Raw genomic sequence first — 259,573 nt, forward strand, 5'->3', positions numbered from 1 at the left:
TGTGTTATATTTAGAATTTTCATCAGCAGTATTCTACAAATCCTTTCTTACTGTTTAAATATGTTAAATAATGAATCATTATTACAATTAAACAAGGAAAACAAAAATGAAATTATAAAAAAAAATTATATAAAATTATGCTTTATGAATTTTTTAGTTATAAATTTGATAATATGCATATCTGAGTGTAATGTGTATATTTCATATTTTATGCAAAAATAATACTATCCTTGTTGCCTTTTCATAATAAAATATATAATTCATGACGGTTTAATATCGTGTATTAGAATATTAACCTTTACCAGTAATGAAAAAATGAAATAAATCAAAATTAATTATAATATATAAAAGAAATAGTTCCACTAACACTCTGTACAAAACTGGAAGTTATATGATATTCATTTATCACTATAATGTTTTAAACATTATGTATTTTATACATATAGAGTTTATATACATAAAATACATAATTCAGGTGATCATAAAATGACTGAAAATAATATATTTTCATTAATGATACATGGAATCTGTTTTAAAATCAATTTGTGCATTATCCATTAAATATTTTTTACATAGTTTACAGTTGCACAGTTTATCGACTATAATTAACACAGTTCGACAACACTGCAATCGCGATTGCAATTTATTTCAGCATATATATATATAGATATATATATATATATATATACATATTTTTTTTCTTCTCCATTGCACTTGGGAACAATAACTGCATCCACACACTTTTTATCACAACTAAGAAAGGAATGTTTATACAAGAAAGTCAGGATCACTATACTCATTTTCACTTTCGTCTTCTGAACTTCTTAATTTGGACTTCTTCCTTTTGTGGTGGTGTTTTTTGTGGCGCTCAGTCTTACGGGTTTTATGAGAACGATGGTGATGGTGGTGATGGTGTTTTTCAGGAGGCTTTGGAGGCAAGATTGTCAATTTAGGTACTCTCTGCGGTGTTTGTAGCTCCTAAAAAAGTTAAACCATTATCATTAACATAGATGTTTAATACAGTGAGTGGTATTAATTTAATGTTTCAAAATTTTACAAAATTGAATCGATTTTAAATAACTAAACCATTTAATTATTTGTAAATCTTGTGATGCCGTATCCTTACAGGAATTATTTTTTAGCTCACTATTTAATAATCTCTCATGATTCCAAGAGGAAGAATTAATAAATCTAATATAGAGACTCACTGCTGATAGAGACTCACTAAAGTTGGAACTCACTGCTGATTAGATGTACTTGTGTATAAAAAATTGACCTAAAAATAAATTAGAAAATAAATCTACACAAAAAATATATATCCTAAACACATAAAAGAGAATTAGAAACTAAGTTAACAATACGTAGGCAAAGCTATAGAAGCTGATATTATTCAGCGTTTTGCCACCAATAAGATAGTGAATGAGATCAGAGTGACCGTCAGTTATTTCCTAGAGCCTGGTGTACATGAAGCAAATTCTTACTGTGATTCAAAGATCACAAGATTAAGAAAATTACAAGACATATATGAAACAGGGGAACTGGGTCAGTAATCTCAATATACAATTAAAATGTAAATATCAAATGCAAAACTAACTGAACTCATCCGAGTTCATATGAAAGCGACAAAAATAATGCTTTATTAATTTTATATTGATGTGAAAATGATTATTTTAATAATACTTTTCTATTTATTTATATGCTAGAAATGTGGTAAGAAGTTAAAATTATTTGAAAAGTACAATAACATTAATCTTACCACAGAGGAGGTCGATGTAGCATCAGCAGCAGGATATACAGAATCTGCTACTCTGCTTCTGGCATCATCTGTAATGCCAGTATCACCTGTCGAACCGGGAGTCTGCGATGTCTGATTACCGTTTGCACTAGACTGATTTGCTCTGTGACCCTCTTTGTCTTTGGCCAATGACTTTGAAGGTAAGTCATCGTCGTCATCAGGCTCATCAGGATCCAAATTCATCATAAGATGTTTGAACTGTAACGATCATTACAAATAATATTAATTATAATAGCCACAAAAAATAAAATATATATGTATATAAAGAACCTAGCAATGCTAAATTAACATTTACATTATGATACAGTAATTAAAATTTACTGGGAAATATTCAATTATTTAAAAGGGAAATTATTGAGGCCTTAAAAAACTGATAAAAAAACATTAGTGTATTATAATTTAATGATAAAACAATTTTCATTTGATTCAAATGCCCAAATTTTTGTTTTGAGTAACATCATATGTATTTACATTCTAATCTGATCCACCAGTTCTGGATAAGATAGTTAATCGACCAATCCCCTAATGGTTTCACTGACTTTTTACTAGAGCTTCTCTTTACTCTTCCTTCCATATTCTTGATCCCTAATTCACTGAATAGGTACCAACAAAAGAAAATAAAAATACTGGGTTGAAAAGCAAGGCTAGTAGGGAGGCAGTAGCCAATGAAGTATATTTATTTCCAAGACTGTACGAAACATTTATATTACCCATAAGCGGCAAGCTATATAAAGGTACTTGTAAGATGGTTTTAAGTATTTCTTCCATTGCAGGTTATAAATCTGCAAGCGTTATGTACTGTATTGGATATTAACACACTATAAGCTGTAAGAAAAAATCTGATTTTGGCAATATATTTTCCAAAACCAAAAAACATATAATTTCTTTTAATTAAAAAAATAAAAATTAAAACTTAATGAAGTGCTAAAAAATAAGCAGTTCCTAAAATTTTATACTGATTACATGATTAATATTTGTTATAGACTAATAACAGCACACAGCTGTAAACTATTCAACTATAATATTTTTCAATGAGAATTTATTCTTGAATCTTTGAAGTTTTTGCATTAAAATTCATGTGCTAAACAATGAATCGTAGAATTTTCCAGGGATTATGATTCTATGGAAAAAATGTCTAATTCTTTATGTGCAAATACATTTGAATAAGTGAAAAATAATTTCATATAATTTGTAATATGTTATTACAAATGACGTTAATGATAATAATCAGATCTAACTGAAACACAAGGTCAGTGACAAAGTAGTAATTATAGAAAATGTTTCATTCCCACAGTTTTTATTTTATTAATTTCTTTTTTTTTAAGGAATCACCTCAGTACATTGTAATTTTGTGAACAAAACATGAAAAAAAAGGCTTTTCTATCATTTGTTGTAATAATATAATCAACAAGACTGTTTTCTTCTTGCATATGTGCTTCTATTGTCTTATGTTTTTCTGACTAGAAGTAACAAATGTATGATCTCAATTTCATTTGTTATAGACTAATAACTGCACACAGCTGTAAACTATTAAACTACAATATTTTTTAATGAGAATTTATTCTTGAATCTTTGAAGTTTTTGCATTAAAATTCAAATAATCAATTTGCTACATGAGAAATAATGAACCGAAATACATATTTATCTAGTTAAAATTAAATGAAAAAATTACATCTATTTATCCGACAATAACAGAAGAAAGGTCGTGACAGAAGAAAAATTTACATATTTGGAATTTAATAGCGTTTCATGAAAAATTGTAACAAGTGTAATAGTATATTAACAACAATAACAACTACAAAAAACATTACCTCAAGATACTCGGATACCAATGCTTTACGAGCATTTTCATCAAGAACATTTGGTGGTGAACCCTGTTGTATTTTTTGCAATGTTGCTTTTGGGTTGAATCTTGAATTACTCTTACGATTGACAGCTTTTTCATATATTTTTGCAGACTCCGATGGAGAATACTGTGTAATTTTGCTGAAAAAATGTAAAAATATATACATAGAATCTGATAATGATGAATACATATATTTCTTAATAATTAATGTCCCATTAATAATTACATATGCAAATGAATATATATATATATATATGTTTAAAAATTCAAAATAGAATAAAAAATCTCTTCAGTCCACCAGAATTTCATTATTAACTGCATCGTATACAGTTTTCCATCTGTGTCTATATTTTTTTAATAAATTTGTGTATCATAAACTAAAATAAAAAATAACTTTTACACCAAAGGAAATTTTCATCGATGAAACAACTATGTTCTGCAAGAAATAGATGAAAAATGTTACTATTTTATTTTGGGTTTCAATTTTTTAATAAACAAACAATCTTCTGGGTTTCTGTAATTAATGTTGACAGGATAAACATTATCATTTAGGGGGGGGAATATTCCATTATTTCAGTTAATTTTAATTTGAAATTAGAATTATATAGAATGCTAGCGCTAAAAAACTTAAATAATCAGAACTCTGTATATTAATTTGTACCGAATGTTCAGAAGAAGAATAAAAACTATCATTATTTATATAATAAAACAGTAAATTAAGTAGTAATCTCTTTATTACAAATACATGTAGGATATATGCATTTTTTTGGAGCTGTAATATTCTTCACATTTAATACCTTTTTTATACAAAATTTACTAAATTGCTGCATTTAAAACAACAATCATTCATCTTTGGCGAATGACAAGCTGACCAGATATGTCTTGGAGATGGGTGCGAATATTGTGCTTGTCTCCGAGCTGTACTGTCCACGAATCTGCCCGGGTTAGATCATCTCTGAGGATGGTGGGGCAGCACTGTGGATGTGCACACCGCTTCTGGTAAGCGATGTTCATTGGGGCACTGGCTTTATTAGGGTGAGGGTTGGTGGGGTGTATGTATATTTCTGCTACCTCTTGCTCAAAATTTGCCTTGACAGATACAAGGATATACTGGTGGTGATCTTTTGGGACCCTGCTGGACAATGGTCCGCCCTTTTGGCAGGGGACTTTAATCAACTGTCAACTGTGACTTTTTTCAACTGTCACAATTGTGACTTTAGTCAACTGTGTGAGGTTCGACCAGGATGGCCACTAGAGGTAGCAACCCACCGAGTTGGTCTAGTGGCGAATGTGTCTTCCCAAATCAGCTGATTTGGAAGTCGAGAGTTCCAGCGTTCAAGTCCTAATAAAGTCAGTTATTTTTACACGGATTCAAATACTAGATTGTGGATACCGGTGTTCTTTGGTGGTTGGGTTTCAATTAACTACACATTTCAGGAATGGTCAAACTGAGACTGTACAAGACTACACTTCATTTACACTCATACATATCATTCTCATTCATCCTCTGAAGTATTAGTAATCAAGTATCTGAAAGGTAATTACCAGAGGCTAAACAGGAAAAAGAAAGGATGCTAGAGGTAGCGAGTTATCAGACCGCTCCCCTCTGTACAAACTTGGTCTGCCTGAATACTGAATACTGGTGACACCCACACTTTCAGGGGGGAACTTCTGGCTCAGTGCTGGATGTGTCCTTCGTCACCTTGGAACTGTTTGGCAGTATGCAGGGATGGGAGATGTGGGAGGGCTACACTGCTAGCGATTATCAGGCCATCGTCATGATGTTTGCTGGCAGTGAGCTTGGAACGACTGGGTGGATTGCCTACAGGAGACATGCAATGGACAATTCCCCAAAAGATACTGCAGGAAATGCCACCCACCAGCATATTGGAGGACTACGGAGATTAGTACAGAATGAAGAGAATGCCTTAGATTAAAAATACTGACGACGAGGACGTGGAAATAGGAGTACCACCAGGATTGGTCCTCAGGCCGACCCTACAGAATATTGTATACAACAGGGTATTTCACCTTGCGCTACCCCAGGGGAGTATAGCCCTGGTGATCAAGGCATAAAAGAGAAGCTGCAAAAAGGATCTCTGGTGCCTATTATACTATAAGCACCTGGATGAACAGGGTCAGGCTATGTGTGGTGCCAGAAAAAACCGAGGCCAAGAAGAGGAGTACCATGATGATCATATTTGAAGGTCAGAGGATAATGACATGGCAGGCAGTTAAATATCTGGGCATCTGGATAGACGCCTGGCTTCGCTTTGGAGTTCATGTTCATGAGGCATGTGAAAATGCTGGTAGGATAATGAAGTTGGTGGCTGGCCTCCTACTGAATAACAATGGCCCCAAGCAGCAAAGAACGAAACTTCTGGTCAGTGTCGTGTATTCTACACTGCTATATGGTGCAGAGTCATAAGATACAAAACATACAGAGATAAGCTAGAGACACTTCACAGGAGGAGCTGCCTCGGAGTAATGATGGCAAAACTGTCTCAAACACTCATGGGCGAAATACTCAACAAATGACTTGAATGCTGGGATGACAGTACAAAAGGAATGTGGACGCATAGGTTGGTAAAGGATGTCAGGCGCTGGCACAAGAGGTCACATTACTCGTTGGATTACTACCTCATGCAGTTTCTGGTAGGCTATGGGGGGTTCAGGACCTACCTCTTCAGGTTTGGCCTGGACAGCACAGATAACTGTTCAGTCTGTGAAGTGGAGGAGACTCTATCACATATTTTTTCCTCTGCCGGAGATATGAAATAGCAAGAGAAGAGCTACTACAGATGCTTGACAGACACAACATGTTCCTGCCTGAAGCTCTGCAAAGCATAATGTTAGGAAATGAGGAACATTGGAAGGCAATTGCAGTCTACACGAAGACAATCATGGATGACCTCAAATTGTGGGGGAGGAGTCACATATTCTCATGAGGTGGAGGAGGGTGCAGGGGGTGAACAGGAGGCCTCTGGTTGAGCGACTAGGGGATCCCCTGAGCCTGTGGGGGTCACCTAGTAGCAATAAGGCCGGGGTACTCCATTCCCTGTGCCTGGAAGTGCATTACCCCCCTTCCTGATGAAAAGCTATAAGAGCGATACCAGGAATGGGAGGGCAACCAGAGGTGGAGGTTTAGTCAGTAAGATGCAGGCACACATAAGCACTTAATAACATCTTGCGGAACCAGTTAGCAAGCCCGACACTTCGTCCGTAAATGGGATTCCTCCACTCTGACAAAAAAAAATTACTATACTTATGGCCCAGAAGACATGCTAAAAAATTTAAATACATACTCGTAGGTGTAGCATAGTACCCAAGATGTTCTAATAACAGTATAACTATTTGCATATAAAATTAACACTAAATAATTTTTTTCTGGATACCCATTCTTATTGAATTACTTTTCCTAAAACTCAATTTACTGCAGTATTGTTACTATAGAAGCAAGACAAAGCACGCAGAGCCTCTATGGTGTACAAAGAATAATATTTGCAGTTTTAGAGAAATCTGAGAACAGTTTAAATCATAGTTCTTCAGAACAGTATAAAGAAATATTCATTTTATGGATTAAAAAAATAATATAATATGTTACTAACACAATGAAACCTAGTTACTCAGACTGTAAATAGCCCTGGAAATTTTTGAGGCATCCAAAACAATTTTATTGCTGCGTAAATAATTTTTTTCAAGGAAATAAACTACATCTTAACCAACTGAAAAAGTATAAAATTCAAATACTTTTAAGTTATATACTGTATAAAGGTGAAGTTATTGAATACTAAAAAAGTATTTGAATCTGAAAATAGTGCAATCAGCAAATAATAGAGAGTACTGAAAAAAGTTACAGTAAAAAACAGTACAATAATCTGAATTACTTCCAGAGCAGCTTAATTGACTGACTGCAGCATCACTGAAATTGTTTCATTATTTTAAAATTCATCTCTTCTCTGGCGTGCATTTAATTTACATCAGCCATAATAATAGCTAATAATGTAAAAGTGTTTTAAATTTGAGTAGGTTACACAACAGTTACCAGTTGCTTGCAAGAAAACTAAAGAAAAAATGTCTGACATTTCAACTGTAAACAATATCTAGAAAAGAAGTAAAGCATTTTCAAAGTTTCTTTTGCTACAGTCCCATATTCATCAATCCAGTTTAATTTCCAACCTAAGTAGGCTCCAATTGGGAAAATCATGATGTAAAATGGATTTTGATGGATCTCTAACATGATATTTTATTAGCTTTACAATAGTGAATAGTTAACTGTTGAATTGTTAAGTTTATTCTGTGTGTATATTTATACATATACTGATATATTACATACCTGTCATTGAAACCGTATAAAGTTTTTAAATGCTGCTTGAGTACAAGAAGGAGAAGGCATCCTTGGGAAGCTGTTAAGCACTCTTGAAGGCAATGTGTATCTTCAGGAACTCTACTCAGTAGTACGGCTTCATCTTCATCTTCTTCTTCATCGACTGGTGGCAAAGGATTACCTGTTTCGGGATCTACTCGCTGATCTTGAGGTGGTCCAGTTGGTATTAAAGCCTAACAAACATATGATATTATAAAAATAATGCGAAGCAAAAATTTTGGAACATAAATGTACAACTCATGAAACACTACTAAATTAAAACTATACAATTTTCTAAATTGATAAAATGAAAATAAAAAAAAATAAAGTTTTATTTGACAAAGCTTACCTCTCTAAAAGATTGTAATAAATTAGTGCCAGTAACGGATATCATTATATCGATATGGTGAATTATGAATAATGGTTCATCTTGCACCTGATATGGAAAATATGCCATGTTATCAGCCAAATACAACATCTGTGATAAGCTGGTTTTCTGGAAAAAAAATCATTCACTGGAATTACTTTTTTGATTGGTTACAACCAGCTTCTAATCGACTACAGTACAAAAGAATAAGTGAAATACTACTTAGAAACGCTCAAGAAACATGCTCATTTAAGAAATATTTAAATTATATTGATGCAAATGGTATATACTTTGTTGGCTGAACTAATAAATTGTTGGCTGTAATAAATTGTTGCTATCAGTTCTGTTAAAAAAGAGAACATCCATAAACAGATGTCCTTAATCAGCTAAGTTTTAATGTGCGGTGAAGAAAATTTGTTAACTCTTCCCCTACCTATTCTGATAAAAAAGCTGTTACGAACAACTTTTTATCAGTTACCATTTTGCCTATATTACTTAGTTATCTATTTCTTTGTTCATTGACAGTATTTCTGCCTTTATTACAGATTCTTACATAATTTTGCTTAATAGTATATCTTCTTTAAACAGTAAAATTTAAACATAGAAATGTGTTTATAAAAAAAAATTACCTACTTATTTATTTTTCAGATTTTAATTGGTATTAATAAAGGAACAATGAAGTTAAACTACTGCCATCAAATCTAAATTTTTCATTCATGAAAAATTTAAATTGAATCACAGAATTTAATACATGAAAAAAAACAATCAAATGATTAACCAATCTATGAACTTATCGACGTAAGAATCCTGAGTCTTGCACCTTGCCTTTGAAATCGCAAGAATGACTAGTAAATGAAATAAAATATTAAATAATTTGTTTTGTCAAGTCTTGTTTGTCATTTTAACAGAAGTGTCTACTCAGTCAAATCCAACTTGGAATGTTTTTAAAATGTATTATTTAATTTAAGATAGTTAATACAACCGCTAGAAGTTTACATTTAAACAATACCAGAGGTATACATGATATCTTCACTCTTTACATAATGAAGGAGAATAAATAAGTATATAAATAATATAATCCTTTAAATAACATTTTTAATAATTTTAATTTCAAAAATACTTCATAAAATTATCTGGCTGACACGTCTCACTGCAGCATATGTTATTTATTATACCTGAAGTATTTTACTCCTTTCTTACAGATGCTTTGTGTATGTGATTTTTTTATTTATTTATAAAATGTATCAAAGACTAATCAATTTAAATTAAACTTAAAAAAAATCAGTTAGTTATGTAAAACCAAGTACAGGAATTAATTAGTCAAAGAAATAAATAGACTTAAAATTAATGGATCAAAAATATGGAAAAAGTAAATTAATACAATTTCTTTAGAAAAAATATTTGTAAATTTAAAAAATAATTTTTATCACTTTTTGAGTATTTTTTTAAAATTTTATTAAAAACAAAAAAAGTGTTGTTTTTGGAATTATTTTCAATGGTACATTAGTTAAGTGAGGGCTTAACTAACAAAAGATAGTAAAAAAAAACAATAGGTGAATGGAATACAGCTAGAGCTGATTAGACTATGAACCCCCATTTTCTAAATTTTTATTGTCTATATGTGTAATTGATTTTAAAACAACAAATTACACAACGTTAATACCGAAGTGTCTTCACACTTCTAAAAAAAAAGTTCTAAAGTGTCTTCACACTACTTTAATACTGAACTGAACTGAACTGTCAAAAAATTGACTCTAACCTCTTATAAAAAATAGAATTTAATTAATATGAATTTGTAATTAATATTTAACAAAGAAACACTCACCACTTGTTCATCAAACTGTTTTAGTATTGATAATACTAAAGCACGTCTCTGCTGTTTTGTTCTGAGTATTGAGTACAGAAATCCATTCAGTGCTCCAGGCAGTTCACCCTCTTTTACACGAAAACCTCGCACAACTTCTGCACCGAACTGTAAAATCCTCTGCAGTTTGTATGACAGTCTTATTCCAGTCTGAGCTTTCATATGAATGAATCCAGGATATTTCTTTTCAATCTCCTGTAATTGCTTATCGGCACTGTTACTCACCATTTTTTCAACATCAGTGCTCATACATATTAGATAAGGTACAATCTACAAAGTGAAAAGTTATACCTTACATTTTTATACATATGCAATAAAAAAGAATGAAAAGATTTTGTTAGTTTGTGTATGCTTTATAGTTTTTGGCAATGTCTAGTCTTTTTTATCAGTTATTTTCAATATTAACTAAACTTCTTTCAAAATGCTCTACCATTAAAATAAATTGCAGCTATTCTACAACTGTAAAAAATTAAGTTTTTAGTTTAAACATATATTTTTCTATATTTAACCTCTTATCAGTGTGTTTTTTTTACAGAAATGAATGTTATCTGGTTCTATATATATATATATATTTTCTTTGTTTAATGTATGTATTTTGACTAATAATGACCTAATATGTAATTTAAAAACAATTCTTCTCCATGCAAAACATATTTTAATACACATATACACAGTGTCCCATATAAAACGCAAACCATCAATTACTCATCCATGAAATTTCAAAAGTCAACCTTACTCCCTTACTCGTTACTGAAATGGACTCGTCCAACATCTGAACATCGTGGAGACGCAGTAGAATACTACCGATAGTAACAAAAATGAAATCATAACATTCAGTGTGTTGCTAGAGACAAGATGGTGTTTTCGCTAGATGAACATGTTTTCATTGTTGAGTCGTATTTCAGTACGAAATCAGTGGTTGCAGTGCAAGATTTGTTTCGCCATAAGTACCCAGATTAACCAGCTCCTAACAAAACATCAGTATTAAGGTTAGTTGCAAAATTTAGAGAGACCGGTTCTGTTAATAACAAGGAACACAAAAGATCTGCGTCAGTGTTGAATACAGATACAGTCACTGAAATCAAAGACCGATTACTCGCCTCGCCAAATAAATCGATCAGACGTTTGTACGCTGAAATTAATTTGTCTAAATCAACTTGTTCATCGGGCGACCAAACAATTACAATTACGACCTTATCGCATTCAAACGGTTCATAGACTTCTTGAGCCCGACAAAGAAAAACGGCTACAATATTGTTAACGGTTCCGTCGATTTCTGCGTGAGGGAATTAATGTTATGGATTCATTATTTTTCACAGATGAAGCACGGTTTCATTTGGATGGCTACGTAAACAGCCAAAACAGTAGAATTTGGAGTGCTGAAAATCCCCACGTTTATCACAAAAAACAATTAGACCCGCACAAGTCGAGCGTGTGGTGTGCGATATCGCGGAAGAAAATAATCGGTCCTATTTTTTTCGAGTACACCATTAATGCAGAACGATATCAGGATATTTTATTTCAGTTCATTGCACTCTTGGAAGAGGAAAACAGACACTGCTGGCTACAACATGATGGTGCGACATCGCACTACGCAGGTTCAACTTCTGATTTCGTTGAGGAATTCTTTGGTAATTGTGTTATCGGTCGAGGCTTGTGGCCACCAACATCTCCAGATTTGACAGCGGCGGATTTTTTTCTATGGGGTTACCTCAAAGAAAAAGCCTACAGCAACAAACCATGAACACTTGAACAATTGAAAGTCAATATTGAACAAGCTGTATTAAATATCCAGCCACAAACTTTGAAAAAAGTTGCAAGAAACGCTGTAAAAAGAATTGAAGCTTGTATTCAAGAAGATGGCAGCCACTTCCAACATTTACTCTAAATGTAAGGTAATGGATGGTAATAATAAAAATTACATTTACATTTACACATGCCTTTTTATTATTTCAATACCTACCAATATAAGATTGGGTTGCGTTTTATATGGGACACCCTGTATAAACATATGCAATATTTGCAGAATTTCTGTCACACATGTATACAAAATATTTCCATAATTATACATTTATATACTGCTATATTTATAGAATTACACGACATAAGAAATATAGTGCTCACAGTCTGACTACACAGAACATCATAAATAAACAACTCACCATTACAGCGTGTCAGCTGATTATGATCAAATACACCAGAAAATTCCTAACTTTACACTGTATTAAAACTAACAACTATTATTTCAATACCTACCAATATAAGATTGGGTTGCGTTTTATATGGGACACCCTGTATAAACATATGCAATATTTGCAGAATTTCTGTCACACATGTATACAAAATATTTCCATAATTATACATTTATATACTGCTATATTTATAGAATTACACGACATAAGAAATATAGTGCTCACAGTCTGACTACACAGAACATCATAAATAAACAACTCACCATTACAGCGTGTCAGCTGATTATGATCAAATACACCAGAAAATTCCTAACTTTACACTGTATTAAAACTAACAACTATTATTTCAATACCTACCAATATAAGATTGGGTTGCGTTTTATATGGGACACCCTGTATAAACATATGCAATATTTGCAGAATTTCTGTCACACATGTATACAAAATATTTCCATAATTATACATTTATATACTGCTATATTTATAGAATTACACGACATAAGAAATATAGTGCTCACAGTCTGACTACACAGAACATCATAAATAAACAACTCACCATTACAGCGTGTCAGCTGATTATGATCAAATACACCAGAAAATTCCTAACTTTACACTGTATTAAAACTAACAACTATTATTTCAATACCTACCAATATAAGATTGGGTTGCGTTTTATATGGGACACCCTGTATAAACATATGCAATATTTGCAGAATTTCTGTCACACATGTATACAAAATATTTCCATAATTATACATTTATATACTGCTATATTTATAGAATTACACGACATAAGAAATATAGTGCTCACAGTCTGACTACACAGAACATCATAAATAAACAACTCACCATTACAGCGTGTCAGCTGATTATGATCAAATACACCAGAAAATTCCTAACTTTACACTGTATTAAAACTAACAACTATTATTTCAATACCTACCAATATAAGATTGGGTTGCGTTTTATATGGGACACCCTGTATAAACATATGCAATATTTGCAGAATTTCTGTCACACATGTATACAAAATATTTCCATAATTATACATTTATATACTGCTATATTTATAGAATTACACGACATAAGAAATATAGTGCTCACAGTCTGACTACACAGAACATCTTAAATAAACAACTCACCATTACAGCGTGTCAGCTGATTATGATCAAATACACCAGAAAATTCCTAACTTTACACTGTATTAAAACTAACAACTAGCGTTATCTATCACTGCATACTACAAAAAAAAAAAAAACTACACAAAAGAGCGGAATATTATGGCAGAGATGAATTAATACCAGACAAAAAGTTGACAGAATATTCCAACAAAAGCCCTAATCTAGCACATCAACTACATTGGAATATTTTGTCAAAGACCGATAAGGGGTTAAGCAAAAAATGTGTCTGGGTGTAATTTTTCAAGGTTATAAAAATGTCAGCTGATGTTACAATCATGCAAAAACGTTTTTCTGTGAAAAAATCACTCGATGAATAATTCATCAGAAAGTAAAAAAGTTACAAACTAAAGCATCAGCCTTTTACTGTAACTTATAGCAATTTTAAAATTTATAGTTCTAGGTGTTTGCTTACAATTTCACCGGACAGTTAGTAATATAAATATGGCAGCAATAAATAAAAAAGACTTCTTTTATAATATGTTTTTAAATTAAAAAAAAAAAAAAAAAAAATTTTGTGTAAAATCAAAAAGGAGGTTTCTTTGTATACTGCATGTACTAATTGGAACAGAGATAGCTTATTTGTTTTAGGTATGCAAAAATAACTGCAATAAACTCTATTCAGTTCTTCAACATACAGAACAAATCTTGAAAGCAAAGTTTTTATTGGTTTTTTAAATCAATAGGGCTGATAAATCTGAATTTGATTTATTCAGTTTTAGATTCTAATCATTTCAGATTTATTTAAGTTACATGTGATAAAAGAAACAGTGAAAGACCTAAATATGGGTTAGCTGAATGCTTTCAACTAGTGTTCTGGAATCATATTGCAAATTAAATCATTCATGACTATAGTAGTCAGAAGGCTACTATGATATGCTATTGGTTTGTATGCAATGAAACAGGGAGAAGAAACGATGCTGTATTCTCATAGAACATACAGTAGATATTAAGAAATTAATTATTTCTATTTTTATAAATATTACTAATTATAAAATATATTGCTCTTCATTCATTCTTCTAGTTTACTTTTTAGAGAGTAGATTAAGATGATTTTAACTTATAGCTGTGACTGAAAATGAGCCATAAGTCATTCCTGAAACCAGCATAGCCATTTAAAAGGATAACTAGCATTCCATGACAAACATACAAGAAGAATGAGAAATGGTTTCCCAGTGCCTGTTTCATGAGCTGCTCTATATCCATCATATCCACGTGAAACAATTCACTATGAGCAATGTTTCAACTTGGCAGAAGAATTAATAAACAAATTCAGAAAAAATCACATAATTTTAGCTCCTGCAAGCAAATCAACCCTCTATTTTTTTCAATGATGTTTTAGTTTTGAAGTCTTGATTTATATACAGGGATTTATGTAAAGTAATTTAAAAATACGATAAGTAACTTACTACAATTAAATATCAAGATAACATTAAAATGACATACCTGAACAGGATGAACCAATCCCTGACCCAATATCAACTGAATAACTTGTAAAGCTGCCTGTCTCACACTAACTTGAGGATGAAGAAACGACTCTAGTATCTCTTTTAAATATAACTGTATAACAGTACTCGCCATCCCAGATGAAACATCACCCATTTCCTTTAAATTTTCTTGTTTTGATAATTTTGCCCCTATAAATGAATCCGTTTATTTTTTGTAAAAATTATAATTAAATAAGTACAAACATAACAGTTTTGGAAGATGTAAAATCTAAAGAGATAACATATCATTAAATTATAGACTGTAAAAGATACTTACAACTTCTATATTGTGCTTAATACATTCAATGAACTGGATTTTGACAGTTATCCAAGTAAATTCTAACCATCTGTATTCTCCATCATTTAATATCAAATGACTGGAAGATGAACCAACTTGCAATATTTTTATAATTAATAATTTTTGTGTTTAAAAAAGTTTATATTCCAGCATCAAAAAATCCTATGAATTACTTGCAAAGTAGATTATTGGATTGCAGAAATTTAAAAGTTATGAAATGTTATTTCTTGAGGTTTTTTATTTAACATTTTTGAGCAGGTGTGAACTGTATATAAAGGAATTCTAAGTATACATTTTTAAAAATTTATGTTTTCTCTTACTATAATGCATTGGTGAACCCAATGTCTAATTTTTTTTTACTGTTTTTTTCTTTTTCAACTATATAATTCATTAACTGGCAGACTGTGCTATTTATATAGGGTTTGACTGAGAGGATACAATATAGTTATGTTACCCACTACCTTGTAACTTTGAAAACTCCTTTCTGCCATGCCTAACATGATTGCTGCCTTTCAAGAGTGTAAGAGAACACAAGATAACATCCAGTTACTAAATTAAAATGGCTTATATCACAAGAATGTAATCTGAATACAATTAAATCCTCTATGAGGAGGCTTAAATACATTTAAAAAAATATTTATTTATAAATCAAGTAATATGTTTTTCTTCAACTTATTGTAATAATGCTATTAATGATTGTGCTTATGCAATAATTGATTTTTTGTAACTGAATAGGTCATACTTATATGAAGCTATTTTTACTTCAAGGGATATATTTGAATTAATTATTTCTGTTCTTAAATTATTCTATTTTTATATAAACATGCAAAACCGTCAATAGTCATTAATCTTGTATATAAGGTAAGCCTATTAAATACTTAAAGATAGGACCACAAATATGTGAACAGAAGGGATGTAGAAATATCCTACAGTGAAACGGTACAATTACATTACTTTTGACTGCACCACTGCAGTAATGATATTTGTTTCCAATGATCCAGCATTTTTGCATTATTTTTGTTTCCATTACAGGCAGTAAGTTTGTTTTTATTTTCCTATATACTTTTTACCTTTGGTTTTTTAAAAAATTCTATTCAAAATTTGTTCAACCAGATACGGTTTTTATCTCTTTAGTCAACTTTGAACTTTATTACAAAATACATTTAATAAAAATTTACTTAATTATAGATTTATTCTTGTACATGCATATTTTTTCCACTGTAAATATCTATAAAATTGCACAATCTGTGTCAATTGCAACAGATATGAGCAAATACTTTCTATGTTAAAATAAATTTTTATAACGACTATTAAGGGTTATCTAAAACTAGAAAAAGCATAAACAATCTTTCAGCATGGGATATATATATATTAATAACCACACAGCAGTGAACATGTTAAAAATAATTCTTTTTCATGGTGCTAAACTGTTATACGTTTTACATTTATGTACTTATTTACTAACAGATTTATAACGCTAACTTACATTCCAGATCTTGTTTTATCATACGTCTCTCTTCCTCTTGTAAATAAATCTCAATGTTTTTTAATACCTGAAATAGTATACAAGATATTTATAAAATCACAAAATAATAGAAAAAATAATCAATAAATTGAAGTATCTTTGAGCAAAAAATTTATTGCATTCATGAATGTATTACTATAATTATTCTTTTTCAATATCTTTAACTGTAATCTGTTAAGATCATTTAAGAAATATAGGCGAAACTGTATTTAAGAAATACGTACAATTTATATTTGTACAAGTCTGACTGCACATACTGATGCTACTTGAAAATGATGAATTCATTACATATAAAAAATAATTCTTGGCTTTCTAAAGAAAAAAAACCACACAGAACTGTTAACAAAATGATAGAATTATAAAATAAATACTCCACTACAGTCATGATTCTACAAATAAGAGAACGAAAACAAGAGAAGATAACTGGTACACAGGTTATAAAAACAATGGATGCAGTAAAAACAGTAGCTAAGTCCCATTTTATCACGTTACAAAAGTTTTTGTATATTTTTCCAAAATAAAATATTTCCAAAAGATAGCATCAAACATTTATCATCATAAGAGCAAAACAAATTATCACAGACGTGCTTCTTTAGTGAAAAACTGACAACTTATGTACTGTTTTTTGAGCTAAAATCTATAACATATAAATGTACCACAGAAATGAATAGTTCTGGTTCAGTCCTATTCAATGAGTAAATACATGCTACTGACATTCTCAGTTGATGACTAACGATCAATGCAATTTAAAAAAATCATTATTAATTTTTTGTACATATTTTATTTGTACATGGATCTTTTTAAGCAAATCTTTCACTTTAGTTTTATTTATTTTACTGTTATTACAATAAAAACAAAATATTTGGAACATAATTAGAAATTAATTCTCAGTACTTTTACTTCTAAATTTAAAATCGGTCCTGTTTATACATTATACGTAAAGATACAAGGGATATCTGGAAAGTAAGTAGAGTTTCCTTCTATCACCACCGCAGGTCTGTGATTGCAGCTTTGAGCATGCGTTTCACATTCTCTCATTTCTTGGTTTTTGATGGATGCCATACAAGTACAGAGATGTTTGAGAATCCTGCCAATTGTAAAATTATCCAATTTTTAAACACAAGAAATGTTAAATGAATGAATCAAGGAGTGGGCGGCCTTCCATCATGAATAAAAATTTGTTTATGAGAGCGGATGAAAAAATGAAAGAAAATCAAGTTCGTGATTTATTCATTATGTATTGAGCTCCCTGAAATATCATCATGAAATCATAACACAAAACCTAAGCTATCACAGATTCTGTTCTCAATGGGTGCTGAAAATGTTAACTGAGGTTCACAAAATCAAGTGATCAGACTGTGCTGTCTTTCTTATCTGATATGGTGTTGAGCAACTACCACTTGTTTCTCTATTTCAAGAAATCCATTGTTGGTCAGCGCTATAAAGATGCTGAAGTGAAAAATTCTGTATATACTGGTTATCTTCACTGGCAGTGCTATTCTTTGGGGAAGGAAGGAAGGAAGGAAAAAACTGATTACAAAATATGAAAAGTACCTTCAATAATGGTGGAAACTATATAGAAAAGTAGTTAAATGTATGCTCTTTTGTGTAATAAAAAGTTACTTGGTTGAAAGTTATAATATAAACATGGTACTAACTTTCCAGATCCACCTCGTACATATTTTAAGTAGTCTATTTCTATCTACTCATGAACTCTCAACTAGTTATGATTATTAACTAATTCTTTTTGATTTGTTTAATTCACAGTTTTGATTTAGCAAATTACATCTGATGATAATACATGAATAATACCACAAATATAATGTGAAAATAAATGAAAGCTAATGAATTTAGATCAAAATTAATGATCTTAGCTTTCCTACGTCAAGTAAATATTATTTTAGGAATAAAATAAATAAATAAATAAATAGGAAATTGTTAAAAAAATATAATTACAGCTAGCTGTTATAATTTTTCTTCACACCATTTAATAAAAGTTTTCATGGATGTGATAAGTTTAGTTTACGCTAAATAAAACCATGTTCCAGTATCCAATTAAAAGTTTGTTTAAACAATAATTTTTTATACACAACTCAAACGATATCACCTGAATGCAAAATGTAGAAGAAAAGAAGATAAAAAATAAATATAACCTATGACTACTACATTAAATTTCATTACAATACTGATAGCAAACAAATAAATCAGACCAAAATTAAATAGGACATAATGGTCTGTCTGGTTAAAAAAAGCAAGGTCCATCTGATTTCAATGATACATCTATTTAATAATTCAATAAATCTTTTAATGAGATGATACAAATGACAGAACATTATAATCTCACTAAATACACGATACAAAAAAGTCTGTTAAAGTTTTTACCTGTACTTTCATACTAAGAGGGGCATCTTCTTCTTTGAGAAGCTGATGATATAATGTTTTCAGAACAGGTCCCAACATCAAATCATAATGGCGAATACAAACATTTCCAATAGCTTTTAATGTGTAATACTTTGAATCTTCATCTTGTGAGAGAAAGAATGAAAATGTTTCAAACACATCTTGAGTAATTTTTTCCTGAAAATACAACACAGGATAATTTATCTATACAAGATTACAGTAAAAGAGCTATACTAAATGGTTACCGAAATAAAGTAACTAAGAGAAAGCTCAAGAACTGTTAACACAGATAAAAATCTGTAACTAAATGCAGATTAAAAAAATTATCTCAAATAAACCATTCTAGAGTTTTCTGTTAGTCATATATGATCGGGTAAAAATAAATATTCTAACATGTAAAGAATCAAATGAAATAATTGTATCAAAAGAAAAATACTATACAACAACAATAAATAACTGAAAAAGTTATTTTTCTGATTAATATACAAAAATAATTGATCATGTACATTTTTAAACAGAGATCATGTTAAAATGTACGTAATAAATCAAATTTCAAAGTAAAAGAGGAAATTCCTATGCTACAAGTGTCATGAAGTAAAAAAAGATCAAAGTTCAAAATCATTTAATCACAGTAATGTGATTTTATTTCATTCATCAAATGAAAATTTTATTTCATAAGAGAGGTGGTCCATGTGCAAGCGCTGGGCTTTAGTCTACTGAGACAATTGTGGTGTAAACTTAATCACATAAGAACTAGACATGGTAGACGTAATTATTTTTTGAGTAAATGGGGTTTTTGAACACTCACAACCACCTACAGCAGATTGTGAGGGTGGTGAGCTGTTCCAAACTATTGAACAACTAATTACTGCCCATAACAGGCATATAAGAGAGATTAACAAGATGCATATCATGCTATTCCACCTGGAGTTGAATGGCTGAAAAAACTGGATATTAATTTGTAGCTTTACTGCTATTATAATTGTTTGAAAATTTAGTTTTAATATCTTAGACACAGCACATCTATGTACCATATGATAAATACATAAATTTCATGCAAGGAATATAATTTATTTTCAATTAGTTTTGAAAAATACATTTCAGATGGTGGACTTCATTAATGATATGCACTAGTAAAAAATTTCTGAAGTTTTGCAACAGTACTACTGCAATTTCTCTGTTACATTAGCCTTCAGTTTAACAATAGTTCTTGTTTGATATTTGTAGACATCAGCTTTATAAGAGTGCCAGAAAATTAAAAGTAAGATAGAAGTGAACATTTAGACTATCAAATGTCACCGTATAATGAAATTAAAAGCTTTGGAAACATTTCTTGCAAAACTTCCAATGATCACCAATTGGCCTAATTCTGTTGAAACTAAACATTTTGTTTTTCAAATTTTACTAGTTTTAGTTCTAAAATATTCTATAAGTTCATATAATAATTGCAAGTTTAAATAATTGTTTGACCTTCCTTCTCAAGAGTATGGGCCGTTAACACCAAAATCTGCCTACAGCACAGTAAACAGTGACATACTATTGTATAGAGGTCTTTCAAGATGCTACTGAGGATTACTTTCTATCCAGAAACGATAATTCTGCTTGTTAACATAACCAAGACGAATAGGGTGAGCTTCAACATTTATGCACAGAAGAGCTAGCAGGAATGTTTGGAGGGGGATATCCTCACAATATTCCATGCAGTTTTTCCAATTTTATTCTTTAAGCACAAAAACATAATTTTGTTAGAGTGGAACTTAAGATCAATGTGTAAAATTCTTCTGAAAAATTGATTACGCAACTCGAGACAAAGGCATTTTAATAGCTAAAAATTTTGGAAATTGCAAAATGGATGTCTCACAATTTATATATTTTCTGGAATATGAAATATCCCAGTTGCGTATGGTTTTTGGTCTGGATCAGCGGCATTTCAATTGTACATGAAGTAAACATGAAAAATCTTTGCATTTTGATCTCAGATATGTAGTTTTTAATAAATGCTTTAATAACAAATTCATGAAGCATATCTGTCAAAGTTGTGATGGCAACAAAACAGTAGGGCAAATCTTGAAGACCCTACAGTCTACCTGTTACACTAGAACTGAACCAGTGGCTGAGGGAATTGTGGGACATTTTATAATACCCATATTTAACGACATAAGAAATTTAAATATTTTTAGAAAATGGACAGAAACATTAGCTGGTTAGCAATCTAAATGCCCAAGAATTTGACAATAATATGTAAAAACAAACATAATCCCAGTGTTGATCCCTGAATGGATAAAAGGTAATGCCTGGTGTTTGTTCACTGATATGAGTAAAATAATATGTTGATGATAATCATCATGAATAGTACTGCCAGAAAGGTACTTATAAAACTACTTTTAATGCATGACATTTAAAAAAAAAATAATAACACCGATAGACAAAAAATTTTTTTTTGACGTCTCTTCAAGTGTGATACCATTTCTTGAATTTTGCATACAATACAGTTCTGTAAATACAATTTTTCTATCACCCTTAGTTTTAAATAAATTACGATTAAAAAAAATTAAGAGAAATATAGTTAAAATTTGTAAAATTTATAATTTTGCATGGCCATACCTGTGCTAGAATGATTTCACTGATGCTTTTATTTTATAAATAGCCTCAGGCACACCCCGAATTAATGTCCAACAGTAATCGGCTAGCATGTTAGTATTCCATTTTCCTTTATAGCGGCTTTCCATCACCGAAATGTCTTGGTGGAAACGTTCACAGTGTTTGTCACTTACATCTCAGAGGTTGTCCGGGAAAAAATCCTGATGTGAGTGGAGGAAATGTATTTTCAAAGACATATTACATCCTGTAGCTCTGTATGAAGTAAGAAGTTAACAATATTGTGGTAATAGTCGGATTTTTGTTTGCTGAAAAAACTTTTGCAATCGTCTTTAAATGAAGCCCAAGCTGCACTTTCTACATTACTTAACATAGAGTTAAATACATCATTTTTGACCAACTCTTTTATTTGAGGACCAACAAATATTCCTTCTTTAATTTTTCCTTCACTTCCATTCAGAAATTTCTGCCTGATGTACAAAAATCCGGGACAATCCTTCTTCATTGCTTTTACAAAATTTTTCATTAGTCCTAACTTGATAAGGAGAGGGGGTAAAAATATATTTTGGGTTCAAGTAAGAGCTCATGAATAATATTTTTCTCATTTACAGTTAAGTTGTCTTGTTTCTTCCACTCTTAGGTAACATAATGTTTATCATTAGCTTGGCTGTCCCATTTGCAAAGAAAACACATGTACTTAGTATAGCCTAACTGGATGCCTAACAAAATCGCTATACCTTTCAAATCACCACATATGTTCCAGCTATGATTCTATAATTTATTTTTTCAAGAACATCTATCATCACATCATTTATCTCTTTCAAATTAATACCATATGCGATTGGTATCGAAGGATACTTGTTAACATTGTGTAGTAGAACCACTTTTAAACTATATTTGGATGAATCTATGAAATGGTGCCAGTCCTCAGGTTTATGAACTTGTCCTAAATGCAACATAAGCTCATCAATAAACCAAACTATTTTCATCAATAAAGTACTGTGAAAGTTCTTTTTGTCGGCTTCAAAAGCCCAAAATTTTTGTATTTTTTGAAGTAAATTCCAACCTTGCAGTCTTGATCCTAACAGTTCAGCTTGACTTTTTGATAAATTTAAATCCCTCACGGAGTCATTTAATTCACCTTGTGATATAAGATGTGGCTTATTGAAGGATAATTCAAAATCAAAATCATTGTTGTCTTCTTCAGTACTGCATGATTCTTTGTCGCTGCTTTCGAAACATACATTCACAGGTGGCTCAGGAACTAGAATAATAGTTTTATTTTAACTGCAGATTGCAATGAAGGATATTTAACAGTATGTTTAGATTTTTTAGAAATTCCAGGCATTGTTAAATAAAAGTAACAATTGGTTACATGATCCTTTTGTTAACGCCAAACCACAGGTACACCAAATGGCAAGGCCTTCCATATACCTTTCAGCTATCCTATTAAATATACAGAAAAATTAGTGCATACTATATCAGGAGCCCCCATCTTATCCTGATCACCAATTTTACAATGAAAGTACAAATAATATGCATTTTTAATTGAAAGTGTAATGTATTTTCTATTTGATTTTATGGTAAACTCACCATATACATAGCAAAAGGCATCCACATCATTTACACTATTTCAAGGCATTATGACACAGCACTGTTAACAAACTTAACAGCAATAACAGCAAAATCAATTCATTTCCAAATTCAGTGCTTAATACAAACAACACCACAGCTGTGTTTTCAGCTACATGTTTTGACCTGCACAGACATGATTAATCTTGTCCATGAAGGCTCTCTCTTCAGTATTAGATATGATGTAATATGTGACTAAGATATTATTTAATTCTTTGTCTAGTATTGTTTATTTATAGCTTAAAAATTACATTAACATAGTTAAACAATAAAAAATGACCTAACAAAATACAATATAGAAGCTAACTATACGTTTGAAAAATTAAAACAATCTTGTCATTAAAATTTACAAATTTTTCAAAAATAGTGGGTGATAGAAAGATTCTGTTTTCATATTCGTTTTCAGCATCTAAAAACAGATTAAAATCATGTGTTGCATGCTAGGAAACAAAAATTATGTTCAGTGTAATAAACTTTAAACAAGTGGTAATATAAAAAAAAAATCAGTGAATTTTAAAATTAAAAACAATGGTGATTACTTGTTAGTTTGGAAGCTTTCAGTATATTGGTATGGTATTTTGAATGAGCAAAGTCATAAGCAACTAACCAGAAATTAAGATTAAGGTTAGGCACCAATCTAATTTATACACACGGGATTTAGCACTTTAATGACAAGCAGATCTGATGCAGACACTTGTGATTTTAATTGATATAAGCCTGGTAGGGTCAGACACAAGGTATGATGCTATGTAGTGTTTTTTATTTTACAGTTCAGTCTACAGATATCAAATATGAAAAAAACATAAAATAAAAAGGACACTTTCCCAATTCATACATTATAGAATATGATAAGTTTCGTTAAATCCCATTAAAATAAACCAGAGGGGATTTCGTTAAATCCCCCCTCTGGTTTATAATCATAAGATGAACTTTCGTTTATTACTACATTCTATGAAATGTATCTAATTTGATTCTCATTTGTATAAGTCATTTTTATGGCTTTTTATTCTGTAAATTCTTAATTAAATTAATAACAGAATAATTAACATATTTAACTTACAGGTAACTGGTCACCAAGCACTTCTTTATCTTGGAAATCAAAAAACCTCATCAATAAACCAACAATATATACAGACCTTCTAAATATTGGGCGCAATATTGCTTCCTTGTCATTTTCCCGATATAATTTATATTTCATCACATTTGCTGTAAACATAAATGGTGTATTAATATAAAGTGAAAAAATCAAGTTCAATTAATTGAATTAAGATAGCATTAAAGAAATTACTTGGTTAAGTGATAATATGTCTAAAACAAATATCAAGTACATCTGAGAATTAATAAAAACTTGTGAAGGTACCAGAACTAACTCTTACAAAACTATTTCCACTAAGTACTATACATAATATACAATTTTTAGGTTGAAAACTAATAAAAATCATCTTTGTGGCAATGCAATAAAGAATATATAGTCACAGCATATGGTTTTCTCTAATAAAAATTGTTATCTACAAATACATTGATTTATTTGTAGGATTTTTAGGTTAAACAAATTGACTAAAGATACATAGACCAAAGCTAAATATATTAGGAAGCTAGTAATACTACTCTTACATTAGTAAGAATAACGGGTGTGGCTAATTCTTCCTTAGTAAATGTTTGTGTAACATTGTGAAAAATACTGTAATGCTTGCTTCCTAGCAGTGGTGGAAGAAAGCACAACTTGGTTCTCACTGAAACTCAAACATGCCAATTACCAGTAACACGAATTGCGTAATTACATTTGATATAAACATAAAAACAAAGGAATATTTTATCTATTTACAATTATCGGTATGGTGAAGCATACACTCTTAAAAAAAAGTGTACGGACTCGACAAGGGTAAAGGGAAAAGTTCCAAGCTTAGATAAGAAAACAACATTTTTCTGGGTATATTTTGATTTATTTTTCAACAGTCACCACTAAGGTCTTGGTCCACTCGGTCCAGTGTTCCACAGAGTGCTTATGCCAGTTTGGTATGTCGATTTATCAAGATCCTTAAAATAACCATCTAAGGCGGCAATAATATCCTTATTGGTCGAAAATCACTTTTCTCCAAGCCATTTTTTTTTTAGGTTAGGAAACAAGTGATAGTCACTGGGAGCCAGATTAGGTGAATATGAAGGGTGTTGGAGCAATTCAAACTGTAATTCTTGATTTTTGTCATTGCAATGACTGAAGTGTGAGCTGGAGCATTGTCTGAATAGAAAAGAACTTTTTTCTCCATATGCGGTTGTTTTTACTTAACTTCATCGCTGAGATGCTGCAATAAGGTTACATAATATTCGTCATTTATTGTTTCACCATCTTTAAGATAATCAATGAAAATTATTCCACATGGATCCCAAAAAAACAGTTGCCATAAATTTTGTCATGCAAAAAATTGTTTTTTCTTTTATTGAGCAGGTTGACCTTTTTCAACCCATTGTTTTGACTGCTATTTTGTCTCAGAAGTGTAGTGATGAACACAAATCTCATCAACCTTCACAAAATGATGTAAAAATTCTTCTGGACTGAGCCAAAAGAAATCAAGACAAATTGCTTAAAATGTTTTCTCGGCACTGTTTTTGGTTGTGTGTGAGCAAATATGGCAACCATCTGGCGCACAGCTTTTCATGCAAAATATTGCGCTCGCATACTGTTGACAAGATGCTGCTAATGTTTACTGTCACTTGTTGATCAACCAAAACGATTTTATGCACTTTTTTAATAATTTCTGGCGTAGTAATTTCAGAAGGGTGTCCACTGCATGGTTCAACACTAGTCTGAGTTCGACCCGTTTCAAACTCTGCAACCCACTGTTTAACTATTGAATTGTATATAACTATCGTAAAATTTGGAAAGTAATTAGTGAATAGCTCAAGGAACAAAAGTTATATAGTGCTGATGTGTGCTTTTACCCTGGGGTTGGAAATTATTACATTCAAAATAACCACAGAAATTGATGGAGGAATAAATTCTAAGCAAATGTTCTATAAAATATTTTTGTAGAGTCAATACTTTTTGAGTTATTCGTGATTGAAAATGTTGATTTTTCACGAATAACTCAAAAATGTTACGCTTTATTAAGAAAATTATTATTAACAAAAATAAAGCTTATAAAATAACGAAGAGATTGGTTTTTTTATTTCTGTAGATACAATACATACCGTGTTATGCCTCGTTGAAAGTAACGTTTTGTTCACAGAAAACTGAAGTCGAACCTTTCAACATTAATTAACGGAAAATTTTTTGAGGAAAACTTATATGACATTTTTCAAAGTACTTGAAAAGACCTTTAAAATTAGCTTTGGTAAAAGTCATTAGTATGAAAACTAATGGAGTTATGATGAAAATAAAATGATTGTCACGCTTTTTCAAAGAAAAAATCAGCAATGAAACAAATGACTTTTCCACAAGAGTTAGAATTGGATATAATCCTTTTACAATTACTTTATTTAAGTACTAACAATATGTTCTAGAAGTTTGACTGGTTTGGAACGCCTAGATTTGAAAAAAGTCTATTCAAATTGAAAAATGTTTTGGATTTCTTAAAATATATTTTTTTTCACAATAATTCAAAACTAAAGAAAATATGTAAAAACAGAGTTATACTAGAGTATAAACATTTTGGTTTTTTTATTTCTGTAGAATAAAAACGGATTGAGATATCATTGTTAGAAGTTTGTATTTGAGTGCGAGGATCACCTTCCCCAAGCCCTTTAAACTCAAAAATTTCAAAAACGGAGGGCACAAGGAATCTGAACTTTACAAGCCTTGTAGCCCTTGAAATTCCCTGTAAAATGTTTTTTTTTTTTGAGTGATTGGAGAGCTTAAAAATTAAGCAAGTTCTCGTTGAAAAACCAACTGCATTTTTTCAGTGAAATTTTCAAAGGATGTAAATTTTTATATTCTTGACAGTTTCGGAGCATTTATGAATACAAGTGCATACATATAACTGTATCTATATATGTATAAATATACCCTCATATCTGTCTGTGTGTGTGTGTATGTATGTGTATATATAAATATAGATGAAAGTATAGGTAGGAGAAGAAAAGTAACTGAGCACACTGTAGGTGAACACCTGCTAATGGATGACAGAACTTTGCGTGCATAGATGTATATAAGTAAACTGTACATGTATATAAGTGAATGTAAATATCTTTTATGTAGTGCAGTCAGTACATTTCCAAAAACGAAAAAATAAATACGTGGTACCCTTTGTTAATATTACCTTACAATAATTATTGAATTAAAGTTATTATTTTTTTGATTAATAAAAATGTAAGTACATCAAATTCATGTTTCATCATTACACTCATCATTTAATACACGAGCAGAAATTTAATTTTAAATTAAAAATATTAATTATTTTAAACAAATTCATTAATTTTAATGCTGAACAGATTTTAAAAGAACTTTTTATTTGGTTGACTTTAAAAATGTCTTATGTGGTACTTCATTATTAAATATACAGTATAAAATAAAGTTTATTACAAATTCTGCAATGCATTTTTTAAGGTTATATGCACATATTTTTTTTGGGTAACTCTTATATATGTTTCATATTTTCAGAATTCACCAATACACACTATTTTTGAATCGTTGGATATTTAACAGAATGCATTAATTATTAATAACAATGCTGCTTGTTTATATTGAGATAATTTTTATAAAAAATAATAAATACTCTGTTTTGAAATTATATACATTGTCATGTATACTGAAAATATTTTAAATAGTTAAAAGTTTATAATTCATTATAAATGCACCATTAAAACATTTTAAGCTGTTAAAAACTAATTTTTTTAAAAATTTCATCATAACGGGTGGTTTCTAAGAGTTGAAATGTAGTAAAAAATCATAAATTATATTTCACAACATAAAAGAATGTTTATTGTATATATTTAAACATGATTTCAACCTATGAAAAGTTTAAATCTATAGTTTTTGAATTTTTTTAACAAAAGGTAGTTTTCACCCCCCAAAAAACAAAAAGCAAACATCAGGAACATAAAACTTTTGAAGCAGAGGGTTAGATAAACTTCATTACAAATTTTCATGAAAGTCGATGTTGTTCAAAAGAATTCTGAGGTAATACTCTATTTTTACTGTCAAACACTGGACTATTAAGCCTTTCAGAAAAAAAAAAATTTAATCAATGTGTGAATTTCCAGTTTTTCCATTTTCCAAAGCACACCTTAATTCTCTACTTTGACAGACTGTACGTACTATATTAATAATGCAGCAACTTGAAACGCTTAAAGTAAACTATTGAAGAATGGAATCATGCCAACGATGTTGAGAAATTAAGCATGCTGTCATCTCTGTGTGAGCCAGAAGTTTTCATCCCACCCTTGTATTATCATTTTTTTTAAATGTTTAAATTCTTTTTTATTTTACAATATATTTAATACATCATGTAGACTAAAATATCATTCAACATAAAAAAAATTAAAATTCTACATTATTAATATAAAAAAGTTATTTAATTTTAAAAAGGTATTTGTAATGTACAGTATGTCCCTCCCTGCATTTAAAGTGTTGCTACTGTTTTGAAAGTTGCATCTCATTTAGTTCGATATTAAGAAATAATTTCAACAAACACATCACGCAATAAACTGAAAAGCAAAGATAATTTATTAATTAACATACAAAGTCAAAATGAAAAAAGTGACAATTTTTATTGAAATTATTTAAAGTTATTCATTAAAATGGCTAGTGTCAGAGTGATGTAGATATTTAGTGTTTGCCTTCCAGTGTGCCAAGTATTTTGAGATTAGGCTGGACCTGTTATAATTTAACTTTAATGACTGTCAATGACGTCTAATGGCTGATAAATAAAGCTTTACAAGATTTCTGGAGAATTTCCAAACAACTTAATCAAACTGATTATATGGGACACTTTTTTTCAGAACAATAAATAAATATATAATTATGCTTTAATAGAAACTATTATTCAATATTAATAATTAAATTTTTATTTTTTATTTTCCTGATTGAGCTCAAAATCTAAACAAATTTTTTGAATTTCATTTGTCCAGGTATCAAACAACACTAATTCTGATTTCTTAAAATGGTTTTTGTTAGTAACAGGATTTGTAATAAATATGGTAAAACAAATCAGAAAAGTGTGTGTGCATATATATATATATATATATATATATATATAAATATACCTAATAATATATATCATCTTTCCACATGATCAAGTTTGTGACTGGGACACAATTCATACATATCTATTGTTTCATTATTATATATCATAAAATATGAAAAAAATTCCTGAACACAATTAAAATATTATTTTAAAAATAAAGTTTTATAACCACATGTTAATCTCTGGGTGATGAAAACTAGTTAGAATTTAAAATAGCAGAAATTTACTTGTCATTCAGTCTGTCATTCACTATGTTCGGTAGTACTGAAATGAAATGATACCCAGTTTAAGTGAAACACAAAAACAAACTGTTCACTTACACTCATAAATAAAAAAAAAATCTGTAATTCAATTTAGAAATTACTTATCTCTATTTTAAAATACTTTTATTCCAATATACTGTTCTTTAAGTTATGTTTCATAAGTATGAAAGGTAATTTGTTTACCATGACTGTGTTTAATCTTACGATATAAAAGTAAAAATTATAAATTGTATCAGTTCAAATATCATTCAAGATAAAATATTCATAATAGTAAATATAAGAATTTATTGCATATAAAACAGATTAAAATGTAAAGATAAAATTATCCTATACTTTTGCTACTTTCAATATTAAGAAATTAAAAAAAAGAAGACAATTATAAAATTCAATTGAACATCCTTATATCAAGTATATAACAACATACGTTTGAATAAAAGGCGTGAGTAATGATACAGTAAATAAAAATATACAATGTTCAAACAATGAGTGGCAACCTAGTTGCTACTCATAGCCAACTGTAACTGGAGTGAGAACATTTAAATACCTGTGGTGCTGAAAACTTTAAAAGTTCTTTCTCATTAATCTGGACAAACCCTATCAATTTTGTATTACTGGCTCTCTAATGCAGTAAAGACTTAATCACATGGTGCAAAGAAAGAACGTGCCAATAATGTTACAATCATGGGGTACCTGAAAGGAGCCTCCACGTAGATTGCAATTATACATGCAAACAAACAGCAATCGGGTGTACCCTGGGCAATGTCAAGTGATAACTCTTGACTGCAGATCCTTTCACCACCGAGCATAGAGACAATGCAACCCAGTCCAATAAAAAGGCACTTTTCAGTGCCATTTTTGATGACCATCTCAGTTAATATTGAGGGAATTACAAAAGACAAGGAAGAGCTTCTTGCTCTTCTATGTAAAAATACTAATTGTGACATATTATGCGTACAAGAAACGCACAGGGACCTGACGAGAAATAGACCACAAATTCATGGAATGACACAGGCAGTTGAAGTGCCAAGTTCGAAGTACGGCAGTGCTATTTTTACCAGAGAAGACTTGACTCTAAAGTCAACCTCTTTTACCAACGATAACAATATTGAAATATTCACAATTGAACTAACAAACTGCACTGTAACATCCATTTACAAGCCACCAAGAAAGCCTTTCAGTTTTCTCCCACCTAAGAATTTTTTTTCATGGAGAATTCAGCTGATATTAGGGGATTTTAACAGCCATAGTTTATCATAGGGATATATGGAAACAGACCTGAACGGACAATTAGTTGAGGAGTGGGCAGAGGAGAATCAGTTGAGTCTCGTCCACGATCCGAAACTCCCAAATTCTTTTTATAGTAAAATATGGCGAAGAGGGTATAACCCTGATCTGTGTTTTGCTAGCGCATGTGTTGGGGGAGCTGTGCCAAGGAGGTATATGACCATATCCCGAGATCGCAGCACAGACCTGTTGGAATAAGCGTCTACTCAGACATTAAAACTACTGAAATTCCATTCAAAAGGAGATTTAACTTTAAAAAAAGCAGACTGGGAGCAATTTTCCTCTGAATTGGATATGACTGTTACTGATCTTGAGCCGACACCTCAAAATTATGAAACCTTTGTTAACATCCTAGGGGAAATTTCCCATAAGCATATTCCAAGAGGATGTAGAAAGAACTACATACCTGGTTTATCAGACAGCCAGCATGTACTGACCAGATACAAGCAGCTTTTTGACCAGGACTCTTTCAGCGAGGAAACAATCGCATGTGGAGAAACCTTGATCCAGTTGATGGGTAAAGAGAGATAAAGAAAGTGGATAGAGACCCTGGAAAGGATGGATATGACACATAGTAGTAAAGTGGCTTGGAATTTGATAAAGAAGCTCAATGGGGATAGGAAAGTTTTAACTCAATCTAGCCAGATAACCTCCAACCAAATACCACATCAACTTCTTCTGAATGGGAAGATTCAACATGCAAATTTTAAGCGGCAAAAGAGTACCATAATACCAGCAACTAGTAGCATGTTCAACACTCCTTTCAGAATGCAAGAACTGGAGAAATGTGTGAGTGGATTGAAGATTGGGAAGGCTGCAGGAGAGGATGATATTTGTACAGAGCAAATAAAACATTTCGGAGACATAACCAGGAGCTGGGTCCTTAAACTGTTTAACAACTGTGCTATTAAATACACTATTCCGAAACTATGGAGGAAATCCAAGGTGGTCGCACTTCTCAAGCCGGGCAAAGTTCCTGAAGAACCCAGCAGTTACAGACCTATATCACTTCTCAGTCACATGTACAAGCTTTATGAGAGAATGATTTTGGAACGCATTCAACCAGTTATTGAACAAATACTTATTCCTCAACAAGCTGGGTTTAGACCGGGCAAAACTGTACAGGTCAAGTTTTAAAGCTGACAGAGCAAATTGAACAGGGCTTTCAGGAGAAACTCATCACAGGCATTGCATATGTCGACTTATTGGCGGCTTACGATACAGTAAACCACAGACTGCTTCTACAAAAAAATACTTATCAACAGGGATTCAACAACTAGCTAAAATAGTAGAATCGTTACTACAGAACAGGCGTTTTTATGTTAGCTCTGAAGGAAAGAAAAGTCACTGAATAAACCAGAGGAATGGACTGTCCCAGGGCGGTGTGCTATCACCCTTACTTTTTAACCTGTATACCAATGATCAACCTATCTTCCCCGAGGCTGAGCATTTCCTGTATGCGGACGACCTTGCCTTGGCTGTTCAAGACCGAACTTTTCCAGAAGTTGAGAAGAGACTTACCGCAGCCCTAAATGGTTTAACTGAGTATTATAAAACAAACTCCTTAAAACCAAATCCAGCAAAAACAATTGTATGCGCCTACCATCTGAAAACCAGGAAAGCAAAAAGACGATTGAATGTTACATGGAACGATCAGCAGCTCGAACACTCAGAAGCGCCAAAGTACCTTGGAGTTATATTAGACAGATCACTTACGTATAGGGCTCACTGTCAAAGTACAATGTTGAAAGTAAATAAGGAACAATCTCCTGAGGAAACTCCAAAGTGGTAAATGGGGTGCTAAACCAACCGTCCTGTCGACGACAGCTAGAGCTTTGTGCTATTCAACAGGTGAATATGCATGTCCTGTGTGGAACAGATCAACACACACCAAAAAGGTTGATATAGCGCTGAACGAGACCTGTCGTTTAATAACGGGATGTATGAAACCCACTCCTATTGAAAAGTTGCACCAAGCGGCGGGCATGGAGGAACCTGGAATACGTAGAGCTGAAGCCGAGTACATTGAACGGTTCAGACAATCTTTCGATACACGACATACAATGTACCAGATGGAGCGACCACCCCCTTTGAGACTGAAATCGAGAAAGGGATTTTTGAACTCTACATCTATTGAACCCCGTCCATGGTTCCATGGGAAATGTGGATGACTTTAAACCGGCTTCGAACTGGGGTTGCACCAACCACGTTAACCGTGCTAGATGGCATCAAATAGAGCCTAACGACCTGAACTGCGAGTGCGGTGAGATTCAGGACTCTGAACATCTCCTAAAGTGCACCCTCTGCCCAACCAAATGCTTCTGGTGTTTCGGTGGCACAATACTGGTCGCAAAGGTTTTAATGTCTCCTCACTCGGACACAAAAAAGTAAAGTTACAATTATAGCATTCTGTGCTTAAACAAACTCATGGGCATAACAAGCTAAGTTCCCAAATCCCAGACCATCATAAACTTTCTGAATCACTAGAATGAGTGGAAATACACAACATATAATTAATACTTTTATAAAAAAATGTTGCTGTGCTTTGAAAGTAAGTAATAATCTGCTGTAAAATGGGACAGTGACTTAATATGCTTACTAGATCCCAAGCTGAGACAATTGTGAAGAGGAATTTTTGTTTTTAGTTTAAATATTCTCATAGATTGACACCCGCCCCACTGTTCCTCTAAGTAATATCTTTTTTTAACTGTTATAATTTTTATACACGAGGCACTATCATATTATCTATATCCATACATAAACTCAATATAATATATAAAATTGACTGCTTACGTGATAGCTTCCCAGTTTCTAAATAAGTTCGATAATTCAGAAGAAAACCTGAAAAACAAAAATCAATAATTATTTGTGTACTAACTATAACCACTTAATTAAATGAAATTAATACACTTCAGTGTTAACTTATGTATTAACAGTGTTAAAATATGTATGAAAATACGATGGAGGTTAAAGGACATTTGAATGGAAAGCTAATAAATAGAAGGAATACGATATTTATTGATGTAACAAAAAGCAGATGATAATAATGTTAGGAAAAAAGGTGAGGAGCTTAGAAAATTTAATATTTTAAGAAAGAACTGATTACAATTATTTAGTTGCTGCACAGGAAGAGTGAAAACTGTGCACAAAAAATAATCAAAAGATATTTTAATAAAGTCTTGACGTTAAATTGGCATGAGAGGGAAAAGTTTATTCTTTACTCATTGGTGTGATGATCAAAGTTTACAAATATGTTAAAAGAGGAATTGTAATCAAAGAGAAATGAAAGCTTTTGACTATTTGTTAATGACATTATATTACATAAAAGAAAGAAGGACCAGCTTATGAGTGGGATAAGCCAAAAAGAAGATTGGGGAAAAACAATGTAAAAATCAAACACAAACTTCTGGGGATGGGCGAGATTATTCAAATACTTTCGGTATTAAAATATCAGGACTGAAGTTACAAGCTACATCTAGCAGGAGGATTTCAGTGAGTTAATAGGATTTTAAATACTTTTAAAAGTTCTGCTGTTCTTTTATTGGGATAAATTAACAAAACCCATGTGGTAGGTTAACATTTTTTATGGAATGTGATTTTTTTATATCTTAAAATGTTATTTAAATTATCACAATGTAAGAAATTATTATTTAATGTATAGCTAGACACTTTGACCATATAAATATATTTACTGGAATAGATATTTCAAAGTTCAATAAATTTCTGTCTTAAATGGGTGGCTTTATTGATTTTAATTAATAATTTTCAATAATATTCATAGTAATGAATAACTCATAAAAATTTCAATATTCTCTCTTAAACTTAATTTTCCCAACAAAATTTCAAAAACTATGACAGTAGAATTAATTATGCAGTGAAAATATTATATTCAAAACTGAGGGTAAATAAAAGTGTTTTACCATTTAGAAATGGTAAAAAATGACTAAAGAGTAGGTAAGTAGTTGAAGATATAGTTAAGAGGAGATACGGTTTAGGTATGATTTTCGATGACAAAATGTACAAGGACACTGAATACTGAAGATGGAGGTTGATGATCTGTACTCCAATCCAGAATTAACTGGATGAGAAACACAAAAGAACATATTAAAAAATTAAGTAATAACTGTACAAGAAATAATATAAGTCATTCTGAAATAAATTTCAAGAAAAAGTTTAAAATTGCAAGTAAGATCCCACACCAGTAATTAGGCATTTCTTAATTAAAATTACACAATTTCTCAATATATAAATTTAAGTTAAGAATATACAGTTTTTTTTAAGACTACATAGTTATAGTCCATAACAAACTTTTTTTTTAAGTAAACTAAACTAGTAAACTGGATGAAGTAACAGATATAAATCATTTAACATTTTACATTATTGAAATAAAGAGTTGATCTAAATACATTTAAATAATTCAAATATAACAACTGCATTACTAGTCCATCTGACTCCATTCAAGAAGTTAATTAATCATGCAGTACTTAATAAATTATATACAATTTCTAGTTTTCTCTACTAAATTTTTTAATCTTGAAACATTTTATTTCATTAAAGAAACATTACCAAACATCAAGAAAATAAATAATATCCTTATATGTACATATGAAAAAAAATTAAGATAGATTACCGTGATATTTTTTAAGACAGTCTCTTATAAGCTTGAAGTTTCTAGTGACATTATTGACAACAGATCCTAAACATGAAACACAACTGAGTATAACAGGTATATCCTGTAATACTATTAATTTTACAGAATCCTCTTCTAAACGAGCTAAGAATGTATCACTTGGATGCTCTATCAAAGGGACCACCAGCTCTAATATTCTTGCGACATAACTTATTATTTGATAATCTCCTTGTGTCTAAAAAAAAAAAAAAAAAAAAAAAATTAATTTGAGAAAAAAAAAACAGAATAAACTTCACTGTTAACAAATACCAATATTAGAACAAAATTACAGTAACCTGAATCCAAGATTAAGACAGGGAATTTCAGAATCATTCTGATTAGCACAATCTTTATTGAATCTGTAAAAATAATTTCCTAAAATCATCTATCTTTAATACCAATTTTCAACCTTTTATTGTCCTAACTACCAAAAATTTGAACCTATTCTTATGGAGTTTATTTCAAGCATTTACAATATTAAACTTCTTGCCTGCACTCTATCTCAACCCACACACACAAAAGAAAAAAAAATACAATAAATCATTAACAACTCTTACAAAAAAATGGTATAACAGATAACCTGTAAGGTAAAATAGGTAAGTTAAAACCTGCAGGTAACAGATAAACCTAAGATTCAAACATGCTAATCAACAGAAAATTATGGGTTACTTAAATGCATATAAAACAAGGAAGAAAATCTACAGAAAAAGTTAATTACATATTGGTAATTTGTTAAATTTATTTTATTATTAATTATACCAATGTTCCCTAAAACATAAATATTACATAACATTTCTCTGCATGAATCCAGTCATTGTTAGAGAGTCACACATCCCAAATGTTTGCAGTTGTAATTTTCATCTAAAATAATATAAAAATGTTAAGGGAATGCACACTAAAGTTATATAATATAAGTGAATGAAAATAAGTGTATTATAACCTGGCACTTCAGACTCAAATAAGGCTGAAGAGTTATTGCGTGATCAACCAACAGTTGAGGACGTATTTTGGCAAACAAAAATAAAGTGACCATGCACGCAACAAGACGCTGAGATGAACCGCTGCCCCTACCGTCTAACCTAATAACATTTTCTATCAAGCAGTCAACTATCTGTTTGCAAGCTGTCAGAAGAGCTTTAGGTGGTTCTGAAAGTACCAATCTAGAATCTTCTTTATCTTCTTTCGGCTTGAATAACTGGAACAGAGAAAAATATCATTATATGTAGAACATAAAAAGTAACATAAACAGATCAGCATAAAAGAAATTTCAGTAAAAGTAATTAATAATAAACAGTTCAAAAGGAACGGTAAAAAAACATGTTGCAAGTGCCAATTTTTTTTTTTTAATTTACTTTTTGCAAAATCTTCCATGATAGAATTGAATTATCATTTACCTAATGTAAAACTGACTCCCATAAAACTTCAAATGATACTTAACAAGATTTACAATAAACAGAATTGTATAATATACAATTCATAAGTCTGGATGCACATATAAAAAATTGAATTATTAATGAATTTATCAATAACATCCCTGATTTATCAATGAACAGTTGATGATGTGGGATCCGATGAAAAGTCTCTAGAAATCTGGCAAGAAAAACCTTCCTGAAAAGTAACCTCAAAAACAATATATCAGATGCATCTTGCATAGTTGCCACGCAGTAGGCTTGTAGCATACCATATAATTTTATGTATGATGGGACAATATCAGATGCAAGCACAAATTTTCTGAACTATAAAGCAATTTTTTTTCACAGAAAGTGAATAAATAAATATAACACCAGATTATCTGAACGAGAAAACACAAAAAAAACATTTCTGTACAGGAAGGTTTTAATTATACATAGTAGGTAGCTGTCAAATGTTATATAACCTTTAAAATTGACAGAAGACATGTTAACAATAAACATCTTACAATAACAAAATTAAGTACTGTGTGACAGGGTTACCTTCTCTGAAAAGGACTAGTCAATAAAGTTATATAAAATAATGAAGAAAACAAATCATAAAACTATTACACAAAAATATAAAAATTTTTCAAAGAATAATAAAAACAATTCAAAGAATTGTACTCATACTAACACTTAGCAAAAGTTGCTCAAACCACTCTAATCCAGGCATATCTCTTGAAGCGGCAACAACATCAGTTATATTCATCACCTTTCTAATCAGAACTTCAGTATCAACAGATGGTTTCTCTCTTACTGGTGTAAACCACATATTTTGGAATACTTCCATAACCAGCTTACGGATACCGTCTTCATCATTAACTCTTCTGATCATTTTCACACATATTTCAGGAATTTTTGGAAAGTCTGGGCATTCTATACAGATATCCTTTAAAATTTTTATCACTCTTTTTCTTACACTCACACCAGTGTCCTGAAACAGAAATGAAAATGTATTGTTACACAATATACTTCATAAAAATAAAAATAAAATTACTGTGAACTGAAGTTAATGCAAAGGAATTTCAGGACTAAATCTTATACTTTCACTGGGGATGCAATACACAATTTCTGTAATAGCGAGGATATACATGCCACAGATATTTTTTTTATAATTAAAAAAGAATACAATGACTTTAAACATTAATAATAATAATCAAGAAAAAGTAAATGTTCTTTTATCATAAAAAGCAATGCTTTAAACCCTTAAAAGTCTTATAAATTTTCATGAAAAAGTGAAACAAAGGGTGAAGTATAGAATATTAGAAGTTTAAAAGATCTGGAAAAGAACAATTTTAAGAGAAAACATTAATGAAATTATTAGTTTAAACAAATATTATCAAACAGTAATAGTTTTTAATAAAAATCAGATTTTTTGAAACTAAAACTTAAGGATATACAAATACTAATTAATAACAACTAATAAAAATGAAAGCATCAAAATACTTTTTAATTCAGTAAATTGAGAAGATTTACCAGTATTCTAGCCGACAGCATATCATAATACTTGCTAATCAGTTCTGGGCGACTTAGAACAAACTTTCCTACTAAATCAACAGCAGCTTCTCTGACTGATGTTGAATGATCTAAAAATGAATGACTGACTCCGAGCTGCATATCTTTTAATCCAAGAACACCAGGATCAACCTCTACAATCATTGTCAAACATTTCATTGCTTTTGTCCTAATAAGTACTGATGATTCTGTCAACACTTTCAATATCTGAAACAAACAGAACTTATTTTACATGCTAAATTAAATAAGTTTACTAGCATCAAAATTTTTACTACAATTGTGAAGATAAAAATGGCTACTTCTCAAGTTGAAAATACATCACTCTTTATAAAATAGTCTAAACATTTGAACAAAAAGAAAAGGATACTTACATGCTTTAGATAGGTGTTAAAGCTTTGTGAAAATGGCCTTTTTGAAGCTAAGTAACGTGCAACAAGTTCAGCACTATCATAATCTATGTATGTTTGCAGTGTTTGTGTTTTTACTCCATCATTCGATACAGTATCTTGAAAAGGACGAATTTTGCTAAGAAGAAATTTCTTTCTGGCTTCATTTATCCTAAACTGTTCTAAAGGATCGTCACTGTTATTTACATTTTTCTTTTTATCGTCTTCTTCCTCTTCTTCAGATAATGATGATGATGATTCTTCTTCACTAGATTCTAAAAGCAGAAAGAAAACAATAATAGTTGTTAAAATATGTCAAGATCTTTAACCCCCATGAAAAAATGTTATAAAAGACGTTTATGGTATAAACAGCCACATAACTGATGTTTTGAATAAGCATGACACAAACAAACATTTTTTTATTTTTATTTATTCAACAAAAGCAATAATACAGACTTCTTTATTTTTAATAGTAAAATTGTCAGCTTAATATATCTTTTTCTCTATTAAGCAATTATCATTATATTTTCATTAGTCTGACTAAAAATGGGTAATGATACATTTTTAAAACTTTGAACTTTAAAGGCTAAAGTGTAACTCATATTTCATTTCAAATATTTGTATTTAAAATTTTTTTTTGTAGTATAGGTTCCTTCAACTCACTATAAATACTTTCAAAAAAGAAAGGAAAAAGACTAAAAATAATGAATGCAGCAATTATTTCAACAACAGTCACATATCCTTAAACTCTAGATCTAGTACTATCTAGGCTATACTAACAGTTGACTGTAGCAATGGAGAGGATAAAACCGTTTACTAACTGATATATATATATATATATATATATAAAAAAATATTACCTATTATATAGGTGTTTCATTTTAATTGGCCCCAGGTGATTTTCTTGCAAACTACACATAATATAAAAAAATTACCTAAACAAAAGTTACTCAGATTGAAAGAGGACACCTCATGGTGACCTTGGATTTGACTTTCGACTTGGACTTATTTTACGGTTAACAAAATCTTTTTAAATGGAATGAGTTATTTTTGACCCCACTAATGAAAAGAGCAGAAAATTTTACACTGAAATATATGGTTACACATGTCACCTTGGACCTTTTTTTTGAAGGTCATATGGTTAACTATCAGGCAGTGTTATACAATAATGTAGTCATTTTTATGCTCTTTCCCATAGTTTGTGAGATAAATGCCCTGGAATATAAATATTTTAGGAATATTGTATGACCTTCAAAAACATGTACCTCGTATAACACTATCTCTGTTGGTTAATTGTATGATCTTCAAAAGAGGTCCAAGGTTATATGTGTGACCACATATTTCAATGTAAAATTTTCTGCTCTTTTCATTGGTGGGATAAAAAATAAATGATTCCACTTGAAAAAATTTGTGTTAACCTTGAAATAGCAGTCACGTTGAAGGTCATCATGAGGTGTCCTCCCCTCCAACCTGAGTAACTATTGTTTAGGTAATTTTTTGTATTGCGTGCAATTTACGAGAAAATCGCCTGGGGTGATTAAAATGAAACACATGTATAAATGTAATCATATAATAATTTCCTGATATAGAACTTATAATCAGTTGTACAAAACAAGTTAGCAATCGTCAATCAAGGAGCCTAAAGGATGAAAATCACCTGATGCAATATTCTTGAACTGTAATCTTTAACAGGTTATCTCAGCATTTAATACAATCAAATGAAGTTGTTGCTATAAAAAGACAAAATTAAATAAAAAAAGAACAGTAGAATTTTTATATGAATAAAAATGTACTAAGTCTACATGAATTTACAACCATTTTTCAAATTATATTTTAAGTTTTTAGTTTTTGCAACCTCAACTACTGCAACTAATTTTTTGTGTACCGATATACCCATAATGATTAGTATTTAATGATAGAAACTACATATTGCTGTATGACAGAAATAATCTAGGCATTTCATTAAAGAAATGGGAAGCAAAAATCTGGCCCATCAGCTTTCTTCTAAGAAACTAATTAGTGAATGAAACCAACACTAAATAAAAAAAACATCTGAAATATAAAATATTAATGTGTTCAGCAGCAAGGATGATATGAGGTGTTCGCCATCTAGCCATCTTACAGGCCAACAGTGCCACCTGTGTGCCTGGTGTATTAGCACATTTCCAGCAGTTCTATTCCACAGGTGCTTCAGTTGTGCTTGTAGAGCAATTTCCAGCCGCGGTGTAATACGTTTGTTGTGGTAATAGCATAACTAAGTAATTGCCAGATAAATAAACAATGGATAATTTACACTTCCTTTATTTATATTTTAAATTACATTAAATTAGTTAGACATTATATTAAATTAAGACATTTATAAAATATTAAAGGTTCTAGCTAGCAGAAGTATATATTTTAATTTACTTAGTTAACATCATAAAGAAAGTGAAGTCGTAAGTCATTAAATGCTTAATAATACTTAAGCTCAGCTGGTTCATTATTAAAAAATAAGAAAATGACAGGATATGTTGACATTTATCAATAGTATGAAGAAAACACATGAATCTGAACATACTGTCCATAAAAAAAAGTTCTTTTTTTATAATAACATGAGAACATCAATAAGGTACATAATATAATATAAGGTACATAAATGTTATACTAATATAAATATCATTAATAATATTCAGTAATACAAGATAAACAAGTATATTGTTATAATACAATTGTATACATGTATTTTACTTTTTTTTATCAATATAATACATAATAGTGATCATAAGAATGCATAATTATAGTAACACAATAAGAATAAAAGAACAATCATAATGCTCAGAATATTAATAACTTTGTAATAATATACTCAAATAATATATATATATATTCTTGCACACTTGTACCTATAATCTATAGTGTCTAGGATTTGTTTAAATGAGTTGTTCATGATGCAGGAGAAGATGTGTCCTACGGTCCGAATAACCATGGTCGCATTGGATTTCAAGTGTAAACAATGATGACTTATCATCATATCTAACTTGTGCCTATTATCTTACAGCGATTAGGATTTCTTTAAATATGTTGTTCGTGATGCAGTAGAAGATGTGTCCAATGGTTCGAATAACCATGGTGCCATTGGATAGAAAGTGTAAATAATGATGACTTATCGCATCTAACATATATACAATGTGTGTTGTGTGTGTGTGTATTTGTAAATGTAGTATATAACTATTTGTAAATGTAGTATATAACTAAGTATAAGTACTCATAAATGTAATGTAAATGTAGTATAATAATTAGTCTGTAGAGCAGGATGTTAGAAGAGCATATGAGCAAGATATAAATATACAGAATATTACATTAATAATATGTAACATTTATGAGCATAATATAAATCACAATTTAAAGCACATTAATAAAATATAATAAATAAATTACAATAATAAGTATAATATTAATTAACAAAATTATTTTAACAATAATCTAAATTAGTAACATGTGAAGTATTTTTTAAAAATTTAAAATAAATAATATTCAATTAATTATCAGACACTGGCACAAACACAACTTATGCACAGTTCTTCAGAGCTGACAATCAGCAGTCTTTAAATCAATGACTTGAACTAATTGGTCAGGACCTGGATAAACCTTAGTGATAATTCTGAATTTCCTTTGCATTGATGAGCAGTTCTCCTTACAGATTAATACTAAGTCTCCAATAGACAGATTACACAAAGGAAAATGCCATTAATTTCTCAGCTGGAGATAATGAAGATAGTCCTTAGACCATCGTTTCCAAATGGATTGGATGAATTTCTGGTGTAAATGCCAACAACCTACGCGGTTAATTTGAATTTCTTTATAATCTAGTTCAGGTAAAGACATAAGTGGACAACCAATAAGAAAATATCCAGGCGATAGTGGTTCTGGGTCCCTATGATCTGTAGAAACAGTAAAACTGGAACGAGAATTAAGACAGGCTTCAACCTGTGTTAAAACTGTATACAATTCTTCAAAGTTTATTAAGCATTTGAGGTATCTCTTTGAATTTCAGTAATTCTATTACTAATAATACCTTCCAAGCAGACAGATGTCCATGAATCCAGGACAACGCTATTGTTGAATCTGAATACAAATGTACATTCAGAGCATTTATTACCTTCACTAATAAACGTGAGAGTAATAAACAACCAAATAATTCAAGCCTTGGTAGTGTTATTTGCTTTAAAGGAGCAAGTTTTGATTTGGAACAAAGTAAGTTACATGAAAGTGTTTGATTAGAAAATAAAGTTTAAATGTAGATACAACAGCCATAATCCTTTATGGAAGCGTCTGAAAATTAACTCAATCCAAATACACATGGATTGAGTTAATCTCAGCGCCATTGTTGAATTTAATTGGATGACTTATCTTAATTAATTGAATTAAGTAAAACTGACTGTGTAACTTATACCACTGAGATAATACTGTTGTAGATAATTTATCATCCCAATTAATTTTAAGTTGCCATAAAGATTGCATAAAACATTTATAAGAGAAAACAATAGGACCAATAAGACCTAATGAGTCAAATACTCCTGCAATAATAGAGAGAACAATTCTTTTAGTATCAATAGTTGAGTAATTTGAAATGATGTGTCTGTAGAATTGTTCCACAAAATGCCTAAGTACGTAACTCATGTTCCGGGGCTAAAAGAATAGAACAATTATGCTCAGGAGTAGCAATATTATGATTGTTAGAGAACCATTGATGAAATGGAAAATCATAACGCTGGAGTAAATTAGAAACATCAGTTTTTAATTGGATAGCTTCATCTAGATGGTCAGAGCCCGAAATAAAATCATCAACATAAAAATCATTTCTAATAGCATTACATGCTAATGGGAGATTTCTTTGGTTTTCATTTGATATTTGGATTAGACAGGTAGCGACTAACTATAGAGCAGAAGTGGTTCCATATGTTATAGTCTGAATTGCAAAATGTTGTAGTTGTTGATCTGGAGATTCACCCACAAAATGTGTTGTAAATTAGTGTCATAAGGTCTAACTAGTATTTGAGGATACATTTTTGCTATGTCATATATAATGACATAGTTATGGAGTCACCTCCTCTATGAATCATGAGACCTTGCCGTTGGTGAGGGGGCTTGAGTGCTCAGGGATACAGAGTAGCTGGACTGAAGGTGCAACCATATCGGAGAGGTATCTGTTGAGAGCCAGACTAAGGAATGATTCCTGAAAGAGGGCAGCAGCTCTTTCAGTAGTTGTTAGGGGCGTGAGTCACAATGACTTAAACGGCCGTATCAACATCACTCAGTCCTCTGAGTACTGCGCAGCTGAAAGCAATGGAAAACTACAGCTGCTTTTTTTCCAAGAAAATGTGGCTCTCTGCATTTTCACATAGCAATAATGGAGGCGCCTTCCTTGGTAAAATATTCCGGAGGTAAAATAGTCCCCCGTTCGGATCTCCGGGTGGGGACTACTAAGGAAGGGGTCACCAGAAAATTAAAAAATAACATTCTACGAGTCGGAGCGTGGAATGTTAGAAGCTTAAAAAAGGTTGGTAGGCTAGAAAATTTAAAAAGGGAAATGGATAGGGTGAATGTGGATATAGTAGGAATTAGTGAGGTTCGGTGGGAAGAGGACGGCGACTTTTGGTCAGGTGATTTTAGAGTAATTAACTCAGCGTCAAATAATGGGCAGGCAGGAGTAGGTTTCGTGATGAACAAGAAGATAGGGAGGAGAGTGGAGTATTTCAAAACGCATAGCGATAGAATCTTTGTAATAAGGATAAAATCAAAACCTAAACCGACAACAATTGTTAACGTTTATATGCCTACAAGCGCCCATGATGATGATGAGGTAGAGTGTCTATACGAAGAGATTGATGAAGCAATTAAACACGTAAAAGGAGATGAAAATTTAATAATAGTTGGAGATTGGAATGCAAGCATTGGAAAAGGCAAGGAAGGAAATATAGTGGGTGAATACGGGCTGGGCAGAAGGAATGAAAGAGGGGACCGACTTATAGAGTTTTGCACGAAGTATAATTTAGTAATTGCCAACACCCAATTTAAAAATCATAATAGAAGAATATACACTTGGAAAAAGCCAGGCGATACTGCAAGGTATCAGATAGATTATATCATGGTTAAGCAAAGATTTAGAAATCAACTCGTTGACTGCAAAACTTACCCTGGAGCAGACATTGATAGCGACCATAATTTGGTGATAATGAAATGTAGATTGGGGTTTAAAAACCTGAAGAAAAGTTGTCAGATGAATCGGTGGAATTTAGAGAAGCTTGAGGAAGAGGAGGTAAAGAAGATTTTTGAGGAGGACATCGCAAGAGGTCTGAGTAAAAAAGATAAGGTAGAAAATGTAGAAGAAGAATGGGAGAATGTTAAAAAGGAAATTCTTAAATCAGCAGAAGCAAACTTAGGCGGAATAAAGAGAACTGGTAGAAAACCTTGGGTTTCAGACGATATATTGCAGCTGATGGATGAACGTAGAAAATATAAGAATGCTAATGATGAAGAAAGTAAAAGGAACTATCGGCAATTAAGAAATGCTATAAATAGGAAGTGCAAACTGGCGAAAGAAGAGTGGATTAAAGAAAAGTGTTCAGAAGTGGAAAGAGAAATGAACATTGGTAAAATAGACGGAGCATACAGGAAAGTTAAGGAAAATTTTGGGGTACATAAATTAAAATCTAATAATGTGTTAAACAAAGATGGTACACCAATATATAATACGAAAGGTAAAGTCGATAGATGGGTGGAATATATTGAAGAGTTATACGGAGGAAATGAATTAGAAAATGGTTTTATAGAGGAAGAAGAGGAAGTTGAGGAGGATGAAATGGGAGAAACAATACTGAGATCTGAATTTAAGAGAGCATTAAAAGATTTAAATGGCAGAAAGGCTCCTGGAATAGACGGAATACCTGTAGAATTACTGCGCAGTGCAGGTGAGGAAGCGATTGATAGATTATACAAACTGGTGTGTAATATTTATGAAAAAGGGGAATTTCCGTCAGACTTCAAAAAAAGTGTTATAGTTATGATACCAAAGAAAGCAGGGGCAGATAAATGTGAAGAATATAGAACAATTAGTTTAACTAGTCATGCATCAAAAATCTTAACTAGAATTTTATACAGAAGAATTGAGAGGAGAGTGGAAGAAGTGTTAGGAGAAGACCAATTTGGTTTCAGGAAAAGTATAGGGACAAGGGAAGCAATTTTAGGCCTCAGATTAATAGTAGAAGGAAGATTAAAGAAAAACAAACCAACATACTTGGCGTTTATAGACCTAGAAAAGGCTTTCGATAACGTAGATTGGAATAAAATGTTCAGCATTTTAAAAAAATTAGGGTTCAAATACAGAGATAGAAGAACAATTGCTAACATGTACAAGAACCAAACAGCAACAATAACAATTGAAGAACATAAGAAAGAAGCCCTAATAAGAAAGGGAGTCCGACAAGGATGTTCCCTATCTCCGTTACTTTTTAATGTTTACATGGAACTAGCAGTTAATGATGTTAAAGAACAATTATTCGGAGTAACATTACAAGGTGAAATGATAAAGATGCTACGATTTGCTGATGATATAGTAATTCTAGCCGAGAGTAAAAAGGATTTAGAAGAAACAATGAACGGCATAGATGAAGTCCTACGCAAGAACTATCGCATGAAAATAAACAAGAACAAAACAAAAGTAATGAAATGTAGTAGAAATAACAAAGATGGACCGCTGAATGTGAAAATAGGAGGAGAAAAGATTATGGAGGTAGAAGAATTTTGTTATTTGGGAAGTAAAATTACTAAAGATGGACGAAGCAGGAGCGATATAAAATGCCGAATAGCACAAGCTAAACGAGCCTTCAGTAAGAAATATAATTTGTTTACATCAAAAATTAATTTAAATCTCAGGAAAAGATTTTTGAAAGTGTATGTTTGGAGTGTCGCTTTTTAATGGAAGTGAAACTTGGACAATCCGAGTATCTGAGAAGAAAAGATTAGAAGCTTTTGAAATGTGGTGCTATAGGAGAATGTTAAAAATCAGATGGGTGGATAAAGTGACAAATGAAGAGGTATTGCGGCAAATAGATGAAGAAAGAAGCGTTTGGAAAAATATAGTTAAAAGAAGAGACAGACTTATAGGCCACATACTAAGGCATCCTGGAATAGTCGCTTTAATATTGGAAGGACAGGTAGAAGGGAAAAATTGTGTAGGCAGGCCACTTTTGGAGTATGTAAAACAAATTGTTGGGGATCTAGGATGTAGAGGGTATACTGAAATGAAACGACTAGCACTAGATAGGGAATCTTGGAGAGCTGCATCAAACCAGTCAAATGACTGAAGACAAAAAAAAAAAAAAAATGGAGTCTAAATGAAAGTATTATTGAGAATAAATCCAGTTGGACAACAGGCCCAACTAATAGTATATCATTAAGAGATAAACCAAGAGGTTATAGCTAAGCCATTGAAGTGTACTTGCATTTTAGTAGTTAGACTTGTGGGCTTAAATATTGGGTGGTAAGGTAAGTAATATATATCTGAATCATTAGTTAATAAATTGTCAGAATTAAGTAATGACATATGACCTAATCTTAAGTAGTCTTGCATAAAGGTGGAATATTCCCCTATAAGATTAGAATTGTTGCATAATCTTTGTTCCAGAAATAAGAACTTATTTTTAATGTTAATGAATCACCTACAGAGTTTATCAGATTTACGTGGTATTTAGACGATAAATCTGCCTTGATTGTTCCTAGTGGTATGAAGTTGGAAGGGTGTTTCACATGTAGAAGTTTCATTAACTGAAACATCAGAATCAAGTATAGTTGAATGATCTAAGTTACTGTTACTTGTAAAAAGGGACGTACCAGCATTCTTATGTTTAAATTTAGCAGGACAACAACCGCTAAGAATATATCCTAGCTTAGTCTCTTGAATAATAGGATATCTTGAATAAGTTTACAAGGGAAAATAAGATTTAAATACAATCGGGCTCCGATTAAAATATCAATATTGTTTGATATATTAAATTTGGGATCTGCAAAGAATAGATTTTGAGGTAGATTAAGATAAGTTTCAAATGTATGTAATGGAAGGTTATTAGTTATGTCTGGTAAAACATCACAATGCACTTTGAATGAAAAGTTTTTGTATAATGAATGCAATGTAAGTACTACACTATAATCAGATTTGACTAACGCATTATTTATGTCTGAAATAGCCAAATCTTTTTTATAGAGTTGAAGTCCTAATTTGCGAGCAAACTTGTATGAGAAAAAGTTTAATTGACTGCTTGAGTCTAACAAGACTACACAAATGAGAATGACCAAAAACAACATCTACATTACATACAGCAGTAGACAAAATTACAATTTTGTTTAATTGTAAGCAATAGTCATTATTACTAAATTTATCATTATTTAATTTAAAATTAGTTTTATCAGTATGAACGAGTGTGTTGAGTCTTTGTTGATATAAATCACATAAGTTACTTGAGTAACATTGATAAATGTTCCTTTATAATGATGATATACTTGCAGTAACATAAACAAACTGTGATGTAAATAAATGCAGTATTATACTAAAGAAACAGAATGTAGATGGCAGTGACAAGAGCTGGTCGGCTGCGACCAATGTGCCAACTGGCCGCTTAGTTTGAAAGTAAAGTAAAATAAGAAAGAAAACATGTTGGATTTCTGATAAGTTTTCCCACTACATGGCAGCACTGAATGCGTTAAACATTACATAAATGTACAATTCAATAAAACAATCATTTATAAAGTATCAAACTGCACATACACACACACAAAATATTATTATCTTTTATGAGCACATATGATTGATCACTTTAGTCAGTCCATTATCCAAGCCACTTGGACTGTTTAGGCCTTATGGTTCTCCCAGTACGTATTCATATGTTCCGATCTTTATGCCCCTTCTAGTGTTGAAAATGTTATGTTGTGAGTTTTTTCTTGTGAATGTGAAGCAAGTGTTTTTGTTCTTGATTTTCTTGTTTAATTTTATCTTATCCATGGTATTTACTGGTGTACGGCCAATTTCCTTCAGATCCTCTGTTATTTCTCTGATTCATCTGCATTCTGTCTTGGTGTTTTTCGAGTCAAGAGTATACTGCACCACCTGTTTCAGAAGCCCTGAATCTTGCATCCTTATGATATATCCAAAAAATCCTAGTCTCCTCTTATGCACAGTATCAGTGATGGGTTTTCTAACTCTTTGTGCACGACTTTGTTGGGCACAATCCATCGCTAACCATCTTTCTGGAGCCTGAATGTCTTTGACTGTTCATTCAGGTGGAAGAATGTTTCTGTTGCATAAATGGCTTCTGGTTTTATAACTGTGATGTAGTGTCTTATTTTTGCGTGTATTAATAGGCATTTTTTATTGTAAATGCACCATGATAATTTTTGAGCTTTAGCTAGTTTGTTTCTTCTTATTTGGATTGAGGTTTTTTCACTTACTATTTCTCTGAGGTATTTACATTGGGTTACTATTCTGATTTTATTACAGTTTATGTTTACTTCTTTTAATCGTGTTGGTTTCTGGGGAAAAATTTCTGTCTTTTTGAATGATATTTTCAGGCAGATTTTATTTGCAATGTTTTGAAGTTCTATCTGTGATTTAGCTTCGTAGATGTCATTTGCTAGCAGTGCAAAGTCATCAGTGAAACCAAGAAAGTTTGTTTTGATTTTTCGGCCAATTTTTACTTTTGAGGGGCATTTTTTGAGCTATTCCCTCATTACCATTTCTAGAGCACAGCTGAATAATAGCGGTGAGAACCCATTGCCTTGGTGCAGCCCTGTTTTGATCTCAAATGGTTCCGACAGCTCGCCTTTAAATTCTCTCTTTGACTTAGTGTTTGTGAGGGTCAGTTTTATTTTGTTTATTAATTTGGCATGTAGTCCATGGTGGCTTAGAATTTTTAGTAGGGATTCTCCGTGAATGCATTCATAAGCTTTCTTGAAATCTACACATGTTATCACCATGTCTGTGTTTCTTTTCCTGTTGTAATCCATTATTAGCGTGAGACTCATGATCTGGTCTGGGGAGCTCCTCCAGGGTCTGAAACCTCTCTAGTATTCTAGTTCTTTCTCGAGTTGTGGATTGATCCTTGTGAGGATGATTCTTGAAAGAATTTTGTATGTTGGTCTAGGAGTGAGATTCCCCTGTAATTGTTAGGGTCTGTTTTGTCCCCTTTTTTGTGAAGTGGATGGATGAGAGCTGTCATCCAGTGTTCTGGTAGTTCTTTGAACCAGATGTTAACAAGCTGTTGAACAACTTTTGCTGATCTTCCTGCATGTTTCCAGATCTATACAAAAGTCTGATCTTCTCCTGCTGCTTTGCAATTCTTCATGTCACCCAGTACTTGGTAGACTTCTTTTATTGTGGGAGGGTTGATGTTTTCTGGTAGTGTGTTACAGGTGTATTGTTGTTGAAGATTAGGAATTCTGTCAGTTCGTCGCAATTTAGGAATTTATAGAAATATTTAGCTAGGATTTCCAAGTTGTCTTTATTGTTATGGGCCAGTTTACCGTTTTCATTCTTCATTAGTAGGGTTGGGGTTCATATTTTCGGAGCTAATTTCTCAAAGTTTTGTAGTAGTCTCTCAACTGTGTTTTACTGAATTCTTCTTCTATTGACTTTAGTGTCTCTTTATGGTCTTATCTTTTTATTCTTAGGGGAATAGAGGATTGTTATTTGAATTCTTGCATAGAATTTATTATTTTGAGACTGACTAAAAAGCCTGTTCCAAACTTTAGGACAATTTTCATCACTCTCTTCCCAGGTATACTTTTGTAGAGCCTGTATCCTTGCAATTCCATGGTGTTCTGGTCGATATTTCTTATTTCCTACAGACCCATGATGAGAATTTTGTGTTGGTTCATTAGGCCAGTGATTATTTTTGTTTACCAGCCTGCATGAGTGATTTTACATTGTGTGTGGAAATGTAGGTGATATGCTTTGGTTTATTTTATACTTTGTATTTCTCTTGTTCGTGTTTGTAGGGTTGGAGTATTCCAATGCTTCCAATCGCATGTTATCTTTTAGGTGGCAGCCTGCTGTATCTGAATATTGCCTTCTCTGAACTCTGGAGTTGCTTGGTACAGCTGATAAGAGTATTCCTTAAAAGACCTTTCAGAGTTGACTGTCAAGGGGTCACCTGTGGTGGGACTAGGTCCCAAGTTATAAATAAACTTCAATATTTTTAAACTCCATTAATGTAACTGTGATAAAAAAAACTTCTTTTATTATTAAAAATATTCTCTTAAGTTTTACAACACCTGGAAGATTTCTGAAAGTAGTGTTCTGGAAATTGAAGGAAAAAATTCCAATCGCTAAAGCTACTACATTAAATATATCGGTTCCTTTAGATCACTTTAGGTTAATGATAGGTGTAATTCACTGTATATTGTTGGCATACATTATTGGTTAATGACTATAGCGATTGATACCGTTTAAGAAAAACATATATTTCTGTAAAATTTCAAATGGATATTAATATGCTGAATATTTGTACTATCTTAGGCTAATTGTTTTTATATGAGAATACAGAATAGTCTAGGCTATGAAAAATAAAATTTCTTTTTTCTTTCTTAATAATGTAGCCTGGTTCAAATTCCATATGGTAATCAAGTTAATTTCTGATAAGTTATAACAGAATACATACAAAATATTGTTTTATTGTACTCTATTAAAATTTGTAATGTTTATATTCGAGGTAGGTATGTTATAACTTATGATAAATGAGAAAAAAGAAGCAAAATTGCTTCAATTGAAAATGAAACACATCCAACAGGAACCTACCGTGCTAACTGATAAAACAGAGTATAAAAATAAAGTTGGATAGATTTGTAATACAAATTTAGAAAATGTGAATAAACGCTTTCTAAAAAAATAAAAATTAATACAATGTTTTTTTTATTCTCTGCTTTGTGTTTATTCAAAAAAATAAACATGCTGGCAGCTTGGTATTTGATATCCTCAAATTACCATAGCATTTCAAGTTTAACTAAAGTGCAGGGGCTAATCTCAATGCTGTGACATTAAAACTAATATCGTTAAAGGATAGATGAATTACATACCTCTTTTTCTTTTATGTTTCTTTGATTTTGAATTTGTTTTACTAGGTTTAGATGCACTTGGTGGATTATTCACTGTATTATCCTGATACCATTGGGCCAGATAGAAATGCCGAGCATGTGTTAATGCTGGTTCAACTTGACCCTGTACTGCAAGATAATCTAAAAGAACCCTTTGAAGAAACTGTATTCTCTCTTCATCACAGGATACACCTTTGACATCACCCTAAAAACATAAAAAAATACCAATGGTAGTTACAAAAAGAATATAGCTAGAAAAAATGTGCTTAATTGCAATCACACAATTTTATAAGACATAATGAGTAAATTTTATCGTCAGACCAGATATTCAAACATCAGTATTCATTTAATATTTAACCTAATAATCTTAACAGATATGAATTCTATGGTCTTCACGAATAATTAATTAAGTAGTATAAATTAAATCAGCCATACTATAACAAACTGAGTAAATAAAAATGTAATTTATGTGTTTACTCACTAATGCATACCTTTATGTTACCATCATCATCTTTCAGTTCTTCAGCTTTTATTTCTTGTATTATTTGATCAATAGCTTCAATTTTCAAATTTGAAACAACTGCATCTTTCCTGAGACGAGCAGCAACAACACCCAAATAATCTAATGAAGCAACTCTCAAAGACATTTCTAATCCTTTGTTCACAAAATTCGCCACCTAATTTGAAACAATGTGAAACTTAAATCAAGAAAATAAAAGAAAAATAAACTCATTGCGAGTAAAAATCACAATAAACATATATGAAACGACAAATTTGTTTGACACCACTTACATAATGATATGATTTTATAACTGGACTTCACACAGAATTTAATAACTGCTACCACTAAAATCATTTAAATAACATCAACTGAACATTAACTGTTTATAACAGTCCAATTACAAATGTTTAATATTAGGGCATGTATAAAAGAAGCTAAATTAAATTTACTAAGTTAATGATAACATGGTGTTGATTCAATTCAACACAAAGTCATTATCATTAACATAGTAAATTTAACTCAAACTAAATGAAAATCTAAAAAACGTTATTTTTTTTAAATTATAAAAATTAAAATAGTATATTTTTCATTTCAAGGGATTTTACTGTATTTTTTCTAATTTATGTGTCCTTGCCTGCCTTAATTCTTTTTTGTTGTTGTAATTCTTTTAACTTGTGGAAAACATGGAACAAAGAATTTGTATTAAATTTTGCTTTAAGACTGGAAAAAAGTGCAGCACTGCATTTGAGATGATTCTTCTATGAATAAAACAAGTGTTTACAAATGATAGAAACATTTTCAAGAGAGCCGTGAAGATGTTGAATGTCCTGGACATCCCAGCACATCAACAACTGATGACAACACCAAAAAAATGATGAAAATGATTATGGACAATTGCCAAATCACTATCAGAGAGGTTGCTAATGATGTTGGCATATAATTTGACTCATACCAAGCAATTTTTTTTGGATGTTTTGGACATGGAATGAGTGATAGCAAAATTTATTGATTTTTGAACAAAAGCAGTACTGAATGACCTTTGCTCAGGAGTTGTTGAATAAAGTGAATGACAATCCAGCAGTGCTTAAATGGGTCATAACTGATGATGAAACATGGATGTATGGGTATGATGTCAAAACTAATGCCCAATTACTCAATGGAAGCTTCCTGAAGAGCCAAGACAATTTTGTCAAGTTCCATCAAATGTGAAGGTTCTGATCACAGTGTTCTTTGATTTCAATGGCTCGGAGTATCATGAGTTCTTGCCAACAGGTCATACGGTCTATAAGGAGTACTACCTGGAAGTTCTATGCCATTTGCTTGAAGCAATCTGAAGAAAATGCACAGATTTGTGGCAATACATTGATAATGATACCTGCTCACACTTCACTGCTTGTTCATGAAGTTTTGGCCAAAAACAACATCGTTATGATGTTCAGTCTTTGTATTCATCGGACATGGCCCCTTGTGCTTCTTCCTATTCCCCAAGCTGAAAAGAACTATGAAAGAATGCTGTTTTGCTAATACTGAAGAGATAAAGAGAGAATCACTGAAGTAGGTAAATGCCATACTGAAAATTGTGTTCCAGAGGTGCTTCAAAGATTGGAAAAGACGCTGGCACAACTGTATTATATGTGAAGGAGAGAGTACTTTGAACATGATAAAATAAATATTGATGAATAAATACAGATTTTTTGAGAAAAACTAAAATTCAGCCAATTTTTTTTATCAAACCTTGTATGTTATCTCCTTGTTCCCAGTACATTTTTTTAATTTGTGAACTTCCCTAGCTTTTCTCTTTTCTTGTATTAACAATAGTAATCTACTCCTATATTATTCTCACTGCATCTTACATGTTTAAGTTGATCATCTATTATTTCAAACATTTTTTCAGTTATTCCAATTTCCATTACGTGTAAAATAACAATCTCTAACATGGCAGGAGCAGTGGGATCGGGCCACAAAGAATAGGTGGACCCACCGTCTTATTGGGGACATTATGGGGTGGTGCCAGAGGATCCATGGCATGCCGAGTTTTGAGTTAATGAATTTGTGGTGGGTCATGGGGAATTCAGGTCTTATTTGTATAGATTCAGGCTCGATCAATCTGAAAATTGTCCTGAGTGCAAGGTAGAAGAGACCCTCCAACATGTTTTCTTTTTGTGTCCGTGATTTGTCATAGAGCATAGAGAGATGCTCGGCAACCTGAGACATGAGCATCTGTTTTGCCCTGAAGATGTTCTAACAGTGGAAAGATTCGTCAGGATGGTCATGAGGAAGCTCAAATTATATGAGGAGTCCCGCAGAGGAGAATGGTGCCGAAGGGCGTGGTGGCGACAGGTCCTTGGCTGAGTGCCTAGGAGGCCCCCTGTACGTGTGGGGATTGCCTGGGTGCAATGAGGTCGGGGATACTCTGCTCGTGCATCTGATGGTGGCTACTGGTAAGTGGTGTGACTATTTAAGATTTCTGTCTTGACGGCTGTGTGGGTGTGTAACGCGAAGGTGTTGTGGATGTTAGTAGCTTGTCCTGGTTTCTGCAGGTTCTTGTGTGTTGTCGGTGTATGTATTTGATGTGCTTCATGTGTTGCTTCCACTAGTGTTATTTATGTGGTGTGTGACATTGTTGGATTGTTATGACTATGTATGGGCGATTCCCCCTTTTTCTGATGAAATGTTTTTATAAGCAGTCCCAGAATTGGGGAAGCCAGGTCGTGTGCAGGTATACATATGCCCTTGGCTATAACTGGTGGAACCTGTTAGTGAGCTCGACACTGCTTAGGTGCCTGTAAATGGGGTTCCTCCACCTCTTAAAAAAAAAAATACTCAGTCGGCTTGGGTTCTGAATCTATCCTGACTAAATTAATTCCTCAGTATTTGTTTATAACAGTATATCTGCAATCCTTTTTTCTAACTCACTATTATCCCTATTCCTGCATTTCTATTTTTTCATTAATAATTCTATAACTCTAAAATAAAAAACACTGTTCATCTTACATTCTTATCTCAATCTTAAAACTCAATCCCTTCTAACATAATTCTATCAACTTCTCCCTTTTAAACTGCCTAATGTAATTAACACTTTTATATAATTCTATATATGGACAAAGTCTACAAACATAATAATCTGATACTTTCTGATGACTCCTGAATGGTAACCGTTGAAGATTGAAGCGACTTATTTACTTGAGGAATATCTATAACTGATAGTATAAAAACATATTTTAATAAAATTTTATAATACATTACTATGTAGTTACGCTGCTTTTATCTATACACAATCTTCAAAGCCAGACACCCAAAATTGCTAGCTAGAGCAGCTTCTACTCTAGTAGATGATGATACTCTATCAGCATATTGATAACTCATAGAGTAGATGCTGCTCTAGCTATCTGGTTTTCAGATATAAACAAGCTTTCCAATGACAAAATCTCACAATTTCTAGAGCAAGCTACAAAATTTTAATAGTAAGTAAAATAATTAACTATTATTTATTAATAATTACTAAAATTTATTATCTTTGTAAAAGATTACACCTACACAACTGCAACTGTTATAATAAATACTTATGTTAATCTTCTTATCTTTAATTTATTCTCTTTAACTATACATTATGTAAGCAAGGTTCCAAAAATTTTATGATTATATAACAAACAATCCCATATATAAAAAAACTAGAGCAAGTTACGCAAGTTATAAATCTTACCAAGAGAGTTCCTAAAACACTAAGCATTAGTTCTGCTGCTGGCCATTCTGGTTTATTGACAGTTGTCAACAGATCCTGAACAAAATTCTCAAACAGAGGACGGTAATCAATTTCTTCAGATTTACTGCTACATTTTGCAAGAAATACATAAAGAAAGTTAGAAGCGGTTGTACGAGCAGCATTGAATTTTGTTACAATAATAACATCAGGATCTGGACTATTAGTTCCCTGCTGTTTCGAATCAAGGTTTGGAGGAAGAACAACCATACACTGAATCAATTGAAGCACAAGAGCAGTCAGCATCTGAATATACTCTTCACTGTTTAACCTATAAGAACGAAGGCTTCTTTTACTACTGGGTAGGCGTGCCATAGATGCTAATATGTCATCAAGTAATAGCTTCCGATGTTTCTCATACTTGGTAAAAATCTGTAACAAAATATTTCATTCAATACATTATCAAATAAGGACTTCCTTAAAAATATTTTTTGTTCAGCAACTGTTCTATGTTCAATTCTCTACATCCAGTAATTGTATACATATAATAGAGAAAATTAAGGCTTGGTACTACTCTTTGGAAAGTATGCTGTCTGTTGTTGAAGAAACTATAAATCATATATGTACAAAACAGAAGCTAAACAATTTCAGAATAATGGATTATCTTACTATAGAGCCTGTTGAGTGTCAGAGTGAAAAGTTGACAAAAGATGTGAAAGACTTAATAATGCAGGATTTAAGCATTAAATTGCTCAAATGTGGATAATGAAAGTCAACATAGTATTCAACTGAATCTATTAAATTGTCTGATGAAGATGCATCCATGAAAAAATTAAAATTCAGATGAGAGCTGGAAATGACATGGTGTTTTGCAAAAAAAACTAAGTTATCAGTTAGAGAAAATACAAAATACCTCCTACCTCCTAGCTATCAAAAATACATACCAAAATAGTCACTACCTCAAAAACTAAGTTAAACTGTTTCAGACAAAAAGCAAATATAAACTGTAATATTTGTGAAACATTGCAAATTATGTTTTGTAGTTTCTGAAATTTTAAGTATATTTTTCTTTTTGAAAATTATAAATAAATATAAAAACCCCTCTTTAATTACCTAAAATACAAATGCTAATGAACTTTCCCTGTTCAGATGATTACAGCATATTTCTTTGTGAATGAAAAATCTGCTGTAATTTTACCAATAGCATGATAAGTTCATATTCTTCGGGTGTTGAGATAAATTTAAAGATAAAATATATTAATGTCTAAATAATAGAAATTACTAAAAATCACAAAAATATTGGCTCCTTTTTTAGAAATATTAGGTATAAAGAAACATCAAACACATATTCACCATAGCATATTCTTCCAGGTCAATGACAATTTTCTAATTGGAAAACCACCCCTTACGTAACGAGTAAATTTTGTTGCTATATCTTCTTTTTTCTTTATTCAATTTTAAAAAGCTGCAAAAAATAATGATCTGAAACACCCTAATTTTCAGGAATTTTTTTTTTTTTTATGGAGTTAAATAATAAAACCAGAAGTAAATAAAATGTAAGATTTAAAAAAATAATTAAAAATAAAGAATAAAAAAGTATCACATATATTTTAGTGTGCATTTAAATTACATTTTTTAAAAATTCTGTAACTAATAAACGTAACATAATAATAGAAAATAGTTTTAACATAATTAGGTTTTAAAAACCTCAAATTAAAAAACTGTGAGAATATCTTTTCAAAACACAATGCAATTTTTTTGCTAAATTCTACAGCATTTATTTTGATCTTATAGATATGAATGTGTGTGGATACAGTATTAATTGCTGCGAACAGAAATGGGTATATTTACACATAATGCAATCAAACAATTGATTTATCAAGCAACAAAAATCATTATGTTTTGTGAATCTGGAAGTATAATGCTATCATACTTCTAAATTTTACCAATTTAATAAGAACCATTTGATGCATATTTTTAAATGATGTTTTATAATGCAATATACACATAGAAAATTTCCTAAATACCAATAATTACTAAAAAAAGTACATTTTGAGGCTTACCTTTCCTACCAAAATAAATGCGTGTTATTAACTACATGCTACATTAATATAATATTACAAAATGTTATAATAACCTTAAAGATTCAACTGAAAAATAATAATACTTAGCTTAAGAATATTTTAAAGAAAATACCACTGCAATGTTTATAAATATATTTTTATAATAATCTTTATAAAATGAAATTCTTCAGTAAGTAATAAACTTACCGTAGTAACAAGTTTCAGTGCAGCAAGCTGTAATTCACTGACACTTTCAACAAAGAATGGTGAGATTCCCATTGAAGATGCATGTAAAACTGCAGTATCTGTCAAGGTTTGAATACTTAGAAGCTCACTAAGAAGTGATACAACTTCTATCAACTTGTTGTACAGAATCAAAACACTTTTTTCTCTCACCTCTTTTGTATGAGCTCTTTTCTTTCTGGCACTACCAACATAACCATCTAAAATGACAAGCAATATTTTAGTACTAAACCATCAAAGTATTTCAGAAAAAAGACTTATATATAGAGGTAAAATTATTATTCACTTGTGCAAACTTACTCAATACCAAATTGTGCTACACAAATCCTTTGAATTTCATGAACAAGCTAGACTTGCGATCAGGACATCAATTCTTTGGGGCGAGAGGAAGGTCAATGAGCAATGAGCGAGTGTTATTAACATGGAAAGAAGTAACCAAGTGCTCAGACAACATTTATTGATGATACTATAAATATTATTCAAATCTAAAATTAGTTCATTTTTTAAAAATGGGCAAATGTTCTAACAAACAGCAAAATGGCAGAAAATGTTTGCAAAATATATGCAATCATATCTGAATGATAATAAAATGACAGATTACAATGTCCGTGGCTTAACTCACTGGCTTACATAGCCAGCTGCACATTTCAAGTTCATTATTACATTGTCGGCTATGAGACGGACTGAGCAGCTGTAGCTTCCTCTTAGTGTTTTACTCTTTCCGTCAACAGATGGCATGACATGTTATATACCACTCTGAGAAATTCATCTATTGAATGGTATATAGCACAATCAATTTCTCTCAATAGATTTAGTTACAAGCATTTATTTTTGGTGACTTCCCCAACTAAACAGTAGCAAAAATGCCATACCTTACGAAGTACCTCTCTGAGGAGGAACTTGAATATGATGAATAAAAGTGACAATGATGTATCAGAAAGTGACATTTTTGAAAAGTGATTCTGATAGTAGTTCTAATAATGAAGAAAATGAGGTAAATGACATTAGTGACGACAGTAAGGTAAATGAAACTGATAGTGATAGTGAAGTTGCAGCATCAAGGGTGAGTTTTGCAAACAAACTGAAGGTAGAAAAGTGGAAATGGGGAATAAATGAGGATAAACCTTCCAAAATACCATTTTCTGATTTTACTGGCATCAACCCTTAGGGTTCATAAACAACTCCCTTAAATATGTTCAGAAAAATGGTCCACGTTTCTTTTTGGGATGATGTAACAATAGAAACAAATAGGTATGCAACAGATTTCTACAAAAAGTATTCAAAATCAAAGAGTACTTGGTTTTCCCACTACATCTGATGAAATTCAAGGATATTTTTAAGTATTCTCAAGGCACAGGTGAGAAAACCAACACTTCAGTCATACTGGTCCATAAAGAAATCAATCCATACTCCTTTCTTGTCTGAAGTCATGCCATATAGAAGGTTTTTACTTATTTCTAAATTTCTTCATTTTGTAAACAATGAAAATTCTGACTCTGCAAACCATCTAAACAAATTGCAACCTGTTATTGATCATCTAAAAGAAAATTTCAAAAATGTTTAATATCCTGAAGAAAATTTTGCAATTGGTGAAAGTCTCATGAAATTCAGAGGTACATTCTGCTACATCCAATTCAATCCCCCAAAAAAGGGCACATTTTGGAATAAAATTCCACAAAATTTGTGAGTCCACAAATTTGTGGCTACTGTTTAGATTTTGATATTTATACAGAAGAGAAATCTGAGCCAGCCAATAAGAAATTCCCACTAGTGAAGCTGTTGTTGTGGATCTCATGCAACCATAACTGGACAATGGTTATACAGTATTTGTTGACAACTGGTACACCTCCCCATCATTGTTTGTAACGCTAACTGAAAGGGACACAAATGCAGTAGGAGCTGTTAGATCCACAAGACGAAATATGCCACACCAATTCAAAAAATCAAAACTAAAAAAGGGAGAGACAGTTGTATTGTTTCCACACAAATTCATGGCTCTCAAGTGGCTAGATAAAAAATAAGTAAATGTTTTATCCAATATCTAAACAGAAATCAATATGACACCTACAAGAAAAACTGACAGGAAAACCAAAACCCCAAGCAGTTGTCATCTTTCCTTCTAACAAGAAGGTATACAAAGGGAGTATAAGACAATTTTTTCTTCTATCTCATTTTTTTTTTTTTGTGAGCGAAAAACGCCTGCGCATTATCATTGCCCAGATTTTTTTTATAAAAAAATAAAAGAAATTAAAGCTAATCTAAAAGATAAATAAAACTTACAACTAATAACAGATAAAATGTAAAATAAAACCAAAAGTAAATAGAATTCAACAAAGTCTGAGATGGGTGTAAAGACAAAAAGACTAAAAGACATAAAAGCTCTAACATAAAACTAGGTTAAAAACTAAAATAACCAAGTTAAACAAAACTTAAAACTAATATCATTAAAGACTTACAACTAATATCACTAAAATCTTACAACTAATATCACAGACGGAGTCTTTAAAACATAAAAGCAAAAATAATAAAGAAAACTATATAAAATTTAACAAATTCTGATAGGGAGTGTAAAAGGCTCCCTACTCGGATAACAAAATCAAAAACAGATTCACAAAAATAAAAAATAAACTTATTTAAAAACTCTTCCAGTACAAAAAATATACGTGACAATATTTTTTTTTTTTGTATTACCACAGCATTACACAAAAATAGAAACATCCGGTTTAAAACTTCATTATCATTGCACAAGACACCACAGATGTTTCTGGGTAGTTTAAATTTACGAAGCAATGCTGCATAACATGCAATCTTTGAGTATGAGGCAGTTGCATCGTGCGAATAGGGGTGTGTGTCCTCCTGACATCAGGTACTCGTGTGTGACTCTCGATGTCCTATCCGTAATCGACAGAGAACTACTTCCTTATGACAAGTTATTCTGTAGGAGGAGTTCCATGGCAACACAGAATCTTTAATCTGCTGGAGTTTATTATCAACGGTAGCCGTCCAATCACCTTGTCACTTTGCTCTTGGAGGTTGTTTTACATAACTAATAAAATCAGAAGTAGCAATTCGGGTGATGAAAGGAGGTTGATTACACGCGTCTTTGACGCGTGTAATCAACCTCCAGATGCAGTGGGATCTGCATGTTCATTATCTGGAATCCCTATGTGGCTAGGGACCCAGCAGAAACTTACTTCTGTGTTGCGATTATTCAACTCTGTGATTGTGTTGTAAATTTCGATGACGATAGGATGTCTGGAATAAAAGTTTTCTAAGAATTGGAGAGCACTACACAAGTCACTGCAAATAAGAATTTTTCTATACTTAGGGTTAATGATATTTAGAGCCTTATTTATAGCGTATAGTTCAGCGGTAAGCACACTCGTAATACCAGGTGGACCAAACATATAAGTTCTACCACTGACAACAAATGCACAATCAATGGTATTGTTCTGTTTCGATCCATCAGTGTATATCACTGAATCTGGGTTCATCTTGGTGAACACACTGAAACATTTGCTGGAAGACAGTAGGTAGTGTTGATTGCTTACTGTATGTTGTAAGGTCAAACGTAAAATTTATAAGTTTATTCCCCACGGAAGATATGAGCAAGGCTACGTTGGAAAGAATGGTGTGTCAACATTTATATGCTGCATTAGACGTCGGATATGGACACCTACAGGTGCAGTACAACTCCTCATACGTTCCTAAATTAGGATTTCTAAGGACAGAGTCAAAAGCCAGATGATTTGGCTGTCCTTTGAGACGAGCAAAATAAGATAATAAAAGCTGGCCTCGTCTATCCCAAAGTGATGGTTTACCACAGTCTACAAGTAAGCTTGCAAAAGGGCTTGATCTAAATGCACCTGTAGCAAACCGAAGGAAAGCATGATGCACAGCATCCAGCATTTTAAGCACGGTATGATGAGCTGAAGAGTAGACGACACAACCATAATCTAAATGGGAGCGAACAAAGGAATAATAAAAACGTATCATACATGACTGATCAGCTCCCCAATTGGTGTTACTAAGGACTTGGCATCATATCTAAAAGTTTGGAACATTCTGTTTTTAATTTTTTTATATGTTTGACCCAAGTAAGACAGCTATCAAAAAATAAACCTAAAAACTTGACATAAGGAGAGATAGCAATAAGCTCTCCGTTCAGAAAAACTTGTGGAATAGAAGGGTTTTGTAGCCGAGAAAAGACTACACATATTGTTTTGTCAGATGAACATGTGAAACCGGTAATTCTGGACCAAGCTTCACGGTGAGATATAGTGTTCTGTAGAAGTCTCTCTGCTGTGGGTGTTGAACGGCTCGCAATTTAAATAGCAAAATTGCCAACAAATAGAAAACATGAGACAGGAGCCTGCACACAATTGGTAATACTACAGAAAATAAGGTGGCACTTAATACACTATCTTGAGGCACTCCATTCTCCAAGATGACACTACCTGTGAGTGAATCGTCCACATGAACACGAAACGTTAGGTGATTTAAGAATCCCCAGACAAAAGCAAGGATATTGCCCTTGATTCCCCATTCTTTAAGGGCGTTAAGAATACCATGTCACTAGGCTGTGTCATACGGCTTTTTTATATCAAAGAAGACAGCGACAAGGTGCTGGCTGTTTAGGAAAGCATTTTGTATGGCTGTTTCCATTGACACTAAATGGCCAATGGAAGATCGTCCTTGTCGGAAACCACACCGCTCTGGAGATAGAAAGTCATGTCTCTCCAAGTACCATGTAAGCCTGCGGTTTACCATTATCTCTCCATTACTTTGCACAAAATGCTTGTTAAAGAAATAGGGCGGTAGCTTGAGGGGTTGGCTTTGTCTTTACCACGTTTTAGTACTGGTATAATAAATGCTTCTGACCAGCTGGGTGGGAAGACTTGTTTGGAGAATAAACTGTTGTAAATATTCAAAACTGTTGTAGTGCCGAATTATGAAGGTGTGAAACCATACAAAGGCGAATGTTGTCTGGTCCAGCGGAAATGTCACATGAGTTTCTAAGTGCATGTAACAATTACTTAAATACGAATGGGGTGCTTAATTCACCAACCGAATCACCAATGTTTAACGATAATACTTCTATCTTTGTACCCTTGAAAATCGTTATTATATGACGAAGTGAGAGACACCGAGCAGAAAGATTTTGGTAAAGTATTTGCCACAGCCAAAGATGATGAAAGGAATTCTCCTTCATCAATAAGACTGAGAATAGATTGTTTTGGTGTTCTGAAAATTGCACAGATTTTTTCCACACAGTAGACGTGGGAGTAGTGCATGAGATAGTGTTCACGTATTTTGTCCATGACTCTCTTAGTGTCCAAGAATACTCAACGGCATACCGCTCTAGCCCTGCAGTATAAATTTAGATGTTCAGTTGTAGGCCTACGATTAAATTTCCGTAGTGCCTGCTGTCAATTCCTAATAGCATTTTTGCAATCATCATTCCATCATGGAACGAAAGGACGTCTAGGATTACCTGATGTTTATGGGATATATCTGTTGGCATTCTCAAGTATCATGGACGTAAAAGAGGAAAGTGGTCAAGGATGTTCGCACCATCATCATACTGTGATTGGAAGGCTTTATGGTATCCATTCCAATCCGCCTTTTCAACAATCCATCTCTGTGGCCTTCTTTTCACCTCGTGGTCTACACCGAAACCAATATTGGTCTGTGATCACTGCCGTGAAAGTCATCACAAACAGACCAATTAAAATGAGGGAGTAAATTCGGTGAGCATATGGAGAGATCGATGTTAGATACAGTACCAGATGATAAAGACATGATTGTGTGTGATCCATCATTCAGTAGACAAAGGTCCAAGTCTTGTCTCACTCTGTTTATCATATTTCCTCGAGTAGAGCAGAAGGTTGAGCCCCAGGAAATATGGTGAGCATTGAAGTCTCCTACTATTAACGATGGAGATGGTATTTGCATGAGGAGATTTGAGATATCTAGAGCACTGAACTCAGTGTTCAGTGAGAGATACAAATTGCAGATATGCAATTTGAAGGGGATAGATACATTTACTGCAACAGCAGGAATGAAAGTGGTTAGTTGAATCCTTGTAGCCGACGACACGCCATTCTTCATGAAAATAGCCACTCCACTACTCTCTCTCTACTGTCTACTAGACAGTCATACCTCGCACAGAAGAATTCTCCGAGTGTTATTGGATCATGTTGTAGAAGATGAGTTTCCTGGAAACACATGATTAGTGGATCATGTGCGTGCTCCAATACTGTAATATCTTCAATGCCGGACCTAAGACCTCTAACGTTCTACTGAATAATGTCATAGGTATAGATAAATAAATTCAGAAAAGTATAAATAATTAGTTGTACGTGATTCAGTTTTACTTTTTTGTATTTTTGATTTTAAAGAACTCCGATGCCCAGTGGTCGGGTGGTTCTTCAATCATATCCTCCAGTATAAGAGGTGATGGTGGAGAAGATTTAGTAGAATGGGATGCCGTAGATGACATCCCAGTGGGGGTGGTTATATGGGTTCCCTTAACAGGGAGCTTATTAGATGGCTTACCACCGCCAGCTGTGATTATCCCTATCCGTACCGGTAAAACTTTGGGAACAGGAACTTTCATAGGGATCATACCGTTAGATTCACTAACTGCAACCAAAGACTTTTTGTTCATCTTCATCAGCTATGAAATAGGGGCTGTTAGTGATGCAACTTGATCAGATAACATCTGAACAAGATTTTTAGGTCACTGCAGGATCTGCATGGCTGATTACTTAAATTTGTAGGAGCTTGTTATGATGTAGCGGCAGCAAAAGATATGTCTGGTTTAACTATGTTCCTTGCGTTAATAGTTTTTTTATATTCTCTGCATGGTGCTGGAAAAGATAGTTTCTGCTTGGTAAAGATTCTGAGAACTGCCTTTTCTTCCTTAAAATTGGGCAATCTCGGGAGCAAGCTGTGTGCGAACCACTGCAATTAGCACATTTTTCATCTTCTTGGCTGTTAATATCATTGTGGCCTTCCTTAGCACATCTACCACAGATCTGTTTTTAGCAAGATATTGTAGTGTGACCATACCCTTGACATTTGAAACATCGTCGTGAGTTGGGAATGAAAGGTCGAGTACGACCTTTCATTCCTTTTTCCAGTGGGGCTGGAAGGTTGAACGCCAGTATAAGAGAAGGTGTTGGTTCTTCCATCTCATTTTGCCTTTTCATTATACACTTCACTTCTACAATGTCTTAAGCACGAAGCTCATCAGCTATTTCAGTGACCTCTATATCCATAAAATCTCGACAAAAAATTACCCCGTGACTCGTATTTAAGGTTTTGTGGCATTCCGCACTTATTTTATACTGTCCATATTACGGAGACGTAAGATAGATAGACTCTGCTCATCATTGAATGTTTTAATCAGAATCAATCTGTCAAGTAATTTTCTGATGTTCTTCAGGGAACCACTTGCACCTGTTATATCTTTGTTTATTAAGAAAGGCGAAACCTTTTGGAGGGAGCCACCTTCCTGACTATTTCGGAGAACAACGAATCTAATATTTTTATAATTCAAGTCTAATGGTTTGCGGTTCTCTTCGGCAGGACTTTTATCCTCGTCAGACAAAGCTGACCGAGGCCTCTTCACAAGTTAATGAGGCAACTTGATCAGATAACATCTAAACAAGGCTGATTACTTAAATTTGTAGGAGCTTGTTGTGATGTAGCAGCAGCAAAAGTTACATCTGGTTTGACCAGGTTTCTTGAGTTAATATTTTTTTAATATTCTCTGTGTGTCGCCGGAAAAGATAGTTTCTGCTCCGTAGAGATTCTGAGAATTGCCTTTTCTTCCCTAAAAGCTGGGCAATCACGTGAGCGAGCTGTATGCGAACCACTGCAATTAGCACATTTTTATCTTCTTGGCAGTTAGTATCATTGAGTCCTTCTTTAGCACATCTACCACGTACCTCTGTTTTTGAGCAAGATATTGTTGTGTGACCATACCCTTGGCATTTGAAACATCGTCGAGGGTTGGGAATGAAAAATTGTACTTGACCTAAAAGATAACCAATTTTTATTTTTTCTGGTGGGATTGGAAGGTTGAATGTCAGTATAAGAGGTGAGGGTTCTTCCATTCCGTTCTGCCTTTTCATTATACGCTTCACATCTACAATATCTTGAGCACAAAGCTCATCAGCAATTTCATTTATATCCATTTCCAGAAGGTCATGGCAAAAAATTACTCCCCGGCTGGAATTTAAGGTCTTGTGGCATGTCGCACTTATGTTTATGCCACCCATATTGCTGAGACGTAACAGGGAGCGACACGGCTCATCATTAAATGTTTCTGTCAGAATTGTTCTGTCTCGTAGTTTTTTAATGATCTTTGGAGAACCAATAGAACCAGTGACACATTTGTTAATCAGGAAAGGTGAGACCTTTTAAAGGGAGCCACCCTCTGATTATTCCTAAAAACAACAAAACGAACATTCTTATATTTGACATTGAAATTTATTATATTCTCTTCTGCAGTAACATTATCTTCGTCAGACAAAGCTGACTAAGGGTTTATCACTAGACTAAAATTGTTTTTTTGAGATGGACCACCAACCATCATAGGATTTATTGTTGGAACTGTCATTTTGGTCCCATGAGTACTGGCGTAACGGACCACTCCAGCAAAGCACACGCGTACTGGAGCTAAATACAACTGGGTTTGCCCTGGTGCCCAGGACATCGTTCGAGACTCACTATGTAGAGCCATTCACCCACCGGCACAATAGTTCCCATCTTGGGTTATGGTTGCGTTTCATAAGATGTCACAACACCACCGAGTGTAAATGTAAGAGAAAATTGTGTTGTTGCGTAATGATATATGTTGTAATTTGTGTAGTGTTCTTGGTGTAGTATATGTGTATAGTGTAAAGTATTCTGCTGCTCAGTGTGTAGTGGGAAGAAAAGCTGCAGAGGCTAGGTTCGTGGGGATGCCAACCCCCAAAGTCTTAAAGAATAAGACTCCCCGTCGGGATCTTCTATTTCATGGACATTGGCAATTTAACTCACATGCCCTACTAAAAATAGTAACAAGAAAAATTCCAGTTTCAATCAGTTCAGAATTCAGCTGGCTGAGGACATAATAGACCAGGTCACTCTACCGGACTACCCTAAAAGTGGATGCCCTCAATCTGGAATATCCCCTGTTAGACTGCAAGTAGCAAATTGGGGACATTTTGTTAGATTTATCCCTCCTAATCCCACCAAGAAAACACCCTCCAGAAGCTGTGTTGTGTGCAAAGTAAGGAAGAAAAAGTGACGGTATGAATGTGAATAGTCTGGTGGCATTGCACATTCTTGAGTGTTTTTGGATATACCTCGCCAACAAAAAGTTCTGAAACACTATTATCATCACTCCACATCACTTCAATAAATAATAAGGTAAGCTTTGTAAAAGTTTCTTATAAAAAAAATTATGTAATTGTGAGAAAAGTGTGTATGACAAAATATGCTTATTTTCTTAAAATTAAATAGTAAATACAGGGTCGACTATGGGGCATAACACAATGCAGCCATATATGTACTGTCTTCACTGCTCAGCAGTTAAACATCTCAAAAGATGTTGGCCTCTAATTTAAAAAATCGATTTCTTACTCATTGGTAGATTTTAGAGCGAGGTTGGAGTGTATGTTCATAGGTGATGAATGAAGATAATGCCTTGTTGCTTGTTGAATAATGGTTTAATGAATTGTCGTCTTGACAGTTAATGAAATGAATTGTAACATAACATATAACTTGACATATAAAAATAAATAAAACATTAAAGCTAATGTTCATCCGAACAAAGAATGGAGTCCATCTGGACTAAGAGTATGTCGTGACTGCCTTGGATCAGATTCGAGTGCCAAATGCTAATAAGAGCGGAACACTCCAGTGAGTGCTAGCATCCACTAGATCGCAGCACTGGACGCCTTGACGTGTAATAGAACACACTACCCACAAATTATGATTACCTTAATTATAATTATGTGATACATTACACGAAATAAAACTTAAGATGCAAACAAAGAGTATTACATAAAATAATTATGTAAACTTTAAAGTACAAAAATTAAAGTTAACTCAATAAATCTAATATTAATACAGGCAAAGCATACAACAAAATTAAATTGAAATAAACAAATACATTAGGAGGATGTTAAATAAATCTCATTAATTACATTTCGAATGGCTTATCTCATTGCAAGCATTTAAATTTGGAAGAACAATCAATTTATTCATAGTTCTTTTTAGTGTTGTGTTATTAGTTTTCACATTAACTAATCTAACTAGTCCATCGTACCTGGATACACTTCAACAATTATTCCTAATTTCCATATCAGTGGAGGAAGATTACTTTCTTGAATTATAACTACATTGTCAACACAAATGTTATTTGAAATTCTATACTTGTTCCTCTACTGCAAGGAATGTAAATAATCAATAGACCATACTTTCCAAAAGTCTTTCTATATTCTTTATATAAGCTGCCACCTAGTAAGCTTATTACATTACTGCCTGAGCAATCAGGATCAGGTAAGGAAGTTAATGGTGTGAAGGTTAGAAAATGACCAGAACTGGATAAGATGTATGCCACCCAAAATGAAGGATAAGTACTTCCAACGTGGAATAGATTTCTTCTAGTGACAGATCTGACAATATACATTTATTTTTATTTTTTAAATTATAAATAAAAGTGACGACAATATGAAAATACGTTTTATGTTCGTACGAACGAAGAAAATGGTTTTGAAAGTTCTACAGCTTCTGTAGCTTGAAGAGCGGCTGAAAACACATTAATTTTAATGGACTTCTCTTCCTTGGGCGAATCTGGCGGAATCATAGATATGAAAGGTGAATTGGATGCCCAAGCATTCTCCTCTTCCTTCAGAAAAGACGGACCATTCCACCAGAGTTGTGACGAGGTTAATGCATCCAGCATGCAACCACGTGACAGGATGTCTGCAGAGCTATCCCTTGAAGGAATGTGCTTCCGTTCCTTAATTAACTCTTGAATTTTGCAAACTCTATTTGTGATGAATACTTTCCATCGATTAGGAAGTGATGACAGCCAATCTCTCTCTCTTTTTGGTCATATTCTAAAGTACTACTTTAGAATACGACCAAAAATGGATTGAATCAAATCTTACACCTAAAATACACTTAACCTTACTGAATAAATGAGATAATAGAAGAGCCGCATTCAGCTATAACCTAGGAATAGAGATTTGCTTGACTGGAGCAACTCTAGATTTTGAACACAATAAGTGGGTATCAATGTGTTCATTGCTATCAACAGATCTAATGAAAAGTCATGCACCATATGCGCTGCGACTTGCATCACAAAATCCGTGTAATTGATAACTCATACTAAAACTAATTTTAACTAACCTAGGAATCTTAAAATTACTCTAAGATTTGAGCTGAGAATACAGAGAATTCCATTTTTCAGCTAGTGGAGTGGGAAGAACTTCATCCCATTGAAGGTTAACGCACCATAACTCTTGTATGAACACTTTAAATGGAACAATTGCAGGAGCAAGTAGACCCAAAGGATTAATAATGAAGAAATAATTGATTAAACAGAGCGTTTAGTGTAAGAAGTGTTATTATCTTTTGGTTTGATCTGATAAATGAAATTATCACCTTGAACCCAAGACAATCCAAGTGTCTTGATATTTTCATCTTTGTCTTATTTGATAAATGAATTAGAATCATTGAACATACCAGACACAATTGAATGACATTTATACAGCAGAAGTCCGTATTTGTTAAGCAATAACAAAATATCATTATATAATTTTTTCAACTGATCGATGCTGTCACAACCAGTGAGCAGATCATCAACATAAAAATCTTGCTTAATTACTTGACAAGCTTGAGAAAAAGAGGCTTCATTTTGATTGGAAATTTCAATCAAACATCTTGTGGCTAGAAAATTTGAAGGTGCTAACCCATAAGTTATATGGAATGATTGATGAGTTGGTATCATCATACCAGAGAATTCTTTGTAATGAAAAATCTCGAGGATTAATGCGAATTTGTCTGTACATTTTAGAAATGTCTCCTGATAGCACGTAGTTGTGAGTTCCAAAACAAATTATAATTGAAAATAAATCTTGTTGTACTACTGGACCTGTAGCAAGAATTGAATTGAGTGCTCGGCCGTTTGATGTTTTTGGACTACCATCAAATACTACTCTTGTTTTGGTAGTGGTGGTAGAATCACAAAATAGTGCGTGATGAGACAAATAAAAGGTTTCAGATGGAACCTTGGACTGAGATGAATCTACAGGTTGCATGTGATCCAATTTTTGATATTCCTTCATGAAATGGAAGTAGTCTACCTTGAGTTTAGGATTTTTCTTAAATCTACAATGTAATAAATTGAAATGATGTTTGATATTTGCATAAGAATCTCCTAAAGAACAATTTTCCTTAAGACAAAGCGAACAGGTTTGGTTTAAAGCCCAAGTTTGGCGGCAAACCTTTCAGAACAAAATGAAATCATCGAAACGGAATCAAATAAGACCCTGGCTTGGATAAAATTACCTTTTTTATATTTTACATTAACTACAGCTGTTGCAAGTAAAACAGACTTGTTAGGTTCTGATTTTAAAGTATAATATGAACTATTAGCCGAAGGAGCTTGATTTGGCTTAGAAGATTTAATTCCTGGCTCTTCCAGTGTTTTATCTAAATGAATTAGCATATGATGCTTTCATGAGCATTTTTTACATTTACGATTGCTTTGACACCTTTTCACAATATCCTGTTTATTTAAACAATTAAGACATAATTTTTCCTGAAATATAAAATTTTTCCTTTCATTAACATTATAACTTAAAAAGGTTAGGTTAGGTTTTAAAGAAATTGGATTAGGTTTGTTAATCACTTTAGTAGCATCAGTTACCTCTGAAATTTTGAAACAATTTTCCAATTTTTTATGTTTTAACTTAAGTTTATCAAAAAGGTTATCATAAGTGTCTCTGACTTCAAGGTCCTTATCAGTCGCATCTTGGTGCAGTTTGATTTCAGACTGAACATCGAAAATTAGTTTTTCGTATTCTACCAGTTTATCAAACTTAATGGTAAATAGATCGTAATTGCCTGAATTAAGATCAAATTTTTCAATGAATGTTTTTAATTTGGCTATATTATTCTACATAATGCCTCGTTTTTTAATTAAATCCTTCACCGAAATGGAATAAAATTCCATTTTTATTGGAATCATACACAAAATAATATTAAATTTGAATGAAACAAAGTTATTATAAAATAAGGTTAAAAGATAAATGTCATATACAACAATATTGTTAAAGTATAGCTTATGCATAAAGTTGAATGAACTGGCTTGGTTGTAAATATGATACAATATTGATAAAATCTGCTGTTTGCAGGTCAGCGAATAGAAACAATGCCTGAGATATGTGTGCTCGTGTTTTATACAGAGCGATCAAGTGAAACTTGTCCAAACTGGAATCGAAGGTTGGTTTCTTATACCTGGTTAGCTTCATAGATACAATTTTGACTGTATTATAAAACATTGAAATATTTAACTATTAAAATATTCACAAACCTGAATGTTTTACTAATATTAATTTTTCATTGCACTTTTAACAAACATCTTCATTTTTTGATAAATAAATTATAAATACCGTGTTGTTGACTTGGTTTGACCTTATTGAAACCCACGGATGATGCTGTAGAGCGGCTAAGTCTGCGACTTAACGATGAAATGTTGGTTAAAAGATGCAGTAGTCACCGGTAGGTACGGTGACTTGACCATTTGGTTCTTGAATGTGAAGACGAAAATGACCGTAGAGAGATGTGAAAGATCCGTTGACTTAACTATCTGGCTATATGCTTGCTTTATCTGGCGACTTAACTATCTGGCCTTATCTGGTTATCCGCTTGATTTATCCGGCCCAGAGGACCATGAACCATGAAGAGATGGTAGATTATAGAGCGAAGTTGGACTGTATATACATAGGTGATGAATGAAGACAACGCCTTGTTGCTTGTTGAATAATGGTTTAATGAACTGTCGTCTTGACAGTTAATGAAATGAATTGTAACATAATGTGTAACTTGACATAAAAATAAAAAATTAAAGCTAACGTTTATCTGAACAAAGAATGGAGTCCATCTGGACTAAGAGTATGACGTGACCGCCTTGGATCAGATTCAAGCGCTGAATGCTAGTATGAGCAAAACTCTCCAGTGAGCACTAGCATCTGCTAGATTGCAGCACCAGATGGCTCAACATGGAACGGAACATAAAATCATGTTGATTATGAATCATCTAAATGTTACAATATATATTTAACTACATTCAATATGCTTACCTTTGTCCTTAGGATCGATTCTATAAACTGGATCAAAAGCAGGATATATTGTATTATGAAGCTGATATTTAGTGAATATGACTACTCTATCGATTACATCCTCAAGATACACTCTTTTATGCATGTTTGGTGATGTCAAGATGTACAATGTTGTCAAAGACGCATCAACGGCACGCATTACACGTTCCATAGCAAGTTCCATAAAAAGTTTACGCTCCTCTTCATCGTCATTCTGAAAATGATTATTTTAAATTACAAAGTCATATAAATAATACTAAGTACAAGATCTCTAAGTACAAAAGGTATCATTAACTTAAAATGACATAAATAATAGACTTTTGCGAAGTAAATGTGTAAATAAAGGCAATATAGAATCTGCATCTAAAACAGCAATTAGAAAAACTTATCTATTAAATTACTTAAGGAAAACAAAATTTAGCATTCATTATAGAAGTTTTTAGAGTAAACACACACTTTTTTAATGCTTTTATCTCATTTTCAATCGTGAACAGATCACTCATGACTGAAATATTTGTTTCAATAATTTAAATTTACAATATTTCTTGATGCGTCATCAAATAAAGCTACCATTTCATTATTTTAAAATTTTGATGCTGGAAAAACACATATCATTATATTACTGATAGTAAGTGAATATATTTAGAAACATACTACTCATATAAATAATCAATTATAAGTTATACTACTCATATAAATAATCAATTATAAGTTAATGTGATGTTTGCTGTAAACTGAACAATAATTTTTTCATAAGTAATTTAAATAAAATCATTTGTAACTTATTTATAGAATGAGCTTTAATCAGGGTTCTTATTGTTATTTTCAGAGCTGATATTTTCACTAACAAACTCTTATATTATAACCGTTAAAGACTTTATATTACATAATATTTTTATCATATTTATATCTACTGATGTTTACATTTATTAACAGTATTTAAAAAAAAAATATTTTTTTATTATTATAGTCTCTAACTATGACTCACTAAGTACTCGCAACCTACACCTCACAACAAAGATAAATTTTTCTTACTAAATCATGACTGCTTGATTTAAGAAAAGAGAGATAGAACAGAAATTAGAAAACAAGGTACATAATAAATATATATATACACACATAAAACTAAAGCTTACAGGATCTCCGATTGGTGAAACTTTGGCACCATCACGGATATTTTTTTCTAGAATGCTCAAAAGCCGTGTTATCTTTTCTGAGGGTATAGATTCCATAGCACCAAGAGTTTTTAATTTGGCTGCTTCAGCACACAAATCTTCCAGCTGATATTTTGGAATCATAGCATGCTCTGGAGGTGTATCATCTTCATCTGAAATGACAAATTTACATTATTTAACAACAGATCAATAAACTAACCCTGAAATTGTTTAGTAAAAAACAATATCTGATCATATATGTCAGGCCTCAAGGAAAATAATTAATTAGATAAAAGGATAACAATACTTAACTTTAACGGTTCTTGTATGCTGCATGTTATTTTTCAATACATTAGTTTACAATGAATACAAGATGACAATGAGATTGTAAGATCCACTCAATTTTCATAAAACATATATTAATAAAATAAATGGATACTACAACTGATGAGATAAGGTATGTACATGGTCCCTGTTAAATTTTTAAATAATCAGTTTTTTTTTTTAATAGTTAAAATATACCTGACTGCAGCAGCAATGGCTCAATTTTTTTGGATCAATAAGATAAAAAAAATACTTCTAAAAAGAATATATAAATAAATAAAACTTCTTGTGAAATTGATCCAGACATGTAGAGTCAATTTTTGTTTAATAAAGATGACCATTGCTGCATTATTAAATACCAGTGACATTTTGAAGGAGTAAATATAATGTTTAATATATTCTTTTATCATTATAGTTAGTTAACATTGGGTGTCATTGCATTTTTAACTGACAAATTCATCCAAAGTTTTGCAAAGGATAGCTCTGTCATAATCACATTTGTTTTTTTTTGTTTTTTTAGTAGAAGCACAGCTGTTACATTTCATATAAAAAATGAGTCACTTGTTTATCAACACTTAACAAGTGTTGATTCTGAATATAAGATTCTGAGTTGTTTTGAATATAAAATAACTAAATATCTAAGAAAGAAATGTGATCTATGGAAAGTGTAACACAAAGTAAAGACTGATTTCAAATTATAAGAAAACAAAACAAATATAATCACTCACCATCGCAAACAGCTAAATCTAAATCTTCTGTATTATCAAATATTTTCTCAATAGATCTACTAAACCTCTGGTACGTGTTAGTTTCCATTAATTCCTCTACACTAAGCTTTTCTAAGACTGGAACAAGTTTTCGTTCCAATTTTCTTAATTTTGTCTTTGGCACTATAGAAGCATCTATAAGAAAAAAGATTGACGGATATTAAAATATGAGAAAGACTAAATAATTATGCTTATTATTTATACAAAGTTTGTTCAGAAAATAACCAAACATTTTTAATTATGCACCAATGGAAATATTTAGTGATATGCGGATGGCAGCATTGTGTTCCACATAACCTCCTCTATAACCAAATGTTCTTGGATTGTTGATATCTCATTTGGTTTTCGTGTTGTTATTTGAATGCAACGTGCTTAACTGTTAGTAAGGATTTTTGTAATGTGCGATTTTGAGAAGCAATGATACAATGTAAAATTTTTTGTGAAATGGGAAAAATTTCACAGAAAGTTTCAACTTTTGAAACAAACTTACAGAGGAGATTCTCTGGGTTGTACGCAATGTTACGAATAGTTTTCATGATTTAATGGTTGTTAGTCAATTGAAGATGACCCTCGACTAGGAAGGCCTTTGACTTCAACTGATGACATCCACGCTAAAAAAATGTACGATCTGGTGCGTGCAAATTGCTGATTGACTGTCAGAGAACTTGCAGAAGAGGTTAGCATCTTAACTGAATCATGCTATGGCATTTTGATTTAAAAACTGAACATGCATTGAGTTGCAGCAAAATTTGTTCTCGTTTGTTGACCAAACCAATGACGATGAAACATTCATGCAAAGAATCAAATGGGAGACAAAGGTGGTGGGTTTGCAGCCAAGACATCCGAGACAAAAATTCAATCATCACAATGAAATGGCAAAGGATCTCCCTGCTCCAGGAAAGCAAGTCAGTCTCAATCTAATGTCAAAGTGATGCTCTTTGTTTTTTCAATTTTAATGGAATTGTGCATTTTTAATTGTTGCTTCAAGGTGAAACAGTAAACTGTACACACTATCAAGGTGTTTAACAAGGATTATGTGAAAAAATCTGCAAAAAGAGACCAGAGTTGTGGCGAGACAATTCATGGTTCCTTCACCATGACAATGTGCATGAACACTCAGCTTTATCAAATTATCAGTTTTATGCCAAAAATCAGATGACTGTCCTCCCTCAGCCTCCGTACTCACCACACCTGGCTCCTTGTGATTTTTCCTTTTTCCAAAATTAAAATTAGTGTTGACAGGATGCTGTTTTGAGACTATTGATAACATTAAAGCAAATTCGTCACAGACCTTAAAGGTCATTTCAAATGAAGCTGTCCAGGACTGCTTTGCAAAGTGGAAACACCACTGGGAAAAGTGTGTGAATAGGGGAGGGGAATACTTTGAAGGGGACAAGGACCAATAATTTGTAAAATTAATAATAAAGATTAAAAAATTAAAATTTGGTTACTTTCTGAACAGACCTCATACAACAGTTCACATACAGATAGTAAATATATAAATCTTTACATATATATTTCTTGTGTGTGTGTGTTTATGTCACTGAACTCCTCCTAAACGGCTGGATCGATTTTGATGACATTTTTTGTGTGTGTTCGAGTTTTAAGGGGATTCGAGAATGGTTTAGGATTCACAATTTGGTCCATTGGAAAATGTTTTTTTAATTAATTTTTTTATTTATAAGTAGTTGTTGATTTTGGAATGTTTTACATTGGATCCGGCAGACTGCGCTAACATCGCAGTATTGAATATTCAATAATATTCTATTTTAATTTTAGGTTGTCCCGACAGTTGGTGCTGCGATCAAATTGAGAAAAATATTTTGTAATTTTGTGTTATTATTGTGTAACAAAAAATCGTGTGCTAATTAAAATATTACATCAAAATGTAATTAGTGTTTGAAGAGTTTTGAAGTGTGCACAAAAAAATATACATTTGCGAATTTAGTGCGGAATCAAAGTGAGTATATTTCATATAATTTTTTATCAAATTTACACGTGCGTTGATTAACAACCACCCTAACCTACAAATTTATTTGTGTAGCTAATCGATTTCATAACGAATTTTTTCAATTGTTTTTATTAAAAATTATTCCTTTTTGGAAATATTAAATTAAAAAAAGCAACAAAATAAAATTACGCGTTTTTTATCTAAAATTTGGTACAATAAATCTTTTAAGTTAATTAATTTAAATTTCATCTTCAATAAGTTACTCATATTCGTTGTGTATTATTTTACAGTATTTTATTTTTACAGAAAAATTCCACGTCTTCGTGGAAGAGCAAGAAATATTGGTCGACGTACTCGGAACGCGCAATTGGTCCATGATCGTCGATTAAATAGAACATTAAAAGAACACTCGACGGATAATGTAAATTTAAGTGATCAAGTTGCATGTACACGTGCAAATGAAAATTCAGGGCAACGCAATCAACATCTTCGTGCTAATACATTAAGACAACGAGCGATCAACGCACATAGAGAACGTAACCAACGGAGAGTGCAAGATAATCGAGCATTGGCACGAGCATCACTTAATCGTCTTGCGTTTGGATATGATCCTGAAATAGACTATTCGTCACATTCATTAATCACGGTCGGTAGTATGGACAAAGAGTGTCAACATTGTCATGATTTCAAGTACAAAGGTGAATCAGCTGGTTTATGTTGCGCATCTGGAAAAATTTCACTGCCACCGCTAAATCTACCTTTGAAAACCTTTGAAAACACTATTAGCCGGAACCACATCTCAATCAAAATTGTTTTTGCGGAAAATTTGTAAATTCAAATCTTACTTCCAAATGACATCATTTGGAGCAACAAAAATTGTTCATAATGAAGATGGTCATAATTTTGAATCTACATTCAAGATTCAAGGTCAAGTGTACCACCAAATTGGTTCATTGCTTCCAATGCCTGATGCCGATAAAAAATTCTTACAAATTTACTTTATGGGCGATGAGGAGCAACAAACACATACACGCTGCGTATACAACCATATAGAGCAGATGGAGGAACGAGAAATTGTGGACATTTTGGAAATGTTTTTTGCAAAACTATAACCAATTGGTACGATTGTTCAAGACTTTCTAACAGACTGCAAAACGACAACTACGTCATTGTCATTAAAACAGACAAAGTGCCCTATGGAGAGCACACAGGTACATATAATGTTCCAACTATTAATGAAGTTGCAGTTGTTATGGCTGGTGACCCATGTGAACGTCGAGACATTCGCATACAACGCAGAGATAATACGATGCAAATAATTCAAGACAATCATCGTTCTTACGATGCTTTGCAGTATCCGTTGATATTTTGGAAAGGAGAAGATGGATATCATTTAAATATTAAACAAAGGAATCCAACTACAGGTACAACTTGTATATTATCTTATAATTCTTTTTTTTGAACCAATAATTCCTGTTAATCTCATAAATATATTTATTTGCAGGTGAAGAACTGATCAAGAAAGTTAGTGCTATGAACTTCTACGCATATCGGTTGATGATAATGAAGATAATTAATGAAGATAATAACATTCTCCGATGCAGACAGCTATTTCATCAGTACATTGTCGATATGTATGTAAAAATCGAAAGTGAGAGATTACGATATACAAAATTTAATCAAGCAAAACTTCGTGCTGAGGAGTACATTCATTTGCGTGACGCCGTAATCGGTAATGTAGATGCAACGAATGACATCAACAACATCGGTACCGCATACATTCTCCCATTATCATACATTGGTAGTCCGCGTCATATGCAAGAATATATTCAAGACGCCATGACTTACGTACGTGCATACGGCCGACCAGATCTTTTTATCACAATTACGTGTAATCCAAACTGGGATGAAATTAAAAATTTGCTGTTGTCAGGTCAAACATCGATGCATCGCCATGATATCACTGCACGTGTCTTTAAACAAAAATTAAAATCTTTGATGAATTTGATTACACATCACTCATTATTTGGTGAAACAGACATTGTTGGCTTTATTCTGTTGAATGGCAAAAACGAGGTTTACCTCATGCGCATATTTTGATTTGGATGATAACCACTGGGATCTCACACTTGCAGATCCAGCACTGAGCTCATCTCCACAAAAAATTCGTCAATAATTTTCAATATTATTAACAACGTATTTTCCGTCTGAAGCATCTGCTCTGTGGAACAAATATAAAGACTCAATGAGTGAGGATATTTTGCAATGGATTAGAATTACTAATCAAAATCTTAATATTGAATTCTCCGCAGAAATATATAACGCGTCATTATTAGTGATTGAGGATATTTGTATTCTTATTTCGAACACACCGCTCATCCATTTCGGCATGCCAGCGCCGAACCACCCAGCAGTAGATATCATCAACAGCAATGTTCAACGTGAACACCAGTTCGATAAGACTTCTTTGGCTACTTTTGTTGCTAATAATGAAGAATTGCTTACTGCTGAGCAACGAAATATATATGATCAAATTAACGTATCAATTGCAGCACAACAAGGTGGATTCTTTTTTTTGGACGCACCAGGTGGCACTGGTAAAACATTCCTCATCCCACTGATACTTGCGCGCATTCGATCACAAAATCATATTGTATTGGCCATTGCTTCATCAGGCATTGCAGCAACATTACTTTATGGTGGACAGACTGTGCATTCATCACTTAAATTACCTTTGAATGTTCATACAAATCCCGAAGCAATGTGTAACATAAAGAAGCATTCAGGCATGGCTAAAGTTTTGAGAAAATGCAAAATTATTATCTGGGATGAATGTACAATGGCCCACAAACATTCGCTTGAAGCTCTCGACAGGTCCCTGAAAGATATCAAAAATAATACTAGGCTTTTCGGTGGTGCTCTACTGCTGCTGTCTGGTGATTTCACACAAACATTACCAGACATTCCACATGCGACATATGCGGACGAAATAAACGCATGTTTGAAAGAATCTTATCTATGGTGAAGTGTCAGTAAATTATGCCTTACTATTAATATGCGCGTTCAACTTCAAAATGATCCATTAGCGTCAGGATTCTCTGAACAATTGTTAGACAATGGCAGTGGTAAAATTCAATTGTATGAAGATACACAATATATTCGACTTCCAGAGAATTTTTGTAACATGTGGCTACCAAAGATGAGTTAATAAAAAGTATCTTTCCAGATTTGAGACATAATTATACTAATCATGGATGGCTACAAGAGCATGCTATTTTAGGCGCAAAAAATTTAGATGTTGACGCCATCAATTTTAAAATACAACAGTCACTGCCTGGTAATGAAATTACATTCAAATCAATTGACACTGTTGTTGATCCTGACGAAGTCGTCAACTATCCTGTAGAGTTTTTAAATTCACTAGATTTACCTGGAATGCCACCACATAATTTGCGATTGAAGATTGGCTCACCTATAATTTTGGTTCGAAATTTAAATGCCCTGAAATTGTGTAATGGCACGCGATTAGTTATAAAAAAAATCATGGGCAACATTCTTGAAGCCACTATTTTGAGTGGAAAATTCCAAGGTGAAGTTGTACTTCTACCACGGATTCCTTCACGATTGCTTCAGATTCACCTATACCATTCAAACGTTTGCAATTTCCAATCCGCTTGGCATTTGCTATGACTATAAATAAGTCACAAGGCCAAACAATGACAATTTGTGGCTTCGATTTAGAAAATCCATGTTTTTCTCACGGCCAATTATATGTTGCGCGTTCCAGAGTTGGAAAACCATCGAATTTGTTCGTTTATACTTCTCAAGGATTAACAAAAAATATTGTACAACCAATGGCATTACGATGAATTAAGTTTTTGTAAATTAAAAAATATATGTTATAAAATAGCTTGTGTGTAAGCTTTTTCACCTTTAATTAAAACAAGTTTAAGTTGCTATTTAACACAGTTTCTACATTTCACGTCACTCATACAGTATACACATACTCACACGCTATCGATTGGTCAAATTGTGATAAATGTACATGTAATGACGTTAGATATTGTAATAACTTTTTAATAATAATTTTCATCAAAACGGTCCAGATTGTTACAGCTTATTCAAAAAAGTTTGAAATTTTCGAATTAAAGACGTGTGTACAGGACAACGTCTGTCGGGTCCGCTAGTTGCTTTATAAATTCTTATATAAACACATTTTAATCTCAAAAAGTAGAATTTTACAACCATTCCCAAGAATTATTACAAGCACAGCAGAGTAGCACGTACATAAGCAGGTAAGCTTAGGAGGAGTCAAGAAGCAAGTGCATTAACAAGTAGCATTATGTGGTGATCTGACTGAATTAATTCTTTAATTGGCTTAGATGTTTGTAAACAGGTCTACCTTGGCCACCAGATATTTGTCTACTTATTAACAGCATCAAATTAACTTCTAATACTGCATAAATTTCAATACAACATAAATAACTGTAATATTTTTTCGTAAAACTGTAACAAATTGAAAAGCATTTAGTTTTGTAAATATTTACAGGTAATACCTTCATTTAATGGTAATAACATGGAAATACATTGTGACTACTATTCAAAACCTAAAGGAACACTAAAAAAATCTGAATTACAAGTTTTAAAACGCCTAAATTTTAATAGCAGTCTTCATAACAGTAAAGATTATTACAGTATTAACATATATTTAATGCATGTTAAGGTACAACAGTTAAATATTAAAATTTTGTTTCTTTTTTACATTACCTTTAATCATCTTAAATAAAAAATTATATACTGTAAACATACTCTTGTTTTACTGTCATACACTACTGATGAAAAATAATTATGTTACTTTATCTGTTTATCTTGATGATCCTGTCTTTTTTTTTACAAATATTTTAACTTCAAAATATGTTTAACGTTTTCTATATGTTTTTCTTTGAGCCTATCTAAGTACAAATATTGAAAGAAGGGATCGCAAACTAAAATTTTATCAAGAAAACCAAACCAGCATTCTTCTCTACACCTCTAATGAAAATCCTAGGAGCAACTTTTAAAAGCTAAATTAAAATATCCAGATAATACCTGGTATCCAGATAAACCAGTGTTTCTCTGGATATCAGATGTTACCTCTTACAAAACTCCCATCAAAATTTCTAAAAAGTCCTTTTCAAATTTTACTGGCTATAATTCTTGTTCTCTGGAATCTTTGGTTAAAATACTTATCCAGAAAATAAATCATAAAAAAAAAATGGCACAAGATGAGTGGAAAAACTGTTTGAAATTTCATAAAGTTTAAAAAGTAGTTTAATACTCTTATCTGCTTTAATTTTCATTGCTTGAAAATTTTGCTTAAATGCTTTCTCATCTCGTTAATAAAAAAAAAATTGTCAAAAGGAGGGGAACCAGGATTTTTGTTCACTCTTCTGAATGAAAAAGAAAAAATTGTTTAATTATTAATTTTGTTAAGTATTTTTATGATAAAATCCATTCGAGCATGTAAAAAAAAAAGTTTTTTCATGGCGGGGTAGATATTTGAAGTTAAGACTAAACTGTTACATATGGTTAAAATAAGATGACTTTCAAAGTTAAAATAGCTGTTGCTGTTTATAATAATTCCATATATACAGACAGACACAGACTGAGATGATCAGCTAAAATGATAACAAATTGAAATAATAAGCCATTGCTTTGGTTTTTATAAATTGCAAATGTTTTTAAATAACAAGAAAACATAAAGCAGCATAGCAAGTTATAAACACAACTAATTTAAAGCATAGATGATAAGTACACACTAGCAAAATATTCTCAAACAGACTACGCTCTGTAGTCTTAGCAATAGTGCTAATGCACTGCTTTCATGTAGGCCCTACATAGTTGTTAGATGCAGAATATCCCTCACCTACATAAGAAAATATCAACATAAAAACAACACAGGGCAGTATTAGAAATTAAAACAACATGATTATCACAGAGTAAGAAAATGTAATAAATAAAATAATAGCTTACTTAATTATAATTATTATTGAACATTAAAAAGTGAATTAATTCTACATAAATCTTACACCACACCAATAATGCCACATGAGTGAAAATCATTTCTAAATTCATCAGAAATACAGTCTCACAAAATATTTTGTTAAAACACTTAATGTAAGTTAACTTTGTAACAAGAGTTTCAAATCATAAACAAAGAATTTAAATTTACCTTCATTATGTGAGGCACTATTATTTTCTTCTGTACATCTACTATTTCTTTTTCTCTTTTTAATTCTCTCACTGAGTGATGATTCAAACTCATCTGGTAAATACTCGTCATCTTTATCGATTTTCTTCCTATTATCTTTCTCTGAAATAAAAACAATATTTTTTTAACTATAAATTGACCTACTACTAAAAATTCTTTAACATAATTTTATCCTCTAAGAAAAGTACTGAAAACCTCATTTTAGGCAAGATAAGTTTAATGATTTCCTCCTAATAATTTTTTGCATTTCTTACCAACAGCCCAAAGGAACAATATAACATTTTATACTTATAATGATAGTTTCTTTCATATATCGCTTTTAGTTTGACAGTAAAAAAAAAAAAAAAAAATTCAATGTGGTCATCTTGATGACCACATTGAATTTTTCATTTTCAAGAAAGAAAAGTGAGAATTAAAAGTACAGAGCTACAAATTACATTTCCATACAGATACAAGCTGTTTAATAACTGGTAATTTATGTGGAAATAATGCTCGGTGTACAATGTGTGTCTTGGGGAAGACATATTGTGTACATGTAACAATTATTATGTTTCTGTTTGCATTTCAATAGTCAAATATTGCTAATCATAATCGGCTGAAGGAAATTTAACTAGTATACAATCATTAAATAAAAATCAATGGAAGAAAAATACTTAGAAACAAAAATGGCATATAACTTTACTTCAAGCTTCATTTCATGAAGAAAAAAGAAAAACCACTTCAAGTAATATGGTGATAGTGAATGTCTCATATTAATGTTGTTTAATTATCCAGCGGAAGAGATTAAAAAAAAAATAATAATACAATATTAACAAATCGCCAAACCACACTAATTACCATTTCTTATCCATACACTTCAGTAAAATACACACAACCTGTGAATATTTTATTCCCAGTTAAATTTTTTATTTATTTAACACCTGATGACTAGACCTGATTATTATATATATCTAATAACCTGTAGTATCAGAGGTTGTTGAACTGATAAAACTACAGAATATACAGAAACAGGCCCTATTTTGTCAGATTTAGATAATTCTAATATACTTCTAAAACAAGCTACATTTATCTGTCAAACTTCAATGTAAAAAAAAATTAGCTTTACAAAATTTTTTTTAAGTATTAGGGTATGCACTTGCAAGGAGAAAAATGAGTTAATTTCAATTAATAATATGATCTTGAACAATATTATAATTAATTTACATTTTCAATCACATTACAATTTAAGGATATTCAACATTAAATGTGATTAGATCATTTAAAAAAAATATATATTCATGACTAATTATAACTATGAATGCGAGTTTGAAAATCATGAAATAATGTGAGGCATATATGGAAAATAAATACTATTTCCTTTTATCACCACCGCAGCACTGCAATCACAGTTCTGAACATGCGTGCCACATTCTCTCATTCGTTGGCTTTTGATAGACATCATTACAAGTACAGTGATGTTTACTAATAGTTGATTAAACATCGTCTGAAATGTTCTAGTTGACTGAGAAACCCGCTGATTGAGAAATTAGGGCAGTTATCAGTTTTAAATGCGACAAATGTCAAACCAGCTGATATTCACTGCCAAATTAGTGAAGTTTATGGTGAAATAGCTGTGAATGATGGAGTGATTAGAAATTGGATGCAGCAGTTCAATGAGGGTCACAGTAATATGCATGGCAAGAAAGGAGTGGGTGCTATTCCATAGTGAATGATTATTGGTTACATGAGTGGATGAGAAAATTAAAGAAATCTAAGAGTTTACAATTTTGTTATGTATTGAGTTCCCAGAAATTTCACAAACAGTTCTGCATGAAACCGTAACACAAAACCTAAGCTATCACAGACTCTGCTCTCATTGGGTGCCGAAAGTGTTGAAGCAGGTTCAGAAAACCAAGCAATTAGGCAAAGTCTGATTGAACAATTTGACTGGGAGCAACTGAAGCACCCACCTTTTAGTCCTGACTTGGTGCCGAGAGACTAGTACTTGTTTCCCCATCTTAAGTAATCCCTAGCTAGTCAGTGTTTCAATGACGATACTAATGTGAAAAATGCTTTACAATAGTGATTATCTTGAATGGTGGCACCATTCTTTGAGAAATGAATGAAAAAACTGATTAAAATAATATGAAAAGTGCCTTAAAAATGGTGGAAATTATGTGGAGAAGTAGTTAAAGGGATGGTCTTCCATGTAATAATAAGATTATTCCTTTGAAAATTACATGCATTTTTTTAATAACAAAATGGTGCTTAATTTCTGGTTATGCCTTGTATTTTAACAAAAATGTATCAAGTGCATTTTTTTTTAACACAGAAAATGATATCTAACAACAAAGGCAACTGACATTTTTTTCTGTTTAAATGACAGAATCAGTTTAATTGGAGGGACCCAGCAATTTAACTAAGCAGTCTAATTGAAATGTAACAGCAAGTCCTTTACGTTATTTTATATTATTACATTATATTATTTTTCTTCATCCCATAAAAACATTATAGTAACTTTTTTCTTTTTTTTTGTCTTTAGTCATTTGACTGGTTTGATGCAGCTCTCCAAGATTCCCTATCTAGGGCTAGTCGTTTCATTTCAGTATACCCCCTACATCCTACATCCCTAACAATTTGTTTTACATATTCCAAACGATGCCTGCCTGCACAATTTTTCCTTCTACCTGTCCCTCCAATATTAAAGCGACTATTCCAGAATGCCTTAATATGTAGCCTATAAGTCTGTCTCTTCTTTTAACTATATTTTTTCCAAATGCTTCTTTCTTCATCAATTAGCCGCAACACCTCTTCATTTGTCACTTTATCCACCCATCTGATTTTTAACATTCTCCTGTAGAAGCACATTTCAAAAGCTTCCACTCTTTTCTTTTCAGGTACTCTGATCGTCCAAGTTTCATTTCTATATAAAGCTATTATACACACACATATACTTTCAAAAATATTTTACTGACATTTAAATTAATTTTTGATGTAAACAAATTATAATTCTGAATTAAGGCTCATTTCGCTTGTGCTATTGGGAATTTTATATTGCTCCTGCTTTGTCCAACTTTAGTAATTGTACTTCCCAAATAACAAAATTCTTCTACCTCTATAATTTTTTCTCTCACTATTTTTATATTCAGTGGTCCATCTTCGTTATTTCTATTACATTTTCATTACTTTCGTTTTGTTCTTGTTTATTTTCATGTGGTAGTTCTTGCATAGGACTTCATCCATGCCGTTCATTGTTTCTTCTAAATCTTTTTTACTCTCAGCTAGAATTACTATATCATCAACAAATCACAGCATCTTTATCTTTTCACTTTCTACTGTTACTCCAGATCAAAATTGTTCTTTAACATCATTAACTGCTAGTTCAATGTAAAGATTAAGTAACAGAGATAGGGAACATCTTCTTCAGACTCCCTTTTTTATTACGGATTCCTTCTTATGTTCTTCAATTATTACTGTTGCTGTATGGTTCCTATAAATGTTAGCAATTATTCTTCTATCTCTGAATTTGAACCCTAATTTTTTTAAAATGCTGAACATTTTATTATAGTCTACGTTATCAAGTGCCTTTTCTAGGTCTATATATGCCAAGTATGTTGGTTTGTTTTTCTTTAATCTTCCTTCTACTATTAAGATGAACGCTAAAATTGCTTCCCTTGTCCCTATACTTTTCCTGAAACCAAATTGGTCTTCTCCTAACACTTCTTCCACTCCGCTAATTATTCTGTATTCTTCACATTTATCTGCTCCTGCTTTCTTTGGTAACATGGCTATAACACTCTTTTTGAAGTCTGATGGAACTATCATCTTTTTTGTAAAATATTTACACACTAATATTTTTAATCTATATATTTTTTGTATAATATATACACACCAATTTGTATAATCTATCAATTGCTTTCTCACCTGCACTGCGCAGTAATTCTGCAAGTATTCGGTCTATTCCAGGAGCCTTTCTGCCATTCAAATCTTTTAATGCTCTCTTAAACTCAGATCTCAGTATTGTTTATCCCCTTTCATCCTCTTCTTCCTCTATAACACCATCTTCTAATTCATTTCCTCCATACAACTCTTCAATATATTCCACCCACCTATCGACTTTGCTTTTTGTATTATATATCAGTGTACTATCTTTGTTTAACACATTATTAGATTTTAATTTATGTACCCCAAAATTTTCCTTAACTTTCCAGTATGCTCTGTCTATTTTACCAATGTTCATATCTCTTTCCACTTCTGAATACTTTTCTTTAATCCACTCTTCTTTCGCTAGTTTGCACTTCCTATTTATAGTATATCTTAATCGTCGATAGTTTCTTTTACTTTCTCCATCACTAGCATTCTTATATTTTCTACGTTCATCCATCAGCTGTAATATATCCCCTGAAATCCAAGGTTTTTTACCAGTTCTCTGTGTTCCGCCTAAGTTCGCTTCTGCTGATTTAACTATTTCCTTTTTAACATTTTCCCATTCTTCTTCTACATTTTCTACGTTATCTTTTTTACTCAGACCTCTTGCGATGTCCTCCTCAAAAATCTTCTCTATCTCCTCTAAATTCCACAGATTCATCTGACACCTCTTCTTCAATTTTTTGAACTCCAATCTACATCTCATTAACACTAAATTATGGTCGCTATCAATGTCTGCTCCTGGGTAAGCTTTGCAGTCAACGAGTTGATTTCTAAATTTTTGCTTAACCATGATATAATCTACCTGATACCTTGCAGTATCACCTGGCTTTTTCCATTTGTATATTCTTCTATTATGATTTTTAAATTGAATGTTCGCAATTACTAAATTATACTTCATGCAAAACTCTATAAGCCTTTTTGATTCCTTTTGCCCAGCCCGTATTCATCCACTATATTTCCTTCCTTGCCTTTCCCAATGCTTGCATTCCAATTTCCAACTATTATTAAATTTTCATCCCCTTTTATGTGTTTAATTACTTTGTCAATTTCTTCGTATACACACTCTACCTCATCATCATCATCATGGGCCCTTGCAGGTATATAGATGTTAACAATCGTTGGTTTAGGTTTTGATTTTATCCTTATTACAATGTTTCTATCACTATGCATTTTGAAATACTCTACTCTCTTCCCTATCTTCTTGTTCATTACGAAACCTACTCCTGCCTGCCTATTATTTGAAGCCGAGTTAATTATTCTAAAATCACCTGACCAAAAATAGTTTTCCTATTCCCACTGAACCTCGCTAATTCCTATTACATTTACATTCATCCTATCTATTTCCCTCTTTAAATTTACTAACCTACCAACCTTTTTTAGACTTCTAACATTCCACGCTCTGACTCATAAAATGTAATTTTTAATTTTCTGGTAACCCCTTCCTTAGTAGTCCCCACCCGGAGATCTGAACGGGGGACTAGTTTACCTATGGAATATTTTACTAAGGAAGGCTTGGTAAAATTATAGCAACAATTCTATTATATCTACTAAGTACCATTTTCTTTAATGAGAATTTAGGATATGTGGTTCTTTATATTATTTAAAAATATATGTAGTACAAGTAAAACTTGAACTGCAAATTAACAGAACATATTACAAATGACTTTTTTAAACTTTACTATTTTAAAATTATCTATTTCTAAAAGTTAACAACATAGTGTAAGTAAGATGGGCTTATGTTAGTTCAGTTATGATTCAATCAGCAAATTATGAGAAGGAATACCTTTTCTTCTCTGAATTTCTCGTTCTTTTTCTCTGGCTTTGAAGTATTTGTTCTTGCTCCTAGGTTCATCTTCACTCTCCGAACCAGACTCAATTCGGTAAGGGTGATGATTCTTTGTTGCTCCAATGTCATTATTCTTTACGGAAGATTTCATACTTCTTTGCATTAAATCCTGAAATAAAAAATAAAAACTAAAATATAGTGTGAAACGCAATACAAATTATATTAAATAAACATTTTATAAAAACTTGCTGTGTAATTGAGACTATAAAGGTAGATTAAAAGTGATTGAAAATAAAAAAAAAAATTTTGAAAGAATGTTTGGAAGTTAACTACAAATATTATCATTTTGGAGGCAATTAAAGTTCACAATCCTTTTTTTGTTGCTATCAACATATTAGTAAAATTCTACAGCTTAGATTATTTTATAAGAACCAAAGCTTGCAACTTTTATCAAATATTAACTAATAATTAGTTTTCAATGACATTCAGAATTAAACTCAAAAAGAATTCCTTATAAACTAACTGAAAAACCTAAATATAAAATTATGAATGATATAAGCACAAAATTAAATTAAAAATATTAAAGATGAAAGAAGATAATAAGTAACAAAAATAATAAAATGTCAGTTAAAAATAAATTTCCTTAAAATTCTATGCAAGTTATTAAAACACAGGATTATACACACAGCTGATTGATCTGGACATGATGGACAATAAAATACTGTAGCTTTTTTCTGCTAAGTACACACCTGGTGTTTTTACAATCTTCATTTTCTTCCTTCTGCTGCTTCAAGTTTTTATGGTTCATGATTTAGTCATGACTAGTCAAAACTGAAAGTTATGGTGGATAGCATGAATAAGTTTTGTAATAAAAGTCATCAAGATGGAAAGAAAAGAGTGACTATGATCATAAATGACAGCATGATGAGAAAGATGTTTTATCTGTTGAAGGGAAAGTGTGAACTAGATGATGACAGTCCAGAAAATGGTTACCAAATATTGCAATACCAAAAAAAAAAACATTGAAAAAGAAATGCAGACCAGTACAGATTTGTGGTGTTCAGGAATGCCGTGAACATCACAATAATAATTATTTGCCATTGAAAAAAACACTACTGACTTTGAGTGTACTAAAGAGAAATTCCTGGACGGTGATCGTAAATTTTTGATGGCTTTTAAATTGAATCCAATACAAAAAAATAAGAAAAAAATAGTAACAACATTACTATTTTTTTTTAATGAGTCATAATTTGTGAAGATAATTATGTTAAAAAAAAAAATCAGAATTATTTTTATTCAATTGTAATGTTATTTATAAATGTTAATTATTTATAGTTTACTGAAAGCTTGAAATTCTATATTTAGACTAATTCCTAAATCTAGTGAGCTATTAATTTTCCTTTAAAAGAAAAAAAAATATACATTTTATTTATAACTTTTTTTTTTGCCATAAAAAATAATAACCACATTTTGAGTTATTGTAAAGAAACAAAACATTTTTTTAAACTAACATATCTTACAATCTTTATGTTGAAAATGGAATTACCATGATTATTAAAATTAAATTTTTGGTAAAGTTATTAACTATTTTTTAAAAACACAATAGGGAAAAAATAACACCGAAAGCTGGAGTTCAAAGAATTACAAAAAAAATCTCCCCTACAAGTTAATCATTGCCCATCTGTTGGAAAAATGTTGAATCCAAGCATAACAACACGCATCTGAACCGGCTGACTCTCAATAAAACAAGATTAAATATGATAGATAAACTGACACTGATCGGTGTGGATAGTCATCCAAAAAGGATGCTGATCAGGAGCCACAACATTCCAACATGTTAGTGACCTGTGAAAAACGGTAAAAATACAGCAGCACATGAATTCTATAGGGGAAGAGGGTAAAATGCAGTCATATGACTAGGTAAAAATTTCCGGTAAAAAATTTACCGGTTTTATATACTTTTATATAAAACCGGTTGCTTCCTTAGATAACCACAAACATTAGATAATCAGATTTTACTGTATTTCCTGCTTGTTTTTCGTTCGGTAGGTATATGAATTAACATTCATATACTACTGCAAGTCATTCAATGATTACTACCGTTGTATAATTGTTAAAGAAAATGCTTCAATTCGATGACTGGAATTATACAATCAGGGTTAACTGATGATAACAAGTGTCATTTGTGGATTAGTCATAAGGTTTTAATACTATTACCACCTACTACTTAAAAAACTAAACATCTACTTTCCTAATTTATAACATTTTTAATGTCATTCAATACTAACCATTTTTTTGAAATGAAAAAAAGTCCAAAGGATAAATATCGTTTTAGCAAATAAATATTATAACTATTTCTTTAAAAGCAAAACTTTGTCATTGGTTTGGACAAGAGCAAATTACATAACAGCCATGGTGTTATAAAAGTGAACGTATGGCATTTTTATGAAAAACAAAATGTTAGGCGTGTGATAACAAACAATATTTTACAAATAAACTAACTGTGGTAAATTTAAGTTTAATTACCTCACAGTTATATTTTTATTTGCAATTAATTATATCAAGTTTATTTGTTTTAATGGATTCATACTGATTATGCTTTCCAGTTAACATTTATTACTTTAATTATTATGTTTTTAGTCCATTTTGATTTTGATCACTTGCTAATAACATAGTATTTGTAAACTGGTGTACTATCGTGATTATTTACTAATTGTCAAAAATGAATGACATAAAATATCATTATTATTATGTCTTTTTTTAACATTGAAATTAAGCTATTAATTTTACTGGGCTACAAATATAACTACAACTTGAAGTTGGACTTCCTCAGTTGCAGAACAAAATTCCCAAGACATTAGACTGCATCTCTTACAATAACTAGGAAGCAGAACCCTGGAAAATAAAATGTGTGAAGTAAGCATAAAATGGTGATACCAAAGCCATGTTTACTACCGGTTAATTACCAAAATTAAAGGGTATTAGATACAGCAGTTTTACTCCATGATGTTAACATTTCTTTAAATTGATGATGATTATTAACTACTCTGACAGTTAAAATGCCAATTAAAATACAAATAAAAGGAATCATTATTAAGAAATGGAGCAGGCGATAATATATTAAAAGGCAAGATGTTTACAGGTATTCTTTCAAAAATTTAAACAATGGTTTGCAAACTCTCTAAATCTTTGTTCTTTATTTTAATGTAAAAATTATAAGGAACATATTAAATAAAAAAAAAACAAACAAAAAACTAAAGACGTATTAATCAAACATAAATTTCAAACTTTAGAGCCAATTCTTCTTCCAGGTGTCAAGTGTGGAAGTAATGGGTTTATAAATTTTGAAACTGATGTACATTTATTTTATATCATTTTTTTTTCTAATTACACATATTAATATAGTAATGTGTAACAGTAATCTTGTTTTTCAGTAGTATATGATAAGCTACTTATGAAGATCATTAGTATTTATACAAACCTCCATTGTTAACCTATTTAACCTGACAACAGGTTCTTTCATTTTTGAGTTCAATAATGAACTGCTTCTTTTATCATAATCTATTGCAACAGTAGAATCCTTGTCTTGAGACATAGGAGCGATGCTTGCTTGTGCAGGTGATGAACCTAGAATAACAAAATTCAAGTAGAGACTGAAAAATTATAAAATTAAAATTACAAAATATAAAAATAGTAACTGAGCCTTGCCAAGAGAACTAAAACTAATTTTACAATATATTATGTGTCGTACAAAAGTTAAACTAAAGGTTCAACTAAAAATATAATTTTAAGAAAACATAAGTAAATTTACCATAATTAATCAAACCGCTAAACAATAATTTCTGTCTGTTCTGTAAGTTGATATCACCTGAAAATAGTATTTTAATGATAAGATTGCATTACCATAACTGCTTCAACTATTTACGGTTACCATGGTGTTTGAAACTATTTAGTGATATTCACTTGTGAAAATGTTAAACAAAGAATATTAAATATTTACAGTAAACAATTTTTATATGAGAATAAAAAAGTTTATATATAAATAAATGAAATTCAACCTTACCAACAATTCGAGTGCATCCTCTTTTCTGCACTTTCAGTCATTCAACCATCCTCAGGAAAAGTTATTCTTCAATTTCAGATTATTAAAATTAAATGATGTAGAATGTAAAGTTATAAAATATTAAAATCACAACAACTGGCCACCATCACAGTATAAAGTTAGTCATGTCTGTTATGTAAGAAGGTCGCAGTTGTTATGAATATTAATGGTTTGAGGGAGACAGTTTAGGAATCTTGATAATTATTAATTATTTGTTTAAATAAAATATATATTTTTTTTTTCTCCCCCCACTGCTGTTAATGAGTGGAAAGGACATTTTTATTAAATCTGCAATTATAAAAAAAAATTGAACATTAATATAACTGTATTCCGTGACAAAATTGTTCAACAGAAGTGAATAAGGTAATTGTGATTTGAACTAAAATATCCATTCATAAACACAAAAAGAATTTGTAAAAATAAAAATGTCAAATGTACAATTAATGGGTACATTACAAGCTACTTTAAAATGAGCCAGATCAGAGCTCCAATTTTGTAAAATTGATCTTCGATGAGTATAGGCATGCAAAACTTATTTAATAAATTTTGTAGAATTTAACTTTGAAAACACAAAGCAGCAACCAACACAGTTAACTCATTTCTACATGTTACAAGTTGTCACATCTACCTCCCAGTAAATCAATTTAAATATTTTAAAATATACTCTGTGTAAAGAAAAATAATAAACTTTTCATAAAGAAAAAGAATAAACTTCAGGGAAGTTTGTTCATTTTATTTATGCAGAGTATACATTGATTTAATATTTAAATATTTGACTGATTAATGATAGTTTTAAGATGAAACTAACATTAATCACCACTATTGAAAAAAAATTTAGCCCAAGAAATGGCAATAAAATCTTTTAGAATGGCAGTCAGATTTTACATTATTTAACATTCAAAATAATATAACACTAATTAAATTGTTCTATGATAGCGCAAACCATCTAGATGGTATTTTAAGAAATAAAATAAAGGCAATTAAAAAATGAAAGAAGGATTTTAACCAATATATTTTATGAATTTCTTTAAAACAACTTTATAAACATATTTCACTAGCAGATGACATTTGTAATAAAAATATCTAAGTTAATTTTTTCTACTTGATTACACTCTTCACTAATATTGACTCTCAAGTTGTTTCTGAGTATACATTTAATTTTGATACTTTTGTTTATTGAATGATACAAAGTGTAACAGTTGTTCTTTATATGGAACAAAAATTAAAACCATAGGTACTGATAAGGTGAACTAGCAAAATGTGTACATAATTATAATTACGTAAAATATAAACAATTGTTTTTATTGTCTTCTATTAAATTAATGTAGTACATTGAATGTGTTATTTATTTATAATTTTTTTACTGCTACTAACTGAAATTGAAATCTCTTTAGTCCTGGTTGGGTCAGTTAGTAGTCCACTGTATTGTTTCCTGGTATTTCCTTTATAGCGTAATACCCGGTAAAATTTTAAATAATACAAAATAAATATAAATAATTAAGCATCAAAGTAAATTCTGATACAATGGACATAGAGAACATAAATATTTTACCTGGCATAAGCGGAGCATGGGCTCTGGGTATGCTGGATGGAGGAGGAGGTAGTGGTGTTTCACTACTATTTATGTTATCTCTAATAGGTACAGAGTACTTGTTAATTCCTCCTCCCCCACCAGTTGCTGCTCCTCCACCAGAAATCAATGGCTGACTGCTATTAACAGATAAATTTTGAACAGGCTCCTCTTTAATCATATCCAGTTCAAGTTCTTCCTTGATGACTACAGATTGTAATGATGGTTCCTTCTCATTAGAGTTACCATCTGATATTTGAGGTGAAATCACCAGTTGTTTTCTATCACAGAATGCAGGTGTAGCAGGTGCAGTTGGTGTTAATGAAGGCGGAGGGGTCAGTGTATGAGGTGGACCTAAATTATGAGATGTTATATGAGAAGGTGGTGCAAGAGGTAAACGAGCTGGGGCAGGATGTGCAGGTGAACCTTGAGGCGTATGTCTTGATGCACATGGACTTGGGTAAGATGGAGATGACGAAACTTGGTCATATCCAGGCGCTGGAGACAACTGGACTTGTTGCTTTAGCAATAAATTTGATTGACCTTGAATCTGCTGATTTTGTATATGTCCCTGACAAGAACCAGGGCTTGTGTTCCACGTCTGAGGTGGGCGCGGTGAATTGGCTGCAACAAATATTGAAAATATTATAAGTATGTTTCTATAAAACTACTGAACATGTTTTATATATATTTTGTAAGCTATGAGGCACTTCATTATACACGTTTCCAAGGTGTATATTTCAGCTATCAGATCTTCACATCTTTTAGGTAAACCCAAAAAGGTATTATTTTGTTTCTTAATTTAATTAAATTCTTAACCTGGGTGACGCTATTCTGTAGATTTTTACTTTTCTTGTTTTTTTTTCTTTTTTGTAATCATTCATGTGAGACATGAAGAAAATATTAATTTAATAGAAATAACTTTTTTCAATGCTTTTAAGAGCAGAATAAATCTAATTTTCATAAATTCATTCTGCATGTACTCCTGCAGGTAGTACTGAACTATCTCAATAAGATCATTACCTGCATGCAAACTACCTGCAGGAGTACATAAAAAATGAATTTACAACTAATACAAATAAAGAAATTAATAATGTATTACTATGTAACATCTTACAACTACAGGAGTTAGAATCCTGTTAAATTGTTATTGTACTAGACTTGCTTATCATAGATCTCTTGCATCCTAGCAGTTATTAGTTTTTTACAATTATTCTTAAATCAATCTAAACATTGAATGTTCTCTTACTAAATGAATTTAATATTAAATTAAAATCGAAGTTCCTAAACCCACTAACTAGTAATGTTATAAATCTTGTAAGTAATTTACCTAAGTTTTAGGTGACATTCACTGAATTAAACTGACGTTTTAAACAATTAGATTAATTCTATGTTTGAAATGCATAAGAAAAATCTATTCAGAAAAAGGAAACAAATGTTTAATTGATAGTTTTGCATATATATATTAAACTGTAAGTCACAGGTGATGACTATATTGCATTTCTAATAAATCATAATAGCAAGATATGACCAAAAAAAGCCTGAATCTCTACAAGTAAACACAATAACAATATTCTTATTATTTTTTTTTTGTGTTTTGCAGGATGAAAAACACTTCGGTTCTATCATCGCCTGAACACGACGCATGTATTTTAAGAAACTAAATTTGAAAAATTCACAATTAAAAATTATATAAAACCACCCAGAAAACAAAACATGAAACATAAATACAAAATCTAATAGAATAAAAAACTAAAACAAAATAAAAATGTAAAGTAGAAATTTAAAAACAAGATTAAAACTCAAACTAAATACTAAAAACAAGGACAAAATAAAAAAACTTAAACTAAAATTTTAAACACCAAAAATTATACAAGATTCTGACATAATATTTACAAATGATTGATTTTTACTTTTAAACTGCCATTACATACCCACTGGCCCTTTAAAAACGTTAGGATTCCAATGAAGTATAGCCTTCAAAAGTTCTGGAACGTTCTGCTGTTGATCTACTGGAGGCTCAGTTCCCGCATAATGATCCTTCAGTTCTCTGAAATTACAATTTAAAATAATAATATAACTGTTTATTTGCTTATATTTTAGTAATCAGTTATTAGAAATATACATACATGGCATTCAATAGGTATACATATTTCATAATTCATAATCTAATTGAAGTTAAAACTTACTAATTATCAACAGTAAATATGAAAACAATAAACAATAAATATTCTTAAATTACTTATTAATTCAGACAAAAGGATTTGTTACAGAGAACCACAGCTCATTTTTACATTAATATAAGTGTAATTCAATGTTTAGAGGGATATTTCTGTTCTTCCTCAAAAATATAAGCAATGTGATAGAGATAAAGTTAAGCAACATACCACCAACTTTCCTTCAATTAATCCATTCAGACTAATCTTTTCATAAACTGGTGGGCCATGTGACAATAAGTTTTTGGAGAGTACTGTATACCTATAATTAATATTTTATTTACTAAGATGTTCCCATGCAATAAACTTAACAGCAAAGATAGTTTTCTAAATATTTTTTTGAACAGGTACAGTAGCATGCAAATTAATCCAAACACAGGAATTTTTTGTTTATTTCTATGTTGTGATAGTGTGCAGTATAGCTTCAAGCAGCTATACTGCTTCAACACAGCAATTTTTTAAGTTGTTTGTATAATGTCAAGTTATTGGTCTTTGGTTATTTAGCAATTTTCATATTAAAAATAGGGTTTATAAAAGCTTTTTTGCTTTTTATTACACAATCATATTTTCATACTTTTTGTTTTGTGTGTCTCAAATATAATATAATGGACATAAGTCCAAGAAAGTGTCTGAAGATTGTTTCTCTTTTTGAGCAGACCACTACAACGCAAGGACAAATAGCTTCTGAGTGTGGTATTGAACTAGGGACAACAAATGCCATTTCAAAACAATTTAAAAAGACTGGTTCCTTTTCACCTCAAAGGAAAGGCAAACGTTATAAAAGAAGAACTTCTCGAAAAAAAGATTGGTTATTAGTGAGGAAAAGTAAACTTGATGCAAAATTATCTGCTGTGGACTTAAATTGAGAATTAGCAGCCAGTGAAACAGAGTTATACACAACTGAGACCTGAAGCTGTTGCAGCCAAACGGAAAGCACTTTGGGCAGCTAAAAAGGAGCTTTAACATCAGCAATATGCAAAAAAAAAAAGGCTCTTATAGGCCAAAACATGTGCTAACTGGATAAAGACGGGAAAAAATATATGTTTTCCAACGTGCCATGCTTTTATGTTCAGGGGAAAGTAGTTCTGCATATAAAAAAAGCATCAGATGAAAATAGATCATCGGCTCATATCTAACATTCAATTAAAAATTTCCAGAAAAAAATTTTTTGGGGTTTGTTACATATTTGAAGGCCCTTGTCCTTTACTTCCAGTAGATGGTATATTGAAAAGTACGTATCAAGATTTTGAAGGAAAGGATTGTCACAATTTCAAAACCAATCCCCACATTGCAATGAAGTGTTAAAACAAGATTTAGCACCAAGCCACATTGCCAAAAAAGTGAAAAATGTTTTCAAAGAACGATAGATTAAAGTGCTCTTGTGGCCAAGCACTACCCAGACTTAAATCCAATTGGAAATTTTTGGACATAAGAAAAAACAACTCAAAATGTTACTTACTGTACACTGTTACTGAGAAAACAGTATTACTAAGAGAATAAAGAATGTACACAACTGAAATTTAACAGTAATAACTACTTTTGTCTCCAACACAGCATTTTTTGGCAGAAATTCTTACATTTCAAACCTATATAGATGGGAGTACTTGTCTTTATGTTTCTGCTTCAAATGTTCTACAACAGGTCCCAAAAAATTGTGTCTGTACTTTTGAAAGAATAGTCATATGAATGTACACAAAAAAAAGATAAATATTAAGAAAAATAAAAGAAGTTTCACCAAAAATTTTCAGAACTTTTTAGATTTAAATAAATCTGCTCCTAAAAATCTCTTAACATTTTTACTTCTTTTTTTCATTCATATCAAAGAGATTTTATCACACTCTGAAATTATATCCAATGACTCAACCTGGTCAAAAGGTAAAACCAATATACATTCAACAATACCTGAAAGTTTACAAATATACATCACATATATGATAAATGCTTGGTGTGTGTTTGTTTGCATGAGTTCCATCACACAAAACAATACTTGGATCATGAGTATCTACTATACTTTAAAGAAAGTAAAAAAGGGCATTTTTGTTTTCCCAACAGTTCTTGTGAATTTTAAATAGTGACTCAGTGTTTAGCTACCTCTTACTGTAACAATAAGTTAAATTGATTTGTTTGCACTGAAGGAAATATGACCAGTAACACACACACACAAACTTAGTAAAATCAATTATTTTTTTGTTATTGTATCTGTCTATATTCACCTCTGTTGGTGGAAAATTGTGTTATACTTTTGTCTTGGATATATATATGGCATTCTTCTTACATTATTAATATTTTATAGAATATTCCCATGCAAAACCTTGAGCTTATGTGGTGAATTATCTTTAAAAAACCAAACACTTCTGGACTGTAAAGTTATTGTTAGTAGTGTCTTAATTGGGAAATCAAAAATATTTCTTTTAGTTTTTAATTTTCCTCATATTAGTAAAAACAGGCACTCGAGAAACAGCATGAGGGAGAAATGTGCCACAACATAAGCTCAACTGATAAGATCAATGAATATAAAGCAGGTTACTTATTAATAACAAAAATAATAAGCCAATGACCACAATTTAATCACTTACTCAAAGCACCCTAATGTAGTTTGAAATAAATCAGTGTTTAAACAGTAAGTGTGATTATGCGCAGGTATAAACATGGAAATGCAAATTTGACTTGGGTTCACATGTGTTATTTTGGTAACCGATGTACTATTTTGATTTATCATGCTAAGCAGCTGTCTCTTCAGCCAACTCTCATATATGTAAGGTCAATGAATGGAAGTTTTGGACTATGCTAAAAATTTTCTTATTACATTTGTTTCTTATTACTTGTATAAATGTAACATTTAAAATATTTTCACTTCTCTAAAAGAAATAACTTATTGTCTATAATAAATAGATATCTTTTCCACAATAATCTCATAAAAAAGAGATGTTACTATCTATTTAGAACTTAAATGTATTACTTCTAAAATTAAACAAAACCAAAATAAGCATTAAAAAAAAGAAGTTTTTATATATATATATATATATATATACTTCCATTACTGAAATAAGATAATTACAGTACTACCATCTAATTATTTAAAAAATAAAAACAAACACAACACAGTCTAATATAAAAATATATATACTTTTTTTCCCCAAGATAAGGCATACCTCCTCTCTTCTTTTTTCTATTTAGCCTTAGGAACAAATGTAAGGAATTACATCTGAGGATGATATGTGAATGTAAATGGAGTGTAGTTTTGAATAGTTTCAGGTCAACTGTTCCCAAGATGTGTGGTTAACTGAAACCCAACCACCAAAGAACACCGGCATCCATGATCTAGTATTCAAATCCATATAAAAGTAACTGCCTTTACTAGGATTTGAACCTTAGAACTCTCTACTTTGAAATCAGTTGATTTGCAATGACGAGTTCACCACTAAACCAACCCGGTGGGGTAAGATAAGGCCATAACTAACTTAATATGAAAAGAATATTCTGAAGAGCATAAGGATATTTGCTGTGTAGAATGTACATAAAATTATCCTATTGGGCAGCACTATTCCATACATAAAAACAGCATAAAATACCTATCATTTTTCCAAACATCAAACTCAAAACAGCGAAATTACTGAATTAAGAAGCAACAGAAACCAGAGTCTAGAAAAAATTCAGGAGTATTTCTTGTGGACTTTGGAGATCTTTACTGACTCCAAATTCAATACTCAGTACTGAAATAAAGGCTCATACAATTTGTAATGACTTTTGTTTATAAGTTTTTTTTTTTTTAAATTTTATCAGTCTTTTAAAATGAAAAATGATTATTAGTATACTAATTAAACATGATACACTAATTTTCAAGGTTATAAATTAATAATATAAGTGTCTGCCCAACAAAAGGCGAGATATAGGCTACATAATATCAAGCTGCAATTTAAGGGAGATCATGTATTAAAACAGAAATATGATTGTGATTTCTAACAAAAAATAAAAGAACAAGAAAAGAAGATTAATAAGTGTTCATTGTTATAAATTAACCTTTTGACTAATTTAGCATTATCGTAATGAAACATTACAAAAATTATTTATTTAATATTTTCTTTCTTATTTAATTAAAAATTTTGCATTTTTGTGAATTATATGAAAAGAAAAATTATGGTCAATTCTCTATTAGTATAGTGTAACATAACTACATTTCTTTTAATATTTGCATCATAGATTACTAATGTACAGAGTGTATCATTAAGTTCTCCCGGGACTTTCATAACCTATTCTACTCGTGAAAATAGAAAATTTCAGATAAACATATATCCTAAAATGCTTTGTTTGCAAGTTATGGCTAGTTAAAGATTTCAGCTATCCTGGTGAAATGAGGTTGTACTAAAATTTTTAGGATGTTAATTAAGGGACAGAATTAGTGATTTCTTATGGTTTTTGACCTGAACAATCAATTAAAATAGGTTCCAGAAACGTATCAGTAGTAGTTTTTGAGAAATCCAGGGTGAAAACCAATAAATTGGGGTAAAAAACCCTGTTTTTTATGTCAGACATACAGTAACTGGCATTTATAGACTTAGAAAAGGCATTTGATAACATAGACTGGAATAAAATAAACAGAATTTTAAAAAATTTTGGGTTCAAGTATAGAGATGAAAGAACAATTGCTAATATTTACAGGAACCAAACTGCAACAATAATCGAACAGCATAAAAAAAGAAGCAAAACAGGAGTCTGACAAGAATGTTCTCTATCCCTGTTATTTTTTAATATTTACATACAACTAGCAGTTAATGATGTTAAAGAACAATTTAGATTCAGAGTAACAGTGCAAGGTAAAAAGATAAAGATTCTACAATTTGCTGATGATATAGTAATTCTAGCTGAGAATAAAAAAGATTTAGAAGAAACAATGAATGGCATGGATGAAGTCCTACACAAGAATTACCGCATGAAAATAAACAAAACGAAAGTAATGAAATGTAGTAAAAATAGTGTAGATGGACCACTGAATATAAAAATAGGAAGAGAAAAGGTTATGGCGGTAGAAGAATTTTGTTATTTGGGAAGTAGAATTACTAAAGATGGACGAAGCAGGAGTAATATAAAATACTGAATAGCACAGATAGGCCACATATTAAGGCATCCTGGAATAGTTGCTTTGATGTTAGACAGATAGGCAGATGGGAAAAATTGTGCAGGCAGGCAACGTTTGGAATATGTAAAACGAATTGTTAGGGATGTAGGATGTAGGTAGTATACCGAAATAAGATGACTGGCATTAGATAGGGAACCTTGGAGAGCTACATCAAACCAGTCAAATGACTGAAGATAAAAAAATACAATAACTTTGTTAAAAAGAATGTAAAGAATTTAATTCTAAAAAAAAAAATGGTGCATGATAAGTTGTATAAAACAAAGAATAGTTAGAAAAATTCAAATTTGATTTAGGAACAGAAGACTAGACAAAGTGCATTATACATACCGGTTTATAATAAATGCTCAAAAATGATCCTGCCATTTTCAATTCATTTCTTGGCATGCTTCTGTACTGCTTTTGTTGCTCTGTTTAGCTCTTTAGGGCTGTGCTTAAGTTGCTCAGCCCATCTAAAATGTGGACAATTAATTCCTCATGATAATGTATTTTTGTTTTACATATATTTTTCATCCATCCTCAGTCGTAAAAATCTAAAGGAATTAGATCAGGCAATCTTGGTGGCCGGGAATGTGGACCTACATGACCAATCCATTTCTCAGAGAAATTATGATTTAAGTGAGTGGAAATGGCACTAGAGAAGCGGGGAGGCATCCCATCATGGTGGAAGTAAACTTTGCATCTCAGCACTATAGGAATACCTTCAAGCAGGTTGTGGCCAGGTAATATGAATGGTCCAAACACCTGATTATGAAGAAGAATACACCAAATATTTACACTAAATTGGTGTTGAAAATTGCTTTCCACTGTTTCATGAGGATTTACTTCTGCCCATGTATGCTCATTGTGTAAGCTGCTGCTGACATATCAAGTGAAATATGCCTTGTCTGTAAACAAAACATACTTGTAGACTTGTTGATTTGTATTCCACCAGTTGCAGAACTCCAAGTAAAGTGGACCATCTCTTGGTTGGAGATGTTGAATTGGGTGTTTTTGATAAGGATAAACCTTGTTTTGTTTAATTGTTCTCCAAACTATTGAATGCGAAACTCTGATCCCTTTAGAAAGATAACGTGTACTGACTGATACCTGGACTGCACTGAACTGTACTGATAATTATTTCATCAATAACAGTGTCGTGTTGGACAAATCGTTCATAGCCGATACAAATACTAGGTAGAGAACCTTTTTCTCAAAAATTGCGCTAATTGTTTTGGGATTTGAAATCCTGCATTAGGAAAATGAATTTATTATTCTACTGCAGCAGCTGTAGCATTACCATTAATGAAAGCATAATTCACAGTACTTGATATACTTAATGTACCTTACAGAATGATTTAAACACTTATATAGTATTGAGCATTGTTGATCAGCTGTTATTTTACTGACAGCCTTCAAATAAAATTTTTCAAATAATTTATTGTATTTCTGTCATTAATAAAAAAATTATCTAAATAATTTTTCTTTTAAAATTGTGTGATTTCTAGTTTAAAAAAAAATGTTTAACAGTAAATTTTTTTCTTTTACAGATTTTTCACATCACCAAAAACGAATTTGGTTTTGTATACATTAAATAAGTACTTTTCTGACATATGTAGTAATGTACTGTTTCTAAATAAAATTCAAATTTTTCTAACTTTTCTTTATTTTATTAAATCTATCTTATACAATTTTGTTCAAAATGAAATTCTCTACAAGTTTTGTGTATTTATTACCCGTTTAACAAAGTTATTGTATGTCAAACATAAAAAACAGGGGTTTTTACCCCAATTTATTGGTTTTCACCACAGATTTCTCAAAACTACTGCAGATACAGTTACGGGACCTATTTTATTCAATTTTTCAGGTAAAAAACCACAAGAAATCACTAATTTTGTCCCTTAATTAATGTCCTAAAGATTTCAGTACGACCACATCACTGGGGTTGCTGAAATCCGAGCAAAATCTTTTACTAGCCATAACTTGCAAACAAAGCATTTAAGGACATATGTTTGTATAAACTTTTTCCATTATTTTCATGAGGAGAATAAGTTACAAATGTCCTGGGAGAACTTTGCGATACACCAAATATATACAATCAAATGCAACATTCCTGATTCTGTATGAATTTTCAGGACCCTATCTGCCACCTTTACATAATCATACAATTACAAAAATTACCAAACATTATTAATTTTTATAAAAATCTACTCATTATTTATCACAAAAACATGTAAGCTTTGAAGTGTTGCATTTAATGAATAATTAATGGCAAAAATTAAGTTATGTGCCATATTAAAACTTATTCTTTAGTGTGTAAGTGCTGTGAGTTGCAATTTATCTGAAGATAACCTATTAAAAAAGAGCTGTTTTTGCCTCATTTCCTGGCTGTGCAATTTCAATATTCTACTTTATATAAGCAAACAGTACTGTACAGACCTTATATTTATCTGTACTCCTGTTCTGCTGAATAATGCTGTGAAATGACTGTCCTCTTTCTAACAGATGGCTGATATTGTCAGCAGTTTTAACAAGAATCCTTGTTTCCTTCAAAACTTTCTACTATTCAGACATTAAATGAAATTATGAAACTATAAACAATAACATGGATATTCTAATGAAAAAAAGAAGCTATATTTATTGAAAGCTGAATGTTTTTTTTAAATGGCTACCATACTAGAATTGAAAACAGGAGAAGTTTTTTAAAGCATTAAAAGGACAAATAAAATCTCTGCTCTAAAATAAAATTCAACAATATTTGTTGACATAATCTGTTAATGAAGTTATGAAATACTAAAATTGGATTACTAAGAAAATAGATTACTTTTTACATTTAATTTCTTATAATTTCCACAAGGTTTTTTCAAATAAATTGTAAATCACAAAAATAATGCAAAAAAGAGCAAGTTTTAATACAATATAACATTCCATTGTTTTCCATTAAGTTATTCTTAAGTAAAACTATTCCAAGAAATGCTATTTCTTTCACAACAAAACACTATATAGCATATTTTCAATGCGCTTTCAATTGAGGATACAGCAGACCACATGATTCAAGACTTTCTAGTCCTCACTGTACCACCAAACCTGTCATAAGGACAGCTCAAAAGGTTTCTGTTTGGCTCACATTACCATTAATAGTTTAAGTTAATTTTAGGCAGCAGTTAGCTAGAATCAATAATTTTGTGAAAAAAAAATCATTTTACCTTTTATTGTTGAGTTAAAGTAAATTAAATGATAGCATAAACAAACATATGTTATAAATCAACAAAATCCAAAATCTATTAGAAGAGACAATGTTAATGCAAAACTCATCTTGAAATTTATTTAGCTAAAGATGCCAAAACTATATATATATATATAAATTCTCAAACTGAACCTCTTAATGAATTTAAGTAAAGCAAACATAATCAAAATTAAAGAATTATACATAAAAAAAATTGAAAAACAAAAATGCAAAATTCAGCTTTAAATTTATAAATAAACAGACATACAACAAATGATGAAATTTAAGTTTCTGTATTAAGACAAATGTACTCTTCCCTACATACGTCCTACACACACTCTCTGCTCACTCAGTCTGTCGTCAGGAGATTATAACCAATGCTTATTTATGCCATACAAAAAAAAAAGAAGAAAATACCACAATAAAGAAATGTGGCTGACTATTATGACTAATAAATAAAGTATATAAAATATTACATGTGGTCGGCAGAAGTCTGGATGAGAGACTGTACGAGCTGGGGCACTAACGTCTCATCACGTAAGCTCAACAGGATGTGGGCTTCTTCTGCAACCCGAGGGTGAAACAACAACGACTTGTTGCTAAGTGTTTGTGGCAGTGGAGAAGGAAGTGGCATTTCTGGCAGCACTGCAACAATAACAGCAACTATAACAACTGTTATAAAATTAAATGCTTATGGATAAGCTGTTAACAATAACCATAATCCATAAAAACATTCTTACGACTGTATGAACGACACAAAAACCTCTTCCTGACAATATACAACCATCACCTCAAATCTCAAAAACTATAATCTATACAAATACATGCAGCTATAGTTTTTCTCATTTTTTAAATAAAAAAATAACCCTCTGCACTCAATATCAAATATTGCTGATATTTTCTGATCCTTTACAGATACTATTACTATCTCAGAAAAAATGACAATAATTCAAAACCATATCACTTATCCTTCAGATCATCCTGAACCTGTATTTTTAAAGTAGATAAAATTTTTTCTAATTTAAATAGCCTCTTGTGCTAACATTAAAGAACTACAAGTTCAGCATACACTATATTTCCAACAATAACATGAGAGAATAACAGATGGGATTCGACTGCATTAACTTAAAAACCTAACCTAAAGGGGATAATAGCTTAGTGAAGTCCAAATTACATGTCGTTTGACAAGAAATGAAACCAGACGTTCAAACTGTACTACAATTTGATATTTATGTAACAGTACTTTACAACTGGACAGTTTTATTGGATATCAATTAAGTATTCATAAATTCTAACTCTGACAGGATTTTTTTTTAATATAAAAATATATTTATGAACTGTTGCAAGAACAATCATTATCTTATAGGAACTTTATTAAAAGAAACTATAAAGGTTAAAATGACTGAAAGGAAGAAGGTAGAAAATGAAGCGGGGAAAGAACAAGATATAACAAGGAGAGAAACTTGTAGGAAAAATTCAAAAGAAAATTTTGGAAGTTTAATAGAAAAGAATCTAAATCTGATAATACTTTGGTTTCCACAGAATATCATGGAAACATACTCCTCTAAGAAATACAACAAATGAGAGTGCAAAGGGCTAAAAATCTGCAAAAAAAATTACTTCCAAACAGAAAAATTAAGATTTTTCTCAATCAATAAATTTGCATAAAAGTGAAAGAGAAACAAGAAGAAACATTAAATTGGAAAATTTATATATCATCTATCTACCTAACCACCTAAGAAAACAAAAGATAACAAGGAATAAAGAAGTGCATTCATATGGCACTCCCAGCATTAAGTGTTTGTGTTAAGAACATGCATTTAAATCACAACAATAAAACAAGGGCGGTTCAGAAAGTAACCTCCATTGTAGAAAAGTGCTAGTAGTAGTGTTAGTGGCGCCGCAATTGACACATCGACATACTCTCTGAACCAGTGCGCTTCCAGCTATGTCAGTGTGAGCCGAATATTTTAGACTGTTTGTTTGTAATAACCTAAAAAAATGAGCATTGCAATACAAAATCCTGCGAAGTGTGAGGTGCATGCTGTCAAGATTTGCTTGGACACAAAATGTTTCAGTGGCAGACATCCATTATCGGTTGTGTACTGTGCATGACCCAAATATTATGAGTGACAGTGCAGTATCCAATTTTTAAAAAATGGAAAGACAAAGATCCATGAAAAAGAAAAGAGCAGTAGACTTTGTCAAGAGTTATGATCTTGTCAGTGTAATTGATGAAAGAGTGTGTGAAAATCAAAGATTCACCATCTCTGAACTCTCCAAACAATTCCTGCAAACTTCTCGTACAGTTTTGTATGAGACTGTCATCGATAAATAGGCTACTGGAAGTTCTATGCTTAATGATTCCAAAAGTGCTCACAGAGATTCATTGAACCAAATGAATGAGCTCTGCCTTAGACTTCCTTTCAAGCTACAACATGGAAGGAGTAAGTTTTTTTGAAAAGAACTGTAACCAGGGATGAAACTCAGGTGGCCTACGCGAATGCTGAAATGAAACAGCAGTCAAAGGCCAGGGGCCATACCAGTTCTCCATGCAAACCAAAGAAAGCTTGCCATACTTTGTCAGCGAGGAACATTATGTTATGACTACAGTTTTTTGGGATGCCAAGAGAAATGTTCCAGTTGATTTTATGGAACGTAGTACGATTACTTCAGCAGTATACTGTGACTCTTCAAAGAAACTTAGGTGAGCCATTCATAACAAATATCGCGGTATGCTGTCATCTGGTGTTGTTTTTTTGCATGACAATGCTTGAAGAACTCAAGAACTTCTGAATCAATTCCAATCGGACATTTTTGATTATCCCCCTTGCAGCCCGGAATTACTGCCAAGTGATTTTCATCTCTTCATGCACATGAAGAAATGGCTTGGCATTGCAGCATGACGAAGACGACAAACTTCAAAATGCCGTGAAAGGTTGGCTAGGTACCCCGGTGACCTAATTTTATGAAGAAGGTATTTGTAAATTAGTGAAACACTATGACAAATGCTTGAATTTAAATGGCGACCATGTTGAAAAATAGTTAAAAACTGTAGTTTTAAGTTGTATATAATAAAATATTTTTATCTGTGCAGGTAATTTTATTTACAGCCAAACAAAGGTTACTTTCCAAACTGCCCTTATATGTTATTAAAAAAATATGACCCTGTCTTCAAACTATTAATCAATATATATATATATTATAAATACTAATCAGTATTTACGTATACGTGAATCTATGTTCATATAAAAATAATCAATTCTTAATAGTTTTAACAACTTTAAAATTTTACAAAGAGATCTTTTCAATACAATCTAAAATAAAAGATTAAATACTAATTGTGTGATGCTTTATTTCCTAAAAATAATGATTAAATCATCACTTAAAGTTCACAGGCAGGGCTTAAGTTTTTTGACAGCGAACCCTAATTTATTTTAGTCTAAGCAGTAACTTTTTTTGATATGTTCAATTCAAAGCTCAACTTTTTTGTTCATTTTCCTTTTCTTAATGAACACTATTATAGTAATACACTGTAGACCCAATTAACTTGGCAACATACAAAGAAAAAAAGAATTTACTAAAGAGAAAAGAGTTAAAAATTATATAGAACATTAAAAAAGAATCCTTTCTTCCAAGGATTTCTATAAAAAGAATGTATAAAATCTAAACAATTCAAAACGATCAATGAAAATAAGATTTTGCTTAATAAATATTAATGTTAATGAATATTTTATAATAACACTCTAGCAGTAGGATAAAATATAATTCAACTTATTGTTTTTTGTCTCTTATGTGTACTCATAACTGCTTTTGTGGCAACAGCTACTTCATCAAACGAGTTGTGTATTTAATAAAAAAAAACATTATACATTTATTAATAATAATTATATAAAATTAAATATTTTTTTGAATGTAACTATTTTATTTTATTTAAATTTTTATGAAAATTAAGTATTAAATTTATGAAGTATTAATAAATAAAACAGCAGAAGTAGTAAGAGAAATATAATTGTTGTAAATTAATGAAGAATGCCTGTTAAATTCTAGTTAATGTAGAAACACCAAAACGTTTTCAAAATTGTACTCCTTCAATAGGGTTCTTTAATGAGAAGAAAGCCATCAAGAGCTAAGTAAAACATATACAATGGATACACTGATTTTAAAGAAAAAGTATTCACCAGCTACAAGATTACATGATGAAAAATTACATTTTGCTGGTATTTAAAAAGTTCAAACAAATTATAAGAGTTCCAGAAAACATACTGGCATTATCTTTAATCAAATTCATAACAGATGAAAGCTCCATATTTTAACAACATAAATATGTACAATATTAATTAACTACATCTGAAATAATTGTGCATCAGTCCCATTTCTCGTCATCTCACAAAACCCATTATTTTTTAATAAAAACTCTTCAATAATAAACTTTCTCAGATTTAATCCAGCTGAGTTTCTGTCACTTTTAGTTTCTCACTTCCTCTCTTTTTTTTTAAATTCCAATTTGTTACAGCTGGATATACTGAACAGTTCAGAAAAGAGTACCTCAACTGCCTGAGATTTAAAAATTTCATTCACAATTAATAAGAAAATATTTTGAAACTACTAACTTTACAAACCTATACAGTAGTTTTAAACAAATTAGAAGAGTATCTCTTTAATTAGAAAAAGCAGAAGTTCACTATTCAATAACTGTGAAAGGAACTTCAACAAATATGTGATCTCTAGATTTTTAAATAAAATAAAAAAAATCGCAACAATTACTTACTCTTTGTGCACAGTTAAATTTATTTAATATCCTACAACTGTAGTTCAAAACTTAACTTATAAATTATAAAGCAGCATAGAAGATTTAAAAAAAAAATCAGTTACAACACTAACATGAAAAAAAATAATAAAGCTCATATACAGAAACACTTTTTAACAACTATTCAATGAAATTATCGCAATAAGACAATCCTTTCAACAGCAAGCTAAAAAAAAAATGTATTCCTAGCAACTAACATTAATTTTTCTTTAATTATTATTTTGTCAAAATATAAACATTGTACAACAAAATTTTAAGTCTACTTTTAGAAACACATATTATCTATACATTTGTGGATATTTATAAAAAATTGAATAAATGTTTTATTAATAGTGTGCTGTTCTGTGAATTTATTTATGGCTATTAATAAAGGATAAGTACATGATTTTTAAATTATTTTTCAAATAGTTGTCTTTATGACTATGTAGAAATTACAACTCATTCTAACATCAACAGATTTATTTTCATACATTACTAAACAGTTTCTAAGCATATCAGAAAATGTTTGGCTTTCTAGTACAAGGTGTTCAGTAGTTTCAGTTGTTAAAGTAATTAAATAGTTAATTGTTTCTGATTCAAAATAATTTTAACACTGATAATATATGCCAAAGAAAATTACATGAAAGTATAGGGTTTTTTTTTTAATGGGCATAATCATTTATATTGATTAAAATGATAGATTACGTATTCATTTTTCTGAAGAAGGGTAAGAACATCAGCTTAGATTGCATTCTCATAAAGGTTGGATATATTTTATTTCTTCTATGCACATCAATCATTAATTTCAGTTATATTTAATTATAACTTTTTTTAAAAGAATTACTCCGACTACCTAGTTAAAAATTTTACAGAATAAGCAAGAAAATAATTAAGCAGGCTAAAACTGGTGAACAATTCTTTATTGTCTCAGTAAGTCAATATGAGCTATTTGAACTTGATAATGTCCTAGGAATGAATTCTCAAACCAGTGTGCCAAATGCCAAAAATTTATTCTAGCTTTTGTTTTATTCAGCAAATTGCAGATCTTTCATGTAAGTTACTCTTTAAAGTTTTCCATATTTTATTTGCTCCCTTATTAATAAAAAGATTTGGAATATTTGAAATGTCTTATAGAAAAAACAATTATTTTTTTTAAACTGCTGTAATTCTTGAACCTCTTACAATAGAAGGCTTTAACGAGATACCTAAAAAATAATGCGGTAAATGTAAATTACAAGCAAATTACACATGCTGTAAAGTCCTGGAGATGATTTACATGAGATGTTAACTAAACGTTGAGTACATTCTTATATAATTTAGCAGTAAAATTTCCAAATTAAGTGTATAAAATTAATTAAATGAAAAATAAACTCAAATAAAATATGTTGTAACACAAATTTTACATCACATTTATTATGAATTTGTGCTGATGAGCAGTGTGGTTCTAAATTCAGGTTTTATGTTTCACTGCATAAAGATTAACAGTGTATTTAAAACTTAAATTAACTTTGTACTTTCTGCTACTACTTCTGTGATTTGGAACTGAACTGAACCTGGACAGCAGTATAGATAGAATTTGGTGGGAGAGCTACTTGTTGAACTCACACAAGGAAAACAGCAAGGCCATAGCAAACATCCCATCAATATTTTATTATAATGAATATAAGCAGCATCCTAATTTATGGTTTTCTTCTAACACACCAAATAATAAACAACTATGATACCTAGCTAAAGGTATTCTTAAAATAAACTTAGGTACAAACACATATGGTTTACCAAAGTGGAGTTGGTTGAGTTTTTACAAAGAGAACAACTGAAAAGTTATCAGCTGTTATGATAAGATAGAATCAAGTGCAAAGAAGCAGGAATTTTATGATAATTAAAAATGACAAAATTGTCATTCTTTAAGTAGATTTTATTTAATCATTTCGTTATTGTTAATTGTGATAATTACTTCTGTGCAACTAAAAAATAGAAAAAAAATGTTCCATAATATTATAAGGAAAAGAAATTATAATAAAATAGACAGAGATTACTAAGAAGAAGGTACACCATAAAAACTTACACAACACTTTACTGAAACTATAAATCAACAAAAGCCTCATGAAAGATGGAAAAGAAGATAAGACTGCTAAACTACTAAATAATTCTAATTATTATAATTTTATACAGTACACCATGTATGCTGAACAGGATTGATATGGAAAATCCTTTACATTTTATTATTCATAATTTAAATGATGTTCACTGAACGCTGTAAAATATAAAAATTTAAGTTTGTTATCGCTACTTAATATAACAGATAAAGAATTAACAACCATTAACAATATAAACAGCTTGAAATTTTACTTGCTAATAATAAACTATACATTAATTTTCAGTTTATGATTACTTAAATCCAAATAAACCTACCAAAAAAGAAGTTCCACTGAGTTTAAAAGTGTAATAAAAAAAAAGAGAATTAATATAAACAATTACTACATGTAGGTTAAAAAGTATTGGTTATAAGTTTCTAGGGATGAACTCTGGGAAACATCTGTCATAAAAAACCACAAGATTTGGGAGGTTAAGTTGCATCTGGTACAGATGCTTTAAGAAAGTGAAAGTGAACAGTAACAAATTATATAAAGAAAAATACTGCAACTTCATTAAGGAACATATAGTATTGTTTTGCAGGAGACATTTTATGTTATAATTTATAAGTTTTAACTACAAAAATAGAGGTTGTATTTGTAACAATCAGGCAATAATGTAGACCTTTTGTAGACACATTTTCTTTCAATGGGTTTTTTGAATTTTATTTCATTTAATCTGTTTGAGTAGCTACATAGGGCTATTCTAAAACAGGCTTCACACTGGGTTGAAGATTAAGATGTGCTGAGCGTTTTTTAGATCTACAAAAAATTTGTAGGAACACAACAAATTGATATGCACAAACTCAAAGAACAGCTGTGGTATTGAATATCCTTGAGCGTTACAATAAAACGAGAGATGTATAACTTTACAAGATTGTGTCTGGGGATGAGATACTTCATATTCATCAATGTAGTAAGTCAAAAATTCAAGCTATTCTAGTCCAGCTACACCTGAACTCGTGCCAAAAGATTTAGAAATGCTTTGAAACAAATGAGAACCTTACGAATAGGGTTAATAAACAGGTGGGTACCTTGGTGGTGAATCTGTTCAATGAGGCTTTATTAAAAAGTAGTATTGCAGTAAATACAGGCAGGAACTATTTGGAAGAATAATGTAAATGTGAAGATAACTTATGAAAGTGATAAAATATTTTTTTCTACTTAATAACAGAAGTTGCTCTCAAATAATTTTCTTGACTCTCGTATATAAGGCAAGTCCAGACAGGGTGAGGCAGCTAGTCCAGGTTTAAGCAATATAATGTAAGCTAACTGTTTACTTTTTACTCGGATTGCTTACTACAAGTTTGCATTATTTTTTTCAGTTTCCATTTTATTTTATTTTATCAATATATGCTTTCTTATATCGTTTCACACAATTTGTGTGATTTACTCACTCTTTATGAATACTAATGATGGTTATATAAAATCAAAATGCACAACAATTTTTTTCAGTTCATATACAGTTCTCAACCACTCCCTTATGAGTTGTTTCAATAATCATTTAAACCACTGAAGAATCCTCATTCATTGGGATTTTCAGCAAAAAAAAATTACTTTTTTACCTATAAAAAAAAGTAAAAATAACAGTTATCATTTTACTGAAAAGAAAATTATTTATACAACTGCATTAACCTATAGATGTCTTCTGCTATAAAATGAACGCCATAAGCACAGATGAGGTCACAACTTGTGATCTAAGCGAGTGTGCTATTTTAATCTTAAAATTTTTTGTTTAATATCATCTAGAAGTTATATTTATATTTAAAATGAAATAACAAAAATAATTTAGCTTCAGTAGTTTGATCTATATTTCAAAATGTTTTTAACTCTCGCAAAGTTTAAGTAATTAAGATTTGATTGTATTAATTTTTATGATACTACATAAATAACTAGCATCATTATTTTAGAAATCCATAAATTAAAGAAAAAGCCTATTTTCAGTTTTCATGAAAATTTTCTTAGTCCTGTTGAAATTTGGCATTTGTCAAATCATATTTTAATTCAGCTCTATCTCTGACTATAAAATAAAAACTATTATCGTACTTCATCCTATCAATTAAAAAAAAACCAAGGGTTGTTTTGAAATCTCATCATATTACAATGTTTTCTTTATTTGGGATGCAGATATAAAAAGCAAGACTGTACATCAAAATTCATTTCAGAAATAAATAAAAATAGATTTATTATCTTAATAAACTGTTAAATCAGTCTCATTCAAAAAGCTCACAATTATACAGTAATGGCATACATCTGATTCACGCAAAAAATTTCTGATCATTTGTAGAAACCAAACGGAACGATAGCTGTTACGCCTTTTTTATATAATAATAAATAACTTCAGGTTCATATTTTTTTAGATGAAAACATTTCATTTAAACAATAAAGCAATCTATCAAGAAAATTTTTAATTTTTTGCTTGTTTCAGATCGACTGATGTATATTATCAATTGTATAAATAACATAAATCTATATGTTCGTGAAATCATGAATATAAAATATTTTTATTCTTACTTCTTATATTCAAATATGTTTGGAAGCCAAGACCTGAGAATCGTGTGACAATGTTATATGTGAAAAATGCCAAATCTGAGGAATTCATACTTTCTGATAAAAGGTTTTTAACGTAGCGTAAAAATTAATTCCATATATCTTCTCTCACCTACAACTAATTATATTTTGACAAGAGTTAACTATACTAATGTGATTGGAAGTACTCACAGGACTGAACCTTTACCGTATTAATGTTAAGACAGAAATAATTTGAATATTAAAGTAAATACTGATAGTTTTGATTTGTCAAATCAAAACAAGTAGATATCTGTAACCAGTTTTGATTCATCAAATCCAGTAACAGGTATCCACATCGACATCTCAAGGAAAAACTGTGTAGCAATGACAGTTTGAGAAATAAGGTTGAAAAAAAATAAACAGAAAAGCATATATTTAGATAATGACTATTCTTTGCAATAAAGTGCAAGGAACAATCTTGAAGATTATTTTTATAAAATTATTAGCCAACTTAAAAACAGCACTGCTCTCACACACAACTGCAACTGTGAATTTATTTGTCTATAGAGGCATTATGTGCACTGGATTTCTCATTCACCGACTTGAAACTGTGAAAAAAAGATGCTTATAAAAGAATAACTTTTGTTTGCGATTCATGACTGCACTGCAGATAGAAAAAATAGTATTTACTAATGAAACATCAGTTGATAACAAACAAGACGACAAATTAAATTGATTAATAAAATTCAGGTGGGGCTGTGTTGGGATGCATGGCTATTGGTTTAACGTGAAACATTACAGACCTTGGATAAAGTTCCTGTGAGCTAAAGACCGACCAACTTATTTGTAGAGTTAAATGGGAGAGCCACCATCATATTTATTTTGAATGAAACTGAAAGTCTCCATGGAAAATTTTAGTTCCTTCGTTTGGCCAACTTAACAAATAAATTGGTTGGTTTGTATGTTAGCAAGTCACTTTCAGTGTATAGGATTGAAATAAACACGAGATATTGACTGCGTACTAAATTTAATTTTAACATGAAACAGACACTAAACGGTACATATTTATTTCAATGACAGTTTTGTTCAACTTTGGTCTGTGATATGAGAAGTAAGAGAAATTAGGCATAATAAGCAGCAGTAGAGGTGCTCGTGCCATCGGCGTCGTTCACTAAGCATGCCGTGCCAGCTTTGTGATGCTCCCGAAAGTCTCGCTCGTCCGGCACTGGATATGGGTACCTGTACATGGCCCATAACCCCCCCTTTTCAATGATATGCATAATTTATATTTCCTGCTGGCTGGCTTCTGCGTGCAAAAGTTAAAATATTGAATTTTTATACACTTTTACATGATTACTTTAATGTTTTACACATAACTATTGCCCAAAATACACTTATTACTACTTAACTTAATTCGATGTAACTCTATAAACTCTAAACACAAACACACGAATCACCACACTATCACGTCTAAGTTGTGAGCTACACTGAATTGAAATGAACAAGAGTGCCAGTCGATCTGTGCTGTGCACCCTCACCAGCAGCCCGCTCGCCAGTGACACAAACTCAAAGTCGTACCGACGAGCTGACCATGTAAATTATAAAATGACACAGCATTTATGTCTCTGAGACTAATTAGTTAGGGAGTTATTCAAGTAAGAAGATACAGACCTTTTCATTATGCTACAAATTTCTGTTCTGGTGCTCATATGTTTCGGTGTGATTTCACAGACGTTTCATGTCAACAGATGAGGGGTTGAAAGTTTAAAATAATAAACTTTCAGGTAGAATTCAAAGAACACAAGAGAACGAAGTAAGAGCAGCTGTTGTCAAGAATCTTAAAAAAAATATCCTTATTTATAAAACAATATATTAGATGCAGAGTTTCAAAATTGAGGTTGGCATGTAATTCAAGAATCCATCACAACTATCCCCATCTTAACAGTGCAGTGCTACATAACTGAACTGGGATGAATGAAACCGACAATCACTGCATTTTCTGACATCAGCATCAACTCTTCCAAAAACAATTACTTTTAGGGTAAATCATTAAATAATATTCCTCTATGATTATTTCAGCAGAAACAGCCTCGCCAATTATACATGACAGGCTGCTCTACATCAACAAGGACCCAATACATTCTGTCCTGGCTGTTCAGCACTTTTGGCCACAAAACACAACAGTAGTCTTTCAATCCCCTATAATGTCGCCTCATGGATTCCTTAACTCTGAAAATTAAAATTAATTTGGATGGATGTAAGACTGACATCTATTAAAAGTAATTACAAGAGGTAGTAACTATATTAAGAAGTATCTTCAGGATGCTTTCCGACAGAAATATTGGGATTTATACAAACACTGCAAGAATGAGTCGTGCTTATTTTTAAGAATTAGGTAAAAGAACTTAAAAGTACTACTTTTCTCTTAATAAACGTTAATAACTCTCGCGTAACAATACTTGTATAATCTAAATTTCTCAACTTTTTTAATTCATAACACTACATCTGTAAAGGAGTAACATCAACACATTAATAATCACCCTGACTTGTTTTATTTACATATTTTATCAAAAATGTTGATTAACAAAATTTTAGACAACAAAGCATTCATATTAAATTACATAATGACAAAGCAAACATCACAAATAATCAATCTAATAAAAATACCCAGTTACTTAAATAGTCATGCAAACAATTAATAGCAATATGACGTACAGTCAGTAAGACTTGCGATGCCTGCCAGTGTAGTGATCGGCACACTTGGAATTTCCCCGTTCATCTTGATGTTTTCTTAACCATTACTTCACCCGCAATGTCTCTCATGATATCTAAAAACAAAACCAAATAATATATACACACTTAATTTTTCATTATTAAAAAGATAATAAAAATGTTACATATTTTTTTATAATAATAAAATCACAATACAATTTTAAATAAGGATTTAAAGGTAACGTTCAGATTTTGGTTTATTAAGACCGGTCTCTGACTCACAGATCAAAATAAATGTTGTTCTTTTGCGAGTCAATAAATCTAACTTCTAATTTAAAATGAATATACTGTAAATAAAATGTCGAATTTTATACATGTAAATTTATAATGTAAAAGTGTTGCTTAACAAATAAATAAATAACTGTAATGAAAGGCAAAAAAAAGTACTATAAAAAATGTTAAGCTCCTTCTAACCACCTTCATTACATTGTATTTATTAGGGTATCTAGAAAAACATATCTATTTTATATAATTTTATTAGAAGCTTTTACAAATGTCAGAAAGAACTAGAAAATTACTCTCCAAATTTTCTTAAAGTAGAATGAAACTGCTACCTAAATCTCCATAATGTCATTGCCAGTATATATGCAAATTCTAATTTCCTTTTGTTGAGAACTCTGTGGTATGAAGTAAGAATAAATACTAGTCACATATAATAAACTGGCCATTGTTAAATTTAAACTAAACTGAAACCTGTTTCCCCAGGAGAAGTGAATTTTCATAAAACAAAGGTGTTAATATTTTTTTTTTTAAATTATACACTTGGATTCAAATCTACAACTTTCTGAGTGAAAGACAAAGATACTACCGCTCTGCTGTGGAGGTTGACAATTTATTTAACCGCTAGTTACTTTGCATACAGCAATAAAAAAAACTATTGTACCGTGCTCTATTTCCTTATTGGATAAAAAAAAATTTACTTTTGGTGGCTACAGCAAATGACAAAAAAATATAGGTTTAATTTTATGTAAAAAATGGATGTGGATGAAAAATGAGCCCAAAAATGGAAATAAGACTGCAGCATTATTCTGAATTTAAAATTAAAACTTCTTTAAAACTTTTAAGTATTAAAACCTGGAGACTTATTAAAGTATGTTTAATCTTTGACTAATAATCATAAATTGTTGGGCAACTCCTTAACAAAATATCAGATGGTCTTAAATACAAACTTCAAATTTACATACACTTACTCCCAAAAGTGTAAAATAATATTTTAATTCAGTAGATGTTTTTAATTTCCAAATATTGTTTATGCAATATAGTTTAATATTCATATTCTGGTTAGACCAATTCATGTATGGTAACATGTTTAAATAAAACTTTAGTAAATATTAAGCTAAATAAGGTAGTTAACTTTGCTGAAGCAACACATTTTCAGTTAATTCACTGTCTAATTATTATACACAGATGTGTCACAAGACAATAATTTATGCAGTGGTAATACCTTAAGTATTACAGTACTATATGCTGATAATAAAACTGCAACTTCCTATTTTTGTAGATTTAAAAAATAATGAAACTGCTGACTCACTGTGAATATAACAATATAAGAAGTAAAATGGTTTTTAATAATGTAAGAATAAAAAGTTAAAATAACATTACAAAAAAAAATTAACTTCAAATTGTCATAATTAACTTAAACCCTTAATTCTTTTACATCCTGTTTCTATTTTTTTCTGTAAATGTTTTTCTAAAAGTACTATTTAAAAATTTTAAGTATCTTAAATATAACAGTACCTTTGGTTAGAAAACAGTAATTAACAATTTCTTTAATTTCAACACCTTACTTTATAAGGTACTAAAAACACTATATAACATATCAAACAAAATAAAATGCTTCATCCATAATTTAATTGGCGGTCAGCACGTTTTAATCTTACATTTCCTATTAAGAAGAAAACTTCCAGGTATGGTTTTGACATAATGTCTTTAAACTTATCTTTATTATTTTTTTTACCTAAATTTGATAACAAATTCTTGAAGTTTTACTATTAATGTTTAGAACAGTGACCTCCATACAATATATATCTTTAAAATTGCTGTTATTGAAATAATAATTCTTATTATCTTTTTTACTAAGATCACTATAGTTTCTATGTTGAGTACTGTTTACCTTTCTTAGCTTCATTCTTTTATCACAAGTTGACACCTTTTGAAACCACTCCATTGTCAAAACTTATTGTACTGATTTTAGTACAATAAGTTTGACAACATGTGATAATAGAATGAAGCTAAGAAAGGTAAACAGTACTCAACACAGAAAAAATATATATCTTTGTTAGTTATTCTCATTGTTTTGTTTTGTAAATATATCCAAGCAGGAGGGTTGGCTATACAGTCATTATTATAACAATTATAAAAATTATTTATGGGTGTAGAGGTAGAAAGGTGAAAAATAAACTTTTCTTATTTTCTTTAATTTATTAGTGATTTATTATACTAAAAGAAAAGAAAGATAATGTGTACATATCAAGAAAAGAGATTGAGAATAATTTAAAAACTATTAAATTTTTTAATGTGTGAGAAGCAATTTACTATGCTACAAATTCTTTCCAATGTTATAACATGACTAACATACATAGTGCCAACAAATATCTTCAATGTAACAGTAAAAAAAAAAAACATAATATAAAGAAATTAGCAGTGATTCACAATAATTTCTATACTTTTAAGTTTCAGGCTGAGGAACAATTACTAATTGAAAGTATTTGTTTACAATGTACATATATTATTGGCATAATTATATTTTGAGCTCTTTGATACAAAATCAAATAATCATTTTTAGTGTTATATTACCAACAATGAATATCTTTTTGTGAATAATTAGTTTGAATATGAGTTTTGATAGTTTAAGAAAGGATTGAAAAAAAAATCTATATATATATATATATATAATATACATAAATAATAAATCAATAAAGAAAGAAATCAATATTAAAGAGGTTACTACATATGAATACAATTAAGAAACAAAAAAAAGTATGTAAGAGGAAGCAAATACATTGGCTGGATGAAGATTTAGTTAATTCGATAAAAGTATGAAATATAGAAGGTTAAAACTGTGGAGGAAGACAAAGAGTGGAAAATATAAAATAAGAAACTGAAGATGTATGATATGGTGAATATGCTGGTTGAAAGACTGGCACAAAGTAGAAAGAAATGGAGGATTGCAACAAAACAGTCAAGCAACTCCCCTTCTCAAAATTTGAGTCATGAGGTTATGATAACTGAATTACAGCAAAGACCCCAGATTAAACTTGAGTTTATTTCACTCTCTCCAAACATATCTCATTAACACACAACAGTATCAAAGTAATGTTTATTTTTATGATAATAAGATTGTAATTTTATAAAATTGGTGTAGTTTTGATTGATCACTACGGTTACAACTATAAGTAAATGAATAATATAATCTACATATATACAATAAGTAATATTACTGATTTTATGTGGGAATTTGTAAGTATATTTCAGCATTTTCACAATTAAAAAAGTTCTCAACAGTTTCCCAGAATAGTCTACTCAGTTACCTTAATATAAACTTAAAAGTTATTTATCACAATGTTTTTAAGTTTTCTTCGATTCTATTTTTATTTCCACCAACTATATGGTTTTTATATCCATTGGGTAACTACTGTAAACATTTAAACACACCTGAAATATACCATGGTAAAAGTTTCCAGAAAAAGTGACACTGGGGTTATGAGTCCAAAAACACTTAATTTATTTCTACTTTTATTTTCAGATAACAATGGAGTGTAAAATTAGGGCCTTGTTTTTTTAATATTCCTCATTAAAGAGGCTCTTTTACACGATTATAAAAAAAATTGTTTTTGAACGCTTGTGAGGAGTGCATTTGTTTTGAAAAATGTACAGTAGACTTATGAAAAATAGTCTGTACTTCCAACAATAAAAGCTAAGTATTATTATTTAATAAACTGGAAAACAATTTCAATAAAAACTTTTCCAATTTATTACTAAATGTTTAGCAGAGGCTCTTTATTTGTATTTAAGGTAATGTTGTTGACGTGTAATATTAATGTATATATTATGATAAAAAAAGCTTATCACATTAATGAAACAAGAGGTAATAAAATCTGAAATGCTAGTTTCAAAGGACAACCACTATGATTTTTATTAACTGTTTTCCCCATACCTCACATTAAAAATATAATGTTTAAATAAATCAAAACATTAAAATTATGGCTAATGCATATTAGATAATAAAACTCTCCTATCTTTTTAGTGTTGAAATGGCAGAAAGAAAACAAAGGACTAAAAAACCTAACATGAATAACACATACTTATAGCAACATACAAACAACATTAATTTGTCAGATTTTGGCCAATGGAATACAATTAAAATGTTAACAAAAGCCAGACAGGTTTCTGAAAGAAAGAGGAAAATTTTATTGTAAAATCCAGGGTGAAATTACTAAATCAATAAGCAAACAGGGTGAAAGAATGTGTTGGTTTCTTCTACAAGGAAATTTTTCTTTCTTTAGGAGGGTCATGGTGGAAAACCACATCATCTTACATGGTGATCTCACAAAATGCGATACGTCTTGAAACAGTAAAAGCAAGTTGTTAGCATTTAGCACAGAGAAATTTGACAAGAGGCTAAGCCAAGATGGCTTAAGTATTAACCAACAATCCCCATTATAATAAAATGTAATGCAAGTCGTGCATCAAATTCATAAAGATGAACTGAAATTTATTCAGCTGTTGAAACGTTAAAGTCAACAAATATAAAAATGTAAAATCCAATGAAAGCAGTTTTATAATAAATAAAAACAAGTAAAATAACTATATAAAAAAAAGTAAAATAAATTTACTAAAAAAAAATAAAAAAAAAATTAAACTTCACATTTAAAGGAATAGAAGAAAAATTAATTAAAAAAAAAATTGAGATGTAAAAGAGAAATAATACAAAAAAAGAGACAACGCCAAAATTAAAATAGTGCTAAGAAAGCACATAAAATAATAATAAATCTAAAATAAATAATATTAAAGCAATGTAAATAAATTTTTTAAAGAAAATTATTCAGTCTAGCAGTAAAAATGGACTATGAATACATAAATTCCATTTTTACTTATTTTAGCTCTTAATACATCTAAATAGAGAGGTCACTTTTATCCATGAGTAAATAAGCAACCTTTCTATGAAAAAAAAAAAATAATAGTAAATAATAATAATAATCTATTGTAATAATAAATTACAATAACATTGCTAAATTTAAGTAGCAAAAAATTATTCTAAAATAAAACCATGCACAATTCCAGTTAAACAATAGTTAGTAACAATGCAAAATATAGACAAGATAATCATAAAATAATAATTTAAGAGCTTCTACAATTTTATACATATATATATATATATGAAAAAAAAAAACTGAATAAACCTAACCTACAATCTATTATTAATAACCACAATCTAATAGAAATATTGGTCTTATAAAACAAGAAATTACAAAAGCAGAAAGAATCTGAGCCTACCAGTAGCAAAACATTCTTAAGGTTTAAAATTAAGTTAGTTAGAGAAGGTGAAACATGTGGCTATAAAGCAAAGATTTAAAGGAAAAATAACATAAATACTAAGTCAAAAAAGAATTTTCATCCAATTATGGTAAATTAAACAGGATTTATAGAATGCATGCAATGAGAATGAAAACAAACTGATGAAGAGATAAAAACATTGTACAGACATTAATCATCAAGATATACAGATAAAAGACACAAGAAATATAAAAAGTATAAATAGATAAAATATAAATGAAATAAAAAAAGTATAAATAATTAATACAAGGTGTAAAACAAGTATTCATAAAAAATAAAACACAGTATAGAAATATGAATTACCTAAATTAGGAAGAAATCTAAATAAAATGTTTTTAAATGAAAATTATTTAAATTTAACAAGAAACTGGGATATACAGCAACAGACTGCATTTCACAATACTTAAGATATTTAAACAATCATGAGAATAACTACCAAAGGAGGTGTTTACATGACGGTCTTTGTATATGACAAGGCCTAACAGTTGATTTTACATGTCACAATAAAACAAAAACTTTGAAATTTATCAGTTTTGATATAAAGTTTAATCATTTTAAATATCATCAAAAACTATTATCTAGTTACAATTATAAAAAGCAAATTGTTTATGTCCAAATGGAACTATTACATAGCATCGATAGGAACTGGGCTTACTAAATGTGGCTTTGGGAATTGGCAATTCATTTTCTAGCAAACAAGTATTGAGAAAACATAAGGTTATAAAATAATGCAGTTAACTGCATAGCCTTGATTTCAGATTATTCTCGCATCTAACCAAAGAGAAGTACTTCATTTTTCTATATTATTCTGATGAAGCGTAATGAATTTAAGTATAAATATAATGTCAATACACTGTAAGTTAATGTTGCAATAAAACTTTTGTGAATAAGAAATTTATCAACAGTATAGCTTACTTTGGCATTGGTCAAACAATAATGAAACTTACCAGTAATAATGTATCTATAAAAATTGCTAGTACAGAGCTTTAAACTTTGTCCTGAATATGAAATTCTAAAAAGAAATAGCTTTTTCCACTTAAAAACTAATAATCTATCCAGATTATGATTCGATAAGGAATGCAGATTGCAGATCCAAAAAATTCTGTTGGTCTTTGATAATGATACATATTTCAGCTTTGAAATCTTTACAAAATGGAAATATATATATACTTCTACAATGTGGCTATTACCTAAAACTTCAGTTCAATAAGAGCAGCATTTGTAACAGATTGACATAACTGAAAATAACTTGTGCAAAAAAAAAACTTCTGTAATCTGCTGCTTCTTATAAACTAAATAAATATAAATACAATAATTTTATTCCTCAATTAAATTAACTCCATTTTTAATTATAGCTGCCATCATAAAGAAAAAAAAAAATTAATTGCACTGAAATACACAAAGTACCAGTAAAGAAGTTTACATTACAAATAACATTAATAAACCACCAAAAATTAATGCATGTTTACACTAGCAACTTTAAGAGTATCCTCATTTTTAGATATGTACTATCTGATATAAAATTAAAAATTACATAAATTCACTATAGTCATTCTGCACAAACGGTCTTCTTTCAATCTGCTTAACAGTGGTGTTATAAATAATTAATTATATTAAGGAATAAATATAACTCCTTCAGTTGTGTGAGATTGAAGGTATACAAAGTATGTAATCTGCAATACATCTATCTTAATATGAAATAAAAATTTTATAAATTGAAGTTCTACCATTAGAATGAAAATTAACCTGCACATTTCCATCAAAGTTGTCAACACCTTTAATTCAACAATAAAATAAGTTTATTTTTAATAAATTTAAAATCTACCATAAAGTACCATAATCTTAATTTTTGGAGGGAAAAATACATTGTCAATTTTGAATTTTTTTGAAATACTTAAAATTTTATAACATAATCATAAAGCAAAAAAATGAACTGCAATGCTGTAATTTAGTCTATTGCTAGTATACTCAACAAATATTGAGATACATAAAGAAAAATAAATCATTTGGGTACATAAAAGAAAAAAAACCAAGATATTAACACTCTTTCTAACCAATACAATGACAACAGAGGCAAGAAAACTACAACAGGTACCATTCACTATTATTGAGTGAATATGGTAATAAAAAATCACAGTACATGAACTTTTTTTCTTACACAAATAGCCTAAGAGAGAGAGAGAGAGACAATAACCCCCATACAATATAAAACATCTGATGTGTTTTAGTTGGCACAGTAACTTGCACTACATAACATAAAAGTAAGGCATAAAAAATGAATGTAAAAAAAGATTCTTTTCCTAATTTGTTTTTTTTTGTAATGAAGAGAAACATAGAAACAGATACACATCAGTCATAACAATTAATGTTTTATAAAGTTGTAATGACACATATAAAAATAAATATATTCTTCATTACAAATCCATAATATATCATAAATAGGAGTCAAATTATTAATAGAAAAAAAACATAATGTAAAGCAAAAGACCTGTGTTAATATAAAGTGTAATTTATTTTATTATAGAATTGTTTAAATTATAAATAAAAGAAACTTATCAACTGACATCAGCAAACAGATGAAGTACCCATGGCAAATGGGTACAAAAATCATATTTCAAACTATATAATTTTTATTAATAACATTTAGAAAATATAATAACAATATATAAAATTGGAAATGACCTCAAATGTCAAAAATAGAAAAACGATAATTAGACCTTCTAACAATTAGATTGAAAAAAATAAATAAAATTCTCTAAAATAATGAAGCACATATTTAGATAACTTATCAACAAATGGCATCTTTTATAGTTAAAATAAGTAATTCTGGAATATCGCATAAACCTACAATAAGCATAATAGTTACAAAAAAAATTTATTGTATAAGAAATAAAAAAAAAAAAAGGTAAAAGCAATAAAAACAAACTTCCCTGTAATTTAAAAATTCTGTATTTAACAAAACTGGGTTAACTCACTAATAATAAACAATACCTTAAAGAATCAGGTAATACATCAAGACAAGAAAAGTATAATAAACCATTAAAGTTTGATATAAATCTGAAAACTAGTAATCAATCATTCCACTAAGCATGAGCAATTTAAAATTATACCTAATATTAAAACAAGTTCAAACTGCAACTATACATTTTATAAACAACACACGTCTTTAATTGTATATCCTCTCTTTTAATTCACAACATGTCTTTATGAGATGTTAAACATTGCAACTGTGCACCCAACCTAACTAAAACAAGCCTATAAGTAAGTTAACCTAATTTCATTCAAAATTGATTATAATCAATTTTTTAAATTCGAATGTTATATACAGCCAAGAGTTTAATATAAATAAATAACATCAATTACAAACGGAAAAAAATACGGAGAATAAACAGACTTCATATGATACACAAACAAAAACTTCCTAACCTGACGGAAGGTAACATAAACATGGCATACAAAACATAAATATGCTAATAAATATTACTTATCGAATTATTTCCTTTGACAAAACAGTGATTTTGTTTGCATTTATACTTGTAACTACGAAAAGAATAAGATTTTACACAAAAACAGGCACGAATGATAACTGTAACTGTCGTAAATTACAAGATTCCGTTCATTATCAAAACAACGCGTAATGAAATAACCTTTTACAAACCAATTATAATTTAACCTATAAATTTTTACCTGTTGCAATAATTATCCACTACTGAATTAGATGTTCTGAAGAATTTTATAATTTTAAATCAAATAACGCAACTATTAATAGTTACACGAGCAATCTAACCAAATATTTCGACTTCTGACAATATGAATGAATTACACTATTTTCTTAATATAAAAAATATCACTACGAACAACTTCAACGGGTATAAGTTATAGATTATTTTAACATTTCTATTAAACTGAAGATACGAAGAATATCTTAAAACCTTTCAGCGAACACAAGCAATGTAGCTTCCTAGCCTAAAGCAACCTAATGGGAAACTAAAAGAATTTGTAATCACTCAGTCTGCCACTATAAAATCATAATTTTACACTAATTTTTTGTATACGGTTTTTAATTCAACACGATAAAACTTATAAAACAAAAAAAAAACTACCGTGAACTATTAACCACAATGGTCATTAACTCATTGTAAATCCTCCATGGCAGCTAAACCTAATGCAGGGGCCTACCCTTTGCAAGCCGACACTTAAAATACACACCTATAACACAAACACAGCGTTGAGTAGAAACATAAGCTTCTCACATTTTAAAATTAATAAAATCTCTTGTCACAAATTCACGTACAACCGTATAACCACTTACAACTTGTCACCTCACAAACCCCCATATTTTCTCACATATACAGCTAAGGAGACGCGCCAAACACTCTCCTGACCAAGTATACGGGAAGATTTGGTTGATTAAAATAGTTCATAAAAAAACTGAAATTTTTTCGCTTAAGTATTCATTATGACAAAATTTATTTCACTTTATAAAAATATAAATAAATCAAAGCATTTCAAAAGTCGAAATAGAGAAAATATAGAACTACTTTAATGATCATAATTATACCAAAACAACACTGCGCATTAATACAAAGTTTTATTCAGATATAAGTAGACTCCCAGCAGGCCAGTCAGTGTTACCATTCAACAGCAGGAGCAGTATTGCAGGAAGCGTATTTGTTTCTTCTAGCAGACGTTGAAGCTATTTCTAGGACCTATTCTTTATTATATTGTATTATTTTATGTGAATTAATGCTTTTAAGGTAAATGAAGCTATTTGCATAATTTCTTAATTCGCCTGATCGTTAGAAGAATTGAAATTTGAATTTTACTATTCATGGTAGGGTATTTTGTATCGGTGAGGGTTACGTAATAAAATTTATCTTTTTTTTTTTTAGTGTATTTATTTGTTAAAACTCAAGATAGAAGAGGTAATTAGAAGAGAGCCGTTCTCCAAGAGCACTGAATTATTAAAAGAAACCCTCATGTGCGGACTTTTGTCGTTGTTTTTGTTTCAGCATAACTGTTATTTCATATGAAATAGTAAAACGTTGCAGGATGACCAACCTATAGAATATATTTGTATGCAATGTATGTTAAAATTTGTGTCGTGTAAAAAACTATTGCTAACGTCTGTATTGTAAACTCGAAGTGTTTTCATATTGTCGTGAAGTAGATGAAATATTTATCTGTACGTTTGTTTGTTCCTGCTGTCGTTAAACGGAATAACGTTAACATAATAGGCGTGATACCGTTATCATAACCTAACTTGGAAGACCATTGTCTTAAAAATGTTTTATGTGGTACAATCTTCGCTGTTTTTACACGAAATGTTACTCTCATGCAAGCCAGGTCAGATCGCGACTCCCATGTTGTAAAAGTGGTCTAAATTTTAGCGACCTCGTAAGATATATTTTTTAAATGTTTGGGAATTTAGCCGGTTTTCAGTTTTATTTTAACTTACAATGTGAAGATCTTGGTTTAGCTGACATTTTAATGAACCTGTTATTCATTTATCACCTTCGTTGTGTTATATTTTTGCTTAGAATGGATTTTAACAAAGATTCCATAAAACTAACATTGTCATAAAATTTGGTGCAACATAGACCTTTAGTAATTTTTATAAAATTTTAATAGAATCTCATCCCTGTCATGATGGAAAATGTTGCATTTTGTTCATCTTTTAATGTTTGTGTACATAAAGAATATTTAATTGAGATTTGAGTTAATACATATTATTTCAGCTTGCAGAACCAAAGCAAATTACAGTTTCATTGATAGTTAAACTATTATGCCGATTAAAGTCGGCCAGAAAATTTTTATAATTTTTGGAAATTTTGTTTAATGGGTCCCTATCTTCCCTAACCCAACACTTATGAACTCACCACAATATTACAATTAGTACAGTTATTTTTACCTCCTTTTTTCTACTATTTCACTGTAGTGATTGAATTATTTGTGTATGAGCACTTGTTAGTTTCCCTTAGTATGGTAGAGAATCATATATCAACTGTTCTACATTTCCTTGCCAAAATTTCATGATCTTGGAGAAATTACAGATTGTTTGCACTTAAGGCAAACACTAAATAAAAGTATTGATTTTAAATTGGAGTACAACCCTATTAATCAGTAATGTTACTCTTCACTACTACTATCTGTACATCAAAAGATAATTGGAAGAACTAGTAAATTTGTAAGTTAACAGTTCAAAATATTCACTATGTAAATTTGTAGCTATCTAACTTAGCTTGTCCATTGTGCATATCTAACAATTGTCCATTGTGCATTTACTGTAATCGTGCAGTAGTAATAACTATTAGTGAAAATGATGAATGTTCTCTGTATTAACATTTTCATTATCTTGTTAATAAATTCTTCAAATTTATTTTATTTGTAACAAAATCAAACCATACGGTTTCACTTTGAAGTTACTTAATAATAATAAACTGTCAAACTTGTCATAATTATATATTATGCCTTACAAATGCAATATGGGCTGACTTGTCATTGTTTGATGCCCATAAATATGAACTTATTAACATAGTAACAATATTGGTTTTGTAAAACAAAACTTTTTAATTTTGTTTTTAATAAAAAGACAAGAAAGTCATTAAAGTCATTAATTTTCAAGTGTTAGAACGTTAACACTTTAAATGCATAGTTAATGTAATATAAAAGGCAATAGAACCGTATTGGGGATCCTGTCTTATAAACCAACACATTGTACACACAGTACAATGTACAGTTGAACACACATCGCAGTATGTTAGATTATGGGAATGGTCCATACTATTGGCTTTTGTAATAAGTTTTTGCATTTAAAGAAACTTTCTACTGAATTATTAAAAATAAAATTCTATAGTACCATTATATTGTTTTATCAGCAAGTTATTAGGTAATGCTTATTAAAAAAAATCTGAATTTTCTGTATTTAATACCTGAATTCTTCATTTAATATATACAAATAATCTTCATTAACACCGTAGATAGTTGTGTAGTATCTTTAAATATATACTTTACTATGTTATTTCATAGTATTTATTATTTTTAAGAATTAATGTGGAATTTAACCACTTATAATTTTTTGCTAAATAAAGTTGTGAAGATGCTTTAATCAAGGTCTTATCACTGTTTCTCCTAATCTGCCCAGACAAATGTTTGGGAGTTATTTTTTGTTCATGGAGTAGTATTCCTACATTTCAAACATAATATGTTATTTGTTAATAGAAATAGAATGTTTGTACATAAAAATAGTCATTTTATTTGTAATATAAACAAAAACAAATTGTGTTAGCCACGTTCAGTAAAGTGAAATAAATAAATTTAAAGGAACTGTAACAAACATTTAAATAAAAAATAATTTAGGGTGATGCCTATCCTCTACATAAATACCAGTGTTTCTTTTCTTTGTAGGCCCTTCAGTACTGTGTTTTAAATTGACAAATAAACACCAAATTGTGCTTCTGTTGAGGTTATGTTAATTTGCTTGTTAGATTTTGAATTATCCAATTCTACCTTTCTGTTTAAGTTTTTGAATTGCTCAGTTTTAATAAAAGACAAGCTTTTGGAAATAATTTTGTTTGCAATCTAGACTGTTTTCATACTATCTTTTATTATTTGAATGATTAAAATGCTGATAGTAATTTGATTATTGCTTTTAACTCTAGTATTAAAGCACTTATTTAACTAGTATAATCATATTATAGTGTTATTAAGATTAGATAAAGGAAATTATTAAAAAGATAATGTGATATCGCTTGAATTTTATGTTTTCTCCTTTAACTGAAGTTTGAGAAAGGTTAGTCTGTTATGCTTAATTGTTATAAATCTCAGTTAATAGCAATATAAAAATTTTATTCAAGTTAATATCATTGTCATTTTTAAAATAGCATACAAATGTTTTGAAAATTTATAAAATTTGATCCATTGATATTAACCAGTTGATGTTTTTTTAAATCGTACATTTATACTTTGTATACATGAAGTATACTTATTATACTTCTTCCATAAGCCTCCAGGATAATTGAAATGTACAGATAAAAAGTGAATCATCTACACTCCATAGATTAAATGATAATTCTCCTTTCCTTCCTTCCTTCCTCTCACATATATGACTGCCTCCTACTACCATAAGCTTTCATAATGAATAAATAAAGTTTCCCTTATTTGTCATTTATTACACTTTCCAACAAATGTATACCTGTAAAAAATTCTTCTGTATTTACACAGTTCACACGTAACATATAAACCAAAACATATTGATATTAATAAACCACTGCTACCACTCCACACCAACCTCTGTGGTGAGAAAGCGAAGTGATCTCTGTATTACGTTGGATAAGTTTATGAGGTGAATTAGTCATTAAAAAAAATACTCCTCCGACTACTTTAGAAAGAGTCTAAATTATTTTCAAAGTATCTGGAATCTTTCCTGTAAATTATTCCAGCAGACCTCTTCAACATAACAGATGTCATCCTATCCAACATTCAGAAGCAATCTGCCATTTATTTTGTTTCATAGTAAGCAAACTTTGTCATCAAACTTCTGGATTCCAGTATTTCAAAGTCAACTATGGATATAGCTTTATTAACACAGGGCAGTACACAAACACTAATCGCTGAAAGTAGAGAAAATGCAATATAGTGGAACAAGCATGTACAAGGTGTAATAAGGCACTGTTTGAATTCATATTTAGCATAGTTTCGTCGTCAGTAGGATGTTGCAGACAACGCTTCATAGAAATTCTTTATGAAGTTAAACTTCTGGTTTTAGTCAGTCGACCAGTAAGTTAATATCATAAAAAAATTAATTGACAAAAAAAAATTTATAGAACAATTGCATAATATACTTTAAGGAAAACAACAGTGGGGCCTTTACCCCACCCCATTAATACATAAGTATCATTTGTTATTTTTGGCTTAATAAAACTACTCTTTATATGATTTTTTGGTACTATAAGTTATTTATTTTTTTTAATTTCTGTTGATAAAGGTTTGTTATATTGTTCTGTTATTAAGAGTTGACTTTTGCAAGAATTATATCTCAATATATTGTATTTTATGTACACCTACATTGATGCAATATAAATATAATTGGTTTTATATATATATAAATTATTAAAATATAATTCTTGCAAAAGAGTCGCTCTTGATAAAAGAACAATCTAACTAGCCCTTTATATAAACCCACCGGGTTGGTCTAGTGGTGAACGCGACTTCCCAAATCAGCTGATTTGGAAGTCGAGAGTTCCAGCGTTCAAGTCCTAGTAAAGCCAGCTATTTTTACACGGACTTGAATACTAGATCGTGGATACCGGCGTTCTTTGGTGGTTGGGTTTCAAATAACCACACATCTCAGGTATGGTCGAACTGAGAATGTACAAGACTATACTTCATTCACACTCATACATATCATCCTCTGAAGTATTATCTAAAACGGTAGTTACCGGAGGCTGAACAGGAAAAAGAAAGAAAGCCCTTTATATAAAGTATAAATTATATACACTTATTATATAAGTATAAATATATACACTTAAAGTATAAATTAGTTGTAAAACTAATTTAACAATAAATATTCTACTTTGAGTTTTCTCACAGAACAAAGAACAACTACTTATGAGTACTATGCAACAATTTTAACATAACATATAGCCTGAAAATTTGTTCCAAGAGGAGAATCTACTTTGTGTGTTTCCTCCACAGCAGTGCTTGTCTCTTACTGGTATTTTAACTATGGAAATGTTGTACTATGTAATATTCTACTACATATAGTACAGATTTAGTGTCATCAGATTATCATCTGTTTGACCTGATTAAGGAATTTTTTTGAAGAAAGAATTGCATGAGCAGGTCATGGATGCTATGCAAAGATGGGTTAGCATATTTCCAAAAGGGTTCTTTTCTGAATCAAGAAGCTTCCAGAGTATTGGAACAAGAGCAGTGTAGCAGCAGTAGGCAACTTTAAGAAATGTACAAAACTGTTTTACTGAAGAAAGAAATCATAGCTATGAAATTACTGTTTTTATTTGAACCTTTATGTAATAAGATTGTTCTGGAGATCATCAAATTTAAACAGTACTAGGTTTAGTTCCTCTTCTGAAAAAGAAACTGTAAAGTTAGCATTTAGATGGCATAGATATTAATATTATTAAAAAAAAAATTATGGGTATATTTAAATCACTTGAAAGAACTAAATTTGATATTTTTGAACCTCATTTAGGTTCTTCCAGGCTTCATATTTTATGTTGTAGGTCTACACATTTTATCATTTTTTTGCACTGAACTTTTTTTAATCTTTTGTATATTTTACTTAAAAATACAAGTGGCTGACATTTTGGAATAGAAGGAAAGGAAGTTATAGAATATCAGGTAAACAGAGTAACTGAAATAGAAGTTGATACAGAAGATAAAATAACCTCAGAACACCGAATTTTTAGTTTCATACAATAATCCCTCATCCCTTTGTCAGTTTTTGCTTTGCCACAGATTGAGATGTTTCTTTAAGTACTTGAATCAGTTGTGGGAAATGCAGTTGATATTTATTGGACAGAAATACCGTTCTGTGGTATGTTACATGAAAATTTAATCAAGGCAGTAAACTGTTCCATTTCTTAAGTCAGATATTCTATGTAGGATTATGTCATATGATTATTTTGAAAAGTAATACTTTTTCAATTCAGTAATTTCGGAATGGTTTAATAGTTACAGTTGTGAGATAATAATTATGATCAACAAAATGTAGCGCAAACAATTTAATATGTTAGCTGTACAAGATTATTCTAAACGCTATAAAATGAATACAGAGAAGTGTTAATTAAAAAATATCCACTTAACATCAGATTTGAGTAAAAATGTTCATACCTCACTCTAACACCAACGTAAGGTAAAATTGCCGTTTGTAAAATAACATCATCAGCTAAAAACACTGTTAAACAAGCACAAAATTATATTTTTGGAATAGTTTTTCTAGACAATGAACTCAACACATTCATGAATAAAACATACTTCAGCCAATTAACAACTTGGAATAAAACAATAAAATATGTTTTCTAAAGTAATGTTTATTAATTTATCTCGCCTAATATATTCTTACTTTAATGATTCCTTCATATTTTATATTGAAGTATGTTCATATTTTGAAAGTATTTCCATCATTAGTTATTTCATAAAAAATACCACATTTTTAAAAGTGACATGAGTCAAGATATTAAAAGAAAAACCATGTTAGTTGTTAAATATTTAGATATAATTGAATTATTTTGTCGGTATTTATTATAATGATTATTGTTAATATAATTCAATTTCATATGAGCATTTGGCAAAGTAACATGTTATTTTAAAACATTTAGCTTTTTTTATTGTTGTGACTAATGTTATTTTAAAAGTTAAGTATTTCTTTTAATGAAATAACTGATGATGGAAGTACCTTCAAAAGAGCATAAATGAATTATTAAGGTAAGAATATATTTTTTTTAATTTTACTATGATAAATTTATTAATTAAAATATTATGAAATAAACCAGTGGTATTTATAATAAAATTCTCAACAAAATTGTATAAAATTAATAATGAAACAAAATATATTATTTACAAATTTTACAGCAGATTTTTATAAATAATACAAACAAAAAGTTGTCAGATGAAGAAACAAAATTATTAAAATAAATGTAAAAACCATGTAAAATATAAAAATGGATAATGTAATTACACATTAATCAAGATAAAAAATATAAACACATGAGCAGTTAAAATTAAAATCACTACAGAGCTTAAAATAGTAGAAAAACTTAGTAATAAACTCAAAAGATTTATCGAATTGAGTCTGAATTGTTGATAGAGGTGGTGCATGTTGTTAGTGCTTATCTGCTATTTATATTTTTAACTCCCACAGTAACTGCAAAAGTAATACAAAATAGTGAATTATATTATAGTATGCTTTACAATTATTTATAAGTAATGTATAATTGCGGTGTATGCGATAATATTGAATTGGATAAAAGCATTCTAGTGCAGTGTTATAAGTGTAAAAAATTCCTTTCAGCAAGCTGGAAGGTGGAGGTAGATTTCACTGGGGCAAAATAGGGGTAGGCGAACTCTTATCAAACATTACTTTCCATGTTTTACAGACACTACGTTTTCTCATTACAAGCTATTGCTAAATTTATCAAGACTTCCTAAACTGCTTAACGACACACCTATTGGAGTATTAGTGGGAGATTCTAGATTTTTCTCTTTGTATTGATAAAAAAAAGACAAAGTTTTGTTTAAAAACATGTATAAATGTAACAACAGTGATGTTGAGAAGATGATTTGAAAGTACAATAGGTTTGCATTACCCACATAAAATATTGTCACTTTTTTTTGTTATTGGTGTTGCGGAGAAGTACCATTTACGTACCCCCTACAAGTGGAGGAATGTCGGACTCGCACAGGTTTGGCTAGATGTTTTTGTAAGAAGGTGCCTGCACCCTACTGACTAAATCTCCTATTTCACCATTCCTCCCCATCCGGGGTTGCCTTTGAACAAAGGAGACCCGCCTTCATGTGGGTCTCCTTAACATGGTGAGTAAATGATCTTCGGTGGTCTAACCACATGCCAAGGTACTTAACATTTTTTACATATTGAATGAGACCTTCTTCACTTCTAATAGAAATATCTCCGATTCTTCTCCTTCCTGTCATCGGTACTATCACTGTTCTGTTATAAGATATACTAAGACTTTTCATTTTCATCCGTTCACATGCCATATTCAATGCTAGATTTGCGGCTTATGTCACATCCTCCTCTTTCCGTGCAGTAACCACTAATGGCAGGTCGTCCACAAAAGCTATGGGTTTTGCCCCATAGCTTTTATAAGCCAACTTTACAACCTTGTCAAAGACGAGGTTCCAGAGAATCGGGCCCAAAACCGAGCCCTGAGGTACGCCACTCTAAATTGTGAACTTCAGATCACCACAGCCCATACGGTAAACCAATTCCCTCTCTTGGTGGTACTTCTGAATTATTCTTCGGATATAATCAGTTATTTTCCTCTCTTTCAATGCTTCAAAAATAGCTCCCCAACTGAGGAAATAAAATGCGTTTTTAACATCTATTAATAATACCACAGGAATGTTGCACGTTCTCTAAGTTCCTGCTGTGGCGGTATCTACGATACGCATCACCTCTTTCACCGCGTCTGTTGTAGACTTCTCAGGTCGAAAGCCGTATTGGCTAGGGCTAAAGCCCCCTGTTTCTTCGATATATCCTCGTAACCTCGCCTCGAATAACCTTTCCAGCAACTTGTACAGATTGTTCGTCAAACGAATCGGCCTGTCGTTTTTTTTTAAACTAACCGGGATAGTTTCCACGACTTCGGAATATGTTCACCTGTCAACATGTTGTTCATAACTCCCAATATTGGTGGAGCCTTTTCCACCAATATTCGGATTATCTCTACAGGTATGTTTTCCGATCTTGGGCTCTTTTTTAGCTTCATTGTTTACCCGCCGCAATTAATTCGGACATTGTAAACAGGGGTATATCTTCAGCAATAATCTCTTCTCTGATTGGATCTTCGTGCTTGGGGTATAGTGTCTTCACGGATTCTCGTACTTGTTCTTCAGCAATCACCGGTAGCCGTTGTCCCAATTTGTCCGTTACCAATTGATAACCCCGACCCCATCGATCCTTGTTAATATCCTGGCACAGATCTTTTCAACACTTTCGTTTGGCTAGCTTTATCGTGGCATTATAGGCAGATCTAGCTCTGACATATTCTTGTCTAGCATTGTCTTTAGCTACTTGGCAGTCTCGTGTATTCGTCCGTTGTAGTGCTCTTTTTGCCGACAATGTTTTTTTACGTAAAGTATCTCAATCAGGGCTCCACCAGTAAGCATGTCGCTTCTCTGGTACCTTCACCGTAACTTTTGCCTTTTCACATTCCTCGATTACGACTGCAACTAAATCTTCCGGGTCAGTAATATGCGCAATTCTTCAGCGAAACGGGAACATCCCCTTCTCGAAGTCACTATTCTCATTGTTCGAACTAAGCATGGTTGTGTTATAATCTCGTAAACGATAAGATAATGGTCAGATAAGCTTCCGTCTTCAAGTATCCCAGTTATTAAGTCCCGCAGCATGTTCTTCGGATATAAAAGTTAGGTCTATTGCCGAGCATTCGTTATTACGCCAGAAGGTTGGTTCATCAGCATTCATACATGTAAGTCCCAGAGTATTGGGTTTTTTCTGCCAAATATTGATCTTTAATGTTATGGACAGACCCCGCAAACTCAGGAGATTAAAATCTTGTGAGAGAAGTACCTTTTTTTCTTGAATTTAACAATCTCCATTCCCAATTCTTCAAGAAAAAAAAAATTCTACTCTTGTGTTTGGAGTGATAAACGGAAAAGATAACTATATCTCTAAGATCAGTCCAACGAAACCAACACCTGCACCACATTTACTGACAGGAGTTCCCATTGTCGGCAAGCCTATTGCAGCAACTGATGTTCTGTCTTATCCATCCTGGGCTTTTTATTACTGATATATTACGTTCAGCAATTATAACAATGTCTACCTTCATTTGTATCACCATCTTCCAGCATATATCATGCACCTGTCTATTACGGTTAGCATTCAATTGTAATATTCTAATTTGGATGCTGTACATGTTGTAGTCCAGTGGCCCTCCGCACCACAAATTGCGTACACCCTAGTTCCTGTACATTGGGTACTCTTATGGCCAGGCTTAGCACAGCTGAAACAAAGGTGACATCTGTTGTCCTTTCCCTTGCAATTTGCAGTCACATGGCTGACACCCCAACATTTATCCTTGGGCTCCTGAATATATGCTCTGCAGTGCATCCACCCGATTCGAATGCGAGCCTCCACTAGTTTAATCGCAGTGCAGTAAGTAGTTATCACTGTTGCATTTTTTGTCTTGCCATATGCCGGTATAATTTAAGAGATCTTAAAATCATCAACACCACCAGTAACCTGAGCTATGGCATCTTTAGTCTCCTGTTCATCAGTGTCATAGTCTATATCTTGCAGGTGAACTACCATCCTACGTCCATCCCTTGTTCTCATGTCCATTTGCCAATATGCAGTTTTGTTGCGTAGCATTGTAGTAAAATCTTCAGCCTTCTGTATACCTTTCACACGGATACATAATTCATTATTAACTCCCTTCTTCAAAGAAAGGACCTCTCCTGCCTCCTCGCGAGATACTGACTTCATTGTTCTAAGAAGCTCAGCGTAAGACTTTCCCTCAGATTTAACTACTACTGTCCTACTTTCATCTATAGGCGGGGTAGATTTTTTGAACCCTGTACTAATGGTACCTTGTTTGGAACTTTCTTCCTTTGTCTTCAAGACTTTTATTCTATCTGCTTTATCTTTGGCTAAATCTACCAGCGCCTTATGAAGTAACACTCCCAGCCTATCACCAGGCACAACAAATGTCGAAAACTCAATTTCCCCTATTATTTTTCTAATAGTCTTCTGTATAGTCAAAAGTTGCCTTCTCTTCACCCTTGGATGTCTTGTAATATATCGTGTACACACTTGTCTGACTTGGGAATCTTCCCTTCCTGTGGTAGTCACTTTGTTCTTAATTATATCACCTGGCATTATGCCCATGATACTTCATGCCAGATGGTCATGCGGGTCCATCTGAATAGAGAGGTCACAAAAATAGACCATATCTCCCTCCTTAGGAGGATCATTAACTTCAGTGATTTTCGATATTATTTCTCCAGGCCATCTCTTTCCTAATATCACATTCAATTCTTCATCAGACAACTCATTCTTCAACTGATCTTGTCCCTAGACAATCCCTCAGTCTGGGTAGCCTGTGTCACTATAGATAATGGTGGTGAATTTCTGGGTAAGCGCATAAAAACCCTTTATATCTTTGTCACTTGCAAAAATTTAAATATACACAGTAGTAAGTCTAAACAATAGTTTAGTTCAGTTTAAATGTGTTCAATTTAAATTCACTCAATACGTCAATGGTTTCATATGTAAACAAGTTTCACATGTTTAGCATATGGGAAGCCATTCCCACAATTCCAACAATATTTTGGTCATTCCTTGCCGTAAGGGTTGGTTATATCAAAAATTGTTTCAGACAAAATTTTTAGGTAATGTTTACAGGACTAACTACTACTTTAAACCGATTTGATACTGTGACTATTAAGGGAGGTATGATGTTGTATGTCTTTGAAACCCTATTTTTTCCACCCCCTGGGCCAATGGGTGATGATATCAAAAAACTTTACATAGATAAATTTTTATCTATATATAAATTTATATATATATACGAGGTGCGACAATAAAGTAATGAGACTGATTTTTCTTTGCAAGATGTGGCAACCCTGCAGCTTGCGTAGGCACACCATCTTTGACCTTGGTCTATAAGGTACTTCTAGTCCAAGCGGCACATTGATGCAACTGCTCAGTCGTGAGTTGTGCTGTAATAAGTGAACACGTGTTTGTGTCTCTCGTCACAAAAATTAAACCGCAAAATATTGCACAGCGGTATGCCATTTCTTTTTGCATTAAATTGGGTGAAAACGCGACGACAACTTATGGTAAGCTTCAGAAGGCTTTTGGAGAGGAGGTTATGTCAAGAGCTCAAGTTTTTCGGTGGCATAACATTTTTAGTGAAGGCAGAACGAATCTTGAAGATGAAGACTGCAGTGGACGACCATCAACCTCACGGACAGATGTCAACTTGACCAGGGTGCGTGAAATCGTACGATCTGATCAAAGACTATCCGTGAAAATGATTGCAGAAGAACTCAACATCAATCGAGAAACGGTTCGTCTAATATTAACTGAAGATCTTGCTATGAGAAAGATTTGTGCAAAAATGGTCTCCAAAAATCTCACACAACAACAGCGAGAAACATGGAAAAATGTGGCAGCCGATCTGTTAGAGCAAACGGAAATCAATCCAGATTTGTTGAGCCGTGTTGTCACTGGTGATGAAGGTTGGTTTTTTCAATATGATCCAGAGACAAAACGCCAAAGTTCGCAATGGTGCTCAAAGGGATCACCCAGACCAAAAAAAGCTCGCATGTCAAAGTCAAAAGTGAAATGCATGCTTGTGTGCTTCTTCGATTCCAAGGGAATTGTTCATAAAGAGCGGGTGCCTCCTGGACAAACAGTTAACCAATATTTCTACAAAGAAATTTTAGTAAGACTTCGTAAACGAGTTCTTTGTGTCCGTGCCAACATTGCTGATAATTGGATTCTGCATCACGATAATGCGCCATCCCATACTGCTCTGTCAGTACAGCAATTTTTAACCGCAAAACAAATTTCAGTACTACCACAGCCACCTTATTCACCAGATATCGCTCCGGGCGACTTTTTTCTATTTCCAAGAGTCAAAATGGCAGTCAAGGGACACCATTTTCAAACAACACAAGATGTCCAAAAAGCTGTGACTAGGGTCTTGGAGGATATTACAGAAGATCAGTTCCAGAAATGTTACCATCAATGGCAGAAGCGCTGGAATAAGTGTGTGCAATCAGAGGGGAACTACTTTGAAGGAGACAACACTAAACATGACTAAAACGGTAAGTAACATTTTTTTTTCACATCAGTCTCATTACTTTATTGTCGCACCTCGTATGTATATATATATATATATGTGAATACATAAACGTTTCGACTGACAGTGGTTTTGGGGTCTGGGGGATGTGAAACACGAAGATTGTCAAACTTTTTCAGAAGTTGAATCATGGTACCCATTACAGTAGGTAATGAAATCTACTTCTTATCTTCTTATGAAATCTACCTAAAAGTGTGTCCACTTAATGTGTTCTGTGTTCAAGAGTTAATCAATACAATGTTTTTCAAAAAATGAGCTCTGAATTAACTAAAGAATTTTTATTAGTCACCTTGAACAAACTAAAAGTTGAAATAGTCTGAAGACAAAAAAAAATGGAAGATTTTGAGACAGCTCTAATTTCTTCTCCAAGACAATCTATGATTTGAAAGCATAAATAAATATTTATCATGAAAACTTTAAAGAAATTAAAATAGAAAATGAGCTGTTGAAAACCGAGAACTACACAATCAAAAAAGAATTAGTCATGCTTAAAAAGCAAGTAATTGAAATTGAACAGTACTCAAAGGGACTAAATGTTGAAGTGAATGGGATTACAGAGAATAGAGGCCTGAAATTATAAACACTGTACATAGAGTACCCACATTCAAACAAGGAAGGATCAATCCAATAATTGTACAATTGTTAAATAAGGCAGAAAAAGAGAGATAGACTGAAGCCAATGATGTTTATATAACCATTTGTCACAGTATCTAAAAAAAAACTTACTTATAAAAGCAAAACAGTATGCTAAAGACAAAAATTACAAATATGTTTGGACAAGACATGGCAAGATTTCACTGGGAAGAGCAGTGGTGATAGAGCCTGCAGAATCAAATTGGAAATCAGTTTGTTTAATAGTGAAGATATAAACATACAAAATGATGCAAACATGTGAAGAAATATGCGACCTTTGATTACAGTAATTTTTTTGATTCTAGTTGTGGTTCTCTTTTTGTTGTTCACCAGCATATTAGGAACTTAAGAAAAAAATTTTAATGAATTTGTAAGTTCAATACAGATGTTACTTATTAAACCAGATGTAATAGATTAAAGTGAAATATGGCTATACAGTAATGAAATTCACTCTGATTTGTATGCATTAAGACATATATTAATTTTAGTAATTGTAATGATAAACGAAGATCAGGAGGGTTACTGTATATCCCAAAAGCAATATAATAGTTGACTGTGTTGAAGAGATACAGGTTTTCCACAGCTGATGTGGTTTAGTTCAATTTCAAATATTTAATTTTGTTTTTCACTTGTTGGGAGTGTGTAGATTGCAGTGTTATACTAAAAATGAATTTACTTCTGAGTTAATGAATTATTTTGAGAGAAATTTGAAAGATAAGGAAAACATTATCATATTAGGAGACAGATATAGATTTGCTTGGAATGACCAATGAATCATACAATTATTTAATATTGCAGTCAAGTGCTGGTTTTTGTAGTATTATTGATACATTTACAAGGATAGATAATGAGTCAAGGTCATGCATTTGTAAAATCGAAACAATAGTTAGTATACAAAGCAGGTGTATTCCTCATATATATATTACCAATCATAGATTGTGTAAGTTTGAGATAACTAATTACATAAATAGTGTAGATAGTAAAACATATAAATATGTAGAATATATTGATTATAATAAAGTTAATGAACAACTAAAGATATTTGACTGGAGTTCTTTGTATAATATTCAAGATGTTGATAAGATCTTTGAAAGATTTATTATTACTGTAAGTACAATAATTATTGTACTTAAAATAATTATAATACTATATCAATTATAATTGATAGATGTAAAATTAAAAAAAAAAAACAGAAATGCTGAACATATAAAAAATACATAATTTAAACCATTGTTAACAAATGGGATTATTAGCATTTCAAAAAATAGAATTAAAATATTGAATTATGAAGTAGGCCATTTGATACTAAATAACAAAAGTACTATTATAAATTAACTGTGAATCTTGATACTGCAATAAGTTATCGAATCAATGTTTATTATTAGGATATTCTGGACGCCAGCAGAGGTAATATTAAAGGGACAGGAAAGCAATAAATAATTTTATAGTAATGAAGACAAAAAAACGGCAAATTCATTGTGTCTTTAACAAGGACAGAGGGGAAATTGTGGATAAAGCAGAAATAGCTAATGTATTTAGTGAATATTTTACATGAATACCAGGTAAATCAATATCTAAAACTTACGGCAATATATGTAATAATTATGTAGTTGGCAATAGGATAAAACTGGTCAATGGATCTTTTTTTATATCTCCAACCAGTAAAAAGGAGATTGAAAAAGTTATTCAATCCTTGACAAATAAAAATTCAAGGAGACGTGACAATATATCCACCGAATTCTATAAAAAATGTGTTGAAAATATTGTATATATTGTACTGGAATTTATTATTAATAGAAGTTTTGAAACTAGTATTTTTCTGCAAGTGCACAAAAGGTCTATAGTTGTCCAGGTTTTCAAAAAAGGTGATTCAAGAGAGGTGAAAAGCTACCAACTGATATCTTTGGTTCTTGTCCTATCCAAAATAATAGAAAATGTCAAGAAAAATAATAATTAATTTTCTCTATAAAAACAATTTTTGTAGTAAGAGTTAATTTGGATTCATAAAGAATAGAAGTGCTGAAATGGTACTGAGTGAACTACTTAAAGACATATACAGCAGCAAAAAATATAGGGAAAAATTCTCAGTTTTGCTTTTAGATATACAAAAAGCATTTCATACTGTTAATCACAAAATTCTCGTAGCTAAAATGGAGAGACTAGGGATTAAGGTATCATGTCAACCTGGTTTGGATCAAATGTGTCAGAATGGATGACAATTTAAGTGATTGGTCTCTAGTATCATGTGGTTCTCAACAGGGTACTGTCCTTTCTATTGTTCTGTTTTTAATATTCATTAATGACTTATGTAATGAAAATTTCAGAGAAAAATGTCTCGTCTTTGCAGATGATACTTCCTTAGAATACAGCTGCGATAAGTGGGAAGATATAAAAATACAGATGGAAGAGTTTGGTTCTACAATAATAAATTAGTTCTTAATACAAGTAAATCTAATTTTGTTAATTTCCTGGATAGGGAGGAAGCAACCTTCTCTGTAGAGTATCATAAACAGTCTTGCTTGTATAAAACTGTTTGTGTATGTGAATTTATAAAGAAAACTAATTCCACTAATTATTTAGGCCTAATTGAAGATTCTGAATTAAGTTGGAAGCCTTACATATTGAAATTAAGGAAAGAGTTATTATTATACTCATATAAATTTTATTAGTCACAAATTATTGCAATAAAATGTTGATTTGTATATGTAATACACTTATTAAATCTAGACTTGAATTTGGAATTGAATGTTGGGCAGGCATTTATAATTCTCACTTAACTGGTGTGGAAATAGCACAAAAAAGAATAATTAGAATTATGGATTTCAAAAGCTGTTTTAACCCATTTCTTGTGGTTTTCAAAAAACTGAATATTTTACCCATAAAGAATCTATACATATTAAGATTATAAAATAAATAATGTATACAATACTAGTACTATGGATGCAGAAAATACACAAATTCTGGTTGTATTTAAAGAATGGTTTTGAAAATCATTTGTCTATTTAGGACCTAAAATATATAACATGTTAGACGATAGTATAAAGTGTGTTATACACTACCCATTTCTTCACCTCTTTAATGAAGATATTTTCAACAGTTGAAAATATTTTTTTTTTCAACGGTTGAAAATATTTTCATTAAAGAGGTGAAGAAATGGGTTGCCAATATACAGGACACTAGTGTGTTGTCTTCTAAATTAGATTGAATAAAATTAAAATAGTGTTCAAAATTTATAATATGTTCAAAGGTTTTGTGTTGTTGTTGTAAGTTGAACCAATAATGTTTTAAGGTGGTATTTACACCTTCTTATATGTAATCATTAGTAATATGAACTAAACTCGATGGGATAAGCTTTAGATTATGTAATTATATTTAGATTAGGCTATATTTTAAGACTCAAACCTTTGGCATTGGAGCTTTTATGTTGCTCTAGGTATTCCAGAGAATGAAACGTTGTATATTTGTTTCTAAAATTATTTTTGGAATAAATTTGAATTTGAAAAAAGTAGGAACCATAACATTAAACATTTTTTAAAAGTGGGTAAAAACAGCACTGAAATTGAAAAAAACTAGCAAATGCAGTCCACCTAGTAGTTATCAAAACAGATTAATTAATAAAATGATAGAATTCACTCTAACAAAAAAAAAAAAAAAAAAATTGGTAGGTAAAACAGAATGTATAAACAACAAATCAAAAGCTGCACACACCAGTGAAATCATAAAAATACATAAAGATATACAGAGTTCACAAATAATAAATTGTGAATTTCTTCTATCATTCAAAATAACCAATGCATCAGATAGAATTTTAAAACAAAAATTAAATTGGTATTAATTTATGATTAAAAATACTCAAGAACTGGTAAATGGAATTAACAGACAAACATGTAACACTTGTAAACATATTCATATGTCAAGGATAAAGTATATCATTAAATGCTTTAGTTTTAAGTATCAATCACTAATATTACTAGCATCCTGGTTGAAGAATTAATTAATAAAATAAACAAAAACAAAGATATAAAATGAATAAATAATAAAGGTAATTTTAAAACAAAATTACTTCATATTTAATAATAAGTATTACTACAGGATGAGTTCCAGGCCAATATGTAGCATAGTTCCAAAATTTTCATACATGATCTTCAAGAAATCTGACTACAAATCTAAAAAAAATAAAATGCTGAAAAAATTGTGTATGAGACACATTGACAACTTTCTAATAACATACACTAATATTCACAACTTGCTAAACTAAATAATACAAATAACAACATAAATATTACTACAGAAACATAATTCAATTCATTACACTTCTAGGATCTTACTCTACTTAAAAATATAAATTATGCTGAAAACCTTCAGAAACATCACAATTTCAAATGATATATTGAAGGTAATGTCTTTGGTGAAGCTATAGAGAGGTAAATCAGTTATTTTTTTTTGTTCTATAATTTCTACTGAACTAAAATAGTCAACCATTACATTCCTATTTGTTTCAGTTATTGGATTTACCAGTCTTAGACCACTAAGGCAGTTTAAGAAGCTTGCTTTTGTTTGGTTATAAAATACCATTTCTGTCTTCCAATTTATAAATAATTAGTTAACAAATAGTTAATTTTTACATCAATTAGAATCATTGGTTTTATTTTCACATTTTTTAGGTTTACTCACTACATAAATACAAAATGATAAATGGCCGTAGAAGCCTTGCAACATTTCATCAATGTAAGTCAGTTCACCCACTGAACATCATTCTTGGTCATACTATCAAAAAAAAATTAGATCTCAGCAGTTTTGGACATAAATGAGGTATTGTATTATGAACTGGTTTGCAAACATTTATTATTTTGTTTTTCAGTGGAATGTTTGAATCTGTTACGTTCATAAAATTATTTTGGTTGTTCCCTTCATTATTAGATTAATTAGGATCAACATCATTCTTGTTTGAAACTTTTGGTTCTGATTCAGAATTTTCATCCAAATTATAGTTGGGATCATCCTTGGAACAGTTGAGAACTCTTGCTGTCTTTTCTTTCATCAATTTCAGCAAGTCTTTGATCAAAGCAGTGTTGTGTTCAGGATGAAAAATATTAATTTCACCACTGGAATTAATATATTGTTCCTCTGAAAATATGTGTACAAAGAGAGTCCAAGATAATTCAAAGTTGTAACATAAACTGTGTTGTAAGGGAATAATAATATTCTGACTGTATATGTTAAAATAACTTATAAAGAATGCATCAAAAAAAAGAAAAATTCTAATATACTGACTGAAAAGTAGAGGAAGTGTAAGTATGATACTGATTTAGAATTAATCTGTTCAACCATTCTGCCCATTTGAGTGAATTGTGCGTGATGACCTTACTCCACAACTGACTATAATCTAAATAATAAACAACCATCCAGTTGGAAATCACAAAACAGCTACAATTAATAAAACATGAGGAAGATAAATTAAAAAATAAACAGGAAAACTTATACTGTCAAAAATAGTATGGCAAACTAAACAGAAAAGCAAAACCAGACACGTAAAATTTCATTTTAATCAACATAAATATACTTCTATATATCTATTATCAATATTATCTCTCTCAATATATATGCGTGGGTGGTTAGTGGTGGTACAAGCCAGTCATATTAGCCAATGCAGCAGAAGACAGTCGAGTAGCAACAATGGCTGGGGCTCGCTTATTGTGTGTTGAATGCAAGGCTGTACTGAAGCGGTATTGGAAGTACAAGAACATTTACGAGGTACAACAGCACTGGCAGAGAGTGTTTGGAACAAGGAAATATCCAGCTGATCATGAATGGCTACAAGTCTGGCATCCAGTGCTGCGATGTTGCAACATTTCACCTGATCTCCGCAAAAATCAGTGAACCAGAGAGTGCGCGAAAGTGGGGTGAGCCGGTCAAGTGTAAGATGCATTCTGAAGAGTGGAAAATGTACATTCCAAGACTGCTACAAGCAATGAAGATGACCCATCGAAGGATGGAGTACTGTGAATGGTTTCAGCATATGGTTGGCGATGATGAGGAAGTTGCAGCGAAGTTTGTGTGGACTGACGAGGCGCAATTCAGACTTAACGGTAGTGTGAACCACCACAATTGTGTCTACTGGGCTTCTGAAAAACCTCACACTCCTGTGGACAGGACAGTGAATCTACTGGGGGTTGCTGAATGGTGTGGTCTACCAGTGCATAGTTTGATTGGTCTCTTCTTCTTTGAGGGTACCATAACTGGTGAGGCGTATCTTGATGTGCTTCAAACAAGGATTTTGCCTGCCATCAAAAACCTGTATGGCTATAAACCTTGTTACGTGCAACAAGACGGAGCGCTGTCTCACTACCATCGAGATGTCAGGTTGTACCTCGATAAAACTACCCGGGCAGTGGGTGGGTTGAAGAGGTGCTGTTGAGTACCTACCTCAGTCTTCTGATTTGATACTTCTGGAGGACCGTCAAGAATGATGTGTATCCACAAAAACCAGCAACAATCGACGAGCTACGTGAAAAAATCGTAGTTATGTGCTGCCATTACATCAGATACACTAACAGCCGTAGTTCGGTGTGCAGTTAAATGCCATGGGCGTTGTATAGAAGCTGCTGGTGGTCATTTTGAACACATACCATAACTCTCTCTCAGTGCCAAAAATTGTCACATCAAGTCAGTAACAAAAGATTAACCTAGTTTACTAAATAGTATATAATTTTAATATACTAAAATAAACCACACAGTAATGCAGTATTTTGTTATTTTTTTAATAACTTTAATGTGCAATTAAAAAAATGAGTTCAATCATGACTAGGATGCGGAATCCGTGAAAGTACTATTATGATAAAATTAAGGTAAGATATGTCTAATCTCAACATTCTGTACCAGGTTTATATTAACAGAATTAAAATTTTAAAATCTGACTGGATGAAAATGGTTTTTGCATTTGGATATCTGTTGGCAAACGGCGAAAAAATAAGGTGCTAAAAAACTAATTCTCAAAAAAAGTTACAACAATTGACATAGAAAAGATAAGTTTTGCTTCTTATCAATGTAAACATAAAAATGAATGTGCATTTTCAATAACATTGTCATGTTGTCTGTCAGTCGCCTGTGGTTGTGGACCATATTCTTGTGATCTGGTATAATATAAAATCAAACATTCCAGTACTAAAAAAATTTAAGAGTTCACCTCTGTATATATTGAATGTAGTAGCAAGTATACTATTTTACAATGTGTATGTACGAATAACTAACCGCTTCGGTGTAAAAACTCAGTTTGGTGCAATTACACTATATATTAACTTTGCTGGTTCATATTTTGTAATAAATAAAATACATTGTCCAGTTGATGATTAAATATTAATTTTAATAAGTAATAATAGTCATTACGTTAACACTTAAATATAATTTTTACATTACATTGTTGAAAAGATAGATGTTATGAATGTGCATGTTGACGGTAAGAGCTCTAAATTTAGACTGAAAATGCATTAATAATAATGAATTCCTAATATAAGATATCAGTTGATAAAATAGGCTAGCTGAATATACAAATTTATTTACTTTTACAAAAGAATAAGGAGACAGTATATGTATTTATAAATTAATAAGAAGAAAAAGGGAGCAAGTCTTAAGAATATATATATAAATATTTTTTTTTTTATGAGTACATATTTTTATATGTTTACAATTTTAATGTTTTAAGCTTAATGTGTGACTTTAAAAAGAAGAATTTTTATTAATTGATGAGAAAAACCCTCAAAAGCACATTTATGAAATAACAATAAGCATAAGGTAAGAAGCATTATTGAATTCTGTACTCTTGGTGGTAAACTGCATTATACTTTTGTCTTTGATATGCATGCATATATTTTTATACATGTATAAATGAGTACAGTACTTTATGTGTGGCTAGCCGCAACACAAAATTTTTTAATTTTTATGATTACATATGTAAATATGTTTACAACTTGAAGGTTTTAATTCTAATGTATGAGTTATTAAAAAAGAAAAATTTTTATTCGCTGATGATAACAGAAACCCTTGAAAGAACCTATATGAACTAACAATAAGCATATGGTAAAAAGCATTATTGACTTTTGTACTCTTGGTGGCAAACTGTTTTATTCTTTTGTCTTTGATATGCGTATTTATATATATATATATATATATATATATATATATATATATATATATATAATCTTCTGTATATTTGTATATATATATATATACAAATATACAGAAGATTACAGTATTTTATGTGTGGTTAGCTACATAACAATATATTTTTCAAATTTTTGTGAACACATATTTTTATATGTTTACAATTTTTTTATGTTTTAAGTTTAATGTATGATTTAAAAAAAATAAAAAAAATATTTACTGATGATGAGGGAAACCCTTGAAAGCACTTTTATGAATTAACAATAAGCATAATGTAAGAAGCATTATCGATTTCAGTATTCTTCGTGGTAAACTGTTTTATACTTTGTTCTTTGATGTGCGTATATATTTATATTTATCCATATATACAGAAGAGTACAGTACTTCATGTGTGGCTAGCCGCATAACAAATTGTTTTTTATTTATTATGAGTAAATATATTTATATGCTTACAATTTTATTGTTTTAAGTATAATGTATGATTTCTTAAAAAGTTAAATTTTTATTTACTGATGGGGAGAGAACCCCTTAAAAGTACATTTATGAAATATTAATAAGCATAAGGTAAGGAGCATTATTCAATTCTGTTCACTTGGTGGTAAAATCTTTTATACGTTTGTCTTTTATATGCATATCTGTCTATATATACGAGGTGTGATCAAAAAATACGGTCAATGAATTTTTACAGCGGCAACTGCCGACGCTACATTCATATGCTGTAATTTGTCCAATAGCGTGTTCAACTGAGACAGGCAGGGACAAGTTGTAACACGTTCGAGCTTGCCAGTCAGCTGCCAGAGCCGCTAGAGTGAGGTTGTGTTTATCGTCTGTCGCGCAAAATGGATTTTGAACAACACATTAACATTAAGTTTTGTTTTAAGTTGCAAAAGAGTACCAAAGGAGCTCACGAAATGTTAAAATCAGTGTACGGCGATAATGTGGTAACTTTGAAGACTGTGTACAAGTGGTATGACCGATTTAAAAACGGAAATGTGTCTGTTGAAGACGAGCAGCGTGCGGGACGTTCAGTAACCTCAAAAACAGTTGTGAAAAAAGTGGAAACAATGGTTCGTTCAAACAGGCGAATGACTATTCGAGAGCTATCGGAAGAACATCTCGTACGGATCCGTTCAAAGCATTTTAACTTTTAACGACGTACGAAGAAAGCGACCAGAAAAATGGACCAATGGCTTCTTTCTTCACCACGACAACGCGCCGTGTCACACCTCGCTTCTCATTGGCGAGTTTTTGGACGAAAAACGTGTTCCTGTCTGTCCAGATCCGCCATACTCACCGGATTTAGCACCATGCGACTTTTGGCTCTTCCCAAAAATTAAAACTGTGCTTAAAGGAAAACGTTTTGACATCATTGCTGACATTGAGAGGGCCACGACCGCGCAGCTGAAAGCCCTTCCGAAAGACGCCTTCTAGAAATGCCTCCAGTAATGGAGTCAACGTTGGGATAAGTGCATTGCTAGCCAAGGACAATACTTTGAAGGAGATTAAATCGAATTCTATGTAACCTTATTAAAAAATTATTCAACGTATTTTTTTATCACACCTCGTATATATATATTGCAGATATACAGAAGAAGTACAGTACTTTATGTCTAGCTAGCCACATAACAAAATATTTTAATATTTGTGCCTACATATTTTTATGATTACAATTTATAATTGTGTGACTTTTTAAACAGGAAAATTATTATTTACTGATGATGTGAGAAACACTTGAAAGAACTTTTATTGAAATAACAATAAACATAATGTAAGAAACATTATTGAATTCTGTACTATTGGTGGTAAAGTTTTTTTATAATCTTTTCTTTGACATGCATATATATATATATATATATATATATATATATATACAGGATGTCCCATATAAAACGCAACCCATCAATCACTCATCCATGAAATTTCAAAAGTCAAGTCAAGCTTACTCCCCTACTCGTTACTGAAATGGACTCGTCCAACATCTGAGCATCGCGGCGACGCAGTAGAACACTACCGATAGTAACAAAAATTAAATCATAACGTTCAGTTAATTGCTAGAGACAAGATGGTGTTTTCGCTAGATGAACGTGTTTTCATTGTTGAGTCGTACTTCAGTACGAAATCAGTGGTTGCAGTGCAATATTTGTTTCGTCATAAGTACCCAGATTAACCAGCTCCTAACAAAACATCAGTATTAAGGTTAGTTGCAAAATTTAGAGAGACCGGTTCTGTTAATAACAAGGAACACAAAAGATCTGCGTCAGTGTTGAATACAGATACAGTCACTGAAATCAAAGCCGATTACTCGCCTCGCCAAATAAATGGATCAGACGTTTGTCTGCTGAAATTAATTTGTTTAAATCAACTTGTTCATCGGGCGACCAAACAATTACGATTACGACCTTATCGCCTTCAAACGGTTCATCAACTTCTTCAGCTCGACAAAGAAAAACGGCTACAATATTGTCAACGGTTCCGTCGATTTCTGCGTGAGGGAATTAATGTTATGGATTCGTTATTTTTCACAGATGAAGCACGGTTTCATTTGGATAGCTACGTAAACAGCAGTAAACTACGTAAACAGTAGAATTTGGAGTGCTGAAAATCCCCCCGTTTATCACGAAAAACAATTACACCCGCAGAAGTCGGGCGTGTGGTGCGCGATATCGCGGAAGAAAATAATCGGTCCTATTTTTTTCGAGTACACCATTAATGCAGAACGATATCAGGATATTTTATTTCACTTCATTGCACTCTTGGAAGAGGAAGACAGACACTCTTGCGCCAATCCTTCTCGAAGACTAGTCCTAACGATCAAGCTCGCTCTTAATTTTTCGTCGGGCGTATTCAGCAGTAGCTCAATGGTGGGTTCAGACTCGAAAGACTCTTCGTGTTTTGCTCAGTCTCTTCTTCTTCTTCAGCTTTTCGAGCCCGGTGATGAGCCGCGTAAGGAATAAACCTCTTAGCAGTATGTCCACGTCTCACGCCCTTCATATCATCGTCGGCCGTGTCAGGCGGTAGGAGCAGTTCCAGAGGAAGCAAGCCGCTGGTATCCATATTTTGGTGTAACTCGCTAAACGGTCCTTTTTCCCTTGTTGAAAAGCACCGAAAGTACGCGTGCTCGGCGATCATCATGTTCACAGGAGCGACTTAACTCTATCTTCTTCAGTTAACAGATCGAACATAGCGCCCATATCGAGTCTCTTCTCAAATTCGCGATAATCCTGCTCCTCTTTCTTTCTAAACTCTTCGGCAGACTCGCGTGGCGGTGGATGCGCCTTCAAGTATATCTCTTTCTTTGGTCGTTTTATTTTAACCTCTTCGGAATCGATTTTGTCTGCGAACTTAATCAAAGGATCGGTAAGCGGTTTAAGGTCTTCTCGCAGCCTGAGGTCGGATTCATATTTCCCTCTTGTCAATTCAGCATGCTTTCTTTTAATACTTTTGCGAATTTCTGCGATTTCTCCAGTAATCCGCTAATGATCCTCCAGAGTAGTCATTTGGCCTTTTACTGAACGCCGTTGTAAACGGAGTCATGTTAAATACGCTATGAAAAGCCAACAAACTAGCGTGTAGGCATTTTTAGTTTTTACCTCGGACATTTTTTTTGAGCTCTTTTCAGGCTTTTTAATGAAAGTGTCGAAATTAACTCTGTACCGTCTTTTATCGGTATCTCTCTCCTTATCGATTACCACGAATCCGTTTTTTGACCGCTTTCAAGTCCCGTTGTATATGTCCTTAAATCTTCAAACGACATATCAGGTGTCACGTGGTCGTGATATATATGTCTTAGGTTTCTTTCATCCTGACGGAAACCCATAAGAAAATTAGCATTATCGCGGACCAATTGTTAAAGGATTTTACTATATGTCTGGCTCATGTAAAACACATCGATGTTATTGTGCGGACACGTTGTGAAATATTTTATGTTATTTTTTTCGCATATTAAATCGTCGAATATCATTATCGAGTTCGACTCTGTTTCTTCCGGCGCTACAATAACATCGTTATCGCTGTACGAATAGTAACCTATACCTTTGACATCGTCCAATATACTTTTTAAAAATAAATACTTAGGCTGATACAACGATTTAGAGAAAATGTATATATTAATAAACTTCAATCCGCTAGGGTCAAACAAAAGGTTGAAAACCACATTTGTTTTACCAGAATTCAAAGGACCTACGACCAAACATCTGATATTATCCGGAAGAATAGGGCTGTGCCTCCTTTTCTTTGAATTGAAATCTATTATGTCGTCTATTAAACGATCGAAATTAATTGCCGTTAGCATCCGATCTTGTTCTTCGACGTCCATCTCTACTAATAACGTACTTGGACTGCCTGTAATTTGTTTTATATGGTCCTTCTTTTCTATCCACGAATTATCATTTACAACACCGACCATAGATCATATAATAAATGGAACATAAGGATAAATGAAAACAAGAAAAAACTAATTATATTAGTCATTTATTTATTAAACTTTTTTTTTAGATAAAATACACAACTTTACAAATAATATACAAGATAGAAATTCCATTCTGACAATCTCATACTTAGACTTTCATAATTGGTGGCGAAGATTTAATTTTACCACATCAGTCTTATTACCGAAATAGTTTCCTTTTATATTATTTAGATTATTGATAACGGAAAGATTTTCTTTAGAATACATATCAAATGGTGTAATGATAATATTTTCCCGCCTGGAACAAAACCGATAATACACGACTCGCTGGAGATGTTGGACTCGGATACGCAAGCAGTCTCTTCGTCGTCAGTAGATTGCGCATCCATTTCCTTTGCATTCAGATAGTCCCACTCACACGGTGACGAAGATGAACTCATTGTTTCTTTACGCTATTACTGTTGACAGCTTGTTCCTAGAACAAATAACACAAACAACATTAGAGATTCGTTTATATATCATGGCTAAAATTTCGAGCGCATGAATATGACAAAAAACTCGCCTCCTCATCCTCGACGTTGACCAATACGCAGTTCAGCGTTGCACGTTTATGCTCTTCACACGGCTCATCATCTATCCACTCGAACATTTCAACTCCGCACTCTAGGCACGCTACTATATCTAACAAGCCGGTGAAATAAAACCCTGCCTCTAACATATCATCGATGTTAGGCAATTTTCTCAATCATTCATCGAATGTATTACGTAGTAATATATCAAACACATCGCCATCTTTAAAGTATTTATAACAATGATAGGCTTCTTTGGCGGCATTGCAGTTAGGTTTGCGTTTGTAGTGAATTAAACAACTACATAGAAAAATAGCTCCTACATCGAAAAAAACCGCATTCAGCACACAGATATTCTTCTGCGTGTTGATGGATACGACATTTTTTCAAATCAGCTTTCTGTATTATTCGGTTTCTTTGACTTAGTACCGGAAACGGGACAAACTTTTCTCAGTTTAATTTTCTTGAACTGTTATTAATTTTATAGATTTCCTACTCGTATTCCAGTTCTTCTGACTTTTTTTAAACGACGTCAATCTCTCGTAATATTCTTTAATTATATTTTTTTTCGGTTTACGACATCGGTTGTAATTGAAACAAAACAACTACATTTAAATCAATAATTTATATATGAGCAAGAGATTTCTTTTTTTAACCTCTTCTTCTCTAAGATTTACAAAACTTTCGTCATCATCTTCTTTTTCACAATAAAAATTTTTAACGTATTCATCGTATTAACTGTCCAATTCACACCTGCGTTCGCTTTATTGATATAAAAATCAATTAATTCCTTTGTTTATCACGAAAACAATCTCTGAATCGTTTCCTACCATCTCTCGATATAACGTATTTTTATATGAATACAATGAAAAAATAAATAAACGAATATAGTTAATGTATTTAAATTTAATAAAAAAAATATGTTGATATTCGTATTTAAAGAAAAGTAGTTTTAAACAAATACTTACTTTGATTTATTTAATCAACGGTACTTAATAAATAACAATATATATATATATATATATATATATATATATATATTTAACTCTATTTTACGCCGCTAAAAATATTAATTTTATTTACAAACATACTAAACTAGACTTAAACAAAAACAAAATTATACTGTTAATTCAAATGCATTTAATTATTATTTATCTTTATTTTAAAATGTGTAATTATATATATTTATATATGTTTTACAAGTACATACATAATTATTATTATTATTATTATCGTTTGAATTAAACAAGTACACACAACATTAAAACGCAAATTAACTAAATTCCATTTTTTTTATTTTTTGTTTAATCTTACATATAATTAATTATTGCTGAAATGAAAATGAAAACAATATTATTAAATATTATTATTAAGATATTGTTTTGATCTCACCTGTATAAGAAAAAATGACGTAACACTGTTGTGATGATCAGGCAACGTCGCGCGAGTATTCAGGGAAACCGCCGTAGAATGTTCGAATGTGGATGTACTGTTGCCACGTTGTGCCGAATACGACGTTGACACATTGAATCGGCGTTGCCAACTTATGCACATGCGACGTTGCCATACTGAATCGACGTTGCCAAATTGTTTAATAGTATTGCCAAATTGTACACACTGTTGTCAAATGTGACGTTACCGAATTGTGCACATTGTTTTTGCATCGAAGCGACGTTGCCACATCAAGCGGTGTTGCAAACTAGCGTGCACTGTTGCCGCTTGTGGCTTTGCCAGATTGTGACAGTGTTGCCGAACTGTGCACTGCGGCACCGAACGCTACGTTGCCAACTCTTGCACAATGTAGCCAAATACAACGTTGCCACATTGAATCGGCGTTGACATCTTATGCATAACGTTGCCAGCGGTGCCAAATGCAAGGCTGCCAAATTGCTGCAACGTTGTCAACTTATGTATATGCGACGTTGCCAAATTGACGCCACGTTTCCAACTTGTGCACAGCGTTACCGCTTGGGCTGTCGCCGGATTGTGCACAGTGTGTCCAACTTGTCCACAATGTTGCCAAATACGACGTTGCTAGATTGTGCAGTGCACGAGTTGGCAACATTGTTCTGTTAGAACTGACATAACCGTATTACCTATATTTATTTATTTATGCATATATAGAGAAATGTACAGTATTTTATGTATGGCTAGCCGAATAAAAAAACGTTTTTTATTTTGTATGAAAAGATTTTTTATATGTTTACAGTTTTAAAGTTTTAAGTTAATGTGTTATTATTTAAAAAGAAAAAAATTTACTGATGATGAGAGTAACCCTTGATAGGACTTTAATGAATTAAAAAAAAAAAAAACAAAATTTAAGAAGCATTATTGAATTTTGTAATCTCGGTGGAAAACTGTTTTATTATAAGCTATTTCATAGGTAATGATATATTTATCAATAAATACAAAAGAGTGCAGTACTTTATGTGTGGGTAGCCACATAACAAAATATTTTTAATTTCTATTAGCTCAAATTACAATTTTAATGTTTTAAGTGTATTGTCCTCCTCTATGAATCATGAGACCTTGCCGTTGGTGAGGGGGCTTGAGTACTCAGTGAACCAGAGTAGCTGGACCGAAGGTGCAACCATATCGAAGAGGTATCTGTTGAGAGCCAGACTAAGGAATGATTCCTGAAAGAGGGCAGCAGCTCTTTCAGTAGTTGTTAGGGGCGTGAGTCAGGACGACTTAAACGGACATATCAACATCACTCAGTCCTCTGAGTACTGCGCAGCTGAAAGCAATGGAAAACTGCAGGTGTTTTTTTCCAAGAAAATGTGGCTCTCTGAATTTTCATATAGCAATGATGGAGTCGCCTTCCTTGGTAAAATATTCTGGAGGTAAATTAGTCCCCCGTTTGGATCTCCGGGTGGAGACTACTAAGGAGGGGGTCACCAGAAAATTAAAAAATAACATTCTACGAGTCGGAGCGTGGAATGTTAGAAGTTTAAAAAAGGTTTGTAGGCTGGAAAATGTAAAAAGAGAAATGGATAGGATAAATGTGGATGTAGTAGGAATTAGTGAGGTTCGGTGGGAAGAGGAAGGCGACTTTTGGTCAGGTGATTTTAGAATAATTAACTCAGCTTCAAGTAATGGGCAGGCAGGAGTAGGTTTCATAATGAACAAGAAGATAGGGAAGAGAGTATAGTATTTCAAAACGCATAGCGATAGAATCATTGTAATAAGGATAAAATCAAAACCTAAACCGACAACGATTGTTAACGTCTATATGCCTACAAGCGCTTATGATGATGATGAGGTAGAGTGTGTATACGAAGAGATTGATGAAGCAATTAAACACGTAAAAGGAGATGAAAATTTAATAATAGTTGGAGATTGGAATGCAAGCATTGGAAAAGACACGGAAGGAAATATAGTCGGTGAATACGGGCTGGGCAAAAGGAATGAAAGACGGGACAGACTTATAGAGTTTTGTACGAAGTATAATTTAGTAATTGCCAACACCCAATTTAAAAATCATAATAGAAGAATATACACTTGGAAAAAGCGAGGCGATACTGCAAGGTATCAGATAGATCATATCATGGTTAAGCAAAGATTTAGAAATCAAATCGTTGACTGCAAAACTTACCCTGGAGCAGACATTGATAGCGACCATAATTTGGTGATAATGAAATGTAGATTGGGGTTTAAAAACCTGAAGAAAAGGTGTCAGATGAATCGGTGGAATTTAGAGAAGCTTGAGGAAGAGGAGGTAAAGAAGATTTTTGAGGAGGACATCGCAAGAGGTCTGAGTAAAAAAGATAAGGTAGAAAATGTAGAAGAAGAATGGGAGAATGTTAAAAAGGAAATTATTAAATCAGCAGAAGCGAACTTAGGGGGAACAAAGAGAACTGGTGGAAAACCTTGGGTTTCAGACGATATATTGCAGCTGATGGATGAACGTAGAAAATATAAGACTGCTAGTGATGAAGAAAGTAAAAGGAACTATCGACAATTAAGAAATGATATAAACAGGAAGTGCAAACTAGCGAAAGAAGAGTGGATTAAAGAAAAATGTTCAGAAGTGGAAAGAGAAATGAACATTGGTAAAATAGACGGAGCATACAGGAAAGTTAAGGAAAATTTTGGGGTACATAAATTAAAATCTAATAATGTGTTAAACAAAGATGGTACACCGATATATAATACGAAAGGTAAAGTCGATAGATTGGTGGAATATATTGAAGAGTTATACGGAGGAAATGAATTAGAAAATGGTGTTATAGAGGAAGAAGAGGAAGTTGAGGAGGATGAAATTGGAGAAACAAAATACTGAGATCTGAATTTAAGAGAGCATTAAAAGATTTAAATGGCAGAAAGGCTCCTGGAATAGACGGAATACCTGTAGAATTACTGCGCAGTGCAGGCGAGGAAGCGATTGATAGATTATACAAGCTGGTGTGTAATATTTATGAAAAAGGGGAAGTTCCGTCAGACTTCAAAAAAAGTGTTATAGTCATGATACCAAAGAAAGCAGGGGCAGATAAATGTGAAGAATACAGAACAATTAGTTTAACAAGTCATGCATCAAAAATCTAGTCAATCAAAAACTAGAATTCTACACAGAAGAATTGAGAGGAGAGTGGAAGAAGTGTTAGGAGAAGACCAATTTGGTTTCAGGAAAAGTATAGGGACAAGGGAAGCAATTTTAGGCCTCAGATTAATAGTAGAAGGAAGATTAAAGAAAAACAAACCAACATACTTGGCGTTTATAGACCTAGAAAAGGCATACGATTACGTAGACTGGAATAAAATGTTCAGCATTTTAAAAAAATTAGGGTTCAAATACAGAGATAGAAGAACAATTGCTAACATGTACAGGAACCAAACAGCAATAATAATAATTGAAGAACATAAGAAAGAAGCCCTAATAAGAAAGGGAGTCCGACAAGGATGTTCCCTATTACCGTTACTTTTTAATCTTTACATGGACCTAGCAGTTAATGATGTTAAAGAACAATTTAGATTCGGAGTAACAATTCAAGGTGAAAAGATAAAGATGCTACGATTTGCTGATGAAATAGTAATTCTAGCCGACAGTAAAAAGAATTTAGAAGAAACAATGAAAGGCATAGATGAAGTCCTACGCAAGAACTATTGCATGAAAATAAACAAGTACAAAACAAAAGTAATGAAATGTATTAGAAATAACAAAGATGGACCACTGAATGTGAAAATAGGAAGAGAAAAGATTATGGAGGTAGAAGAATTTTGTTATTTTGGAAGTAGAATTACTAAAGATGGACGAAGCGATGTAAAATGCCGAATAGCACAAGCGAAACGAGACTTCAGTCAGAAATATAATTTGTTTACATCAAAAATTAATTTAAATGTCAGGAAAAGATTTTTGAAAGTGTATGTTTGCAGTGTCGCTTTATATGAAAGTTAAACTTGGACAATCGGAGTATCTGAGAAGAAAAGGTTAGAAGCTTTTGAAATGTGGTGCTATAGGAGAATGTTAAAAATCAGATGGGTGGATAAAGTGACAAATGAAGAGGTATTGCGGCAAATAGATGAAGAAAGAAGCGTTTGGAAAAATATAGTTAAAAGAAGAGACAGACTTATAGGCCACATACTAAGGCATCCTGGAATAGTCGCATTAATATTGGAAGGACAGGAAGAAGGAAAAAATTGTGTAGGCAGGCCACGTTTGGAATATGTAAAACAAATTGTTAGGGATGTAGGATGTAGAGGGTATACTGAAATGAAACGACTAGCACTAGATAGGGAATCTTGGAAAGCTGCATCAAACCAGTCAAATGACTGAAAACAAAAAAAAGAAAAAAAAAGTGTATTGTATGATTTAAAAAAATAAAAATTATTTACTGAAGATGACAGAAATCCTTGAAAGAACTTTTATGAATTAACAATAAGCATTTTGTAAGAAGCATTATTGAATTCTGTACTCCTAGTGGGAAACTGTTTTTTACTTTGTCTTTGATATGCATAAATTGTTCATTATTAGCAACAAAAGTAGCCAAAGAAGTCTTATCGAACTGGTGTTCACGTTGAACATCGCTGTTGACGATATCTACTGCTGGGTGGTTCAGCGCTGGCATGCCGAAATGGATGAGCGGCGTGTTCGAAATAAGAGTACAAATATCCTCAATCACTAGTAATGACGCGTTATATATTTCTGCGGAGAATTCAATATTAAGATTTTGATTAGTAATTCTAATCCATTGCAAAATATCCTCACTCATTGAGTCTTTATATTTGTTCCACAGAGCAGATGCTTCAGACGGAAAATACGTTGTTAATAATATTGAAAATTATTGACGAATTTGTTGTGGAGATGAGCTCAGTGCTGGATCTGCAAGTGTGAGATCCCACTGGTTATCATCCTCCAATAAATGTAACTCACGACACGCATAGAAGAAAGTGTCGTATAAAGTACCATTGACTTTTCGCAAATATTGTTAGGATGTCGGTCCAGGAACGTTAACCAATAACAAACGCAAAAAAAAAAACTGTATATAATCGACCTAAAGTATTTGTCATAAATATGTCGGCGAATCCTGGGACTGGAATGCCTCGTTTTCGTGGTTCCCAATTTTTTGATTGTTTATTCCATGTAAAACATTTAGGAACATCAGTATACATTAATGTCTTTGGGAATTGACCAACAACATCTTGTCGACTACAAAGGTTGAAAAATTCAGTTAGAGTTGTTTTTGGAGCCGTTAAAACTTGTTATAGTGCAGTCTGTTCTGTGAAGTAAACACGCTGTCCGTTTTCAAGATGCACAGCCAAATGTATAACAGCAGGATCCCTTTCATGTATAGGAAACGTAAAAATGCGCCAAATAGCTTTGTTTCTACTTATGTACGACCCGTTTGATAACGTGTTATTTCGTCATTGTCGTTTACATTTTGAACAGCGAATATAGCTTTATCACTGCCCTTGTGAACACACTTACAAATGTATTTGATAGACTTCACCGAACTGCATAGTTCAACGTTTATGTGCGCTTTGTAGGTTTTGCACAGCAATGGCGAATATGGAACCACCCAGCGATTATCAATATCTACTCTTACACCGTTTGACAGACGCAATTCATATGATTGACTGCCATTGTCTACGTCTTTATGCCGGTAAGATGGATAACCGTCTATATTGGTGATAGTATCAGTTTGACATGGTTTTGGAAAGTCTCGTACATTTTCCATTGTCCATACATGGTAACATCATGTTTAGAGTACCACATGGACCATGGATCATATTAGTAACAATGTCAAACAATTCTTGATCAACATTCGGATCTGGAATTTCGGCTGAAATAATTTTGTCAATTTCTTGTGGGCGTACTTTATCCACCAACCAAATCAAAATATGCGCATGAGGTAAACCTCGTTTTTGCCATTCAACAGAATAAAGCCAACAACGTGTGTTTCATCAAATTCATTAATATTTTATTTTTTGTTTAAAGACACGTGCAGTGATATCATGGCGATGGATCGATGTTTGACCTGACAACAGCAAATTTTTAATTTCATCCCAGTTTGGATTACACGTAAATGTGATAAAAAGATCTGGTCGGCCGTATGCACGTACGTAAGTCATGGCGTCTTGAATATATTCTTGCATATGACGCGGAGTACCAATGTATGATGATGGGATAATATATGCGGTACCGATGTTGTTGATGTCATTCGTTGCATCTACATTACCGATTACGGCGTCACGCAAATTAATGTACTCCTCAGCACGAAGTTTTGCTTGATTAAATTTTGTATATCGTAATCTCTCACTTTCGATTTTTACAAACATATCGACAATGTACTGATGAAATAGCGGTCTGCATCGGAGAATGTTATTATCTTCATTATCATCAACCGATATGCGTAGAAGTTCATAGCACTAACTTTCTTGATCAGTTCTTCACCTGCAAATAAATATATTTATGAGATAAACAGGAATTATTGGTTCAAAAAAAAGAATTATAAGATAATATACAAGTTGTACCTGTAGTTGGATTCCTTTGTTTAATATTTAAATGATATCCATCTTCTCCTTTCCAAAATATCAACGGATACTGCAAAGCATCGTAAGAACGATGATTGTCTTGAATTATTTGCATCGTATTATCTCTGCGTTGTTTGCGAATGTCTCGACGTTCACATGGGTCACCAGCCATAACAACTGCAACTTCATTAATAGTTGGAACATTATATGTGCCTGTGTGCTCTCCATAGGGCACTTTGTCTGTTTTAATGACAATGACGTAGTTGTCGTTTTGCAGTCTGTTAGAAAGTCTTGAACAATCGTACCAATTGGTTATAGTTTTGCAAAAAACATTTCCAAAATGTCCACAATTTCTCGTTCCTCCATCTGCTCTATATGGTTGTATACGCAGCGTGTATGTGTTTGTTGCTCCTCATCGCCCATAAAGTAAATTTGTAAGAATTTTTTATCGGCATCAGGCATTGGAAGCAATGAACCAATTTGGTGGTACACTTGACCTTGAATCTTGAATGTAGATTCAAAATTATGACCATCTTCATTATGAACAATTTTTGTTGCTCCAAATGATGTCATTTGGAAGTAAGATTTGAATTTACAAATTTTCCGCAAAAACAATTTTGATTGAGATGTGGTTCCGGCTAATAGTGTTTTCAAAGGTTCCGGTGGTAGATTTAGCGGTGGCAGTGAAATTTTTCCAGATGCGCAACATAAACCAGCTGATTCACCTTTGTACTTGAAAGCATGACAATGTTGACACTCTTTGTCCATACTACCGACCGTGATTAATGAATGTGACGAATAGTCTATTTCAGGATCATATTCAAACGCGAGACGATTAAATGATGCTCGTGCCAATGCTCGATTATCTTGCACTCTCCGTTGGTTACGTTCTCTATGTGCGTTGGTCGCTCGTTGTCTTAATGTATTAGTACGAAGATGTTGATTGCGTTGCCCTGAATTTTCATTTGCACGTGTACATGCAACTTGATCTCTTAAATTTACATTATCCGTCGAGTGTTCTTTTAATGTTCTATTTAATCGACGATCATGGACCAATTGCGCGTTCCGAGTACGTCGACCAATATTTCTTGCTCTTCCACGAAGACGTGGAATTTTTCTGTAAAAATAAAATACTGTAAAATAATACACAACGAATATGAGTAACTTATTGAAATGAAATTTAAATTAATTAACTTAAAAGATTTATTGTACCAAATTTTACATAAAAAACGCGTAATTTTATTTTGTTGCTTTTTTTTATTTAATATTTCCAAAAAGGAATAATTTTTAATAAAAATAATTGAAAAAATTCGTTATGAAATCGATTAGCTACACAAATAAATTTGTAGGTTAGGGTGGTTGTTAATCAACGCACGTGTAAATTTGATAAAATTTATATGAAATATACTCACTTTGATTCCGCACTAAATTCGCAAATGTATAGTTTTTTATGCACACTTCAAAACTCTTCAAACACTAATTACATTTTGATGTAATATTTTAATTAGCAAACGATTTTTTGTAACACATTGATAACACAAAATTACAAAATATTTTTTTCAATTTGATCGCAGCACCAACTGTCGGGACAAACTAAAATTAAAATAGAATATTATTGAATATTCAATACTGCGATGTTAGCGCAGTCTGCCGGATCCAATGTAAAACATTCCAAAATCAACAACTACTTATAAATAAAAAAAATAATTAAAAAAACATTTTCCAGTAGACCAAATTGTGAATCCTAAACCATCCTCGAATCCCCTTGAACACACACATAAAATGTCATCAAAATCGATCCAGCCGTTTAGGAGGAGTTCAGTGACATACACACGCACACAAGAAATATATATATATATATATATATATATATATATATATATATATATATATTTGACTACATATTTTTATACCATTAAAATTTTAATGCATGATTATTTAATAGAAACGTTTTTACTTATTGATGAGAGAAACCTTTGAAAGAACTTTTATGAAATAACAATAATCAAGGTTTGAAACATTATTTAATTCTGTACTCTTGGTGGCTTGGTGGCTACCTGTTGTATAATTAAGTCCTTGATATGCATGTTCATATTATACATGTATATAATATATTAATGTACATATTTATGCATGTATACAGAAGAGGACAATAATTTATGTGTGGCTAGCCGCATAACAGTGTTACTTAATTTTTAGGACAGCATTTTTTCATATGTTTACATTTTTAAATTTTAAGTTTAATGTGTGATTATCCAAAAAGAAAAAAAATATATACTGATGACGAGAGAAACCCTTGAAAGCATTTTTATGATTTAACAATAAACACAATGTAAGTGGAATTATTGTATTCTGTATTGTTTGTGGTAAATTGTTTTATACCTTGGTCTTTGATATGCGTATAAATATATATTTATGCTTAAATACACAAGAGTAATAATTTTAATTTGTATGAGTACAAAATTTTATATATTTACAACTTTAATGTTTTTAGTTTATTGTATGATTTTTTAAAAAGAAAAATTTATTTACCGATGATGTCAAAAACCCTTGAAAGCACTTTTTTGAAAAATAAAAATAAGTATAATATTAGAAACTTTATCGAATTCTGTACGTGAGATGGTAACTCTTTTATACTTTTGTCTTTGATATCCATATATATATGTTTTTTTTTTGCAGACATCCAGAAGATCCAGTACTTTATGTCTGGCTACTCAGTTAACAAGAATTTTTTTCATTTTCATGACTACATATTTTTATAAAATTAAAAACTTTTGTGTGATTATATAAACAAAAAATTTTACTTACGTTGATGACAGAAATCCTTGAAAGTATTTGAAATAACTATAAGCATAAGGTACTTTTGCCTTTGATATGCATATATATATATTTTTTTTTTATGCATATATACAAATGAGTACAGTACTTTATGTGTGGCTAGCTGCAACACAAACATTTTTTAATTTTTATGACTATATATTTAAATATGTTTACAATTTAAAGATTTTAATTCTAATGTATAATTTATTAAAAAAAACAAAAAAAAAACATTATTTGCTGATAATGACGGAATCCCTTGAAGGAACGTTTATTAAATAATAATAAACAAATGGTAAAAAGCATTATTGAATTTTGTACTCTTAGTAGCAGACTGTTTTATACTTTTGTCACTGATATGCGTATTTATACACACACACACACACACACACACACACACACACACACACACACACACACACACACATATATATATATATATATATATATATATATATATATATATATATATATATATATATATATTTTTTTTTTTTATTTTATTATTTATGCAATTATACAGAAGAGTACAGTATTTTATGTGTGGCTAGCCACATATCATTTTTTTTTAATGTTTATGACTACATATTTTTATAAGTTTACAAATTTAATGTTTTAAGTATAATGTATGATTTTTTAAAAAGATAAATTTTTATTTACTGATGGGGAGAGAAATCCTTGACAGTACTTTTATGAAATATTAATAAGCATAAGGTAAGAAGCATTTTCAATTCTGTACACTTGGTGGTAAACTTGTTTATACTTTTGCCTTTGATGTGCATTTTTATATATATTTTGCAGATATACAGAAGAGTACAGTACTTTATGTCTGGCTAGCCACATAACAAACAATTTTAATTTTTATGCCTACATATTTTTTTTTACGATACAATTTTATTGTGTGAACAGGAAAAAGATTATTTATTGATGTGATCATTTATTAATGTGAGAAACACTGAAAAGAACTTTTATGAAATAACAATAAGCATAATGTAAGAAGCATTATTGAATTCTGTACTCTTAGTGGGAGACTGTTTTTCTTTCATATGCATAAATGTACAACGGTCTTGCGATTACAGTGACGTCGGCTCGTTACGTAGCCTTTGAAACCTTTGTTGTGGAACAACAAAAGAGATTTCCACCGATTCTTAACACAGCCTGGTTTCAACAAGACGGAGCAATCTCACATACTGCACGAATATCGATGGCAGCTGTACGCCGATTGTTTGGACAACGTGTCATTTCACGAAATGGTGACATTAGATGGCCTCCCATATCGCCTGATCTCTCAGCTTGCGATTACTTTTTGTGGGGTCACCTTAAAAGCAAAGTGTTCCACAGTAGACCTGCTACAACGGAAGAACTGAAGGCAAAGATCCGAGAAGCAATTGCGGAAATTACAGTTGAGATGTTATGTCAAAACATGACCAATTTAACGAAGAGACTTCGTGAGTGTTTACGTAGAAGAAGAGGTCACCTGCAAGATGTCATCTTTAAAAAATAAACTAAAATGTCTGTATCCTAAAATGGCAACATTTGTACAATTACATGAAATAAAATTAATTTTCTAAAAAAAATTTTTCATTAACGTTATTTAACTTTTTAAATTTCCCGTTTCTTTGAATCACTCTGTATATATTTGTGCAGATATACAGAAGCGTTAAAGTACTTTATGTGTGGCTAGCTATAGAAGAATTTTTTGACTACATATTTTTATACCATTAAACTGTAAATGTATGATTATTTAACAGAAAAGGTTTTACTTGCTGATGATGAGAGAAATCCTTGAAAGAACTTTTTTGAAATAACAATAATCATAAGGTCTGAAACATTATTTCATTCCTTACACTTGCTGGCTACCTGTTTTATAATTAAGTCCTTGATATGCATATTCTTATTATACATGTATATATTATGTTATGTTATGACAATAATTTATGTTTGGCTAGCCGCATTACAGAAGGTTACTTAATTTTTAGGACAACATTTTTAAGTTTAATGTGTGATTATCCAAAAAAAAAATATATATACTGATGAGAGAAACACTTGAATGCTCTTTTATGAATTAACGATAAACAATGTACAAAGAATTATTGAATTCTATATTCTTGGTGGTAAACTGTTTTATGCTTTGTTCTTTCATATATATATTCATGCATAAATACACAAGAGTACAGTACTTTATGTGTGAGTAGCCACATAAAAAGAATTTTATTAATTTTTATGAGTATAAATTTTTATATATTTACAATTTCAATGTTTTTAGTTTATTGTATGATTTATTAACAAGAAAAATTTCTATTTACTGATGATGTCAGAAATCCTTGAAGGCAATTTTAGGAAAAATAAAAATAAGTATAATGTACGGAGTATTAATGAATTCTGCATTTCTGGAGGTAAACTCTTTTATATCTTTTTCTTTGATATCCATCTGTATATATATATATATATATCTATGCAGATATCGAGAAGATTATAGTACTTTATGTGTGTTTAGTGGCATAATAAAATTTTTCTTATTTTTATGACAACATTTTTTAATTTGTTTACGACTTTAAAGTTTTAAGTTTAAAGTGCGATTATTTAAAAAAAAAAATTATTTACTGAAGATGAGAGAAATATTTGAAATCAATTTTATGAAATAACAATAAGCATAAGGAAGAAGCATTATTAAATTCTGTACTCTTTGTGGTAAAATATATTATACTTTTGTCTTTGATATGCATATGTATGTATATATATATATATATATATATTTATTTATTAATTTATATTTATTATTATTATTTATATTTATGGTTCATATATACAGAATAGTACAGTAATTTATATTTGGCAACCCCCATAACATAATGATTTTTAAAATAATTATGATTACATATTTTTATATGTTTACAATTTTATTGTTTTAAATTTGACAGAAAGTTTTGATGAGAGAAAGCTTTGAAAGCACATTTATGAAATAACATTAAGCATAATGTAAGAAGCATCTGATTTCTGTACTCTGTGGCAAGCTGTTTTATACTTTTGATTTTGATATGCATAAATATACAGAAGAGTAGTATTTTATGTGTGGCTAGCTTCTTAACAGAATGTTTTTTAATTTGTATGACAACATTTTTTTATGTTCTTACAATTTTAAAGTTTAAGTTTATTTATGATTATTTAAAAAGAATAATTTTTATTTACTGATTCTAAGAGTAACCCTTGAAAGCACTTTTATGAATTAACAGTGAACATAATGTAAGAAGCATTATAGAATTCCATATTCTTGGTGGTAAACTGGCAAAGGCCAAAGTATAAATACCTTGGCCCGTGATATGCATATATATAAATTTATTTATCGATAAATACTGAAGAGTACAGAAATTTATGTGTGGGTAGCCACATTACAATTTTTTTATTTATTTCTGAGTCCAAATTTTTGTATATTTAAAATTTTAATGTTTTAATTTATTTTATGATTTTTTTAAAAGAAAAATTTTTATTTACTGATGATGGCAGAAACCATTCAAAGTACTTTTATGAAAAATAACATTAATCATAAGGTAAGAAGCATTATTTCATTTAGTATTCTTGGTGGTGAACTCTTTTATACTTTTTTCTTTGATATGCATATCAATATATAATATATATATTATAATATATAATTATATATATATGCATTTATGCAGATATACAGAAGGGTACAGTACTTTAGTGAGTCTAGCGGCATAACAAAACTTTTTACATTTTTTTAATTTAAAGTTTTAAGTTTATTGTGTGATTATTTAAAAAGAAACATTTTTATTTACTGATCATGAGAGAAACCCTTGAAATCAATTTTATGAAAAACAATAAGCATAAGGAAGAAGCATTATTAAATTTTGTACTCTTTGTGGTAAAATGTTTTATACTTTTGTCTTTGTTATGCATATATATATATATATATTTATTTATTTATGGTTCATATGTACAGAACAGTATAGTACTTTATATGTGGCTAGCCGCATAATAAAATGTGCTTCAGTAATTATGACTACATATTTTTTATGTTTACAATTTTATTTTTTAAGAGTAATGTGTGATTTTTTAAACAGAAAAAATTTTATTTACTGATGATGAGAGAAAAAACTTGAAACCACTTTTATGAAAAACAACAATAAGCACAACGTAGGAAGCATTATTGAATTCTGTAGTTTTGGAGGTAACCTAATTAAACCTTTTGTTTTTGATATATTTTGAAATATATTGCTATGAACGATCTCACCCCTTAACACGTGGTAGATTTTAGAGCAAGGTTGGACTGTATGTTCATAGGTGATGAATGAAGACAACGCCTTGTTGCTTGTTGTATAATGGTTTAATGAATTGTCATCTTGACAGTTAATGAAATGAATTGTAACATAACATATAATTACACATATAAAAATATAAAATAAAAAATTAAATAAAACATTAAAGCTAAGGTTCATCCGAAGAAAGAATGGACTTAGTATGACATGACCTCACAATGACCACTCCTTACAGCATTATGACGTAGGACATGGGGTGATCAGATCGGCTGACCAAGCTTGCCATGGAGACTCTAGTTCTCGTTAGGTAGCAGCACCTGATGGCAAAGTGGAACTTAACACACTGCCCTCCAATTATAATTATTTTAATTATAATTTTACGACATTTTACAAGCAAACTTAACCTAAAAATGAATTGTGATACATTAGATTAGTCATACTTACAGCTTTCAATTAAAGTTAGTTGAACAACACAGTGTTGATAAGAACAATGATTGAAAGCAAATAAATTAAAGAATGAACAATTACATTAAAATGACGTTAAGTAAATATCAAGAATTACATTCTGAATGAGTCATGTTATCACAATCATTTAAATTTAGAATAACAATTAGTTTGTTAATGGTTGTTTTTATTATTGCATCAATTGTCTTTACGGCTGCTAATCTAACGACTCCATCCTTACCTGGATGTACTTGAACTATTTCTCGTAATTTCTACATCAGTGGAGAAAGGAAAGCATTTTTCAGCTAACGGAGCAGGAAGAACTTCATCCCAGTGAAGGTTGGCGCACCATAACTCTTGTATGAACACTTTAACCGGAACGATTATAGGAGCAAGTAGTCATAAAGGATCGAACAATGAAGAAATGATTGACAAAACGGAACGCTTGCTGTAAGAAGTATTCTTATCCCTAGGTTCGAATTGATAAATGAAATCATCGCCTTGAGGATTACAAAAAATAATCCAAGGGTCTTGGTATTTTCATCCTTATCTAATTTAATGAAAGAATCAGAATTGTCAAACATATCTTGAACGCTGGAGTGGCATTTATGTAGTGAAAGTCTATATTTGCTAAGCAATAACGAAACATCATTGTACAATTGTTTCAACTGATCGATGTTGTCACAACCAGTGAGCAGATCATCGACATAGAAATCTTGCTTAATTACTTGACAAGCTTGAGAAAAAGAGGCTTCATTTTGATTGGAAATTTCAATCAAACATCTTGTGGCTAGAAAACTTGAAGGTGCTAAACCATAAGTAATTGTCTGTAAGTTATATGGAATAATTGATGAGTTGGTATCATCATACCAGAGAATTCTTTGTAATGAAAAATCTCGAGGATAAATCCGAATTTGTACATTTTAGGAATGTCTCCTGATAGCACGTAGCTGTGAGTTCTAAAACAAATTATAATTGAAAATAAATCTTATTGTACTACTGGACCTGTAGAGAGAATTGAATTAAGTGATCGGTCGTTTGATGTTTTTGCACTATCATCAAATACTACTCTTGTTTTGGTAGTGGTGGAAGATTCACGAAATACTGCGTGGTGGGGCAAATAAAAGGTTTATGATGGAACCTTGGACTAAAATGAATCTACAGGTTGCATGTGATCCAATTCTTGATATTCCTTCATGAAATGGAAGTAGTCTTCCTTGAGTTTAGGATTTTTCTTAAATCTACAATGTAAAAAATTAAAACGATGTTTGGCATTTGCATGAGAATCTCCTAAGTACAATTTTCCTTACGAGGAAGAGACACAAGAAATCTCTTTCGTTGATCACAAAAGGTATTTTCAATTAAATGTTTTTCGCAGAAAGATTCCTCTTTGGTTGGTAAACAATCTTCTACCTCTTCAGATCTCCAAAATGATTCTAATTGAGAGGAAAGCTGATCACTACTAACAAGAAGTAATATTGAATTTGAATTGTTTTTCCGTTTGCTAGGTTTAGTAGGGATTTGACCAGAAGCTATGAAACCAAGACGAGTTTCTTGAAGTGTGGTATGATTGGAATTATGAGTTAATTGAACAGGCTTAAGTAGAGAAAGATGATATTGAGCTCCTAGGAGAATGTCGATTTGCCCAGGAATATTAAAATGAGGATCGGTTAGAAAAAGGTGAGAAGGAATTTACCAGTCAGTTACGTTTACAAAATACTGGGTAACAAACCTGCAATGGATGGCATTACATGACATTTCAAATTAAAATTAAAATCTTCATATCTAGAATTAATATTTAAATCATTACTTAGCTTAGATTTAGTAACGTCATTGCTATTATCTGTGATCGGCATGAGAACAGGTTTGGTTGAAGCCGAAGTTTTGCGGCAAACCTTTCAGTACAAAATGAAATCATCGAAGTGGAACCAAGTAAGACTCTAGCTTGGATGAAATTACCTTTTTTTTCTTAACGTTTACTATTGCTGTTGCAAGTAAAACAGATTTGTTAGGTTCTGATTTTAAAGTACAGTATGAATTATTAGTCGAAGCTTGATTCGGCTTAGAAGATGTAATGACTAATGTTTCACTTCCTTTACTTGGACCAGAGGAGCCTTTGAAAACTCTATATTTAAGTGTTACAGATGAGTCGAAGCAATTTTTAAGTAAAATCAGAAAGTATAATTGTTGCTTCCAAATGACATTATTTGGAGTAGATAAAGTGATAAGAATATCCGGATTTTCACCAATTTTTACTGTACAAGTACAGATATATCATCAAATTGGATCGCTTTTTCCAGCAGATAATGAACAGCATAAATTTTTGCAGGTGTATTTTACGGGTGATAAAGAAAATGAAGTAAACCGTCGTTGTCAGTGTATTGAAGGAGTCGAAAGAGATACAGTATTGAAAATTCAACGAATGTTACACAGCCACCATTTATTGGTAAATACCTTTAAAAGTGCAATGGAAAACTGGCCTCCATATAATTACATAGTGGTCATTCATGCTGATCGAACTCCTCGTGGCGAACATGAGAGGGATTATAATGCGCCGATGATCAATGAAGTTGCTGTATTGGTTACTGGTGACCCATGCTCTCCACGAGAGATAGTGTTACGGGCACATGATAATACGCTGAAACGCGTAGCCGATACTCATAAATTTTATGCTGCTTTGCAGCACCTCTTAATTTTCAGTAAAGGTGAGCCAGGATATCATTTCAATATTCCAGTCATTAATCCAACAACAAGACAGCCAGTTCCCAATAAAAAAATTCCTGCATGGATTTTTATGCGTATCACATGATGCTTCGAGAGCACGACTTCAATCTCCTTTCGTGGTCAAGGCAACTCTTTCATCAGTTCTTGGTAGATATGTATATTAAAGTAGAGAGCGAACGCCTTCTCGTTACATTTCTATAAACCACAGACGAAATTACGAGCTGAAAATTCATCTACAAGATGCGATTAGCGCAGATGGTAATATTAGACCTAACGACATAGGCAAGGTGGTTATTCTGCCTTCTACTTTTGTGAACAGTCTCCGTTATCTGCATGAATACACTCAAGACGTTTTCGCTTATGTACGAACTTACGGCAGGCCTGACCTCTTTGTAACTTTTACCTGTAATCCTTCGTGGCAGGATGTAACTAAAGAGCTAATGCCCGGGCAAAAAGCCACTGAAGGACATGACATAGTTGCTCGCTTATTTCGTTTAAAGGTTCACTGCGAGCGAAGCCGCGGGTAAAAGCTAATATATATATATATATATATATATATATATATATATATATATACTAGCTTATATATAATCATTCTATCTTAAGTATTTTATTTAATCAAACTACGTATTTTATAAATTATATATATATATATATATATATAGACATTCTACATTATGTATTTTAAACAAGAAACAATCGTTTTGTGAACTCTTCATTAAGCAGCTTGTATAATTAATTGTTTTGTAAATGATATAATCTCATTTATGTAAAACTGTATTTATCCATTTATTTAACAATTTGTTACAAAACTATAATTATATTAAAGTTAATGTATTCATTTATTTAGAAATATGTATGTATTTATTTATTACACCTGCTTTCTTTCCTTTTCCTATTGATTTCCTCAAGTATAAATTGAATAATATACCTATAATTTTATAATAATAAACCGGATACCTAATTTTTGACGTGGTCACCGTACTTTCTCCTTTAGTATATCTATTCAAGCGATATTCACCGGCAAAGACCGCCATATATGACGTCAGGGATGGTGGACAAGTTATTTCACGGACGATAAGATGGATTCGTTCCAGTTTTTACCTGAAAAATTCTTTAGAAAAACTGCGGAAGAAACTCAATCAGAAGAGCATTACTAAGAACAAAATTAACGAAGGTTGTAGTTTTACAAAGTTAGCGGATTTAAAAAAGTAGATTTAATTGAAACGTTAACATTTTTCATCTAATAAAAATCGGTCGACGCGAATCGTATTTATCGGTACCGAAAAAATATGACAGAAAAAATAATCCTTAAATATTTAAGAAAGCTTATAAAAAACAAATCCTAATCGATTCAAAAATTCTAATGACCTATCGGAAACAAAATACTCAAATCAAACAGAATCATTAACCGATCTAAAATCTTAAATTTTTATATAAAAATTTAAGATTAATTTAAGATTTTTTTTAATATAAAAAAAGCAATAAATCAAAATACCAGACGAAAAATATTTTAAAAACATATAAAAACAACATCTCTAAAATAAAATCCAGAAAAAAGAACCCGTGTAAACAAAGAACACAAATCCTTAGCCGTTGAATATCTAAGCTCGTCTAAACGTTATTTATCCTGAAAAATTTGATCTGATTTTTTTATGTACTCATGAGATGCAATTATATTATAATTCGGTAATTGTAAGCGTTATAATTAATACATTTATGAAAAGCGATCCGATTGTCGGTTAATTTAATCGTAAGTTTCTTCCTCCAGCATTACGTATATCATCGTTTAAGAATAGTTCTTTATTATTCGTTCTTTACCGAACGATTATTAATAATAAACTCCTCCAGATCCTCAAAAATAATTTACCAAGTTTTGTCAATACTTTTTAATTCAATTTAGATTTTCGAAAATCGATTAAAATATTTCATCCTTAAACAGTACAGAAACTGAAAATTAAGTTTCTAAGTAATTTAAATATTTTGCAAAATTCTAAAACTATCATTTAATATCTTTCGGTTTTCAGGAAGTTTTGATGTAATTTTTTTAATCATTAATAATAATAATAATAATTTTTGTTTAATGTATAGTATAATATAGTGTAGTATAATATAGTATATTTTGCAAAACTTAAAAAATCTGAATACGAGCAAAATAAAAATTAACTGCCGATTCATTATGTACCGAAAGTACTCGTCCTGACACGCAGAGATGGCGCAAGTAAGATCGAACGACAAATGATATTTGTCGAGTATGATCGTTTAGATGGTGTGCTGCAAAGTTTCAGATACTTGCGTTTTGTTGCTTGTTCCTGGCGATCGAGTAAATCAAACAATTTTTGATATTTTATGAAAAATGGAAAAAATCGAAGTTTCAACTGTTACAAAATACTTCATTTTAAGAGGTTTAACCCTGACGTACGTGGAAAAACAGTTAGATTCCATTTTAAAGAATTTATCCCCTCTTCGTGACTGACGGTAAATAAAGCGGGCTGCTAATTTAAAAGTGATTGTAGATCCATTAAAGACGATAAACTTTCGGAATGCAAAAAAGCAGCTATGATCGAAGAAATCGTCCCAAAAGTCCACAATGACGAGATTAACCGATCTCAAGCTGAAGGTACGCTATCTGGTAGTAAGGGTGTACATATTGGAGGAAGGAGGATAGAGTGCGTTAGGTTCGCTGATGACATGGCAGTGCTGGCAGAGAGTGAGTACATGATGAATGAAATATTGAGAAGAATAAATCAAACCTACGAGGAGTAAGGGATGAAGATAAATACAAAGAAGACAGAAAGCATGATAATTAGAAAATCAACCAAAAGGGCAACAATTAGGATCGAGGGAAATAAAGTTGAGCAAGTGGCATCCTTCAAGTACCCGGGGTGTATCATTAAGGAAGATATGAAGTGTGATCAGGAAGTTAAAGTACGAATTGCGGGGGCAAAGGAAGCATTCAGCAAGATGAGGAGAGTGCTATGTAGCAAATTAGATCTGCGACTAAGGTAAAAACTTGCGAAATGTTTTGTGTGGAGTGTAACCCTTTACGAGGTAGAGACATGGACTATTAGAAAGGGACAGGAGAGAATATTGGAGGGTTTGAAATGTGGTTTTGCAGGAGGATAGAAAAGATCAGCTGGACGGAGAGAGTTCGGAATGAGGAGGTGCTTCGTAGAAGAGAGGGCGATTATAGAAATAATAAAAAGAAGAAAATTCATTTGGTTGGGATATTGGCTGAGACGTGACTGCCTGTTGGTGACGGCATTGGAAGGATTTGTGAAAGCAAGAGGTCGGAGACGAATGAAAATGGTAGACAATATAAAAAGGGAAGAAGTTACTATAAAATGAAACGATGGCACAGAATCGAGCAGAACGAAGGGCGGCCATCTAAAAACCTGCCTTTGGACAGAACACTTTTTATTATTAACTGAAGGTACAGGAGCTTGATGAATTTGAAACCATCTCGACAGATCGTTACATTTTACTCGCTTTGGGTATCCCAAACCTTTCCGCTCGAAGGGTGCCGTGTTTATAACAGTCGACCATTGGCGGCTCGCGTATACGTACTGTAGAACTGCAGCACTCCTTATTTCCATTTGATATTATCGATAGAATTTAATATAATGACTCCTTTTTCTTTAATTCTTTCTTAATCCTTAAGCTTAATGTCAGTAGCCATTACCCAGTTTATGAAAAAGATACAAAAATCTTTGTATAGAACTGTATGCTTCGTAGTTCCAGCGGTGTGGTGTTTGGCTGTTGTGTGCATGCGTACATAGGCAGCTGCACTGGAGACTGCAAGGGAGAGAGAGCACTGTCGCTCCGGCAGTGCCGACCCTGGCGTGTTGATGGTCAAATCTGTCCAAAAACACGCTGGAAGGATGAAAGAGAAGGTAATTAGTAAAAAATAATTATGTATTTGTTTCTGTGTACATAGAAATTTAAATTGAGCACCATTGGACTGCAGTGTTTTTTAAGCGGACATTTTATTAAGTTATTATCTAATAATACTAAAAAGTATTATCTGTATCCATATTCTAATAATTATTCGGTTAAACCGAATACGGTTTTTAAGCAAAATGTGCTTAAAAACTGTGCACCATATTATTGAATATGATAAAGTGTAGCATTAGATTATTATCCTGCTTCCAGCTATTCTATTTGATTCATTATTTCAGTTCTTTAATTTTACAGAAAACTTTAACCATGGCCTTCTAAAGGCCTAGAAAAAACTTTCTGGAGCAGCACCCTCACTAATTTTAGCTACGAGAGAGGCCACTGAAGTCGACCAAAAACGCAATCGACTGAACACTTCACAAGGTTATTTAAACCTAGGCTTATTTAAACGCAATTCCGCTGAATTTTTTCGACGTTTTACAACAGCAGATGGAACGGATTCTCCGTTAACCGCCATAGACCGAAGATCGGGTAAGAGCAGGTGAAAGTGCACCGAAGAAACCGAAAAAAATTCTATCCTAGAAAAGTCATATGACCTTTTGGGATTCTCGAGGTGCAGTGCTCACAGACTACCTGGAAAAAGGCAGGACCATCAACGGGGAGTATTACATTTCACAACTTGACCGAATGAAGGGTGCTGATCAGGCTAAACGTAAAAAAGTGCATTTACACTCGAAAATGCGCCTGCATACTCGTCTCTGGTTGTCACTGTAACACTCCACGATCTACCTTTCGAAATGTTTTCACATGCGCCGTATTCGCTGGATTCGGCTCTCAGCGATTACTTCCTTTTCCTAAATTTGAAGAAACGGCTCGCCGGAAGAAAATTTACTTCAAAAAATTTGGTCAATGCCAATCGCTTATTTTGCAGTCGGACAAATCGTATTATAATGAGGGTATTAAAAAGTCGGAAAGCTGTATCGAATCGCAAGGTGACTTCATCGAAAAAAAATTTATTTTTCTTTATCGGGCCGAGAACTTTCCTCAGGCAATAACCTTTAAAACGACGGTTTTTAGATGGTTCATCCGATAGACAAATTTTAACCACTGAAAATCATTAAAATACTTATTAAAATTTTTTAATCGGCACAGAACTTTCAATGTTACCACCACATTAAGGAATTTAATAAAATTTAGTTATAGAGATATTTAATGTAATTTACTAATAAATACGATTGCACGGATGAGGTCGGTCGTTTTATAATTACTATATTCTTTTATTTACAGCTTGCTATAAGCGTTTTTAAAGCGTTTAAGTAGGATTCATTTAATAGAAACTACAATTAAGATTTAAATTGGAATAAAATTTATTTTAATTTTTATTGAAAACACGGGAGGTAATAAAAGATTCAATTCGTAACCGAATAAATATCATTTATATTTTGTAAATGAAGTTACTTCGTATCGTAAGCTGCCGGAAGGAGGGGAGTTTTGCATTTACTGACCCTGACTGGGGTCACACGTCAATACGGCGTGAGAATAGCAAGCTGGCAATTCGACTCTTGATTTTCTAGGAATCTTGCTAAGCGCTTTGTTTTACTGAACGCTGAAGTGTCGTATTACTTAATGTTTGCACTGTACCGAGCGATGGGAAATAAAATTAATCGAATAATATTATAAAGTATTAATTCAAAGGGTGCGCTATTAATATAATTATTCCACTAATATATTAGGTCGATGAAAAAGAAAAAAGAAAAAACTTCTTGAGTGCAAAAGAGACGCTAAAATTAAATTTAAATAAATTGAAACTAAAAAATATATTTAAAAAAATAAGACTTTAGTTTCAATTCCTCTTTCATTTTATATTTAAAATAATAAAAGTATTACTGTTATTATTTAACGTATTAATTATTATCATTATCATTTAAAATTACTTAAACCTGATAGTTAAAAGTCTTACTAAACAGAATAATTAAAATATTGTTCTCAAAACGTAATCAAGTTATTTTTAATTAAAAATCCTACCGATATTCGATTATTGTTATTATCCTTCTGTCGATTATTAATTCATTTCTAACAAAGTCATTTATCTCCAACTTCTACATACGCTAAATTAGTATAATTTATTTATCTCGTGTTTTGGCGGTTTATGGCATGCTTTTTTATTATTAAACAGCTAGTTTTGGGGAATCTCATACTTAATTTACAAAATTCATATTTATATACTGTATGCGTTTTAGTAAATCTTACACGAGTGCCATTTAAACCGACTTGGTAGCTTACATCGTTATCGCGAAATGATTATTATTACAACATTTATTTTTTGGCGGACATTTTGAGGTGAACCCGACTGCCGATCGCGACCCTTCGCGTATTTTTGTAATCGTCTAACGATGCTTAATCGGAACCCGAAATCAAAATCAAAATCCGAGACAAAAAGCGTATACACACATACATATTGAATTCAATAACGAACTGTTCATCGGTTGAAAACCTAGTAGAATATTAATCTATCGGTTATCGCTATTATAAAGCGGGTTGTTACATTAACCCTTTGAACTCTTCTGTCGAATACAGATCGACATCATAATTTAACGGTAGCGCTCCTTTGTCGAGTATAACTCGACAATGAAATTTACACGTAGCACTCCTTTGTCGAGTACAGCTCAATATTTTTAAACTAACCGCGGCTATGCACAGAAATTAAAAAACGAACTGATATCTGTTTGTAAGATCGTAAACACACTTAATATCGATATTCGATATTGATATACGAAAATAGATCTTTTTACGCTTAGTTACGTTCTCGAAGTGAGGTTGTGTATTCCGTGATTCGGCACGGCACGTAGGACTCATTCTAGTAGTTAGTAGTTTTTTAACCGATTCTGATATTGAAAATGAGTTTAACGATAATAGTTATGAAGATCCTGATCAAGAAAATGTTATTTTGGACAATTATAGAAAGAGTGAAGGTAGCGATGATGAAATATTTGAACCCCAAGGTAGGCTTACTCCTAATGTTCCAGAAAATTATTTCAAGAAATATCACACTGAAAAATATTATGTTAATGGACATGTAAGGCCTATTTTTTGATTAAATGAAGTTTTTTGTTAAAAAGATTTTAATTTTTTTAATATAAACAATTTTTATATATCTATTTTATATATTTATATATCAAATTTTATATTTATGGTAACCAACCATAAATTTAATCAATAGCTAACATGGAACTACGTGATCAAAAAATTGGAGAACCAATGGCTCTGCTTGATTTCATAATTGGAGGATAAGGGTTAACAAAGTTATTGATACCAGTAAAAACGATTTAAAATCTAATAAGAGTTTATTAAATCGTTGGTAGATATTAAATACTTTATAAAAGCAATTTATTATAAGATATTCGATACGTAGTAAAATCGATATAAAATATAAATAATTAATATTAAATTTAATTGCTAGGAAAATTTACACTTCAGCTGTTATCAAAGTAAGTATAATGTGGCCATTATATTTTTTATACTCCTCTTCGTTTCGGGTCATTCGTCGGTTTCGACACGCATCGTTATTGTTTTTTAAGAATTTTCGGTAAAGTAAAATTTAAATAGCTATAATCGAGGCGTTTAGATATAACCGAGGTCGATGAAAGTTTGATATTGTAACATATGTTGTTGTCCATCTAACCCTTATTTATCACTCTGCCGAGCACCGTTCTGATTAAAGGATTTTTTAAAACGCCCGTGACTTTTTTTTGCAAAAGAAGCGCATTCAGGAATCTTATCGATAAATTTGTTATCGCGTTGGAATTGTCAGTGCGAGACGAAGTCGACTATAACAATTTTAAATCGAAATAAATTGACCGTGCCTGTGACAGACAACAAACTGTATGTAAAATAGGAAACTTCCTTTTTTAATTCGTAAAACAGTAAGTAACACGGGAAATTCACCCGCGAGTTACGTGACGTTTACTAGATTAATGAATCCACAATTCGTATTTTTTGCACTCATTAGTTTCAAGCGAAAGAAAAATTTATCTACCGATGAAAAAAGACTTAACTACTTTCTAGAACAGTAAATGCAGCATCAAAACTTTCTTTTAACTTCCTTTATTATTATTTTTTTTTTTTTTTACGAACGGGTAAATAAATAATGAGAATTTTATAGGTTTTATAAATTAATTTCGATAGAAATAATTTAACAATTTTAAGAAAATCTATTTAAACCTGTAAAAATTCTATGATCTTTATTTGACGATTTCTTACAAGATGGTGAAGAAAACTAACGATATGTTCATTAGTGATAACGTATAAAATTTGAGCGAAACGTATTTCTTCTATGTGTATGTTATGCTCGAATGACGTAGAAAAAACCGAGTTTTCAGTTTTATTACAATGTTAAAACATAAAAATTTCTTATTGTATAAGAAATGATTTTTATTCTAGTAAAAGAAAAGCTAATAAATTGCGCGCGCGCGTAAGATAGATAGATAAAGAAGAGAGCGAGTGAGAGAGAGTGAGAGAGAGCGAGAGAGAGAGAGAGAGAGAGAGAGAGAGAGAGAGAGAGAGAGAGAGAAAGTTGTATATATTTATATGAAATACCCCAGTGATTGTGTTAAATTTCAGTAACTAACATTAAGAAGGCGGTTTTTAATTATAATTATTTTAAAGATTGACTGGTTATAAAAATCCAAAGTAATAGGAATTTTAATTAATTTGTCGTGTGTATGAACAGAATAAAGATATATACACTTTTATTTGAAAATATTAAACAAACAGGATGTGCCGTATATTTTTACTTAAAAAACATAAAAAATAAATCAATTTTTAAAAAAATCAAATTCATTCCGGACAAATATTTGTTCAGCCTAAAATATTTTGTTAATTAAAAATTGAAAATATTCCCTATTACTAAAGATATTTTCAACTGTAAATAGAATTGCAGTATATTTTTAAATTCTGATTTTACCACTGACCGATGACTGCTAAAGAGAGAGGAACAGCTGAATGCTGCACGGTAGCTTTTTTTTATCGCCGTCGACATGAAAACTTATAAAATTTCTATTTTTAAATTAAATTTAATTGAATGAATATTAGATGTGGTGTAATCCAGTGGTTCCCAAACTTTTCCTAGTCGCGACGCCCTTTTTCAATTAAAATTTTTCCATTGCGCCCTACCCTAGTAAAAGTATGACTACTCGTCAGTAAGAGGTAAAAATAAATAAAACTCGTGAATCTTCATTATTTTTTACTTTATTAACATTAGATTAATAATTATAAATGTCTTGGTTCAATTAATTATGAAGCTTTTACAATATTTCGCGGCCCTCTGTGAAGAGGCTGCGGCTCCCCGGGGTGCCGCGGCGCACAGTTTGGGAATTACTGGTGTAATCTAATAAGTCTTTTTACGTTTGGTACAAATTAAATTGATGAAAACGATGTTTTCCTTGTACCGTAGTTTCTTTTTTTTGTACAAGATATACTTTTATCTCACTATTATTTATAGAAACAACCTCTTATTCATTAGTTCCTGATAACCGCGAAAACTACTGAACCGATCGTTACGAAAGTTTAACTGCAGCTTCCTTACGACCCGCATCATGTTTACCGCAGTCCAAACCTCAACGATCTTACATAGTGAAGCACAAATAAAAAATAAATCTTATAAATAAATAACCTGAAACTTCTTTAACTAAAATTTAAATTTTAATGAAAGAAATAAATTTAAATTTAAATCTAATGTCGACTAAACGATAGAAAAAGTTTATATCGTTTGTCATTTTCTATATCGATCTTCATCTAGGTCGATATTGACTTCTTCAGAAACTCATTTTGCGATTTACTAAATTTAACGTCATCATCTAATGCAAGAGCGAGAACTCATTCTCACTCGAGCACAGAAGCACTCTGTAGATTTTTTATATACTTAATTAAGAAATTCCATCAGGGTAAACCGTACACCTAATCGGCGTAGATTCGACCTTCGATTCGGTATTAATATTTTCATAACCCCTCGGTCGGCGAGGTCACAGATAGGAAGATGAACTAAGATGAACATTGAAGAGTAATGTATATGCTCGGCTCAAAATCTAGTTCGACTTTCGAGAAATATGTTAGTTCTCAAATCGGATTTTAATATAACCACAAATCGACTTTGAAAGATATTCAAACAGGTAACACGATTAAAATATGATCGCCATTGCTCTGACAAAATGATGTAACGATGAAACGAAACTCCTGGACTTAACCTTACATAGTAGCCTTTGTACGACTTCAAAATCCTCCTGATTTCATTGAACATTTTATTTCGGGTACACATCCTTTATTTTAACATTTTATTTTATCCGGTCAGTTGTACCCACATATAATTACTAAAGACTTATTTCCAGTTTTTGAAGTTCTATACGCATATATAGCGGGTGAAGACGCGGCAGGGGTTGCTAATTATACTATAAATATCTGAGTATGTATTACAAGAAACGTTTTTATACTATTCATTTCTAAAGAGTACTTAATCCATCAAAAGACCAAATTTTTAGAGGGCCGACTACCTAATAATAATAATTCAAAGTTCGAGTGCTGCTTATGCCAAGCGGTACAATCTTATTTTACAGAATTTTCGATAAAAAAAAGTAAAGTAATCTCTATCGCTTATTCGTTGACGTTATTCAAAAGATACCTCGTCGATTCCGCTGACGGCATGAGTCGATAGCGTCGGTTAACTCGTTTTCGATTAAACAAGTCGATCGACAGAAAAATAAGATTACCGATGTTTGACGAGACAAAATAAAATCTTTACTTGCTTTTACAAACACAATAAAAGAAGAAAATAATTAAAACGATATATCAACATCTTTTTAAAATTACAAAAAAGTAACTGTTATACATAACGCGTACTTGTACCAAAATAAACCATTAAAGAAAAAAAATCCTTAGAAAAAAGATTTAATGTTACCGTCGTCTAAAAGCTCATCAGAAAGACAGCGCGTCCCATAATCGGATCACACACACCAAAAAGTAGTAACGGTAAGTAAAAACTTATAGAAATCTATATTTTTTCACTTTGAAGTTAAAGATGTGAATTAATTATAGAGTTTTCTAAAAAAAACTAGGTAGTTGAATTCAAATAACTTTTGAAGAAATCAAAATTAATTAACACTAATTATACAGGTAGAATCAGAAACTAATATCGTATAAAAATCACATTGTAAAAATAAAAATAATTATAAACCGTATACGTGCTATTTTAAAACAAATATTCTAAGCTTTGTTGTCATTTTTACTATACGCATTCTAGTAATAGTATAGATATTGTTATTTTATCTTATGATAATGAAATTTGTCCGGTCGTTAGATTAAACATAATATTGGTGAAATTACTTAACCTATCTATTCGCGGGATTCTGTATCCCTAAAAATCTAACGCCCCGATTTTTAGGTTATACGCACGTATGAACGAAACAGAATTGGTCATTCGATAGTTAAAATTTTGATGATCGTTTGTTTTTCATAGGCTCTATATAATTTGCAAATATATTTGACGATAAGTTAATGAAACCGTGATATCGCGCGTCGTGTAAGCGTTCCGAAGAGAACGTTTTACAAATTCAATTTGACATTTTATTCATCGAAACTAGATTTTAAGTTTTAAGAATATTTACTTTCTAATAGAAAATTCTGTCAAGTTTTCAAATATGTAGCTAGAATACTTATTCAGTGCGTAAGATGCATGTTATTGTTGCATCTATTATGCTACGGGACCGATTGATTTTTTATTTGTTGAATCTAAAAAGACCTACATCAGTACAATCAAGTAAGAACACACACACACACACACACACACACACATATATATATATATATATATATATATATATTATTAGTATTATTATTAAAAATACAAAAAATAAAGCGTAATGTAACGGAAAAAAATAAAGAATGAAGAAAAAGAAATATATAAAAAGAGAAAAGAAAATCCCGATCTTAATTTTCCCAAAGATAATTAGGCGATGGCCTTTAAAATAAATTAATTCTGAAATATTTTATATATTTAGGAATTTAATTCCAAAATCTTGCACTAAATACGCGAAGGATAAACTGTTCAGTGAAGATTCTGCGAGCATGAACCTGAAGGAAATACCAGTGCCGGATTTACCTTGGGCGAGGCCCCAAGCAAATCGATATTTTTGAGGCCCCCTCCCCCCTGGATAAATTTTTGTCTTCTCTCTCATTTTTTTTAATAAAAAAAAAGATCAAATAAATATGTATTTTATTTACAGTTTTATGTACTGTACATTTGCAGTTTATTCCTACTTTTTTCTGCTGCAAAATCTTGAATGACAACATCAAAGTTCATTTTGTGAAGCTTTTCTTTCTCGATAAAAAGTAAACTCAGGTCACTGCCTTTTTCTTGACCCATAGATGATCGCAAGTAGTTTTTCACTCGTTTTAAAGCACTAAATGACCTTTCTCCGAAACAATTAGTTATTGGCAGAGTTAAAAAAATTTCACGAGACACTCTACATTAGGAAAAGCGGAAAACAACTCATCTTTGAAAATGATGTCATACAGATCTAAAAACGTTTTAGTGGGTTCGTTTCCGTATACCTGTTTTACGTAGATGTGAAAATTTTCAGTTTCACTTACAATGTTCATATTAACATTATTTGGATAATCGGCGATCAATTTTTCAACGCTTTTTGTAATATCATCGTTCGACGCGTTAAGATTGACAAGAAATGAAAATTTATCCGCGATGTTTATATACGCCAATGCGCGTTGTTTCAAGTTAGTTGACAGAGAGTCGATCATGACGATAAATGATTTTATTTGAAATGAATCACTCGGAGATAAATTTTCAAGAGCATCAGAGGCGCGCCCATCGTTACATTGCGTTCTGCGACGTCTTCTTCTTTGCGTGGCCGACTTATATTCGGCACCAGGAACAATTTTTTTTTTGCTTCAGCTTCAATTTCGAAAAATTTGTCTCAGAAGTTCTGTACATATGAAATTAGTACAGTGAACAAATTTGCGCACGTTTCAAGTGAAACGGATGGGTTTTGTAAAGTAACCGATACTTTCTCAAATTCCTGAAGGACGGATTGCCAAAAAAGCATCATGAAAACAAACTCTAACGTTTCCATACTTTTCAATAAATTCGACGCTTCGTTGCGCGTTTGGCCATCTAAAGAACAATCGTTCACAATCGCTTGGAAAGTATTAGCTATTTTATCATAGTTTTGAGCTATCGCAGATACCGATTTTGAGTGCGCATTCCACCGAGTTTGCGATAATTTTTTTAAGCTCAAAGCATTTGGGCCTAAAATGTTTTCGAGAAAAGACCATCTTTTTTCCAAGCTACATAAAACACATAAATTGCTTGCGCGATTCCGAAAAATTTTACCGCTTCTAAACACGAGGCAACGGACGCATGTTCAACTAAATTCAAGGAGTGTCCAGAACAAGGTACGAAAATTGCCAAAGGGTTTTCTTCTAAAAGCGCTGCTTGCATTCCATTATAAATTCCACACATGTTTGACGCGTTATCGTAAGCCCTCTACACAAATCAAAACTGAGTCCACCGTTTACTAAATAATTTAATGTAGTTTCCGCTAAGTACCTGCCCGTGTGGCTCTCTATTACAAGAAAAGTCAAAAAACTCTCTACAGGTTGACCAATTTCAGAACACACGTAACACACGATAATAGTCAACCGGATATGTCTGGCGTGGAATCAACTGAAATACTAATGTACTATATCATATGTTTAACTATATCATTGAAAATCGATTTCCGAAGTTTATCGCCATTAAATGAATTAATTCATCGCAAGTTGTCTTGGATAAATAAGATGTATTACCACTGCCACAATTGCCGTACTTATCGATGTGATTTTTTAAAAACGGATCAAATTGTGCTACAAGTTCGAGTAAGCTAATGAAATTGCCACACCGTGATTCTCCGAACCTTTCATTCGTTCCTCTGAAAGCTATACCTTGCTGCGCTATAGTTCGAATTATTGCAAGAACCCGCTTCAAAACTTCTACCCAGTATTCTCGTTCCTTATCTAATTGTCGGGTTAGATTACATGAAACGTTTTGCTGTCTTTGCCTAATTAAAAACGTCAGTTGTCCATCTCTATGTTTTTGATTTCCTTCGTGTCTTTGCACGTCGTGACAATTTCGCCATTCAGAAAACCCACCAGCGCTGAAACGAGTAATGCCTGGACTAAACAATAAACAGACAAAACAATAAACATTGCCTGTTTGCGGAGAGTAAACTAACCATTCTCTCCGGTAACGTTCTCCGTTCATTTTAGACCCAAAAAAAATATTAGCTGTACACTGTCGCGTCGTCTCATTAAACACTCGTGTAGAGTTATCAAATGGCCTATCAGAATGATGACATTCGCTGGGACCTTTACGAATCCAATAATCGATATCAATTTCTGACAATTTTTGCCACAGGCCAACGTCGTTACCGCGGTTAGGAATTTGCAGATCGTTTGCGAGTGTCTCGGTGTCTGCTGAAGAATCCGGAAAGTCATCTGGCCTCCTATCGTTCGGGCTTGTACTCGTACTCGGAAGATTCTCTTCAATCGGCTTATTTTCTTCTAGAGGCGAGTCATCGGGTTCATTTTTTAAAAAAACTGTGTTATTTTGGGAATCTTTTTGACGGATTCTTCTACAGCTGCTTTTTTTCGTTTCTGAAAACCACTCTCGAATCTTTTCATGATTTTGTGGCAATAATCTATAAAAACAAATATTAGTTAATATTAAAAAAAAATTAATATAATAATTGTTTTAAATTAATAAAAACAAGTTTTGCAAAAATTAAATTTAAATTGTGTCGCATTATTTTTAGAAACCTTATTCAAATTTAAATGTGCTATGAAAAACTCACCAGAAAACCCGTAATCAATTAGATAAACGATATTTAATAAATGTAGTCGAAGATGCTTCCATGGGCCCCGGAAGTTCCAATTGCCTATTATCCTACAAAATTTCATTTGATAAACATATAGGTTATGATAACAGAAATAATCAGACACAACTTGATACATTTTTTTAATGAATTTTATTGACCTTAATTTTTCGTTTGAATTTTTAAATAGTATGATTCGAATACATACCTTGTATCTTTGACTCAAGCAACGAAACAAGATGCTTCAAGAATCTCTGCCGGTTTAGACAAAGACGAACAAAACGTTTGACCAAGGCACCATCTATTTGTTACACATGGAAATGACGCGCGGGAAAAAATGGTTTGCATGACAAACTAATTTTAAAATATACAGTCATCATAATCTACGCTATAAATATAAATGAAGCTTTTACATAATTGAAGATAGCAATTACAATTATACATAAGATATAAAAGTAATACATAAAGTATTATAAATATATTCTTTATTTTTTGTTAATTTTACTTTTATTTTTCAAAATTTTTTACTTCGAGGCCCCTGTCAAAGTGAGGCCTCAAGCAGCTGCTTGTTTTGCTTTGTGGTAAATCTGTCACTGGGAAATACACATGCGAACGGGTACCTCTTCAATGAAGAGATAATAATAGCATAACATTTTGGGGTTAGATAAGCGAGACCCTTCTCCGAGATCGTTTCTCAGCCTCTGGCCCCGTACTGTCAACTTGCAATTTGCAATACTGGTAGCGATTTTCTACAAGGACAGTGTTCTACGTACACGTCGTCGGGGCTGTACAACGATGGGTGGCACTTAGTCAACCTGCGTTGCTGCGAAGTGTTTCACGGAACAGCGGCGTAGTGTGTTGCAGAAGGGCCACCTTCGGCTAAATAGGGACGTTTTCTTTGTGTGTCGGTGTCCGACACACAAGAGAACAGGTGGCCTTGCTCGGAAAAGAAATTGTTAAACGCTCACCTTGCCTTGAGTTAGGTGTTAGTTTCTTTCAGGCTGTGGAAGTAGTGGCTGGCGTCCCAGTCGGTGTTATTTGCTAAAGCTGCGATGGAGCATTCCAGGGGAGATTGCTTGGAGAACTTAGTTGGTTTTGTCAAGGACTTGGAGGCCGTTGACCCCTTCTAGTCGAGAAGGGCTACCGGCAGGTCTCCGCAGAAGCCCCGGTCCTCCGCAAACGAGGTCTCGGAGGTTTCCACAGGGAAGGTGCTGTGCCCTCGTAAAGCGGATTGCACAAAAATCCTGTTTCCTTCGCCGCAGTAGCTGCCTCGCCTGTGCCTAGGCGGATTAGTCCACCGCTGCCAGTTCAGGCGTCGGCGGCTAAAATTAGCGGGATACCGTTAAGGTGGTTCCGTTAAAACCTGGTCCGGGGGCTCCGTCGTCGGGAGCTAACCCTGAAGAAGGTCCTGCAACCGCTGAGGGAAAAGATCCAAGTCTCCCGGGACACTAAAACAAGGGACCACGGTATCATATTGGAAGTCATAAGTGAGCGTCAGGCGAAACAGCTGCTGGAGGCCGACGTTCTGACAAGGAACGGGCTAAAGGGTCAGTTATTGGCCGATCGGAGGCCGCAGATATTGGTATACGATATGTCAAGGGCGACAGGGGTGGAGGAGCTCGAAATCCTCAGGACCGTGCACGGGAAAAATCCTACATTGGATATGTCCGTCGTGGATTTCCTTCGGGAAACCAAGGTGGTCAGGCAGCTGGGGAGAAATGAAGCCCCAATTAGTCACTGGGTATTGGAAATCTCGCCAAAGATGCGGCAGGTCTTGGTGGCCAGTGGACGTCTGTTTTTCGGGTAGACCTCATGTAGAGTCGTCGATCATATTGAGGTCGCCCGGTGCTACGAGTGACAGGACTTAGGTCACACCTCTATCCGCTGCAGAGCACAGTCAGAGATGTGTGGTCACTGTGGTCTTCCAGGGCAGCCAATTGCCCTGCCAAGTGCGCCGCCTGTACCTTGGTGAAAGGCAGCGATGCTGGACACCAGGTCGGAGGTAGGCAGTGCAGGGCGTATGATATTGCACGGGCGGGAGCTGTGATAAACACAGCTTATAGCGACGCCTGAACTGGGGGTAGCCTTTGAGGACAGACTCCACCATGTTGAACGCTTGCGCCTGGGGCAGTTGAATCTGCATCATGCCCGGGTGGCCACCAGTGAAGCCATGAGGCTTCTTGACGAGTACAGTGTGGAGGTCGTCTTGGTCCAGGATCCGTACGTGGTCGGGGGTAGGGTGGTCGCTTTCCACGGGATGGATGTTATTCATGCTCGTGGAGGACGGCCGCTCTCCGCGGTTGTGGTTGGATCATACTCATTGGATGTCTTTTGGATACCCCAATGGTCGGATGAGCAATTCACCATCGTGCGAGTCACAAATGGTACGCTCGATGTCGTACTAGTGTCGGGATACTTCAAGCTTGGACGAAACAATCGATAACTTGGTGGCGAAGTTGGGCAGGATTCATGATGGTTTCCCGGGCACCAGAGTGCTGGTTGCTCTGGACGCTAATGCCAATTCTCCCGCCTGAGGTTCAAGACTCACTGATCTCAGAGGCGCTGGTCTCGAACAGTTCGTGGAAGCCAGGAACCTCTATTTGATTAATGGTGCAGAACAACCGCCAACTTTCTTTTCCGAACTGGGGGAAAGTTACATCGACGTTACTTTGGTGACGGGTGACTGTCTGGCCCGAGGCCAGTGTGAGTGATCATAGGCTTATAACCTCTGAGATAGATTACGGAAGAGGTCTAAGATCTCCAGATGCGGGACGCTATAACCTAAGGGGCCTGGATCAGCACAGGCTGCGGTGCGAGTGCAGCTGTCTTGCACGGGTTGCAATTGCGCATGGAGCACAGGGAGGGGGTAGAATTGATGGCTGAACAATTCGGCCGGGCCATCAAGACTGTCTGCGATAGTGTTCTACGATAGTGTAAGGAACGGACGGATCCTTAGGTAGTGGCCAGTCCGCTGATCGAGGAGTGCCTGCAGCCATCATGACCGCTGCTTCCGGGGAGTCGTCTATTAAACGCAGACAAAAACCAGCAAAAATGTGGTGGTCCTTTCACCTTAGTGTGCTGCACGCCAGAGTTAGGTCCGCTAGGACAAGAAACCAGCGTCGCCCCCTTACGGGGATTATCGTTGATGACGTGCACGCCTTCTGCAGATCTACCGGCGCACCCGTAGTGATTATGTTCATACCATCAAGGAAGCCAGACTCAAGTTAAGGCAAGACTCCATGCGCGAGTTGCAGTGCAGCCCCTGGGAGCTGGCATAATCATATTACCGACCAAAGCCATTGCACGTGCTGTCCAGTGTTCCATGCGGGTTTGGTGATCGTGACCACACTTTAACATCTGTGGCGACTTACTAGGCGTTCCTGGATAATCTGTTTCCAGATGCTCCAGAGGGTGAAACAGAGGTTGGCGTTAGGGCGGGGCTACGCCCTTCCCTGGTGTACGAGTTGTGGATCCCGTAGATATAGACCGAGTGTTTTCTCGAATGCACTGAAAAAGTCACCGGTGATTGAACAACTTGACCCGGATATATTTTACCATCTGTTGCCTTTCATAAGAGAGCCGCTTGGCAGGCTGTTCACGGGATGCCTTAGCTGGGGCTGCTTCCCGACGTGTTGGAAAGTGGCTTTGGAGGGGATGCTCTTAAAACCAGGAAAGGATCCTAGTGAGGTCGGCAGTGATCGGGCCATCAGCCTCTTGCCGGTAATAACAAGTTGCTTGAAATGCGGTGGACGGTGTCTCAGTGATGCACAATCTTAGGAGGATTGCCCGGAAGGACTGGTTGTCTGGCTGTAAAAATGTACATGGTGTACCGAGGTGTCTTCGAAAGCATGATCTCTAACGCTGCGCCCGTTTGGGCGCATACGTTGGGTATGAATTTCTTCAAAATTTAAGGAGTGCCCAGCTCAGAGCCTTAATTGTATGCTCTGGTGTTTTTAAAACAACCTCCTACGAGACTACCACCTTATTGGGAAAGGCTCTCCCAATCGATTTTGTGGTGAAAGTTCGGGCAGCCATGTGGGGTTTGCGAAGAGGCCGGGAGGGCGAGGTATTTGGGATGCGGTTTCGGGCCGGGCCAGTACTGGAACAGAACGATGATCACAATGCACCGGATCTAAATTTCGTTGTTACCCATCTCCCGCAAGAGGCTGCAGAGTCTCGCGATGGGAGCATGGGATCTGGAATGGTACACTACGACTAAGGGAAGATCCCTGTACACGTTTATACGGGATCTGGGGGAATGGTATGCCTCGAGTTCGTTTTTAAGCGCAACGGGTGCCCAGGTGCTCACAGATCATGTTAATCTGAACCAGTATCTGTTTCGGTTCCGCCAGGCAGCTGATGAGCTGTGCATCTGCTGGGTGGCCAGAGACCGGGCCACTCTGGAACTTAGAAATCAAGGGGTGAACTGGCCACTTGCAAGCGGCGAGTCAGCCGCTTGCGAGCTGCCGCATTGCCTTGATGCGGTTGCTATGTTCAACCGACTTCAGTCATTTACTTAAGGAAAAGTCTCCTAACGTACTGCTGTGGGAATCTAACCTAGAGATATTCGGCTGACCACCAGCAAATTATTATGGCTCTAAGCGCTTTAATACGGTGGACAGGTACGTGCTGGCATTTAGCGACCTAGGCGTGGCAGCAAATTGCTGTCTAGACAAAGTAATTTTTAATTTATGGATGTAATATATATTTTTATTAGTTGACGGAGTAAATACATAACAAGTGAGCGGTTGGGATACGTATATCGGTGGTGTACGGCACCGCGCTTAGTTCGCTCACGCTGTTAGGTAAGCTCTAGAATCTTTTTAGGACACTGGTCACTAAACTGTTTTGAGGTTCAGTAGTCGTTTGTGGCACAGACATTCGGTATTAAGCTTCTTAAGCTTAAGACCTGGTTTCTTCCGCCACCAATGGGGTGGTGACGGAAGAAATGCCAAGCAAACCAAAATCGACACTCTTGTTCAAAACTATTAGTTTAAAACAGATAAAGGGATAATATATTGCTTCCACTCCTTCATTTTTAAATATTATAAATTCTCAAAAATGGTATTCTATGATTTTTACGTTATCATAAAAAATTTAGCGAGCGCAATAATGATTTTATGATCGGATAGGAGTTCATGGATATAAACAAATTAAAGTATTGTTAAGTTAAGGTCAAATTTTTAACAAATAAAAAAAAAGAAAAAATAATTTAATATATAAGCGATTATGAAAGAAAATAAAAGTAAAAAAGTAACTGAAAATTGAGTTACGCATACAGAATGTATTTAGATTTAGTTCGATGCATTCTGCAATACCGTATAATTGGATCGTAGGGGGCTATTCCTACTAATTTTGGTCTATAGATTAGGTTATAACGCTTAACACGTTTTGTTCGCTAAGAAAAGATATACATTAAAAATTCAATAAACTATTAAAAAACGAATTACAATTATTTGTCGTGGTACACACCGAACACGAAATCTTATTGCCTTCGTGGGGCTACAGGTGGCTAGAAAAAATAAAACCCGGCGACGGCAGTAAGACTTTGGTTTCGTAATAAAGTAGGTAATAAAATTTTTAATGTTTAAAAACATCTTTTTAAATTAGAACATCGACTTAGGTTTGATACTACTTTTATTCATGTAAAAAGTTTTGAAGATCCGGCATATTATATAAATAAATATTTTATTCGGCTCAGAGTATAGTTATTGTGGTAAATCGCGTCAGAAACGGTAGCTATCCTGTCCACTGATAAAAATATTACAACCGATTCAGTATTTAACTGAAACGAATAAGGGAAACAGGGTAAAAATCAAAATCTGAAGATCATTACGTTACTAAGTAAAGCCGGTTACTGATGAAAAGCCTAGTAAGACTTCTTCCCGATCGAACTTTCTTTTTATTATTATTCTCTTAATTATTAAATTTTTTCTAACGAAGTTATTATCTCTAACTTCTAGTTACGCTAAATACGCAAAGTTAATATAATTTATTTATATAGTGTTTTGGCAGTTTTATGGCATATTTTATTTTTCTTCATTTATTAAAAAGCTAGTTTTCGGCCGTTTCGGAGTTTTACACTCGGAGTTTTACAAAATTTATATTTACATATTTTATGCGTTTTAGTAAACCTTATATTAGTGCGTTTGAACCCACCTGATAGCTTTTACCGTTATCGCGTAATGATTATTACAAAATTTTAAAGGCGACGGTCATTTTGAGGTAAATCCGACGGCCGATCGCGGCCATTCACGTTGTTTTTTAATCCTTTAACGATGCTAATTCCAATCCGAAATCAAAATCCGAGACAAAAAGTGTTCGCGCGCGTACACACACATAACATAACGTATTGAATTCAATAACGAACTGTTCTTTTATTGAAAAATAAAGAATAAAAAAAGAGACGGAATTATAATCCACATTAATTCATAAAGATAATCATAAGAAATAAAAAGGGTAGCGACTAGATAAAAATAATTAATTAATTATACTAGCATGTAAAAAATACGTTTCGAAGATTTTTTAAATGAAAAAAAAAACAAATAACTACTTAGCTTATTTAAGTACACGTTTTTTAAGCTTTTTTTTTTGTAAAAAGAAACCTTTTAATTTAATTTTAACCAAAATCTTTTGAATCATTATGCAATCTATTAAAAATAAAAAATTAAGTGTAATTAGATTTATCCGATTCATTAATAACTATATAATTATATTATACTGCTCGGTTTAGTTTTAACGGTTCAGAATATCGTTTCTTTTTTCCTTCACTGGGGATTTTATCTATTTATTTTTAAGCTTTTTAATTTTATTTTACACTTATGATACCTACAAATTTTAATTTTTATCGCTTAATTATTATTATTCCTATTTTAAAAAATTAAATAGTCACAGATTATCGTAATCTATTTACTTATTTTTGTTTGTTGTCACAATCTGGCATGTTTGAAATTAAACTATTTTTTCTCAGAATGGGCTTTGTTCATTCTAGAGAAGTAATTTTCTTTTCTTCTATTAAAATTAATGATCTTATTTTATAATTTTTGTACGCGTCGAAAATAAATAAATAGAAATAAATATAGTAGATGTGTACGAGGAGATTTCAATATGTAGTTTAAATTATTTTCCTTCAGGATTTCCCTTTCTGACAGATCGATTTTGTCTGGAATCTTTTATTGAAGGCAGCGAAAGGCGGAATGCAAACCGACAAGTCTTTCCTCCACTCTAGAGGGCGAATCGAGTGGATACGAATGAATGAAAGTCTTTATAATTGTTATTTTAATGAAATTACAGTTTAATTTTGAACGAGATAAAAGTTGAAACGTAAAACGATCTCCCACTCGTTTTCCTTTATGATCCTTCATTAAAATTACCTTACGGATTACTTGACTTGTAGCTGCGCCTACTCGAATGTATAAATTTATCATTTTGAATAATAAAGGAATTCAAAATTATAAATATATTTTCTAATACCGGCTATTTATTAGTGTTTTGGGTTAAAGCTATTTTTAGCGTACGTATTTTTTGAACCAGTTATAAAATACATTAATTTCTGTATTAAAAACCTATAAAATTAAAAAGGTGTAAAAATCAATACTTTGTCGAGTCCGATTTAAAATGATTATTAACTTAATAAACGGCAGATGACCAGATAAGAGATAGAAATCGCTGCGCAGACATGTCAGATTTAATCACGGAAGGAAAATGAGTAATGAAGTAGTTTCCCGTTATCTTCTTAACTGTAACAAACATACCTTTCTTCAACGTTATTCCAAGCTCGTCGAAGAGCAGGAGATACTCAACTGTACAAACGGTACGTTAATTCTATTCGCGGTAGGGCTTGACTACATTATAAAAATTATTAATCTCAAGGAAAGTAACTAACTATTTTCAATACCATCGCAGCCTTAAAAAAAAACTGGTACGCTGATTATAAAGTGACAAATTAAAGTACTTCAAACTAAAGAAACAACCGATCCGTTATATACAACGATTTTATTTAGCAGAGAATAATCGATTAATAACGTTAGCGATTTTTACAATTTTAAGATTAAATAAAGATAGTAAATAGAATATGTTCAATAACTGCTAAAAAAATCTAAAACTACGCGTACATTTTGACGGTTAAACGATCGTCATCAGTAGATACAAAGGAATTAATATAAACAAACACAAAATTTTTAAATAAAAAACAGCGATACAAAAATAATTCTGACCATAAACAAACACTTAATACGCAAACGACTGATACTCAACGAAATAATAAAAAGCGTCTTTTTTAAAGAAAATAATATAAAAAAAGAAAAAAAAAATTGGAAAAAACGATAAAATATCGTTTTTGATTATTCGAGTCTAAACGGAAAGTTATTTTGAAAACAGTTTACAACACTTAAACTTAGCCGTCTCAACGGGACGTTGAAACTGACTTTTCAGTTTCGACGCGAACTGTTTAAACCAAGCTCTTTTTAAATTTTTATTATGTTTTATTCTTATAACTTATACAGAAATAACCGGTACCTTGTACGGTGTAATAAGCGTCGATTATCTCAGCCGACTTGAGGAACGCCCTTTTTCGTTCCGTTCCTGCTAGTATTTGTAAATGTAATGTAGGCTTTTTCCTGAATTCTGTTTTTACTCGGAGCTTCTTCTAGAAAATCGTTCTTTTCGAGATTCCTGTTTATATTTTCTCGATTAATTACCGATTTTGTAATTTCTGAATTTACATTCCGGCTTCGTTTTTATTCGGCTACACCTACAGTTATTTCTTCCGATAAAAATCGAATCCAGAACCTAGTTTTTAATTTTTATTTCTTTTGTAAGCGATTTTCGAGCGGTTTTATTTACGATATTATTTAAAAACCGTTCGGTATAGCTCTTTTCTCGTATTAAACAATTAAAACAAAGAAACCTATTATAACCAAAAAGAAAAGAATTAAAGCTTTGTAAATTTTTCCAGAAATTTAGTACGAAATTCAAGAATTTCGAACACAAATTAAATTTATGTGAACGGGGGTCGTTCACTCAATAGGCCGGGACTGGGTCTTTTATATGTCTGCCTCTAACCATACCCCCTCCCTAGGGAGGGATCCAGCCGGGTCTCAGTCTTTTTTTGTTACCTACGAACTCAGGGGGTTCCCGGTCAGTCATCAAGACTGGTCTACCTCAATGAACCACCCTCTCATGAGCAGAGCTGCTCCTGTGATACCCTACCTCCAGGCTATCCCGTTTAACTCAACAGCGTCTCGTTCCTTAGTCGTTATAATATTAAGGAGACCCCCTGAGTTCGTGGATAATAAAAAAAAGACCGAAGCCCGGCTGGATCCCTCCCTAGGGAGGGGGTACGGTTAGAGGCAGGAATATAAAAGAGCCAGTTCCGGCCTACTGAGTGAACGACCCCCGCGGGGTCTCGGCAGGTTAGAGGCAAAGGCAACCTCTGAGGGTGTTCAATGCATTAGCTGGTCCACCCTCCTAGGGATGGGAGAAAAAAAGAAAAAAAAGAAGATATTGGAGGGATAGGTAGATGAGAAAAATGGTGCAGGCAGGTATGTAAAATAAATTATTGGGATGCGGTTTGTAGGGGTATACTGACATGAATGGACTGAGACTAGATAGGGAATCTTGGAGAGCTACATCAAACCAGTCAATGACTGAAGAAAAAAAAATTAATAACATCATTATAATAAATAAACAACTCGTGTACCGTTTCTAATGTGTGACGGTGTAACACGCGGGACATGCAATTAACGTATCGTAATCGTCGTTTAATCTGTTTTTATTTTCAACCATTTATTACTTAACTTGTATTATCGGTAGAAGGAACTTAATTTATAAAAAAATAATAGTTCTATTAATGTAGGGGAAAATAAATACACAGAGCGAGTTTTTGTACGTATAATGAATTATTTCACAACAGAAAGTTCATCGATATACTGTTATACGCTATTTCCTCCAAAAGTTTTATTGTTATAATGTACGTAAAGATCCTGAGATACAAAAGTAATCGCTCACAGTTTTTTCTTTGAAAGTAATATTAGCTGTAGAACCGGACGCTGTAACGAATAGATATCGTTTGTAGCGCCGAATATCACCTGGATTTTAGCAGGCTCGGCGCTGTGATGTATACCCTATATTCGGCTCGATGAAGAAAACGACAGAAAGCCGGTTAACTCCTCGATTTCCCAAGTAAGATTAGCATGAAGTTCTTGTAATTTTTAAGGATAGTTATGATATTTTCAAAAGCGTCCCTAAAATTTCACCGTTATGATTAACGCGTTCTCTACTGGCGTATTTAGTCTACTCCATTCTCCTGGCCCAATTAGAAAAGGTTTTTTCAAATTTTGTGTCTCTTCGGCTACTAAATCGAGGTCGGTCAGTGTCACGATCTTAAAATTTTTCGGTCAATACGGCCGACGCGACGTAGTGCGGCCGCTTTTGTCATCCCGCGCTGCCTCGGTCACGCCTTTGGTCATCGCTACGTTAAATATTTCTATCTTTAAAAAATTTGTTATTATAACTATACTTCACTACTACTACTTCGATGTGCGTATAACTCTGTCCTCCCCCTCCACCACAAAAAAAAAAACTAAAGAGTGAATATTAAATATCAAAATAAAAAATTAAAAGTTGTTACATATGTCCGACCGAACACGCCTTGTTGGTCATAAATAACGATCGGCATCGCTTTACGCGCGACCCCCGGCGTGGTCGATCTTTCGGTCGCAATGACCGACGTAGTGCGATAGCTTGAACCCGGTTTCAGTCGTCGTAACCGAAGCGGCAGAGAACGTGTTAAGGCGCCCGACGACGGTGTTATACACAACGTTTTATACGTTGTATATATATATATTACATCTTATGTTTACTTTACGTTAAAATTTCCTTACTTTTTCTCCGGTAATTCTTTAATTTTATGCTTATCTGTTACACCCCGGATCTTTTATTACTTCTTTTATTCTATACTTTTTCTCCCTCGACGATTTTTATGCTCTACACTTCTACTGATAAAAATTTAAACCGACTCCTGGTATCTTAACGTGCGGTTTAATTTCTTCTAGTAAATATTTGCCGCAGGCGTTTTTTTCGATTCGTCGTAAACTCTCTTTATCTGTAAAAAATTTAATGAAATTAATTTAAACAGAATAAACTTTTAAAAAAATAAAAAAAAAAACAACTGAAAAATTCGTACTATAAAGTTAAAAACAATAATTTTTGGATTCCTTTCTAAATCTTGACCTTTTGAAGTCGATTTATTAAATCGAACGGCAAATAGAAGGGTGCTTTTTAAGTAGGTTTATTATTTTTTTAAATATTTTATTTACGTATTTTTAAAATCTTTTAATATCAGTAGAGGTACAACAAATCGTTGAAACCTAGAACCTGACAAAAAGGAAAAAAAGGACGCAGAGAAATCGCATAAACAGAGTGTGAAACGAGGATCTTTAAAACGCGGGAATAATTTATTATGATTTTTATCCAACATTTTTCAAATAATTTTTTTTATTCATTCTTGATTCCTCAAAATAAAGATTCCCGCTATTTAAAGATTTCGAAGATTTTGAGGTCGACTTTTAAAATGAATCACCGAGTAGAAAGGTACGTTTTAAGTAGGCTTATTTATTGATTTTTTAAGTTTATTTTAAATCATTTTTATTTTTTAAAATATCTTTTAACAAGGGATTAAAGCACGATTACGCATGAACAACGTTCATGCGTAATCCCAAATTAACAGTAAAACACAAAACGAATCGTGATAACAGGTACAAACTGAAAGAAATAGTCATCCAGGCAAATATTTACAGATGCAGCTTTAATTTTGTATACAGTAAAAAGATAGTGCTTGCTATGAAAAAATTACGTCACTCGCCTACCTACAAAAATCTTGGTACGATGAAATTTTCTATTAAATTGCTGATAGCTCGAGAACGTTTTACCTGAGTTTGATAAATGAAATACCAAAATAAACTTCAATTTTTTATGTTTTCGTATGCATAGAAAACCGTATACGGAAAAACAATATAGTTTATTTAACGATTGAAGTTATTGCTGAATAACGACTGTAAAATACATAAGGCCTTTGTTTAAGGTTTACTGCTTATCAGTAATGGAGTTATTTGGAAAATTTTACACCTAAAATCTCAAATTTCAGTGAAAGAATCATTCAGATCGATCAAATGGTTTTGAATTTTTGTAAATATCGGTGCACATATATACAAACATACACGTACGCATGAGCACATTCATTATAATTTATATATAAGGATGTAGATTTAATATTTTTCTTTTTTGCTTCACGCTTGAGGGTTTTAACTTATTTGAAGAAATATTACTGCAAATTAATCGTATTATATGTCCCGTTTTTTGTTTGCCTTATGCCCTAATGAAGCTATATTCCATACCGTCGTTATATAATCCCTACATTTTTATATAAAGTATTTTAAGAATAGACATAATATTTTCACCTATCGTAAAAATATTTGTGAAGTTTTATTATTTTTAATTTTTTTTTTTTGCTCAAATCTATATGTCTTATCAACACTATTACGGTACTAGAATAGTTTTATAATTTCGTTCGACAATGGTAACAGAGAGATTATTGCGAAGTGAAGAAGAATTTCAATTAAAACTATTATTGTGTTATAATTATAATACACCGATAGTTTTTATAAATTGAACAGGCTGTAATCGTTACTTATTGGTATTATTCTGACAAGCATGAGGGTAATTCTGACTGCGATTAATATTTAATAACATAAATGAAAAAAGACAAGAAAAAAATTATCGGCAACTAAACAGCGCTTACGCTGTTTACATACACTGTAAAACGAGTGTTATAAGGAAACACTAAAATACTTGTTTTGTAATTTTTCCAAGTACTGTTTATTTGTCGATATAATTATTTCTTCTTTTAATCATCTGGTTTTATTTTTGTAAACGGTTTTTGAGCGTAATATTATTTTCCTCATTTATAACCGTTTAGCTTAAGATTTTTTGATTTTTAATAATAATCGTAAACTACTCGTAATATAAATATATAGTTTTATTTTACGTAAACTTTGTAGATTTTTGACTGACAACATCAGCATTGTAAAATCAAAACGTACAGTAAATTTAGTAGATAATTAACAATTTAATTATTAATAGAGTTAAGAAAATTATGTTGAACTTCAGGTTAAAAGATGTACAAGTCTCATTCTGCGCATTAAACTAGTCGTACACGTGTTACAGGTAATATGATACGTAAATAATAATAGAGTAATGAACTATCGGATAAAGTTTTAAGTCAGCACGATATATTAACATTAATTTTTATTAGATTACATCGTCTGTAGACGCAGGTTTATTCACGACTGCTTGTAACTCGACCCCAAATGACTGACGTTCGTAAAAGTTAATTTTTTACTGGCTTTACTGTTCTGTTGAACTTTGATCGATAAAATTTAATATCCTTTTTTTTTTAATTACATAGAGATTTCAAAGAAATATACGGCGAGTAAAAATGAGCAATTTAAACGCACAATCTTAAGATAATGAGAGAAGAATTTTTTATTATATTTTAACCGATTTTAATTATTTCTAGTCGTATTCTAAGTTACAAGCTTAACACATAATATAATATTTTTAACAATGAAAATATTTTAAATCCTCTCAGGAGGTGTGCTAATTAACGTCCACTAAAGTGGCCTTTATAATCACTTAATACCTGCTTACATTTTAATACCTATCGGTCTCTCTACCTGATAAAATATATAACAGCTTTGTATTTTATTAAGAGACAATATTTTGTATTCAATACCTTAGAGTATACTCAGAAACCGATTAAGTAATTAAAAATTAAGCACTAAATGCATATGTAGATCGTTAATGAATTACGTAGAAATGAATACGTAATTAATAAAAGTAACAGAAAAAAATTTAAAAAATAAATAAAGAAATACGAAAATAAAACGTTAAAAGAAGTACAAAAAAAAGTATAAATAATATTGTAATTTATTATGTATAAGAAAAATGTCAAAAGCGTTAAAATCGGAACCGAAAACTGAAATCAATTAAAATATGTAACTGCTGCGACGCCAAAAATGGAATGATGAAATTCCTAGCCTTTCTTGCACCGAATCAAAGTAGTTTTTGAATGACTTCTATATTCTTCTCATTTCATTAATAATTTGATTTTGGGAACATAACTTTATCAGACTATTTTATTTTATCCGGTAAGTTGTGAATAGCGATAACTTTTGAGAGTAACAGCCCGTAAATAATTACAATAAAACTACTTCCAATTTTTGAACTTCTGTACCTATATAGGGCAGGCGAAGCCGCGACTGGGATGCCGATATTCTATACGACTAAAACTCTCCGGCAATAAAGTTTAATTATATTTTAAGTGTAGTAGTAAAATAGTAGTTATTTTTATTTATTTATTACTTTTTTGTGAAGTTTTTATCAGCATACTAGGAGCAATATATTTATTTATCTATTTAATAATTTTGGTCGACAGTAGTTTTTGCCGAGCGGATGATTTTCTCGTACGACGGGTGCTGGATCGGTCTGGTTGTTAATTTATTGTTTTATACTCATTACAGTTATTACTTTTTAACAGTTTTCTAAATAATTAAATTTTTTATTAATTACAAATACGTATTTTTTTAAATGCAGTTTTATTTGGTACCGCGATTAAATTTGATGTTAATGACTAATTTGCAATCTTTTTTTTTAACTCCCTTTCCTTCAAGGCCTGACCCACGATCCCATATAACATGGCCTTCAGGGTGCTCTCCTGGGAGGCCATGCCAGACCCGGCTATGGCGTTCCTGACAGCACCCCCCCCCCCCCATTGGCTGGCTCTCGTTCTTTTAATAAGCGCCTGCTTCTAATCCGGGGTTCTCTACCGGGTCTCGGTCTTTCTTTACCCTACCTAAGGACCCCAGGAGTCCCCGTTTAACCATTGAAGGTGGGACGCCGGAGCATTCCACCCCTTATGAACGGGGCTGTTCTCCCTGCCACAACGCTAACTCCTTCACCCATCTTCCACTTCTTCAAGGGTTTTCTTTCGGATGATGTTCCCTATTACTTTTCTGACTATTGACCAGTTCCGCTCACCATGAAGCATTACCTCCATTATGTTATCTGCGGTAACCTCTCCCAACAGCGTCCACATCACCCTCCTGTCTTTCTCTCACCTTGGGCACTGGAAGACAGTATGTTCTGCGGTATCCCGCTCTCCACAGTACTGCCTGCTTTCAGACAACCATCTCCTCCTGACGCATAGGTGGCTATTAAAGCTACGATACTCCGATAAAAATTGGGTTAGCTCAAACATGAGTTCCCCGTGCTCACGTCTGAGCCAAGGCCTGATATCTGGTATTAATTTCTTCGTCCAGAGACCCAGCTCTGATCCAGTCCATCTCTCCGCCAGCGCTCTGTCATCTCCTTCTTGGCCATGCTCTTTGTCATCCCTTCTCTTCTTCGCACCAGTTCTTAGGCCAAGAGCTCCATAGGGGGGAGCGAGGCAATCAGAACTGCCTCTCTAGAGACCGTTCAGTAAGCCCTAGGAACGCCGATTGCCAGTCGGCGCTGCAGCCCCACAAGCCTGCGAACGGCCTCTTTCGTGCTCAACACCCTTCTCCACACTGGCACGGCATGCAAGGCAACAGACCGAAACACCGCCGCCAGCATCTTCCTCTTTGATGAGCTTGGCCCGCCAACGTTGCTCATGAGCCTTGAGACAGCCGACACTGTTCTAACTTCCTTATCAACTGCTTCCCTGATATGATCTGGAAAGGCTCTCCTGCTGTCGAGCCAAACCCCCAGGTATTTCGCTCTACTGATCGGCTCGATAACGAACCCCCTTACCTGTAGCCTAATGGGGGAGAGTCGCCTTCTCCCGGCCATCACCAGCAGCTTCGTTTTCTCTGCAGCGAGGCTTAGGTCGTTGCCCGCCAACCATCTGTCGAACAATATAATGGCCCGTTCAACTTTCCTGATTATCTTGTTTTCTGTTCTGGTGACTAATACCATGGAGACGTCATCGGCAAGACCGGTAACCGAAACTCCCTCAGGACACCGCAACCTGAGGACGCCATCATATGATAGGTTCCACAGGATCGGTCCAATTACCGAACCCTGCGGGACACCGCGCTCCATACTGGTTGTAACCTCTTTATCCTCTGCATGACCAACTATCTTCCTGTCAATAAAATAGTCCTAGAGGACTTGCACTAGATACGGGCTGATATTTCTCCGAATCAATTCATCCATGATGCAACCGAGCAGCAGTGACTTGAATGCATTCTTGATATCCAACATCACCACCGTCGGGATGCACCTCGTCTCCCAAGAACTCGTTGCGGCCTCATCACCGGAGCTATGGCATCCTCCGTTGTCCGCTCTCTCCTGAATCCATATTGGCCTTCACAAGGCCATCCTTCCGTTCCACTTCATCTCAGAGATATTCTGTCAACAGTCTCTCAAAGAGTTTGCTTTCACAACTCAACAGGGAAAGAAGTCGGTATCCGACTGGCCCTCCTACCTCTTCTCTACCTTTCCTCAGTAGAACCACTCTGGCCTCCTTCCATTCTGGTAACAAACAACCATCCAGGAGTATTTGGATGAAGGCTGCCAGCACTTGGTCCGCAGCAATTTCCATCGTTGCAGCCACAACCTCGTTAGTAACCCGATCGAGGCCGGTACTCTTTTTAGCTTTCATTCTCCCTGCCGCCTGTCGCAGCTCACCCATTCTGAATACAGGGATATGCACTGCAGCTATCTTTCTATAGATGGACCGGTCATCTCTCGGGAAAAAAAAATCAATTTGGTTCCTAAGAACCTCCTCGGCAAGAACGGGTAACGCCATACCAAACCTACCAGTTACGATCTGGAAAGCGTCACTCCATGTGTCGACCTCCAACCTGTCCAAGAGCTCTCTCCACTTCCTTTTCTTACTGTTCTAGTACTTCATTCCTGTAAGTGCTCTTTTTTCTGCCAGTTCCTTTCTCCATGACAGCATGTCCTCATGATGCACCCTTCTCCTGGCCTGCTGTAGCTGTCTCCTAGCTCTAATACAGCACCTTCTCGCTTCCACCACCTGAGCAGTCCACCAATTTACACTCTTTCTTTGCGGACTTTTATGGTCCAGCGACTCTTCTGTTGCTTTTGATATCACCTTCGTCAGGTAGCTGGGGGAGACGTTTTCCAGAAGACCAAGGCGCTCTTTCACCAAATTCTTAAGCCTAGCTAGGCTTTCTTTCGAACATAATCTTTTATAGACAGCCGCCATTCTACAAGACTCACCTTCCCCAATCTCAAACCAAACAAAGAAATTGTGGCTAAACAACTCCTCTTCAGTGAGCACCTCCCACCTCCACGACCCCTCTGCCAACTTCGGCGAGACAAGAGTGACATCCACAAACGAGCACCCATTTACCCTCACCAGAATAGGCGCTGTCCCATTATTGACCACCACCAAACCCAACTCGGCTGTATACTCCTCCAGAATGCGCCCCCTATGTTCCGTGACATGTCCTCTTATTGTCACGTTTTTTGTGTTAAGATCATCACCCACGACTACATTCTTTCGAAGAAGGTAAATCACACCGGCCAGATCTTCCAAGCATTGTTCATAATCATCCAGACCAGAGTTCGGCGAAATATAAACAGAAAAGACCACATCGTCTGGAAGCTCAACCCATAAAAATCCATTTTTCTCACAGTAGTAGAGAAACCTGAGGTTCAAGCGTCATGTTGACCTTTGACCCCTTGAGTCCAAGTTGAGGCAGAACCTCAGCGTATGTTTTCCAAGATAACTACCCCCTGTTTGTAGTTAAATTTTCACGATGAAAGAGTGGATTTACTGCAAAATATATACTAAAACACGGGTTTGAGATCCCTCCAAAATTACAACAAATAACCAACAATCAAAATGACAATTGAACTTCAGGGTCTCTTTTCACGGGTTTATTCGAATACATTAAAGAACGGCTACTTTCAATGATGAATGTGTGTTCACGTTAAATTTACATGTTGAAACAGTTGATTTACTGAAAAATTCATAGCAAAACATTTCTTTGAGATGCTCCATTCACTGCATACTTTTGCTGACGTCATGGGGAATCCCGTCTCTAATAACATGACGTCTGCTGTCAATCATTCATTAAATGAAGTAATAATTATTTGTTTTTTTATATATATATTGGTTTAGATAGATATTACAATATAATTGATCTTTGATCCCTATTTAATGTCAATCATTAGCTTTATATCATTAAAAATAAAAAAAAATTAAATTATTAAATATGGTTATTAAATTAAAAAATCTGCAACCTTTAACCTATTACTGCGGCTTTAGTACAGTGCCCGTCAAGGAAGAGTATGTGACTATTATCGTAAATTAATAAATAATACGCGACTGTATTGGGCTTAACATTCTCTTCCGCTTCAACTTTAATTTTCAAATCAATTACATCCATCTTTACAGATTCATTTTGACGCAAGCAATCAATCACACATAAAGGATATTTGATTTTGTAATCGGAAAATGTGTGCGGCGAATCTAAATTTTTATAAGATTATTTCTGAAAATTAATAAACATCCTATATATCCTATGCACTATATATCCTTAATAAAATAAATATCCTATGCGTTGTAGTTGAAAAAATTAAATACTATCTTGTTGTAGTATTTGTAAGGAAACTAAACTATGCTGTATTAAAAAAACTAGTCAAGAAATCGATCGCAGAATGAATGTAGGCTTTTTTTTTCTTCTTTTCACCACATGTTCATCGATTTCTTTATGACCATACGGAAGTGTATCAATGAGGTTTTCTAACACGAATCTTTTGTCCTACGAATTTTTCCCTGATGTTGAAGTTAAAGTGGCGTGATTGGGATCATTACACTTCCCAATTCCTAAACGGCCACATCAACTCTAATAAGAAATTTTTTGACCTCGGCCTGAAGGAGAGCCCACTATGCGATGAGTGCGAGGTTGATGAAACGAGTTCCCACGTGCTGTTTGATTGTGCGAAGTATGAGGTGATTCGGGACCTCATACGTGATAAATATCGTGATATTGAGGTACAGTTTGGACAGATCCGTGAAACGGTGGACAGTAAGGCAGCGAGTAGAATCTTCACCGAGTTCGTACACGAATTGGGTATTCTGCGCGGTTGAGGGTCAACCCTGGCCTATATTCTTTAGGTTAAGTCTAGTTTTTAATTAGAATTAAGTTTTAGTTTTAGCACGACCTCTAAGACACTCAGGTAACAGGACTGTTCGAAGTGCACAACAGGTAAAGTTGTCACGCTACAAGAGGATTCTGGCCCTGGACGCTGAGGTGGTATAAACGTCCACCCGGCACACGTAAAAAATACACTAGCAATCATATACAACATCGGACTAGTTTGAAATATCCGTGTGGCTGAAAACACACTTTTCCCCAAGCCGAACCACGACAAAAAAAATCTTCATGCGAATACACCTAAACACACTTATACAGCTTGGTCTCACACATACACTATTCTATCTTTTCTATTTCTTCCTGTCTGGGACTCCGAGCTATACGCGCTCGTTCTTGAACGAGCTTGGCTAGTCAGGAGCCCCTGGGGAAGTTTTTACAAGCTTCAGGTCATGCTGAGAGGTACCTCCACGTGGTGTCAGCTGGCCAACGGCGTCTCTCTTCTTAAAGTAAGTGTAGGGCTCTATCTTTTAATTTTGTTGAGTTCGGCTAGCTACCTTTCTATGTTAGCCAGTAAATGTAAATTCATTAGTTTTTTGCAGCGAGGATTCTTATTCGCATCTTTTACTGAGACGACGGCTAAACTTTGATGACCAGCGAATTTCGAGTGGCAATTGCTGGACTGGGTGCCGAGCCCATGTTACAACGCGGGAAATGAGTCTCGTACTCAGGTACTCTGGGATCTTGGGTGCGCACCGAGTCGTAGACTATGACTCCAGAGGCGCTGGTATCACAAAGTTCGTTGAAGCCAGGAACCTCTACTTGCTTAACAAAGCAGAACAACCGCCGACTTTCTCTTCCGAACAGGGTGAAAGTTACAATGACGTAACCTTGGTAACGGGCGATTTGATTGGTATACAAGTAGTTTGACAGTCTGGTCCGAAGCAAATGTGAGTGATCATAGGCTTATAACCTATGACATCGCTTACAGTGGCGATCCAACAGCTCCAGATTCGGGACGCTATATCCTAAGTGGCCTAAATCACGACAGACTGCGGCGCGAGTGTGCGGCTGCCTTAAAGGAGTTGGAATGGCGCATCGAGCACAGGGTGGAGGTGGAATTCATAGCTGAACAATTCTGCCGGGTCATCTTGATGACCAGTCTTGACTGGTTGCGACATGGTCCTACGGTGGCCTCGGCCAGTAGACTGACCTTAAGGTAGTGGCCACTCCGCTGATCGGAGAGTACCTGGAGCAGTCATGACCGCTCCTTCGGGTAGCCGTCTGTTAAATTCAAGAAAAAACCTGGAAAATGTGGTAGGCCTTTGACCTTAGCGTGCTGCGCGCAAGAGTTAGGTCCGCTAGGAGAAGACACCACTGTCGCTCCTTAATGGGAATTATCGTTGATGACGTGCGCACTGAGGTTGTGCGGATCTACCTGCGCGCCCGTAATGAGTATGTTCATGCTATTAAAAAAGCCAAACTCAAGTTTTGGCAAGACTCCATGCGCGAGTTGCAGTGCAACCCCTGGCAGCTCGCGAACTCATGTTACCGGTCAAAGCCATTGCACGAACTGTGCAGTGTTTGATGGGGGTTTGGTGGTCGTAATAAACATACTTTACAACCTATAAACCTTTTTAACCTATAAACACACTTTAACATCTGTGGCGACTTACGATGTGTTCCTGGATAATCTGTCTCCAGATGCTCCGAAGGGGGAAGGAGAAGTCGGCGTTAGGGGGAGGTGAGACACCATTCTCTGGCGTACGGGCTGTGGAACCCGTAGATATAGACCGAGTGTTTCTTGAATGGTACTACAAAAGGCACCGGAGATTGACTCCGTGGGTGCTCTTAAAATCAGGAAAGGATCCAAGCGAGGTCAGCAGTAATCGACCCATCAACTTCTTGCCGCTAATCGGCTAGTTGCTTGAAAGGCTGTTTGTGGATGAGCTCTGGGAAAGCATCGATATGAACTCACTTCTAAATTGAGGCCAGTATGGCTTCATGAAAGGGGTTGGCACCAAGTATTGCATCTTAATTTCCCTTGCCGAGGTGAAAGGCACCGGAGATTGACTCCGTGGGTGCTCTTAAAATCAGGAAAGGATCCAAGCGAGGTCAGCAGTAATCGACCCATCAACTTCTTGCCGCTAATCGGCTAGTTGCTTGAAAGGCTGTTTGTGGATGAGCTCTGGGAAAGCATCGATATGAACTCACTTCTAAATTGAGGCTAGTATGGCTTCATGAAAGGGGTTGGCACCAAGTATTGCATCTTAATTTCCCTTGCCGAGGTGAAAGGCACTAACTTTAAATATGTTTTGGTAATTTTTGTAGACATAGAGGCAGCATTTCCTTCCTTGTGTTGCAGTTCTGTCCTGTATGAGTTGGAACACAGCAATATTTCCGTAGCCCTGCAGGCCGTAGTACGTGACTACGTGTCTGATCGAACGGCTGTGTTTAAGGATGCGCACCTAGTTGTGGAAACGTCTATCATCAGGGGAAGCCCGTTTGTGGTACGGACATTTCGTCTTATGCTTTAGGGCCACCGAATGGGTTGGTGGCGGGAGAAATGCCAAGCAAACAAAAAAAAAAAAACAATTGATTTAGTGGTGAAAGTTCGGGTGGCCTTGTGGAAGTTATGAAGAGTCAGGGAGACTGAAGTATTTTTGATGCGGTTTCGAGTCGGCCTTGTACCGGAGCGGTATGGTGACCACAATACTCTGGTTCTAAATTACGTTCAGTTGCTCATCTCCCACCTGAGGAGGAGGCTTTACAGCCTCGCGATGAATGCCTGGCAGCAGCAATTGCACATCACGTCTAAGGGAATATCCTTGTATAGATTATACAGAACTTTTAGTATGCCTCTCCTTCCATTTTTAAGGGCAATGGTTGCCCAGGTGCTCTCCAACAACGCGAACTTGAACCAATATTTGTTTCGGTACCACATGGCAGCTGATGAGCTGTCCGCCTGCGAGGAGGTCCAGTTGAACGAACATATGATGTTCGACTGCCGAGCTCTTGTTTGGGCCAGATCTCATGCCACACTAGAACTTAGAGGTCATGGGGAAAATTGACTCGCCACTCATAAGCGGCATGTCAATGTTGCGTGAGCTGCATCAAGGAGCCGTGTTCCTTAATGACGTTGATTTGTTCAACCGGCATCATTAATTTATTTCAGGGAAAGACTCTTACCTCGCTGCTGTGGGAAGCTACCCGAGAGTTACGACTAGCCATTAGCCAATTAAAGCTCCAAGAGCTTTAATATTGGTGTACAGGTACTTGCTGGCGTTGACGTGGTAGAGAATAGCTGTCTTCACGAGATGAATTTAATTTATTGAATATCATATATATTTTAGTTTTTGACGGTGTGCGCCTACCCATTTTAGAATATATGACAAGTGAGCGGTTGGACAGGAAGCAAGTGGTATGTGGTACAATGCTTATTTCGCTCACCCGATTAGGTTAGCTCTGGGAGCTAGTTAGGACACTGGTCGCTAAACTGATCCGAGGCTCAGTAGCCGTTTGTGGCACATACAATCGGTGTTATGCTTTAGCGAATGGGGTGATGACGGGAGAAATAATATTCGAATTTAATGTAATACTCTCATGTTTCTGCAAAAACAGTGTTCTACGTACACGTCGTCGGGGCTGTACAACGATCAGTGGCCGTTTATCAACCTACGCTGCTGCTGAGTGAAAACAAAACGGCGGCATAATGTGTTGCAGTAGTGCCGCCTAAGACGAAATAAGGATGTTTCTCTTATATATCGGTGTCTCTATTCGTAGTTCTTGAGGCCAAGAAAATTATCAGATCCTTTGGTAGGTTCGGGAAATGATTTCGCTCCGACTTTGCCTGTTGTCATTTAGGAACGTTTAGCTTTTGACTATTTGTTTGGTTTGTTTGAGTACAAACAGGCCATCTCGAGGAAGAAATTGTTGATCGCTCGCCTTTCTTTGGGTTAGGTGATAGATTCAATCAGACTGTGGACGTAGTGTCTGGGGTCAGAGTTGGTACTTTTCTATTAATCGGTGATGGAGATGCGGTTGCTTTATTCAATTGGTATCCGTAGTTTATTTAAGGAAAAGACTCTTACCGCATTTCCGTGGGAAGCTAACCCTGAGTATGCCTGACCACCAGCAAATTATTACTGCTTTAAGCGCTATAAAATGGTGGACAGGTACTTGCTGGCATTCAGCGACCTAGGCGTGGCAGCGAATTGCTCCCTAGACGAAATAAATTTTATTATGGATATCACATATATTTTTATTAGTTGACGGGGTGCGCCTACCTATTTTAGTAAATATATGACAAGTGAGCGGTTGGGACACGTAAGCCGATGGTGTATGGCACCACGGTAAGCCCGTTCACGCTTAGATAAGCTCTAGGAACTATGTTAGGATACTGGTCGCTAAACTGTTCGAGGTTTAGTTGCCCTTTGTGGCACAGAGATTCGGTCTTATGCTTTAGGGCGAACGAATGGGATAGTGGCGGGAGAAATGCCAACCAAGCCAAACCAAAAATACCCAAATGTTCGTTCAGTTTTGAGACTGGTACTTCATGATGTACCTTTACTAATTCCGATCACTCCAACTTGGAAAGAAATTTATTTATTCCCCAGAAGGCTCGACCGATGAATCCTCAACTTCAAAACATATTAATTACATTCCAAAAGAATCAAATACTGAACCTCATCTCATCGCACAAGCAGAATTGCGGGAGCTAGTTCGTGACTTGTATTTGTTGAAACTACATGCAGATTCCTAAGTTCACGTCTTAAAAGATGGAATTTATTAAACCAGGAGATTAAAATTTCAGTATATAGAAATCGAAACGAAAGTTTACTGATATACATTAGAAGAGATGGTTTAATTTGTTCCTGTCGTAGTGTTAAGGGGCTTATGTCTGAACTGGACATCAAGTATGTAATTCATGATCAGCGTTTATTTATACACTCATCAAAAAGAAGCTTAAAGGCAGTGTTGTTGCATAACTCGAATAAGTTTTCTTCTATACCGGTAGCACATGCTTAGGAATGAAAGAAACATATGAAAGTATGTCAAAAATGTTATAAGCTATTAAGCACGATAGACACTCGCGGCAAATCATCGCTGACCTGTAAGCGATAGGGCTTCTTCTCCGTCACCAGAGTGGCTTTACAAAATATTTATGTTTTTTGTGTTTGCGGGATAGTCGGGCTACAGATAAACACTACGCAGTTAAAGACCGGCCAAAAAGAAATCAGTTTACCCCAGGAAAGGAAAGTTGTCAATATTCCCCTTGTTGAAGCAGATCGTATTATTTTATCACCTCTATACGTAAAACTAGGTCTGATAAAGAATTTTTTAAAAGCATTTGATAAAGATAGAGACGTCTTTAAATATTTAGCCGAAGTTCTTTCCGATTAAGTGAAACCAAATTAAAAGAGGGAATATTCATCGGGTCACAAATAAGAAAATTAATTCGTGAAAATCTATTTGACCGCAAACTGAATCCTAAAGAACTAGCGGCACGGAAGTCATTCAAAGATGACGTTGCTGGTTTTCTCGGAAACAAAAAAGCCGATAACCACGATCGCCTTATAAATTAACTCTTAGTGAAGTACAAACATTTTGGCGGCAGAATGTGATTGAAAATTCCTTTTTACATTCTCATTTCGACTTTTTTCCATTAAATTCGGATGACATCAACGACGGACAAGGAGAAAGGTTCCACCAAGGTATATTACGAATGGACCAACGTTATCAAGGCAGATGGGATGAATCTTTTATGAGTGACTACTGTCTGCGTAAATGGCTGCAAAATAAAGGTAAAAGTTTTAATTGTAATTATTATTTTTGCATTCTATTATTTAAGAAGTTGTCAATATTCTAAAGGGTCATAAATAAAAATCTGAGGGTGATGAAGAAAAACTGATCTCATTTTAAAATTCAGCATAAAAATAAAATTCTAATTCATTACTTTTATCTTAGTTCCAAATCGTTTTTTTTCTTGGTTGACTTGCGTAAGTTTTCGAATCGTAAATTTTTCACTATGATCAATATGAGCATTAAATTATAAAACAATTATAAAAATTAAAAAACACGACTGCCAAAAAAAAAAATAAATAAATTGAACTAAAAAACGACAATAAATTAAACAAAAAAAAAAAGAAAACAAGATATGGAAATAAAGGGATTAAACATCGTAACGCAATATTTAATTAAATAAAGTAACGGGTGACCGATAAACTTTCAGACAGTTTTAATTTAAGTATATCTTTCATGTTGTAGGAATAGCAAGAATTTAAGGTCCTCTTATGACTAAGTTCGTACATTGATAAGAAAATTCTGTCCTTCAACGAAAATATTTAATCGCAGTCGGGGGGTTCTTTAATGTGGGACAATTACTGTTCAGGGCGCCCTCCCCGACTGCATTTAAATATTTTCGTTGAAGGATAGAATTTTCTTATCAATGTAAGACCTGGTGAGAACTTAATCATTACACAACCTTAAATTACTGGTATTTATAGAACACGAAAAGAGCAATTGTAAGTGCTCTTTTCGAGTTATTGTCTGCTACTATGCGATCGAATAAGTTATTTTAAGGATAACTGTGAGTTTCCAATTTACAAGCAGTTATAGTATACCGGCTAGGCTATCCTTCTTCGTACGGGCAAACAGTGAATTTCTAGTCTTCGTCTTTTATGCGGTGCTTTTTCTAGTTCAAGAAGACATTTTGTATTTGCAGATTGGTACAAAATTAGTCTACTTAAATATGAGATTCCATCTATTAAGGTGATCTAAGCTGTTCTTAAAATGACAAATATTTCTAGTGATTTCGGAGTATAAAATAGAAGTACAAATATTTTTCTTTACTTATACCCTTTCCCGGATTATTTTATCTGAAATAGGTTTTCATAGCATTTCGTTATTATATGATAATAACGTCTGAAATAATTCTCAAAAAAATTTGACTCTGTGATAACTGCACCAGATGTTTACTTTCTGTTAAACGCGATCAGCTTAACCCTTTTAGAGGTGATGTTTTTTCAGTAGTTTAATAAAAAATTAAAAAAACAAATTTGTTTTATATGTACCCAAACTTAATTGTAATTTCGTTATTATTTTACAGAAAATTGTAAAAATATTTACCAATTTCGCACATCTAGATACCGGTTGCTGTTCTAATATAAAATTTTATAAGATATAATCACACTTTAAATCCTGCGAGGTTAGTCAATAGATCCGAAAGACGTAATTAAAATGTAGGAAATTATTTTATTCCTGGAAGTTAATCCAACAATATATATATAAATATATATATATATATATATATATATACATATATTGCCATATTATCGCAAATATATATATATATATATATTTCAGCAGACTATGCGTGAAAAGCTGATTAATTTGTAGTCTTGAACTTTCTTTTTGAAATTTGTATATTTAATCCTCACACACATGCAAATCGTTAAAGATCTTCAGGTACTGTTTTATGAAAAGTGGTATTATCTAAGACTTGATTTTCAGAATCTTTTATGGTTTTCCAGTGTCTCGATTGAAATCCAAAGGTGGCAGTAAATTGCAGTATGCGACAAAGTAAAAGAAACAATATTTTAAGAATTATTTTCTAAGATCCACTTCCTGGAAAAAACTTATTTGTACTCCAAATTAAAATTTCTCTTTTCTCTTACGACCTCTGGGGCTGGAAGCATAGGGCGGATTGAGGAGATGCGGGCCGAATGGTCCAAGATCTCCTCCAAAAAGGAATCGAGAGTCGCTCTTGAGTTTTGTCAGTTAGTGGACGCATTCCTGAGCGAATGTTCACTGATGGTGTCGGGTCTGACATTAAAATGTGAAGGCCTCCAGGGTGCGAACCTTGCGCTAGACTCAGTCGTCAGTCGACTGTCAGGCAAGGTCGACCAGGTTGTGGAGGGAGTTCCGGGCTTCAAGCCAGTAACGGGTGACGCCTTGGGCGAGCTCCACAAGTTCATTAAGAGAGTGGAGGAGAAGGTAAAAAAGCCTTTCTCCTTCGCCTTAACCGCCGCGCCTGCGCCTAAGCGGGTAGGTCCGCCGCCGCCAGCCCAGGCGCGGCAACTAAAAGTAAGGGGCCACTGTTAAGATGGTCCCTGTAAAACCTGGTCAGGGGACTTCGTCTGCGATGACGGAGCTAACCCTCAAGAAGAACCTGGACCCGCGGAAGGAAAGGTTTCAAGTTTCCCGGGTCACTAAAATCAGGGATCATGGAGTAGTCCTGGAGGTCGTAAGTGAGTAGCAGGCTAAGCAACTGCTGGAGGCCGACGTTCTGGCCAAGAACGGGTTGAGGGCTCAGCTGTTAGCCGAGCGTAAGCCGCAGATATTAGTTTACGATATGCCAAGGGCAACAAGGGTAGAGGAACCCGAAATCCTCAAGACGATCCACAGCCAAAATCCAGTGTTGAATATAGCGGTCGAGGACTTCCTTCAGGAAACCAAGGTGGTTCGGCAGCTGGGGAGGAAGGAATCCCTGAAGAGCCACTGGGTTCTCGAGACCTCGCCTAAGATCCAGCGTGTCTTAGTGGCCGGTGGAACATTGTTCTTTGGATGGACTGCCTGTAGGGATGTCGACCATGTAGAGGTAGCCCGATGCTATAAGTGTTAGGGCTTTGGGCACACCCCTCTCCGATGCCGTGCGCAGAAGGAGATGTGTGGCCACTGTGCCGCTCCGGGGCACAGGGCAACCAATTGCCCTGCCAAGTCGTCGCCTGCTAAGTGCGCCGCCTGCACCCAGGTGAAAGGCAGCAATGCTGGACACCGGGTCGGAGGCAGGCAGTGTAAGGTGTACGAGATCGCTCGGAATAGAGCTGTAAACAACACAGCCTATGGCGACGCCTGAACGGCAGGAAGCCCTTGGGGACAGCTTTAACCAATTCGAGCGTCTACGGATCTACCGGCGTGCCCGTAATGAATACGTTCACGCCATTAAGGAAGCCAAACTCAAGTTTTGTAAGGATTCCATGCGCGAGTTGCAACGCGATCCCTGGCAGCTCGCAAAGACTTGTTACAAGCCGAAGCCACTGCACGTGTTGTCCAATGTTCGGTGTGGGTTTGGTGGTCGTGACCACACATTAACATCTGTGGCGACCTACCAGGCGTTCCTGGATACTCTGTTTCCAGATGCTCCGGAGGGTGAAGCGGAAATCGGCGTTAGGGCGGGTGAAACACCATTCCCTGGCTTTCGGACCGTGGAACCCGAAGATACAGACCGAGTGGTTTCTCGAATGGCATTGAAGAAAGCACCGGGGATTGAACAACTTGACCCGGATATTTTTTACCATCTGCTGCCTGTCATAAGAGAGCCGCTTGGCAGACTGTTCTCGGGGTGCCTAAGGTGGTGCTGCTTTCCGGCTTGCTGGAAGGTGGCTTTGGTGAGAGGGTGCTCTTAAAACCTGGAAAGGATCCTGGTGTGTCAGCAGTTATCGGTCCATCAGCCTCTTGCCGGTCCTCGGAGAGTTGCTGGAAAGGCTGGCTGTGGAACGGCTCTGGGAAGGCATTGATATGAACTGTTATCTAAATCGTGGCCAGTATGGCTTCTTGAAAGGGGTTGGCACCGAGGATTGGATCTTAAATGCTCTTGCCGAGGTGGAAATCGTCGACTGCAAATACGTTTTGGCAATTTTTATTGACATAGAGGCAGCATTTCCTTCTTTGTGTTGGAGTTCTGTCCTGTATGAATTGGAACGCCGCAATGTTCCGAAGCCCTGCAGGCCGTGGTAAGAGACTATTTGTCTAACCGCACGGCTCTGGTTAAGGATGCGCACCTAGTTGTGGAAAAATCCGTCACCAGGGAAGCCCGCAGGGTTCCGTTCTCGGTCCCCTGCTGTGGAACCTGGTGTTTGATGGATTTCTGGGGTTGACATTTCCAGAAGGGGTCACAGCCCAGTCTTTCGCCGATGACTATCTCCTTTTAGTTCGTGGTAATTCACGACCGCAGCTAGAGAATAGGGCGCAGAATAGGGCGGCTTTGTCAAGATGCAAAATTTAAAGATTTCTGTGCTCAAAACGAAGTTTATGCTTCTGAAGGGTACAGACAAATTATCAAGCAGTCGTAACCCCCACATTAAGTATAAAGGCTGTGTAATCAGCCGAGTAAGGGTTCATAGGTATCTAGGTGTTTTGTTTGATGACAAGTTGCTTTTTAGTAACCACATTAAACAAGTTGCGGCGGACGCCGTCTCTGTGATGCACAAACTTAGAAGGACTGCTCGGAAGAATTACGGGCCGTCGGGCCGTCAAATGTACTTGGTGTACCGAGGTGTCTTCGAGAGCATGATCGCATACGCGGCGCCAATTTGGGCGCATAGGTTGGGTAGAAATAGAGCACTGCTTCAAAATTTAAGGAGTACCCAGCGCAGAGCCATGATAGTATGCACTGGTGTTTTTAAAACAACCTCCTACGACGGTACAACCATATTGGGAAAGGCTCTCCCAATCGATTTAGTGGTGAAAGTTCGGCAGCCATGTGGAAATTGGGAAGAGGTCGGGAAGCCGAGGCATTTGGGATGCGGTTTTAAGCCGGGCTAGAACCGGAGCGGAACGGCAATCACAATGCACCGGATCTAAATTTCGTTCAGTTGCCCATTTCCCGCCTGCGGAAGAGGCTATGGAGCCACGGGATGGAGTCATGGCAGCTTGAATGGCACACCACGACTAAAGGAAGATCCTAGTATAGGTTTATACAGGATCTGGGGGGATGGTATGCCTCGAATTCATTTTTAAGGGCAGCGGGTGCCCAACTGCTCACCAACCATGTGGATTTGAAGCAATATCTCTTTCGGTTACTCCTAGCGGCTGTTGAGTTGTGTGTCTGCAGCGAGGTCCAGTCGAACGAGCATATGATGATCGACTGCCCTGCTCTTGGGGGGGCCAGAGACCGGGCCCCCCTGGAACTTAGAGGTCAGGGGGAAAACTGCCCGCTCATAAACGGCCAGTCAGTGTGGCGAGTCACATTGTCGGACCGTGTGGGAGTTCCTCGATGAGGTTGCGAAGTTTAACCGTCATCGCTAGAGTTTTTTAATTAATCTGGGTTATACTGATTCCTATAGCGCCGCTGTGGGAAGTTTTTCCTGAGATAATGGCTGGCCACCAGCCAGATACAAGCTCCAAGCGCTTTAATTGGTGGACAGTCACTCTAGCTGGGATACAGCGACCGAGGCGTGACAGCCTAAATTGCTGTCTTTTATTTTATTAACTTTAATGACTTTTATTAATTAGTAACAAGGGGTGCGCTTCCCCGACTAGATTTAGTTTGACAAGTGAGCGGTTGGGAAACATAAGCGGGTGGTGAATAGCACCCTGTTTAATCCGCTCACGCTGATAGGTAGCTCACTAGGAGCTTTAAGGTAACGAGGTCGCTAAACTGTTTTAGAGGCACAGTAGCCGTATCTTGGCACTGACATTTGGTCTATGCTCTAGGGCGACCGAATGGGGTGGTGGCGGGAGAAATGCCAGTTAACCAATACAGTCGGCGTTTTCCACCTCGGAAAGAGGATTTAAGATGCAATCCTCGGTGCCAACTCCTTTCATGAAGCCATACTGGCTTCAATTTAAAAATGAGTTTATTTCGATGCTTTCCCAGAGCTGTTCAACAACCAGTCTTTCAAGCAACTTGCCGATTACCGGCAAGAGGCTGATGGGTCGATAACTGCTAACCTCACTCTGATCCTTTCCTGATAGGCTAAAAAGAAAAAAAAGATCTACAATGACCGCTCTATCTGGGGTAGTCCCTTGTAGTTTATGGGCCGTCACAGCGCAGCACAATACTAGCGGCAGCTTACACCGTTCCGCTCTGCCCTGCCCCCCTAAAGCATACAATTCAACAACAGTGGGCTCGATTCTCAATCCGGCGCCAACAGCATTACCTCTAATCGTACCGTCATCAAACTTTGCAAAGACGCTTTGTGGGAGCTTACTGAGCTCAAACTGGTCTTGTCGTAGCGCAGGCCACTCGATTTTTTTCTGAGTGTATCAGTTAACTTTTGTTCTGAATTGGTTTCATCGTGAGTTTGTATTATTCTAGCAAACACCCCGTATAAAGTTTGAAAATCGGAAGATCGGTTGCGAAGATATAACAACATTCCGAATAACCGTGATCTGTTAGATCGAGAGTGTACCTGATGTGTGCAAACGTTAGCCGTCAACCTACTAACAAATATCCAGTTTTAATTATGAAAATTAGACGGTTGTTTTTTGCAGAGATATTACAAGAGCACCCCATTACACCTTCCAAAACAGCGCCCCAGGGGCAGCTTGTTTGTTACCAGTTGATAGTGATGATTGGTCTAGTCTTGCACGACGTGCTCAGATTACCTCGCTCCTCTAGCCTCACACGCAGTCCCCGTGGAAAGCCCATTATTTTTAAATAGATATGTTTTAAATTTATTTAATATTATTTTATTTAACGTATTTTTAATTCTATTATTTTTGTAATATTATTTATTCGATTGATTTGAATTGATCAGTTTAACACACTGATAGAGGATCACAGTTCACAGTTCATTAATTCAATTCATTAAAATTTGTGCTTCAACCGGAAAATCTTCACTTCTCCATATATATATATATATATATATATATATATATATAGTCTATGACCCTCCCTGTAACGTAAGGATTTTGGAATCCTTTGATTTCATAGATTCATGTATATCCCTGTGTTGGCGCAGTGATATACATGAACAGGGTTGTTACGTTGGAACAATATATATACATACATCCTAAATACGTTACACTCCTTTTTGAGCATATAAAAAGTGAAATATTAATTAAAACTTCAATGCAGAGGGTTAGCATCTATTCTCATTCCGTGTTTGAATGAAACTTTATGAAAATGTTTACGAGCTATCCCTTTAAATTATCTTTAAGAGAGCCCAACTAGAAAAATAATCTTTCTAGTCTATTTTCCAAAAGTACCGGAAACATTTAACAGATATCATACAAAGTTCAAAATATGGTTTAACCATATGATTTGTTCAAGGATAAAATTCCAGATCGTGTTGATTTTACAAATGCTAATAATTTTTAGGTAAGAAGTGTATTTTTTTTAAGTTGGTAGTCATAAAGAAGAAGAAAACTTAAAAATTCAGTATTTTTACAGTGCTAACTTCAGTCAGTATGTATATATATATATATATATATATATATATATAAAACAAATATACATAAAACACACACACACACACACACACATATATATATATATATATAAAAACGCGCACGCGCACATACAACACATAAATGACTTGCTTGGGTAAAACCATAAATTGAAGTATAATACCTTTTTCTTTTGGTAAGATTTTAATATAGTAAAATTTGTCTATTAAAGTACGAAAAATTTAAATATACTTCCATGATTTTTACCGGATGAAAAATAAGCCCATCGAAACAAACCCCAATAAGTTAATTATTGTTATCGTTATTAGATAAAAACCAACGCGGTAATCACAACACGTAGAATCAAGTCTGGACACGCAATACATACCGGTACTGCGCGTGTATGTACCAATGCCATGGCGTAGGTTTGACGTACCGATGTCCAGTTTTAGATAACGATTTTATGCTATATCATCGCATTAAAAATAACCGCACCTTTTCTGTTAAAAATGTTATTGTTTTTAATATTAGTTAATTATTTCTAAAGTAAAGCGGTATAATACTATTTAAAAAAAAAAACAAAGAAAAATATTTTTATTGCCATTTTTGAAGATTACCCATGCTCAAGGTTTATTAATTACTGAGCTGTTTATATATATATATATATGTGTGTTAATTTTTCTGTTTATAAATAAATAAATATATATTTATTTATATACAGAAAAATTAACATAATTCTGTAAAGCGACTATCCCTTCGTTAATTTTTTTTTTCTCGTAAAACTAAGAACAAAATCGCTGATTAAAAATGATTTTGAAATAAATTACGCCTACATATGAAAGTATCTAAAAAGAAAAGCGAATCCAATTCTTATAAATAGAAAACTAAACTCGGCTACGTATGTAACGGAACGGTAGCGACTTTGTGTTTCATCAGGAAGGTTCCGGGTTTGAATCCCGGTAAATATTGTATTTTATTCTACATAAAATTCTCTTCATAAAAATTCTACATTGTATTTAAATTTATAAGCTTATGAGGTGAATTACCTACTACAAAAAAAAAAAAAACGAAACTGCGGTCGTTATCGTAAATTCTATATGTAGACAACATGATCTGTTTCACGACGTAATTTTATCGATAAAAAAATGCTAATCTCCCTACATAACTAATTTTGGTTTAAAAGAGGTATATAAACATCTATTGAAGGTTATCAAGCGCATAAAGATATCGACTTTCATCGTAAAAGACATATACTAATTGAAGAATTGACTTTTCTGTTACCGTTTTCAGCAATTTGTTAACGGCACGCTGTGGTCGTATGATGTTAAGTTATCGCACAATATATGGCACCTTTGTAGAAGGATCGACTAAAAGTAATATTTTAAAAGATATTGTAGCAATTTAGAACAAAACATATCAATATATATAATTGAGGAGTTTCTTGCGGTCGTACGATGCATTTATGTATTGTGATTTTCGATTTCAATACTAAACTCCTTATGGAATTATTTAATTATCATAACTTTCATATTAAAAAAATATATTAGCATTGGAATCGTGAATCGCATTCGATCAGTCGACTAAATATAGAAGAAAACGTACATTATAGCAGCTAATTCAATAAAACTGTGGTCTATCTATAGACTACTACGATCTTTTATTTTATGTTAGTTAATTATGAGCCAATCTTCTGTAGATTGAACACGTGTGAAGGAGTTATATTCCCCTTAGATACGTTATAATAGTTATGCATGTAACAACAGAATTACAAAAAAATAGTGCGCTAGTCGTACAGTACGCAGACATGTATGTCGTGTAATCGTACACCGGTGATGTATTTCATTGGCTGTGACATTGTTGCTGATGAAGCTATGTTGACAAAATAATTATGAATGTTTTCTGTGCTTCGTTTACTAGTCAGATATCTGTCGTCGCTTTCAACAGCGTCAAATCTCGCTTTCTAGATAGAGGATCCAGCCGTTTCGAAACTCTCCGCTTCGATGTCCGTAATTACCTCTGCTATTATTGGTTAGAAGTAGCTATTAATTTATATTAACCTAATTTTTTTGAATAATTTTTACTATAAATTTTAGTGCCAATATTTTTTTTGTTTTATCAGTATTTTTATAATTAAAACGAGTCTGTTTTAAGAGAATAAAATTAAATATATTTTACTAAAATTTATATTTTTGCATACTCACACAGATAAAATGATAGAGAACATTTTACATTTAAAAAGGCGATTGTTAACTGTCATCAGAATCACGTCCTTTATTATAATTTCTTTGATCCTTATAAATTTGCCTTATTTGTGAATACGATACGATTTTCTCATTGTAGTTCTGAAAAAAACGTTTTCGACTTGTGGTTTTTAAAAACGAATAACATTCTTAAATTAAAGACTTAACGTAACTAGCACTTAAATTAAAAAGAAGACTATTTTATTATAAACGGGAGGAAGTTCTCTAAAAATGAAAAACAAAGGAAATTTAATCTAATAGATGACTATTTTAAAATAAATGTCAAATTTAGCTTAAAGTGCACCTCAAGTAGTAGTAAACTGAAAAATAAAATCGTTTTAAGATAAAAGCGTTTGCTAATCTTTTATTTTTTTCGTATTTAACTTTCGAGCAGTTATTTAAGAGAACTTTAAATCAAGTTTAAAATTAGTTATAAAAAAACATTAATGACCGTAATTTTGGTTAAGATTATGGTAGCCCGAAATTTGTTACTTTAAGTTTTTGTTTTTTGATTTGTCGCTACCGCCTTAATCCTTTTAAGTTTTTTTGGTAACCCTTCCCGCTGGGTGTGTGGTCGGTTTCATATCTGAAAATAGGTCGTTTTTCGCGTTAGAGCATTTGGTAAATTTCATTTTTGTACGTTTAACTAATAAAAAGTTATTTTAGGGTTCTCCTTATTTTAAAATGTCCTGACTTTCTAAATGTTGTGACGTAAACCTAAAACGATTCGCGTAAATAAATTATTGACTAGTTCAGAATAATTATTAGACATCTAAGTTAATTAAAACAAATCAGCGATACCGAGAAAAATATTTTATTTACGCGTTTAAGCCAAAAACTCTATAAATTTCGTTTCGTACTACTCAAAATTTAAATTAAAATTTTTTTAAAAGTGTGCGGTCTTTATTTTACGTCCTCTTTTAAGGCAAACGGTCTTAACCTTTCTTGCGATCGTACGTCGATATAAAATAATATCGATGATATGATCGATAAAATAATTTGAAAAGAAACATACAGCCGAAACCGAAAACAGATAGAGGTATTATCTTAAACTATTATACTTACGGTCGTTCGCGGAATCAAACATTATGGAAAAGATACGCTTAAATCCACAACTAAAAGAGATTCTTAAGTTATCACTAATCGCATTTAAAATGGTTCTCGAGTTTTAAAGTTATGTCCTGTAATAAAATGATGACAGTTTATGTTTTTTAAAACGATAATAATCTGAAAAATCTACCGAACCCAAAGATAGTTTATAACTGTCCGCTTTACGCCTTATAATTAACGTAAAAGTTAATGTTTGTATCGATTTCGGTTTCATTTCACGTATAAAATTATAAATTAATTTTTTTTTAAATTGGACAACTTTATAATTTTAAATTAAAAAAAATTACCTTCTAATGAAAAGACGAATAAAAAAATTAATAGTCATGTATTTAATTTTTTCAGAGCTAATTAATAAAAAACATATATACTGTTTAATCTAATAAAGAAGTATTAATTATAAAATATCTTTTCAGAATTTGAATGTGACATATCCTAGAACTAGGATGATTTGAAATTCTTTCCGACAAATTCGATGCCATTTTATTCTAAGTAATAGCTTAAAATTTCACTTTATGAAAAGGTAATTTTCTAGGATTAATTATAATTATATTAACGATTTAAAAATTAAAATAACTACAATTTTGAAAATTTTATATATAAAATCTTCATATTTGTTTATTTATAGTAAAATTCAGTCGTAAATACTCACGTGAACCGATCGTCGATAAATTACGTTAACCCATTCGTGACGTAAATTTTTATTTAAAATCATGAAAAAGACTATCGGAAAACGAAGCAAAAATGTTTTACTTATCTACATTTATTTACTGCGATCGTTAAATTATCTTTTAACGGGCACATCTATTATCTAAACACCAAGAAAATATTTGGATGAAGCGGTACTAAGAGAATACTGTAGCGCTTTGTTTCTTATATAATAAAATCGACTATGTTAGGAGGGTACCTCTTAAAGTTATTTGATTAATTTTTAATGAAATGTTTTAAACCTTTTAATACATCGTAAATTCTTCGAACTCTTAAATTCTCAAAACCTCTGAATAATTCCGATGATTTTTTTTCGTGTAATCAAAAATTTATTATATAATTAAATTCCTAGTTTTACGATCAATATCGATTTTTTATCGCTATAAATAATATTTTTTAACGAACTAAAATTTGTACATTTTTGATCTAACAGGATCAGTTTTATCGTTCCTGAAATTAACTGAAATTAAAGAATACATTTTTTCCTTAATTAATTTTCTCGTAAAAGTCTCGAGAATGCAAAATTAGCCTTTACGAGTTATATCGATACAGATATTAACATTAACATAGTTTTCTTCTTTTTTAATTTTATCGACCGTCTGTTACAATAATAATTGCGACCAATAATTTCATTATATGAAAAATTAAAGTTTACAAAAAGTTTATTAAATAAAAATAATAATAATTATAAAAAGAGTTCAAAAACGCTTAAAAAATTTCGTTACTATCGATTACAAGAGATACGTAAACATTGAAAAAAGAATATTATGAATTACTCGCCTTTTGTTTATAAAAATATAAAAAAATTAACGCAAAAGAAATATTACAATGATAAGAGACTAATTCAAAACCAGCGCTTACTGAAAAGGTTATATTTTTATCCGTAATAGGCGTTACCAGGAATTAAATAATAGAAAATAAAATTTCACCGGTCGGGAATTTTTAATCCAGAATTGACGGTAATTCGGTTTTTTTTACGAAGGGAGAATAGTTTTAAAATATAATTTTGGCATTTATTAACGCGCTAATAATATATATATATTTTTTTCTTTCTTTTTTTTTAAATTCTTATTTTACTAATAAGTTTGTACATAGAATTCTGACTTAATTTTATACGTTTGACAAAACGGTCTTGAAAACGATTGAAAACTTTAAAAACAATATTAACAAAATATCCCGGAAAAAGATTATGAGTTTCTTTGTCATTAATCTATTATAATTCTATTCGACTGACACTTTAATGTCAGCACGATATAGCAGACGTTTATTTGTTAAATTATCAAAATATATATCAAATAAATATAAATCTCATATTAAAATGAATTGCTAGACCGATTTATAATTTATAAATATTTTGAATTAGAGCAATTTTTTATTACGTTTAACAATATAATTAATTAGCTTTCTCTGAATTATGACAGTCACGGGTATTGTACATTTGCAAATGAGTTTGAAGCTTAATAACTCGGTTTCATAATCCAAAATTGACGATTTCTTATTCCCCTTCCCTAACTGACTACTATTTTCTTAAAAAGCACGATTTAATTTTTATTAATTTGAAACTTACATTCAGAAAAATAAAAATAAAAAACCATACAAAAGTATTTCTTTAACTATTTTTTAAACCTCTAACTTAATTTTACACCCACGTGAAAAGCTTTTAAAATGTATCGATATGCCCTATTAAATATTTAATAAATGATCATTTGTCATCTTTTTTGCCCGATTTAAATAATTTTTCAATAGACAAAGAGTTTTCAAGTTATCGATTACTTCACAAGAAATACCTGTTTCGATCAGGAACGGTCGCTTTTAAAAATAAAAGAAAAAACTTTCATATTTTTTGGTGTTAAGCCGAATAATAAAACCCGAGTAGTAATTTTAAATAACTATTATTAAGAGGACAAAGTAGTATTTGAAAAAAACTTTTTTTAAATTTGTTTTTTTTACACTAACTGCTGCAAAAAGTACCAGTAATAAGTAGGCGCTAATATTAATAGTAATGTTGTCTTTAATCTCTTCTTTCGCTAGTTTGCATTTCCTGTTTATAGTATTTCTTAATTGTCGATAGTTCCTTTTACTTTCTTCATCACCAGCGTCCTTATATTTTCTAGGTGTACCCATCAGCTGCAATATATCCTCTGAAATCCAAGGTTTTCTGCCAGTTCTATTTGTTCGTCCTAAGTTCGCTTCTGCTGATTTAAAAATTATCTTTTTAACATTCTCCCATTCTTCTTCTAAATTTTCTACCTTATCTTTTTTACGCAGACTTCTTGCGATGTCTTCCTCAAAACTCTTCTTTACCTCCTCTTCCTCAAGCTTCTCAAAATTCCACCGATTCCTGTGACATCTTTTCTTCAGGTTTTTAAATCCCAATCTACGTTTCATTATCGCTAAATTATGATCGCTATCAATGTCTGCTTTAGGGTAAGCTTTGCAATTGACGAGTTGATTTCTAAATCTTGCTTAACCATGATATAATCTATCTGATACCTTGCAGTAACACCTGGCTTTTTTATGTGTATATTCTCATATTATGATTTTTAAAGTGAGTGTTGGAAATTACTAAATTATACTTCATGCAAAACTCTATAAGTCGGTCCCCTCTTTCATTCCTTTTGCCCAGCCCGTATTCACCCACTATATTTCCTTCCTTACCCTTTCCAATGCTTGCGTTCCAATCTCCAACTATTATTTAATTTTCATCCCCTATTATGTGTTTAATTGCTTCGTCAATTTCTTCGTATACACATTTTATCTCATCATCATTATGAGTGCTTGTACGCATGTAGACGTTAACAATCATTGTCGGTTTAGGTTTTGCTTTTATCCTTATTACAATGATTCTATCGCTATGCATTTTGAAATACTCTACTCTCTTCCGTATCTTTTTGCTCATTATGAAATCTACTCCTGCCTGCCCATGATTTGAAGCTGAGTTAGTTATTCTAAAAACACCTGAGCAAAAGTCGTTTTCCTCTTCCCACCGAACCTCACTAATTCCTACTACATCAACATTTATCCTATCCATTTCCCTCTTTAAATGTTCTAACCTACCAACCTTTTTTAGACTTCTAACATTCCACCTCCGATTCGTAGAACGTTAATTTTTAATTTTCTGGTGACCCCTTCCTTAGTAGTCGCTACTCGGAGATCCGAACGGGGGATTAGTTTACCTCCGGAATATTTTACCAAGGAAGGTGCCTCCATCTTTTTTTATTTTTTTAAAAGCAGAAAGCTACATTTTCTTGGGAAAAAAGCAGCTGTAGTTTTCCATTGCTTTCAGCTGCGTAGTACTCAGACGATTGAGTGATGTTTATATGGGTTTTTAAGTCGTCTTGACCTACGCCCTTAACAACTAGTGAAAGAGCTGCTGCCCTCTTTCAGGAATCATTACTTAGACTGGCTCTCAACGGTACCTCTCCGATATTATTGCACCTTTGGTCCAACTATTCTGTATCTCTGAGCACTCAAGCCTCCTCACCAACGGCAAGGTCTCATGATTCATAGAGGGAGAAGGATAACATAACATGATTAATTGTTCAGCTTCCCCCACCTTTACTACTGGTGTTGGATTTTAATGCACACAGTTCTCTTTGGGGGTCGGATCGAGTAGATCCCCGTGCAAGAGAATTGGAAAAGTTCCTACTGAGTTCTGATTTTATTATCTTATATGATGGTTCAGAAATATCTTTCATCGCCAGACATTTGTCGATGTCCTGTGTAGATCTAGCTTTTATTGCATTGGTAGAACCGAGGTACACTTTTGATGTTTCAGAAGATTTACATGGAAGCGATCATTTTCCGGTGTAAATTTTAACTGACGTTACAAGGAAAATATATCTTATCCTTAAAAGATGACTGTTTAATAAGGCAGATTGGACGAGCTTCCCAGGTAGTACGATACTCCCTGAAACAACTGGAGTTATCAAAACTGTTGTCGATGCTATAGCGAAGTCCATATTTGACTCGCCTTGAAGATATATTTTCCGGGAAACACAAGAAGCGACCCGTTCCATGGTGGACGACGAAATAAGTAAAACTGTTAAAAGAAAGAAAAAGGCATATAACGTTTTTAAGAAATGTCCAACATTAGAATATCTTATTGCCTTTAAAAATTACAGGGCGTGTGCAAAAAGACTTATGATAGATTCTAAAAAGCAATCCTGGCAGCAATACGTGTCATCCATTAACAGAAACACGACTGCATCAGACGTTTGGAAGAAATTGAAGGCTGCTTGTGGGCATACAAACTTTACTTCCATAACATGCCTTCAATATGAGGATGAAGTTAGAGATACTCCAAACAAAGTTGCAGAGATACTAGCCAATCATTTCAAAGAAGCCAGCAAATCAACTAACTATGATGAATTTTTTAGAGCGAAAAAACAGAACTTGAGGGTCTACTAAATTTCAGAACAGAAATAAATTATTCATATAATGTACCTTACAAAATAGAAAAATTTGTGAAAGCGTTGCAGAAAGCCGGCAACACAACTGCTGCTCCGGATGAAATTCATTATGACATGATCAGGCAGCTGAATACCATTGCAAAACGTGGATTGTTAGAAATATAACTAGATATGGCTGGATGGAATGTACCTGCAGCAGTGGAAAAAAGACATATTGTATTAGCGCCAAAGAAAGATAAAAATCTGACGGATCCCAATAGTTATCGTCCCATATCTTTGACGTAGGCTATGGGAAAAATATTTGAAAATATGATAAATAATCTCCACAATTAGTCGACTCTTACCTGTCCGAGTATAATTTTATGGTTGCTGAACTGACTTTAAAGTGTGAAAGCCTGTAGGGCGCCAAACGGGCCTTGATACAATTGTGTCAAGGCTCTCGGGCAAGGTTGACCAGGTGGTGGAGAGAGTGAGGGCTTTCAAGCCGGTGATGGGTGAAGCTCTTGGCGAACTTCACAAACCTATTAAGTGGGTGGAAGAGAAGGTTAAGAAGCCTATCTCCTTTTCCGTGGTAACTGCCAACTTTGGGCCTAAGCGGCTTAGTCCACCACTACCTGTCCAGGCTCTGGGTGCAAAAATTAAGAGGACCACTGTCAAGGTGATCCAGGGGCTTCGTCAGCAATGAAGGAGATAACCCTGAAAAAGTCTTGGAACCGAGGAAAGAACAGTTCCAAATATCCTGCGTTACGAAAACAAGGGACAATGGCGTTGTGCTGGAGGTTGTGGCTGGAGGCCACAAAGAGCCTTACAGGGGTGGGAATGGCGGATGGAGCACAGAAAGGAGGTGGAATTAATGACTGAAAAATTTGGCCGGGCCATCAAGACTGGCTGCAACAGGGGCTACGGCTGCCTAGGCCAATGAACGGACCCTTGGGTAGTAGCCAGTTCGCTAATCTGCGAGTACCTGGAGCCGTCATAACCTCCACTTCCGGGGAACCGTCTATTAGACGCAGGCGGAAACCCGGTAAAAAGTGGTGGTTCTCTGACATGAGCGTGCTGCGCGCAAGAGTTAAGTTTGCTAGGAGGAGATACCAACGTCACCCCCTAACGGGGAGTTTCGTTGACGACGTGCGCGCTGAAGGTCTGCGGATCTACCGGCACGCCTGTAATGAGAACGTTCATGCTATCAAGGAAGCCAAACTCAAATTTTTCCAAGACTATATGGGCGAGTTGCAACGCCCGTTGGCTGTGGTTCCTGTAGATATAGACTGAATGTTTTCTCGAATGCACTGAGAAAAGCAGCGGGGATTGACCAACTTGACCCGGAAAAATTCTATCATCTGCTGTCTGTCATAAGAGAGCCGCTTGGCAGGCCGTTATCGGTGTGCCTTAGCCGGGGTTGCTTTCCGACTCGTTGGAAGGTGGCTTTGGTGAAGGTGCTCTTAAAATCAGGAAAGGATGCGAGTGAGGTCAGCAGTTATCGACCCTTAGCCTCTTGTCAGTAATCGGCAAGTTGCTTGAAAAGCTGGTTGTGGAACGGCTCTGGGAAAACATCGATATGATCGATTTTCTAAATCGAGGCCAATACGGCTTCAGGAAACGGGTTGGCACCGAGGATTGCATTTTAAATGCTCTTGCCGAGGTGGAAAGTGCCGGCTGTAAATATGTTTTTGCAATTTTTATTGACATAGAGGCAGCATTTCCTTCCTTGCGTTGGAGTTCTGTTCTCTATGAGTTGGAACGCCGCAACGATTCCGTAGCCCTGCAGGCCGTGGTACATGACTATTTGTCTAACCGTACGGCTCTGTTTAAGGATGCGCACCTAGCTGTGGAAAATTCAGTCACTAGGGGAAGCCCGCAGGGTTCCGTTCTCGGTCCATTGCTGTGGAACTTGGTATTCGACGGATTTCTGGATTGACATTCCAAGAAGGGGTCACGGCCCAGGCTTTTGCCGATGACTGTCTCCTGTTATTTCCTGGTAATTCACGACCAGAGCTAGAAGACCGGCCTCAAGCGGCTTTGTCAATCGCAGAGGGCTGTATGTACTTGCAAAATTTAAATATTTCTGAGCCCAAGACGAAGTGTATGCTTCTCAATGGTGCTGAATATATATATAAGATATCGAGCACTTATTCAAAATTTAAGGAGCGCCCAGGTCAGAGACTTAATTGTATGCACTGGTGTTATTAAATAAATCTCCTACAAAGCTACCACCGTATTGGGAAAGCCTCTCCCAATCGATTTAGTGGTGAAAGTTCGGACGACCATGTGAAAATTGCGAAGAGGTAGGGAGACCGAAGTATTTGAGATTCGGTTTCGAGCCGGGCCTGTACCGGAGCGGAACGGTGGTCGCAACGCACTGGTTATAAGTTTCGAATAGTTGCCCACCTCCCGCTTGCGGAGGAGGCTTTACAGCATCGCGCTGGAAGCATGGCAGCAAGAATATCACATATCAAGTGTAGGTAAGTCCTTGTATAAATTTATACAGGACTTACCTGGTGGTGGTAGGAGAAATGCCAGACAAACAAATTGACCTTCGACGACCGTCCAATAGAATACAAGGATTGTGTGCGTTTCTTAAGTCTATTATTAGACAAGTCTCTTGCATGTTGTTTACATATACAGGGCTTCAGTGGTAGATGGAAAAAAGCCCTAAACATCATTAGATGCTTATCCAACATCAATTGGGGCTCAGATAAAGAAATACTATTGAGGCTGTATAAGGCATTTGTTCTCGAAACTCGACTACGGATGTATTCTATATTCATTTGCTATAAAGTCCATTTACGAATGTTAGATGTAATACATAACAGCGGAATAATTTATGCCACAGGTGCTTTCCGTACAAATCCGGCTACTAGTCTAATTTCAGAAGCCGGAATAATGCCACTACATTATAGAAGAGAGATTCTGTTGCTAAGATATGCGGCCAATAAATGGGCCTTTCGTACCCATATAAATAATAAAATATTTAACAATCACCCTTTGGCTGCATTATACGAACGTCGTGCTACCTATTCCAGACCAGCGGGAATGCGGTGTCACGAATTGATAAGAAAATATGAAATTGCTCTTCCGGAGACAGGAACTTTTACAAGAGAAATACCGCCATGGCTGTTACCAGCGGTAAATACAAGATTGACTCTCTCCTGTGGAAAAATAAAAGAGAAATCAGCTGTAATCATCCAACAGGAATTTTTATCAACCGTCAGTAGTTACGAAGAATATATTGAAATTTATACTATCGGTTCTAAAATTGAACATGGTGTTGAATGCTCCATATTTGTAAATGGAGAAGCCCATTATTGGAAACTTCCAGATATGGCCAGTATTTATACGGCAGAATTTATTGCCATATACCAAACTCTTCGCCACTCTGAACATTTCTGCGAAGAGAGAGTGCTTATATGTTCCTATTCGTTAAGTGCACTTGCTGCAGTTCGGAACAAGAATATTAAGGACTTTCTTATCACAAACATCCTATTCGTTTTGTAAGTTTTAAATGGACAAGTATAACGATGTGTATTTGTATGGATTCCAGAGCCTGCTGATATTCCAGGTAACAATAGCGCAGTCGAAGCTGCCAGAAAGGCAGCTTAGCAGTCTGTGATAACTTGGATGTCATTCATGTACGGGTGGCAGATGTTAAAAATTGTCTAACTAATACAATAAGAGACAGGCGGAGTAATGATTGGAGAAGATTAAATACCAAACTAAACGCAGTTAAAACTTCTCAATGTGAATGAAAGAGCGACGTAAAGCTGACTCGCCGAGTACAATTGGCGGTGACCAGACTCAGAATCGGTCATACGTGAATAACAAATTCATATTTTTTAACCGGCGAAGAAATACCGTTGTGAGGTGTTTGTAATAAAGCACTTACAGTCAAGAATCTAATGGAAGATTGTACCATATATGAGGACCTCAGAAAGAGGTTCATTCTTAGAAATCTTATTGCTGCTGATTTCGAATTTGGAAATAAAGAAAAAATAGTTGCGTATCTGCACGCCGGTGGTCCAGTAACAAGTCTTTAAACAAATTTAACCTGTGTTAAGGACTCTCTCAGTGAGTAGTTAATTCTATGTATATAAGGGGAGTCTTGTTGAGTGGCACGTATACGGCTGGTAAGCTCTCTTTCCTAGGACGACCAGGCTCGCCTGCATACAAGAGTTGTGGAGTTTGGGATTATCCGCTAATGGCATGGGGGACCCTCAATAGTGGATGGTGAGCACGGGGCAAAGGGTACGGCAAGGTATGTTTGGAGCCTGGTAGGTCGAGACCGGGAACCCACCGGGTTGGTCTAGTGGTGAACGCGTCTTCCCAAATCAGCTGATTTGGAAGTCGAGAGTTCCAGCATTCAAGTCCTAGTAAAGCCAGTTATTTTTACACGGATTTGAATACTAGATCGTGGATACCGGTGTTCTTTGGTGGTCGGGTTTCAATTAACCACACATCTCAAGAACGGTCGAACTGAGAATGTACAAGACTACACTTCATTTACACTCATACATATCATCCTCACTCATCCTCTGAAGAATTATCTAAACGGTAGTTACCGGAGGCTAAACAGAAAAAAAAAGAGAGAGAGACAGAGAGAGAGAGAGTGAGGTCGCGACCGGGAACGGCAGTCCCCCGCCGAGGGTTTGTTTGGCCGTCCTGAACAGGTGGTCGAATTGCTCCTATGATGCATGCGGGACTCCGTTGGTTTAAGTCCTAAGGGACAATTTTCAGGAGGTAATCAACTGCTACGGCAATCTGGGGCGACTGATGTGCTGCTTAACGGTGGTTACGGTTGCCCAGGTGTGCTTAAATAAAATAAGGGAGAAAAAAATAAATTTTGGTATTGTGAAGCCGTTCTTTTTCATTCATAATTTTGTGTTTTATTTATATTATTTTTAATTTTAATATCGGGGCCCATTACATCCTGTAAGCGTTTTCAGTGTTTGTATTTAAGTGTTGTGTCTTGTCTATTTTGGTGTTATTAAATAAAATGTAAGGGATCTTTACACCCTTACATATGACAAACCTGATGGTGATAGTAAACCCTATTTTAAAGAATGTGACGAGCGCTAATAACTGTAGAAGTCGATGCCCATGTAACAAAAAAAAAAAAAAAAATCAGTGCGAAAATATTCAATGCTCAACACACTTTTTAAAGTAATTAAATAAACCTTTTATTTTTATCTGTACATAATAATAAATTATATTACACAGATCACATCAGAAATGAATAGGTATGCTACTCTATGGTTAAAAAAAGGTGTCCAGTCCACAGTTGCCTGGAAGTAACAAGCATAATCAGTAAAACTTTGATCACACCACCGTCACAAAAATCAATCGATCGTAAAAAAATAAAGTTTATATTAATACTTAAAAGTAATAAATAAATAAAATAATTATAAACATGTTATGAGACAATATAAATACTAAAAAGGTAAAAAATTAGCAAGTGTTGTTAAGAATTCAAGGTTTTGTTTTATTAATATTTTAATTCATATTATTTTAAAATTCATTGACGGAATTATATTTTTTCTATAAAAGAAAACCTTTTACTTTTAGATTAAATAAATCGGTCGGTCAGCTGGAAGATTTTTTAAATGGCTTAGTAATTTATTAAAAATGACAGTAAAAGAATAATCGTGCGCCTTTTTTAGTGGATTGTCTGCATACAAGTGTGGTTGGGTAAGAGAGTGTCGTTTTTTTTTTTTTGGGGGGGGGGGTTAAGTACTGTGTAGATTGTATGAAAACGATTCTATTATCTGATTTAGTATATTGGAAACCTTTTTTTTAGGAATAAGATTTTGTTTTTTTTTTTAACAAAAATAGCACGTTCGTATAATTTTTATTTATTAATATGTACGTTATTTTTTTTTACCATAATAGCAACTTTATATGTATTTTCATACAGTGAAGGTTTGGAAAGATATCGACAGGTATGATAATTAATGCGATTGTTAATTAGCTAATATTAATTAACTTAATTACCACAATTACGTGCTCGTTTTGACATATTTATTCACTACGCTAAATTGAAAGGGCCAAAGTGAGGTATGGACAGCAAAATTAAAAGTCAATAGTACTTTTTAAACGAATAATATGCGTAATTTTCTGATTTTAGCGCAAGATTTATTGTTCTTTCCCCATTTTCAATGAATATTAATTTTTTGCGTTTATCGTAAATTATTAAAATTACCTAACCGAAAACCTTTTATTTGTTGCTTACATAATTATAATACCGGTTTAATGGCCATCTTAGGTCGCCAAAAACTTCTCTTAAAAATGGTAAAGCCAAATATGATCGAGGTCAGTAATGAATTGCGGGTTTTAAAACAACAGCACGCAAAGAAATTTCAGTCGTATATCGCTGGTATTCTTGCTATTTTTTTCTCACTACCTTAATCTAGCTAATCCAAAGTTTAAGAAACGATTTTACTTGTGCGATTTAATAAATGATCTCATAAAAAATTATGTTACTTTTCAATCTGTAATTTTGAAAATTCGAAAAGTATACGCATCTGTCGTGAAGTTTACTTGAACCTAAAACACGGATATATATATTTTTGCATTATTCAACCAATAATAACTTTTTGTACCTTTTAACCTTAATTTCCATCTTTTCCCGTCACTGATGAATGTCTTTTTAAAACGATTTTCTTATTAAAAATAATATTAAATTTCTAGAAGTTTCCTTAAAAAAACGATGAAAAATATTTCCAGGAATGTATGAGGTGTGATCGGAAAGTAAGGTTACAACATTTTACAAAAATCGAAAAATGTATATTAATTAATGATACTTATATTACACGATACCCAAGAACATTGCTATTTTTCTACATATCTGTCGTTCAGTTCCAAGCATTTGGTCAGCCGGGGTGTCGACTCTCATATTCCTGTGTTACACATCCATGCCGCCATCTCCTTTGACCGTATACAACGGTATTCTTCACTTCTTCAACAGTTGAAATGCGGTTTTCGGCCACATGATTTTCCAAAAGGGTTAAAAGAAAAATGTCACTCGGCACCGGGTCGGGGTTACGGGCAGGATGGTTCAGAATATCCCGACAGAGATTGTTGAGGATATCGACCGTTTTGCGTGCGATGTGGGGCCGAGCATTATCGTGCAGCAAACTCCATTTGTCAGCCGTCCTTTTCTTTTGTTCGGACGAAGCTTTCGGAGGGTCTCGCAGCATTTGTCGGTATTTATGGATGGACCTGGGATAAAAAAATCGACAAGCAAAATTCCTTTTCGATTCCAGAAAAATGTCGTCGGATTTTTTTCGCAGATGGCTGCGTTTTGAATTTTTTTGCCGACGAGGAACCGGTATGTCGCCGCTGCTTGATTGCCTTTTGGATTCCGGTGTGCAGTGAGCCGCCCGGGTTTCGTCTTCGTTTGCAATAGAGTCGAGGAATTCTTCACCCTCGAGCTGATAACGGTCAATAAACTCCCGTACACGATGAACTCGTTTTGTGTTCTGTTAACATTTTCGGTACCCAATGCGCGCACAGTTTTCGAAAATTCAAACGTTCGGTTACCGTTTCATACAGTACAGTTCGACCGACGTCTGGACACATTTCATGAAGTTCGTTCGCAGTCAAAAGGCGAACGTCCCGAATCAGCCGTTCGAATTTGTCAACAAACTCGTCTGTCACATCGACGGTCTTCCGCTCCACTGTTCATTGTGAATGTTTGTTCTACCATCTTTAAATTCCCTACACCGCTTTTCTTTATCACGTGACATCGCATCGCCGTAAACAGAAATAGTTTAGTGGCGATTGTTAGGGGCTTTTCATTATTAGCGATAACGAGATATCGGAGGAGAGCTCGCACTTAACACTCGGCGTAGTCGGGAATCGCCGGGTTCAAGTTAAGACACGATTCTGACGTATCCGATCGAGCTAATGATCCAATCCCGGCTTGTTCTCTTCGCTTGGATCTCCCTTACATACAGAAATTCCAACTTTGAAACGAAATATTTTTTTCGGAGATGTAGACACGTAGTAACATTACTTTCCGAATATACCTCGTAAATATTTACATTTGATTATTTCATTTTGAAAGTTTATTCGATTTCGGCGAAAAAATTAAGATGTCTTTTATTAAAGATTATCACTTATTTAAAAAAAAGTAATTCTTAATACAAAATGAAGTATTTTAAAATAACGCTTAAATCACGGGTAAAGACTTATTCAGGGAGTGATAATTTGTGTTTTATACTCAAGATTGCATTAAAATATAGGTAAACTATAACGTGAAACGTATTATTTAGAGCAGTGTGCTCTATTATAGGAAAAAGCTAACAGATAACATTCCTGAATTCTGCAGAATTTAAAGCACTCAATAAAACAAGTTAATTTACTACTTTTGACATGCTTTCTACTCGATAAATTTATGCATTAAAATTTACGTAGCTAATTAAGTAATAATAATAATATTTGTGAATGAGTATGATTTATGTGTGTATATATATATATATATATATATATATATATATATATATATATTTATGTTTTAAATAATGGAATTATTAATTTATTGTATTATTTTTCTTTATTAATTCTTTCTTTTTTTTTTAGCGTTTAACATTATAATGTTGAGCAATATGAACCAGACGACTACCGTAAGAGATTCGTTACTGCGTTGGTGGGTAAAAGTGTTCGATATGTTAGGTGTACTGTAAGCGGGTGGACTGAGGAATGAGCGTGGGTTTATCGGTTTCCCACACGGCCCGGGCAACACAACCGGGCGCGGTTACCGGCTCCAGCAGTACTACAGAACGGAAGGGTAGCGGTAAACGGTAACGGCTAGTGAGGAGAGCTCCGACGACGACAGTTATAGATATGATGATTTGGTACGAGCGATATTGTAAGAAAAAGTCTTGTCCGTTGTGATGTGCATGTGGGCTTTCTGTGAGTTCGGTATCAGTGGCCCACAGCCACAGCACTTGCGGACGAAACTTGTTAGCACGTTTTACAAACACATACGTACGTATATCGTGTTGCATGTTACTGCGTCAGAACTTAGACAAAAAGTCATTTAAAATTATATAAAAACTACTAAGACTGCATTTATACATATTACAACCGACATTAATACTTGTATATCCTATTTAATAACGAACAGTTTAAGTTAAATTCGATATAGTTTATTTGAAAAAATCGAAATTATTTGCAACAGCCGCTTTTATCCAAGCGAAAGCGCAATATTAATAAATTTTTATATCTTTTAAGTTATAAAAAACCATCGCATTTATTTTTACTTTCCAAAAATAAAATTTATAAACGATGTAAAAATTGTAAATTAAATACTTAAAATTGTTAAAATAATAATTATCATTTCTTCTAAAAGGGGTTTAATCTTTCCGATTCTTCATATTAGTAAAGATTAACGGTTAACGACAGAATAGTAAATTCATCGGTAAACCCATAAAATATCTCCATCAAAAGAGATGATTTTTGTAAAAATTATACTGTCCCACGAGAGAATTATATCCGTATTTTACGAAAGCAAAAAAGCTTTCTTTAAAGAAAAATTATAAACAAAATTAAAAAGAGATTCAACAGCGTCGTTCCATTAAATACCATAATTTTCGTTTATTAAAACATTCTATTAAATATTAATAAAGGTAAACTTATGAAAAGGATGAAGTTATCGAAAATTAATCGATCAAAGAGTGAAGTTATTAGTTACAAAGCTTTATATATTTGCTTCTGCGAAAAAAAATTAATAACAGATTTGATCGTTGTTTATTTAAATTAAATAAAATTACGTTTTTTTTGCAATTTCGGTGCTATCTGATAACTATTTATAAATATAAGTAATAATAAATTACTTATTGTAAGTGTTAATAATTATATTATTATAAGTATTAAATTAAATGAAAGCTACTAATCGAGTAAAAATAGGTTTAAATTTTCTTATGCTGAAAAAATCTAATAAAATAGAAAATTTATTTAAGTTTCTGCAATGTAATTTGATGAATATAATTACTATCGATCGAATTAATGAAATATCAATAAGTATCTGAATAAAGCAAAACATGTTTTGAAAAATACGAGAATTTTTTACATTTCTTTTTATAAAAAGAGTCAAAATATTTTTAAATAAACAAAAACATACACGCTATTATAATTCTAAAGCCAATAGAATACTGCAGATATTGTTAAAATTAAAAAAATTCTGCTAATTTTATTAACGTTAATTTTACTCGATTTGTTTTTTGTGCCGTCTTTTATCAGAAATCTTCAATTAAAAGACACTTTAAAGTTATTAAAATATATAAAATTAATAATAATGCATTTTCGACAACATCGATTAAAATAATAAATTTAAAAAAAAAATATTTAATAAAATTTTGTAATAATTTTATTATAATTTAGTAAAACGTATAGATAAGATCTTTTTTTTTTTAAATGTAAAATGACGATGACACATGTCTTTAAATGCGTTTTTAATCGCTATATTTTCAATGAAGTGAGTTTTTTAAAAAGATTAACTTAAGATTTTTGGTTAATATAAATACGTCGCCAAAAATAACCGTGTAAAAACTCCATTTTAAAATAAACTAGTTCGCTTTTAAGACGTAACGTTCGACTGCACAAATCGATATTTTTTTGTCTGAAATTATAAGAGAAAACTTTTATAAGAATTCCGCTTATTTTCTTTGAAACATTAAAAGCGCGGTATTTTGATATTTTTCTGATGTTGCAGCCGACTTATTTATTTATTTTTTAAAAATTGAAACCCCTTCTCCTTTTTGTTAATTTTTGGTAGAAATAAATCGTTTTAATACATTTATTTTTGGAAAATTTTCTCTAAATTCAACCGTTCAAGAACTGCAAACGCTAAAAGGGAAGACCGATTTGACAAAATGTTTTACAACGAACTTATATTTGTTATGTAATATTCTAATTTTAACATTTTGAAAACTAAACCGGATTCAACATATACTTAAATAAATCCGGTCGAAGATCAGGTGTACTCGCTGAATTGTTGTATTTAGGAAAAATTAAAAAAGAATTCAAATTATGTTTTCCATCGAAAACCGGCAAAGAAAACGAGAGGTTTCTATAAAAATAATAAAGTTAGCTGCCGTATTGTAGAAATGGAAATAATTTTTGAAATGACAACGCCGTATTTTTAATGCTCCGGGAAAATTATAGAAGTTCCTCATTTAAAGTGTTTTTGTACTTCTTACAGTTCACATATTCTGAGATCCTAATGGCGGCTCGCTTATAATTACCTTGTGTGTGCATTTATATATACATATATATATATATATATTCATATTTTACAGTGTTATTACGTCTCAACATACTATTGACCGTAAATCATTTTTCATTATTAACAAATACGGTCTAATTATTATTTAAATTTAACATATTCTTAACCGATGATGATAATGCTAGTGTGGAAAACAAGTTCGTAAAATGTCTTAGTTATACTAAATACAGTACGACCTCCCTGTAACACGGTTCAAAATAAGGCAGACATAAAGATGCCCCTCAAAAAAGAACTGTTATCAGATATGAAAACAAATTTCTACTTTTTAGTACGTATATTGAAACGCATTTTAACTACGTATGAATTTAGTAATACATCAAACGTAATAAATAAATACGCTAATATATTTAGCTTTGTGAAGTTATATGTAACTGTAAAAATAATATGAACTTCAAGCAAACAAAAATAACTTCCTACATTTTCAAATAACTATGGTAAATCTAAGCGTTAAGTTTCCTACTCTCGCATGTGTCGCGGTAATGCGGTAATGTGTTTTAAAAAAGTAGTAGTGCATTACTTTACATTATTTTGGATTCAAATCGATTACTACAGTAAAAGAGAAAGTAAAACTTTCCTTTAAAATTACCATTAATTACGGCTTAAAATTACCGTAAAACAGTGTGAAAATGAAAACAACATGGAATAAAATAGATACAAAAATGTAAATACTGCACAATACATAATCTGTAATGTGTTTTTTATTTTTCTATATTTCATATTATCCTACAATTTTCTCATTTTTAACTGAAACATTCGGTAAAATTTTAAATGTGTTACGATATTAGCTCGATCGTCATTGTTTATTTGGTTTACTACTTTATTTTTAAATATCACGGGTAGATTATAACGTGGGCATAATATTCGTCTTTGGACGACCGCATTATAGCAGGCTCGTACTGTGTGTATATATATATATATATATATATATATATATATATATATATATGTATATATTTTATGTATATGATGATGATGATACTCCTAGTTTGTAAAATATTTAATTAGAAATGTGTATAAATATGATTAATAAACTTGTAGAAGATTGAAAAAATTACAATGTGTTATTTTGAAACCCAATAAATGTATAAAACACCTGTGTATTTTCCTACATTCACCTTTTTTCCAACTTTTAACTGAAGATAATTTATCTATTTTAAAATTATTAGAATAGAAAACTATTAAATATGAAATTTGTTTGTAAAAAAATTATGTTTAACATTTTTAGAAAGAAATAGATAAAAGCAATGATTTTACTTTGTTTTTGGTTTTAAGTGGCTTGTTTGACAAACCACTTAATTATAACATTTAAATTATTATATTACACAGCCTTTTACTACAAATATTTTATCGGATGGATTAATTCTACATACATTAATAAAATTAAGTAAAAAATAAACTTACTTATTTTATAATTTACTGTTTATTTTATTTATTAAGTTACCTGTAAGAATATCATTCAATAATACAGAGTGTCCCATATAAAACGCAACCCATCAATCACTCATCCATGAAATTTCAAAAGTCAAGCTTACTTCCCTACTCGTTACTGAAATGGACTCGTCCAACATCTGAACATCGTGGCGACGCAGTAGAACACTACCGATAGTAACAACAATGCAATCGTAACGTTCAGTGCATTGCTAGAGACAAGATGGTGTTTTCGCTAGATGAACGTGTTTTCATTGTTGAGTCGTACTTCAGTACGAAATCAGTGGTTGCAGTGCAAGATTTGTTTCGCCATAAGTACCCAGATTAACCAGCTCCTAACAAACCATCAGTATTAAGGTTAGTTGCAAAATTTCGAGAGACCGGTTCTGTTAATAACGAGGAACACAAAAGATCTGCGTCAGTGTTGAATACAGATACAGTCACTGAAATCAAAGACCGATTACTCGCCTCGCCAAATAAATCGATCAGACGTTTGTCTGCTGAAATTAATTTGTCTAAATCAACTTGTTCATCGGGCGACCAAACAATTACGATTACGACCTTATCGCATTCAAACGGTTCATCGACTTCTTGAGTCCGACAAAGAAAAACGGCTACAATATTGTCAACGGTTCCGTCGATTTCTGCGTGAGGGAATTAATGTTATGGATTCGTTATTTTTTACAGATGAAGCACGGTTTCATTTGGATGGCTACGTAAACAGCCAAAACAGTAGAATTTGGAGCGCTGAAAATCCCCACGTTTATCACGAAAAACAATTACACCCGAAGAAGTCGGGCGTGTGGTGCGCGATATCGCGGAAGAAAATAATCGGTCCTATTTTTTTTCGAGTACACCATTAATGCAGAACGATATTAGGATATTTTATTTCAGTTCATTGACTCTTGGAAGAGGAAGACAAACACTGCTGGCTACAACATGACGGTGCGACATCGCTCTACGCAGGTTCAACTTCTGATTTCGTTGAGGAATTCTTTGGTAATCGTGTTATCGGTCGAGGCTTGTGGCCACCAACAACTCCAGGTTTGACTGCGGCGGATTTTTTTCTATGGGGTTACCTCAAAGAAAAAGCCTACAGCAACAAACCACGAACACTTGAACGATTGAAAGTCAATATTGAACAAGCTGTATTAAATATCCAGCCACAAACTTTGAAAAAAGTTGCAAGAAACGCTGTAAAAAGAATTGAAGCTTGTATTTAAGAAGATGGCGGCCACTTCTAACATTTACTCTAAATGTAAGGTAATGGATGGTAATAATAAAAATTACATTTACATTTACACATACCTTTTTATTATTTCAATACCTACCAATATAAGGTTGGGTTGCGTTTTATATGGGACATCCTGTACATCTAACCCATCTAAATTTATTTGAACTTTACACACACACACAAAAACAAATATATATATATATATATAAATAAAGCCAATTAAATATTATGAAATCGGCTTTTATATTTTATAATCTACACGAACTTCATTTTTTTTTAAATTTGTTGGATGATTAACTTAAGATTATGATGAACTTAAGATTGAAGCTTATACGTGAAAATATAACAAAACTAACCCTGACCGGATTGGTATTTAATCTTTTAAATAAATTGAAAACCTATGCTGAACAGTTATTTAAATAAAAGAGAGAAGAAAAATTTTTATAAAATATGAAAATTAGTTATCAGATGATGTTTCGGTAACTAAACTATAATCATCAGTCGACTCTATATAGGAATTTACTTTTATATAAACATAAAATGAAAAAAATTAAAGTAAAATAAATAAAAAAAGAGTAGCAAAATTTAAATCACCGTTTTATAAAGTGCTTAAAAAATTCTACCTGTATTTATAATAACACAAATACAAAGAAATGAATACTTGTAAGAAATGAAAAAGTAACGCGATTAGTTATGAACAGTCCAAGCTGAAAGGTAAGTTATATCAGAATATCTTACAATAATTAGGATATTTATTTAATAATTATGCAAATATACAATTTTTTTTTATCGTTTCTCTATGATATTTTATCCTATATTTATAAATAAAGTTAAGTAAATATTCTAGAAATAAATGAAAAGTCAAATGATAAACATAAAATTAACATATTAACCAAAATTTATTTTTTTTCTAAATTTAGAAGCCCAAAACATTTACATTTATTCGTTTACCTCTTCAGATGAAAACTATCAATCGTCAATGAAAAATTGAAATCAATAATTTTTAAAAATTCAGAAGCTACCGAAAGTAGTATAATCGAATGTAATTCCTTAACGCTTACGAATGACAGAATAAAAAACTACGTCTACACACCGATCGAAACGATGTGAAGTTTTACTGCGTAAAGCTTGAAGTTATTGAAATAGAATAACTTATCGAAATAGTTAATATATTACTTCCTTATCAAAAAACGTTCGAGTATTTTAATAAATATATCGATGAATTTTTCCAGGAAATTTAAGAAGTAGGCTATATATCGCATGTATTTATACAACATTATAAATGCCAGAATAGCGAGTTTAACAAATGAAATATAAGATATTGGAAACAGACAGACTTCCCTTTGCGAGATAAATAATTGTCATTAGTCGCTAATTGCACTAATACACAAAAAATTTTTTTTAGTATTTCTCTAAGTGTGATACCATTTCTAGAATTTCTTTTTGCGTACATTACAGATCTGTAAATAGAATATTTCTATCACCCTTAGTTTTGAATAAATTACGCTTAAAAAAAAAATAAGGGAAAATATAGTTGTTCCGTTCCATGTTGAGCTGGTTGGTGCTGCACTCAAGCATCTACTAGCGCTGGCCGGCGAGTTAGTCTCGTACGAGCATTCTAGGGCAGAATCCCGCTCAGTGCGGTTATGATTGTTAAGTCTAATGTGACTAAACCCACCGGGTTGGTCTAGTGGTTAACGCATCTTCCCAAATCAGCTGATTTGGAAGTCGAGAGTTACAGCGTTCAAGTCCTAGTAAAGCCAGATATTTTTACATGGATTTGAATACTAGATCGTGGATACCGGTGTTCTTTGGTGGGTTTCAATTAACCACACATCTCAGGAATGGTCAAACTGAGAATGTACAAGACTACACTTCATTTACACTCATACATATCATCTTCACTCATCCTCTGAAGAACTATCTAAACGGTAGTTACCGGAGGCTAAACAGGAAAAAAAAAAGAAAGAAAGTCTAATGTGACTAAACCCACCGGGTTGGTCTAGTGGTGAACGCGTCTTCAAATCAACTGATTTGGAAGCCGAGAGTTCCAGCGTTCAAGTCCTAGTAAAGCCAGTTATTTTTACACGGATTTGAATACTAGATCGTGGATACCGGTGTTCTTTGGTGGTTGGGTTTCAATTAACCACACATCTCAGGAGTAGTCAAACTGAGAATGTACAAGACTACACTTCATTTACACTCATACATATCATCCTCATTCATCCTCTGAAGAATTATCTAAACGGTAGTTACCGGAGGCTAAAGAGGAAAAAGAGAGAGAGAGAGTCTAATGTGCCAAGTTGTCTAATGTGACACTCTAGTATAATTCTGTCTGGTGCAGCTAATTACTTATTCATTGGTCTAATGTGACTTGTATTTACGATAATCAAAAATGTCTAATGTGACAAATTAAATTGACCTATTCAGAAAAAACATGGTGTTTATTTTTTTTTCATAATCTCAACCATCATTTCAAAATAAAGTCTATACTCGCTCTAAAAACTTAATATAGCCCGTTTTTGCGTCCGGTACTGCGATCTAGTGGGTGCTAGCGCTAACCGGCGAGTTAAGTCGTACGATCATTCTACGTCAGAATCCCGCGCAGTGCGGTCGTGTTTTCATTTCAGTCCAAGGGGACTCATAGTTTCTTGATAATGCTCAAGTTCAATTATGAATAAAGTGTCATACATTCTTAAATTAATTGTGACTGTTGTAATTGAATCAAAATATCAAGGGTGACAAGAAATTAAATATAACAATTCAAGAAGAACATAGTGTTGCTTCATTTCATCATCTACCATCTCATAAAAAATACGGATAGTATAACATTCGTTTGTGGCCGGATCATCAAGTCGCCGGATCAATTGGATCGAAGGGTCTCCGAATTGAGGGACAAGATCGTCAAGTCGCCGGATTAAGGAGCCAAATTAGTCGAAGGATTCACAAGGCAGGATTCGTAAGTTGGGATCAAGTTGCCGGATCAAGCGGTATTTATAATTTATTTATAAGCAATGTTAAATAAAATTATTAATGTTTCATAAAAACCGTGCGAACTCTAATTTCATAGAATAGTGTATTTAAAATATATAACAGTTTATAAAATTAAATATATTCAAATGGTTGCAACAGGCAATTACTCGCAGGATTAGAACAACAGCAGGTATGTGAAGCATACCTTCAATACCGGTTTTCGTAGGCTTCTTCGTTAGAGCTGTACTGCACACGCAAGCTCACGCTCGCAGTTCACGTTACATATTTTCGTTTTGACCTGAAGAAAGAAAATTTCAAGTTACACATAATAATCTAACAATATTACATTGTATTCAACCTTATCTATTTTTATTAGTATTATTTTATAATAACTTAACTTCTTATAAATTTCATATTATCTCTGTCAATGTTGTAATTCCAGTAAAAATGGAATTTAAAGATTTAATTAAGAAACGAGATATGAAAAACTGCATAGCAAAATTTAAAAAAGCGTTCATTGATAATTTCAAGTCCGAATCATTCGATTATTATCTATTCACTATTAATTTCAATAAGCTATTAAAACATGAAAAAACCTTTTTTGAAGTTCAGTCTGAAATAGAATTGCACAAAGATGCAACATATAAAGACTTAGAGGTTAGGGACATATATGGTAATATTTTTTATGAACTTAAATTAAAACATAAAAAAACTGAAAATCGTTTCAAAAATTGAGATGCAACTGATTCAAATAAAATAATTAATAAACCCAAACTAATTACATTAAAACCTATACAAATTGAGCCCTTTCATGGTGATGTAAAAGCTTGACATAAATGTTTTGATCTTTTTAGTAGTTTAGTCCATAGCCGCAAAGAATTTCCTGATGTTGAAAGATTTTGTACCTTAAAAATTTCTTAAGGGGTAATGCTTTAGATGTAATAAAAAATTTATCCATCTGAAAATTATGAAACTGCAATAAAATTACTTAAAGCAGGTTATGACAACAAACGAGTAATTGCAGCTAAACATGCTATAGAAATTATTAATCTAAAACCATTAAAAAAGAAAATTCCGAAAATTTATCTAAATTCATTAATCAAATTAATTAAAAAATTAATGCATTAAAGTCTAAATATAAATTATATAGAATTTATTATAACACAATTAATTACTAAAAATTTTTAATTTGAATACTTCAAAAAATTGGAAACAAACATTAGAAGATAATGAATTTCCGAAGTTAGAACAACTTATTACTTTGTTAGAATCTAAGCGTAAATTACTTGAATCCGCGGACACAATTCAAGGTAATGAAAAAGCACAGCCGTCTAATGTAGGCTTTAGCGGCAAAAAATATGATTATTCAAAACGTAGTTCTAATAAAATGTATCTTACGTAAGTAATTCTAATAATTTTATGTGTACATTATGTAAACTAACAACCATCAATTGTATCTATGTGATAAATTTTTTAATTATAATATTAATGAAAGGAAACATTTTGTATTTCAGGACAAATTATGTCTTAATTGTTTAAGTAAACAGCATTGAGAAAGAGTGCGCAAGCAATCGTAAATGTAAGAAGTGCTCACGAAAGCGTCATACTTTAATTCATTTAGATAAAACGCTGCAAGAAGCAGAAAATAATACTTCTAAGCCGAATCAAGCTCCCCCAGTTAATAAGTCACATTGTACTTTAATAACAGAACTCAACAAATCTGTTTTACCAGCAACAGCTGCAGTTAACGTCAAGGATAAACAAGGTAATTTCATTCGAGTCAGGGTCTTACTTGACTCCGCTTCGATGATTTCATTTTATACTGAAAGGTTTGCTGCTAAACTTGGCCTTCAAACCAAACCTTTATTGATGCCAATCTCAGCTATTAGCAATGTTGTTACTAAATCTAAGCTAAGTGTTGATTTAAATATTAATTCTGGGTATGAAAATTTTAATTTTAATTTGAAATTTCATATACTGCCACCTATTACAGATTGTTACCTAATGATTTTATAAATGTAACCGACTGGGAAATTTCTTGTCACCTTTTCTTGCCGATCTTAATTTTAACGTTCCTGGGCAAGTCGATATTCTTTTAGGAGGTCAATATTATCTTTCTTTGCTTAAGCCTGTCCAATTAACTCGTAATTCTAATTATACCATACTTCAAGAAACCCGTCTTGGTTTCATAGCCTCGGGTCAATTCCCTACTAAATCTAGTAAATGGAAAAATAATTAAGATTCAATATCGCTTTTTGCTAGCAATGAACAACTTTCCTTTTGGAAATCTGAAGAGATCGAAGATCGTTTACCGACCAAGGAGGAATCTTTCTGCGAAAAACATTTCTTTGAAAATCCCTTTCGTGATCACAGAGACAGATTTGTTGTATCTCTTCCTCGTAAGGAAAACTTTGCTTTAGAAGATTCGTATGAGAATACAAAGCATCGTTTCATTTGTTACATCGTAGACTTCAGAAAAGCGCTAAATTTAAGGAAGACTACTTCCATTTCATGAAAGAATATCAAGAATTAGATCACATGCAACCGATAGATTCAACTCAGTATAAGACTCCATCTGAAACATTTTATTTGCCTCACCACGCAGTATTTCGTGAATCTTCCACCACTACCAAAACCAGAGTACTATTTGACGGTAGTGCAAAAATATCAAACGGCCGATCACTCAATTTAATTCTTGCTACAGGTCCAGTAGTGCAACAAGATTTATTTTCGAATATAATTCGTTTTAGAACTCATGGCTACGTGCTATCAGGAAATGTTTCAAAGATGTATCGACAAATTCGCATCAATCCTCGAGATTTTCCACAGCAAAGAATCATATGGTATGATAATAATAACTCATCAGTCATTCCATACAATTTACAAACAGTTACTTACGGTTTAGCACCTTCACGTTTTCTAGCTACGAGATCTTTGATTGAAATTTCTAATCAAAATGAAGCCTCCTTTTCTCAAGCTTGCCGATCAATAAAGCAAGATTTTTATGTCGATGATTTGCTCACTGGTTGTGACAATATCGATCAGTTAAAAGAATAACACAATGATATTTCGTTATCGCTTAATAAATACGGACTTTCGCTGCATCAATGTCATTCAAATGTGCCTGGTATGTTCGATGATTCTGATTCCTTCATCAAATTAGACAAAGATGAAAATATCAAAACACTTGGGTTATATTGGAATCCTCGAGGTGATAATTTCATTTATCAAATCAAACAAAAGGATGATAATTATTCTTACACTAAACGTTCTCTTTTGTCGATTATTTCTTCTTTGTTAGATCCTTTGGGTCTACTTGCTCCTACAACCGTTCCATTTAAAGTGTTCATCCAAGAGTTATGGTGCGCTAACCTTCAATGGGATGAAGTTCTTCCTGTTCCGCTAGCTGAAAAATGGAATTCTCTGTATTCTCAGCTCAAATATTCAAGTAATTTTAAGAGTCCTAGATTAGTTAAAATCAGTAGTTTCACTAAGAGTTATCAATTGCATGGATTTTGTGATGTAAGTAGCAGCGCATATGGTGCTTGTCTTTTCACCAGATCTGTTGATAGTAATGAACACGTTGAAATTTACTTACTGTGTTCAAAATCTAGAATTGCTCCTGTCAAGAAAATCTGTACTCCTAGGCTTGAGTTGGACACCGCTGTTCTGTTGTCTTGTTTATTCAATAAAGTTAAGTGTATTTTAGGTATAAGATTTGATTCAATCCATTTTTGGTCGGATTCTAAAGTAGTACTTTACTGGTTGTCTTTGCTTCCTAGTAGATGGAAGATATTCGTCGCAAATAGAGTGCAAAATTCAAGAGCTAACTAAGGAATGCTCATGAAAGGACGTTCCTTCAAGGGATAACCCTGCAGACGTCTTGTCACGTGGTTGTATACCGCAGGGGTGGCCAACATATCTGTATATAAGATCGATTTTTATTTTAAGTGTGTCGCGATCAACTTGTTGTCATAGGCGTAGTCTAAGGGGGAAGAAGGGGTGTAAAATGCATACTATGTTTATACACTGTGTTTCAGTATAAGGTGCATTCCAGCGAGGTATGGGTAGATAAGTAAAATATATTATTTTTGAAAACACTTATTAAGTTTTCGAGATATAGGCTCATGAAGAAAATAAATTTCCAGACCCAACTTTTGATAGCAGCATTCCGTACATGCGGTACCTAAAAAATTCGATTTTCCGACACTTTTTCAAGATAGATTTTTACTTACTTGAAATGAAATTTAATTTTTTTATCAACTGCAATGTTTAAGTTGTACTATATGTTCATAAATATGAAAAAGTTGTTATAAAAATGCACAGTATGGCTGATAATTTGATTTCAGTATTTCACTTTCGCGTTTTTTTGGGCCAGGAAAATTTATAATGAAAGAATAATATGACTTACTTTTTGCTAATATATCAATAGCTGGCCGAGTACCCCTCGTACTGATATATAGATATACGGCTTATCTATCTACGTAAAAAACAACAACAATAATTATTTAAAGGGCCAAAACCTCACGTCCAGGGCAATTAAAAGAACATGGATAATTATTAACAATATTTATTAATTCAAAGTAGTTACAGATAAAGACAGATTTAGAATTTACTTTGTTGCCTTAACATTAATGGGAAGACTGAATTTGTATGTCTCTAACCAAGGAATCATAATTAGGTGTATATCCTGACAAAGATAATAATAATGAGTCTTCAGTATGGGAATCAGACAGGACAGAACGTTGTTTAGTCTTCGTTAGCTTCAAGTATGAAAATGCCGATTCGCATAGATATGTAGATCCGAAACAAGAATAGATATATTGGCTACATTTGGTGATACTGGGATGTTATTATCGGTTGACATATTTCCAAAAATCATCTTCAAATTTTCTGGCTTGTAAGATTAAGTCAGTTTGTAAAATTATAATTTAATTTTTTAATGCCCTTTGATCCCTTTTACTTAAAATATATATTACATTAAAAATGTTCCTAGAAAACTCATGAACTGCGGCAATTATCTCCGTTACATTGATTGAAATAATAACAATACTGCATATTAAGATAGGGGACAGCAATACAAGTATATTAAAATCTAATATAGATATATTCAAATTTACAAGAAGTATGTTAAAGTTACAATATATTTATTACGGTTTACAATACTGGCTTCTTAATTTAAATAGAATTATTGTTATTCCTAATATAATTGTAATACTGTCCCTTATTTTTCTCTCAGTGTAATGACCGCAGTTTAGAGATTTGTTGCCGAGAATGCTCACTTATCAAGTAAATAGATAGGTAAGAAAAGCAATTTAATTTAAAACAAACAAAAGATACTTACATTTTAAACAGAAGAAGAATTGAAACTTAACGTGGTCACCGAGGATAAATAATATTGATTAATACTAATACTGTTAATACAAAAGAAAAGAAGATACCGTATGACACTACCAAATATTCAAGTTAACTGACTGTGTTCTTCGATGAGTCGAGTCGTAACTATTGCGATCACGCATTGCGTCTGGTGACAAGTGTAACACATAAGTCAAAATGTATTGTGCTGGGTGGGCGGAGATCACAATGTTAGGCTGTCAGAATTCTAGGAATTTACCTTGGCAAATTCCCAGAATGCATTAAACTATTGCTAGAAAGTTTTGTCTTCTACAATCGCTTCAAAGTCCATGTACACGGAATTCCACCCCAGACATTGCGAGCGATCGACGATCGACCAAAATTGGCCTCGCGATCGACTTGTTGGCTACCCCTGCTATACCGGATGTATTAACCTCTTTACAACTTTGGTAGAATGGTCCGTCGTTTCTGAAACAAGATGAGGATGCCTGGCCATCCAATCCGTCTATCGTTTCTATGACTCCGCCAGATTCGTTCAAGGAAGAGAAGAAGCCTAGCAAAACTAATGTGTCTTCAGCTGTTCTTCAAACAACAGAAACTTTAAAATTTTCAAAACCATTTTCTTAATTTGTACGAACATTAATCATATTTTCATATTGTCGTCGTTTCATTTATAACTTAAAAAATAAAAATAATCGAATATTGTCAGATCTGTCACCAGAAGAAATCTATTCCACGATGGAAATACTTATCCATCATGATGTGCGGCGTACATCTGATCCTGCTCCACTTACTCCTGGATATTTTTTAACCTCTGTTCCGTTAACTTCCTTACCTGATCCTGATTTCTCAGGCATTAATATAAATAGACTTACTATGTGGTAGCTTATATAAAAATTATTGAAAGCCTTTTGGAAAACATGGTCAAATGACTATTTACATTCCTTGCAGCAGAGGAATAAATGTAAGATCTCTAACAATAACGTTTGTGTTGGCGATGTAGTTATAATAAAAGTAATTAATCTCCCTCCACTGACGTGAAAATTGGGAATAATTGTGAAAGTACATTCAGGTAATGATGGATTAATTAGTTTAGTTGATGTAAAAACTAATAATACAATAGTAAAAAAAAAAATTAATAAATTAATTCTTCTCCCAAATTCAGACGTTTGCAATGACATAAGTTATGCTGAATGTAATCAATGAGATTTGTTTAACGTCATCCTCATGTATTTGTTTATTTTTAATTTATTTTGTTTGTAAGCCTGTAGCAATATTTGATTTGTTGCGGTAACTTTAATTTTTATACTCTCAAAGTTTATGTAATTATTTTAGTCTTTATTTGCATATTAAGTTTTATTTCATGTGATGCATTATAGAATTATAATTAAGGTAATTGTAATTGGTGGGCGGTGTGTTCTGTTCCGGTTAAGCCGTCCGGTGCGGCGATCTAGTGCTCACCGCATGCTAGCGCTCACCGGCGAGTTTTGCCGTACGGAATGGAATGCAAAGTTGGCAGGAGTCTATTACTCCCTACTTTATCGCAGAACCTGGACAGAGTCCCTTGCTGCTGGATCATTCTAATCGGGCTTGTTTTTAAAAGGGTTATTTTTTAATCTCGGATCTAATTTTTCAAGTTTTGTCTATTATTATTTTAGTGAATTTAAGACGGATTTAATTGCATTCCAATCCGTTGTTAAACCAGCGTTATCGAACCCATTTCATGGGCCGACCGCGAAAGGCTAGGCTTATAAAGCCTGTCCTCCCGACGTAATTCCCCTTCAGACCGTCCACTGAAGTCCTTTCGGTGCTAACTCTTTAATAGGCTAGCAGGAATACGCCACAACGGGGCACTAGCTATAAGGAGGGAGCAATGCGTCCCCTTTTCCGGAGGAGTCGCAATTGCTGGGATATTTTGTCTTACTGTAAGTTTTTTTTTTTTAAATTTAGACCGCGTTTTTGTTTTATGCGCGACTTACCGTGTTTGACGTCTTCAAACTATATAACTCGCGAAAACTTTTCACTCGCGACCCCGGAAACGCGTCTGACGCACTATTCCGTTTATGGCTCATGCGATATGGAGGCCCCTAAGCCTGGTTTGACGATTTTCGGCTACCGCACCGCACCATCACGGTGGTTCGTCCAGTACGGCGTGAGGCCGCTTCCTTACAACTGTCGGAGTTGGGTCCTCTCGGCAGATGTCCCGAAGATGACTGTGTTCGGACACAGCCGCTCTCCCGAACAGTCTGCGCGCCTGCGCCTCCCCCACCTTGGACACGGATTGAAATCTCGCATCAGATCGGAGAGTGGCGTTCCTGACGAACCACGGAGCTCCAAAGATCGTCCGCAACGCGATGTTTTGGACGGCCTCGATCTTCTTTTGAAGCGAGGAGCTCAACACTGCCCCCCATGCCGGGTAAGCATATGTTAGAATCGGCAATACGTACAGCCGAATTTTGCCGTACGATCATTCTACGTCAGAATCCCGCGCAGTGCGGTCGTGTTTTCATTTCAGTCCAAGGGGACTCGTAGTTTCTTGATAATGTTCAAGTTCAATTATGACTAAAGTATCATACATTCTTAAGTTTAATGTTATTATTGTAATTGAATCAAAATGTCAAGGATGACAAGAAATTAAATATAACGATTCCAGAAGAACATAGCGTTGCTTCATTTCATCATCTACCATCTCATCAAAAATACAGTCCACATTAACCTCTAAATTCTACCAATAGTTAAAATATGTAAAATTTATAATTTTGCATGGCCATCCCTGTGTTAGATTGATTTAGCTGATGCATTTCTTTTATAAATACCCTCAGGCATATCTCGAATTAATGTCCAACAGTAAATGGCAATGATGTTAGTATTCCATTTCCCTTTACAGAGGGTGATGGAAACGTTCACCGTGTTCGTCACTTACGTCTCCGAGGTTGTCCGGGAAAAACTACAGATGTGAGTGGAGGAAATGTATTTTCAACATATTACATCACACAGCTCTGTATGAAGTAAGAAATTGATAAAAACAATATCGTGGTAATTGTCGGATTTTTGTTTGCCGAAAAAAGTTTTGCAAACGTCTTTAAATGAAGCCCAAACTGTACTTTCTACGTTATTTAACATTTAGTTAAATACATCATCTTTTACCAACTCTCTTATTTGAGGACCAGCAAATATTCCTTCTTTAATTCTTTTTTATATCCTGAAGGGCAACAAAAATTTCATTCCAATAATATTCGAATATGTATTATTTACATTACTGTGTCTTTGTAACGTAATTACTAGAAAATAATCGGGTAAATAAACAAGTAAATAAAAAATGCCTTTACATTTAATAACACATTTATTTATTTATTATAATTTCTTAATATAATTTTATGTATCCATTAAAAATAAAAGTTTAAATACAGTTTCAACATTAACTTAGTAACCTTGTGTATATTCATACACATACGGTAACACAACGCACACGCACACGACACACACACACGCGCGCGCGCGCGCGCGCGTACAAACATCCATATAAACAATTCAGAAAAAGGAAGCCTAGTTTTTATTACTTAATTATTTGATAATACAGTGATATAGAGAAGCATGCATGCAGATTATCCTGGAATATACAAGTAGGTAAATGATGTTAAATAATACAGATATTTTTTTATTTGTTTAGTTAATCCATTACGTTTAATTGTATTATTATAAAACTATCTTTAATTTTGTATTTAGATATGCAAAAGATATGCATACATTAATATCAGATAACACTAATAAATAAAATTATATATATATATATATATATATATATATATATATATATAAATATTAATTATTACTATATTAATATTTAATATGGTATTATATATTAAGTACTGTATTATATTTATTTATATATATAGCTTTATATAGCCTATATGTTGTATATAAAATAATCATTTTCTTAATTACATCTCACAGACACATAATATACTTAACTTACAGTAGTAAAATGAACTGTAATATTCCATAAAATATTTTAACAATTATAGATAGTTAATAGATATAAAAATAATATACGTATGTACGGTAGATATGTTGAAAGATATGGAAAAATTAACGCATTTCACAGAAAAGTTTGTAATTCGAATACTTTCAAAAAACTTTTACGAGAATGTTCTGTCTGCTATTTATGTAGTCCTAATATTTACAGTAGTATCCTTTAGAGGCAAAATCATAAAAACTAGTAAGAATTTCAAAAGCGACAGGAGGTGTAAAAGGAAACAGTCGCTTGCTTCACCTGCCGGTGAGCGTAACTGTAAGAACACCTACCTCTTCCGCTAATAATTGTCTCTTCGAGATCTTGCCTCTCCAAAACGCCCCTCTAATTATTAGGACTTTAATTTACAAGACATTATAATCTTTATCAGGCTATATTTAAACTGATCGTAATTTATTCACGGTTAATCGATTCGTTGTTCGAATAAATCCTTTGCGCTTATATTCTTTAAATAAATATTATGTGTTCCCCAAGCTTCTTCTTTGATTCTTTTTTAAATTTCTGTAATTTAAAAATAATTTAAAATGAAGTATAAACATATCGTCTGATTTCGGAACCCCATTTTTAAAATAAAAATTACCGCTTTAACCTATTCGCTTCACAGCTTAGATTAACTCGAGAGCCTTTTAAAAAAAAAAATACTACCTAGATCGCTGGACTTTTGAAAGTTTAACCGAACCCGATTAAAACTGGCCGCTTCACGATTTACACAAATGTCGAATTTTAGTATCGATCCGTTTCATTTACAAATATAATTTTTCTGAAAGTCACAATCTACAAATCGATTCCACAACAGGTTATTAATGTATAAATATATTGTCAGTACCTTATTTTCATTTTATATATTTAACAAATTATTTCATTAACCGGGTTTTCTTTAAATCGTTTAACTCTCACATTATTTAATTAATATGTTTAGAACTTATAGTGTTATAATGAACACTATACCATATAATTTTGTATTCAAAAGCTACTTTTTCAGTTGAAATTAAGATTTGTCCTTTTCTGAATTTTTTTTATATATTTACTGATCTTAAATAATACTGTGAAAAATTAAATTAAAAAACCAAACGTGTAATAAATGTAACTAAACGTGTAATAATATCTTCTAAAAGAATCTATGTAAATGATATTTTTTTAAATACAGCATTTCTTTTTACCTTTATTTTTTTAAATTTTGCAATTTATTTTAATTTTCATAATAATTTTTAGTTTTTCTACTTCTGAATAAGAGACATTGTTTTTAAATTTAAAAAAATCTGAATGGATATGTCGGACGGTACATAATAAATACTAATAATTATACGTATAATAATTATACGACCGAATAGGAAGGAGTAATTAAGATAATTACTCCGGGAAATCAGACAGATTTCTGAATCGCTAACTACAAATGAAATACACATAACTTTTCCGAATTTCTAATTACGAATCGAACGCATAGATTTAAATGAGATAATCTTTTACCGTCTACTTACATAATTCAGTGAAATTTCTTTCTTATAATCCGAATTTAAATTTGGAGCTCTTTTCGTTTCGAAGTTGGAAACGAAATCTTAACATTTTTTTTTGTTTTTGACGAATGATTTTAATAACAATATAAAAACGTTTATCTTACATTTCGTTTTCGAGTGATCGCTTACCTATTGTTAAAATATTTTTTTAAATTTTTAATGAAAAAAGAAATTAATAAAAGTTTGAACTGTTTATTTAAATTTTATATAACTAACTCTGATTATATTATTTTTATGTTATAAAATATTTTTACAATTAAAATTCACAGAAATAAAAAGTAGCATTTCACTTAATATAGCATGCAGGCCTCCCACTGTTTTATAATTTATTCTATTATACACCACAAGTATCTCAACGCAATAATAATATGTATAATTGTTTCATTTGAGCAAAAATTATTGTAAATAAATTCGGAAACTCTATTTGAATTAAAATAAAGTACTAATTTATTATTATTATTATTATTATTATTATTACTATTATTATTCCACACTTTCACAGCTTTTTCTTTTGCCGGTGATATTTCCTAAACTCGGAGTAATTTATACCAACAAGATTAGGCTTGCTATTGTTGACTAAGTGCCTTCCGGGCAACATGGCAGGTGTCAGTTATCACGCTCCTTTGCATTAGCGCATGGGTCTTCCACTGGATCATCAGTTTGTCAAGACTGTAGTGCAAAGTAGATGGTATTATTCCCTCAGCAGATATAATTATTGGGATTAAATAAACTTCTTTTTGACTCCACGTTTCTTTAATTTGAAAAGCAAGATCTGTATATTTCTGCAGCTTCTCATTGTGTTTAATGTTGATGTTGTTACTTGATGGGATGGCTACGTCTATTAGGTAAGTTACTTTTTCCATTTTATCAATTACTCCTATATCTGGCTTATTACAGTCGATGGGGTTTGCTGTTACAATACCATGGTTCCAGAAAATTTTTGCGTTGTTGTTCTCCAAAAAGGAGGCTGGCCCATAAGTATAGTAGGGCCTATTTTGAAACTCTAACTTGTATCTATTGCAGAGTTCTATGTGTACAATTTTTGGCAAGTTGTTGTGCCTCCTGGTCTACTCCGTCGGAGCTAGAATCGGACAGCCACTGATTATACGGTCTATTGTTTCATTGTGTTGCATACATAGCCTAAATTTGTTGTTGATATTTTCTTTAAGAATAAATTATTCTAATAAATTATTATTATAATTATTATTATTATTTTTATTATTATTATTATTATTATTATTATTATTATTATTATTATTATTATTATTATCAATAAATTACGAGAATATTATTGTATGCGAAGAATTGACAAGTGTTGCGATATTTATTTAACATTTATCGATTATTTCGTTACATATTGTTATTTTATTATAATCAATATATCATTAACTACTCGCATAAGATTATTTCATGAATCGACTAGTAATTGATCTTTAGAAAATAAACATTCTATGAAATCCTTCTTAATTTTACTATTAATGTCTACCACAATAAATAGATTAATTATTATCTATGAATTTAATTAAAGTTCAGTACGGTTAAAGCGCGTCCCTGCAGACGTCGATCATATATCAAGCGACTTGCCGTCAGCGACTCGGACGTCTAGGTCTGTTTAGGCCCCTTGACGAACGATGGTGTTTGTTAAGTCGACCGACTGCCGTTCACGACCCGTCGTTAGCTATGCGGAATAATCGAATAGTCAGAACATGCGAACGATAAACTTGTTGACTTATAATAGTTTTTATTTGTCCCGGTGTACTTCTGACGCAGGGTGCAGCGTAACAACCCCTGAAGTTTATAGATTTTCACCTTTACATAGACGATCGACTTCAGGAGGACGCGCCTTAATGTTACTTTGTGCATTAAATATACCTTAGCGCTACGCAGTTCTACACTTTTTTAACTCAAGGTACATATTTTAATGAGATAAAAGTGCCTTTAATGAGACATGTGTATCAACATATAATTATTTAAGTTTTATTTCGTGCATGAAGTAGCTTATTTACATAAATAATGCTGGTTAAAAATACGTAAATTAAACATATATCTAATTATTATCGTGAATATATATATATTATATATATATATAATATAATATAAATATGCAATATATATAATATAAAACGATCCTTAGATAATATTTTTATAAAATTAATAATTATACATTATTGTCATTCGATAACGGTAGAATAACACATGATATAAACACGGTAATAACAATATGTTATTATCGTAAAAATTATTACTACCATCGCTAATAATTTACAAAGCCTATAATGATTTTATTGTCTCATATATAAGGTTGTTTTTTATTGTCATCGACCTGAACCTATTATGTCGTTATTAAAAGGTAACAAGCGGTTTTAATCTCGATAATGGACTCCGTGGTATATTAATTTAACAGTTTTTTATTAAATCCTACGGTTTTATTTAAAAATTTCTGTGCAGGATAAATTAAATCGGTGTAAACTTCAATAAGATTTTTTAAAATCATATTGAAAAAAATGTTTTTTTTTATAAATTATGAAATAGATTACCGACGATTTTTTATTACGGCGATCTCGTTTACCGCTAAATTTACGGATATGTAAAATTTTATCTTCGATTACTTTATAACAATCGCGCAAATCATGGAGAAGAACGCTATTAGATATGACATTATTTTAATAAGAAATACAAAAAAACATTTTTACATACAGACTGTATGTCAGGAGACAAAGTTATACAGCGGTACGATGCGTGGAAATAGATTACATTTATAATTTAATACGATTTCCAGTTCTTTTTCTTGTAAAGCGCGTTTTATCATCACCAAATCAAAGTGGATTATACTTAACATCTAAATTTGATCCGGTATAATTTTTAAAGCTCATGTATTAATACGTTACAACTCTCACACCTACGCGCACGTGCGTGCACACATACACTGAGAGAGAAGGATGAGAGAAACTAAAGATATTTTTCTGTAATTTTCTTCGTAAAATAATTATTTACACTTGTTCTTTACTTTTACTTACGCCAATAACTTTTTAAAAACGAAAAATATTAAAACGACTTTTTTAAATGATAGTTTTTATTTTTTTAATCGTGTAAAAATTACACCTTTTGTATTATTTTCCAACAATTATACGTTTCTAAAAACATAATCTTAAA

At 32.8% G+C, this 259,573-nt stretch overlaps 3 protein-coding genes and 1 long non-coding RNA gene across 7 annotated transcripts; 3 read left to right on the plus strand and 1 right to left on the minus strand.

Moving 5' to 3' along the window:
* Positions 1 to 399: 399 nt before the first annotated feature.
* Nipped-B (Nipped-B cohesin loading factor) lies at positions 400 to 127,822 on the minus strand. 4 transcript variants are annotated; one of them, XM_075362437.1, is made up of 31 exons: positions 127,653 to 127,822; positions 117,831 to 117,943; positions 106,160 to 106,328; positions 97,063 to 97,178; positions 95,111 to 95,752; positions 92,938 to 93,083; positions 89,454 to 89,625; positions 83,723 to 83,863; positions 75,522 to 75,695; positions 74,452 to 74,642; positions 73,298 to 73,529; positions 58,893 to 59,128; positions 56,626 to 57,054; positions 52,912 to 53,097; positions 52,403 to 52,625; positions 39,284 to 39,573; positions 38,874 to 39,119; positions 38,032 to 38,331; positions 36,887 to 37,141; positions 35,908 to 36,142; positions 34,071 to 34,118; positions 24,609 to 24,754; positions 19,301 to 19,495; positions 16,880 to 16,946; positions 15,055 to 15,245; positions 10,200 to 10,508; positions 8,357 to 8,503; positions 7,978 to 8,201; positions 3,607 to 3,781; positions 1,757 to 1,993; positions 400 to 978 (listed from the first exon to the last, which is right to left on the minus strand). In XM_075362437.1, exons 2-31 carry the CDS (start codon positions 117,892 to 117,894, stop codon positions 769 to 771), a joined length of 6,396 nt encoding a protein of 2,131 aa, XP_075218552.1. In that variant the 5' UTR covers positions 117,895 to 117,943; positions 127,653 to 127,822; the 3' UTR covers positions 400 to 768. The 4 variants fall into 4 exon arrangements, with proteins under 4 accessions (XP_075218552.1, XP_075218554.1, XP_075218555.1 ...); XM_075362439.1 differs by having other exon boundaries at positions 127,131 to 127,822; XM_075362440.1 differs by having other exon boundaries at positions 127,697 to 127,777.
* A 265-nt stretch (positions 127,823 to 128,087) lies between these two features.
* LOC142323160 (uncharacterized) lies at positions 128,088 to 165,572 on the plus strand. Its single transcript, XR_012756035.1, has 3 exons — positions 128,088 to 128,200; positions 146,338 to 146,485; positions 165,461 to 165,572. It is a non-coding gene; the product is annotated as an uncharacterized LOC142323160 (long non-coding RNA).
* An 82,457-nt stretch (positions 165,573 to 248,029) lies between these two features.
* LOC142322573 (uncharacterized) lies at positions 248,030 to 248,575 on the plus strand. Its single transcript, XM_075361648.1, has one exon. The coding sequence runs from the start codon at positions 248,030 to 248,032 to the stop codon at positions 248,573 to 248,575; it is 546 nt and encodes a 181-aa protein (XP_075217763.1).
* Positions 248,576 to 248,647: 72 nt separating this feature from the next.
* Positions 248,648 to 249,352, plus strand: LOC142322574 (uncharacterized). Its single transcript, XM_075361649.1, has one exon. It carries the CDS (start codon positions 248,648 to 248,650, stop codon positions 249,350 to 249,352), a length of 705 nt encoding a protein of 234 aa, XP_075217764.1.
* The last annotated feature ends 10,221 nt before the right edge of the window (positions 249,353 to 259,573 follow it).

Source organism: Lycorma delicatula, chromosome 4 (assembly GCF_047948215.1).
Source record: "Lycorma delicatula isolate Av1 chromosome 4, ASM4794821v1, whole genome shotgun sequence".
In the NCBI taxonomy this organism is placed as follows: domain Eukaryota; kingdom Metazoa; phylum Arthropoda; class Insecta; order Hemiptera; family Fulgoridae; genus Lycorma; species Lycorma delicatula.

Coding starts and splice junctions, on each gene's coding strand:
- Nipped-B (XM_075362437.1), bottom strand. CDS start 117,894: ATGAACGGGGAAATTCCAAGTGTGCCGATCACTACACTGGCAGGCATC. Junction 75,696..83,722: donor TAGTGCCTCACATAATGAAG/GTAAATTTAAAT, acceptor TTTTTCTTATAG/ATGCTTCTATAGTGCCAAAG. Junction 10,509..15,054: donor GATTGGTTCATCCTGTTCAG/GTATGTCATTTT, acceptor TTCACTTTGTAG/ATTGTACCTTATCTAATATG.
- LOC142322574 (XM_075361649.1), top strand. CDS start 248,648: ATGTTCGATGATTCTGATTCCTTCATCAAATTAGACAAAGATGAAAAT.
- LOC142322573 (XM_075361648.1), top strand. CDS start 248,030: ATGAAAGAATATCAAGAATTAGATCACATGCAACCGATAGATTCAACT.